Raw genomic sequence first — 246385 nt, 5'->3', positions numbered from 1 at the left:
CACCAGGCCTCTAGTATATATATAAGAGAGCATTTTTAAAAGTATAGAACAGCAAATGCAAAGTGTTATTGTTGAATTACATCTTTCAGTATTTAATATTTGAAAATATAGAGTATTTAATTTATCTAGAAAATATGTCTCTGAAAATCAATTTAAAATTATTGAAGCTGATAGATAAGTCCTTTTAAGTTTGTGATTATTTTATGTATGACAGATTTTTAAGTGGTAATTATTAATGCAGTTTTCTTACACTTACTGTTTCCTAGACTCCATTTCTTTCAAAAGTTTTCTGAATTATATTTATAGTTGCTAAGTCCTAGGGGTGCTCTTCTGAGTATTGTTGTTTTTTAAACCTAAGCTGTCCAAGATAAGATTCTATACAGGAGACAACCACTGATACAGCAAATAGAAAGTATTACAACTGTTCTACTTAAAATAATTGTCCCCTATTGGAGGTATAGAATATAAACTCCATTTATAATGAGAGGGGACAAATGAAGAAGAGGAGAATCTGTTGAAAGATACTTGTTTGGCAAATATACCATATCTACTTTGTGAAATTACCAAGTGCCTAAGGACTAGAAAAGTACGCACATACCCCAATGAAGAGGCTTCTTTGTTTTCTCCATCTCTGGCCCTTTAAATAGTGTCTGGATAATCTCATATTAACTCTCTGGAACTGTGAATTTGTAAAGACTGCTGATGTAGGACAGTCATGTGATTGATTGAAACACCAGGAATACAAGCAAGCAGGCAAGATGCTTATTCTGGCAGTTTCATAATTTGGGCTCTTCAGTGGGGAAATATCTCAATCCCTGTCTTGTACAAAAGTTCTCTCTATATCTCAACCTTAATTCCTTTCTATTTTTAATCCCCTTTCAACATAGTGAAAGCTGAATTGACACACCAGTTTTTGTATTTTAGCCATCAACACTTGAGTTGAAGACAAACTACACAGCCTGTTAAACTCAAGTGGGATAAACCCTTCTGACTATTTTCTCACACCTACTCTGAGTGTCTTTATCACAAAAGTTGGGTGTAGGGCAAATGATCTGATTTAGAAGAGGTGGCGCTGTCTGTTTCTCTGGGTGACTTTGGGCAGTCTCTCAAGTTCTTTCCCTAGAGAATGTAATGTCGTTAATAAAGAACTATGTTATCTGTCTTACCCATAATAAGTACTCAAAAATTTTTTTGTTGCACAGCCAGTGTGGCTCAGTGGTTGAGTGTCAACCCATGAACCAGGAGGTCACAATTCGATTCCCAGTAACCCCACATGCCTGGTTTGCGAGCTTGATCCCCAGTGGTAGTGGGGGAAAGGGGAGGGGAGGCAGGAGGCAGCAGATCTATGATTCTCTCATCTTTGATGTTCCTATCTCTCTCTCACTCTCCCTTCTTCTGAAATCAATAAAAATATTTTTAAAAATTGTTGTTTGCTGACTTCTTGATTGAGAGGCAGAGCTTAGATTCACAGTACTGAACAAAGCCGATCTCATTTGTAAAGTTACATATTCAACTCAGGATTGTTTATACGTTAATTAAGATATAAAAAAAATTTGACTTCATTCTTGATGAAACTTAAACATGCAAAATCCTACACATTAATACAAGTAAAATGTAAATGATGCTACACTATGTCCTATAGGAATAATGAAGATGTATAAGAAATAATCCCACATCACAAGGGTCTTACAAGCTAGAAATGACTTATTACAACTTCTGACACATTTTAAAAGATTCAATTCAAAAAACAATTGAATTGAATGTACAAGGCATGGTAAAAAAATAATTATTCTTGAGGAACCAAGATGGCGGCATAGTTAAGCAGCTAATCTGCTGCCTCACACAACAATTTCGAGGGTACAACTAAGGGACAGAGCGTCTACCACCCAGAACCACGGGAAAGCTGGCTGAGTGGAAGATTTACAACTAGGAAGAGAAAGGAGCACAAACGCTGGGGAGCTGAGGTACGGAGGCGCGCGAATCGGGCTGGCAGAGGGCAACTGGGTGCGCGGTTTTTCTTCAACCCGCAGGGAGACAAGCTCCCGATCACTGTGAAATCCAGTTTCTGGGGACACTCGGGGGACCCAGACACCTACGGGGAGAGGCTGGACTCTCGGCCATTGGGTCGGAAAGTGAGAGTGACTTTTTTATGGTGGTGTGCCCAGCAATCATTGTTTACTGCACTGGAACGCGGGGCGCAGGGACTTGGAAACGGGAAAGGCAGAGACGGCTGATGCCAGCCATCGCCGTTGGCCACGCCCCAGCCTAGTGACGCCCTGAAACCCCGCCCCGCCCTGAGACCCCGCCCCGCACATTCTACAAACCCGCCCAGGCTCCACACAGCGGCTTTTGCATATAAATGGCCTGTTCTGTGGCAGCTCAACCAAATTAACTGCAGCTCCAGTCAGACTGCTCCAAAACTGCCCAAGCAAAGGAGGAGAAACTAGTTCTTGCTGTAGCTCCTGCTGGGGGACACACAGTACACAAGGGTACACCAAGAGTGTCCACCTCAGGTAACTGGGAGGCTGACCCGTTGAACCAATAGTACACCTTGTACACAAAGCTACCCTACCAACTCAGGGAAGCAGAGAATATGAGAAGGCAAGGAAACAGATCACAAACCAAAGAAATGGAGGAGAACAAGCGGCTGGACATAGAGTTCAAAACCACAGTTATAAGGTTTTTCAAGAATTTCATGGAAAAGGCCGATAAATTCAATGAGACCCTCGAGGATATGAAAAAGGACCAACTAGAAATTAAACATACACTGACTGAGATAAAAAATATTATACAGAGACCCAAAAGCAGACTAGAGGATTGCAAGAATCAACTCAAAGATTTGGAATACAAAGAGGCCAAGGACACTCCTCCAGAGAAGCATGAAGAGAAGAGAATTCAGAAAGTTGAAGATAGTGTAAGAAGCCTCTGGGACAACTTCAAGCGAACCAACATAAGAATTATGGGGGTACCAGAAGAAGAGAGAGAGCAAGATGCTGAAAACCTATTTGAAGAAATAATGAACGAAAACTTCCCCCACCTGATGAAAGAAATAGACTTACAAGTCCAGGAAGCGCACAGAACCCCAAACAAGAGGAATCCAAAGAGGACCACACCAAGAGACATCATAATTAAAATGCCAAGAGCAAAAGACAAAGAGAGAATCTTACAAGCAGCAAGAGAAAAACAGTTCGTTACCTACAAGGGAGCTCCCATACGATTATCAGCTAATTTCTCAACAGAAACCATGCAGGCCAGACAGGAGTGGCAAGAAATATTCAAAGTGATGAATAGCAGGAACCTACAACCAAGACTACTCTACCCAGCAAAGTTATCATTCAGAATTGAAGGTCAGATAAAGAGCTTCACAGATAAGAAAAAGCTAAAGGAGTTCATCACCACCAAACCAGTATTATATGAAATGCTGAAAGGTATTCTTTAAAAAGAGGAAAAAGAAGAAAGATAAAAATTATGAACAACAAATACATATCTATCAACAAGTGAATCTAAAAGTCAAGTGAATTAAAAATCTGAGGAACAGAATAAACTGGTGAACTTAATAGAATCAGAGGCATAGAATGGGAGTGGATTGATAATTCTCAGGGGGAAAGGGGTGTCTGTGTGGAGAGTATGGGAAGAGACTGGACAAAAATCATACACCTATGGATAAGGACAGCGGGGGGGAGGTAGGGGCAGAGGGGGGTGGGAACTGGGTGGCGGGGAGATATGTGGGGAAAAAGGAGAAACAATTGTAATCTGAACAATAAAGATTCATTAAAAAAAATAATAAAAAAAATAATTATTCTTCTTGCAGTGTCCTAACATATGTATTTTAAAATATTCAGATTATTAATTAAATGCTTCCCTCATTTTAAAAAGGTCGATTAAGTTTTACATAATATATTAAAAGACATCGACTTCCAATTGTAAATAATTTTCTTCATATGTACTTCCATACCCTAAATAACATGCTTGTGCTGCTACACCATGTTCTTTTATTGTAGGCATTCTCCATTGTCTTTCCTCACACTACCACAACTAAACACATAACATACACAATCAGTTTCCATTCCTTATCATCACAGTATAGTGACTGAATAAATATGTAGTGTTTATATTATTGTAAGTATATATACTTTCAGAACAGAGTGACATGCTCAATTATAATCATTTTTCATTTCCTGCAAGATGTTTTGCTCTCCCTGGAGATAATTTTTGCATGTGTGTTTAGTTAGTTTTCTAATCCCTAATTTAATCAAACTCTCTTTCAGTTGCTTACATTTATTAGTATATTCTATCAATTTCATCTTCCTAAATATTTCTGTCCCAGGGCCTCTGACCTACTCCAACTTGGACTTGTATAGCTGTCATCCTAGGATCCTCCTTGGCAAACATCTTGGAGATTCCTTTTTTCTCTCTCCTAAGATAGATCTCCTGTTTGGATGGAACACAACCTTTAGTCACTTCATAAGAAAAGATGCATGGGAAGGAAATTTTTTGAGAGCTTGTATGTCTGAAAATGTCTTTTCCCCCTCTACATGCATACAGAATATACAATTCTAGGTTGGGAATCATTTTTCTTCAGAATCTTGAGGCCATTTCACCACTGCTTTCTGCTTTCCAGTATTGCTATTGAGGAGTCAAAAGACTTTCTGGTTCTTAATCCTTTGTATGAGACTTCTTTTTTTCTCTTTGGAAGTTTATAGGATTTTCTTTTTGTCTCCAGTGTCTGAAATTTCATAGTAATGTGTCTCAGTGTGGGTCTTTTTTCATGCCTGGTGATATGCACTCATTGATATCTTTCAATCTGAAAAGTCATGATCTTCAACTCTGGGAAATTTTCATAAATTATCTTGTTAATGCTTTCCTACTTGTTTTCTTATTTCTCTCTGTCTAGAACTCCTATTATTCAGATGGAGTTGTTCTCTTTTTTCTTCATCTTCTCTCTTATTTACAGCTTAGCTGTTTGTTTTTTGCTCTACTCTCTAAAAGATTTCCTCAACTGGGTTTTCCAACTCTTCTGTTGTGTTTTTCATTCATGCTACCATAGCTTTAATTCCAAAGAATGATTTTTGCTATCTGAATACCATTCTTATGTAGGGTCTTGTTTCATAAATGTAATATCTTCTCTTGTTTTTAGTTATTTTTCTCTTTGCCTAATTGTTATTTCCTCAAACTTTCTTTCTTGCATTTATTCCTTTTTTAAAATATACTTTTTTATTGATTTCAGAGATGAAGGGAGAGGGAGAGAGAGATAGAAACATCAATGATGAGAGAATTATCAGCTCCTCCTACGTGTCCCCCATTGGGCTCCTCCTGTGTGTCCCCCACTGGGGACCAAGCTGGGAACCCGGGCATGTGCCCTGACCTGAAATTGAACCGTGACCTCCCAGTTCAATAGGTAGATGCTCAACCATTGAGCCATACCAGCTGGACACATTTATTCATTTTTATTTTTATCTTTCCTTCATAGGATTTCTCCAATTTTCCTCAAATTTCCTTTCTTGCATTATGGTTTTTCTCTTTCTTTCATAGGATTTTTTCAACTTTCTGATACTTAATTGTTTGGTTGCCCATATTTAAGAGTAGGACACTACTAGTAAAAGCTGATCTAAAGATTTGAGCATATGTCAACTCTGAGTTTTAGTGTGAAATGATATGGTTGGGTCATTTGTTGAGGAAAACCTGAATTAGTATCTTAAGCTTTCTTTGTGGATTGGTCCGAACCCCAGAGAAGGATCTTCCAATCTCCTGCCTAGAGAGTCTAGGTCTGACTGTCAGTGTCTTGGAGTCAACTGGAACATCCTATATGACATGAATTTTCCATACAATATAGCTTCCATCAAAATAACTATCTTGCATCACATCACCCAGCAGCAGTTAGTGCTGATCTTAGAGAACAGTGACATGGCCACTAAAAACTCAGTTACACCCTGGCTAGTGTGTTCAGTGGTTAGAGCATTGGTCTGTGCACCAGAGTCAAGGGTTCAATTCCTGGTCAAGGCCATGTACCTGGGTGGCGGGTTCTATCGCCAACAGGGTGCATGTGGGAGGCAACCAATTCTCTCACATTGATGTTTCTCTCTCTCTCTCTCCCTTCCTTCCACTCTTTCTAAAAATCAATGGAAAAAAATATCCTCGGGTAAGAATAATAAAAAAAATTATAAGCCTGGCTGGTGTTGTCCAGTGGTTGAGTGTTGACCCATGCACTAAGAGGTCACTGGTTCAATTCCCAGTCGATTCCCAGGGTACATGGCCAGATTTTGGACTGGATCGATGTTGACTTTCCCATTGATGTTTCTATCTCTCTCTCCCTCTCCCTTCCTTTATCTCTAAAAATCAATTTTAAAAACATAAAAAAATAATAATAAATAAATAAAAACTCAGTTACATTGCCAGCACTGGGACCATGCTGTATTGGGGTGTGGTCTCCAGGGTGAGGTAAATGCTCTAAGCCTTTGACTAATACAAGGTAATACATTCTCTTCTCGGGGAACAAAGGAGTGGAAATGAGGGTTATGCCTCCCACAGTTTGACCAAATGGTCCTTGCACAAAGTGTTTATTTCCTGTCCCCATGACTTTGGGACTCTTCTAGTTTAGCAGTCTTAATAATTAAAGTAAGAATACATCCATCAGGGACATAGAACTTTGTGAAGTAGACAAGTAGAAATGTCTTTCAATCAGAAAATAAAGGATGACGGTTTAGGGGAGAAGATAGGATTACAGACAGCAGTTTGAGGGTCATCAGATATCAGATGTAAAGGTGTAAGAGTAGATTAGCCCTCTGAAGGAGAGTGCAGACTGAGCAGCAGCCCAAGACTCTGTCCTGGGACATCCCACAGTCAGAGGCTGGAAGGAATGAGAATAGGCTGATGCAATCACCATAAAAATCAATGAGGCATTTCTAGTTTTAAATGGTATTTGGCTAGTAGCCCCTGACTCAGCCTCTCCCAAATGCTGCCTAAAACACATAAAAAGACAAAGAAAAATGACAAAATTCATACCAATGCAGAACATAAAGAATGACAGACTACTTATTGCCAGAAGGAATTAACTGAGTTCATGAAGCTGATGGAATTGGGTTCAGAGAAACAATGGTGGTCCACACATACTGTGCTTCATGATAAGAGCAGATCCACCCTCTGAAAGGCAGGAAATTTGAGCATCCCTGCCTCACTGTATGGAGCCTGGCTTGCTGACTCACCTCCAAAGTCCACAATCCCACTTTTTGGTTACAGTACTGTCAGAGGCTATCATCTTTCTGTGTGTATCTGGAAACTGCAACTTCCAAAATTCCGTGGGGAAGGGTGAAGTGGGGAGATAGACGCAGGTAGTGAGTGGTCCACTGTGCCCTGGCAGATCTGTCCCTGTAACAGTCTACAGTCCAAGTGCTGGTCACAGCACTTGCTGAACTGCACCCGATCATTAGTTCCACTGGCTTGGTTTGTCAGAGAATCAGTTCCTCTTCCTCAGGCAGTGGCATCAAGACCACAATGTCTTATCGCAGTATAGCAGAGCCACGTAAGAAAAAACAACGGGAATTACTCTAGACATGAGCATATCTAGTTAGAGATCTGAAAGGGGAGCCTGGGTATATGATGGGTGTACTAGATGTAGGTGAAAAAATAAACTGTCTAACTGATGCAAGGTCTTAATAATTCCCTCCAAAAGCTAGTGCATGTTTGTGTGTCTTATTTTCTCAGGTTAACTTTCCCACTTTGTCTTCAGAACCTTAAAGAAATTATGAGTATACTAGAGGCCTGGTGCATGATATTCATGCACTCAGGGGTTGGGGGTCCCTCAGCCTGGCCTGCACCCTCTTGCAGTCCAGGAGCCCTCAGGGGATGTCCAACTGACGGCTTAGGCCGCCTCTGGCCACTGCCGCTGTGTTCGCCAGCCATGAGTCCGGCTTCTGGCTAAATGGTGCTCTCCCTGTGGGAGCGCACTGACCACCAGGGGGCAACTCCTGGTGGTCAGTGTGCGTCATAGGGACCAGTCGTTCAGTTGTTCGGTTGATTTGCATATTAGCCTTTTATTATATAGGATGTTCAACTAAGAAATAAATCAAAATAAGAGTCCTAGATACAACTTAACAAAAGGAAGGTAAACAACCCAATCAAAAAAATGGGCAATGGACCTAAATAGATACTTTTCGAAAGAGGACATAAGGAAGGCCAAGAGACATATGAAAACATGTTCAAAGTCACTAATCATCGGAGAGATGCAAATCAAAACGACAATGTGGTGCCATCTCACACCTGTCAGAATGGCTATCATCAACAAATGACAAGTGCTAGCGAGAATGCGGAGAAAAAGAAACCTTCTTGCTCTGCTGGTGGGAATGCAGACTGGTGCAGCCACTGTGGAGAAAAGTATGGAGTTTCCTCAAAAAACTAAAAATGGAGCTCCCATTTGACCCAGTAATCCCACTTCTAGGAATATATACCAAGAAACTAGAAACACCAAACAGAAAGGATATATGCACCTCTATGTTCATAGCAGCACAATTTACCATAGCTAAGATTTGGAAACAGCCTAAGTGCCCATCAGCAGATGAGTGGATTAAAAAACTCTGGTACATCTACACAATGGAATACTACTCTGCTGTAAAAAGGAAGAAACTCCTACCATTTACAACAGCATGGATGGACCTGGAGAGCATTTTGCTAAGCAAAATACATCACTCAGAGAAAGATAAATATCACATGATCTCACTCATTTGTGGCATATAATGAACAACATAAACTGATGAACAAAAACAGATCCAGAGACAGAGAAGCATCGATCAGACCATCAAACCTCAGAGAGAAGATAGGGAAGGGTAGGTGTAAGGGGAAGGATCAACCGAAGGACTTGTATTGGACACAGACACCAAGGAGGTGAGGGCACGAGTGGGGGGCATGGGGGACAAGGGGGATAAGGACACATATGTAATACCTTAATCAATAAATAAAATAAAATAAAAAGAGTTCTAGATGAGGAAGTTATGGACATTAAAGCACATTTAACATCACTCATTCGTTCGTTCATTCAGTTAACAGATATTTTTTGAGTCATTGCTATGTGTGCTTAGCATTGGAAATGCATCAGGGAACAAGGCTATTGTCCTGGAGCTAGTGGAAAGTAAAGAAAATTGAACAAGTAACTATAATCAAGTGTGTAACTATAATGAAGCATGTAATAGGGGCAGATGGCCTATTTTAGGGTCAAAGAGGATACACCAGAAGAGAAATTTTAGATGTGATCTAAAAATTGCTAGGAATTAGCCACCCAAAAAAGAGGAGGGGAAAGAGTGTTTTAGACAAAGGGAAGAACTCTTATAAGCCTCAGAAGCAAGAGAGGACATTTGAAGAACAGAAATATGTTCACTGTAGCAGGAGCTTAGAGATCAGGCTAGAAAGGTGGTCAGGGGATTCAATCCTGACTGTAAGCCATTCCAAGGGGGGTTGGTTTTTAATCCTAAAGGTAAGTCAAGGGATATATGGCAGAGTTTAACAGGAAAGAGATGATCAGATTTGAGCTTCGTTTTTAGAAACAGGGGGAAAGATAGTATCTGAGCAGAGATGTAGGGTGGGTAGATGTGCCAATGTTAGGAAAACATAACAAAAATTTAAAATTAAGTAGAAGAGCCCTGGCCAGTGTGGCCCAGTTGGTTGGGAGTCATCCTGTGCACCAAAAGGTTGCTGGTCTGATTCCCAGTCAGGGCACATGCCAGGGTAGCAGGCTTGATCCCTGATGGGGGCATGCGGGAGGCAGCCGATTGCTGTTCCACTCTCCAAAAATCAATGAAAACTGAAATATTAGGAAATAGCATGTTATTTAGAAATATGAGTCTAAATGCCAGAGCAGCCAGCCAAAAGACGTGAAAGCAGTGCCTCCTGAGGAATTAAAAGAGGGGGCAGTATTGGGGGAGAGAAGAGACCAGAGATTGCCTTTCTCATTATAAGCGTTATAATGCTATTTGGCTTTTTAAACAATGCACATGCAGTAAGGTGATAAAAATTTTAATTGAATTTTAAAAACCAACAAACTGATTATTTTTCTTTTGTTAAAATAAAGCAAAAGGAAAATGTGGGCAACTCCTTTATACCAGGATAGCAAACTACACAAAATCTTGTTTGTTCCTACCTTCTTCCAGTTCTGCAGTTTCGAAGTTTCTTGTTCTCTGTGCTCTAGGTCCCTCACATTTTATTAAATAAAGATTATTTACCACTTTCACAAGGAATGAGGAAGAACTAATAAAAATGATCGATAAGTATAAAGAAGCCTGAAAAGATGGGAATCTAGGGCAAGTCTTTTGGCTGAAAAATTTTAGAACATGAGATATGAAAAAGAATTATAGAATGTGTGGATTTTCTTCAGAAATTTTCTTCCTGGAGATAGATTTTTTTTTATTAAACAAATCCATCCTGCCCTAACCAGTTTGGCTCAGTGGATAGAGTGTCGGCCTGCGGACTGAAAGGTCCCAGGTTCGATTCCAGTCAAGAGTATGTACCTTGGTTGCAGGCACATCCCCAGTAGGAGGTGTGCAGGAGGCAGCTGATCGATGTTTCTCTCTCATCGATGTTTCTAACTCTCTATCCCTTTCCCTTCCTCTCTGTAAAAAAGCAATAAAATATATTTTTTTAAAAATCCATCCTGCAAACACTGTTAAGTATAGCAGCAACCAGAGTGGTCCTCTAATGCATTCCCTTAGCCAGTGATTTCAATATTCAAGACAAAACATGCCTAAGCTAGAATATAACACAAATTAATAAAATAATAAAAGCTAATAATAACTGAGCAGTTGCTAAGTGATGAGCATTGTGCTGAGCTCTTTATTTGCATTTTCATCATTTGCATTCTCACAATGTTCCTATGAGTTAGGTTGACTTTTCCTAATTCTACATATGGGAAGACCTTTTCAGGGATAAGTCATTTGTTCAAGGAAGTGGCAGTCTGAATTTAAACTCTGATCTGTCTTATTCAATAGCCCAAGCTCTTACAAACTTCCAGTGTATTTTGAGCAAAACCAAAACTGACAAGGTGGGACATGGGAGGGGGGAAGATCAGCAATCACTCTGGCTGCCAAGTCTCAAGGCAGGAGTATAGGAGTGGAAGAGAAAATGACTGAGGACCCATTGAAACAGCAAAAGAGCGATACTACTTGATAAAAGAATGCCATGGTAAATTGTCACATGAACACTACTAGAATACAGCAGAGTACATGGAAAATAATTCACCAAACATGTATTGAGTGACCTCTGATATGGTCACTGACCTAGATACTGAGAGCATATATTTTTTCATTGATGTAATATACAGGGTGGGATAAAAGTAGGTCTACAGTTGTTTGCATAGAAAATAATATAATAATTAATACATAATAATACAAGAATAAACTCACAACTGTAAACCTACTTTTGCTCCACCCTATAGTCGGCAACAAAGAATGTGTTAAAAGAATCACTACAAAATCCAAGGCCACTTGCTATCCTGAGAACATTCAATAATGTTTTAAAGGAAATTATTGTAATACTACAGCATATCCAGTAGAGGGCACTAGGTAATCAAGATAGTTTTGAACTTCAAGTTATCAAAATAGTTAATAGGAGCATCTTTCAGAACTACAGTCATGATTTTAAAAAACATATCAGGTGTTCCAAAATGGGACAAGCCTTAAATCAAAAAATAAAAAGGATTGGTATATTAATATTGGGGAGATCACTAGGGTCAATATTCTAGATGCTTGCACAATTATAGATTTTTTTGTGTGTGTGATTCTATTTATAAAATAATTTCCATTACTTATTTGCAATTCTCTATTAGGAAATGCACTTATGAAAGAGATGGTTTAGGGCACTGGCCAGCAAACTCATTAGTCAACAGAGCCAAATATCAACAGTACAATGATTGAAATTTCTTTTGAGAGCCAAATTTTTAAAACTTAAATTTCTTCTAACGCCACTTCTTCAAAATAGACTCCCCCAGGCCGTGGTATTTTGTGGAAGAGCCAGACTCAAGGGGCCAAAGAGCCGCATGTGGCTCTCGACTACGGGTTTAGGGTATTAGAATAAGTCTTGGGCCAAAAGGCAAAGGGCTAGAATTTGAGATCACTTCCCCCTGCCTACTCCCACCAATTGTCTTTTGCTAATTATATGCCTGGTGGCAAATGACTTAATCTCCATTTCCATACCTCTAAAATAGTATAATTTCTCCCTTGTTTATGAATGTGAAAATGTGTTGCAAATATGTAAGTTATATTAAAGTACTGTATAAAAAGTCAAGCTGTTAGAAAAAGTAGCACCGTTTAAGCACTGCTAATTTTCCCTAAAGCTGAGATGGCATCCCAGGTCCAGAGCCTCATCTCTGAAGATTGTAGGGTTGCTATTAATCACATGGCATCTTATGAGCTGCGTGTCAGTGATGCTTCTTTACCTACGGCCTGTTATTACAATGAAGACACCTCTTTTTGCAAAGGGAACATGCCAAACAGTTCCTAAGACCTCTAAGAAAACGTGGGGGTAAAACCTGCCTTCCAGTGATTGACAGGCCTGATATAAATAACTGGGGAGCTGGCATACAAGCTCTAGAGTCTGCTCTGGAGTTGGAGAACAAGTTAACCAAGCTCCTGTTAGACCTGGAGACCGTGGCTTCTGCCAACAGTGAAACCAATCTCTTACGCTTCCCGGAAAAGTAGCTGCATAAACAGCAGAGGAACACAGGCTGTCTGGAGCACCAGCTTGTATGTCATGGGGGATTAGAAAAGCAGGCCCAGCAGGAGACACATTTTAAAAGTCTGCTGAAGTGTCAGGTAAAGAGACCCAACATCTGAAGGCAACAAAGCAAGTCCACCCATTGTAGTAGGTCCCAAATCAACTACTTAAGAATCTCAATGTTCTCCATTTGACAGAAGACTGCTTTCCTTCATCGCTGTTTGTACAAATAAATGTTTTTGCATTTTAAAAATAAGTCTGGTTTTTGCACTACAAAAAAGAAATTCCCAAAACTTAGCACAATGAGTTCTTTTAACTCTTTCAATGAAAACGCTCTTATCAAGCACTTTAATTCACCAAATATTAGTTAACCACCCAAATGTATAGAAGTAAAATTTGGGAGATGTTGCTCCTCCTCAAAATGCTTACCAGTGTGGAAGGTGTGAGAAGGGAGAGAAGGGTCAAGGATGGTTCCTGGTTTCTGCCTTAGAGTGCCTGGGTGGATGGTGGTACCATTTTTGAAATAAAAGATACAAAGGAGGAATAGAATTTGAAAGAAATTAAAGAATGCAAATTTGATTTGAGGCATGATAAAATAAAGTGCCTATGGGACATCCAGGCAGAGAAGGCAGGTGGCAACTAAGTATAGAGAACAAGAGTTCATAAGAGAGATTTGCCCTGGAAAAAAAGAGAATTGGTAATATAACAATAAAAATAAGATGATAAGGGGCAGGGGGACAAGAGAATCCTTTCCCAGGGACAGACTTGCTTTGCTAAACCCATTTAGAGAAGCTAGGCTTCAAAACTCTATGGGAAGATTATAAGTTAGAGAAGTTACTCTAAATTACTCTCAGACGGTGGTTCTCAACCTTTCTAATGCCGCGACCCTTTAATATAGTTCCTCATGTTGTGGTGACCCCCAACCATAAAATTATTTTTGTTGCTACTTCATAACTGTAATTTTGCTACTGTTAATGAATCGTAATGTAAATATCTGTGTTTTCCGATGGTCTTAGGCTCCACAGCAGCGGTTCTCAACCTGTGGGTCGCGAGCAGGGTCACCTAAGACCATCGGAAAACACAGATATTTACATTATGATTCATTAACAGTAGCAAAATTACAGTTATGAAGTAGCAACGAAAATAATTTTATGGTTGGGGGTCACCACAACATGAGGAACTATATTAAAGGGTTGTGGCATTAGGAAGGTTGAGAACCACTGCTCTAAGAGGAGGATATATGAAGGGTTAGAAGAGAATGAGAGACCCTGTAGCTGGTAGTATTTTGGGAAGGGTTCAAAAATGTTTGATTAGGGGAGGAGAAACCAAGATGGCGGCATAGGTAAACACCTGAACTTGCTGCCTCGCACAACCACTTCAAAACTACAACTAAAAGACAAAACGGACATCATCCAGAACCACAGGAAGACTGGCTAAGTGGAAATTCTACAACTAGAAGGGAAGAGAAAAGTACACTGAGACTCAGAGGAGCTGCGGAAGTAAAGTGCAGAAGTACGGAGGTGTGCGTACGTGTGCAGAGAGGGCTGGCAACTGAGGACGCTGCTGGCTTTTTCAATCCGCAGGGAGACACAAGCTCCCGACTGCTCTGAACTCCAGTTCTGGGCGAGATTCTGGGGACCCAGACTCATACGGGGAGAAACTGGACTGTCTGGCAGCGGGCGGAACGCGAGAGCAGCTTTCTCTCAGAGGTGCTTGCAGTGATTACTGTGGGACACTGAGACCCGGGGGGCCTCTTAGGGCAGGGCTAACAGGAAGCCATTGCTGTTTGCTCCGCCCTGAGACCCCGCCCCATCCAAGCTGTGCGCAGCGGCTTTTGCATATGAATGGCCTGGTCCTTTGAAATCTAAACTTACCTAATAAACTGCAGCTGGGTCAGTGAGACCCAGAATATCCAAAAGAAGGCCCAAGGCCCCACAGCAGCTTGCATTGCTTCACAACTGGGCCTCATCTGGGCACCTCCAAAACCCAAACAAAGAAGAGGAATCTGCAGATCTCTCCATAGTTCCTGCTGGGTGGCCTCAGGCAGAGGCTAAATTAGCACCTCCTTGGAGATCCAAGAGCCAGTGTACCCAGGGGTCAGAGTAGGACCATCCAGATTACAACTCCTCAGATCCATAAGGGACACACTCAGGGGGAAGACTCAGTGAGCACCAAAGCCCCACTGAAGCAAGTCTTGCCTCATAAGGGTGTCTCCAGCATAGAAGTTCTCCCAGTGTAGACACAGCTGATCCTCACAGCCAATTGGCCTGGAGGTCAATTCCTCCCAGTGATACCAACAACAATCAAGGCTTAACTACAACAAGACTGTGCACACAGCCCACAAAGGAGTGCACCAAGAGTGTCCACCTCAGGTAACTGGGGAGGCTGAGTCCCTGGGCCCTAGAGGACACCTAGCCACTCTATCAACTCAGGGAAGCAGCCAAAATGCGGAGACAAAAAAACAGGTCACAAACGAAAGAAATGGAGGAAAGCCAACGACTGGATATAGCGTTCAAAACCACAGTTATAAGGTTTTTCAAGAATTTCCTAGAAAAGGCTGATAAATTTAGCGAGACCCTTGAGGATATGAAAAAGGACCAACTAGAAATTAAGCATACACTGACTGAAATAAAAAATAATATACAGAGATCCAACAGCAGACTAGAGGATTGCAAGAATCAAGTCAAAGATTTGAAATACAAAGAAGCAAAAAACACCCAACCAGAAAAGCAAAAAGAAAAAATAATCCAAAAATATGAAGATAGTGTAAGGAGCCTCTGGGACAACTTCAAGCGTACCAACATCAGAATTATGGGGGTGCCAGAAGAAGAGAGAGAGCAAGATACTGAAAACCTATATGAAGAAATAATGACAGAAAACTTCCCCCACCTGGTGAAAGAAATAGACTTACAAGTTCAGGAAGCGCAGAGAACCCCAAACAAAATGAATCCAAAGAGGACCACACAAGACACATCATAATTAAAATGCCAAGAACAAAAGACAAAGAGAGAATCTTAAAAGCAGCAAGAGAAAAACAGTTACCTACAAGGGAGCACCCATACAATTGTCAGCTGATTTCTCAACAGAAACTATGCAGGCCAGACGGGAGTGGCAAGAAATATTCAAAGTGATGAATAGCAAGAACCTACAACCAAGATTACTCTACCCAGCAAAGCTATCATTCAGAATTGAAGGTCAGATAAAGAGCTTCACAGATAAGAAAAAGCTAAAGGAGTTCATCACCGCCAAACCAGTATTATATGAAATGCTGAAAGGTATTCTTTAAGAAGAGGAAGAAGAAGAAAAAGGTAAAAATAAAAATTATGAACAACAAATACATTTCTATCAACAAGTGAATCTAAAAATCAAGTGAATAAAAAATCTGATGAACAGAATAATCTGGTGAATATAATAGAATCAGGGGCATAGAAAGGGAGTGGATTGACAATCCTTGGGGGGAAAGGGGTGTGGGGGGTGCGGGAAGAAACTGGACAAAAATCATATACCTATGGATGACAGTGGGGGGGAGGGGGTAAGGGCATGGGGTGGGGTGGGAACTGGGTGGAGGGGAGCTATGAAGGGAAAAAAGAGGAACAACTGTAATAATCTTTACAATAAAGATTTTTTTTTAAATAATAAAGAAATAAATGGAAAAATACTCTCAGGTGAGGATCAACAAAAAATAAAATAATATAAATAGCTTGAAAAAAATGTTCAATTAGGAATTTAAAATTATTTGTTGTGTGATATATAATTCTTCTCCTTTTTCCTTCCATGAAATCTTTAGTAAAATCTGGCTTTCCTTCTCAGTATTTTGTGAAGTAGGTTTGTTTTTGGGGGGATGTGACAAAAAATGAGTAGTGTCTTAAGGTTTGTATAGGGAGAAGCCAGACACGGTCCATAGGAGGACAATGACATAATTGTAGTAGTCAAAGTACTAGGAGCATTTGCAAATGTCCTTCCCTGGTGAGGGCTAATACCAAGCAGTACCCAAAAAAGTCACTGTGGTTACACGGGAAGGTCTCTGATCATCTCAATTCTCTTCTAAAAAAAATGTTTTGTTGTTATTGTTTCTCTGTTCCTACATTACTGCTTTCTCTGTGTTTTTAAAATTGAGATGTAATTGACTTACAACATTACAGTCATGTACTACTTATTGGTGGGGAATACGTTCTGAGCCAGCAGAGTTTTACTATAAACTCAGAAGACCAAATTTATTTTCAATGTTATTATATTGATTCTAAGTGACAGGGGGTGGTGGCAGCAAAAATAGAAAGCAAAGTATAGATTTTCAAAACCTACACTTTAGAATATCTTAGAAGCAAATGCGTCAGGAACTGGAAACACTGGTCTCTGGGAAGGGAATGAGAGGCTGGAGAACAAGAGAGGAAGGAAGAGTTGTGTTTCATGGTATATCCTAAAGTACCTTTGAATTTCATAGCTGTAAGATTTTATGGGCGATGGAGCCCTTGTTGACATAAAGGCAGGAACCAGATGAGCCTAACTTCCAGTTTCCTGGAGATTCTTTGCGATGATGCTGAAGCCATCCCTCCAGCCTTGATTGTGACAGATAAACCAAATGGCTTTGTTCTCATTTACCACGTGACCACGCTGAATCCAGCTGCCGGTCGGAATCCAGGCTCAGTTGTTTGCTACTCATGACTCAGCCAGCACTTGTCTTCACAATACATCTTGTCCTGTTGAACCCAATAAGTCACTACCTAACAAAAACTGGTTCCCTCCCTCTTTTAAAGTTGTGGGTTAGTTGACTAATGTTCTTCAGTTTCCCAACAATAAGAAAGAGATTTTTAGGCTGTGAAGGTCCCCTCTCTTCCTTTAGCTCCTGTTGCCCACAGATTTGAAGCTTGAGGGAAAAGAATTAAAATTTGAAATTATTGTTTCATTTAGCTATTTGTCTTGAATGATTTTGATATATCTTTGCTTAGAAAATATTGAATTTCTGAATTTTAGCAACAATGAAATGAATCAAAAGATGTTATTAAATGTCTCTGCCTTTTCCAAGGAGTAAAATGTAACTATTAAAGATAAAATAACACACATAAACCCTCACCGGGGAGAAGGGAAGAGAGAGATGGCAGTGGTGGTAGGGGAAGAAGGCTGGAAATGGAAGTACTTTAGCTGATGTCCTATTTTCCTCAAAATATTTTTAAGAGACAACAACAAAATACAATTTTTAGAGCCTAAAGTATAGATGGTACCATATATCAGTGCTTTAAATATTTAAATAATCTATATGTATATAAAACCCTAATATGCAAATAGACCAAACGGCGGAACACCTGAACAACTGGTCACTATGATGTGCACTGACGACCAGGGGGGCACGTGCGGAACATGGCGGGCATCAGCTGCAGCAGGATGGTGGAGCAGGTGAGTAGGGGTGCCAGACCAAGGCGGGGCACCGATCACTGTCATCGGGGTGAGCCTCTGGTGGTTACTAAAAATTCTTTGCTCCCACACGCTGTGGCCCCGCCCGGTGCTCACACCCGCTGCTGGCGCCGGAGCCGTCACTTGAACCCGCTACCAGCGCCGGGCGCCAGCCCCAATCACTCGGCACTGTCAGCAGGTACAAGCGGCGGCTGCCAGCCCCAGTCATCCCTCAGGGCTTCTCCACCTCCCCCTGCTCCTGAGGGGCAACCAGGGCCAGCAGCCACCACTCGCACCCACAGCTGGCACCAGAGCTGCCACTCCCACCTGCTGACAGTGCCCAGCGCCAGTCCCAATAGCTCAGCACTGCCAGCGGGTGTGAGTGGCGGCTGCAGGCCCTGATCACCCCTGAGGGCTTCTCCATCTCCCCCTGCTCCTGAGGGGCAATCGCTGCAGCAGCTACCGCTCGCACCTACTGCTGGTGCCAGCCCCAATTGCTCCGCACCATCAGCAGGTGCAAGCAGGGCCGGCGCTGTCAGCTCATGGGAGCAGCGGTGGTGGGAGCGGGGCTGCCAGCAGACGGGACCAGGGGCCACGGTGGGAGGGGCCGGGCAGGGGTGCAGAGGATGGGCCGAGATCCGCCCCTGTGCCCATAGCAGCTTTGCGGCCCACAGTTCCTTTCAAGGTGCACGAATTCATGCACTGGACCCCTAGTGTATTAATAAAATAGAGAGAGAGAGAGAGAGAGAGAGAGAGAGAGAGAGAGAGAGAGAGAGGTGCGCTTAAAGATATCTATTTTAGTATGAAGTCATTATTTTCCTTTTCCTCCATAAATAGTGAAAAAATGTGATAATTTTTTACTATTACTTTTCTGTGCTGTGTTAACTGAACCTGAAATACATTCTGAGTGTTTTCTTTCTCCTGCAAGTATTGTCTTTGAACTTTTCCCAAATTTTGCACCATAAACCTATACATGGCAACTTTGGCTTTATATTTAAAACCAATCATAATTTTTAACCAAAGTAAATATACTCAAATGCACAAGATGCAAAATGACAGAAATAAAATACTCAAACCCTGGTGAGGTCATTCCATTATTCTGTCTGTTGGAGGCTACTTATCTGCTTTATGGACTGGACTGATCCTTTATTCCATCTCACTCCAAATATAGTTGCACTTCTGCCATCGAACTTGGAATTTTCTTCTCCCCCTAAGGATCTAGGAGATATGGAAGAAAGAAGCAATATTTCAGCTCTTGAACTTGCCAGGGGCAGTAGATTGTATAGCATATTCAATGCCTTGGTCTGCTACCCCCACTGCCAGGGACATTGCATGCTGGCTCCAACTTCAAAACTCTCTGGAAATTGTTGTCATCTGATGAGAGCCACTTCACCGAAGACATGTCCTCAGAATGTCACGCTCCCTTCCTGGGGATAGTTCTCATCCAATAACTGGTCAATGTGAGGTAATAAAAGTCTGGCCTCTTGCCTCAAAGTGGGATAATTTTCAGCTCCAGACTTTTTGTGTGAAACAGCTGAGGCCTCCGGTGTCGCTGCATCAAAGATAAACTTTTCCCACTGCCCCCATGCCCTTACAGGTGTTTTCCCTGGGAGGACTCCTCAATAAAATTTTCTCCACAAGTCACCATCGGAAAGTCTGCCTCTGAGGAAACAACCTAAGGAGTATGGGTTGACTTTTCCCCACACCAGAAGTGAATTGGTTTATAGTCATAAGTCTGTACTCTTTTCTCACCATTTCCCTTTAACTTCCCAGTAGTTTTTGTTCCTTTAACTTCCTGTGGCAGCATGTTGCAGCAGGAAAACGAAAGCTGGATTATTTCTTGCCTATTTTATAGCTACCCAAAACAACATTCTAGACTTTCTCTGTGAGTTTAGGGGAGAAGATGAAGTCTTTGAAATTAAATAAGGCTAGCTGACCTTGATGGACATCAAACTCATGACCTTGCCATTATTTTGCTATGCTCTGCCCAACTGAGCCAATAGTCTCATATAGAAAACTTAAAAGTGAGATTTAAAGACCATTTCTATAAATCTTGCTATTCCTGTTAATGACAATTATCAAATAATCTACAAATTATATTTTTGAGAGATTTTACATTTCTCAATAGATTCTGGTTGAAGATGGCAGATTGATCATATGAATGAATGTATCTCCACTCCTGCCTAAGACCACCTCTTAACCCTCCAAAAACGAAGAGAATGGAGAAGAAAGAGCAGCAGATAAGAAATTTCAATAAGCTTTTGAAAACCTGAAATCAGATGAAGTAGTAATTGATTCTGCATAACAGGAACTGAATAGCCCCAGGAAAAATATACAATATGTGGCCTCCAGTGAACAGTCTGGTTCCTGCCCAATCATCCTAAACCTGAGGAAGAGAACAAAGGGACCCAGAGAAAACAGAGATAACATAGGAAGAAGAAAACTCTTTTTAAAACTCTAAAACTTTCAGGCTCACTCTCCCTCTCAGGAGCACACCAAAGGTGCCTTTCCCTTCCCCCCTCGTTTCCCCCCAGGCTCCATACCTTTGCCTTTCTCTCTCCTAAGCTCCAAGGGCTCTTCTTTTGCTTCTGAACTTGTTTCCTGAGCCCACGCAGCCCAGCTGGCTCACTTCTACAACTAAAAACAAAAAAAAAAACCCCACAAAAATAAACTCTAAAACTTTCAAGAGTTATGAGATTATATGACACCATTAAAAACAAAACAGGCCCCAGCTGGTGTGGCTCAATGGTTGAGCATCGACCTATGATCCAGGAGGTCAGGTTCGATTCCCATTCAGGGCACGTGCCCAGGTTGCAGGCTCGATCGGAAGCAGCGAATCAATGATTCTCTCTCATTATTTATGTTTCTATATATCTCTCCCTCTCCCTTCTCTGAAATCAATAAAAATATTATTAATAAAAATTTTTTAAAAAAAGAGGAGCCAAGGTGATAATTGAGTTAAGTGGTGGGTACATAGGGTCTTTATTATATCCTTCTGCCTACTTTTGTATATATTTGAAAATTTCTATACTAAAAAGCTAGGATAAAGGTAAGCTCCCAATAAAGGAAAAGGTGTTAAATCCATTTTCCTGAGCAAAGAAAGCATTTGTTGGTATAGATCCTCTAATGTTCCCTAACCAACTTAGAAAAAGAAAGAGTCCATTTTCTTGTAAATATTTTCCATTAAAAAGTCCATTTTTGTTTTTATGATAAAGAGCAGCCTACCTGAAAATAATGAAGACTTAATCTCTCTTCAGCTGAATAGGCCTTGACCTATACACCTCAAGGAGAGACCCTCATGAAAATCTAAGCAGGAAGCAAAGTGTTGATGAGTCACCCCATGGCACTCTTTCTCTGCATTGACGCTAAATCGAAACTTCAGTTAATAACTAAGATTGTTTTGCTGCCTAAGCACTTGTTTTGTGAGAGATTGATAGCTATTAATAGGTTTGAACACTTCCTTCTTTTTTCCTGGGGGTGTTTATTGCAAAAGTCCAAGTGTTATTGGTAGAAACCTAGATAAGTCATTATTTGGATAATATTCTCTTAGTGAAATTCCATTGGTGGTTTCAGTTAAACAAAATATGATGTTGCCTTTCCTGCTCTAAACTATTTGACTGGGTTGTTTATACATGAAGTTGTGCCAAGCCTACTCTTTCCCACAAAGGCTGTGTTTTACTGGTCTTTCGGGGTGATTCATCTACTATATACACATAAAAATTATAGTTCATAAGGTTGTTGTAAGAATTAATTAGCGTTTGCCATGTACTTATGATCCTCAGATAAAAGGCACTAAGGAAATACAGTGTATCTACATAATATAATAACATCCGTACACAGTGTAAAAGAATATTGGGATCTTTTTGAATGAAAGGTCCAGTAGTAACTTCAAGTTATTTTTATTAGTGTTTGCAGAAGAATCAAACACTATTTGGAGGAACAGAATGAAACTGAAAAGATTTTTTCAGGTGAACATGTAACAAACAAAAGAAGGAAATAGACAGTCTGTTGTAGACTAAGGAAATATAGCCTTTTGGATACATAAATATCAAAAAGAAAAAAGAAAGGAAGAGAGAGAGAGAGAGAGAGAGAGAGAGAGAGAGAGAGAGAGAGAGAGAGAGAGAAGAGAGAGAGAGAGAAAGAGAGAGAGAGGAAGAGAGAGGAAGAGGAGGGAGAGAGAGAGAGAGAGAGAGAGAGAGAGAGAGAGAGAGAGAGAAAAGAAAAAAAAAAAAAAGCATATGCTCAGTGTTCAAAGGAGACAGCCTAAAAGCAAGAATGAAGATCCTTGATTCTCCACATACTTTTCCCATTGAGATGAATAATTATAAACTCGCCAAGAAGAGCTTATCACAAAAACTTGATCTTATGTTACTCCTCATTAGTTTTACATGTGGTTGGGGGAAGACAGTTCAAATGAAGAGAAGGGAGGGAAGGAGGAAAAAGTGAGTAAACATCAGTGGACACAGGAGAAACCTATGAGTTATTTTGAACCCATCCTTCTATTCCAACTGCTCCTGAAAATGAAGGCCTAACAATATTTCCTCCTAAATATCAGTTCCTCCTATTCATTCTCACCTACTTCACCCCTGATGGATACCTCAGCATCTCAGATCTGGATTACTGCGGTCAGTTGCCACCTGGCTGGCCTTCCTAAACATTCCCACCCTGCATACCAAACTCATCCTATCTAAACTATCTTCCTGCTATGAAAGCCTGTTATCCTCAGGCCCCCACTCTACCTGTCCTGCAGGACCTTGATTCAGTCATATTGTCCTCTTTGGGAGTGATCCTCTCCCTCATAATCTTTAAACCACTGGGATGTACTATCCTTCCCCTCCATCAATGTCAATGTAGCTCACTCTTAAAGTTTCTGATAAACTTTAAAGCCTTCCCTGACTATGTCACCTCACAATAATCTTTCTCTTTCCTGGCCTTTTTAGTATCTGAGCACCTAGAGTTTGTACCACGGACTTTCATGTCTGTCACTCTTACCTACATGAGGAGGCTGTAACCTCTGTGAGGGCAAGGACTGCTCGGGATACACATTTTGCATGTCAGAGTGAAGCACTTCCAAGGAGCACAGGAAATGTTCCTCTGATTGTCTGATCCCGACTGTGCTCTGCTGTTGTCTCTCTTTTAAACCAGGATGGTGGGGTCCTGTGAGACTCACTGGCTTTGGAATCAGAGCTGAAGGAGACTTCCACCTCTGCCACTTATGTTCCACCTCTGTTGCATGAACGTGGGTAAGATTTTTAGTTTCTAACATATAGATAGCCACCAAGGCAAATACCAGACATGTCCATCCGGCCCCTGACCCATGGAGACAGACATCAGATCTGGAGAGAAGAACCATCAGGCTGTTGAGAAGAATGTTTCATCGGCCACATCCAGAGCCTAAAGGAAACTGACCTGCCAAGTTTTTTACTTCCCTTGCTATAATTCTATCCTCACTAGCAAACATCCTGGTTTTCCAGAATCCCTGGTCTTACTTCATCTGAGGAAACGTAGGCATAGAAGGATTGGCTGCTTGCTCCAGGTGACCTTTTAAATAATAAGAGTCATGCTTCAAACTGAGGCAGCCTAGCTCTGAAGTCTATTCTCGTGACCATGGCACTTTAGGGCTCCTCTGGTGTAGCCAAAATCAGGTAGAACAAGCAGAGCTGTTAACAGTCTGGGGAACTGAGTCGGGAGTGTGGCTTAGGAGCTCTGCTCTGGCAGGCCCCCTTTGGCAGAAGACTTGGAAGGATCGCCACTATTCCTCAGCTTTTACTTTTATTTTTTAATTAAATGTATTGGGATGACATTGGTTAATAGGATCATAGGGGTTTCAAGGAGCTTTTTTTTTTAATTTTATTTTTTTTTATAAACTAGATTTTCTCAGTTACTTAAAGATAAGGAGCCCTGGCCATTGTGGCTCAGTTGGTTGGAGCATCGGCCCATTTACTGAATGGTCATGGGTTTGATTCCCAGTTTCAGGGTACATACCTGTTTTCTAGGTTCAATCCCCAGTGGGGGTGCATATGGGGGGCAACTGATCGTTGTTTCTCTCTCACACCAATGTTTCTCTCTCCCGCCCCCTACCCCCCACCCGCTGCCCAATCCCCTCTTTTTCTCTCCTCGGGTGAGGATTGAAAAAAAAAGAAAAGAAAAGATAAGGAGTGTCTCGAAGACAATTCACACTGACCAAACTCATAAGACATAAATACACAGCCATGTCATGTAATCTATTTATAAGTCCTCAATAAATGATTATCATGTGAAAGGCAAGTTCCAGGTAGGACTATGATAAAATTAGTTTAGCTGCAATCTGCTAACTCATTTTGGTAAAGTATGAAGAATAATTTAAAGAACTTACTGAAAATTTGTGCATATTGCTACTTCCCCATTTTTGTCAGTTTCTTTTGACCACGTATTTGTTTCCCATAGCAATTGACAGTAATTCCTTAAAAACAAAAGGGCCTGGGGCTTTTTCCTGAGGTCACTGAAGTGGGTAGTTTCTCAGCCTTGTAAGGAGAAACATAGATGGGGTGGTGGTACCTGTGAAAAAGAGAGGAAGACAGGGACTATCCCATAGACCCAAGCGAAGAAAGGTCTCCAGAGATGTCACTGGATCTCAAGAAATGCTCCATCAGCCCTGGCTGGTTTGGCTTAGTGGTTGGAGCATCGGCCCAAGGACCGAAAGGTCCGGGTTAGATTCCCGGTCAAGGGCATGTACCTGGGTTGCAGGCCCTATCCTGGCCCGGGTCAGGGTGTGTACAGGAGGCAACCAATCAATATGTCTCTCTTACATCAGTGTTTCTCTCTCTGCCCTCCTTTCCTCCCTTCCACTCTCTCTAAAAATCAATGGACCCTAACTGGTTTGGCTCAGTGGATAGAGCGTTGGCTTGCAGACTGAAGGGTCCCAGGTTCGATTCCAATCGAGGCAGCCAATTGATGATTCTCTCTCATCATAGATATTTCTATCTCTCTCTCCCTCTCCCTTCCTCTCTGAAATCAATAAAAATGTATTTTTTCTATTGATTTTTATGTTTTTATTTTGTGTATTAAACAAATAAAATAAAAACATAAAAATCAATAGAAAAATATATCCTAGGGTGAGGATTATTTAAAAACAAAAAATCCTCCATTGCCTTTTGAACCAGAGTTTCTGATTTAATTAAAGGTTGGCTTGATGCTTGCTCTCAGATGTACAAAGAGACTGTCTTCAATCCTTCAGTGGGTAAAGTTGTTTGTAATACAGTAAGCTTAGTTAATACCCAAGGATCTGTAAGATATGCTTTTTCATGGATATTCTCGTAGGAGGTTGAAATACATTGTTATCTAATATATTCCTTGGATGATTTTGAACATTGATGGAATTCTTTAAAAATTCACTCTAACTTTCACCAAACATTTCTGAGTCTTCAACATTTTATGAAAGTTAAAAACCAAATTGATCTTTTGGTTTGATTCCAAATCTTCCATGAGTATACTTGAAAATATGTTTTCTCATATCCAAATATATTGGGTGGGTTTTTCCCTCCTACTCTTTGTCAGCACAGCCTAAGACTCAATTTCCAGCTCTACTACTTTTTTGATGAGTGACCTCAGGATAAGCAACTTGATTTTTCTCTTTTCTCATATATAAAATGGAGATAATGAAAATAATACCTATTTATAAGTCTGTGTAAGAATTAAATGAGTCGCTCTAGCCAGTTTGGCTCCGTGGATAGAGCATCAGCCTGTGAACTGAAAGGTCCCGGGTTCGATTCTGGTCAAAGGCACATACCTTGATTGCAGGCTTGATCCCCAGACCTGGTCAGGGCACATGCGGGGGAGGTGGACAACCAATTGATGTGTCTCTCTCACATTGATGTTTCTCTCTCTCTCTGTCTCTCTCCCTCCCTTCCACTCTCTCTAAAAATCAATGGGAAAATATCCTCAGGTGAGGATTAACAACAACAACAAAATAATTAAATAAGTCAGTACATTTAGAACAATGCCTGATGACAGTAAGCACTCAATTAATATTGATTGCTATTGTTACTTTTTTGTTTTCATTTATTGCATTATCTTAAAATGATTTGTAATATATCTTCCCTAAAAAGCAGTGTGGTCAGCATATGTTTCAAAAGGCACTTAGCATAGATTTATCTGTGTAGTTCTCTACTTCTGGTTCCATGTGTTTTGGGTGGAGTTATTAATCAAGGTCCCAATTTTCACAGCCACAAATGTGGGTACATGCCACAGTTTGGGCCAATCTCTTCCTCCTGTACTTTCCTGTGTGTTGTGCTGAGGATGGGGTTGAGAGTGGGGAGTTCCTTGGTTTTGCATTATGAAGTATAAAAATGTAGCCCTGGGACTACCAACCACATTCTCCCTACCCTTTTCACTACAAAAAGAATGACGCCAACAGACAAAGAATGGCAGACAGTACCAAGAGAGGCAGAGAGAACAGGTCTCTCCCCGTCTGAGTAATCCAACACAGTCACATGCACCATAGCAAGAGAATTCATGCCACGTATAGTCCTGATCTGAACCCCCCTCCCATTATGTTTACATAATACTCTTCAATGGCCATTCATTATATATATATATAATATAAAAAAGCCTAATATGCTAAGTGTCCAGTAAGCCAGTTGGCCGTTCAACCAATCAAAGCATAATATGCTAATGATATGTTAAGGCTGCACAACCATTCGCTATGACGTGCACTGACCACCTGGGGGCAGACACTCCAACTGATAGGTTACCTTGCTACTGGGGTCAGGCCGATTGGGACTGAGCAAAATGGGCTGGACACACCCTGGAGCCCTCCCACAGTCTCTCCCTGGCTGGCCAACCTCCTGTGTCCCTCCCCAGCCCCGATCATGCACCAGTGGGGTTCCTCAGCCTGGCCTGCGCCCTCTCGAAGTCTGGGACCCCTTGGGGGATACCGGAGAGCCGGTTTCAGCCCGATCCCGCAGGCCAGGCCAAGGGACCCCACTGGTCATGAATTCGTGTGCCAGGCCTCTAGTATATCCTATCTAATAAAGATGGAATATGCAAATTTACTGTCACTCCGCAACAAAGATGGTGGCGCCCACAGCCAATAAGGAGGGAATATGCAAATTGACACGACAAAGATGGCAGCAGCCGGGCCGGGACACTTGCGTCATCGTCATGGCGATGACACAGGCAATCCACCCCGCCCTGGCTGCTCCGGGCCTCTGGAGCAGCCGGGGGGGGGCGGGACGCCTGCTATGGCGGGGGTGGGGGGAGGATGGAGGATGGAGGGAGCTACAGGAGGGCGGCAGGGCCAGAGCGAAGGTGGAAGGTGGCTCCGCCTGGAGCGAAGGCAGAAGGCAGCAGCCAGAGCAAAGGCCAGGGTCCGAGGTGCCAGAAGGAAGCTGGTGCCGACAGCCAGGGTAAGGAAGGCCTATTCTTGCATGAATCTCATGCATTGGGCCTCTAATATATATATATTAGAGGCCCAATGCATGAAGATTATATATATATCCCAAAGCTCTTTCTACATACTAATCAAATCTGATAAGCAAAATGATGTTTACAGACTTTCAAATCTGACCATAAATGAAATATATTTATGGATTAAATTTGTCTGGCTTCTTTTGAGGTCAAATCTAATCCAATTTACAATCTGTAATAGCTACTCGAGGAATCAGAAACTTCCTTATTAGTTAATTTCCAAAATATGTGAAGAATGTATACAATTCAACACCAAGAAACAAACAGCCCAATTTAAAAATGAACAAAGGCCCCCACCGGTGTGGCTCGGTGGTTGAGTGATGACCCAGGAACCAAGAGGGCACCAGTTCTATTCCCGGTCAAGGGCACAAGCCTGGGTTTCGGGCTCAATCCCCAGTAGTGGGTGTGCAGGAAGCAGCCAATTGATAATGTTTCACATGGATGTTTCTCTCTATTCTTCTCTCTCTAAAAATTAATAAAAACATAAAAATAGATGATTCTCCAAAGAGGACAAACAGATGGCCAATAGACATATGAAAAATGCTTGTCACCAATCATCAGAGAAATGCAAATTAAAATCACAATGATATATCACCTCACACCTGTCAGAATAGCTATTATTAATAAACCAACAAACAACAAGTGCTGGTGAGGATATGGAGAAAAGAGAACCATCCTGTACTGTTAGTGGGAATGCAGACTGGTGCAGCCACTGTGGAAACAGTATGAAGTTTCCTCAAAAAATTAAAAACGGAACTGCCTTTTGACTCAGCAATCCCACTTCTGGGAAATATCTGAAGAAACCTGAAACATTAATTTGAAAGAATATATTTACCCTTATGTTCATTGCAGTATTATTTACAACTAGTGGCCCGGTACATGAATTCGTGCACATTGAAAGGAAATTAATTAGAAGAAATATTTTAATACCGCTATTTGCCCTTTCTCTATAATAGAAGTGTCAACCAAATTCACAATCGACCATGACAGATCGAAACACATGTGTGCAATTGGCGCCGGCAAGAGCTTTATATGTATTGTGCATGCATGAATTAATTTAGGCATATATATATATATATATACATATATATGTATATATATGTATATATATATATATATGGAATAAACTTGCTTAATTAGACTTGCTTTCTGATTTAGCTAAACTTTTTCCAGCCCAGTGAAGCACCCCAACTTCTCTTTCAGGTAATTGTCAGCAACACAGCAGTAAATATCAATACGAAGCAGATTATTATTGTAGCTTACGCAGGGAGAACAAAGGGTAAAATATTTAACTGCACCAGTGTTTGACTATATTCTGTGCAGTGAGAAAACCTGAAGTCATTTTCAAGGTCCACCATTTCTTACTTCTTTTCAGTCGGGTCAAGTTTCTAAGCTTTCTAAATCTCTGTTTTCCAGCTAATGAAAAAAAAAAAAAAAAATAGGATTCTACCAAGTCTCCTATCTACCTATTCCAGGACTTCTGTGAGGATCAACTGAGATGAGGCACGGGAAAATGCTTCACAGACATTTGGTTAAAGTGTAAAATGTTTGAACATGGCTATATTCCACTAAGTATAACCTCAAGGTTCATTTATGTCCCAGCATATGATAGGACTTCCTTTTTTGATGCTGAATAATAATTCCATTGCATGTATATACAACATTTTCTCTATCCAGTCATCAGTAGATAAACATTTAGGTTATTTCCACCTCTTGTCTATTATGAACAATGCTACAATGAACATGGGTGTGCAAGTATATCTTCAAGATCCTGCTTCAATTCTTTCGAATACCCACAAGTGGGATGGCTAGCTCATTGATGTTTTGATTTCTTTCCAAAGCATTTCACACTCTCACTAGCATCACATGAGAGAACTAGTTGCTCCATATCCTTGCAAACTTCTCATGCACTTTTGCTCTGCCTCCAATACACCAAAACATAGTGACTGGCACATAACAGGTTATTAAATATTTATTGTGATTGTAATAAAGTAGATGCAAATTAATTTTGTTCTATTGGCTGAGAATATCATCAGTTGAGAACATCTGAGGCTGGATTAGATGTTGCAGAAATAAGGTTACAAATTTGCAGAAAAGATCTATAAATGAACACTTCAATTATGGTCATTGAAATACTTCTGCAAAAATTTTAAAAAGAATCCCTTTTCCATATAATTTTAGCAAGGAGGGCTTTGATTGCCCCAAACGAAACCCTTGATTAGGAAGATTCGTGTTAGCAAAAAAAATTCAAGAAAAGAAAAATAAAGCACTTTGCTTTTGTAATGATTTTTAGCTAAACAGAGATTTGTATGGAACTTTTCCCCTTGAGAAATCTGTTTATTTGTTTTTGTTTTTGTTCTTTTTTAAATATATTTTATTGATTTTTTACAGAGAGAAAGAGAGAGGGATAGAGAGTTAGAAACATCGATGAGAGAGAAACATTGCTCAGCTGCCTCCTACACGCCCCCTACTGGGGATGTGTCCGCAACCAAGGTACATGCCCTTGACCGGAATCGAACCTGGGACCCTTGCGTCCGCAGGCCAACGCTCTATCCACTGAGCCAAACCAGTCAGGGCCGTGTATTTGTTTTTAATGCAGACACTAAACATTCTTAACAGAATGAGTAAAACCTTGAGAGGAGTGCTTATTATTTGGGTATAATCAATGAACTCAGTTAACAAAAGGAAACCTACCTTAGGATACCTTCACTTCAGTTTAAGTGAAATGAATACCGATGTACTCTTAAGTTTTGAGAATCTAATGACTAGGGTCATAAAAATCAGGGTCCAAAGAAAGAGAAAACATGGATAACTCCATTAAACTGAGTGAAGGGCAACTATATGAGAAATGGGAAAGTGGATTATTTCTGCCTTCCCTGGATTTCTGCACCCTTCCCTTTGTATGTTAAACTATCTCAGTGGCTAACTTAAGCAGAAAGGGAATTTTCTGGAAGAACATTGAGTGGCTCACAGTTTAATGGTAAAGAAGGGAACTGAAGGAGGCTTGATAGCCAGAACCACAGCTAAAATCCGTCCTGAAATGGCCTGGTAAGGGTACCACTGCCATTGCCAGGGGTTGCTGCCATTGTCCCACCAGACTGTGGATATCACAGATGCTAGTGGGATGAATTCTAGGTAGTACTCCCGTGTAACTCAGTCCAGATTAAAAGACCCAAGTAAGAACATCCAGTTTACCAAGAAGTTTAGGTCACTTCCCCTCACCCTAGGATCGCTGTGGGGGCAGGGCAGAGGGCAGAAGGTGAGTAGCTGGACTTTCTGGCCCCTATAGTAGAAGAGATCCTGCCACCCACAAAAATTCTCAAATGGAAAATTCCCAAACAGTTTAAGGAGGAGAAGCTAAGATACTGGGCAGCCAAAATATTACAAATATTCATTATACATGTCCATCTTTCAGGAATATGAGGAGTTACAAGGGACTCTTGCCCTATCCAACAGCAACTATTGCACCATTTCTGTAATTGGAGGCAATAGGTTACTGAATTACCAATCACTTGATTTAACCATACCCATACATACACAAGCACATGAACAAATTGACCTACTGACTTTTCTTCTAAGTTTACTAGTATTCCTGTTGAGAAAGGGAAACATTTTTCTTTGATGCAGGTTAAGTAAAGGAGATGGGCACAGGTGTCACTAAATTGCATCCATAGCCCTGCTGGTTTGGCTCAGAGCTTCTGCCTGTGGACTGAAGGGTCCCGGGTTCAATTCCAATCTGGGGCACATGCCCAGGTTTCCAGCTCGGTCCCCAGTAAGGGGTGTGCAGGAGGCAGCCGGTCAATGATTCTCTCTCATCATTGGTATTTCTCTCTCTCTCTCCCCCTCTCCCTTCCTCTCTGAAACCAATAAAAATATATTTTTTAAAAATTGCAACCATAACACAGCCCCTAACCTCATAGGATAAATCAGACAATAATGTTTTTTAACAAAGAAATTACAATTGGGAGAAGAACCCTTTTGAAAAATGCTCTCATAAAGCCTCTTGCTGAAAAGGACTAGCCTGGGGCATTGTTCTCCTCTTTACTTTGGCTCCTGGATGAGCCCTTGTGCTTTTTTATTTTTTTTAATCTTATCTAATATTTGTAAATCAATAGCATTGGGGAAATCTGCCCACCTCTGAATTCAGTTCCACATTTAGCCTTGTAGAGTCATCTGTTTATATGGCAATTACTCATTCAGGAATACTTATAAATATTATGTCTGTGCTGTTGTTGTTTTAGATTACTAATTCCTTGGAAGGCAGGAGCCCTGTCTGTTTAATTAATTGTGTTTAAAAGTAAACACTGGTCATTACGTGTAAGGCTTTTAATGCTGCTGTTGAACATAATAGTAATAAAATACTTTCCCGGGCTATAGCAAATATAATCTCTCTTCATATAAGACAGAGTTGGCAAATAATAGTCTGGGGGGCCAAATCCAGCCACCATCTCTTTTTGCCTATTTTTGTAAATAAAGTTTTATTAAAACACAGTTGTGGCTGAGACCGGTTTGGCTCAGTGGATAGAGCGTCGGCCTTCGGACTCAAGGGTCCCAGGTTCGATTCTGGTCAAGGGCATGTACCTTGGTTGCGGGCACATCCCCAGTAGGGGGTGTGCAAGAGGCAGCTGATCGATGTTTCTCTCTCATCGATGTTTCTAACTCTCTATCCCTCTCTCTTCCTCTCTGTAAAAAAAAATCAATAAAATATATTAAAACACAGTTGTGCTCATTTGTTTACAAAGTCTGTGGCTGCTTTTCTGCTGCAGTGGCAGAGTTGAGTAGTTGTGACAGAGGTCTCTTGGCCTGTAAAGTCTAAAATATTTATTACCTGCATTTACCAAAAAATGCTGATCATTGCCCTGGCCAGGTGGCTCAGCTGGTTGGAGCATCCTCCCATATACCGAAAGGTTGTGGATTCAGTTCCTAGTCAGGGCACACACCTAGGTTGAGGGTTCGTTACCCGGTTGGGGCCTGTACAGAAGACAACCAAGTAATGTTGTCTCTCACATTGATGTTGCTCTTTCTCTCCCTCTTACTTCCTCTCTGAAATCAATAAAAATATATATTTTTAGCCCTAGGTGGTTTGGCTCAGTGGATAGAGTGTCGCCTACGGACTGAAGGGTCCCAGGTTCGATTCCGGTTAGGGCACATGCCTGGGTTGTGGGCTTGATCCCCAGTGGGGGGTGTGCAGGAGGCAGTCAATCAATGAGCCTCTCTTATCACTGATGTTTCTATCTCTCTCTCCCTCTCCCTTCCTCTCTGAAATCAATAAAAATCTATTTAAAGTATATATATATATTTTTTTTATTTTTTTATTTTTTTTAAAGAGAATTACTTAGGAAAAAAAACCATAAGGCATTACTCAGATTTGTGTGTAATCTAAAAAATAGCATTAATATTTTATTAGGATTCATGCTAAGAGCAAAAATGTATTTGATGAGTTACTGTTATTTGATAAAAAAAACACTAAAGACTAGATGACACATATATAAAATAGATTTTTAAAAAATTTTAATATACTTCTTATGTGCCACGTGCTGTTCTAAGTCCTTTACTTGAAGTAACTCATTTAATTTTCATAGTATATCAGTGGTGGAGGACCAAGCAGAGTCTACATTTCTAGGTATTCTATATCAGAATTAAATAATAAAATATAAGATAAAACTAAATTATTTAAATTGTGTTAAAACTACAAAATAGTGATTTCTGAAAACAAATAATCTAAAACTTTTAACCTGTTTGTCTTTAGTAATTCATTTTTTTAAAAATATATTTTTATTGATTTCAGAGAGGAAGGGAGAGGAAGAGAGAGAGAGAAAAACATCAGTGATGAGAAAGAATCATTGATTGGCTGCCTCCTGCATGCCCTCTAATGGGGCCTGAGCCTGTAGCCCAGGTATGTGGCCTTGACTGGAATCGAACCTAGGACCCTTTAGTCTGCAGGCGGACACTCTGTCCACTGAGCCAAACCAGCTAGGGCTAGTAATTAATTCTTAATGTGTTATCTTAGCTCAAGGTACTTCTCAAACACAGTTTCACTGTATTAATAAAAATTTCATTGGATTAAAACAATTTTAGGAGTTAAAACTTAAATTTCAACATAATATCAGATTTAATCTTATTTATATTGTCTCAACTCTCTGAAAAAATGTTACTATTACATAACAATAACATAGCAAAAACTTTTGAACAGCAAAATCAGGAAAAAAGAGCTTAATTCACTAGCTAAAATTCTTACAGAGTTAATTTGGGAATAAAATCCTTTTTTTTTTTCTCACTGAATAACGATATTATCTTTCTTCTAAATAGGCTCAGTCTGGAGGAATAAATTATTCTCTCTATCTTATATGTTTAGCCTAATCAGGGAATTTAAAGCATATAAATGACTTCTTGTAGATTAGTTTTTATTGTAAACACGTCAGTGTTTTCTTCAAAAGCTGCTCTTCTCCTTTTTCTGCCAAATGTTTAATTATACCACTAAAATGAATTTTTGGGAGCCCCTTCATTTTAAACTTATTTTTAACTGAAATATTGGTGAAATACATTTAAGTTAAAAATTCTATTTTTTTTAAGGGAACCTTGAAGGGGCTTTACCAACCTAGGCACAACTATTAGTAGGTCAAAGAATTAATAGATCGCTTGGTTGTGATGGAAGTTTCTGGCTTCCCCTAAACAAATTAAGTTGGCATGTTTGCCTAGCAACAGCCGCTCAAACCTTCTGTTGTGGAAGGTTCCCTAGTAGTGAAAAGAAGAGAGGAGGAGGAAAAGCAGGAACAGATTAATGTTTTTCCTAGCAGGGGACTGAGGCCTGGCTGTTTGAGATGGGAGATAGCCTTTAGGTTAGCACACGCTAGCCTAATCCCTCTGTGGTAGCTGGAAATTTGTCCTTTGTGGGACTGGGACTACTAATTAGTAGGTTGAAGACAAGGTTACAGATTTAGTTCACTTCAAAGGCAGTCATTTCCAATCAATAGGGCTTCTAAAAAGAAGCTGAAATCTGAGTAGCAGGAGGGTGGTAGCAATGAAAAAGAACTCTCCCCTGCTCAGAGTTCAGGAAGGTGTGTGATACACTATTTACAGGTAATATAAAAACATTATCTGTCATAGCGACTGGATTTTATCACGTTAAGGGCAGAAGCGTCTCTAAATATAGTACAGCGCTTTCCTTGGTATTGGAGATGCGTGCAGTGAAGAAAGGACGGGAAAGCAACATCTCTGCGCTCTTGGCCAAGATCTGGGGCAAAAAAACAAAACACAACAACGGGGATGATAGTTGAGAGGACTATTAACTGGGTGCTTACCTGAGGACGATCTCTCTTCTCTAGTCTAATAAAACGATTTATTTTGAAATTAGATCTGCATCGTATGAAAAGCATTCCATCTCTCTCACTTCTTAAAAGCTAGGATCTGGCTAAACTGAATTGCCTTGCAGGGGTCTCCCATTACCCCGAAGCAACATGGCTCCTTCTCCGTAAGGGAGAAGAAACTTTCAGCCATCTGGAGGTTAGCTTTTAGGTCCAGGAGCAATTCCAGGGGCCGAATCTTTTCCTGTTCCCGCCCTGTGCCCCTCGCCCCCGCGCCCCCTCCTTCCCCAGAGAGCTCGTCCCTTCCCAGGGGCCTGGGGACACCTTCTGGGGCAGCAAGTGTGCAGGCCTTTGGGCCATTTCGCCCTGTTGGGGACTCTCGAGAGGGGTGACTGGGGCAAAGCTGTTGTGATAGAGAATCTGGATAAAATGAAGTAAGAACAGATTCTTCTGGGGTGGGTGAGGCGAACCAATGGCAAAGCAACAAGAATGGAGGGGCAAGGGCTGCGAAAGCCAAACGGGTAGAGGCAGTGCGGGGACGGGAGGGCAACGTCGGGAATTTTCCCATTCACCGTCACTGTCTGGCCACCTGCTGGCTGGGCGCGGAGGCGCTGGGGGCCGGGCCGGGTGGACCTGGGACCAGTTCTCCCGCTCAGGCGCGTCGCGCTCCGGCTCCGGGCGGTGCGCGTCGCCGGCCTCCCCGTCGGGCGTCGGCGGACAGTGACTCAGAGCGACCCTCCCGCGTCCGCCCCGCCCTCCGCTGACCCCGCCCTCCGTTGACCCCGCCCTCCGTTGGCCCCGCCCCGGAAGGTGGGGCCTCGCCCTGGTCCCCGCCCAGTCTCCGGGGCGGGCGCGGGAGCCCGAGGAAGAGGAAGGGGACGAGGACTAGAGCGACCGGGCGGAGGAGGAGGAGGAGGAGGAGGAGGAAGGAGAGGAGGCCGACCAACAAGATGGCCCCTGCTGCCCGAGAGGCCTCCGCAGCAGCAGGTGGGGGGCCGCAGGCGGCGCTGGCGGTGGCGGCGGCCGGGGCCCGGCGGCCTGGGACAGAGTCGGAATCGACGGTGGCAGCGGCGGCGGCGGCGGCGGCGGTGGCGGTGGCTGCCGCGGCGGTGGCGACGGCCGCGGGGACTCGGAGCTGAGAGGAGCTGCTGCTCGGACCAGCGCGGTGAGCGGCGGCGGCGGCGGCCTGGGGAGCTTGCGGGGCGGCCCGGGCTCGGTCGGGAACAATGGGCAGCGGCGGCGAGGAAGGGGTTGTCCCCGCCCGTCCTCTGCTCCTGGGCTGCGTCCGCCCGCCCGCCCGGCCTCGGGCCCCGTCGGCGGCCGGGGACTAGTTAGTGGCCAGCGGCCTCTAGGCCTCGGCCAGCCGCCTGGAGTGCCTGCGGGGCGGGTAGGCCGTGCGGACGCTGCTCGGGACCTGGGGAGGGCGAGCGAGGCTCCGGCCGGAGGGAGGGAGGGGGCCAGCAGCCTGCCCAGCTGCTCCGAGACTGCGAGGCCTGGCTGGGAGGGGACAGCGCCCGGGAAACGCTGCTGGACCCCCCAGTCTGCGGGGTGGGGGAGGTGAAGGCGTCTGTAAACAGGCGCCGCCTCTGCCTCCCTCCTCGGAGCTGCTCCCTTCCCCAGCCCCTCAGGCGTTCCCCTTCCCCAGCCCCTCAGGCGCTCCCCTTCCCCAGCCCAGTGGCTTTCACGACGTCTCTTTCCCTAGAGATCGATCCAGATAGTCGTCTTTCTTCCTGGTGGCGAGATAGGGAAATCATAGATGCAGGTGTCTTTTAAAAAAAAATGTTAAGTGCAACAACAAAAAGTGTGCATGGTAAAAGGTGATGATTAGCTAGAAGGATGGACAGGGATGGAGATCTGAAGCACGTTGCTCCCCTTTAAACATCGCTAGGTATCAGTTATCTCTAAACATCGGCGACGCCCACGTCCCGGTGAGAGTGGAACAAGGGCGCTTTGGGAGCACTCAGAATATAACTCTTGACATCCCAGAATAGTCCATGAAACTGGAAACAAAGCCGCTTTCTGGCGACGCGAAGACAAATTGCAATGTTTGCATAGAAAGAACTTTTCTTCACCCGAACCGAACCGTTGTGCATTATTAATGTGCCGCATAAGAAGCAACAGCAACTGGCATGAAATGGACCCGATGGAGCATTCATTCCTTCAGGAGGCAGAAGTGGTTCGTCCACAGGCTAGAACTTCTTGTGTCCTGTCTCATGTTCTAATTTTGTCTTTCAGTAACTCCAAAAATTATTCAAGATCAAACCTTTCCTCTGAGTTTGACATTTGGTTTCTAAAGCATATTTTATAAGATTCCAAAACGTTATTATAATTTTCAAAAACTGGAAACAATTGCTCTGTTTTGCTGTTTAAGCTTATCAAGAAACAGGTATTCGTTATATTTGTCCTATGGTAGTGGTGTCTGAAACTTCAACAGTTAACTGTTTCTCTTAAACTTAATTTTTAAAGGCACCTACCACATCCATTTCCAAGTGAAGGGGGGGGAGGGCATGATTCAGGTTATTTCTATTACATTTTCTACCTAGGTGTGCAAAAATTTATATTAAAATTATTTGCATGCATCTAAGAAGATTGCTTTCCACTCTTTAAGACTAAATTGTGTGGCTCATCTAGTTGGTATTTGTAAAAGGAAGACTGACCTTTGCAGCGAACATGCCAGTTAATATCGTCCTAAGAAGTTTTGGGAGCGTAGCTCAAGAATCAGATTTGCATATTCTTGGTAATATCTTTAGGGTAAATTTCTAATTAGAATTGTTGTCCATGTCTATTGTAATTCAAAGCATTTTCAGGTTACTGTATATGAAGTTTAATGAGCTGCCCTTACTAATCCTTAGTTCTGCTCCAAGAGTTGACAGTAAATAGACTAGCAATTGGATAAACATGGAGGTTGAACTATCATGTTTGAGATTGAAGTATAGTGGATGAATATGAATGACTTTAATTTTATGTGTAGCATAAGTAACCTGTGGATTTTTTTACTTTTTAAGTGATGGGGAAAGAACAGCTTTTCCTTCACATTGGCTCTTGCTAATGTGAATTTCCTGAGAATAAGTTTCAGAAAGGACACTTTTAAGTGCTCAAACCCATGTCTTTTTTATTATGCTGAATTTTGGTAGGTCAGTACACGATGCAAGGAAAGTCTATGTTTCATGATTCTTAAATTTTTCTGTGATGCTAAACCTATTACAACACTTTTAGTAACTTACGAGTTTGTACATTGTAAGTAGTTACTGTGCTTTGTTATGAAAAAATCTCATCATGTTGTTCAAGGACTAATTAGCCTCGTACCTAACGTCATTTTTCTGAAAACAAAGTTTTTTAAATGTTAAGGTATTGTGTTTGAAATTGGATGTTGATCCAACAATTAATTTCTGGGTTGAATCTGGGTCCCTATTTCTGTTTAACATTGAAAAATGTCTTTAGAGAATTATGTTTTTATTTATGTCAAAACTTTTTTATGATGTGACCCCTCAGCTGTCAAATCTTCATTTTCAATGTTTATTCTGATTATTTCAATTCAGAATTTCTTAAGTAATAGTTAAGAATTTTCTTCTAAAAAGTTTTGGGACCATAGCTTAAGAATCAGATTTGTATTTTCTTGGTAATATTGAAAGTCAATATATGTTCAACTCATTTGAAAAAATTTGAAAACATGTTTGTGTTGGTTTTTTTTTACATAGAAAATTACAGTTTTTCAAAGCATATTTGTTGAATGAATAAAAACATTCTCATTTAATTCTCCTACTTAGGCTGTAATATTCTCATTTTATATATGAAGAATCTAAGGCTAGGAGAAGCTAAATAACTAGCAAAAAGGCCACATTATTAATAGTTAAAAGGTTACTCAAACCAAGGTCCTGTGACACAAATTAGATGCTTTACTATTGCTACCATATATCTCAAGGTTAAACTTTGAAGAATCTTGTTTTGACCACCAACTATGTCTTGTACTACTGTATTTGCCTTTAGCCCAGATATACTTTCTATTATCATTATTTGTATCCTGCCATGTATTTACTTAGAAGTTTGAGAAAGTATATATTCATACGAATTACAAAAGGCACATTTATATTTGCTTTTAACAGGTCTAAATGCTTTATATATAGAAACTCATACCATTTACATAGGACAGATCTGTGGAATTGCTATAATTGTGTCATGGCTTTAATTTGTTATGTAAGTAGTAACTAAGGTGTGCCTTTGAAATAGTTTATGAAAATTAAAAAATAACTTTAGTAACATTCAGTGATGTTTAAAGTTGGGTCAGCCAACATTTGAAATTCTTCATTTTTTAAAAGCCATAGACCCTTTAGAATTCTGCAGCATTTATTTTTTAAATCTCTAAATCTTAGGGCTTGAAATGGAGTTTGAGGGGTCTAATCAGTCTACACTTGCTTATATCTTGCAAGTGGTTGGCATCCAACAAAGTGAAGAATGAACTGATAAATGATCCTTGTTTGGTGGACACCTCGGAGCAAGCTGTTCCTTGGCAGGGTATACTGACCTGGTTTAGCTTTGGCCCTGTCAGTGCTCAGGAGTTCAGGTACTTTTTTGGGTTGGATTCCAGTGGATTTAAATTCTCAGACTGGCCTGCATCAAAATAGTCACAGATTTTGAAATCAGCCTGTTCTGCAGGGTCCTCTTTAAGACCTCTTTTGTTTAATCCTGGAGTCTAGTCTGGATTTGGACTATCCTTAGAGGTTATGACATAAGATTAATTTGTCAGGTATTTATGCAAAGGGATTTTTCTCCAAAGTTTCTTACTTTTCTATACATTTTCAAGTGTGAAGTTTACTAATCTGAAGTAATGTTGCCCTGCATTTACATAGGACAGGTAGCTTTAGCAGGTCTAAATGCTTAGTTAGCTTTAGCATCTTTATTTATTCCATATTGATCATGCTTATGCCTGTTTGCTTTTTATATAATGTTAGAGTGATAAGTGCACATGTTTTCCTGATTGGTTGAAGTTCAGGAAAAGAATTATAGTAAATATTTTGAGTTCACCTTACTGTACAGTTAAGCTGACAGAAATTGCATTCTGTCATAGAGTAATAAATGTTCTAAGATTAATTTATATCTTTCTTTGAGATTATTTACAAATATATGTCAGCAATTTTCTTTTGACATTTGTTAAGCATTTTAGTCCTGATGTCACCCCACTCCTCGCTATTTCTGAGCAAATATGGTAATAATTTAACTTGTAATGCATTTTAGCTAAAAATCTCCAAGATCTAAATAGCATTTGAACATGGTAGCAATGTTCTGAAGAAGAGAATTCTAAAGGGTTCAATTTTATATATCTTAACATAAATGTTTTATTGAGGTTTAATTCACACAACATAAAATATAAAATTAACCATTTAAAGTAAGCAGTACAGCCCTGCCAGTGTGTCTCAGGGGGTTGAGTGTTGACCCCATGCACCCAGAGGTCGCAGGTTCAATTCTAGATCAGGGCACATGCCCAGGTTTTGGACTTGCCTCCCCAGTAGGGGGCTGATCAATGATTCTCTCTCATTGATGTTTCTATTTCTCCCTCTCCCTCTCCCTTCCTCTCTGAAATTAATAAAAATATATTTTTTAAAAAAGAAAATAATTTAAATTTTGATACTAACCTCCCCCCTTTTAGGGAAAAGTTATGTAATTAATAAAGTTAGTTCTAAGAACAACTTAAGTGATGAAAAAGAATTATATAAGACTACTTAGGACTCAATGCAAATTTCTGCATTTTTGAAATAGTGAATTTTTTCGGGGAAATATCAATTCTTTATAAATAATTTGTGTTTTTATACATAACATTAATTTTTATAGTAACATTTATTGGAAAGCTAGTGTACTATATGTAATCATAAAAATAACATCTTTTTACAAATTTATCTTTTTCGAAAGTATTTCAGATGTTTCCCTTTCCCCCAAAAATAACATCTTTAAGTGGGTGATGTTTAAAGGTGCTTGAAAATATGATTTAGTGGAAGATTTGTGAATGAAACTGGATTGTTATATTTTTAACTTTATTATAGAACAGTATTTTATCTATCCAGGTTACAGCTTAGAATAAGAAGTAGATAAAAGACCTTTAATTGTCACAAAATTAATTAACTAAATCATCTGATTAAAGCACTGGCTTACAAAATCTCTTGCTCTGTAGGTAATTCTAAGAAGTTTGATTGTCTCTTTTCTAATCCCATAGCAGATTAAAAGGTGCAAGGAGGGTGACAGGAAAAACCAGGTTAGCTTGGGGCCATTTGATAATAGGGATAGTACCTCATTAGACTCCGAGTGTATGGTTAATTATTGTGTTGTGCTATATAACTTATTCAAAAGGTTTAGAGAAGAATAAGAAAGAAAAAGATGACTCCAAATTTTTAAGAGTTCCTGATAATAAATTTATTGTGGGGAAATGTTTGTAATTTTGGGAATCATAAAAATATGTACATAGTATATTAGAACATAGACTTTGGAGTCATATCTAGCTAGGTTTTCATCTTTTATTATTTAAGCATTATAATTCTTCATCTCTAAAAACAGAAAGAGTAATACCTTCCCTTAAAGATTGTTTTGAAATTTAAATGAGGTAACATGTCTTTAGTATACTACCTGACATCTAGTACCCAGTCAATAAATGTTATTTTCCTCCTTAAATTCTATTTGACAAAAAAATCATTTTAGGAAGATATCTAGAATATTTGAAAAAAGTTCTACTGTAAAAATGTTAATATTAAAGCTACATATAAACTTTGTACAGTTTAGCATTAACTGCGTGTATTTTATCAGAAATAAAATCCTATTCTGGTTTTCTTCCCACACCAGTCTTATTAATATGGACCTGTGCTATTCAGTATCAGCCACTATCTACATGTGGCTACTTATTTTATAGAAAAATTGCACTGAAAATATACGTTCCCATATACAGCCAGCTTCCCCCATAGTTAACATCTTACATTAGTGTGGTGCGTTTATTATAATTGGTGAACTAGTATTGGTAAATTACTTCTAACCAAAGTCCATAGTTTACATTAGGGTTCACTCTTTGTGTTGTATAGTTCTATGGGCAATATTGTTTTCTTTCACTTAACAATGTATATTTAAGCTTCTTCCATGTCTTCATGGCTTGATAGTGCAATTTCTTTTTACTGCTAAACAATACTCCATTGTATGGATACATTTAAGTTTTAATTAATTAAAGTCAAATAAAATTTAAAATTTAGTTACTCACTTGCTGTAGCCACATTATAAGAGCTCAATGGCCACATGTGGCTTGTGGCTTCTATATTGGAAACCTATAGAACATTTCCATCATCTCAGAAAGTTCTGTTGAAGAGTGCTGATGTAAACTATTCCCCAAAGATCCAGTTCTTCATTTATAGTCACTCTCACAGAGAATTTACCTATTTACATGGCCTCAATTTGTCCTCAAGCCTACATTTTCTATGCTTTGTCACTTACACTGCTGGCAACCCTAACCTTGAAATAATTTAAAATCCTTTATTCTCCCAAAGCCCTAGACTTTCCAAATGTCCATTTGTAGTGTGGCTTCCTCATTTTCCTATCAGGGCATCATCTTTTACTCCGCTCTTCATTGTTCCTAACCTGGAGTCATCCTTTTATTTCTTACTCTGCTCTAAAACTTTTGAATATTTACCAAATGTATATAGATCTCAGAGCTAATAAATAGCATAACTGAGATTAGAATTTAGATTTTCCTATTCTAGTTCTCTCAAGATCCCCATTAGTTGGGGTTGCTTTTACAATCACTGTTGAAGTTAGGATCACTTTGAAAGCGGTTATTGAGGACTATTTCATTAAATACTGATTAATTTAACATATATTACTTACAAATCAAAAGTACAGAGGTTATTGCTATAGATTTAATAGTGATGTATTGTTCTTTAAACAATTAGAATCTTAAATGAAGGCTCTAGCTGGTTTGGCTCAGTGGATAGAGTGTCGGCCTGGGGACTGAAAGGTCCCGGGTTCAATTCCGGCCAGGGGCACATGGGTTGTGGGCTTGATCCCCAGTAGGGGGTGTGCAAGAGGCAACCAATCAATGATTCTCTCTCATCATTGATATTTCTCTCTCTCTCTCTCCCTTTCCCCCTTCCTCTCTGAAATCAATAAAAAATAAGTTTTTTTAAAAAAGAATCTTAAATGAAGAAATTTATCCTACTTAATGGATTTTTTCTTTAATTTATGATGGAACTTTTTTCCCTCCAAGTGTGACGCATTTTAGATAACAAAAATTAATTTCCAGCCCTAACTGGTTTGACTCGGTGTCGATAGAGCGTTGTCGGCCTGCGGACTGAAGGGTCCCAGGTTCGATTCCAGTCAAGGGCCTTGGTTGTGGGCAAATCCCCAGTAGGGGATATGCAGGAGACGGCTGATCGATGTTTCTAACTCTCTGTCCCTCTTCCTTCCTCTCTGTAAAAAATCAATAAAATATATTTTTAAAAAAATTAATTTCCAGTACTAATACAAATGGACTGGTAAGGATAAATAGAATTTAACTGAACATTATTGGTATCCAGAATTCTCTGTTGGTGCTAGTTTTACATTTGGATTCTATTCAAATTACATTTTGATCTATAGAATCCAAATGGGTTGCCACATGAACTTGCATTTCCCTAAACTCGTCATGTTAAAGTTTCCAGAGTTTGAAAAATGGAGACCCTCATGTTAGTCTGTGTTTTCAGTTGGATTGTACCTCTACTTTTGCTCAAAGCAGTCATGCTGTGTATGATCTGCATTTGACCTTCTCTGCATACTGGTTATGCTTGCTCCAAAGTCCATTTTTGTGGAGACATTCTGTTAAGAGTGGTAGTCTTCCATATTTAAGTACTATACTTAAAAAAACACACACCCTGGATTTTAACCTTCATTTTGAAATACTTCCCCTATAGTTACTGCTTTTAAAACCCATATTTTATATGTCAACTTTTACATTACTCCATTGATAGCAGTTTTTGAACTGTTTTGATTAAAACTGTCACTCTTTGCTTGAGTCTAGCCTCTTTAAATTTATTAAAAACCTTTAAAAAGTAAATGTAAGGCTCCCCATTTATTTAGCAAAAATTGAATTATGGGTTCTTTGGATTGACTCATTTGCTCTTGAGTCCATTTTTTCAGAAATGTCATTTTATTATGTAGGACTGCAATTGATGAAAACCAGCTCATAAGGGTACAAAGGACCCTTGAATTTATTTTCTTTCTACCACTGTTTTTTTTTTTTTTAAGTTGGCTTTTTGAAATAAAATTCTTAGAATAGAAAAATGTTCTGTTTAAATCTCTTTAAGTGAGTAATTTAGACCAGGGGTCCTCAAACTTTTTAAACAGGGGGCCAGTTCACGTTGGAGGGCCGGACTATAGTTTAAAAAAAAACTATGAACAAATTCCTATGCACACTGCACATATCTTATTTTGAAGTAAAAAAACAAAACGGCAAAAACACCCGCATGTAGCCCGCGGGCCGTAGTTTGAGGATGCCTGATTTAGACTATCACAGAGCCCAAACAGGTAATATTCTTATGAAAGCATCATTGAATATTGAAGTGGCAGCACCTGTTCCCCTAATGATTGCCATTCATTAATTCATTATAATCAGATGTTAAGGTAAAACTTTAAGAATCTTCTTAGGTACATGACAAAATGGTGAGGCAGAGAGGAAAGATGGGGGTATCAAATCTGTATATTTGAGAGAGATTTCAGATTCAGTTGTTGATTACTAATTTTGTTATTGTTTGTAAAGACTATTTTTTAAAGCAATTTTAGGTTCACAGCAAAATTGAAAGAAGGTACTGAGATTTCCCATATACAGTACTCCTTGTCTGTACACATGTGTAGCTTTTCTCCCGTTGTCAACATCCATCACCAGATTGGTACATTTTGTTACAATTGATGAACCTATATTGACAAAGTTCATGGTTTACATTTGGGTTCACTCTTGGTGTTGTACATTTTATGGATTTGAACAAATATGTAATGGTATGTATCTATCATGATAGTATATATCATATATGGAATATTTTTATTGCCCTAAAAATCCTTTGTCCTTTGCCTATTCATCCCTCCTCCACCCCAACTCCTAGCAGCTACTGATCTTTGTATTGTTTCCATAGTTAGCCTTTTCCAGAATATCCTGTAGTTGGGATTGTGAAACAAAAACTTCCATGTGAACGCTTTTCTAAAACAAAGGGTTTATTGAGCCTTATGCTAGCCGGGGTGCTGGTAATATGTCTGTTGGGTATACAGATATGTGCACTTAGTAATAATTCATTGAGCTGAACCTTCTTGATCTGTTATCTTTTTGTATGTATGCCATACTCCAATACATTATATATAAAATTAGGAGTCATTTTCTGTTTCAGTCCCCTGAGATTTCTCAGTGTGTTCTAGTAAAATATTCCTGTAGTTCTCTTCAAAAGAAATAGTTGCCATAGTCTGTTTTTTGTTTGTTTATTTTTTAAATAAACTAGAAGGGTTAAACAGTTCTTGGGTTCCTGTACTGGTCTAGCATATGGCCTGTTTTGGAGAGTGTTCCATGTACACTTGAAAAAAAAATTGCTGTTGTTGGATATACTATTCTATGGATATCTTTTAGGTCCAGTTTTGTTACAGTGGTATTCGAGTCTTGTATGTATATCCTTGTTGAGCTGTGCATGCTATTCTGGATGCTAAGGCCTTAAAGTTTTCCATTAGCCTAATTGATGTTCTCTTGGAGAAAACAAATACTCCAGCTTGATAGGTTTGCTAATGTATATTGGCTGACTTTTTCTATATTAAAACTATAGAGCAAAAAGCAAGAGGGGGGAAACCCCCAAGATATTCTCTGATTTTAAGGAATTTACAATCTAGTTATATAGCCTAGCTTTGCTTGATGGGGATACTGTTAACAGGGACACCAATTAAAAAACTGTCACATGTCCTGACCGGTTTGGCTCAGTGGATAGAGTGTCGGCCTGCGGATTCAAGGGTCCCAGGTTCGATTCCGGTCAAGGGCATATACCTTGGTAGCGGGCATATCCCTAGTGGTGGGTGTGCAGGAGGCAGCTGATTGATGTTTCTCTCTCATCAATGTTTCTAACTCTCTCTCCCTCTTCCTTCCTCTCTGTAAAAAAAATCAATAAAATATATTTTTAAAAAATAATAAATAAATAAAAAACTGTCACAGTAACCCAGGTAAGAGAGGTTGATAACCTAAACTAAGGTATTGGGAATGGATGGGAAGATTTCAAGAAACATTGAAGAAATAAAATGAACAGGACATTGTGATTGGTTATTTGAGGAGGCAGATTTGAGGGAAAGGAAGTAGTCAAGGATGATTCCCCAACAACTAAGTCATTCCGTCACTGACTCAGAGAACAAAAGGTTTCATTAGGTTGAAATGGTTTGAGACCTAGTTAAACATGAATGACTAGTAGCCAACTGGTTATATGGCCGTGGCACTCAGAAGAGAGGTCTGAACTTGAGATATAGACTTGGAAGTCATCAGCATCTAGTTGATAGTTGAAAACTGAAAAATAGATGACATCACTCAAGGAAATTTTGTAGAGAAGAGAGGAAGGAATCTGAGGGAACCACACATATTCCAAGGATGGGCAGAGAAGGAGAAGCCCTCAAGAGCGGCACACAAGGAGTGGCCTACCATACTTGGATAGTGTGCCATTATAGAAGCCAAAGTGGGGTAGCATTTGCTGTAATAAACTCATCAACATTAATTTTTTTTTAAAATCCTCACCCGAGTATATTTTTCCATTGATTTTTAGAGAGAGTGCAAGAGAGAGAGACAGAAATATTGATGTGAGAAAAACACATCGATTGGTTACCTCCTGCATGAGCCTGGCCAGGGAGGAGCCTGCAACCAAGGTACGTGTCAGTGCTCTAGCTCTTGACCGGTATCGAACACTGGGACCCTTCGGTCCGCAGGCCGATGCTCTATCCACTGAGCCAAACTGGCTAAGGCAACTGGTCAACATTATATATGCTCTATAGAAAGAAGAAAGATAAGGACTGAAATGTGACCATTGAACTTCATATGAAGGTTTATGATATGCCAGTTAAAGTCATTTCAAAATAGTGGTTGGGGAAAAGTGTAGTTTGAAAACTGAGAGGTAAGGGATTAGAAAATAGAGTCTAGGAGAAGACAGGGACAGGGATTGAATGGTTTAAAAAAAATTTTAAGTAAGACAGGTGGAAAATGTGTTTTTAGCTTCTCGAAACAAGGATTTAAATGTGCTGGTGGGAAAGAAATAGTAAAGTGGGATAAGTTAAAGAAATAATATTAGTGCTACTCCTTAAAATGTCTCAATCTCATTGGATTTCTCATTCTATAGATTAGTATTTAACTATCTGAAATATAAATTTATGAGGCACAGTTAGATTTTCTTTTCATTGTGAGTTTTTTCCCCTACATTCAAGATTATTGACTACTTGCCAATCAGATTTGTCATTGTGTCTCAAAATAACTTCTGGGTACACAGGGAGCAAACTTCCTCTACAAAAAGGAGCCATTATTATAGCAGGAGGATGATTTCAAGATGTGATCTGAAAAACTAAAGTCTCATTAAAATATTTGGCCTAGTTTTCAAAATTTATTCATGAATCTTTTGTATGGGACTGAGTTATCTTTATGATTTAGCAAACAACCTTAATTAAGGAGACACCAATTTTTACAAAGGAAACAGCCAGTTTCAGAAGTTTGCATTTAATTTGAAAGCAGTTAACAGAAGACAGATGAACTAAAATGCCTGGTATATTCCAAAATGGTCTTGATTTTATTCTCATTATGTCCTTGATGTTTGGGTTACCACTAAATGATGATGATATATTTATGTACTTGACAGTATAGTATATGTACCACTCCACAGAGTATTAATGCAAAAACTGAAAGAAGAAAATAATTCTTTGCTGTTTTGCTATAATGGGTACGGTTTTTCTGCTTCAAGGATCTTGATGATGCTTTTGAGTCTGGCCTTGTCATTCTATCACCTCTTAATAACTGCTGATTGTCCTCTTCAGCATAGCACATTTACACACAACGTGTAACTTTGTTACATAGAATAGAAACCTGGAGCTTCAGACTACTTACACAAAGTTAGACAGGGTCATTCATAGGCTATTTCAGCTTCAGATCAGACAGCTTCCCCAGGAATGCATTTATCTTTTTTACTGTTTCTTCTAAATTTGTCATTAAGTTGGAGGTAGAAATGTTTCTTTTTGTCCCTCTGCACACTGGGTAAGCAAGCTACCTAATTGAACCCTTTGAAGCTTTCTTAACCCTTCTTTATCAAGTTCTATTTTTCAGGCCTTTCCCCCTCTAACTCAAAAGCCCTTCTCATCATACTTGTCCCAAGTATTTCTCCATTAGTACTAACATTAGCATATGAAATTATTTATATCTAGGATGTTGTGCAATCAAGTCTTTCTTCACAGGGTATTATTGCTGGAGAAACCTTGCTCTTAAACATCTCCAACTGCTATTTTATCTGTAAATTAATTTATATTCTTCTGAGAATTATAACACTGAATAGTTATAATAAGCTTTCACTTATTTATCTTCTTTTTGTTTTTATTTCCTGCTTTTAGCTTTATTTTTCAAGATAGTTAAAAAATTTTTCTCTGGTGTTGCCCTGCATGTTGGTTGCTATGGAAAAGTTCCAGAGAAATGGTAGGTTAAGTTAAGGCCAAGAATAATGAGTTAAACTCATCTCATAGGGTAGGGTGGGTGGGAATAGATCAAGATTGCCTTCTTACAGACAGTAAGTTTTGTTTGATATAATATCTTTCTCAGAGCAACTTATGCTTCAATTCATATAAGAGCTGAGTTTTAGTCTCAGTTCCACAATTTATAGCTTCGGGCAAGTTATTTAATGCTGCAGCAGCTCAGCAGTTTTCTATAAAACTAGTGGCCCGGTGCACAAAATTCATGTATGGGGGGGGGGGGAGGTGGTGTGTGTGACCCTCAGCCCGGCATGCATCCTCTCCAATCTGGGACCCCTCGGGGGATGTCCGAGTCGGACATCACTCTTGCAATCCAGGACCGCTGGCTCCTAACCATTCGCCCACCTGCCTGCCTGCCTGATCGCCCCTAACCACTCTCTGCCTGCTGGCCTACTTGCCCCCAACTGCGCCCCCCAACCCCCCGCCGGCCTGATCGCCCCCAACTGCCCCCCCTGCCAGCCTGATCGCCCCCAACTGCCCTTCCTGCTGGCCTGATCTTCCCCAACTGCCCCCCTGCCGGCCTGATCGCTCCCACTCTCCCCCTCCCCCCTGCTGGCCTGATCGCCTCCAACTGCGCTCTCCTCCTGGCCTGATCGCCCCTAACTGCCTCCGCCTCGGCCCCGCCACCATGGCTTTGTCCGGAAGGACATCCAGAAGGTCTCCTGGTCTAATTAGCATATTACCCTTTTATTAGTATAGATGGGCCTAGTAATGCCTCAGAAGAGTGACTGGCCCAGAGTAGATACTTGATGAATTTTAATTTCTATGTTTCACCCTCTAAATGAGAAGCAGATAAGATGATCTGTAATAGAGGAGATGGTAATATGTTTTCAAACATTTAAAATGTCAGTTTGTAATATGTGGATGAAATCCTCAAAGCAATATAATTATTTAATAGTGGTATTGCTGTGCTCATAGAAGAAATCTGAAGTGTCTTTATATTTTTAAGTTATTACATTTAAAAATTTGAAACTGACCTTTTATAAAAAGCCTTTAATGACTATTTTAGCAGCTTTATTGAAGTATAATTTGCATACTATAAAATTAACTTATTTTAAGTGCACAGTTCAATGATTTTTAGTAAATTTACAGAATTGTGCAACCATCACCATAATCCAATTTTAGAACATTTCCATCACCCCTAAAAGCTCTCTCACTTTAGTGACTATTAACTTTCATCTGTAAGGTGGCACAAATTATAGGATTTAAAAAGTACCAGTTTGGGAGTTAGGTCTGACTGAGTTTGAATCCCAATCCTGCCACTTACTAGTCTTGTGTCTTTGAGTACTTCTATGTACTTTGATTTCTTTTCTTTTTCTTTTTAATCCTCACCTGAGGGTATGCTTATTGCTTTTAGACAGGGGAAGAGAGAGAAAGAAAAAAAACATCACCGTGACGATTGGTTGCCTTCCATATGTGCCCTGACTAGGGACTGAACCACCCTCAAACTAGGTGTGCACCCTGACCAGGAATTGAATCCACAACCTTTCAGTGTACAGGACGACACTCCAACCAACTGAGCCACACTGACCAGGCTGTACTTTAGTTTCTTTGTCTTTAAAATGGAGATAATGACATTATATCATTGCTGTGAGCATTCAGTTAATAAGGTACTGTGTATAGAACACTGAAAATGCTAAAATACCTAACAGATATTGGTTACTGGTGGAAGTTTATATTTTGATTTAGATTTATGGTAGATCCTATATAATAAAAGCATAGTATGCAAGTTGTCCAGGAGTTCGGCCAGGGGAAGGGAGGGAGGCCCTGACCAGCAGCTGCTAGGGACCCTACCAGTGCACAAATTTCGTGCACTGGGCCTCTAGTATTTAAATAAGAGAAGCATCTGAAAATACCTAAAATAATGCCTGACACATGGATTATTTTCAGAAAACTGAGCTCTGTTATATAATGTTGTCGGAAGTTTATAGTAGCTCTTTAGCAGTTGCTTTAACCACAGTTAAACCTTTGAGGCTCACAACATATAGTTATTTGTTATTTTGCAGAGGCATGGATTTGAATTGAGTGGCTACACAGCAGCTATGAGAGTTGGAGTTGGATATCTGCAGACTAGTTTCTGAGCTGGTAGAATGAGTCATTAGTCTTATTGTTTATTGTTCATTGAAATACTTTTCTTATTAGGAGATCTTATTTCTTTGTAAAACAAAAAGCCCTGAAAAAAATGATAATATTAATTATTCATTTTATTAATATAAACATTTAGAGATTTTTTTTATTTATTATTTTTAAAAAAATATTTTTATTGCCCAGCCAGCATGGGTCAATGGTTGAGCATAGACCTATGAACCAGGAGGTCACGGTTCGATTCCCAGTCAAGGCACATGCCCAGGTTGCAGGCTAGATCCCCAGAGGGAGGCGTGCAGGAGGCAGCGATTGATGTTTCTCTCTCATCATTGATGTTTCTATCTATCCCTTCCTCTCCCCTCCTCTCTCTGTAAAAAATCAATAAAATAAAACATTAAAAAAAAAAAAGAATATCTAAAATCCTTAAAAATAAATCTTAAAAATAAACCTTAAAAAAACACTACAATTTCTTTTTATCTCATTACCCATACTGAATTTGATGATAAAGTATTTTAAGGTAGTTTTTTATTTTGGGCCAATTCCCTCTTTATTGAGGGGTAACATACAACAGGAATGTACATATTTTAAGTGTAGAGCTTGATAAAACTTCACAGCTGTGAACAGATTCATGTAACTGGTGTACAGATTAAAAAACAGAATATTATTGACCACCTTAAAAAGGCTAATTTTTAAATATAAAACAATCACAGATTTAGATAAACTTGAGAGACATAGGTCTTGGGTCTTTTAATTTTATTACTAACTTTGTGTGTCACCTTAGGCAAGTTATTCTATCTTTCTGGGGTCTGTATCTCATCTTTAAACTGAGGGGCTGAGATTGGATGTTTTATTATGGCTCTAATTCTGTAAAAGGGCAAAAAGAGGGTATGGTGATATAAATTCACTATAAAAGGTTGGAGGTAGTAGGCTGAGAAGACAGTTTAATTTAAAAAGGGAGATTGATTTTTTTTCTTTTTCTTTGTTTTCCAGGTTATATTTCACACTATGTGCTGACTGTATCTACAGAAACTATTAAAAAAAGATAAACTTTTTTCAAAGATTTTGATTCCAGTGGAATCTTTGCTTTAGATTGTGTGTGTGTGTGTGTGTGTGTGTGTGTGTGTGTGTGTGTGTGTGTGTGTGTTAGTGAATTGCAACTCCAGAAGCAATGCCTGTACAAGCTCCACAGTGGACGGATTTCCTTTCCTGCCCGATTTGCACTCAGACTTTCGACGAAACAATTCGAAAGCCCATCAGTTTGGGTTGTGGCCATACTGTCTGCAAGATGTGCCTGAATAAACTCCACCGGAAGGCTTGCCCATTTGACCAGACCACTATCAATACAGACATTGAGCTCCTTCCCGTGAACTCAGCGTTGCTTCAGCTAGTGGGTGCTCAGGTATGATGGGTGACCTACTATACTTTTTAATTTCTGTGTATGTTTTCCTCCTGAGGCAAACTTGTTGAATTAAAACTGGGTAACATTGCCCTCTATTTAAATAGATAAAATTCAGTTCAGTACTGTGCCAATCCTTTATTTCATTCTGTTAGGAGACTTGCCGTGGTAGTCCAGTGTTTCTCAGTCATAATATGGTGACAATGTTTTAATCTGGTGGTCCAACTTTCTCAACAAATTTAGCAATTCAGATCACTAGAGAAACCTAAGAAGTCACAAGGACCTCTTATATTGAGGAAAATATTATTCACAAAACCATTACATTTTACTTAATAAGAAAAGTGAAGCTGCTTCAGACAGTTTTACTTAGTAGATATTAATCAAAATGAAAGAAGAAGAAGGTGACAAGAAACTGTAGCCTACAGCCTTTGGGAACCATTTATCTAGGGTAGGAGCAAATATCCCTAGATAACCATAAAGTTCAATGTGGTAATTCTGAAAGTAATACTTTGAAAGTTTTATGTCAGTATTCTTAAATTCAAGATCAGTGGTATCTTCAGAAGGCTTCACAAAGTCATGGGAGGCAGGGTTTTGAAAGCTAGATATGATTCACTTAAATAACCCCTCACTAGATTAATTTGCATAATGTCCAAAGTACCATCTGTTTACCGTTAATCGTTATCGGAATAAATATACTGAAATTTTGGATCTAACCCCACTCAGATCTTCCTAAAGGCTGCAGAAAGTAGAGAAGGTTAATATTATGTATGTTGAAGGTAAAAAGAGCAGTTCTTATTCAAAAGGAAAACTTAATTTATTTACATACTTGTTTCTATGTCATCAACAATACTATAAAATATTTGTCCAAAGGGAAAGTGCAGCTTTTTCTTTTCTTCCTATACTTAAATTTTTTATTTCACAATCATTTTTCTTTTTCTTTTGAAAATTCCAGTATGACATTTTGGAAACATTTTAAAAATAGACTTATTGGCCCAACTGGCTGGTGTGGCTCAGTTGGTTGAGTGTCATCCCATGCATGGAGAGATCACTGGTTCCATTCCTGGTCAGGGCATATGCCCAGATTGCAGGCTCAATCCCCCATAGGGGGCATGCAGGAGGCAGATACCTTTTTGTAAAGATATCTAAGGATGAACTGATTTTTTCCCTACAAAATGAATAAGTCGTCCTCATATCTTAACTGAAACAGCTAATGTTTGTGAAATTTGAGGGTAGCATCGTATGCATTTTAATACATAATATCCACTATTTTAACCCTAAAAGTTCCATTTAAAAACTGTTAGAGCCTTGGCCGGTGTTTCTCAGTGGTTAGGGTCAGAGGTTTGATTCCTGGTCCATGGTATGTACCTTGATTGCAGGTTCGATCCCTGGCCTTGGTTGGGGCATGTGTGGGAGGCAGCCAATCGATGTGTCTCTCACATCAATGTTTCTCTCGCCCTCTCTCCCTCTTTTTTCCTCCCTTCTACTCTCTCTAAAAATAAATGGATAAAGTATCTTCAGGAGAAGAATAACAACAACAAAAGAGAAAAGTTTGAGCTAATAAATTAATTAACCAAAGTTGCAGTTAAAAAATCAACATGCAAAAATTAATTGCATATCTATTCTAACAATGAACAATCCGAAAGGAAATTTAAGAAAGCAATTCCAGCCCAGGCTGGTTCGGCTCAGTGATTGAACATAGACCCATGAACCAGGAGGTCTTCTATTCCCAGTCAGAGCACATGCCCAGGTTTCGGGTTCAATCCCCAATAGTGGGTGTGCAAGAGGCAGCCGATAAATGATTCTCTCATCATTGATATTTCTCTCTCTCCCTTCCTCTCTGAAGTCAATAAAAATATTTTAAAAAAAAACACATATGTAAGTCAGTAGCGTCAAAAAGAATAAAATAACTAGGAATAATTTTAGCAAAGGTGGTGAAAGACTTGTACTCTGAAAACTACAAAACTTTGCTGAAATTTAAAAAGATATAAATAAAGGGAAAGACATCACGTGCTCATGGATAGGCAGACTTTGTATTATTAAGATGACAATATACCCAAAGTAATCTACAGGTTTAGTGTAAGCACTATCAAAATCCCAGTGGTGGTTCTTTTTTTCAGAGATAGAAAAATTCACCCTAAAATTTATATGGAATCACAAGGGCCTCAAATAGCCAAACAATCTTGAGAAAGAAGAACAAAAAAGAATCATACTTTCTGATTTTGAACCTGCAAAACTAAAGTGATCAAGAGAGTATGGTACTGGCATAAAGACATATTTAGGTCCTGGTAATAGAATAGAGAGTTCAGAAATAAACACAATGTACGGTCAGATGATTTTTTTGACAAGGTTGCCAAGGTCATTCAATGGGGAAAAAACAGTTTTTCCAACAAAATGGTCAGGGAAAACTTGATATCCAAATGTTAAAGAATGAATTGGACCTCTACCTCACATCATGTATAAAAATTGACTCAAAGTGGAACAAAGGGTAAATGTAGGAGCTAAAATTACAAAACTCTTAGAAGAAAAATATAGGCCTAGATATATCTATGACCTTGGAGTAGGCAGTGGTTTTTTAAAGATATGACACTCAGGAGCACAAGACAAAAGATAAATTGAACTAAATCAAAATTTAAAACTTTGTGCTTCAAAGGACATTGTCAAGAGAGTGAAAGAAAAACCCACAGAATGAGAGAAATCATTGTAACTCATATCTGGTAAGAAACTTGCATCTAGAATATGCAAAGAACTCTTACAGCTTATTAAAAAGAACATAATTTTAAAATAGACTAAGATCTGAACAGATACTTCATCAAAAAAGATATACAGATGGCATCTAAGCAAATAAATGAGCTCAGCAGCATTTGTCATTTGGAATTACAAATTAAAACACTGAGATACTACTACACACCAATTAGAATACCTAAAATCCAAAAAACAACATCAATTGCTGGTGAGGATGTGGAGTAACAGATACTCCTTTATTGTTGGTGGGAATGCAAAAATGGTGCAGCCACTTTGGAAGCTATTGTATCATTCTATGTTCTATTTATATGAAATGTCCAAAATAGGCAAATTTATAGAAACAGAGAATAAATTAGTTTTTTGGGCTGGGGTAGGAGTGGCAAGAAATATGAGAGGAACAGCACTTAAAAGAATATGAAGTTCTTTAAGAATCCAGTAAATTTAATGGGAGTTTTGATATTACTGGTATTAAATGGCAGTGCATAAAACATACTAAAAAAAGCACTTGTTTAATTGATTAGTAAGCACTGACGCAGACCTCTTCTTTTGATCTCTAGGTCCCTGAGCAGCAGCCTGTTACATTGTGTAGTGGGGTTGAAGATACAAAGCATTATGACGAAGCCAGGAAATGTGTAGAAGAATTAGCATTGTACCTGAAACCACTCAGCAGCGCTAGAGGTAAGTCGGGTGCAGTTAGTAATGCTAAGCACATGTTTATTAAAAATACTTTTATTACCATAAAAATTGTCGGCTGTAAATGAATGTTAATGAAATTTATTTAGTGTAAATTAAACTTACTAGTGCTAAATAATGTTATTACAAAACTTATCAAACAAAGTAGTGAATTGAGAGTTTATGTGATGTTGGAAACATTTGAATGAGTTACAGAAATAAGTATAAGTATAAATGCAATAATGGTTTCAGAAGGGCTCGCTATCATTTGGCAACTCTGAATTGTCTGCCTTCTATTCAGTTTTATATGTTGTGCTATAGGGAAGGTAATAAAATTGGAAGTTGCCATTACTACCTTGCCATTACAGCTTATTATTTCACTATGAAATAATATGTCAGAACTGTTATGACCTCCAGATTTAGGTCTTAAACTAATTATTATTGTCGGGCCTTTTCATCTTTATTTCTCCATGATTAAACTGAATAATGGTATATTTAATGTCATTAATGTTGTATTTGCACGAGGTAAAAGCTTTTGTTGTATACTTTTAAAAATGCTTCACTTGTGTAATTCTGTAATTCATTCTAAATATTCTAGTAGAACCCATAAGTCAATCAGCCCATCCGAGGAAGTTTTTCTGAACTCTCTGAAATTGCATTGTAAACCTAGAAATATTTTTTTACTCTATTTGAAGGAGTGGGTCTGAATAGCACTACTCAGAGTGTTCTGAGTCGCCCAATGCAGAGGAAGCTGGTGACTCTGGTCCACTGCCAACTAGTGGAAGAAGAAGGCAGGATTCGTGCCATGCGAGCAGCTCGATCTTTAGGTGAACGAACAGTTACAGAGCTCATTCTCCAGCACCAGAATCCTCAGCAACTCTCTTCTAATCTTTGGGCAGCAGTAAGGGCTCGGGGCTGCCAGTTCCTTGGACCAGGTATAGAATTAAATTCCATACATACACTAGTAATTCTTAAAGTATGGTCTGGGGAATATAAATATATACAACGGCTAGTTCATTGCAAATTCTGTTGTTATCAAGCAATATTCTACTTGATAACTATGGCTTGGGTGATTCCACGTCAGTTTTTCAAAGCACTTAACTTTTCCCTTAATGCCAAAAGTTTATTCATTTTGATAGACATTTTTCTTGAATGTATTGACTTTATTTCTTTCATAAATAAAATGTAATACAAAAAGCCCCCAAAAGGTTAAAAAGCGTAACTGTCTATCATTGCGTTGTCTATTTAACTGATACCTATAAAAATTATTGAGTATTGCCCTTTTAATAAGTGAATTTATCTTATCCCTGCACATGATAAATTTTGATTTTGCCCAACTCTTCCTAGCAATGCAGGAGGAAGCTCTAAAGTTGGTTCTCCTGGCTTTGGAAGATGGTTCTGCTTTGTCAAGAAAAGTATTGGTTCTCTTTGTGGTGCAAAGGTTAGAGCCACGGTTCCCTCAAGCCTCTAAAACTAGCATTGGGCATGTTGTCCAGCTCCTGTATAGAGCCTCCTGTTTCAAGGTATGAACCTCTGTTACATTTCAGCTTAAAGGAAACATTGTCCGTTCCCTAAACAATTAATAAAACTTTCAGTTTAATAAAGTTGCCTGAGTCTTTTCAGAAAATTCAACAACTTTTCTTTTAAAGAATACAGATGGCATCCTATAAACTTAAATCTTTTTGTATTAAATTTGTATGTTAGATATTGAACAACATAGATCAAACCGAGGCTTATAGATTTTTCTATTTGGAGAGACTAATAAGCTGGGTCAGTTTTCTGCCAAGACTACAAGGAGAATTGGTCTGGATAGAGAGTCATTGAAGCAGGAAATAAGTTGTATTTGGCTCTTTGTTCTGATATCATTCCAGGGATTTTGACATCTATAAAAGGGGAAATGTTTTATATCGCAGAATGGTGTGCTCCATTTTAACCTTGCTATTGTTACTATAAGAAATTTGTGTGTTACGTTAAAAATTACCTGTTATGCCCAGCCAGTGTGGCTCAGTTGGTTGGGTGTTGTCCCTTGCACCAGGAGGTCACTGGTTGATTTCCAGGTCAGGGCACATTCCCGGGTTTCAGGCTCGATCTCCAGTAGGGGGCGTGCAGGAGACAGCTGATTGGTATTTCTCTTTCATCGATGTTTCTATTTCTCCTCCCTTCCTCTCTCTGAAATCACTAAAAACATTTTTTTTTAAGAAAATTATCTTATCTATAGATGCTCTTATAAAGAATAAGCCCATTTTGTTCCTCACCTGACTCACAATGAGATTATGTGTGTCTTGTTAGGTCACCAAACGTGATGAAGACTCCTCTTTGATGCAACTAAAAGAAGAATTCAGGACCTATGAAGCTCTGAGGCGAGAGCATGACTCCCAGATAGTTCAGATTGCTATGGAAGCAGGCTTACGAATCGCACCAGACCAGTGGTCCTCTTTGCTGTATGGAGACCAGTCTCACAAATCTCATATGCAATCCATTATTGACAAGGTAGACCCTTTTGTTGTTCCTTACTTCTTGCAGTAATCCTGGAATTTTGTTGATTCATTTATTTAACAAGTGTGTATTAAAGTGAGTACTATATGTCACACTCCTTTAAGTTATATTCTCTATAGTCCGGTGTCATGTCATAACTAGTCACATCAAAATACCAGTTTGCTAACATAAAGATTTTTTTAAATTGAGGTATAATTGACATTTTTCATATAATATTTCATTAGTGTTTTAATGCTTTTTCCAGCATGCATTCGCTCATTTTTGAGAAGCTGGCATTTCTTTTATATCATTGCCTCTCTCCCTACTTTTACTGTTCTCTGAGTTTTGTTCACTGTGTTAGTTAAACCCATTTCCTAAGTGCCTTTATTGTCTGCCTGTAGCAGCCATTTAATGGTCTGGAAGATGTACACACTGAGGCTTCATATTATTCTCAGCAGAAAATTTTCACCAACCATTAGAATTTTACCAACCATTCTAAGTTTGATCAAATTTTCAGTAAACTTATTTTTACTTTCTGTTGTTTGTTATGATGATGAAAACACTAGAGTTCACATGAATTTTATTTATTTCTGACTCTAAGAGCTAATTTTAATTCTCTTAAAACTGGAGCATACTAAAAAACAAACTTGGAGCATACCATAAATGTGTTGTAATTTAATATGAAATATATGAAAGTGCTATAAAAACACCTTGTAAATATGTTCAATAATAGTATTTTATTTAATTTTTACTATTTTACCTTATATACTTAAAACCATAGAGATGATATACTTAGAGTTACCCAACCATTAACAGAGAAATAAGGTCAAGATGTTGCCCAAATATTTAACACTTACTGAGAGCTTACTATGTGCCTGGTGGTTTAAACAGTTCATTTAGTCTTCTCCAACAGCCCGCTATCATCCCTTTTATACAGAGACAGAGAGGTTAAATACATTTCTCCAGTGACAGATTTGGATTTGAACTGTGGTATTCTGACTCTAGAATCCATGTTTTTAATCACCAAGCCTCTTTCTGGGCTTCTCTGCTTTTCTCTGTCTCTTTCTCTCTCTCTCTCTCTCCTGTTCCCCAAAATAGAATTCTTTGAATGAGTAGAATATTGATGTTAAATGAGAATTGGGAAATGTGTTTTATAACTACTTGGTGCAAAATTTTCAATATGATATATATTACTTCTTTTGTCTTATAAGTCTTCCCAGATCCTTTTTTTGTTGTTTATCCTCACATGAGGATATTTTCCCATTGATTTTTAGAGAGAGTGGAAGGGAGGGAGGAGGAGGGAGAGAGGAAGAGAGAGACATCCGTGTGAGAGAGACACATTGATTGGTTGCCTCCTGCATGTGCCCTGACTAGGGCTAGGGATCAAGCCTGCAGCCAAGGTACGTGCCCTTGACCAGAATCAAACCCACAACTCTTCAGTTTGCAGGCCAGTGCTGTATCCACTGAACCAAACTGGCTAGGGCCCCTAGATACCTTTAGCCAAACTTTACCTGCAACTTTTAGGTCTGAAATGATGCGACTGACTGATTATAGCATATTGAAACTTTCGTAATGGTAGTTTTTGTTGTTAATCTTCATCTGAGGATATTTTTCCCCCATTGATTTTTAGAGAGAGTGTGTAAAGATTATAGCCCGTGTCATGATCTTTGGTCTATAACAGAATTTGAATTCAAACTGAGTTTGAGTTCAGTTTCATTGTTCTGTCTTTTGTATAGCATTATTTCTAGACTATCTTTCCAAATTTCACTTATTTGGAAGGACCCCAAGAGCCAGTCAAACTGTAAGAACATAAAAGAGTACTTCCAAACTGAGAATTGAGAGAGCTCTCATATGTAAGGAATGTGATAGCAGAGGGAAGCAAGGGCACAGTACATATCTGGCCAAAGCTTGGGATGTGTGGAAGGGTAAAATTAAATTTAATAAATTGCAAAAATGATTGTGATATTGTAAATAATCCTTTTTCCCCCCAAAGGATTTTCTGGCCTTTGGAGAGTTAATATTTTTCTTTTTTTAAGTTGCAGACTCCAGCCTCTTTTGCACAAAGTGTCCAGGAACTAACAATTGCTCTCCAGCGAACTGGAGATCCAGCAAATTTGAACCGACTAAGACCCCATTTGGAGCTATTAGCAAACATTGACCCTAGTCCAGGTAAACCCAAGGAATGTTAATGGACTGTCCTATGTGTGCCTCAGTGCTACTCAATGAATCTTTTAATTATTTTTTGTTACCATTCTGAGAATGGCTATTGCAGATTTCTTCTACAGTATTTAAGTTCTGCCCCCATTTTTGTCTGTCTATATTACTTCAACTAATATTTATTTAATACTTTTTATTATGCTGTTCATTTCACCAGCAAAGTAGATTCTCTCTGAAATCCTTTGTTTCTTTTTTTCTCATTGTCAAGTTGTGCTATATTTTACCATTCTCATCTTTTTTGACTAAAGTTTTCTCATTTTTTCTAAATCATATGTCATTAGTTGTGTGTTTTTGGTCCCATGTTTTCCTTCTCTATATCTCATTCCATCAAGTATCTCTCTTATTTTCACCCCTTTTCCTGTTCTTTCTTGACCTGAAAATCACCCGACCTTCATTTTTTTCACCTAATACTTCGTCTTAGATATTTTAGCTTGTATTTTATTGTTGTCCTTGTGTTTATTCCCACTACTGATATAAAACGCTCTTAACATTCACTAGTAACCTCCCAGTTTCTTATTCCAAAGGCTTCTTTATTAGTCCTTAAATTACTTGATTTGTCTTCAGCATTTGATAATGTTTACTACTTTCTTGATACAGAAACTCTTGTAATAGCTTGTAACTGTAGTCTTACGGTTTTCTTCTGACCTGTCTAAATGCTAGTTCTCTCTTATTTTTACCATTCTTTCCTCTCCTGCCCATCAAGGAGTTGGCTGGTTGTATTCTTGGAATTTTGTTTTGTTTGCACTCTGTTGATGGTGGTCATTCATTCCCAGCATCAGGTATTATCTCTTTATAGATAACTAGAGGCCCGGTGCATGAATTCGTGCACAGGTGGGGTCCCTCAGGCTGGCCTGCAGGGATCGGGCCCCAGCTCATGCCCTCAGCCTTGCAGCCCCACCTGACACCCTGCCATGGCCTGGCACCACCCCTTCACCTGCTCTTACCATCCTGCCTGCGGGGCAATCGATTGGAGCCGGGCCCCTGCCCCCCACCACCGCTGTTTGCCGTCTGTGGGGTGATCGGCAGGGCGATCAGGGGCCCCCCGCTTGCACCTGCTTTGGCCTGGCACCGCCCAGTCACCTGCTCCACCATCCCACCATGGTCCCGCTCTCCTTGGGGCCGGCAGCACCTCCACTGCCACCCACTGCCAGCGCCGCATCGCTGATGCCTGCCATGTTCCGCTCCACCCCCTGGTGGTCAGCGCATGTCATAGCAAGTGGTCGAACTCCCGGTCGAATAATTTGCATATTAGGCTTTTATTATATAGAATAGGCTCCCAAATATCTCTATCACTGTTTTCTCTTCATTACTCCAGACCCACTTTCTGAGATTCACCATCATCTTATTTCATCTTCATTCATTACCCTCTCTTCCTCCTATGTTCCCATTCTCTGTAAATGACCTCATTCTTGAGGTATGTGAGCTTAAAACTTGAGTCTTTTGTGTTACTTCAGATCTTTTTCTTTCACTTGCTCTACATACCATTCCAGACAATAGGATCTATCTGTTCTTCTTTCACAATATCTCTTTATCCCATGCCCATTAATATTAATTCGCCTTAGTGAGGCCTCAGTCTTTTTCCTAAGATTGAATGCCGTCCATTCCACTTACTGCTACAAAATAAATCACATCTCTCATTGCTACGTTCATAAGCTTTCAGTGATACCCAATTGAATAAGGTTTTAAAATCCTGACTGTGGCATTCAGAGCTCTCTAATTTTTATCAATCTACCTTTGTAGATTTACTACCAAAACTGCTTAATCAAACCAGATTAGATCTATTCCTAGAACACAGCGATCCACCACACACACTGATCATTCTGAGCAATCAAAAGAGCACTTTCACAAGCTCACCACTCCATTAACCCCCAGCCTGTCTACCTGCGTCTGTGCCAGTAGAATCTGTGCTCCTTATGTGAGTGTGGATAAACTGTACTTGCACCTAAGGCCACCCTCTCTCCTCCTGTACTAATATCATCTTGTCAAGGCTGTCTTCCAGACTTGTTTCTTACCAGTTTTTCTTCTCTATTAGAGTATTTTTATCAGCATACAAATATACAATTATTCCTCTCATTGTAACACACTTTTGACACCATTTGCCATCCACCCACCACTCTGTTTCTCTATTTCTCTCCTTTTTATAGCACTCTCTTGAGCTCACTGTAGCCAGGCATTTATCTCTACCACTTAATTCAGTGTGCTTTTGTCAAGGTTACAAGTGACTTCCACATAGCTGACTCCATACATCAGCTCTTGATACTCAATTGTATTTTAACTACTAACAGCATCTAACATTGTTGTTTACTTTTTGCAACACTTTTTTCACTTGTATTCAGGCCACTACTCTCCTAGTTTCCTTCTTTCTTTATAGGATCCTCCTTCTCAATCTCTGTTGCTGGTTTCTCCTCCTCTCCATAGCTTCTAACCATTTTTCCCCCTAGCCTCTAATTTTTGGAGTGCTTCTAGAGTTTAATCCTTGTATCTCTTCTGTTTTCTATTTATACCTATTCCCTAGAATGTGCTTGAAATATTATTTAAAGTCTGAAGCCTACAGTTGTTTTTTTACAGATCTTAGCATTTCTGAAATTAGAATGCATTTGAACAAGCAATGACATGTGATAACTTAATTAGCAATCTTCTTTTAATTTTGGGGTCACATAAAATCCTGGTTTGTGGTGTTACAATTGATGGTATTTTAGGATCTATGAAACATAATATCTCCAGCCCACACCTTCTTCCAGAATTCTTTTTTATATCTACCTGCCTGCTCAATATCCAACCTCTCTATTTGACTATCAGATAGGAATTTCGAACTTAATCAGTTGAAAAGTGAGTTCCAAGCTTCCGCCCCACCCTCATTCCAGTTAGTGGCAATTCTGGTCTTCCATTTCCTCAGTCTAAAGGCCTTGGTGATATCATCTTCAAGTTATCTTTCTTTCATAAGGTACATCTGCTCCATCAGCATGTCCTGTAAAATCCATTTAGAATCCACCTACTTATCACTTTCACTTCTAACACCCTTATCTCTCTTCCTGGACTAGAGAAGAGCCTCCTGTTGTCTGTCTTGTTTGAGCATAGGCGCCAAGGTGATTCTGTTACCCCTCTGCTCAAAATTCTTCAGGGCCTTCGTCAGTCAATAAAAGCCAAAATCTTTTCTATGACTTACCAGGTCTCCCAAGATCTGGTCTTCTTTACCTTTCTCTTCGTCTCTCCCCTTTTCCATCCAACTTACTTCTCTCCGGTTTCAGCTCCACATACAGGCCAGGCGTATTCTCACAGCGGCTTTGCACTGCCTCTTCCTTCTTCCTAGAATATTTTTCTCCTAGTATATCAACCTTTCTTTCAGGTCTTTGGTTAAATATAACCTTGTCAAGCATGCCTTCTCAGGCTACCCTGTCTGAAATTTTACACGTACCTGTACCCGTCTCACTCCCCCTCCTTTACTCTACTTATTCAATTCATTATTATCAAAATACTTTTGTATTTTGGTTATTCATCTTATCTATTGTCTGGCTCCTCTCCTTGAACACAACAGGGATTTTTGTTTGGTTGCCACTGCTTCCCCAGCAATGAGAACAATCCCTGGGAATTAGAAGTTCAAAAAAAAAAATACTTTTTGTGTGTGACTATTCTCTTTACCTTCTCTGTTATCTTCATCCTTTTGTTGTTAAAATTCCCTGTGCCCTTAAAAGCCTAGTTTAGATGCCATCACCTAAATCTTTCAGAATGTCTCCCAACAGAAGTCATATCTGCATCTGTGTTCTCATTTTATATTTCTTTTAAAAATATTTTATATTAAGCCCTGTGGTTAATTTTTCCTTTATAAAATCTCAATGCTGGCCCTGGACAAATAACTTACTAAATGAAGAGGATGTATAGTAAAGTTGCTTTATATATTAGCTCTTCTATGAAACTTTAAAAATATTCTGTTTACCAATACTTGATTTATACAAAATTTCAAAATAGTCATTACAAATTAAGTTGCCTGTAGACAATCCACAGTTAAGTCTTGTTTGGTACACACAGTGTTGGCCTGCAAATATTCCAAATTTTTTAGATACCAACACATAAAAACTGGGTAATTTTACATAAAAAAATCTCAAATTTCACCTTTCCCTGGGAAACTGTGGTGTATCTGGCAGGGCCAGCCTTGCATTTTCACATAACAACCATCAGCTAAGGTTTAATAGTAACTGTGACTTTAGATGTGAAACATACTCTCCATTTCAACACAGTTCCTGCCTTTTTCTGTTGTCATCTCCAAAATTAAGCATCTGTTGACAGTTGCCATTTATCGTCTGGCCTACTTAATTCCCTTATGTTACCTTCCTTGTTCCTATAGCTATTTTAGTTTACAGCCCCAGATTTAGAAGAATATATCTGTTTCTTTACAATGATGTTTAGGAGAACAAGCTATTATTACCTGAAGCTTAAGTTGATTTCACTGAAGAGCTGACACATCTCCTTTATTAATTTAATATTGAGCAAAACATTGGATAACATTGTTTAAAAAATTGATTTTTATTTGTTGTGTAGATGCTCCTCCTCCTACTTGGGAACAGCTAGAAAATGGATTGGTTGCTGTGCGTACAGTGGTACATGGGCTGGTTGATTACATCCAGAACCACAGTAAGAAAGGAGCGGATCAACAGCAGGTAAGACACAGCCAGTGAAGTAACATGAGCATTTTAAAGCTCTGACTGTAGAAATGATACACTAAGTTAGTGTGGTTAGCAGCCAGTTTCCTGGATTAGCCTAGTAATTTTATGTGACAACATTGAATGAAATAATGTACTGGACTCACTGTTCACATTGGATATAGCAGCATTTGATTCTGTGCTAAAGTTTATTCAATTTAAATTCAATTATTCTCTTTGGTTACTATTACATCTCTGTTGGACAACAGGTTTCACTTTTTAGTGCTAATGCTACATCTCTCCAGTACTGTTCACACATTTGTAAATGCTTTTTCTATATTAGTATTTTAACATTTTTCATTCATAATATCTGTTATGCCATTGGGCCAAATTTTCCTCAAATATTTTAAAATGAAATTTATGGCACTAAAATATAATAGATCATGTGGCTAGAGTTTTTCATTTTAATCCCCAGAATTTTGTTTTGTTCTTACGTTTTATGTTAGGTTCACTAGATCTTTTATTCTTCAGTAATAAACTTGAAAAATTAAAACTTTGGTTTTAATTCATCTGGCTCAGGTTAATACTAACAATAATGATTTACTATTCTTACCTTCTTTGGAAGATAAATGTTAAAACTGTCCCAAGTAGAATAATATGGATATACTTATCATAATCAATTTAAGAACAGATCAGAGCTTTATGTTTGATTCAGAAATAAAAGAAATTAAAACCTCTTTTTAACTCCCTATTCCCTTAGACATGAAGAATGTAACAAAAATAGTAAGAATAACGTTGAAATTCTGCTAGTAGGTGATAAAATACATTAAATATCATTTTGCTTAGTATTGTATTTGGTATTAACTCCCAGATCTGTTGCCCTGCCTTATCACTGAGTTGTAAATAATGTTTCCTTTGTACCTTTGGAGATATGTTAAGTCTTTGATATAGTCTGTACGTCAAGAATTGGTTACAGAATATTTTTCAGTTATAGGGCCTATTATAGATTTTGTGGTATGTTATAAAGAAACATAATTATAAGTATACTATCCTACACATTGTTAAAAACAAATATTAGAACACAGTTTAAACATTTGAAAGTCCTAAACTATTGAAGTGGTCTGCAAACTGTGGCTCGCGAACCACATGCAGCTCTTTGGCCTCTGAGTGTTCTAACGCCACTTCTTCAAAATAGACTTGCCCAGGCCAAAAACTGACTTCTGTGCATGGGCCACAAAGTTTCAATCACACTGTATGTGCGCGCCTGCACGTGGTATTTTGTGGAAGAGCCACACTCAAGGGGGCCAAAGAGCCGCATGTGGCTCGCGAGCTGTGGTTTGCTGACCACTGGTTTAGGACTTTCATTACAAACCTAGAAAGAAGATCATAGTGCTCCCTTGAGACTTAATCAAGAATTTATGTGATGGTGCATGTTTCAGAACATATCAGAAAATTTGGCTACATTCTTTTTAATTAACTTACTTATTTTGGGACCCTGAGACTTCAGACAAAGTGATTTTCCAGCACTTTTGCTCACGGTAGGCTAAGTGTGTGAATCAATCTGAATTGTTTAGATTACCAAGATCCTAAAATGGCAGTGAAAAATTTCCATCTGTTTTTAATGTCTAATGTTTCGATTTTGGTGTTAGCCTCCACAGCATAGCAAATATAAGACATACATGTGTCGAGATATGAAGCAGAGAGGAGGATGCCCTCGTGGGGCCAGCTGTACATTTGCACACTCCCAGGAGGAACTGGAAAAGTAAGTGAGAAAGGCATTAGACTCAGCCTTCTAATAGATAAGGTTGAATTATTAAGTAGAATAACTTTCTGCCATCGAGAAATACAAGAGGAGTCGGTGCATTCTCTTTAATGAACAGGAAATGTTTAGAAAGTAATGCAGAATTTTAAAAAGAAAACTGAATCAGTTTTTTCAGCTTGCTTTATATCGTGCCTAAAGATAGGAAACTATTTATGGTTAACCAAATCTAGAAGTGAGTCATTATAACTATCAAAAAAATGAAAGTTCTAAGAATTTTCATCAGTTTTAACTGACTTTAACTAATTGAATAGTGCATTACCAATGGAAAAATTGGCTCTTTGCTCTATTAAAGGAATTATTTTATTTCTAGGTTCAATTTCACAGGTTTAATTTCAATTTCAAGGATCAGATAATTCCAATGATGTTAAAATTTCCAGCACATAATAGAAAGAAAAACCTTTTAATTTTTTTTATAAAACCAGTAATACTAACTTTGACAAACAGCACAATTAAACTACAAATTTATCTTGTATGTTAATATTTCTTAAGTCTCAAATATTAAAATTAGAATTCAGTAATACATTAAAATAGATGCCATGGCTAACTACAAAGGTAGCATGATATTAGTTACTAAGGTTAGAGAAGAAATACCTTGTGGTCATATACAAAGATTCCAAAAGGCATTTGAATAAAACCCAATGTCCATAATAGATCAAAATCCCTTATCAGGACAATAATAACATATACAAAAACCAGCATGAGAGTATCATACTTAATTAGTATAATTAATTATAACTAATTAGATGTAGTCTCATTTAAATTAAGAGTAAAGCAAAATTTTCTACTAGCAAGACTGTTACTTAATGTTCTGGAAGTAGTAACAAATGTATGTAAGAATAATATAGACTTAAAATGATTACATGGAGCAATTCAAGAAAACTACTGGAAGCTAAAGAAACAAGTTTAGTAAGGTGGCAATTCAGAAAAAATTTTAAAATGACTTGCTGTCATATAAACCAGTAAAGTGAAATTAAGGATTCCTTTTGCATTAATAACAACAAAAAGACAAATATCAAGTAATAAAGTAATAAGAAATATTCAGTATCTATATTAATTGAATTAGTAGACTAGCTAGGAACATAAAGGAAGAATTGATAAATGAAAGAATACTATATTTTTAGGTAAGACTGGGCATTATAAAGGTTTTGTTGTGTTTTAAACAGTAATATGCAAATAGCCAAGAAAATTCTGAAAAAAAGGAACTAAATCAGTAACTATTAGCCAGTATTATGAGCTAAAATGAATATAAATGCTATGGTGTGAGCATAGAAATAGATAGATCAATGAAATATAATAGAAAATCTAGAAGGAGTTCCAGATACATGGGCATATGTGCCAAAGGAGGCATCCTATCTAATAAAAGAGTAATATACAAATTGACTGTACTTCCGCTATACCCACAAGCCACACCCACCAGCCAATCAGGAGTGAATACGCAAATAAACCCAACCAAGATGGCTGCGGCCACGGAGAGCAGGAGGGAGGCTTGGGTTTCCCCAGCGATGGAGGAAGCCAAGCTTTCCACCTGCGCTTGCCGGCCTAAGCCTCCACTCAATGCTACAAAGTTTCAATGATAGAAGATAAATAAATCCCAACAAAAATGGCGGCAGCCATGGAGCTGGAGAGAGCAGGAGGCTAGGGTTGCCCCCGGCGATGGAGGAAGCCAAGCTTCTGCAGCCCTGGCTGGTCTAGGCTTCCACTCCAGGCTACAAAGTTTCAATTATAGAAGATCAATAAATCCCAACAGAAATGGCTGCCGCCACGGAGCGAGCAGAAGGCTTGGCTCCGCTCCAGGCTACAAAATTTCAATTATAGAAGATAAATAAATTCCAGATACCAGGGCCTCCGCTTGGGTCGCCGGGGGGCATGGCCGGCTTGCAAACCACCATAGGCCCCCTGCCCAGGCTGCCCCACGCCCCAAGGGAACCCCCACCTTGATTCGGGACACCCTTCTGGGCCACCCTTCCGGGCAAACCAGCTGGCCCCCACCCATGCACCAAGCCTCTATCCTATCTAATGAAAGAGTAATATGCAGATTGACCATCACTCCAACACACAAGATGGCTGTTCCCATGTGGTCAAAGATTCTGCCCCCATGTGGACACAAGATGGCCACCACAAGATGGCCAGCAGGGGAGGGCAGTTGGGAAGGACCAGGCCTGCAAGGGAGGGCAGTTGGGGGTGATCAAGCCTCCAGGGGAGGGCAGTTAGGGGGTGACCAGGCCGGCAGAGGAGGGAAGTTGGGGGTGACCGGGCCTGCAGGGAAGGGCAGTAGGGGGGGACCAGGCCTGCAGGGGAGGCAGTTAGGGGTGACCAGGCCTGCAGGGGAGGGCAGTTAGGGGCAAACAGGCTGGCAGGGGAGCAGTTAGGCATCGATCAGGCTGGCAGGGGAGCAGTTAGGTATCAATCAGGCTGGCAGGGGAGTGGTTAGGGGGTGATCAGGCTGGCAGGCAGAAGCGGTTAGGTGGAATCAGGAAGGCAGGCAGGTGAGCAGTTGGAAGCCAGCAGTCCTGGATTGTGAGAGGGGTCTCAGATTGGAGAGGGTGCAGGCTGGGCTCAGGGACACCTTCCCTCCCCCCCCATGCACGAATTTCGTGTACCAGGCCTCTAGTTTTATATCAATAATAAAAAAAGATGATGAAATAACTGCTATCCGTTTGGAAAAATAATTACAGCTGGTTCTTATCTTTATACCAAAATGAATTACCAATGTATCCGAGATTTAAATATTTAAGAAGGAAACCATAGAGTACTTAGAGATTTTTGTTGTTGTTACATAATTTTATAGTAGGAAAGGATTTTGGAAGCATGACAACCTAGCATCCATAAAGAAGATGATTTATAAATTTGATTATATAAAAATTAAAAACTAAGATATGTCCTAAACACCACAATTGAAAGAAAAAAGATTAGTGGGGAAATGATATACAAGGGCTGATAATCCCTAACCTAGAATGAACTCCTATAAATCTGTAAGAATGTAGAACCAGTGGAAAGATGGAATATGAAGATAAATGAGCAAAGCAGAAGAATACTCATTGCCAATAAATGTGTGAAACTCTGTTCAACTTCACTAATTGCTAAAGAATGCAAATAAAAACAAAACTTGGTATTTTTGAACTATCATTTAACAAAGATTGATACTACCCAGTGTTTGATGACATACTGAAAAAAGACTTTATCAGTAGGAGCAATAATAGTTTTGGAGCATTAAAACAGTTTCTAGCCCTAACTGGTTTGGCTCAGTGGATAGAGCATCTGCCTGCGGACTGAAAGGTCCCAGGTTCGACTCCAGTCAAGGGCATGTACCTTGGTTGTGGGCACATCCCCAGTAGGAGGTATGCAGGAGGCAGCTGATCGATGTTTCTCTCATCGATGTTTTTAACTCTCTACCTCTTTTCCTACCTCTCGGTAATAAATCAATAAAATATATTTAAAAACAAACAAACAGTTTCTAATGTGCATACATGAGACTTAGCAAGTCTGCTTCCAGTTACTCACACAAGGGTGCAAATACATGTATATAATTATCCATTACTACATTGTTTTACCAGCAAAAAAAGTTAGGAGTAACTTAAAATGTACTGACTTAAAGGAATAGCCAGGATTATAAAGTGGAGAAAACAATTACTAAGCAGTCATATATGATCCTGTTTCTGTAAACAGTAATCTTATGTACATATGAATATTAAGGCAAGATATAAAGGGAAAATCTGATGATTATATACCAAATTGTTATCAGTGGTTACCCCTGATGGGTAGATTACCCCCGCCCCCCCGAAATTTGTCAGATATGGGAAACATTTGAAAAAATAGCATTACTCTGTTGGGGGTTTGTGTTTGAAAATTTTTTAAATGCACTAGATAGTTGTAAATAGATTTGCTTTCATTGTTGAGGACCAAGGATACTGGAGTTTGATGACTTAATTTTTTCCTGTGGTTAGATTTAGAATCTACAAGCCTTTTATACCTCAGCGTCTGTTTTAAATTTAGGCATTATTCTACATGATTTCCATTAAGCCAATTTGAAATAATTTCAGTTCTGCATAGGCACACTTATAATCAGCATCAGATCTGATACAAATTACAATTCTTGATTATTTAAATAATTTAATGGAATAAATAGTAAATTTTTCTCAGTGCACACTGGCCTTTTGTTTTATTCTTAATTTATAATATAGGCTCACTATCCCAAAGCATTTGAGGATAAAATTTTTCAGAACACTGTCCTTTAAAGCTTTTTCTACCCTCTCCTCCAATAAGTTTTAGAAATAGAAATTTCAATGAAAATAACAGTTATATTAATACAAATATTAATTAGCATAATTTTCTTAAATTTTTAAAAATTGATTTCAGAGAGGAAGGGAGAGGGAGAGAGAGATAGAAACATCAATGATGAGAGAGAATCATTGATTGGCTGCCTCCTGCACACCCTCCTACTGGGAATCGAGCCCGCAACCCGGACATGTGCCCTGACTGGGAATCGAACCATGACCTCCTAGTTCAGTGGTTGGCAAACTGCGGCTCGCGAGCCACATGTAGCTCGCAAGCCGCAGTTTGCCGACCACTGTCTTAGTTCATAGGTCGACACTCAACCACTGACCCACACTAGCTAGGCTTAATTAGCATGATTTGTAATGTTACAAATATTATGAGGAATTTTATACTTAATCAGTGTGTCTTGCTTGAGATTTTATACAGGCCTATAATTTTCTTTCTTTGTATTGTCTTTATCTGGTTTTTGGAATTAGGATAATATTGGCCTCATAAAATGAGCTTGGATATATCCACATATGCACATTCTCAAGTTTATAGCTAAAGCCAATGTTTGAAGAGAATTTCTAGAAAACAATGTGCTTAGAATCTTTTAACTTTTGTATCTGTTTCTTAAATGCATTTTGTTTTGCTTTTGTAATTTTGATTTTGGTGTATGCCTTTGCTCTTTACATAGATTTCGCAAAATGAACAAACGCCTGGGTCCCAGAAGACCCCTGAGTGCCTCTATGGGTCAGCTTAATGAGGTGGGCCTGCCTTCAGCAGCTATCCTTCCTGACGAAGGTGCGGTGGATCTGCCGAACAGAAAACCCCCTGCTCTGCCCAATGGGATTGTGTCAGCAGGGAACACAGTAACGCAGCTGATTCCACGAGGAACAGACCCCAGCTACGATTCTACTCTGAAATCAGGAAAGATGGATCATCTGAGCAGCAGCGCCCCTGGATCCCCTCCTGACCTGTACGTCATTTTCATAACTTATATTTTAAAATTTCTTCTTTATAAATACGAAGTAGAGGAAAAGAAGAATAATCAATGTTTTAAAACCAAATTTTTGGCCATTTTGTTGTTTTTTATTTCTATTTCTTATGTTAATTGATTTTTAAGAAAGCATAGGTGAAATAAGATCAAATTTTATACATTTTGTAGAAGGTATGACTATCGGAAGAAAACAGTTTCCCAGTTTTGTGGCAATTTTTTTTTACATTTAACAATTTATGTACATTTCAAGACCTTAAGCTTGACTTGCAGAATTTTATTCCCATAGGCTAGAAACTGTCCCCAAGAGTATCCCACATCCTGTACCTCCAAGGGGGCCATCAGACCTGCCTCCTATGCCTGTCACTAAGCCAATGCAGATGGTACCGCGGGGTTCGCAGTTATATCCTGCCCAGCAGGCAGACGTGTATTATCAGGATCCTCGAGGAGCCGCTCCACCATTTGAACCAGCACCTTATCAGCAGGGTAATGATCTTTCCTTTATTGCGCTCACTTTTCTTAGGAGTTGTGGGAACGATTCCAGGTAAGAATGATCGTATTTGCAGTAGCCTCCTTAAGATAAGTGTATTTTTTAGTACTTTGGAAAAAAACAGATTTTATGATCAGCTAAATAGTATAAAATAAGTGAAGTAACAAAGCTATAAAAGAAAATTGCCTTAACTACTAAAAGCAGTTGTACGTTAAATATGTTCATACACAGGGGTTGGAAAAAGTAGGTTTACAGTTGTTATACAAATAAATAATACAATGATTAATAATAATATAAGAATAAAGTGTTTCGTGTACTCACAACTGTGTACCTATTTTTGCCCAGCCCTATATTTATGGAAATAACTAGTCACCCAAGTTAACAATGGAAATTTGCTAAGGCAGTATATATTATCCTGACCAAAATTTTCTTCAAACATGAAAAAAGAATTTATTATTACAATGCGTATAAATTAAATACAGTATATTTTTCTTCCTTTCAGTTATCATCAACTATTTTTCTGGGGCCTGTAGTGTATATGAAAAGGCAGCATACATGCCCTAGCTATAGGGTTTGACTCAGTGGATAGAGCATTGGCCTGTGGACTGAGGGGTCCCAGTTTCGATTTCGGTCAAGGGTACATGCCTGGGTTGCAGGCTGGGTCCCTGGTAGGGGGCGTGCAGGAGGCAGCCGATCAGTGACTCTCATCATTGTTGTTTCTATCTCTCTCCCTCTCCCTTCCTCTCTGAAAGCAATAAAAATATATTAAATTTTTTTTTAAAAGAAAAAGGCAGCATATATATAGTTTATAGTATAGAATCAATATTAGTTACGAATAGAAAACTGTGGCCCGGCCGGCGTGGCTTAGTGGTTGAACATCAACCTGTGAACCAGGGGGTCTCGATTCGATTCCTGGTCAGGGCACATGCCCAGGTTGCCGGCTCGATCCCCAGAGTGGAGCGTGCAGGAGGCAGCTGATCAATGATTCTCTCTCTTCGTTGATGTTTTTATCTCTTTCTCCCTCTCCCTTCCTTTCTTAAATCAATAAAAATATAAAAAATTAAAAAATAGAAAACTGTGCCTGACTGGTGTAACCCAGTGGTTGAGTGTCAGGTTGAACCAGGAAGTCACCAGTTCAATTTCAGGTTTCAGACTCCATCCCATGAATGTTTATGTTTCCCAGTAAATATAATAGTTTACACTATACTATAGTCTATTGATATGTGCAATAGCATTATGTCTAAAAATATGCATACCTTTATTTAAAAAAACTGTTGGTAAAATCATCTGGGCCTGTTGGAAAAATGGCACCGATAGACTCGCTTCTCATAGGGTTGCCATAAACCTTCAATTTGTAAATAGTATAGTGCTATTTTTTTTTAACAGCTTATTCTGTGTGTTTTGTTTTTTATTTGAATTTTTTTAATAGTGCTGTTATTTTTAAATGGGGATAGATTAATTAAAGGTGTTTTCCATTGCCTTTTCCCAAGGCTGTCTCAATTGTGAATCAGAATTGTCTTCTCTACTTTCTAAAGGATAGTTTTAAATTGGTACAGCATTATTAATATATATGAAAATATGATAAAAATTGGTTTGTATCTTTCTTTTGACCATCCATTGTCGGAAAAACCCAACTACTTTTGTTGAAGTGACCTTAAATACAGTGTACCAGTTAGGGTTCAATAGTTAGCAGAAAGAGGTTCAATGCATGAAGTTAGGTGTTTATAAAATCAGTGGAAAGTGCTGGAAAAGCAGGTTTAAGCTAGGCCTGCAGGAATAAGTCCCAGAACTAGCTGCTGAAAGAACCTGTTTTAGTGAAGAAGCAGTAAAAATTGGAACCATATATCCTTAACTGCTAGCTCCAGAATCACATCACTTGAGGCAAAAGTCTGGAAATTGGGAAGCTGCTAGGTTTGCACCAGATCTCCTTCCAGCTAACACAGTGGCACATTCAGAACTCATGCAAATGAGTGATTTGTGCAACCTGAGCTTCAGGGAAATGTAGTTTTTTGCTTCCCAATGTTTGTATTGTGTTAAGGCACATCTGAAAGACCGTCAAACAATTAAGAGAGCCAACCTATAATTGTAGATTCTAAATTAGTTTTTTTTCAGGTCAATTTGTCACTTTTAAGGACAATTTTTAAATGTTATTTTTCATAAAGTTAACCTGAGTACATAGCAGAGGGGAAATATCTAAAGAAATGAGTTGATTAGTAATTATTTATTGTTGAAATATTTTAATGGACAAAGTCTTATATAGAAAATTAGATTAGCTCATTGTTGCTCTGGTTGCTCTTCTGTAACATACAGGTGTGTACTACACTGCGCCACAGTGTGTGTCCCGCTTTGTCCGACCTCCACCATCTGCTCCTGAGCCCGGTCCTCCCTACTTGGATCATTACCCACCCTACCTCCAAGATCGTGTTGTAAACTCTCAATATGGCACACAGCCACAACAGTACCCACCTATGTACCCGCCACACTATGATGGCCGTCGAATATACCCTGCTCAGTCTTATCCAAGAGAGGAGATTTTCCGAGACAGTCCTATACCTATTGATATTCCACCTGCAGCAGTACCATCCTATGTACCAGAATCCAGAGAAAGATACCAACAGGTGGAGGGTTACTACCCAGTGGCTCCTCATCCAACTCAGATCAGACCTTCGTACATCAGAGTATGCTGTATTTTTTTCTTATTACATAGATTTAATTTACTTATTGCTTAGAGTGACTGTTTAAAAAATAAAAGCATGCCCTTATTTTTCATCTTGTCATAATTTGGGTAGGTTTTTGTTTTAAATTGAACTATTAAAGGGGGAAAAATTCCCACCCCACTCTCACTAATAACCCTTCTTAGTTTCTGAACTTTAGATGGTTTTATTAACAATTCTAGATCTATTTGGAAATTACGGCCTCTGACCAAAAAAAGAAATTTAAATTTAGCTCTTTGGGAAATCCTGAGAATTGGCGGGGGGGAGGGGGGGACGGATTTTGTTTTGCTTTGTTTTAAATGTTGGTATTTCCAAATGTTAAATAAGCTACTGCTTATTTAAAATATGTGCTAAATAAATAAATGTGTTCTGAAGTTCTTTTCAATTTTTACTAACGTTTGCATTTTCAGGAGCCTCCTTATAGCCGGCTTCCTCCTCCTCCCCAGCCCCACCCTAGTCTAGATGAGCTACATCGAAGACGAAAGGAAATAATGGCCCAATTAGAGGAAAGGAAGGTTATCTCTCCACCTCCTTTTGCGCCTTCACCAACATTGCCGCCTACCTTCCATCAAGAGGAAGTAAGCACATCATTTTTAGTCTTGGTTATCCATTTTTCCTCTATCAGTCGTTTGACATGTCCTGCCAAGTAGTCTTTGCTTATTATTCTCAATGTTATGAAAACATTTTCCCATGTTTTCTTCTAAAAGATTTACCTTTTTATTTCCCATTTAGATCTACAGTCTGTCTAGAATTGATTTTTGTATCCTAGTGTTTTAAGAGTCAAGATCCATTTTTTTCCCCAGAGGATATCTCATTGGCCCAGCTCCATTTAATAAAAAGATCATCCTTTTCCCAGGGCCCTGTAGTCACCTTTATCATGGTTGGGGGACTAGATATGTTTCTGGACTCATATTCTGTTTAATTGATATATTTCTGTGTACTTAGACCAATACCACATTGTCTCAGTGTAGTTTTATAATACATCTTATTAATTGGTGATGTTTGTTTTTCAGTTTTATTGTTCTTCAAGGTTACCTTTGCTGTTCTTGGTCCTTGGACTTTCCAGGCACCTTTTGGAATCAGCATATTGTTGTCCACAAAAATATATGCTGCAATTTTTATTAGGGTTACATTGACTCTCTGGATCTGCACTGTCCAATATGTCTCTCTCCTTAGTTTTTACTATTTGTATAAATGAGATATGCCAAATATTTATTTAAATAACTGCCCTAGCTGGTTTGGCTTAGTGGATAGAGCGCCAGCCTGCAGACTGAAGGGTCCTGGGTTTGATTCTGGTCAAGGGCACATGCCTGGTTGCAGTCTCAATCCCCAGTAGGCGGCATGCAGGAGGCAGCTGATCAATGATTCTCTCTCATCATTGATTCTCTCTCTCTCTCTCTCTCTCTCTCTCTCTCTCCTTCTCCCTTCCTATCTGAAATCAATAAAAATATATTTAATAAATAAATAAAGAGGAAAGTAGCAGGATGGTAAAGATGATTCAAAGAATAGGAGAGACAGGCTAGTATAGTAGTGAATGTTAGGGGAAAAAAAGAACACTGAAATAAGGTTGCTAGAATAAACTGATTAAAGCACTACAAGGCAATAAGCCACACTTTTGGGGGTTGTCTTCTTTGTATTTTTACAGGACACTGTTAATAGTCACCGTGAATGAATATTATTGTCTTTTTAATGTCTACAGGGTCTATAGTGGTATTCATTTTTCCACTTCTAATATCAGTTAATAATTTTTTTTTCAGTCATGCTAGGGACTTACCAATTTTGTCTTTTCAAAAAACCAGCCTTTGCTTTGTTGATATGTATTCTGGTTTGTTGATTGTACATACTGCCTGAGCTTATAGTATGTATATATGGTGCGTTTTTTTTTATGTCAAACAGATCTTCTCAGCAGTGTTGTAGTTGATGCTATGTAAGGAAAATGTCTCACATCCTTTATGTGTAGAATTATTATTCTAAACACTGCTGTCTGGCAGATAATGAGTAACAGGAAGTGAAAAGTGAAGTGCATCAGATGACGTATAATAAACAGTAACCTTTTGGGTCTGTGAAAGTCATAACATCTATTAATGTAATTTTACTTGTAAAGTATAAACATTACATGATGGAAAACTGACATCTTAGAACCTTGTTATGCCCTACTGTTTTTTAATAATTATGGAAAGCAATATGACACTGTGAAAAGTGAGCTAATTTTGGAATTAAACATCTTTGAGGTTTAGCTGTGTCACCCAGTGTGTGATCTTTTGTAAGTTCCCTAGCCTCTCTGAACCCTGAGGCTCAGGTTTCTCTTTGTAAATCAAGCATAGTGAAGCCTATTCATAGTGATGCGGTGAAGATTAAATGAGAGACATAAGTCATGTGGCACATAGCAGGCATTCAGTGAATAATAACTAGTTACTGACATGCAAAGCTATATACAGTTGACCCTTAAACAACATGGGGGTTAGGAGTGCCAACCCCGTGAAGTCAAAAATCTGAGTATAACTTTTGATTCCCTCAAAAGTTTACTACTGTATAGTTGTCCCTCAGTGAAGGATTGGTTCCAGCACATGCCCCCACATCAAGGGCCACATATGCTCAAGGCCCTTGTAAAAAATGGCATAGAACTGTGCATACATTTGACCCTCTGCACCTGTGGATACAAAACCTGGGGATAAAGGGCCAACCGTATGTTTACTGAAAAATAACTGTGTATAGTGAACCTACGCAGTTCAAAACTATGTTGTTCGTGGGTCAACTGTATTTAAATTTCAGTTCTGATCATAAATAATACATATATTTGTGTTAACTTTATACATTATAAAAATACATAACAAAAATTTCTCCAAAATTCCCATTTTTTATATCATTGTCAGTTTATTAGATATTTCAACTTTTCTATGGGTGAACTAATAAGTATCATTTAGTAATATATCTTAAGGTTTTGTGTGTGTGGTTTTTTTTTTGTTTTTTTTTTTTGTTTTTTTTTTGTTTTCATTTAACCAATTACCCTGCATGTCCTTCTGTGTCAGTATATAACCTTTTCTCATTCCTTTCAACAGATGCATAATACATTATGGTCAGAGGGAAAAACCCTTGTTAGTAGGGCGTGTCTCTAAAAAGCTAGCTGTTCTACACAAAGTTTGTAAGTGGAAGAGAAATGATAAAAGAGACAGAATTTTATTATTTTTTTAAAAATATATTTTATTGATTTTTTACAGAGAGGAAGGGAGAGGGATAGAGAGTTAGAAACATTGATGAGAGAGAAACATCCATCAGCTGCCTCCTGCATGCCCCCCACTGGGGATGTGCCCGCAACCAAGGTACATGCCCTTGACCGGAATCGAACCCAGGACCCTTCAGTCCACAGGCCGACGCTCTATCCACTGAGCCACAACGGTTTCAGCTAAAAGAGACAGAATTTTAAAACTAAAAGTAGCACAGTGGCTCAGTGGTTGAGCTTTGACCTATGAGCCAGGAGATCATGGTTCAATTCCCAATCAGGGCACGTGCCCCAGTTGTGGAGTCGATCGCCAGTGTGTGGGGCATGCAGGAGGCAGCCAGTCAATGATTCTTTCTCATCATTGATGTTTCTATATCTCCCTCTCCCTTCCTCTCTGAAATTAGTAAAAATATATTTTTAAAAATAGATGTAGGATGAAAAAAAAAAGGTATTAACCATAGAAGTAGAAGTTGTGGTTGAAACTGAGTGATATTTGGACACAGCAGACCCTGTGCCCCACAGAAGACCAATGATGATTCAGAAAGCAAGATTGTTTTAGATGGAGGTAGGCATAGAGCCAGTTATGTGTACCAGTGGCCCCTAGGGATCAGTATATGTATCTGAAGCGAAAGCAGCATTGAAGTTGTGGTTCTAGCACTGCCCTAGACTGATGGAGCCTTGGTTAGATCATGTGGACTTGAACATATGAGAGAGATAGTGTGCATCAAAGTACTTTGAATACTGCAAAACATTACACAAGTATGAATGTTGTGAATTTAGTAAAAATAGGTTAGACCTAGAATAGCTATTCTGTCATCATATAATTTCAGATTTCATCTTGAAAAAACAAAATTATGCATCTTATCCTTTTCACTCCATTGAGTCAACCTCAGGACCAGAAATTTTTCAAGATATGAATTATTACTGTTAAAGAGATTTCAGAAAAAAGTTACTACCATATACAACATTCAAAATAGTTTTAATGCTCTTGTTACCTGGTATGTTATTGAGGGGACGGTTAAGCAAAACTTGAGGGCTTGCTACATATTTGCTTATGTATTGACATGATCTAATGAGGAAGAGGATGATCAAACCTCAAAACTCTAGCTTGATTCCTTGAAAGACAGAGATACTTCCTTTCTGACCTTCTGCTAACAAAATGTAAAAGCTAAACATCATTCTTCACTTGTTTTATGTTCTATAAAAACTGTTGTGACAAATCAAATAACCACCATTACCTTGAAGATCCTATGTTGGCACTTACATTTTTAAACAGTGTTTTTCTAACTACTGAGTTTTGAAATTAACTGATTGGGGCATGATTTCTAAGAAATTCCTGCTTTTCCTGTGTTGTTATTCATACACCCATTTCCTATTTTTTCTTTTCTTTTTTTCCCTTTCTTTAGTTATTGGATGAAGACTTGAAGGTAGCTGGGAAATATAAGGGAAATGATTATAGCCAGTACTCTCCCTGGTCATGTGACACCATCGGCTCCTACATTGGAACCAAAGATGCAAAACCCAAAGATGCTGTGGCAGCAGGGAGTGTGGAAATGATGGTATGTGTAATAACTAAACCATAATTAATATAAGCCAAGATAACCAAATAAATTATCTCCCCATTATAGTACAGATACATAATTGAGCTTTGCTTAAGAGTTTCAGGCCATATTTTATACTATGCACTTGAATTATTTAAAGTATACTTTTTTGTTTGTTTTTTGGGGGTAAATAAAAATATTTTAATACTTACCTAGACAAAAAGAACATTTATTATATTTCTGTACAGCTAGCAGTTAACCCAACAACTGTTTAGAACCAAAATTAAATTATTTTGCATAATTAATCAAGATCTTGGGTTTCTTGTCCAGGAAATTATAACTCTTTTACAACTTTGAAGTTTAAACAACAAAGTGGAATCTAGTGAACAGTAATAGTATTTCAGTCAGATTTGGAGCTACTTAACCTCAAGTGAGCTATGGTATACTGAAATGTTACACTTATGCTTTTTTTTTTTTTTTAACAAAAAAATAATGTAACACCAATGTACCCAAGCTTAAAATGTAACTATTTTATCTTAATTACTTCTTTATTAAAAAATAAATAAAACTTCACAAAAGTAGTTAAATCCTCCTGTATATACTTGCCTACTCTCATGTTTCCCCTCCCTCCTTCCCTGTAGTTCAAGTTCATTCATTTTAATTACTTTTATCCTATATCATTGGATAACTGAAATCCGACAGTAAATATATATATGAATTATTTATTTTTCTGCTGGCTGTTTAGACTATTTATTTTATTTAGGCTATTTTTTATCTTTTACTATTATGTGCACTGCTACATTGAACATTTCTGTGTATGTTTTTTTGTGCACATGCATGAAAATTATGCTTTGAGTGGTATTGCTGGGTTAAAAGGTATGCCTTGACTATTCTTTAACATTTGCCCTTATTAACTGTAACAAAGGTTTCCTAGGTTATTATATTGGCTTTCGTAGACAAATATTTGACCAGCTGGTTAAAAGAAGACCAATTCTCTTAATAGAAAAGGAAGACTTAGATGCTAATACTGCTATAAATGAGTAGAGTGATACTTACAGCATAAATATAATTAGATGCCAGAGGGAGTCAGGAAGGGAGGGAAGGAGACAGAAAGATAGATAGACAGACAGAAAGGGATGTAGAGGAAGAAGAAGCGAAAAATGAACCTTTTGTTTTTCTATGATGTGATTGGGGACACGTTTTTAGGCCATAGAAAACTCTCTAAGAACAGGAATGAGATGAGGAGGAAGAGATAACAGGAACCCTTGCTTTGTATCTGGCTTTCAGAAAGTTATTATAGTAAAGTAACAAATATTAGCCAAAAAAAACTCATTTTCTTAAATCAGGTTTGCCAGCCTTACCTGGATGTAACTGAAAATCTCTTAAATGGTGAAAGAAGTCTAGCTCAGTGTTTCTCAGACGTGAATGTCCACATAGATTACCTAGAGTTGTTAAAATGCAGGTTCAGCCCTGGCCGGTTTGGCTCAGTGGATAGAGCGTCGGCCTGCGGACTGAAGGGTCCCAGGTTCGATTCCGGTCAAGGGCATGTACCTTGGTTGCAGGCACATCCCCATTGGGGAGTGTGCAGGAGGCAGCTGATGGATGTTTCTCTCTCATCGATGTTTCTAACTCTCTATCATTCTCCCTTCCTCTCTGTAAAAAAATCAATAAAATATATTAAAAAAAAAAAAAGAAAAAAAATGCAGGTTCAAGTTGAGAAAGACTGGGGTGGGACCTGAGAGTCTGCATTTCTAATATTTTCCAATCGCTGCTGCTGCTGCTCCCACACTATATACTATGAGTAGCAATGGTCTAGCAATTAGATTTCCATATCTATTTATTTTCGGTACTTATTTCTTTCTGACTTTTGAAGATCCTATGTTGGCACTTACATTTTTAAACAGTGTTTTTCTAACTACTGAGTTTTGAAATTAACTGATTGGGTCATGATGGGTCTTTAAAGAAATGAATTAGAATAACAATATAAATACAAGAGTACTTTTCATATAGTAAGAGTAAATATTTGTGATGAAATTATATTTGAATGTATATATGGACTGACTCATGATATCTACATATATAAAAGCCTAAGTGACAATTCTGTGCGACCAGTAGGTATGATGTGCAATGACCACCAGGGGGCAGATGCTCTGACTGGTAGCTATGACGCGCACTAACCACCAGGGGGCAAACGCTTAACACAGAAGCTGCCAAGCTACAGTGACTTGGCAGCTGTGGTTCTCAGGTGACGCATCTGGAACCAGAGAGGAGGGAGCCTGATTCTGGGGTGCGTCACCCGAGAAGCGCTCTCTCACAATCTGGGACCCTTCGGGGGGATGTCGGAGAGCGGGTTTTGGCCCGATCCCTCAAAGGCCAGACCAAGGGACCCCATCGGTGCACGAATCCTGCCTCTAGTAAAATACATTGTGGAATAGTCAAAGGTTTAAAAAGTGTTTTATATGACAACCAACCAAAGGCAACTAATGATTTTAATCTTACCAGTAAGAATATTATCCTCTTTTTCAACCTAATTACAATGCTAGAGGAAATTATGTTAGAGACCTAAGTGTGGGGTGGATTTCTCATTTTACTTATCAGAATGTGGAGAGTAAAGGAATGAGAGACCAGCGGTTGGATCATCAGAGAAGAGCAACAGAAACCAGTGATGATGACCTCATCCCATTTGGAGACCGACCAACAGTATCTCGGTTTGGTGCCATCTCTCGAACTTCCAAAACAATATATCAGGGTGCTGGCCCAATGCAGGCTATGGCACCTCAGGGAGCTCCCACAAAATCTGTTAACATTTCAGGTAAGAACGTCCAAGGTAATCTCATCTAGAGGGTTCACAGACATGAAACACACACACACACACACACACACACCCGCAAAAACCCTCCTTACTACTCTCTTACTGTCAGTGCTTCCCATAATCTTCCAAGACAGTCTGTCTTTAAACTTTTCCTCAGAATTATCCCTGTAGGAAGGTAATTATAACCCAGGCAATTCTAGGGGTATAAACTAAAATTAAATGTCTTATATGAAGATTTCCTAGTTTTTTAACAGCTTCATTACTCTTTATTAAAATAATATATTCTCATTTTTTTTAAATTGAAACAAAAGAAAGAAATTACAAAGACTGATGTTTCATTCAGGGAAAAACAGACATCAGTGCCCTGTTCCTGTACTAGGAGACATCTTTCCAGATAGCTGTGTACATACCATGCCTGTGCCTTTTAGGCCAAGACTGCCCCAGGAGAATCAAATCTGTAGATTGTGTTGCTCTACAGTGAATTACTCCTCTCTTACAGATTACAGTCCATATGGAACCCATGGTGGCTGGGGAGGCTCTCCCTACTCACCTCATCAAAACATACCTTCTCAGGGACACTTCAGTGAGAGGTATGAGTCATTTTCACTTTTACAAAGTTTTAAAGTTATTCAACTTCTCTTATTTTGTTTTTTTAGTCAGTATTTTTAAAAAATAAACATTGTAATTTGTTCCATGCTTTCTTTCCCACCAAAGGGAGAGGATATCCATGTCAGAAGTGGCCAGTCATGGCAAACCCCTTCCATCTGCTGACAGGGAACAGCTACGACTAGAATTGCAACAGCTAAACCATCAAATTAGCCAACAGACTCAGCTACGTGGACTAGAGGTACTAGCCTATAGATATTTTTTTACTCCAGTTTTAGAAGAGTGCTCCAAGATTTTAGAAGGAGGATCTTTTGAAGTACTATTTTAACAGTTACTAGTACATAGGTGTCCTTTCTTCAAAGAATTGAAGCACTTAGAGTTTAGTTCTGGGACAGTGCGAAAATTATCATTTTATTACCTGAGGATAAGACAGGTTATCTAAATTTTCACAATAGATATTTATCAGCATGTGCTTTAACTTAAAATTGGTTTTTAATTTCTTTAACTTTTAAAAATTTGTCTTATATTCTTTAAGTCCCAGCATTTTTTATACATATTTAAAAAATAGAAGCTTAGATCTTTGACTTTTAAAAATAGCCTCTGAAAAAATAAATAAAAATAGGCTCTGTATAATAATAGCACCTTCATCAATACAGTTCTTTTAGTTTATAAGTTATTATCACATGTTATTTGATTCATACAATGTCCCTGACAGGTATGTTAGGCAGATGTTATTATTACCCTTTTTTTGGTTGAAGATTTTAGTTTTACAGAGATTGAAACATGAGCCCAGGTCTTCAGACTCCAAATTCAGTATTGCTGCTGATTTATGGTTTTATCTTAGTTGAAATTTCTAGTCCCATTTTCTGTCCCAAAAGAATATCACCATCATTTGGAAATTTGTCATATATTAACTCAACTGTAGTTAAAGGTCCTTCCTTGCCATTAATGAGATTTCATTGAAATTACAGGATTTACTTCAGAGAAATTTCAATAAAAAGGGGGAAGAATGTATATTTAATGTTGACTTCTTTAAGAGCTACTTATACCTAAGATCAAATTACTATTCACTAAGTTTAAATCCTCTATGTTTTTATTTTCAAATGGTACTAAAAGAAAGAGACAGTATCTTACAGTTGCACCATTTTTATTGCAACTACCTGAGTGATAAGCTGCTTATGGCTGTGGTCTGAAATCGGGCCTGGCCATTCTGTGCATGGTGTGAAATGTATTGAATTGTGTATGTGCTTGGCTTCATGCACTAGGCTGTTAGTAACAGGCTGGTGTTGCAGAGGGAGGTGAACACCCTGGCAGCCCAGTCACAGCCACCACCACCACCTCCAAAATGGCCTGGAATGATCTCAAGCGAGCAGTTGAGCTTGGAACTGCACCAGGTGGAAAGGGAAATCGGGAAGAGAACCCGGGAACTGAGTTTGGTGAGTGTTGCGGTGGGAAACGAGAGGGAAGGTGAAAGGAAAACATCCGTCATGGAACTCATAGCTCTAGAGTTGTAGAATCACCCAGAACTATAGAATCATCACCCCAAGGCACTCCAAGGAGTGATAAATGTTTAGAATAAGTCTCATGAAGATGGGCTTTCATCCTATTTTATTATTCCCTTTTGATTTGACTGTGTTCTTTGTGTTGGAATTCTGCATTACAAAAAAAAAACGTTTAGGGAAAACAAGGTAGGTAGTTGGAAGTTATTACAATTCTGTTAAATATACTGATTAGGGAAGCAGTGGGAGTATGGTGTTTATGATTTTGCTGATATCGTCATGTTATATAAAGATGTACTACATGCTACCAAATAGCATTCTAGTTTTCATAGCCCTTGTTATTGATGATCTGGCTTTTCTTATGCAATGCAATCTACACACTCTTTCCTGTGGCATTATATCCATGGATGTGCTTAGGCTTTGCTTCATAGTGCACTAACATTCATTTCGGTAAATTTTGAATCTTGGGATTGAACCAGTCCCCCAGGTTGCATGTAACTGACTTTGTTGTTGTGTAGCTTTCACATTTTTTCTAAGCAAATAAATGGGGTAGTTTTTCTGTTTTCATTAAGTAGATTATAGATAGATATTATACTTGGCTTGCTTTTTCTAAGTCCTCATTTATGTGAGATATTTCCATGTTAACTTGAGGCATTCTCCCCCGTATTATTCAGCTTGGGTAGTGAACAAGTGGATTGTACTCTATTGCATATGTCTCTCTTTTAGTCTGCCTGTTTCTTTAGTCATTTTACAAAACTATATGATTTCTGGATCTGTGTTTGACCTCTTTTCCATTACCACCATTAAATAGAAGCTAATTGAATTTATTTCCTTCTCTTTCAAAGGAGAACCAGTGTTCTCTGGATATGAAAAGCAAATTAAATACAAGTAAGCAAGCAGAAAATGGACAACCAGAACCACAAACTAAGGTTCCAACCGAGGACCTTACATTGACATTCAGGTAAAGAAACAGTCATTTGCATAGTCATATATTACACAGTCATGACAGAAATATCCTTAGAAATATGATTTGATTTTTAAAGTGGCATTATTCTGTATACATTGAGAAAGAATATTTTCACATAAATTTAGGTGTTTAAAATTTTATTTTAGAACAGATCCAAAATTGAATTATCTGTTAAGACTTAATGGAAATTTTCTGGTTACATTTCCTTCTTTCCCTTGCTTTTTAATTTATTTGAAACCAATGTTTACATTTTGATGTATACCTATCTAATCTTTTTTAAGAAGTGTGGGCATTTAGCCTCTTTCAAAACCCACCCACCATTTCATCTCCCTGGTTTTTAATTTGTTCTATTCCATGTCATCTAAAAATTCTTCTACAGGTTTGGAAGGATACCTATCAGATATTATGAACCACCCTGCAGTAAACAATATTGAAGTTAATTCTTTGTACATCTTTAAGTATTTCCTTAGAACATTTTGAGACTTTTGATACATAGTCCTGAGTTGCCCTCCTGGTCCTATCTAATAAAGAGGGAATATGTTAATTGACCCTCACACCATTTCAAAGATGGTGCCCACAGCCAATTAGGAGGGAATATGCTAATTGACTGCCCCACCCTCAAAGATGGCAGCTCCCAGTCCCCTCAGCCCTGCTGGGGTGGCAGGCGCCTGCCTCCGGATTCCCCCAATCCCCTCAGCCCCCAGCCGCCCAGGGCCGGCCTGAGGCGCAGGCAAGCCTTGGGTGGCGGCTGCCCAGCCGCCCAGGGCCGGCCGAGGCTTTCGCTGCCAGCAGTGGCAGCAGCAGAAGTGTGATAGGGCATCGCCTTCCCCTGATCGCCAGGTTGCCTCCCGCACCTGAGGGCTCCCGGACTGTGAGAGGGGTAGGCCAGGCTAAGGGACGCCCCCACTCCAGTGCATGAATTTTCATGCACCGGGACTCTAGTAATATATAACAACTTGAAACCCAGTGCACAAATTCATACACATGTGGGGTCCCTGAGCCTGGCCGGCAATCTGGGCCGATCGGGGCCGGCTGGCCAGGGGGAGGGACCACAGGAGGTTGGCTGGCTGCGGGAGGTTGACTGTGGGGGCACACTGACCACCAAGGGGGAAGCTCCTGCATTGAGCATCTGCCTCCTGGTATTCATTGCGTCATCATAGCAACTGGTTGACCAGTTGAGCAGTTGACCAGTCATAATGGTCGCTTAGGCTTTTACATATATAGATAACTGCTAATGCCCTGTTGCTTTCATGCTTAGGGTTTGGCTATTTAAACCCATGCATTGTTTTTCTTAAAGGCCATATTGTAAATATTTAAAATTATGTGTTTTATAGTCTCTGTCAAAACTCTCAATTCTGCCATTATAGTATGAAAGCAGCCATAGACACTATGTAAACAAACAGGCAGGCTGTGTTCAAATGAAACTTTATTTACAAAAACTGGCAGCAGCTAGCCTTAGTTTGAGAACCTCTTTGCTAAAGCATGGATATAGAGCTGTAAATTAAAGTTTGAAAGCCATTCCTAGTCTCCATACTACTGAAAGAACTGTCCTTTTGATTTTATTCTACTAAATAACCATTTTATCTCCTATTTAGAAATTCCAACTCTTTTTTTTTAAATGTTAACAGTGATGTACCGAATGGATCAGCCTTGACACAAGAGAATATCAGCCTCCTATCAAACAAGACCAGCTCTCTGAACCTATCAGAGGACCCTGAGGGAGGAGGAGACAACAATGACTCCCAGCGATCAGGAGTTACACCCAGTTCTGCTCCCTAAAATATGAGGAGTCAGACTTCTATCTTCTGCTCCGAATCAATTTGTGGGACGTAGGTGTAGCAGAACGATAACTTCTAAACTTCTTCTCTGAGAGTGGTCAGAGAAGTCCAGGGAAAGCACCGGAGGCAATGTGCACAAACACCACTACTAAAAACAAACCCTGCACATAGATCACATCAATGCATTTTTTAATTTAAAAAAAGGAAAAAGAAAAAGGAAATTAGCAGTATCTGCAAGCAATTCAGATTAAATTTGTTTTTGTTCTGTGAATGAACTTTATTTTAATAACTTTGGACGCCTTGGATCCAGGGCTTTAAAAAAAAGAAGATATTATATATACACTCTGTTTGATTAATTGTATGATCTTAATGAAGTAGGTTTTTCTTGTATTTTGGTATTATTACATACCCAGTGTATAATTCCTGCCTTGCAATCCTTTCCCACTCTCACAACCCCATAAATTAAAACAGACAAAAAGCACCGGCCTGTCTGAGAATCCTCCGGTGCTTGATAAACAAAAAGACAGTAACAGACCAGTTAGAAAATGTGCAGCAAACCAAGGTTTCTGAGAGCTGTCATTTGGAAGCCATGATTATCCTTTCCTCTCTGGGTCACTGCCTTCATGTGTTAAGTATGTTTCCTATGTTATTCAAACATATTTTTGTTCAGGGGGGTTTTATTTCTTGTTTTGTTTTTAACTTTTCAGAGATAATTGCCAGACAATTTTTTAAGTCCTCATGTCCATGTTATGGAATCCTTTCATTTTCTTAATGTAATCTGAAAGCAGAGCCAGTGTTTAGATTGTTGGTTAGATTTGTATGGAGATTATTTTAAGAATGAACTCTAATTTATTAGCACTGGAAATACTTGGTTAGTGTATGACCTACTTGGAGCTGATGGTTGGAAATTTGGACCTGTGCTTTTTTCTAAATTGAACTTTGGGTGAAATCAGAGAATGCTAAAAAATCAGCACAGCACAATCAACCATGTTTTAAAACTGCAACACTTGATTTGAAGTTAAAATGGACAGAGCTACATTATTTCACTGAATTCTTTTATTTTACCCTCAAAACCCAAAAATATAAAATAAAATCCCTAAATACTGGTGCCCCTGGCTTGCAGAGGTTTGCCTGGATCCTGATAATAGTTTGTGAATTGATCAGTTGTTGCTGTTCAGAATCATTAGCACAAGTAGGTAGAAGAACCTAGAGGTTAATTTCCATAGACTTGGCTTTACAATACTATAAAGATTCTTCATGAAAATGTTATAAAGAATAAAGAAGGATTTGATTGGTTAGTTCTGCTGCACATATTCTGATGGCCCATGTCTGTACTGAACTAAGACCCTATAAACCATGCTAGGTGGGGATTATTGGATATAGTCACTCTCCCCATCCCTCTGTTAGCCTGATTTTTTATAATTTCCTTTTCTGGATTATACTACTAAAACAGAAAGCACTGGTTATGTAATGTTACTGCATTGCTTTGGTTGGGTAAAAGCAAGAGTTTGTATTTTTCTTGTTTCTTATTTTCTTAACCCTGAACTCCTGCTGAGGTCATAACAACCTCAGTCTAAGCTCTGTGTCCATCATAATGTTAACTGAAACAAATTGGGGGGAGGGGGGGTAATTCAGTCCTGCCATTGCCTACCAGTAGGAGAGTCCAAACAGAACACTCTTTTGAGTAGCGATTATTTAATTTGCCCAGTCAAGGCACCGTGTTTATATACTATTTCACATTGAATTTGATTATGCCCTACAGACCTGGCTGGTCAAGGATTTGATATACACATATTGGCTTGGGATTCGAGCTTTCTTTTTTATTTAAATAAAAATTTATATATATATTATATATATACATATATACATAGCTATATCTGTATATATATTGGGTATGTTTTAAGGATTTTTTCGCATGAGCGCAGCTGTTGCGATAAAATGACTGATTGGGAGGTAGAAGCACTGAATGAAGATGAGGCATTTTTTCATTTGAAATCCATATTTTTCTGTTTTGTTAATACACTTGCTTTTGTGCTTTTTTTTTTGTTTTGCTTAAAACCCTCATATATTTATTCTTTAAGTGTTTATTGTTTTTTGGGAGAAGGAGAGAAACTGTTTGTCTGACAGAGCCCCAAGACTTTTAATTTTTCTATATAGACAACCATAAAAGGCAACATGCTTGGCCTGCAATCTTCTGTGGGCACAGTTGGGCAGATCTTACTTCTCCTTTGGACATGTTAGGTAACTCCTAACTTTTAGAAGCAGTTAGTTCAATTTGGAACTCAAAACAATTTTGGTATTAGAAGGAAACTTAAGGATATTGATTTTGTTAGAATAAGTAAAATTCCATTGGGGTATCTATTACCACACCTGATAACTTCTGTTATTCTGTGTCCTTCAAATGCTCTCATTCTAGCTATCACCATTTTGATACTCCAAACTAGTCAGGAACAGGGATTAACTTATACAGTGTTCCTTTTCTGAATAAAACCAGGAAAGCTACTGTTTTGAATTGATTTAAAATAGTTTTTCACTTTTTAAGGTATATTTATTTGGGGGCGGGGTAGGAAGATCTCTTAAATTGTAGCCTTAATTCTCGCTGTACCTCTCTGAGGTCCCACACTCTCAAGGCAAGCTGGCTGCATGGAAAGGCAGGGGAGTAGTATATTGTCCATGTATGTGCCTGTAGCCCACGTACCTTAATAGGTCATTCTGGCCGCCCTCCTGGATAGTCTTATAGCTTTCCTAGTGCCCATAAGCGGTGTTAGGATAAAGCCTCAAAATTTTGGGTTCTTTTTTCCTTTTCTCTGTGATTTACTTTATGATATATGAGCCTGTAAGGGAAAGTGGCAAAAGTACTTGACTGTTGAACTGCCTTTTTTTGGTTAAAATCTATGAAAGGCATTGATTTTTCTAACTTTTAAAATTTATGCCATTAGAAACAAGAGATTAAACGAGTCAGATAGGAAATACAGTTTTTATGCTTTCTACTTACTAAAATATTAATTTCTTCTGAAAATGATTACTTGCTTTCACTGAATTCAAAATCAAGACTTGGACATCTCAAATAAACATGAACAATTCTGAGAGGGCCAAGGTGGGAATAATAAGCACTGTGTTCACTCCTGTTCAAATAAGACCAGAATTTATAGCTAGAAATATAAAAGTACTTTGACTTACTCTTTTTTTAAGGGGTCTCTGGAAAAGTGTAGAAGAACTGAGAATAAGAGATCTAGATTCAGTTTCTTGACTTATATGTAGCTCTTTTGCCTTACTGATAGACACTGTCACAATATAAGTCCAGTAGCTTGCCCTGTCTTGGCTATTTTACAGAGGCTAACGTGACCAACGATCCATTTCTTGTTACTTTTCTAATCAAAAGTTAGTTATAGCAGAGGTTTCTACTAACATTATTCAAATGACAAGACACTATTTCTAATGCCAGCTACAAATATCAGCTACTCAGGATGTACACAGTTTATCTGGTACAGCATTAATGTGGCCGAGTCCCTTCTCCCATCCATTTCCCTTCCCTTCGCCTCACTGTTCCCATGTATTTATTCTTTTGCTTTTTCTAAAAGACATAAAATTGGTATGATTCTCACTTGCTACCTTGAATGTATAACTTCATCAGACCTTCCATAGACCTTCAGAGTTGAAGCTGAAAGTTGTTTTTCTCTTTTATTTTCTGGCCCTTTTCTATCTTGCAAATTCCCTTGATTTACCCACTGCCCTCCCCAATCTGCAACAGTGACAGTTTGCTGCCTCAAAACAGAGCATTCAAATGAATTCGCTTAGCCAATAACTTCTGTGAAGTTGCCTTTTCTAATGGTGTTATTACTCAGTGATGCACAAATGTGGTATTTGCCCTACTGGTAGGCAAACAAAGGTCTGGTTCAGAATGGTAACCTGCTGGGGTGTTCTTGTTTTTTTCTTTTTTTGAAGGAGAGCCAAAGACTTGTGCTTTACTCTGTTTTGGTTTGGGAAAAATAGTAGCCATTTTGATTGTGTAACCTTTAAGTATTTGTGAGTTGATTGTACTGTGTAAGTAGATTTATCTAAAGTTAACTGATAAGTTAGCTGGCCTTATAAAATGTAAAAGTAATGAAAATTCATCAGTTTCTCTTTCATCAGGGAATATCTTTAACAATATTATGTGTAAGTGATCCCTTCCCTTCTTTTTGAGACGATTTTGTCATGATAGCATCTTGTGTGTTTTTGCTTTTTTTAACTTGTGCCTAAAGAACAGTCTCCTATCACTGTGGTTAAGTCATGGGCTGGTGAGACATAATTATTAACTATGGGCTGTATATGTCAGATTATCACATGCCAAGAAAAATAGGTTCTTTTCACTAAAGAGTATGTGGTTGCTATTTCATGTATACAAATGGTGATGGGTGGAGGTCTTACCATCCTTCTTCCACTTTCTTTTTGCTCATTTTAAAGGATTGAGTAAAGGTTTCATACATAAAATCGATCTGTAAAAAGCACCTGTAATGATTTCTATTTCATTAAAAGCAAAGGCCCGGTTACTTTTTAGGAGAAATTAATACCCTGCCTGGAAATTGACTGCAGTGCTTGCTTAGATTTTTACCTTATCAGAATGCAACTTTGTTTATTTATTATTTGGTGTTACATTATTATAGTGTTTCCTTCCTGAAAAATCAGCCTGTCCTTTTAGATAAAAATTATAGCTTTTAAACTAAAACAGTCACTCAGCATTCAGGATTGGATAAGCAAGCCATCTGCTGCTGTCGTCATTTTACCCGTGTGCCTATTGCCGATCCACATTCTCTCTCCCTTGGGCAACTGTGAGTTTTATATTTATTTGTTTTAGCTCAGCTTTATGAGATTTTCCTGCTGAAATGGTTTATTGGGAGTTGTAGGTGGGTTGCAGTTAATACATATATTTTAATTCTTCATTCAACCTTTCTGAGTCACTTGAAAAAGAAAGTTGTTTTTGTCAAAAGGTACTATTAATTATAGTAAATACCATCTTAAGATTTATTTTTTTTAGACTTTTTTGACTGCTAAAGATACTTCACATGTATTAGAGTATAATTGAGAAGTAATACTAGTTATGTTAAGAATAGGAAACTGCCACCACCAGAAAGAAGCAACACCTTCTACTAATTGGGTGGATTTTCAATACTGCACTGAACCAACTGGGTAAAGAGCCTTTTGAAATCCTGTTGTGATATAGGGACTTACCTACCACTGGAATCCTTGTTTTCAGAGCCTCTGAACTTTCAGCCAAACACTGAATTTCCCCTAAACTTTATTCCTGAGCAAAACATTCCTAGGGTAATAACTTTTATTTTCACAAGAAAATAGGCACAATAACCCAAGAGAGAGAACTTAAACCTCAAGACAGTATTGTGTCCAAAAATGTATATTTAGAAAAACAAAATCCTGTGGAGTTAGTATATTATATACAACATAAGGTGAGTTATTTTCTTGTATTGAGATCTCACTGTTTTGGTTGATTGGGGTTTGTTTTGTTTTGTTTAACTCTAAGTAGACAGAGCTCACAAGTCTTTGGCATCCATTCCAGGTTGTATACTCAGAGAGTCATCTTATAACTGGAAACTGTCAGGTAGTCCCTTACCCCGCCCAAGCTGGTACATGAAAGGATCAAGAAAAGGATGGAAACAAACTATTGGGTGAATAATTGGTTGTCTGATTGTTTCGTTTTGCCTGATTTTAAAAAAAATCACTTATTGCTATCATATCTGAACCACCCTATAAAATATTCCTCAAATTTGAAGGCAGTTTAAACTTTTGTTTATTATTTTTACATCCTCTGTTCAACTAATACACAGCCCTGGGGACCACTTTTAACAGGTGTATTGGCTAAGTTTTCATTGTCCCCTTTCTCCTTCTCTTCCCACCTTCTGGGAATGAAAGAAAGTTGGGGGGAAAATTTTTTCCCCCATTCTATTAATTGATCCATAGGCCTCATTATCTTTATGCCGAATCTATGACTTTTTGAAACAGGAAAAGTGGATTAAGATAATGGATAAAACCTTTCACCCACTTAAACATTTTCCAGTTGTGAGATTCCTCTTCCTGTGTGTGGTTTCCTCTCTGTCACCCCAGCTGCCCTGTTCCCCTGTCTATGGTCAATTTGGTCTTTAGGCTCATACCAGTCTCCCCGAGACATTCTGCAGTCATTATCACCTTTTTGGGTGGATTTTATTTTGTTTTATTTTGGTTTTGTTTTTAAAATAACTTTTTAACACTGATGCATACTTGCTTGGGATAGAGCTTGTGTAATTTACCAATCGTATTGATTGTATGTGATTGTGCCCTGCAGAGGTATATTTAACAAGACAAAATAATCTAGGTTAATAAAGGAGCCCATGAGATTTGAGTCAGATTATGAATGATTTCATGAAATCACAGTTTTGCATAGTGAAATTTTAATTTTCTGTTAAAAATCATTGCTAGACTAAATACTTTTTTTAAAATCTTGTATTCCTATTCTTATATTCCTATTTTTTTCCTTGCCTCTGCTCTCTATTCTTTCTTGCCTGCGTCCACCACCTGTTCAGAAATAAAAGTACTGAACCTTAAAGTCATAGCTAATTTTTAAATTGCTGAAGTTCGTGAATTTTTACTTTTACCAAGTGTTTCCAACTTAAAAAGAAAAAGTGAAGACAGATGAACAGATGGTTGTAATTTCACAGGGTGTGAATAATTCCTTACCATTTGGCAAACTAAAGTCTTATTTGAAGACTTTATTTCCTGGAAGTCCTTTTGGAAAAAGGAAAAGAACCCCATTTGAAATGAACCATTTTCCTCTCTTTAAATCTGTTTAGAGTTCCAATTGTTTATCAAGTGAAGTGGAAAAACATAGTAGTAGGAAGGTATTTGGGGCAGCAGAACTTGGGGTTCGAGTAAGGGTGTGTTCTGCTTGTCGCAGGCTTTTGAGAGGATTAGGACCATCTTTTTCAATTTAGTATTATTTGTGTGCATGTTGTTTATATCAAAGATGCCACATTTTGTTAAAATACTATTTCCTTCCTTTATTACCTTGGAAACTGACTCAGCCTCATGTTGCTTCTAATTAGTGTTTAGGGCTCCCATGAGTTGCAGATAAAAGGATCATTTTAACAAGTAGAAGGAGGTGATTCACCTTTTGGTTTGTAAATATATGAAAGTGTCTACAAGGTCTTTATCTGCTTTCTGTCAGCATTTATATTAAATGATAAATTAATGAGGAGAAACTGTGTAGTCTGTGTTGTAAATGAGTCTGTGTCAACTTATTCTAACCATGGGATTAATTTCTTACATCTGTTTTTCCTTTTTAGGTGAAAAATAGAGAAGTAGATCATGCACACAAGCAAACACATACTTGTAGTAGCCAGTTTTGCAGAGAGATGACAGGAGTTAGTCCAGCCTTAAATATACTGCTGTCCAGATTCCTTCATTCATTACACAGTGATTGCACACGAGGAATAAGGTAATGTTCTTGGAACCTAGGGCCAGTCAGTGTTCCATGAAACCTCATGACTCACAGCCAAGTCCTGCCTTTGATGGCTTCTCCTAACTCAGGACCTTCTTTATGGTTAAGCAACATGGACCTGCTCTGGATACCTTCCTGATACAGTTTTTATCATTTCATTCTTACTGACGTCTTCTAATTGTCCTAAAACCCCCACCCATTAGTCATTCCTTGCAATTAGAGGATAAATGTAGGTTTATTTTTTCTTAGAGATCCTGGTAAATATGAGAAAAAGAGAAGGGAGGGAACTTAGTCCAGCTTGAAAGAAACTTAAGAGATTCTGAAATCAATTGCAACACTTTGGATTCTGATTCCAACAAACAAAATGTACAAAGGCATTTATGATTGGGAAAGTGTGAGTTGATTATTGGATATTAGATAATATCAGGGAATGACATTTCTGTTCAGTGTGATAATAGCAACATGGTTTTCCTCAGTGTAGGCTTGCCCTTGTTACCCTCTAACTGATTGGGCCTTTTGTTATCCTGATAACATGCTAGGGACATGATGAACTCCTGGACCCAGGGCATGGCTCAGCTTCCTCCACCGCTCGCAGCTCGGGCTGGCCCCTTTCTCTAGCTGTCAGCAGCTCGAGGTTTTGCCTCCAGCCCATTCCCTGGGGAGCTGACCTGTAGCCACCCGAGTGGTGGTTCCTGGAGTTCTAGCATCCTGCGCCCAGGTAGCATCTGCTGGTGTTCAGTATTGGCTGTTTGGGAAGGGCCTGAACCCAGCTGTGAGTCCTGATGCGATGGAAGCTGCCCACCCACTTCCATTCCTAGACCCTCCTTTCTGCCTCACCCTCAAATGGACTTGGTCAGGTAGGCCAGAGCAAGGAAACAGGCACCAGTCACAGAAAACGCACACGCTTGGCTTTCCTGTGAGTTTCTTCCTGCTGCTTCTGGGCACCCCGTCTCTCCAAGGATTTCTCCCACCAGCTCTGCTCTGTGCTCTGCCTCCTGCCCATCTCTTTGTTTCTCTTCACCACCTACAACTTGCTGGACTAAAGCAGAAGCAATGACATAGACTCCATGCAACTATCTAGAATCCCTTTGCCGTGTTTCTGTTCATACAAGGCATCACCTCCCCTGAATCAGTAGCATTTTTACTTTGCTTGATAACTTTGCACTTGGGAGGAATTTAAAGTATCTTCCTATTAATAAGTCAGCAGAACTACTATGAACCGGGGTTTCTTCAAACACAAATATTTATTGAGTATCTGGTACACTGAAGACCCAGTGGTGTTGGCACGGAATGCGTTCAATAAATATTTGTTTTGATTTGGTTTCCCTGAAACCAAAACTGCTCTTTCTAACAGTTGTGAGAATTGGGACAAATTCCTGTGACATGCTTTGAGAGGCTCCCCTGAAAGCTGCCCAGGTGGTAATGCAGGGTTTAGTGCGATAAGCTTTATTTCCCCTTAATTAGTGTTATAACTCCCTGGTCTACTGGAAACCCCAGTGAGGTGGAGGCTACTCTGGTGTGGGTGCCAGATGTTTTGCTGAATTTCTGTGGAAGAGTTCAGCTGGGAGTTACTCAGTAACCACAGCAGGAGCCCTGCTCCTCTGTTTGTTCCCGCCAAGGTCCTTCTCTTGAGTCCAAAGAAAAGAACAGAACAGCCTGGATGTGAGGCAATGGCCAGGACCCGCTCAATTACCTGCTCACAGGACACCACTGAGACTGGAGGCAGGGCAAGGGGAAGAGGGATTTATTTTTTTTTTACTTTCTTGCTGACCCTAAAAAAAGGGGGTGATTGAATGCTACATTCTTTCTTCTCCCTGGCTCCTCAGACAGACCCCAAACACAGCAACGCAGAGGGCTCCTATGTGCTCCTTCCAATCTTGTTTCCACTCGGAACAGCGACAAACGGGGCCACACAGAAGTAAGGGGTCCTCTTCCAAAACTAACATTTACCTGAGCAAAGTCCTTAAGGCTGCCTCCACTCCCGGAAATGGCTACAAGTGTCCATGAAGAATTTGATGTAAATACGCACAGTTATTAAAATACTTTACAGAACACTGATGACACTGGGCACATGTCTGTGTGACAGGCAGACAGACCCAGGTTAGTCTGCCCTGAAAACAAGCTTTTTGGTTTTTTTTTTCCTTTCATCAAACCAGCCTAGGATGAACCAAGAGGAAAGGGGTTTGGGTCATCAAAATCTAGACAGAGGCAAGGACGCTGTGTGCAGTGAGAAGGCTGGTGTGAAAACCTCATTTGGAACGTGCATCGGAGACAGACGTTTTCTTATTAAGTATTGAGGTGGCATTGGGTAATAGGATCATATAGGTCCCGGGTAAGGATTTCTGTGTTACAGGTTTTGTATATTGCATCGTGTGCCCACCAATCAAGACAAATGTTTTCTAACAAAAGGTGGGTAACCAAAGAAAAAGGTGGCAGTGCCTGGGCTCATTTCTGGGCCCCGGGTTTTGGGGGAAATGTGGGCAAACGTGGTAGAGACTAACCAGAGCAGAACCAGATGGTGACGTGTTGTAACCTGGCCCCAGGAGTCTTGTTATATTATTTTTATTATTAAAAAGTACTTTATTCAATAATAAAGGTAATATAACAACAAAAAATGTTTTAAAAAATATTTTTTGTTGATTTCAGAGAGGAAGGGAGAGGGAGAGAGAGATAGAAACATCAATGATGAGAGAGAATCACTGATCGGCTGCTTCCTGCACACCCCTCACTGGGGATTGAGCCCACAACACAGACTTGTGCCCTTGACTGGGATTGAACCCGGGACCCTTCAGTCCGAAGGCTGATGCTCTATCCACTGAGCCAAACCAGCTTGGGCACAACAAAAAAAATTATATTATTTTATAGCATTCTGTGATAACTGGATTCTTTTTTTATTGATTTTGAGAGAGAGAGATACATCAATGTGAGAGAGAAACATTGATCAGTTGCCTCCCTTATGCGCCCCTACCTGGGATCAAACCCGCAACCTTTTGGTGTAGGGGACTGATGCTCTAACCAACTGAGCCACCCTGCCAGGGGATAACTAGGTTCTTTTCTATATAAACATATAAATGTACAGTAGGTGTTTAAAATAGCGCCTATTATTATCGTATTCAAAGATTTAAAGAACTTGACCTAAGCTAATGTAAAGATGGAATATCCTACACTACTAAACGTTTTTTGCCAGCCCAGGCACACCTAAACACCTGTGTTCCACCTGCAGACACTGACCTGGCGTCTCAGTCTCCTTTTCTCCTTTGTTTCCAAGATCAGACAGCTAGTGATTACACATCACTTAAGACGCTTCCACTTCCTCTGGGGTGCTGCCCCGGAACTCCCCTGCCCCCAACCCTCTGTAGGATACAACATGATCTCCTTCTTGCTCACAAAGTCAAGACGTTTTGAACTTCAACATGTTCAAAAACAGAAAGGAAGGTTCACAGCGACGTCTTACTCCCACCCCGTCTGTCCACCCCTCACCCTACCATTCCCCACTTTGCCATATAAAAGGTAACATAGCACCACCCAGCTATCTGAGGGTACACCGAGGACCCTCACCCTTGTGACAGCGGCACAGTTTTCCAGTGTGCGATGTACCTTGGTTTATCCAACTGGTCTATTTGCTGTTACAATTGGTAATCTTATTTAGACCCACACAGATAGCTCTGTAGGAGAGTTTCCTGGAGTGGGATTTCCAGCTCAAAGGGTAAATTCATGTGTAATGTTGGTATTGCTAAATTTCCCTTCAAAGGGTTACATGGCACTCTGTACTCCCACTAGGGAGCCCTTTGCTACCACCCTTTATAAAAGGTAACCTCCCCACCGGCCCCCATCCCCTGGCTCTGTTGTATTTTTCTCCATGGCCTTTATTGAAACCTGATTGATATGGAATGTATGTATTTAGTATATACTGGTTCTTTTTTTTTTTTTTTTTTTAATTCTCACCCAAGGATATTTTTCCATTGATTTTCAGAGAGAGTGGAAGAGAGAGGGACAGAGAGAAATATCGATGTGAGAGAAATACATCGATTGGTTGCCTCCTGCACATGCCCTGAACAGGGAGGAGCCTTCAACTGAGGTATGTGCCCTGGACTGGAATCGAACCCAGGACCCTTTGGTCCGCAGGCTGACGCTCTATCCACTGAGCCAAACGGGCCAAGGCGGATAGACTGATTCTTTACGTGATTGCTGCTTGTCTTCCCCGACTGGAGTCCCCGGCCTGAGGACAGAGCCCACTGGCACAGGTAGCACTCCTGTGTTCATAGGATGTAAGATGCTAAACTTTTCAATTGTCTTTAACCTGGAGTGACAAGGAGCCCCTAAGCATGCGGGGGTTAGGACAGTTCCTAGTAACGTTCACACTGTGCACGGGAGTCCTGAAGATGTCCAGGGTCTAAGTCAGCCAAGAATTAGATACAGCTTCAGTCCAGACAGAGATTTTTGGCTAATCAAGAGAGAACTCTCGAGTTCCTCTGACTGTATCAGCTTCCAGGAGTCCTGTCACAGACGGCGCATCTCGTGAACTCTGCTGCAGCAATCCTAGGGATACTGTTTCAGGCTATTTAGGAAGAGAAAAATATAAACGGGCCCTTCATCTCCGTTGGTTGGAATTTATTTAGTTTTCCCCAATAATTAAACTAAGTAAAAATGACCGTAATGTCGTTTGTTTGCTTTTAAAGTGTTTCAGCCATTGTGTTTTTATCTGCCCCGCACTCATTCTCCTGAGTCCCCCGTAGGATTGTGTTCAGTACCTCCCAACTGGCTCAGCTACCTTAAGCACATCCTTGTGTGCACCCCGAGGTCCCTGCTCTGGTCCCCCTCCCGCCACTTCAGGGCTAAGGGGAAGCTTCCATCTGTGGGCCACAGCTGTAACCATGTGTGTCCTGGTCTGGATTATGGGTGTGTTGGTTTAGAAGCCGGAAGGTAGCACCTTGTTCCAGAATATTCCTCTTCTCTCTGCCCTGATGACATACTATGGACTCTCCCTTTCTCTTTCCCTAAAGAAACTGGAGAAAGAGAGGGTATCGCACTGAGCAGGTAGGAGGCTAGACATTTCTAGACCTTCAACTCGACTAGTTCTAGTCACCTATTTTCTACTCCCGGTTTGGTTCACTGGGAAAAAAATCCTGCAAAGTTGTCCTCAGCCAGGCATTTTCGGACCAGGTTTGAATTTGCGAACCTTCTTTTTCTGTTCTGTAAAGATGAAGAGGCGAGTGAGAACATATGGATGAGAGAGGTGGGCCTTGCTTTCCCTGGACCGGACTGAACTTTAAAACTTCTCTAGTAAGTAAACAACACTGGGCCCCACACTTTGCTTAACCCTGGTAGCTGGTCATCAGCCTCTGACCTCAGTCCTCCTCTCCTCACCAGCCCCTCCCCCGCCCTCACCTCTGGAACCTCAGATTTAGAGGAAAGAGCCAGTTTTCAGAGGGATTGCCTCGGCCACACTACCTCCACCTGCCCAGCCCGTGGAAGATTAGCGACCATGTTTTCCAGTGGGATAGGAACTGCTGCTGCTGGAAGAAGGTAAGAGGGGCAAGCTTGGCCTTTGCAGGCTCTCACGGGTTCCTGACCTCAGAAGGACCCTCGAGAATGATCTCCACACCTTTGAGAAGACCAGGCCCTCTCCCAGGTGGTTACAATCAAAGACAGCTTGTTTGCAGGACGTCATTCCAAGCGCCCTCCCTCCGCCCCCTCTTGGGGTAAGGCCTTTTCCTAAGCCACACCTTGGGTTCTTAGCCCAAGAAGCCAAGGGACCTCTTCTTTCCCTTGAAGGTGCTGCACCAGTCCCAGCCCTTACAGTGGTCCCGAGACCCTCCAAGGGGAACTCCGGGCCCGCCGTGCCTCTAAAATCCTGCGAGTTTAATCTCCTAACTCCCTTTTGGTTCTTCCTTCTGTTTGGATGCCCCGCTCCGAGATTTCAGTGACCTTTGACGAAAGGGCTGCAGCCCTGTTCTCTCTTCCCTCCACACCACACACATTCCCTCCCTGATCTGGTTTGGGGAACAGAAGCAACAAGATGGAAGATGAATGGCAAGATTCTCTCTCTGCTTCCCCCACTTCTCCCCCACCCGCCGCCTCCCATCTTTCCCTCAGCGCCTCCACTCTTCTCCCATTCTGGGCCTCTGTTCTGCAAACAGCTATGGAGTTGGCCTCAGATCACACACAAGCAAGTACCCCTCAGCGGCCCCCAGCTTCCCGCCAGCCCCCCACTTGCCCAGTAGACCTCCCCAACACATCTTTCCTGCCCTGCCAGCTGTCTTTTCTTAGAAGACCTGGTACCATATAGAGTCTCCCTTTTCCAGACCCAGGGATTCAAGCCTGCCAGAGGAAGTCCTGGCCCAGCCAGTCTTATCTATAAAACACAAGAGAGTTCATCTCTGGGTTTGCTTACTTGGATGTCCCAATTCTAATTTGCCAATCTTGTGATCTCATTTAAAAAAAAAAAAAAACTAGAGGCTCAGTGCACGAAATCGTGCACAGGTAGGGTCCGGCCAGCCCATCCCAATCAGGGATGATCATGCCGTGCTGGGCAGGGGGGTGGAGAGGGGTCCTACTGGAGGTTGGCCGACCGGCCCCACCCCCGATTGGGGTGGGGAGGTGATTGGGGACGGGCGCAGCTGGGGGGAGGGGCCAGGGGTGGTTGGCAGGTTGGCCCCGCCCCCTGGTCAAACTCCCAGTCGATCTCCCGGTCAAGGGGACAATTTGCATATTAGCCTTTTATTATATAGGATTAGTCTCATTTACCTTTAGTGAACCCATGTTGGAAGCTATTAAGATTCCCAGGCAACAGACAATTATGAGGCCTAAACTAAGGTAATGAGAGAGCAAGGAGAAGAATTAATCTAATCTAGATCTGACTAAATGAGGAGAGTGGGAGGGAGGAATCAGGGTGACCCCCAGGTTTTGGGATTGGAGCACAGGGTGTGCGAGGGTCCCATCTGCTGAGTTGGAGGACACAGAAGAAGAAGCAGGGTTGTGGTTGCATTTCATTAAGGAATATGCAGGGCATCCAAGTGGGGTTATCTAGCACACAATGGGGCTGGAGCTACGAATGTGGGAGTCTTTAGCACATAGAGTACCCTTGCCCACTCATTCCTTTTTATTCCTCGTGTGTTAGTGAAGTCTCTCTGCTGTATCAGTGAAAACCCTTCCACTCCTTTTTCATCCAGGTTAAATCCCCAACACAGCTCTGTAAGTGGCTCTCACTGCTACCCTCCTTCTTCCTTGGGCATTAACGTTTCCTGCCTATTTTTCATGCGTGCACATCCCATCTCACCACTGGAAGCTCAGCATTCTTTATTTCTAATAACCATCCGTTGCTTCAGTGGTTGATTCCAATTTCAACATGAACTATCCACTTGTAGCGAATCCAGGACTGGACTTGTCCTGGGCCCTTGTATTTTACAAAGTCCAAGGTCCAATGGTGGTTTGGCATCCTATGCTTTACTGGGACATGTCTGTGATGGGCAGTGGGATAAGGGGTCATCCAGCCTAGCTTAACTCAGCTTTCTGTCCCCCTGTAGGAGGGTGTGTCTTCTCTCCTTGCTGCTCCTTGGCCTCTGGGGCTGTGTGACCTGCCACTGGAGCCCTGTGGAGGACATCTGCACAGCCAAGCCTCGGGACATCCCTGTGAATCCCATGTGCATTTACCGTACCCCAGAGAAGAAGGCCCCTGAGGAGGAGGGCTCAGACCAGAAGATCCCCGAGGCCACCAACCGGCGGGTCTGGGAACTGTCCAAGGCCAATTCCCGCTTTGCCACTGCCTTCTATCAGCATCTGGCAGACTCCAAGAATGACAATGACAACATTTTCCTGTCGCCCCTGAGTATCTCCACAGCTTTTGCTATGACCAAGCTGGGAGCCTGTGACAACACCCTCAAGGAGCTGATGGAGGTACAATCCAGGGCCCTTCTGCCCGGCTCCTTACTATGTGTCTTAGTCTAGAGCCCTTTGGAGGATGTAGGTGCTATCCCAGTCTCTCTGTGTTTCTTTTCCCTTTTATCCTTCCTACCTTTATTCTTCTTTCATCCATGCGTTCATTTAGAAAACAGGAGCTGAGCATTTATGCTGTACCTGAAGGAGCTCACAACTGAGGTGGCTCTTGGTCAGGGACCAACAGCACCGTGCTCACAACCCGTGGCAACACTGGACCCACCACCATTTTCTTTTGGCTTCTACAGGTTTTTAAGTTTGATACTATCTCCGAGAAAACATCGGACCAGATCCACTTCTTCTTTGCCAAACTGAACTGCCGACTCTATCGGAAAGCCAACAAATCCTCTGAGTTGGTATCAGCCAATCGCCTCTTTGGAGACAAATCCCTTACTTTCAATGAAACCTACCAGGACATCAGTGAGGTGGTATATGGAGCCAAGCTCCAGCCCTTGGACTTCAAGGTGAGTTACACATGTTATTCCTGACCTTAGAGTTCTTCCTCTTCACTAAGGGATTGAGATAGAGAAGCAGGATCCAAATTAACACTGCTATGCTAGTTAGAGGCAGGTAGAGGGGCACTGTAAGTCACAACCCCTGGAACACTTACTCTTGCTTAAAACCCGAGAAGTCAATGGTGTCTATGGATTGTAGTGGAAGCTCTAAAATAGTAGTACAAGTAATAAATTCTTCATTTCCTCTACAAGTTCACATATATACCCAAAGCTATTCTGGAGATGCCAGTCCTACCAGAGACCTTATTTAATTCAATGTTTTAAAGTTATCATGGTCAAAATTGGCATGTGGTGCATGTTATGTTCTCCTCTTGGAGGTTCACGAAGCACCAGAGGTATTAAGTGTCTGAGAAGTTCTGCAGTAAACAAATCTAGCGACTTTAATTCAAGCAGCATTTCTTAGGCATTTTTGACCTCCCCTCTCCGCCCCATCACTCATTAGCTTCCCACAGAACATGTTTTGGAAACCTGAACTCTTTTGAGTTCATGGCACTGTACTAGATATGTGAGGTTTCCCCAATCTGGGTTAGAGTGATGGCTTAACCACATGGTGGGAAAGGACAGAGGGATGAAGGATAAAATAAAATGCTGCATAGGGAAATGGAGAAGATGGTTGAATAGCACAGGTGGGTAGGTTTGTTTCCTGTTGTCCTTAGGAAAATCCAGAGCCATCCAGAGTGACCATCAACCAGTGGATATCCAATAAGACCGAAGGACGTATCACTGACGTCATTCCCCAGGATGCTATTAACGAGCTCACTGTCCTGGTGCTGGTCAACACCATTTACTTCAAGGTAAATGACCTTGGTAAACTGACCTCTGACTTGCAGAGGTCTTGTGATTTGATTGTGCAGATGGCCTTATCTTTCTCAGAGAGTCAAAAATTCTGACTATTGTTCCAAATTAATTATGTTTGGGGAGAAGGATGGGGTGTGGGTGGTGGGAATAAACAGCTTCCTGACACAGGATCGTCACCCGTTGAAGGTGGGTAGAATTGTGGCACATTTGCCCATCCTGGGTCGTGCTCCATATGTATTCCCCCTCCTCCACAGGCATTTAGCCCAGGGGTTTAGCCAGTCAACTGCTGTGGCCAACCACTCCGTTGCCTGGGGTTTCCTTCTCTCCAAGAGTGGAGTAGGTTGCATTTCCATAGGGTCTATTGCCCTTGATTGTTTAGGGAACACTTTGCCATTAATTAGCCCTCCCGATCCTCCTAACATCACAAATGTGACCTTGGACTGCTCAGACAGGTTACGTAGTATAAATCAAGACTCTTTGGTCTTGACTGCATGAACTTGGCCTAGCTACCTGTGACCTTTCTCTGTCCCAATTTCTGCATCTGTAAAATGCTGGTAATGATATACCATAACTGCGTTACTGAGGGGACTAAGTTGATGCATGTAAAATGCTTGGAGTAATGCCCTGCACACAATGAACGCCCTACAAATACTAGTGATCACCAGCTCCAAATGGCCCACTGCTCAGAGTTAAGTTAAATGACTTGTCCCTAAATTAAAGAACCAGAAGATAACAGGGATGGTCATTAAACTTCAAAGGAGTGTCTTGTATCTCCTCCCTTTGACTAAGAACTTGGACAGGATGCACCCTCTGCCTGGCAGGGCTCCTGGATAACCCCCTGGGGTTATTGTGTGTGTGTGTGTGTGTGTGTGTGTGTGTGTGTGTGTGTGTGTGTGTGTCCTGTATTCACTCGGCAGAGCCCAGCATTTTGGATGATGGCATGGGAAAAAGAGGCTGTTGGGAGAAAGAAAGCAAAAAGCAATTCGATTTAAACTCAAGGAGAGACTTGTGAAGAGGCCAGTAAGTTTTTCTTGGTTTTAGTTTTTACTTTTCTTATTATAAAAGCAAATAGACAATCACTGCTAAAAATCTGGGAAATACACAGAAAGTTCACAGAAAGAAAACACTCTGACATACTAGTCATAATTCATCTTTTCACGCAGACCCCTCTAGTCCTTTTTCCTAATAATTATACGTACAAGTTAACATAACAAAATGTGCATATGCCCATGTCAGGATCCTCCTGGTCTTATTGCTTTGTGATTTTTCCACCTGGTGTCTTCTTCCAGGGCCTATGGAAGTCGAAGTTCAGCCCTGAGAACACAAGGTCAGAACCTTTCCACAAGGCCGATGGGCAGTCGTGCTCGGCATCCATGATGTACCAGGAGGGCAAGTTCCGCTATCGGCGTGTGGCAGAAGGCACCCAGGTGCTCGAGTTGCCTTTCAAGGGTGATGACATCACCATGGTGCTCATCCTGCCCAAGCTTGAGAAGAGCCTGGCCAAGGTGGAGCAGGAGCTCACCCCAGAGGTGCTGCAGGAGTGGCTGGACGAGCTGGCGGAGACGATGCTGGTGGTCCACATGCCCCGCTTCCGCATCGAGGACAGCTTCAGTGTGAAGGAGAAGCTGCAGGACATGGGCCTTGTGGACCTGTTCAGCCCGGAGAAATCCAAGCTCCCAGGTTAGTGGAGAAAAAAGACTTTACGCCTCCCTCTGCCCCCAAGGGGGTCTGACCAAAGGTGGAAGAATGGGAGGGATGCCCTAACCGGTTTGGCTCAGTGGATAGTGTCGGCCTGCGGACTGAAGGGTCCCAGGTTCGACTCCGGTCAAGGGCATGTACCTTGGTTGCGGGCACATCCCCAGTAAGGGGTGTGCAGGAGGCAGCGGATTGATGTTTCTCTCTATCCCTCTCCCTTCCTCTCTGTAAAAAATCAATAAAATATATTTAAAAAAAGAGAAGAGAATGGGAGGGAGAGTAAAAAAGAGCCACAGGTGGGACACCTGGGTCTAATCCAGTTCTACTGTGAACTCAGGGAACTCCCTTTTCCTCTCCAGGCCTCAGCTCTCTCTTCTGGAAAAGGGGGAGGTAGCTCTTGGTTCTCCTCGGGCCAGCTGGCACGGGAACCCTTTGAGTCTGTCACTGATAGAGGAGATGAGACCAGGTAGAGAAGAACTTGGAAAGGCATCAAATTCAGAGCAGAGATAGATCTGATGAAGAGGTGGGGACATCTGGGTCCCACAACATGGGGGTAGCTGACATCTGGTAACCCTTCACCTGCTATTCCAAAGGGCTCATGTGTTTCCCTCAAGGTCACTTGGACAGCCAAACCTTTCAGCTTACAATGTTAGGTAACTGGATTGACCTTTAATGGGCTATCTTTAAACGAGGTCTGAAAACCAATCCCTCTCTTAAAAATGTTGCCAGACTGGAAAGACATTCCTACCAGATAGAGTTTTTCTTTAAGAATAGAGCCCCTTCCCTCACCACCACGTCCCCCCCCCCCCCCCCCCCCCCCGCCGCTTCCCCCACCAAGGACTGAAGCATGAGACTCAATTCACAGAGCCAGGCTGAGAAGCCCTGCTTACGTTCTTCCTGTTACCATACATGGTATTTTGAGGGTGTTATTAGGTGAGGGTCCAGAATGGCTTCCTATTTTCCAAAAAAGCCCCAAAGGTCCTCTTAACGAATCTGGATTCCTTTCTCCCATGTCACAGAGCCTTCTCTGGTCTTCCTTGTAGGTATTGTTGCTGGAGGCCGGGACGACCTCTTCGTCTCAGACGCATTCCATAAGGCATTTCTTGAGGTGAGTACACCTCCCTTTGCTCTCTCTTCTGCTTTTTTTATTCCCATGCTGTTTTATTATTCATTCATCAATATCTCCTGTGATTTGTAACTTTGGAGTTCTTGTTTCACTGGCTGTCCTAGTATAGCTAGCAGATGCTTGAACTGCCCCCTCCTTGGGATGCCAGCTACAACACAGCCCTGCCCTGAAGCCCTGGGGTCTCATTGTTCCAACCTCCCTTCCTGTGTCTCTCCTGAAGCAGATGAAACAGGGACACAAACATCAAGGGAAAGGAGCCAGCAGAAGATTATCATGAAGAGGCACAGACAGTTTTAGTGATATTCTGGGTCCCCAAGTACCATTTTCCAAAGGCATCTCCCTCTAGACTGGTGGCGCTTCTGCCTATCAGCAAATTCAAAACCACTGTTTCAGTCTATTACTCCAAGAAAACTCATCTCCTCCAGCCAGAGGGTCCTCCTCTTTTCATAGGCCCTAGGTCCTGAGTGGTTGCTTGGGGTACTTATATCTGGGAGCCTGATGCTCCAAGAGTGAAACTATTTCAACGGTAGAGCTCTGATCTTGAGTCAAAATCTCTTTTAGCATCAAGTACAACATAATTCCCTTGAAATACCATGTACCATGTGCCAGCCAGGAATGTGATAACCTTGTCTCCACTCAGATTTCTGGCTCAGCAATTATCTGAGGATCCGGCTAAAGGCTTGGATGAATCCAAATGCCTACATACACTGGGTGAAAGAATGAGGAACAGTAGGGTTCCAGATGGAACCCCAGCTGACCCAAAGGCACTTTCCACTGGGTGGCGGATAGCGCTTGGAGGAATGGCTGTGTCTATGTGTGACGTCCCTGTGTCCAAGGAACTGCAGAGCAGCTAATGCAGCAGTTTGTTTCCTGTTTGACCTGCAGGTGAATGAGGAAGGCAGTGAGGCAGCAGCTAGTACCGCCATCGTGATTGCTGGCCGTTCGCTGAACCCCAACAGGGTGATCTTCAAGGCCAACAGGCCCTTCCTGGTTCTTATAAGGGAAGTTGCTCTGAACACTATCATCTTCATGGGCAGAGTAGCCAACCCTTGTGTGAACTAGAGGGTTCGTATTCCTTGCACCTCCTCCTATTTGGTTTGTGAACAGAGGTAAAAATAAATACAATTACTCCCATCTCACCAGTATGAGTGGACATTGCCACCTGAAATGAAGACAAGGGAGGGAGAAACTGCTAGACATGCTATTGGGCATTTGGTAAAATGATGATTTTATTTGCTACCAGTGAACACATCTGGGTAGAGTGAAGGATGTGTGACTGCATCATCCTGAAAGATGGTAGGCATCCTGGAAGGGCAGGGGGGGCTTGATATCGCGGTATTCCCACCTTATAAAAAAAATCCCCCAATTTAAAACGCGTTAATCTCTATATACAGAAAAACAGAGACTCAAATCTGAGTATTAAACCATTTAATTCTCAAACCACTCACATGCATAATGTTCTTTTACACAGTGTTAAAATAAAGAGGAAAATGTATTTTTATACAGATTTTCAAGTATACATTAATAGACTTTTCAGATTACTAACCAAGTTGCTAAGATTTCATTCACATTGTTCTTAAAGCTGTCCAACGAGAAAGCTTTTGCTAAGCTGCTTTAAATATGTTCATATAACCCATCTCTTCACTCTTTCTTGGAATCTCCCGCCCCCAACCCGAGTCTCCGCCCACCCTCCTGCCCTCCCCCCTCCCCGACACAACAGGGCTCCTGGGCTCTAGGAGGCATGCAACCCCACCAAGAAAGACTGGCTTGTCATCAGGGGAAGGACAGAACCTACAGGAGGAGAGACTGAGCACACCTGTCAAATTAAAGGCGAGAACACCTTAGAAATGACACAAGTCAGACTCATATCTTACAGCCTTTGCATTTTCACTTGACTTTCTAATGAAAAAAAATCTCAGCCTCCCACAAAACAACCCAGAAGTTTCTGATAGTTTGGTAGCTGAGAAAATAACTTAATATTGGGTACTTTCCCCAGTGAAACTTCTAAAATCAGAGTAGGCATTTTGAACTTGTTCATTTTGGTTGTTTCATTTTCCTTTGGCTGGGGGTGGGGGCAGCTTAAAAATGGATGTTATTATTTGTGTGTTTACATTAAGGAATTTGGTTAATTTCACAGGGTCTGGCAAAAGAGTTCTCCCTCCTCAACTCTCCTCCTGAAGTAATCTGGCTTTAGGGCTGGAAACAGCCACTCTCCTTAGGAATTAAAGTGCATTTTTTCAGTAAAAAGGGGTGTGTGGGGGTGTGGTTTACACTTAAGTGATAATGATTAAAAGAGGGTGGGGTGAGAGGAAATCCTATTCCTATATATAGGTATTTATAATTAAGGTCATAATAAAAATCAATACTCTCTAAGGAAATAAGATGCTCAAACCAGCCCAGCACCCTCTGAAGTGCAAGGGCACTAGCCTGGCTCTCTGACTTGTCTGAGGCATCTTTAAGCGACCTGGAGTAATCGCTGCAGATGAAAGACACAAACCACAAGGTTTAGTTTTTTCAAAGGGAAAAAACAGACTGGTAGGTTCTTATAGTTAAAAACGACCTCATTCCCTTTCAGGGATAACAGCATTTTAGAAACTGATTGTCTGTTTTAATATGAATCCTTGATTAGCAAGTTGTGAAAAATGTTAGATAAGTTTGTTGCTTACAAATATTATGGTAGCCTTTAAAAACTCAGGCGGAGGGGGCATTGTAGGTGCTTGCTATCAATCAGTATCAGCCGAGGGGAAGTGAAACTTCCCTGTAATCTCCTTATTTGATAGCTACCACTGACTATTTTCCTTTAAACCCTTTACTATTTCTTGGGGGACAATCCCAAGAGTTTTCCAAAGAGAACTAAGTGCTACATCATTAGCTGTACGCAGAAGTGATGGGCTCAAAATGAGAGGGAATTGTCCTGGAGTCTGGCCTCTGAGTCCAGTGTGATCTGCTTTTCACAGTGACCAGTGGGAAGGCACAATGCCAGGGACAGTGGGTGGGGACAGCGTCACCCACCAGATAAGCACCATAGAGAACAGATTTCTTTCAGACCACGTCCATCTGACAGAAACCGGGTTTTGGCTACATGACTCTTCTGTCTGAACCCTCAGTCTTCTCTCCTTCTCTCCCAATGTACTTTTCCCTTTCCTCACGTATGCTGAACTGCCCCAGACTGAGAGTTCTGATTTTCAGGTTTCTGAAAGGAGAAGCCCTTGGTTCCTGACTGAACTGGCAGTGCTCTTTAAGGTCTGCCATGAGATCACAAAAAAATGCAACGGGCTCAACCTGTGAACAGACCACAGCAGATGAACAGTGAGCGGCTGGGGCAGAACACATTGCTTCTGCCTAGAGTTTGGGAATGTCTTACTTTTATTGAGAGGAGGGGGATGGGGCAGGTGGTGAAACTGTGGTCAGACTAGCCTCTGGTTAGCTGCTTCCAAAAGGACTTCTTAGAGGTTTCAAAGGAATCAGCAAGCTGACCCAGAAGGGCAGAACTTCACAGTCCTGATAGGGAATGTTTTGTTTCTTGCTTAAAATATAGTACAAGTTCATAAATATATATATATTTTATCATCACTTCCCCATCCTCTTCCACTCTCCCCACTCCCAATCTTAAAATCCAGTGCGGCATGATTTGCATAAAGTTCAACAACGTTTCACAGTACTCCACAATGCTCTTCAGTAGGAGAACCCCATGGGTCACTCTCCCGATGCATACAAGTCCCAAAGGCTGCCGCTTTCCAATTCCACCCAGCATCAGGAAGCCTTCACACGTTTTCTAAGGCATAGGAGGCATTTTCTCTAAGTGACATTGCAGCATTTGCATGCTAAGCAAATAGCCAGGCCTTAATGTTACTGTAATGAAATTTCATAGCCTGATGCTAATTCAGTCCTCTGCACTAACCAGTCTTTCCTTTTTGACCCACTTTTTCTTCTCAAACACACCAGCTATTCGAAATTTAAATGGTCAGTTATTTGTAGGCAATATATGAACGAATTTCTACGATGCCCAGAATTCTCTCAGGAGAGAGTCCATTGTGTTGAACCTGCTCTGAAACACAAATTGCTTTCATGAATTAGAAATTACTGGGTAGCTCCTTGGTTTGAACAGTGGCTCTCACTTTTTATGGGAAATCAAACAGTTCCTCCCTTCCATTACCATGTGTGAGGTTGCCATGGGCAGGTATCTTTACTACCTGGGGTGGAAAGAAGGAAAGATATGAAACCTCACTTGGGAATTACTGGATTAGGTCTTTGACATCCTGGAGCAAAGATGCTAAAATGATTATTTCACATTTCTTATAAAATTCAGAAACATTTAAACCTTAGCTAGTGCATTTCATTCACAAAGAAGGAAAAATGAAAGTCACTTTACACAGACATCCTACATAGAAGACAGCCAAGAGACAACCGAATGCATCACCCCAGAAAGGAGCCTTTTCTCTCCACTGACTTTAACAATGCTTCTCAGTTATTTTACAAATAGAGGTCCCCCTACGTGGAGTGGTTTGGCTCTTTTAATAAGGTCAAGGGTTCTATTTTAGGTAGCAGAACTGAGAAACCTCCACTCAAATCACCGATGTAAAGGAAAGTGGGTTCTAGAGACCAGACTTTGAAAATACGCTTTGTTTACTAATGCAGACTTTGTATCTGGTATAGAGAGGAATGGGATGGATGGCAACCTCTCTCTCCAAATGGACGATCTATTGTAACGCCGGAGTCTTAGCCCACCCACCATAAGCTTTAAACTCAGAGCTACTCCTCGGGCATCAATAAAGGGATCTGATGAGGGAGGTCTACGGGCCGAGGTCAACTGCCTCTGAACTAGAAAGCAGTAAGGCCAGTGTTCACCCAAGTCACAGGGAAGAAACGGAAGACTCCATGCTTCCTCCCAATTCACAGATTTAACATGCCTCAAAGGAATAATCTAGGTGTTTCTCACTGTTGTATTTGTTCTGTTTTTAAGGAAATCACTTTAGCTGTACTGGCTGCACCATCAACAGTAAATTACTGACTTTAGGTAAGACTGTACCTTAAGCATGTGGTATAGCAAAACAGCTGGGGACTGGCCTAGGACAGAATCTGGGCCCACACAAAAGACAAGCCACAGGTGAGATTTTTCCTAAGCAGGAGTTAATTCCTGAGTCCAGGATATCAGCCTGGCTTATACACTGACAATTATTTTACAGTTATACAAAAAATAGCTGTGGTGAATAGATTCACATTGATTTTACTGCCTCATCTCCTACAGGATTCATACTGTATTCAGTTGTCACCTATGAGTATGCTTGTCTAATTATTTGAAATTTCACACTGTCGGTATCATCACTTGTCCTACTCAGTTACTGGGTAAATGAATATTTATTAGCTGGTACCTAAAACAAAGAAGCCAACTTCTAAAAATATGAAAATGGATCACTCTCTCTCATCTTCACTCCTAATTAGACATTAGGACCAGCCAGTGCATTAGAAAGAAAAGGCGGAAGCATTCCAGGGTACCTATTAAAGGGCCAGTGGTCATTCCCCAGCTGTAACAGATGTTCCAAGGGGAGGTGACCTGATGTGGCTCGGTGTACCAGTGCCCCAAACAGCTGGACTTTAAGATTAGGTGGCCTGCCTAGTGGTATTTTACTACTAAAACTACATTTTCTGACACCCACAACATTCAAGTGAGGCCATCCTGACTATTATAACAGTACCGGCATTAAAAACAGGAACATCTCTCTTTGGAGTGACAAAAAAGCAAAACAGGCCATTCAGAAAGCCATGTAATCCTCACCTCCATGTCAAGATATTGGCAGAAGGCTCATTACCAGGAAAGTATGGTTTTTATTCCAGTCCCCCCAAAATGGACTGCAAATGGCAACTGAAAACAACAAATACATTTTTCACATCATTAAAAGGAGTTGGGTGCATCTTTGAAAACAACAGAAAGGCTCCACTTCCACTGACTACTCTTGCCAAATAGAAGCCAGCGGATAAAAGTACTACCCCAAGTGTTCTGACACTTGGATCTGGGCAACAAAACAAACATTAACATCTAACTTGACAAGGAGAACGGGATCTGGCAGCCTCTCTATTTTGGGTCTGGCTTTCCTTTGCTTGCTACAGAAAGCTACACTCTTTCTTCAGCCAAGTGCTCAGAGGTAGAGGAGCTGAAGTGAGTACAAGAGAGAATGGCGGGGACAGTGGCTGAGGAATCCAGCCTCCTGCCGAAGGGGTTGCGGGGCAACCTTGGAATATGCTCAGTCTTTAATGGGAGGTAGTGTACATTGACTCATCTGCCTTCATCAGACACCTTTTTCTCACGTACATACATGAAATCACATACACGGAGCTGGCCACTCACAACAATATTGCAACTTGCAGCAGCAGCACGCCTATCCTAACAGCTGCTTTCAGTTTCAATTTTATACTGTACCCCAGCTCTTCTCAGGTAGATGCAAGCCAAATCGGTTACTTTGAGGTCCCTCCTTTTGCCAGGCTTTTAAACATACATTTCACTTTAGCACCTAATCTTTATCTCTGAAGAATAGCTGCACTAAGTGGGTGCAATGTGTTATAACATCTTTATAAATAGAAAGTGCGAGAAATCATTTTCTTAGCCAAAGTACAAACAAAGCAACAAAAAGCTCTCATAGCTTACTGTGCCAACAATGAGATTTTTAGAATCAATGATACAACTAACAAAATGCTTCTAATGCTACCAAGGTCATAGTTGACGAGTAAATATTTATAAACATACATTTATGAAAAAGATATTAAGAAAATAGCCAAACTTCCCACAAGTTACTTGCATGAACTCTCTTTAGTATACCACTCTGTGTTCAATGCACATGCATATACAAGTGAATTATATTAGTGTTATTTTTATTGGGCCAGTTTTCCAAAAAGAAAACAGGCTCATTTTTTAAAACTTCAAGTTACATGATTTAAAATCATTTTTTGTAAAAATATTACAAATACCATAAAAATTCTAAAATCTCTGCTGTCTGGCTGACAGCCATTCTAGAGGTGATTTCAGTCACACTCAGCGCCCCGTTTCAGCATCGTGGCTTTCAGAGGAAACACATCTTAAGCTCTGTTCCCTGTGTTGTAATTCTGTTTTTGCAGTGGTTCTTAAAGAACCACTAGAGTTAGGATTCTGTTACCTTATGGGAAACTCAGTAGATCGCCTTCTCATGACATAAATATCTGCTTTAAGATGCAGCTACCAGCAGAAATCTAAACCCTTAAGGAATTTCTACTCACTTGGGTTGTTGTGATTGGCTTGAAATGGTCTAGACTTGTGATGCTGAAAAAAAAGAACAAATATTTTGTCAATCTACAAATTCCCTTTCTTCTCTGTTCTCTTTTGCAATTCAAAACCACAGTACTGAGTTTCATCTAACCATCAGATGATTTCAAATTTAAGAGTCACCGAGAGCCTAGAGAAGGGCCCGGAGAGCTAGAAAATCCAGACCGAGAGACACTGCCATAGATTACCATGAGTTTTCATTCCCTGGAAATCTTTTCAAAAGCTTTCTCTATCACAAAGAGCAGACTTTGAGTGGAAATGTGGATCCAAAAGAATATGTTAAGGCTCCTTTATTTTTCTTCATTAAAATCTGCCCCAATCTTTGCATGATAAAATCGAATTAATCTTGATGCCTAAATGCCTCCAAGTATGCCATCCCAGCCTATCCAAAGTCTTCTCTTTCCCTTCTCAACATTCTGTAGGGCCCTAAACTAACTCTTCAGCCCTGGGTATTCCTTTTACTCTTGTATTTGCAATTCCTGAGGTCTGACCTAAGAACAGAGATCCCTTTACTGTATGGTAATTGGGGTGACCAACTAGAACCCCTCACAGCTAACTTCAGGGATCCACTGCACAAGGAATGGATGGATAATCCCAAACCTTCTTCTCTTAGAAAGTGTATTGACTTGAGAATGATCATTTTGTTGCAGAATTTATTCTCCCCCTTTATTTCTTGTGATGGCAGTTAGAGTCTAATTATTATTAGCCAGCAGGAGTTAAAATAAAGCATCCTAAATCTAACAAAACTTCAATGATCTGTTATTTCAGATAAGAGAGGTTGGCAGCAACTGGTAACTTTAAAGGATTAACAAAATGTAAAATTGGGCAATAGATTTTCCTTATGAAAGGTAATAAAAGTGGGACGAACCTACTCATCTCCTAGCACAAAACTGAGCCAGAGCAGGTGGGTGGCAGTGATGATGGGATTAGGATACATAGGCAAAACTTCCGATTATTTCAAGAATATGGTCCTCTAGCCACTCAACAGAAACTCCTGTTGAAAGAGATTTAGTAGCCACATAAATTTCCCATGCCACAGGGGTTTTCACCTACTTGTAAACTTAAAATACAGCTGATACCTCAACTTCTGTAACAGTAAGCTCTTTACTCCCTCAGGAGTAGCTCTGTCTCGGCATGTACGGTTTCTGTGGCTTCACAAAACAAAGAACCGGGCAAAGGCTCACAAGTTGGAACAAGATAAAAAAAACGGACATTTTGCTGTAAGATAAACGAAACTCAGGGGCAGGTAGATAATGAAATCTGTTGCAGGTATGTGTCTCATTCTCCTTCTAGCTCCTTTACTGGCCAATGCCAGACATAATAAATGGTGTCTATGGAACAATGGACCTAAATGAATGAACAGAGAAGAGTCAACACCAGTAAAAAAAAACTGAATGCTGCCTATAACAGATTAAGGACGGGCCCCAATCCTTGATAAAACTTCCATCAAGTGGGAAGGTATTTCCTGTCCCCATGAATCTGGGCTGACCAGTGACTTCTTTGACCAATACTGTATGGTGGTGACCCTGGCCTTTAACAGGATGCCACCTCCTACCCAGCCTCTTGGAGGCCTGAGCTGCCATTCTGAGAGCTTGTTTGGAGGTTCTAGCAGGGGAGCGCAGCTACTCGTATACCCTTGACCGAAGACCGGTCCTCTCCTCTGGGGGGAAGGTCGTCCTCTTCGACCGAGCGCGCAGCTTCGGGAGGGACGAACACGGATCGGTGAGGGAGGAGGGGGACACCCGCCTAGCCAGCCAGATCAGCCGAATCAACCCTGGCGATCAATGGGGTGACAGATGTCGCAGCCAGATCGCCCTCACATCCTGAGCTGCCATTCTGAATAAGTCTGACTACCCTGATGGAGAGACCACATAGAGTTGCTGAGACACCAGCGAGGGAGAGGAGGCTTGCTGAACCATCCTGCGAAGGTGGAGGCATGTGGGTGAGGTTGTCTTGGACACTCCAGGCCAGTCCAACCATTTACTGAATACTATCAAGTGACCTGACTCGTCACCACAGGGAGCAAGAGAATTGCCTAGATGAGCATGTCCTGAATTTCTGATCCACAACATCATGAGAGATCTACAATAGTAGTTGTTTTAAGTCACTGAAGGTTCGGGTAGTCTGTTACACAGCAACAGATATCTGGAATGCTAGCTTTCATTTTCTGCCTTGGTAGTAACTCATTCACACATTCACCACTAGACCTACTAAATGGGTGACTCTTGAAATCAGTGGGCAATATCCCTAGAAAATGTTCACCATTCAACATCTGCTCAGAGATCAACTGCATTATCTTTTGAAGAGATCTTCCAATCACATATTCTTGAATTAACAGTTCACTATAAGCAGTACTGTTACTGGCTATTGCATATTCCAGTTCATCCCAACCTTTATCATTAAACAGTCAACATGATAGAGTGAAGATAGTTTGGACTCTGGGATCAGATTGGTAAATACTGGCTGTGCAATTTATCCATGGTGTGACCTTGGGCTCATCAGTTTCCTCATCTATACAGTGTGGTATGATTATACCTATTAAAGGCAATATAGTCTTTTAAGAGTATCAACTCTCGTATGAGACCATCAGGGTCAATCTCTGCCTCGGTTTCTTCCTCTCTAAAGTGAAAATAATAACAGTATCTACCCTAATAGGATTGTCACAGGATTAGAAGAGTTAATCAATTAGCACAGAACTGTGCCTGGCACGTATTAAGCGTTCAAAAAAGTCAACTACTTTTAGTTCTTCTACTATTACTTTATAGGGTCATTTTCTTCATAGGGTTAGTTAATTCTGTCCCCTTCTTTTGGATCTTTTATCTATGCAGTAAAAAGTGCAGGTTTTAAAAAACATACATTCAGACTCCAACCAAGTGGGTTTAGGACTCTCAAGTACTATAGGAAGCCACATCTAAACTACGTCTAAGGTCAATTTTGTTATACAAATTCCAAGCACATCGTCTGGTACCAAAAAGTACTTAATATTTACTTAATGGCACAGATTTGCCTGTATGCTACTTACTACTTAAGATGGTGATTTCACAGAATAGAGAAAACATTTCCCTATAAGATACTTTGATTTTTGGTATTATGGATTAATTCAGATTCTAAGATTCACAGTAATTAGTACTATTAAATTGTGCCATTGCCATATGAGATGCTGCATATATATCTCTTTTAAATGGATAGTGAATTCTAGTCACTTCAATAGGACTAACTGAGTAGACATGAAAGAAGCAAGCATTAGAAAAGTATTTTCTTTTTTTAACATAACTGCTCTGCCTTTATAATTTAGCTTTGTTGTTTAAAGCTCCCACTATTTGAGCTGGTGGGCCATTCTTAACTGTGTTATGATGGAAGATACTTGTTAAATAAATAATGGGAAAGATGTATGGTAAGGAATTTATTTATATATGTACCCTCTGTGAAAAATGTGTATTTCAAGTAATAATTGCCTTCTAAGTCATCGTTGTTCCTCACAATTGAGGGAAAAGATAGTCTGCTTACAAAACAAAACTGGACAATCTGTACAGATATTTTCTAAGTTTGATATCATTGTTCCCATCAATAATTATACCCTTTGGAACGTAACTAAGTCATGTGTTTCAAAGTATTCAAAATATCCAACTTTGGCTTGTTCTGAGCAAGAAAACCCACTTACTGCAAAACAAAAAGACTGGCCCTAGGAAAAGCACCACTTAAGAATAAGAAGATTGAAATCAGAGAATGAGACTAGAAAACAGAGAAGGCAAAACATAAAACTGATAATTACCAAAGAAGTCATAATGCTTGGCAAACTCCACTGTTTCTCATATTAAACAGATTTACATTTAAATGACATCTACTACAGACCAAAAGTAGGGATGGATGCAGATGATTCACTGAGCTCATATATCCGAATCCAATTTCCTTCACAAGTCCAAAATCCCAGATTAATCAGAGTCTCAAATAGTCAGAAGAGCAACAGTCCAAAATGCCAAGAACCCACTATTACTATAAGTGTTTTAAGACAAGGCAGAACAATGTAAGCAAATATTATCAATGAAGATTACTTATTACTAAGAGGGTGTATTATATAGAACTTACTAATCTCCAAGTTAGAGAAAGGCAACTCTAAGAATAAAATGTCTGGTGAAGAAGTGCCCTTCAGGTGGCTGGGTCACTCTTCCAAACTTTGCATGTGTTATGGAGCTACACTCACAAGGTGAGAGGCAAACTCACTGGATTGCACTACAACCCTTTATTCAGACAAGCACATCTAATGCAGAGGACCATGTATTGTTTTCAAATGGGGAACAACTATATTTTCCTTTTGCAAGGAATTCTATTTTTTTTTAATTTTCCATTTTTTTTCACATCTAGCATAAATAAGCTATTTGAACAGTAAGAATGAACACTCACTAAACAAATATATAATGGCCCAATATATATTCAGAAGAATTACAGTCGGTAATAGAAATTGGAAGATAGGTCTAAGAAGAATTAGCAATCTTCAGATGTTTCATTATGTTTTAAAAGATTCATTAAAAAGGGAAAAGGAAGATTTGGCTTTTCAGTACTCCACATGGAACAGAGTAAGTTTACTTGAGGAAATTAGAATGAAGATTTATAATACAGGAAAAGTTAGAGGTTTCTAATCTAGAAAAACAGTACTTTGAATAACAATCAAACCACTTATTCCTAACAGAAATACAATTTTAATAGTAGTGGGAATAAATTCACCCTTGCTATCATTATGCAAGGCAGTTCAAGTTATCTCAGAGGAATGGCAAAACTTACTTATAAAAACAATTTTTTACCGTATTTTATGTAAACATGGTAATCGTTTAACCTTACATTATGCATGGGGATTGTTTTTAAAAATTACTTGGTTATATCTATAACAACCATCCTAAACTTTAATCTACCTGCACCCTTAAGGCAAGGTCAAATCCTAAGGACTATTCTAAATGTTCTTAAAGCAATGGGAACCATTAAGGAGCACAAGGAGGGTTGTGAGAAAAGGAACTAGGAAAAGATGGCAAACTCTTTTGGGAAACATGCATATATAGCAATATGAATTAAAAGCCTATTAGACTTAAGAATTTGTAAAAGCAAAATGGCAGGACTGACAAATTTGGGGGGTGATGCGTTCAAATTTAATTTGGAGCTGGTACACTTCTGTCAGGTTCCAGACAGTAAATACTGCATTTTCAGGCTTTGCAGGCCATCGGGTCTCAACTTTGAATTGTAGTAGAAAGTAGCCATAAACAACACCTAAATGAAGCGGCGTGGCCCTAGTCCACCATCACTTTTGACCAGGGGGCTGCAGTTTGTTGAGCACAGACCTAATTCATAGTCCTCGGGACATACTGTACAAAGGGACAGCCTCTGAAATTTAGGAATTAACCTGACTTAATTGCTTGTTGTCCCTTCTAAATCGCAGGAACCAAAATACTTCAATATTTTCACTCTTTCCCATGAGGCAGGAGTAAAGAGCCCCGCTTTCAAAGACGGAGTTCAGTAAAGACTTATCTGTTGTTCCTTAAGCAAATAAGTACACAGATAAGGAGAAGGACATGTGAGGAAGAGATAAAAACCCTGTCTGTTGTATCTGAGAGAAAAAAACTTTCAGGATTCAAACTCCTTCCTGACATTCAAATGCCTTTCCACTATGATTCAGAAGACTTTTGTCTTTAATTTAATTTCCTTTCCATTAGCCATTTGCTTTCATTTCTTTAAATTAGATCTTCTAGTCAAACAAAAGGTAGTTTTTACCAGTTAAAGGAAACAAAATCAGTGTCAAGTAATAGCTAACACTTTTTAAAAGTTATTTCTTGATAAAACACTATTCAGTTATTAAGGATGAAGTTCTCTATTTCTCTCTTTGGTCAGACCACTTTCCAGCCAAGGCCAAATTTCAACTATGAAGTTCAGAGGAAAATGGTTTAAGTTTATATGTTAAACCATCTTTGGAAAACCCCATTTCACAGATGTAGAGGGAACTGGAAACATAAAACAAAACAAAACACAACCACAAAAACAAACAAACACAAAACCCCACAAAAAACAAAACCACCAAAAAACAAAATAGCAAGAAAACTTCCCTTAATTGCCATCTCCCTTCGTTCTAGATCTTTATCCTTTAGTAAGTTATTTTACATATTCAAAATTAGATTTAACCCTCTGGTACAATGAAATGGCTCTGGGGTGGTTTGCAAGTTACATAAAATAAAACTCAACTCAGTTCAGAGGTAAATATGGTTCTGAGTAAAGAGAGAACAGGTCATTAGAAAGAGCCTTTCTGCCTCAGTACAGTGTTACTGCGCACGCCAATGCTGCATTTTATACTGGTATCAGAGTTCAGAGAGAATGAAAGGTACCCCTTAGAATGAAAGAAGATGAATATATTGCTATCTCTCTTCGTTTGCTGAGAATATTGGGTAGCTCCTTTGCTAAGAAGAGCCATTCAATGAATAAAAACAGGCCCAGTGTTTGCTATTTCTCGGCATTAAAGTACTTGATGATTTAGCTCTCATTGCTAATGCAGTTCCCTTCACAAGGTGAAGATTTGGTAATAATGTTCAGCATTAGCTAAAGTCATTTAGTACACCGTTAAGAGAGGTATCCTCTGTGCACACAACAATATAGCGACTCATTAATGTAGATAGAACACTACTAACTCCTATGCTCCTACATGAAGTTAGCTAAGAACTAGGGCAATGTCACAGTGAACCTGGAGAAGAATATGGATAAGTATTCAGAATAACAATATCACTCCTAGCTAAAATTGCTTTCGGAAATTTGAATTTTCCCGAACCTCCTGGCTCTAGTCTAGACCAGTGAAAAGGAGAGAACCAGCAAAGACAATTGTGCTGATGGGGTCCTAGACGACCTGGAGGCACTATTCACAGTATTAACACAGCAAAAGCTATTAGAAATGGGTGAAAAGGTGGGAAGCCACCAAGCACTCATAGCATTTCCATGTCTATTAGACAGTCTCTGCTGCATTCAAAGTGTTTGCTGCCAACCCCGGATAGAGTACTGACAAATGCTGCAAAGTTTCTCTTTACAGAAATTACTGCACTTCACCTTTACAATTTGGTAATAGTTTAAAAAGCTCTATTTTCTCACTTAAAAGCTAAGGAAACTAGCAAAGCAATAACTTTCCAGCATATTACTGCTCAAACATAGGATGGACTTAATATTTTTTTGGTAGGCTTAAAAGCTCCAGCTAAAGCAGCATATTCTGTACTTTTTACCTATTTAGTTATGGCAAGATCTGTCCATTGAAAGCCTTGATTACCAGCTGAAATGTTTCCCTATAGATTTTAGTCTCATTTCAATTCTACTTTCTGTAGGCCACAGAGCCTAGCTGGTCCCTAAGATGGCCCTCAGCAAGAGTTTTTACCCTATCATGGTGTCCTGGTCAATGTCTTATAAAGATAAAACACAGCTCCAACACAACATTTAAGGGTAGGCTCTTAACATATGGTAGCATTATTATATTCCTATTAAAAGACACATTTCTGTTTTTCTAAAGATAAAATACCGTTCTCTAGTGATACAGTGCAGCTGTATGTATATGTACAATTCTTAGATTGCTTAAGAATTACCCTTTGCATTTAACATCCTATCATCAAAGAAATGCCACCTTTTCTGTCCCCCTTTCCACATATCACAAAGCATTCTCAGGAAGGGAGCGCACTACTAACACAAATGGCTCACCAGTGCAGGCATGACCAGGCCCTCTTCCAAATCCCTTTAACAATCATCTATGCCTCTGCACCAAGACAATTTCTTAAACCACTATGTATTTAAATACTAATCTTAACATTTTAATAATCATTAAGAGAAGCTAGAGATTTTTTGCTTTTCTATTTGCACTGTAACCTGTAAGCATCTACTTGCCTGCATCCCTTAAAAATCCGCCCTCATTCTCTGCATACAAAATTGGGCATCTAAAGCTCTACACGCTTGGTAAATTTCTCCTGACTCTCAGTGCTGGATTAAGAATCTCAGAATTACCAAAAAGGTCTCTTGAAGTTTTAAAAAATCTTAGGAATGATTAAGTAATCAAACCTGATCAAAACTGATGCCTTGATCAATTTATTGCAACATGATTGTGCCTGATGTTTTCTGGTAAATGCCCTGTACTATATTAAAAAGCAAAGCTCTTGGAGTCACCAGCAATTTGCTGATGGTTGGTTTATGAAGTACTAGGATGGCAGACATGAGACATGGATTTAGTGAGGTTCTTCTATTGGATTGAAAATATAAACCATTACTTATGTAAAAGGAAATGGAATTGTGGCTGCAATAAGAACCATAGTGTTGAATTTCTTCAATCAGAATGCTGCAGAAAAAAATGTGTTTAAAACTTCATAGAAAAGTTATCAAATAGGGAGACCTGTGGATTTAAAAATACAATCCAGGCTCATTTCACTGGAAAGGGACATTTCTGATGTATACTATTGCTGTTATGTGAAACTAGGAGCCGAAGAAAGTGGAGGAAACTTTGGTAGTCAGCCTAACACATTAATTCATCTGGACTAGAGCCATTTCCTAATATCCAAAGATATACAAGCACTGTGGTTTACAAATACCAAGCAGTAAGTTGCAGTAGGCTCTGTACTATTCCACATTTGCAAACCCAAAACTTCCCTCTGCTCCCCTCACCTCAACCCAGCACTCCAGCCCCCAAGCTTAGTGGTACCTATTGCAAACACTGCTGTCATTTCACTTCCAGCTGCCTAAAGTGCTTCAGCGGATGCTGCCTCCAGCATGGCTGTTACCGGAAACATGACAACGCAGCAGATGCCTAGTCAGGGCAAAGATAAGTCTAACCTTTCAAAACAATAAGAAGCACCAGGATTCTTTTTTTTTTTTCCTTGAAATTTGAAGCTGCACATTCTGGCAGAAAGGAAGAACAGAAATTCCTCATATGGTTGGCTGGTTCCGATGACCAAGGCTCCTGCTGTGTTTTTTAGATATGGGTGAGTGACAGCCACCAGGATGACATGGACCAAAGGACAATGTTCAAATGTGACTGGTAGATAAATGAGCATCTATCACTGTTTTGTTAAAAAAATTTTTTTCTTATAAAGTTAACAAACCAAGGCTGTTGATCCCTGAATTAGAAAGTTGATTTGCTTGATATTTTCCAAAGTGTGAGGTGGGAAGGAGGGCGGGGGTAGAAAGCCTCTAGTGCTTCTGTGTATGTTGCTGATCCTCTAGTTTGGCAACATCTTGGGAGCATCTTCTGATCTGGTGCTGTGGCATTTTGTGAATCGAAGTACCAGCCCATGGCCCTGATGCTGGCTGCTTACGGCCCAAAGGGGAAGAGGGTCTGCCCCCTCCCCCTCGATGTTTCAGTCTGGCCCAGTGGTGGACACAGAGCCCTGGGCAATTTCCCCAGGAGCAACTGTCTCTTCTTGTGAAGGTGACTCTTCCTCGACTTGTCCTCGAGATGTGACAGTTGTTTCAGGGGAGATGCTATGCGGCCCCTCCAGGGGGATACAGCCAGGGTGGTTTTTGCGAAAGTGCTGATTCAAGATGGCCTGGAAGGGGAAACTTTTTCCACAAACATGGCAGTGAAAGGGCTTGTTGCCCGTGTGCTTGCGGATGTGATACTCCAGCTGATCTTTGCGGGTGTACTTCTTGCCACACATGCGACAGACGAACGGTGTGATCCCCATGTGCAGGCGCATGTGCCGGTCCAGGCTCCCCTTCTGGTTGAAAGATTTGGCACAGTAGATGCAGGTGAGACGGGGGTTGTACCGGAACCACCGCTCAGATACTTCTTGCTCTCGAAGATACTCCACATAGCCACTTACTCCCATCATGGCTGATTCTTCTACCTGTGCCAGGTGAGGAAAATAAGCACAAAAGAACATACACTGTGAACAGACATAGTAAAATAAATCAAATCTACTTTTACCTCTGTTACTAAGCTTTATGCTTATTTTAGAGATCCAAACAGGAAATTACTACCCACAAGTAAAGATGTTAACATAACAATTAAAAAAAAAAAATGAGGACACTGTATTCCATTACCGTAACAGAACAAGAAAGTCAAGTTACTTTCTGACTGACAAACTGCACGCTTTTTATGAAACCCCCAGTAAATGTTCTATTGTACAGCAATAGAAGAATCTGGGCCCACTCATACCATCCTCTTGAATTCTAATTTACAATTTTATCTAGATAATCAGGTAGGTACTTAGACAATGCTGGCCCAAGAGAACTTTCTCTGATGATGGAAATGTTTGTTTATCTGCATCATCTAAACTCTCACACATGTCAAGGCATATATTAACTCATCTGTTAATATCATCTCCAAACAATATTATTTATTTTCTATTTCTTTATAACCTGCACCTTCTGCTTTAGTCAGGTAAACATCCTTGTGGAATTCAATTGTTATCCCTATTACATCTACATATGCAGTAAGTTACCTCTTTCTAACCACTTCATTAAATACTGCACTTAAATTCTCCACTTTCTTTAAGTGGTTATTGATTCCAGTAACTGCCTTTTAAGCACTCTATTCCCACCACACTGTTAATGAGGTCTATATAGTCTCATCTATATCTGTTTTGTGTATGTGTTAGTCTGCCTTATGTCCCCATTAAGTTATAATAAGGTCTGCCTCATATTTATTTGCATCCTAGTTACCTTCACATAGTCATCACATTCTATTTGAAAGGTGAGAGAAAAAAGGCCCTAATAATAAGAGTAAACTTTTCCTCCAAGCACCTAACATTTTCTCTAACACCTTATGAAATCTAAAAAAAATTCTTGTAATAGTTAAAATTCCTTTTCTGGTACCGAAAAACTGGCATGGTAACATGCAAGTAAATGTAATTTGTAACAATGTCTTGCTGCTGTTGCTATCATACATACACAATAAATGTCCAATGTTTAAGTAAAAATTAAACAAGATACAATCAGTATAATGCAGAAGCTAAAAAAATTAGCTATGCAATCTTAGTCCACCAGTGTTTTCTTTTAAAGGACAAAAGTGTTTACAATGTATTAAATTCTACTTGGTGAGTTCTACTGTCCTTTTAAAAATAAATCTTCAATGATAGAGACCTGTGAGGAAAAACAAACAAACAATAATATCAACCAACTAGTTATGCTACTTGCTAAGGAGAGTTGCAAAGAAAATAGAAGATATAATTCCTATCTTCTCTAAAACATTTTAGTCTAACAAAAGATTCAGGAAGAAAATAAATGAAAAGATATAAGCATATAAAAATGCAAAAGAAGCTGTTTACAAATATTTTCTATTACATAAAGTAGTAATTATGTAGTGTTATGCCCACCACACATGTGCAGAATCAGGCTCTCCATCTCAGGTCCTACATTTCCTGCATGTACTTTTCAGGGGTTACTTTTTTATTTCTATTCTCAGGACTAAAGACTGGTTTAGAAAAAGAGTTCCGCAATTTCATCTTTTCTATTGCCCAAACTCTGCTGATACCAAAAATGCATTTCCTGTATGCTTGCAAACAGGAATAAAGAAAAAAGCAATCAAGGAGAGTATTTCTTAAACAGGGCCCCTGTCCCCTCTCCTACACCTTTCCTGTCGGATTCACACACAGTGGCAATTTCTTCAGCCATCACAACTACATACCTGGGAGCTGGGCTGCTTAGGCTCGTCCATTCTCCCAGGAGACTCACTTCGGGCTCTGTGTCTCTCCGTCAAGGGGACAACACTGCCGGAGGGGCTAAATCTGTCGGAAGAGGAGAAAGGGGACTAACAGAAGAGCAGTGTCCAGGAACTTAAAAAATGGTGATGTTTACCCCCTTTATCCCATGGCTGAGAAAAGGGGAACAAACTGAGCAACAGATGACTAAGAAATACTTTCAGGGAGTCAATAACAGGACCTGATTTGAAATAAGACAAGAAAGGTTTGCCGTAGTAAATTTAAGAAATACAGAATTACATACGAGCTAGACCAGTGGTTGGCAAATTGCGGCTCGCGAGCCACATGCGGCTCTTTGGCCCCTTGAGTGTGGCTCTTCCACAAAATACCACGTGCGGGTGCACACGTACAGTGCAATTGAAACTTCGTGGCCCATGCGCAGAAGTCGGTTTTCGGCCTGGGCGAGTCTATTTTGAAGAAGTGGCGTTAGAACACTCAAGGGGCCAAAGAGCCACATGTGGCTCGCGAGCTGCGGTTTGCCGACCACTGAGCTAGACCATATGACCTGGGGAAGCTAAGGCTAAATATAAGTTCTATGCTTGTGTAAGTATTGGGAACCATAAAAGAATAAATTAAAACTAGGTCTATAATTTTTTCTTCTATGTAACAATTAGGTTTTTGGTTGTTCCTTCCTTTAGGCCCCAACATTAACTTGTATATTTCAGACTGTTGATATAGTAGATCATGGAGAGTCACAGTCTTTGCATTAAGCTATTACTTCTGATACAGTACTAACATGGGGGGGGGGGCAATAAGTATTGTGCTCAAGAATATTTTAACTATTAAGAACACAAGAAGGAAAATAGTCAAATAAAGACTACCTGAAGTGGATACAGTATATACTTTCGAAATTTGTAACACATATGTCTCTCAAGACCACGTATCAACCATTTTAAATTTTCATTGTTCATGCAGTCAATTTTAATTTATTTTAAAAGGGGAAAAAGAACATATATGATCAATTCAAGTTGATAATACTTCTTTCTTTTTTTTTTAAAAAAAAGGTTTTTTTATTGATTTTAGAGAGAGGGAGGAAGAGAGAGAGGGAGAGAGAAAGATCGATGAGAGAGAACCATCTATGGGTGCCTCCTATACGCCCTCTACAGGGGATCAAGCCCACAACCCAAGCATATGCTCTGACAAGGAACTGAACTTGCAACCTCTCAGTGCAAGGGAAGATGCCCAACCAATAGAATAGAGCCACACCAGCCAGGACAATACTTCCTTCAATTGAAACTTTCTTTCAACTTATTTAAATTAAAACTATTGCTATTTCCACCAAAAAGAAATGCTCTAATTACCACTAGAAAGAGAAATGGGAGCCATGGGACCTAGTAGCACTGGTGAAAAAACAGACTCTCGGGCCTGTGATAGCAGTCACCAATGAAAGACAAAAGGAAGACATCAAATGACAAGTGAAAAAAGGAATAAAAACCATGTCCAAAGCTTTTCTTTGGAATAACTGTATTGTGATTACATGAATTTAGAAAGAACAATTACTGCTGGTACCATACCCCTTCTAACTTGATAGGTAGGAAGCAAAGAAAAGTAAACAGCACTACAAAGGCAAGTAAAACTCCCCAGAGACCACCTACCTGGGTGATAGCACAAGGAAGAAGGGCAAACCTGCCAGGTTCCCAGCTGATGACCAGCCCTCTACCTGGAATTCCGAGAAAGCCTTGCTAATTACTGATGAGAGCGTGGCTGCAGATGCTATTCTGATTAATGGAAGTTGTCTAATTTTACCATAGTTCTTGCAACACTGAATTCTTCAGGACTAGGAACTTCCTGCTTTATTTTTATTTTTTTTAAATGTTTTTATTGATGTTTAGAGAGAGAGGAAGGGAGAGGGAGAGAAACATCAATGAAAGAGAAACATCAATTGGCTGCCTCCTGCACACCACCTACTGGGTATGGAGCCTGCAAGCCGGGCATGTGCCCTGACCGGAATCGAACCAGTGGCCTTCGGTGCATGGGATGACGCTCAACCAACTGAGCCACACTGGCCAGGGCAAGGAGCTTCCTGCTTTACAAAAATAAAAATGCAAGTCTTTTGGCACACCTCCAGTTTCCCCAACATACTTATTTTGGCTAAGAGCATCAAGGAAGGAAGATGCTCTCTGTACCACACAGGGGGCCCGCTTGAGTTATGTCTGTACAACAGCTGTTAGATAGGTGAACGAAACAAAACAAAACTTACCTGTCAATCTCACTGCTTGTTGGCCGAGTCACCTTGACTCCTGAAGATCCTAAAGTGTAATTTTCCTGTGCTACGGAACCATGGCCCGTGGTGTCTATCACCATGGCTGTGACTTCCTCGGCGCTGCTCCCGTCTTCTCCGGAAGGCTGATTCTCAGGCCCCAGCCACTCCTCTAGATTTTCCGTTTTGATGTGTACTGCTCCAAGAACCCTCACTTCATCATCACTCCGGGCCCCTCGGTCTGCTACTCCTGTCTCTACGTACCACTGTCCTGCTCGGTTGATCCGAAGAATAGGCTCCCGGCTCTCTACATCAGAACTCTGTTCGATGATCTGAGGGCTGGTGGACTCCTCAGGAGGACTGAGCTCTCTGATGTCCAGCACAGCACTAACCTGACCTCGCCGGCTTCCCTTTGGGGCATTCTGTCGTGGGCTAAGGGAGCGGTTTAGAGTTGGTGTAACCCTGTGAGACTCCGGAGGTCTCTCTGGATGCTTTGTTCTCGTTTGACTTAATTCTGCTTCGACCTCAGCCACATTAATTTTGAAATGGATGCCTTCTAGGATCTGTGTGCATTTGTCTATAATATGCTGCATTTGCAGAAAACTGGCAGCTGTCAGGTAGCTGATGATATCTGCCAGCTGCAGGCATATCCGCCCCGTGTAACAGAAAGAAAGGAGCTGTTCAAAAACTGTGGGGTTCTTGATGACCGAAATGGAGACAGTACTCATCTCGTTCAAGGACATGTGGTCCCGGAAATAGGGAGAGCTGGCGGCCAGTACCACTTTGTGAGCCCGAAAAGCTTGTCCTTGCACGTTGACCACGATATCACAGAGACGGCCCTGCATGCGCAGCTGGTTTAGATGGCTCAGGACAGAGTTGCTGAAGTCAGGGATCTCCAGTTGTATGTTACCACCCTTCTCCATGGTGGGGCCTGAGGGTGTAGGCAGGCATTCAACCCTGCTGAAAGACAAAACCGGATTCTCATGAACAATTACAATTGTACCCCCCTCATGCTTTCCAGTTCAAACGTATTTAAAAACATCATTTGGCAAAATTTCAAAATCTTCCAGTAAAGAGACACCTGCCTTATGTTTAGATATGGAATAGAAAAACCAACAGGCTTCTTCAGTTTAGGTTTCACAGCATGACACCATTAAACCCAAAAAGTGAGAGTTAGCCCTTAGCAGGTTTGGCTCAGTGGATAGAGCATTGGCCTGTGGACTGAAGGGTCCCGGGTTTGATTCTGGTCAAGGGCACGTGCCAGGATTGTGGGATTGATCCCCACCCAATAAGGGGCGTGCAGGAGTCAGTCGACCCATGATTCTCTCTCATCATTGATGTTTCTATCTCCCACTCCCTCTCCCTCTCTGAAATCAATACAAATATATTAAAAACACACACACACACAAAGTGTTAGATTTCTAAAAATTCAAGCTATGCCCATACTTTCCTTACTAATAAGCTATACAACATCAAAATAGAGTTCAACAGAACAGAAAGCAGTTGAAATCATAAGGTATTTGCACTGAATACAAAATCCTATGACTTTTCCTTGGAGGAAATACGTTTTTGAATAAATGTGATTATGCACAGACAGGTTGATTAGATATGCCTCTTCTTAATATTTTACTACTTGTGTGAGTTTATTTTACAAAGTCACTACTATCCTACAAGAATGCAAGCCATTATTTTTAAGGGTGAGTCAGAGCCCCCACAAAAAGGGTTGAGGTTTAGGACTCGAGGCAAACTCTAGGTTAGGAAAGGTGGCACAGGACTCAACTGTGATAAGGAGACTTGAAGTTTACTCTCAGAATTAGGAAAAGGTAGGTACACCTGCCCCCATCTCAATAATCTAATTTCAAAGTTGGGAATTTCAGGGTGGGGATGGTACTTTGATTCTGACATTTAGTTCCCCAAAGCTGGTAAAAAATAGAGCATTTACCAAGTATGGCCAATAATTTTACATTAAAAGATTTTAAAAACACTAAGCCTATAATTGCATCCAACAGCTTTTCCTGGTTGAGAGTAGTTTATATAAACCCCACTAGGAAGACACTAACTTGAGCCCAATGTGTTTCCACTTATCTGTAAAATTATGACATTACATAGTTACCTAAGACCTGAAACTTCAGGAATTTATCTGACAAGCTCACAGGACTGCCCGGCATTCACAACACACTGATCAGTAAATAGGGACGTGTATACACTGTTTTCAAGAATCAACTTTAGCCAATCTGACCTTTTTCCAAAGCGTTTTTGTTTGTTTGACAACTTTTAATCCAATAAGAGCCTCTGTCGATGCCATCCTGAATTCAGATGTGTTTATTTTGGAGCCTACACCAGCGCCTTTTTGTTTGCTCTTTCCGGCAATGCCCCAGTGAGGAGGAGGCCCCTGGAGTAAGGTCTTTCACTACCGTCGGCACCGGAGGAGTGAGAGCTGTAAGAGGGAGAATCGGGAACGCCGCGGGGTTGGCCACTCCGGTACTTGAGTGGCTTCCGTCGGGGTTAGAAGCGTGGGGAGCGGGGAACTGACTGAGCCGCGAAATGTCACCGAGGAGCGGGGGAGGAGAGGGGAGCAGGGCGCGCGGCCTGGGAGCGGGCAATCAGGTGCGGGGTAAAGACCGGGAAGGGGGCGGCGCCCTGGGACCCGGTCCAGGCGGTAGGTGTAGGCGGGCGGAGAGCTGCTCAGAGGTGGGTGTGTGCGTCTGGGTGTGGCCGGTGGGGGAGGGGGCCGCCCATCCCGGGGTCCTGAGGGAGGGACTGGGCGAGGGGGCGGGTCCGGCAGCCCTGCCCGGCCCGGGGCCAAGGGGGTGGCAGGTCTCCGGTGCCTTAGGGTGGGAGTGGAGGGAAGTGGCTGAGCGCCCCAGGAGCAGGCAGGCAGAGGAGATCGGGCGGGGCGGCCCCAGGGCAGGGCAGCGGGACGGGCGTGCGGGCCCCGGCCCAGTCCAGGAGCAGCACCTACCTCCGGGGGTGGAAATGGGCAGGAATGGGCCGGAACACCGTCCCGGAAGTGAAAACCCCCGCCCCCTCCCCTGGAGCGGGCGACGTGCCGGAAGGAAATCACTCACCCTTACACGGTCCCCTTTCCCCCTCCCCCAGCGCTTTCCGTCCCCGCGCCCCCTCCCCGCTCCCGTCTTCCTCCTCAGTCGGTTTGGAGGGTGGGAGCTCTGCGTCACACTGGCCGTGGTGACCCCGCCCACAAGCCGAGGGGGTGGGGCCAAAGGCGGGCATAGAGGCCCGGACGAAGGTGTGGCTGGAGGAGGAGACTAAGGCAGGAGTGGGGGAGGAGCTAAGGCCGACGCAGGCGGGAAAACTGCGTCATGACGTCATGGAGAGAAATCCTTATATACCGGCGCCTGGACGCCATCTCGGTCTTTCGAGGATGGAAGTCAGCAGCTGGTACGTGTTTGTGTTTTCGCGGGTGCTCAGTGGGTTCTTGGCTCAAGGCCTCAGGTCGTGGCAACTAAAGTCGCCCTAAGCGCGCTGACTTTTATGGGCTAGTGGCAAGCCTTTGCAGGAACCACAAGATGAGGATTGTAGAGGATTGCGCGTTGGGGGCGGGCTCGACATAAACTCAACACTCGGTTGTAGGGCTCAACTGCGGAAATAACCTCGGCTCGCGTGCCCTGCCTCTGATGAAGCTTATGTTGGTAGGGACATCTGAGACTGTTGATGAATGCCAACAGCTCTGATGGCGGCGCATGCCGAGTCACCGAGTGGGTCTTTGTTAACGACCTCGGCCGGAGCCACTTCCTCCAGGGAGGCGGGTTATCGGGGAAGTCCACGTGGTTCTCTGGCTGCATACCGCATTGCACCATTATTGCCGTCAGTGGTTCTTAAACCGGGCTGTACAATCCTCTCTTGATAATGCGTTTAGTGCACCCATCCTAGTATGAAATTACGGGTGATGTAAACCACTTGCATAGGCGACATAAACCGGCATAAGTAATTTAGAACAAAATGAACTAAAGTTAATATTTTCCCTAGGAATGATGCCAGGTACGAGTGCAATGTGGCATCTGATGGACTGGTAAGAATCGGGTAAATGCGGTGGGAAGGATGAAATTTGCTTAGATGTGGTTTTTTTTTTGTTAAGCCTGTGATGGTTTAAGAGTAGTGGACAGAAGGAATTTCTGAAAAATCCTATTCTGAGGCTTCAGTATTCATGACATTAACGTTTAACGTGGCTGTGTAGTATGCTTCATTGGGTATTCTTTGTTTTCTAGTTCTGTGCCAAAGGAATGAGAACTGCTGCTGGGGTAAGTGAACCGAGAGGTTTTTTTTCAGGCAGGGAAGTTAGGTTAGAAAAGTACACGCACTGTGCCACAATGATGACATTTTATTTGCTACTCTCGACTGTGAGAATGACGAGAAGTATTACCACCATTATCCAAACTGAGGCACAGAAAATGGTGATTTAGAGAAAAGAAAGATTGCACCTAAGTTGACCTGAAACTCTTCCCTTCTCAGGTCTTAAAGTGCAAGCATCACACTCTTGCCATGGGCAGACAGGTGAGAAACCTTTTTTATATGTCGTTCTTATTTACCCAGGACTTTACAATGACTTTCCTAAGGGATCACACATTGCCACATCGGTGCTGATCCTCAGGGTCTTACTCCTTCCCTTTTCAAACGTGAACGTCTGCACTAATATTTAATGTTGGGGGACACCCAAAGAAACGGATACTGTGATGTTTGCATAGTTCAGCAGATTGAATTCTGAAGAGATGTACCACTTGTCTGATGTGTCTGGTATGAAATGTTTGCTGGTAATAGCATAAGCAAAGTGCCACTACTAATTTGGCTTTTCCCTTTGTGTAGGCACTAAAAAGGACTAACTGGAAGTTGAAATGGTAAGTAAAACCATAGTTAAAAATTTCATATCGGTAACTGGACAAATATGACAATGCCACCAGTGGCTTTTTAGGGTTTCCTTCTAATGCACAGGAAGCACTCACCAGGAAGTGCTTGAAAGGTATGCTGAGTGCATGAAATACCCGGTCCTTGTCCTGTCACCATTCCTAAGATTCTGATGTGTAAAAGCCTGTATGATGATAAGCAAATACTGACTGAACGTGAAGGTCTTAATTATTAGCTCTATCTGATTTCAGGCATTTTTTAGATTGGTAAGGAGAAAATTCATCTACGGCTATTGGAAAACCACTTTATTTTTTTTCTTAGGTGGACTTGAGTCTCTTGACATGTCTGGACTGGCTTGAATTACTTCTTGTAAGTATTAATTGTTAGAAACATTCTAATGGACTCAACAGAATGTTGATAAAATACACTGCATAACTACTAAGCTCCTAATGCTTATGTTCTGTGTTTGATTTAGTTGAGTGCATGTTGTGCATGCTTTGAACGGGGTTTTTGTAATGATGTTGATCAAATGTCTGACCTGAAATTAGCATGTAGACAAAATCTTAACACTGAAGAACCCTGTGGCATGTAACAATAAGCACATAATTTAATGACATTTAACGTTAATAAAAAATGTTCTGTTTCCCTTCTAGCTGTTGGATACACATTTTTATCCATGGATGGCATGCTTGGGGTAAGACATGAGAACAGATTTTGGCTTCTGGTACATACAGATTTATATTGCTAAAATGTGCTTGTCTTAGTGATTGTTGACTTGGTGACTGTCAGTGTTTTCTGGTGGGCAAAGCCATTGATTTGGGGAATATAGTCTAAATAAATACTTACTTTTTCAGATGCAGGTTTTGGAGACACTTAAAATAAAGGTAATGCATTTTATTAATCTCGAATAGATATTAAGCAAGGTGCTGTTAGTGATGATTTAAAAAAAAACAGATGGGAATCTCTCTGAAAAAGAATGAGGATTTTTTTTTTTATAACTGAAACAGTACCTGGAACATTTTAGAAAATTTTCTATTACTGCCTGTCACTAAATTTGAAAATACTTCCGCAGGTGTGAAGAGTTGGGTTGGCTACAAGTCTTGGAGCAGAGTTGTAAGCAGAGGTATGGTAGTTTTGATTTTGGTTTCTTTCTATGCTAAGTGGTTTAAAGCCGATACAATGATGATAACATAGTTCAGCAGACTAACAGTGATGAGCAATGTTGTCTTTCGCTCCTATCTGATGTATCTGGCTGCAACAATCATAACCTCAAAAAGGAGAATTGGCCATGTTCCCACAAAACATTCAGGGGTTTGGGTAACTAATGTGTTACACCAAACGTTCTATGTGGTAATGGAGGATTAATAACACATTTGGAGAAATGCAGGTTAATAACACTGTGTGAACAAATTTTCATTGCATATAAATCTGTAGATTACACCTGAATTATTTAGCTGTTTTTATATTTTAATTCATTAAATTGAATTTTGCACTTAGATTCACAGCAAAACTGAAGTACAGTTCCCATTTACCTTGTAATTGCACACCTCATAGTCAACATCCAGCCACCAGAGTGAGCCTTTTGTTAAACTTAGGGACTTACAGGGACACATCAGTGTCCATAGTTTACATTAGAGTTCACTCGTGGTGGAACGTTCACCATTGTGCTATACAGAAGATGCTCACTGCTCTAAATGTTATTTTCCCAAAAGTTAAAAATGTTAGTAGGGTATATTTCTAATGAATGTCCTCTTTTTTTCCCCCCAATCTTCAAACAGGCACACCTGTAACCCTGGAGATTTCCAGGTAATATGTGATATTTGTTATATATGATAAGTTAGAATGTAACCAGTGATGTAGTGATTCTGCCAAATGAAATAGGATGATATCAATCATAAAACCGTTCCATTTTTATTCTGAGGTTACGTTCCTGACAAGCATCACACAAGTTCTTTTTACCAGGATTAATGTGTGTTCTTTGCTTTCAGGCATTTATGGCAGCGGTCATGGCAGCTGGCTGACCTTTGATAGGTAAGTCTTGTAAATATCAGTGCTGTGGTTTTATTCCAGAATACATGATGATCTCAACCCAACTTGAACTCTCTCACTGATTACTTGATGATGAAAGAAGATCTGATATTCTGTATACTGTACTTCAAATACCATTAAAATTGAAGTATGCAGGTTGACTAAAAGTGGCTATTTTATTGCAGGCAGCTGGATGGATACTCATGGGATAGAAGATCAACTTTGAATTTTAATAAATTTTTATAAACCATCTGATCAAGTCTGCTTATTTCATCTTAATGGTATGAAGAAAGGAAAATAGGACATTTTTGTGAGTAAGACCCCATGGCAGTAGACTGCCAATTGACCTTGTCATGTATATTTCATAGGTTCATAGGCTGTCTTAACCTTTCAAAGTGTAGTTGATGCTGAGAAACTAGAGACCTCCATTGGCTGTAAACACCTTGGTCTCTGACCAAAATTGGTGAGTCCCCTAGTGACTGGCTGCCTAAGGGATGAATCCCCCAAAAGGAGAGAGCCTAGGAAGAACAAGGAGCATGTTGAATATTTTTGAGGTTGGTACTGTGATTACAGCAATGTCCTTTATCTTTGGAAGATCAATTAAGGAGTGCTGATTTTGCAAATAAAATGTTGGAGGCATACATTAGGTCAAGTGAAAATATTAGTTATCCAATGGGTTGCCAGTGAATTTCTCTAAGAAACCATTAACTAGCTTCTTACAGCTTTGAAAATCTTAGTCAATACCTGCCAATCAAATTTCAGCTCACTTTCTAATTTAGCACTAATAGAGCTGTGATTTCACATTTTCTCCAAATAGGAGCTGCTTGTTTTGAGTTCTAACACTTTCCAGGACATGAAATTATTTCAAGTTGTTAGCTCTAGCTCCATTTAGACCCCTACTTTGAAGTTACTTTAGACTTTTAATGCTGGTTCTGCAGGACAGTTCAAGTATCCATATTCATTTTGGTTCCTGGTCCCTACTCAAGTGTCCTCCCACAGGCCCTGAGACATCCTGAAACTGTACCATCCACACCAGCACTATCTTAAATTAATGCACTTGCGCATGTTTTCACCTAATAGCATGTAACTCCATGAGTTTGGTCTGTTGTATTGCAGTGTTTCCCAAGCTTTTATCAGTAGGTGGTTATATTGAAGAGGGATCAGATGAAGTCTGAGAATTTTTAGTGACTTCAGTCCCAAAAGGCTGAAGATAAAACACCCTGATCTTGAAATGGGGAAACAAGTTAAGCTAAAGCAAAATCGAGCACGAAAGTCCTGCATTTCGGTCAACTGGTTGGGGGAAGATTGCCCACAGAATGGGTAATTGAAAGCAGTGAATTTGAAGTATATGAACTACAAGCATTAATCCTGTCTTTAATGTTAATAAACTTTGGTGATGAAATGATTTTTTTGAACGATTACTATGTGCTGTTTTGAAGATTGCCCAGAGAGTGGTTAATGAAGCAGTGAATCTCAAGTATATGAGAAAAATAACTTTTGAACTAACTTTCGAACAATTACTATATGCTGTTTTCATCCTTTTGATGGCAGCAAATTTAGGAATTGCCTTCATTTTACAGATAGAGAATCTAAGAGGCCACAAGGGTAACAGTCAATATACAGCAACATATTTGTAGTGAACAGAAGGCACAGGAGGATCTGGTGTGGGAAAAGGCCAAAAGGCTGCAGTCTTTTTTTTTTTTTTTTTAATTTTTTACAGAGAGGAAGAGAGGGATAGAGAGTTAGAAACATCGATCAGCTGCCTCTTGCACTCCCCCCACTGGGGATGTGCCCGCAACCAAAGCACATGCCCTTGACCGGAATCGAACCTGGGACCCTTCAGTCCGCAGGCCGACGCTCTATCCACTGAGCCAAACCAGTTTTGGCAAAGGCTGCAGTCTTGGTTTGAAAGTCCCAGTGGTCTACTTGAAAAGAAGGGAAAACTGGTTTGACAGAAAGTTGGGGAGACAAACCCTGTATCCAAAAGTGGGAATAGATTGGTTTAAAAATGTGAACTTGGGTGAAGACCAGTGGGAAGTTGGATCAGCATGTGTCCACAAATTCCAGAAACCTGAAATTCTGTAACCTGTCATGTGCATGGGAAGGTGTGGGAGGTGCTGTTACAGCACTGGTAACAAGTTTGAATCCCCGGTTCCCAGATTTATACTTCAATATCATTGATTTGGGCCCCTGAAAAATTATGCCTATTTACCAATGGACATTTTGTAATTTGAGGAAAACACATTGACCCCAACCCCATCGCAGCCAACCATGGGGAATTTGAATGTTTCACTGCATGCCCTGCCAAAAGCAAAAGGTTCTCATGCTGTTAAATGCAGTCTGAAAGGTTGGGTTCCATAATTCAAAACTAATGGTTCTTAAAAATTTATCACAGCTTTTAAGGTAAATCTTAATAAAGGAATCCTCACCTCAAGCTCAACATCTCAGGGCTTACACGATAAATGTTATATTCCAGACAAAAAGCTAGAGGAAGTGTTGGTGTACTGTACTTGTACAGATGAGAAAGCTGAGACTGGACTCTGGTTTACCCCAAACATTGAAAGGTCAAGGTTAAGAAGCTAGCATAGCAACAAGCCAGCATTTGAGGGGTCTGCTTTAAGGGGCCTTCCCTATCGGAAAGGCAGGTCTTTATCTGTACTGTCTCAGCTGACTGAATCATCACCCCTACTAAAACCTCTAGGACAGTGGTTCCCAACAGTTTTTTTGTCCATGCCCCACCTAAGCGTCTCTTAAAATCCTGATGTGCCCCCTCCCCGCCCCCATATAAAAGGCCATGAATTTGGTCTAAATGAGCTTCCAAAGAACATGGCATCCGTGAAAAAAAAATTTTTGAAATAGAGGAAGAAATCACTAAAATCGTTGAAAAAATAATACAAAGTGATAAAAAAAAATAGCCAAGTTTCAAAATGTAAGAACTGAAATGCATAAGTATGTCATGATATATATTTACATAATACATGAGGCCCCTGACAGTAAGAAATGCAAAAAGCCTGACTGGTCTGGCTCAGTGGATAGAGCATCAGCCTGCGGACTGAGGGGTCCTGGGTTCGATTCTGGTCAAGGGCATGTACCTTGGTTGCGGGCACATCCCCAGTGGAGGATGTGCAGGAGGCAGCTAATCGATGTTTCTAACTCTCCCTCTCCCTTCCTCTCTGTAAAAAAATCAATAAAATACATTTTTAAAAAGATGCAAAAAATTCACAGTTAACTCATTCTCAAATTGCCCTCCTTAAATCAAATTTGCCCCTCTGTGGGTCATGTGTCCAGGCCTCACGTTGGCAACAGCTGCTCTAGGAACAACCATGATTTACTCATTTTCAAGCCCCCTCAGCTCAGCCCAGTGGTTAATTGAATAACTCATTTAATAATTTGACCCAACAGGTTTACTGAATACCTACTATAACCAAGTATTGTTTTAGGTGCTGGGAATAGATACTGCAGAGACAGTGTGAAAAAATCTGCCCTCTTGGAGCTTATTACATTCTAGTGTGGCAAACTAAAATGTGATTAATGCAGCAGGGAAAGGGGGCAGAGAGTGCTGGTGGGGAACGGGCTCATTCTCTTGAATATGGTTGTCCGGAAATCTTCACTGAGGAGCACTTAAGCAGGTCGGATTAGGGAGTGAACAGAGCAAATATCTGGAGGAGAGTTGCTAGGGTCAGCTAGGGCAAAGGCCTGCTGCACTGGGCTCATCCTGGGAATAGGAAAAGCCAGGATGCCAGTGAGTGGAGGAGAGCGATCACAGGGTGTGGTCAGGTAGTAAGAGGCTCTGCAGGGCTTTGGTGCGCATATAAAGACTGGCTTTTCTCTGAGATAGAAACTGCTGAAGGCAGTTTGAGCACGAGTGCTGCTAAGGTCATCGGACCTTCCCCAACAGCTGCTTACCTTGTTTTTAAAATTTGTAACATAGGATAAATCTAAATTGCCTACGAGGTTGGGGATTGGATTTGAAATAAACTTGGCTTCCAATTTACAATTAGTTTGGTTTGCAAAGTCCTGGTTGTGTCATTTTCAATTATATTAATATTTCCTTAAATTTTGAGAAAATGTTTAAAATGTCACTTCAATGATTAAGATATAAAATAGTGACATTTCTTTGAATTTCAGATAAGCATTTTTTTTTCTTCTGAGGCAGAATTAAAGAAAAGCTGAGTGATGCCCCAGTGACAAGGTCTCTGAGATGCCAACACAGGACTTTGTGATGTCTGGGGACCTGGGACCTGGGGCTTTTGGTATTTGTAGCCCAGAAAACATCCTACAGATTTGGGGTGTTTTCTGAAACTCGTTCCAGCATAGAGACAATATTTTGGTTAGAATGAAGCTCTAAACAGTGAATAGTGACTTTATTATATTAAAAATTAGGTAACATGCATGTGGGAGAAGTAGATGTAAAACTGCATTTTCCTACCCAATAAAGGGCAGCTCGAGAGGTTCTCTCCACTGAGAAAGTGCAGGCAGAGTTGGACATCCTTTCTTACCAAGCGAGCCCTGCCAACAAGGATTTTCTGGCCTCGGGCCCACAGATGGGGAGAGACTGGGTTAAGGACAAACTTCAGGGAACAGCTTTCTGCAGTTGGGAAGGGCATCTTCCCAGCCCACTGAGCAGCCGAAATGAGACCTGGAAGTGAAGCTGCTGTTATTTCCAAATAGATCATAGTATCGCGTTGCTTTGAACACATAAGAAAAACAGAGATATAGGCTGATAATTTGTGTTCACACATTTTAAATCAAAAGAATGCCAAGGCAAAAGTTAAGATAATGTCAACAAGAACAATTTCATTAATCAAGGCCTTCCTTGTTCCCATTTTGTAATTACTAATCATAAGCTTTTAAAAAAAACTAAATCTTTATTATTGAAAATATTACAGGTGTCCCCCTTTGATTGACCCCAATCACACAATATAAGGAAATCACAATGAGCCTCTGTGTTCACTCTTACACATTTGAGGTTGGTTTAAGGTAAATGTTTTTAGTACAATTGAGGAAAAGGTATTCAGGGATTACTTAAAAAAATAGAAATATAAACAATACTGATGCATAAATTTACTGTTTTTCTTTTACTACAGGTAATCAGTTTTGTTTATCTTAACCCTTTGCACTCGCTTGCTTTTGTCTCGATTCCTTTATTTTAATGCTAACCGTGTCGAGTCACACTCGACATCCGAGTGCAAAAGGTTAAATTACAAAATACACAGCTGTACCTGTATCTGTTTACAGATGGGTAGACAGTCATACATTTGTATCATGCGTTATAATTTTCCAAAGCACTTTCACTCACATTATCTTCCACGTACTTGATCTCTAATTCTGGCAAGAAGAGCCCTGTGAGGTAGCCAGACAAGTTCTGTTTGCAATTCACACAGCAGGAGGGAGACTAAGCAAGGCCTACCTAACTTGCTCAAAGTGAAGCAATGACTGGGATTTTGTGAGTTTCATTTCAGTGATGTTTGGCATTATATCATGTTGCTTTTCACTATATTATGATGATTGTCCAGCTTAATTTGCAGGATTTTCTTGATGTTGGTTAAACGGACTCCTCCATTAACTCACCAGTCTAAAGGGGCAAATATTTTCTCACATTTCACACATGATCTGATTACTTCTGTCCCAAGTGAACAACCTACTCTCGGGGTATGGGAAAACGTGATTAGAAGATACTTAGCCATTATATTATTCTAACAAAGAGCCATCTTTCACACCTCTCCAAGTTAAAAGAAACTTCAAGAGAGTCCCAAACAAAGAATTCTAATAATGCATGTTATCAGGTCCAGAATGAGTACTGTCAGTTTCTTCATTGTGGTAAAGAATGTTGCCTGGAGTACTTCCATATAAAGACCTGTCACATCTTTGGCAGAACTCTGGAGGGAGCAGAGGATGAAAACCAAAAGCTCAACTTTCTGCATGGCGAGGAGGATTCAATGAGTTCTTTTCTGTTTCTGCGTCTGTTGGCCAGGAGACCTGAATATGATAGGGCTTCAGGTCCTCAGGAGGGATAAAATCTGGGGCATTGCTCATGAGGTCTTGCCCCCGGAAGGATTTTGGGAAGGCTATGACATCTCTGATGCTTGGCGCTCCAGTGACAAGGCATATCAGTCTGTCTAACCCTGTGAGTAAAACACAAAGTTAACAGATGAGAATGTAATCTGAGGGTGGGAGTGACTTTGTTTTTCTACAAAGGTTACAGAACTTTTAAATAAGAATCTTTACCAAGTTGCACCCAGGCATAGTTCCCCCTTTTTAGAGAACTTTTGAGGTTACTTCCTATCTCACTTTAGAAAATTGCTCAATCACATCTACTGGGATGAATAGTGATAGCAGGTAATATCTTTAGCAAGGGCTTACTAAAGGCTAAACAAAATTAGGTGCTGTGTAGGAGTCTAAGAACACAGAAGGAGGTCCCTGTGGTTGAGGGTCCATAATCTAGTGAACTTTCTAGAATTTCTCACATTCTTCCTGATAAAAGAAGCAAGGTGAGCATCCTTGTCCATTAGAAGGGCCATGGCACATTCCTACTCACACAGGCTGGGGCTAGGCAGCAGGGCTTTCCAGGCTCCTACCAAGGTATCTGAGCCCCCAGGGATTTGAGCTAAGACCATACAGTTCCATTCTATTAAATCTTTCAAATGTAAATGATTAGCTAAGTTTTAGCTTTATAACTGGTAAGTAAACAAATTCTGTAGAACCCTTGGGCTCACTCCCTATCTCTTTTATTCCTTCATCTACCACCCCCCTTAAGCTGAGCCCAAATTTGAGACAGTCCAATGGAATGAAATTTGGCTTGTAAAAGGGCAGACTGTTTACCTAAGGCAATTCCTCCATGAGGGGGCGCCCCGTAATCTAAAGCCTGGAGCAGGTGGGAGAGCAATTTCACGTCTTCCTGAAATTCAAAAGAGAATTCCATTCAAATACTGAGGGTCCACTAAGTGCACACTGTGTTTAGGTGTGAAAGGGAAAACAAAGGTGAGTTAAAAAAGACCTCAAGAGGTTTATAGTAGAGCAAGGTGATGTGATAAGTCACAGATATGAAAACCTGAAGAGAAATGCCTGGCGCTCAATAAAGGCAGTTATTATACTGATAACGCAAATAGTAAGACCAAGGATATGGCTCCAAAGGGTGGGATGAAAGCAGGGAACTGTCCTGTCAAGGGACTAGGGAGGGTATTAGGAAGCAACAGTGTCAAATGCTGCTGGGAGGCAGGAGAAATTAGGGCAAAGGACGGGACATTGAATTTGGTGACCAAGAACAGACCACTGGATTTGGGTATTCATCTCAAGTAACAGAATTAAGTGCGTCAGTGCCTATGAAGTACTTCAGCAGTGCCTGGCATATAGTAAGCACTGCCAAACAGCTATTACCTACTTTTCAAAGACTTACAGGAGTATTTAGTGAATCCTCCATTCACTACAAATTTTAAAGACACAAACAAGGCCAGGTTAGAACATGTTACCTTCAGTAATGTTTCCAGGATGTAGCGCTGGAGCTGTGCATCGTGAATTCGGATAGAACCGCCTCCTATCTCACTGCCGTTTAAAACCAAGTCATAGTGCTGGCTACGGACCTACAAGATCCAGAGTCTCGACATTAGAGAATGTTAACTACTGACTCAAACCGACAATTTCTTCTGGGGCTTCCAGAACTGGGTCAGACTGAAATCTGAAGTTCTTTGCTTTGTTTTTTACCACAGTTCCTTTGATTTGCAAGCACAGATATGGTACCTTTTCGGGCTCAGTGTGGAGAAGGTGGATGTCACTGGGATGGGGAGCCGTGAATGGGTGGTGGGCTGACTCCAGCTCCCCGGGGTTTTCCTCCTTGGGAAGGAAGAGTGGGAAATCCACCACCCAAAGGAAAGAGAACAGAGCTGGGTCACGGAGCAGCACTCCTCTTGCTTCTAGAAGGTCAGCACACTCCAGCCGTAATTTTCCCAGCAAAGAGCACTGCACACAGAAGATAGGAACATTGAGGTAACTGCTGGGACAGAGTAGTCAGCGATGACCTATCTGGACTCTAAAGCCAGGCCATTCTCTGAGAAAGGATTAGCCAAGTAATAGACACACTCAATGGTCTGAGAAGGACTGTCACCCTCAGTGATTGGGGAATGGAGAACACAGGTATCAGCTTGAGTCTGAACTGTTTGCTACTAACATCTCTGCATCCTCGGCCACAGTGAAATGGAGATAAAAGTATTCCAGAAGGCTGGGTGACGACAGTCAGGTAAGACGTGTAAGGTGCAAGATGATGGGCACCTATTCCCATGATTTCCTTACTGCCCCGAAGGGTGTGATGAGCATCTGCGGAGTGCCTGGCATGTACTTAATGTTCTACAATGCTTGCTGCTAGGAGAAGGGCAGGGTGGAGTAGAGGTTAACTCAGAGTGCACCTTTGGGAACCAGACTTTGAGGGTTAGGAAAAAAATCTGACTCCTCCACATCCCAGCTCTGTGTGTGTGCGCAAATTTTTAACTTCTCAGCCTCCAGTTCTCTTTACAATAGTAACAGTAGCAGTACTTGACCTTCACAGTATATTTTCAGTATTTGTGTGACTTCTATACCACTTCTGCATATTTTACAATGGCATGTTCAGCTACGTCCAGTCTATTGTGTATCTTCTGAAGAACAGGGAGTCGGCCGGTGCCTGGCAGCCTTCACCACCTCCCAGTGGCTGCTCCAAGGAAGAGGATCCTGCCACGATCAAGTAGGGCCAGGTGTCTGCCAGCCAGGAGCCCTCCAGCAGTCTGACCTGTCCTCCACATTTTCAGGAATGCATTATGTATAAAAGTTAGTGACTACCAAATTTTCTTAATTTACAAAACTTTGAAAATGAACATATTTTTTCATAGTTATACATCGAGTCCCGACAGCCCTCTACCTAAGTGGCTTTCCTAATCAGGACCACAGCCAGTCTGTGAGCAGTGCCCATGAAGGCTAGTGGCTGGTGAAGAAACTAGTTTTTATACAGTGCATTATAAAGTGCTGAAAGACATTTACTCATATATCCCTAGCCGGTTTGGCTCAGTGGATAGAGCAACGGCCTGCAGACTGAAGGGTCCGGGGTTCGATTCTGGTCAAGGGCATGTGCCTCAGTTGCAGGCTCCTCCCCTGGCTCCTGGTGGGGGTGCATGCAGGAGGCAACCAATCGATGTGTTTCTCTTACATTGATATTTCTCTCTGTCTTCCCCTCTCTCTAAAAATCAATGGAAAAATATCCTCGGGTGAGGATTAAAAAAAAAGGTATTTACTCATATAAAAACGCATGCAGAGCAGCTCCATTTAATGAAATTAACAGTCAATTTCAAATGTGTATTACATGCACAGAGGAGAGCTCCATTCAGCCCCAGCAGCACGGAGCATGGAGGTAACTTCTCTTACTGCTCTCTTGTGCTCTCCGGCTGTTAGCAGGACCATATCCTCCTCCTGGTTCTCCATTCGTCTGATCAGGCCCAGGCCTTGCTCCTCCATCACAAGCTTAGCAACCGGAGAATTCCAGTTCCTATTGGCTTTCAGGAACACAGGTAAGACATCCTGTGATAAAAAGATTAACATTTTTCTTAAAAGTGGGGTTTTCTTATAGTACAAAGATTTCTTGTTCCCAATAGAAGAAAACTTACATGAGATTATCTCTATTCCCTCCTGAACCCCTTCAAAATGATACAGAAGGAATTTAAAAAGCAATCTCATTATAACAAAAAACAAAGAGAATGATGGGTCAGGAGGGATGTCAGTAGATGAGATTTCTGCAAATTTTTGGCAGATTGCAAGTGAATGGAACATAAAGTCTTATATTTTAGATCCTTTCTTCAAAGTATCACTGATTTTAATGACTCAAAAAACATGACTATTTTTAAAGTCATTGATTCCAAAATGGCCGAGGCAGTTTCCACTTCTTTTGAGAGTTAAGAATGCCCATTTTCACTCCTGCTCCTCCCGTTTTAGTTCTACCATTAACCAAGCCCAGAACACAGTTGTCTATCAAAGTTGTATTCAGAATTTTTAAAAAGGGTACAGGAAGAACAATTAATTCAGGCTTTCCTTCACACCCACCACAGTTTCATTTAAATCTTGGGCACATGGCGCTCTATTTATTTTCCTAACCAGATTAAAGTACTGTTGTTTATTTTAAAAAGCTACGGTTGAACTTCCATTCTGATTAACGGTGAGTTCAACTAAGTTGTAGTCTTAGAATTATACCCAGAGGTAAGGAAGTTTAAAAATAAAAAGGAGCCCTGGCTGGTTTTGCTCAGTGGATAGAGCGTCTGCCTGCCTACTGAAGGGTCCTGGGTTTGATTCCTGTCAAGGACACATGCCTGGGTTTTGGGCTCGATCCCCAGTAGGGGGCGTGCAGGGGGTAGCCATTCAATGATTCTCTCTCATCATTGATGTTTCTATCTTTCTCCCTCTCCCTTACGCTCTGAAAATCAATAAAAATATATTTAAAAATAAAATAAAAATAAAAAGGAAAAATAGAAGAATGATCTGAAATAACAAGATCCTCGAAACTAATGTTAGTGAAAGAACTCAAGCAATTATTAGTTAAAAATAATGAATCTCTAAAAGACAGGAAAAAAACTGCTCTAATTAATCCTTACCTGATCAAAATGGTCAGCTGCAAATTTCCTAATCGATTCAATGTCTTTCCTTTTTAAGTATTTCTGATGAAAGAAAAAGTAAACTCAATAATATGACACTTAGCTTCATAAACATGTTTATGATAGCAAAGGGAATACAAATATATTTTGTGTTCATCACAAGAGTAGGATTAAATACAAATTTAATTTCTGCTGCCAAGTAACAAAAATTTAAAGCTTGTTACAGGGCTTTAATTTTCCAAACACTGTATGTAAGTGTCACTGGGAATAGCTGTGCATGTATTCAATGTAATATGCAGGATAAATGTTCCAAATGAATTTTTACATTCTGAATTGTGAAAGAAAATATAACTTTCAGGTCAATAAGAAGATTCATAATTTAATTATTTCAGGTCTCTTAAAATTCTTTATATCTTACTTTTTGTAAATTATCTTAATGTCTTTCTAAGTAAGACAATGTCATCATAACTAATATTTATGGGCCACTTAAGTAGGTATGGGAGATAAACAAAGGAGGAGTCAGGGTTCACGACCCAGCAGGTCTGATCAGCTACTTGGGGAAGAATGGACATCCTCAAATTGAGGTAAATAATAATGACAACAATATATATTGTACAGAGCTCACCTGAGTACATCCATTCTGTCTGGACTAGAGTGTGGATACCACATTACTTTCCACTGAATATATGAAGTAATTATGAGACTGAATTCTTATCCCCAGATTGAATATACTTAATATGCTTATATATCTGAATGAGTAGTCTTTCAAAATAGTAATCTTATTCAAGACCCAACATGCAAGGGTTAAGCTGAGAGCTCTGGACAAACTGAGGCTGGAGACAGAATATGAATATCATGTTATGCTCATCACTAATGAAAATGACCCCAAATGAAGCAGGTGTACTTTACAGCAATGTTTAAAAGGGGAAAAAGTAAAAAAGCTCTAGATCTTGAGTATAAACTCATATTCATCAGGTTTTATTGTTGTCCATAGTTTTAGGGACGTTGTTAGACTTTACATAAAGATATGTAAGGTTTTTTTTTAAACAATTTTTATGAGTTTATTTGAGAAGATTATATTCTTATTTAAAGAGGACTGTCCTTTCTGAAGATTAGACGGGCCCATGTTGAACATATTTACTTCCCACAAACAGGTTCTAGAGAACACACAGAATTGTGCTCACTTACTGCTCCTTCAGGGATGCATATGGCTTTGACGGTTCCTTGGGGTTTACTAAGTGCATCTTGAAGAAATCCAACCTCTGTGTTTCTGAACACATCACTGATGTCTACAATCTGGAAAATGGGTTAAAAAAAAAAGGGTAACTAAAACATTTTACCAACAAGTTTTTAAAGAAAGTAGAGCTGTTAACATATACAAAGTGCATTCATATAGAGTGATTGTCATGGGCTGGGCACTATGGCTCGTGCTAATGTACTCTCATTAGTATTAATTCATCTCATCTGTATAACAAGAGTATAAGGAAGGCACTCTTATTATCCCCATTAAATAATGCAATAAACCAAAGCACAGAGAAGGCAAAAACTTGCCCAAGATGACACAGCTGGTAGTGGCAGAAGCACAATGGAAGCAGTCTGACTTAAGAACCACCATTTCATATTCCAGAACAAGAAACAAGGAGTGTTTGTTTTGGAATATTTAAATTTTTGTTTTTTGGCAGCAACTGTGAGTAGGCAGTTAGGACTTTGTGTAGCAAATGTTTTTCAATCTAAGAGCCGAGCACTGCCTATTTGTAGACGAGGCAGGACTCAATTTCTGAGGTATCTGAGCTGAGAACAGATGTGGTAATGTCACTAGCATCACACAGACAAAGGGCTGTTGCTCTCTAAGAGCAAATAATGAGAGGCTTGCCAACCAAAACTGCTCCATGTAAAGCCTCCTCTGACCCTTATAGTTAAATATGCATTGACCTTAATAATTTGAAAAATTTTTCCATAGGTTTGAGCTCTTTGAATACCACAGAAAAAGAATAAATATCTCTAAATGGCCTTCTAAGTGCCATTTTAGTTAGCTTAAGAAAAATTGAAGAGGAAAGAACAGTGTTTTTGGTTTTTCCTTTCAAGTTATCATTTGTGTCCATATAATTGATAACTTATCAATAATATAAACTTTATAGCAAGAATCTTGCTCTCTGGAAATTGGTTTTGGAACACAGTAGATAGAAAAAAGTATTGTGATGCTAACAGACTGTTATCCTCTCTTGCTTTAGCTCCAAAACAACAAAGGTAACAAGTTAAGGTAACAACAGAAAATATGATACAGCAGTGTGTGCAACTGGTTGTAAATTTCGAAGTGGTTCAAAAGACTGTGGGACTATTTGGGGGCAGAGACCTGGAAAATTGAAGAGTCAAAAGTACCTTCATCCCAAACCGAGTGTCGGGTTTATCAGTTCCATAGCTGGCCAAAGCCTCAGCAAAAGTCATAGAAGGAAAAGGCACCCCCACAGGCCCTTTGTCAATGGGCCAGGAATATTGGAGCAAACCCTCAATTAGACTCCGGATCCCGGTCTGGTCTACAAAAGACATCTCTACGTCAATCTGAAACCAAACAACACATGGAAACTAACTTGAACAGCCATAATATTACTATGTACACATATTCATATATTTCTCTGGTTTTAAGTAACCACAGGATTCTGGACATAAATACTTAATACATGGGGGGAATAAATATTATTGTACATCTGTGTTTAAACTTCTTTTTTTTTTTTAAATTTCAGAGAAGGAGAGGGAGAAAGAGATAGAAACATCAATGATGAGAGAATCTTCAATTGGCTGCCTCCTGCATGCCACTTACTGGGGATAGAGCCCAAAACCCAGGTATGTGCCCTGACTAGGAATTTAACTGTGACCTGGTTCATAGGTCGACACTCAACCACTGAGCTACACCAGCAGGACTGTACATCTGTTTTATGTCAGTTACTGTGCGAATGCTTTCATACATCATCCACTTGTTTAGTTCCTATGACTACCCATGGCTCATAGCAGCTAAGTCACTTGCCCATGTATGTACAGCTAGTAAGTAGTAGAGCTACACTTGATCCCAGGTCTGTCCACCTTCAAAGCTTATGATTTTTGTGCTTCATCACACTGATTCATATGCTACCAAACAGAAACCAAATCATAGCAGCTCTGATGAGTGCCCAGAGTAGGCAGAGTAGATATCAACATATAGAACTGTTAGTTCTTAATGTACAAGAGGTGTTAAGAACTTTATCACGACCATGAAAGTACTATGGGATCTTTGGCATCCCTTAGTTGGTGGCCAAAATCCTTATAAAAAGGACACATGAAATATGTCAAAAGTTAAACAATGAATGCCTCCACTGAAGGCCAGTTTCACTAAATAGCTGATGGATAAAATGTAATGAGAAGTCTATCTGACTACTGTCGTGGACTGGAGACACTGGGCTGTAGTGAGACTGCATGAATAAGAGACAAGTGAAGATAGCTTTGTACCTGCGTAAACTCAGGCTGTCTGTCTGGCCTCGAGCCTTCATCTCGATAACATCTGGCAACCTGAAAATATCTACAATAGAAAAATAGCATGAATTGAGTCATGATTCTAATAAGGTATACATTTTCCCCCAAATTCATGGCCGTGTAGGCTATGAGATAAATTAATTACAATACCTAAAGGGCATATAAGAAATTTAAAAATTCATTACGATGCCCTAATCTAATCAGATACATAGCTGACCCAGAATTGGACTATTCTATATATTGCTTTAGAAATATACAATGGCACCTTTGGATATTCACATATTAGACTGGCATGCAAGGCGGTTCATGCTTCTTCACACAGACTCTTGTGCTTTGGCCAAATTGAACTACTTGTTGCTCCATGAATACACTTGAGCTTTCCTGTGCTATGCCATTCAACTCTCAACTCCATCTGCTGAAATGAACTTTGTCCCAGGAGGCCCAGCTCACAGTTTTTATACTTTCTAAACAATATAATTTCAAACCTCTTAATATCTACCCTGCAACTTTCAATGTACTCATTTTTTGTTTATATCACAGTTGGTTTTATTTATTATCCTATTCTGTCTTACTAGATTCATTAATTCCTTGAGAACAAAAGCTATTCTGTTTTGAATCCCCTGCCACATTTACTAGCTTATAGCTCTGCACACAGTGGCCACCCAATAAATCTTTTTTTTTTTTTAATATATTTTATTGATTTTTTACAGAGAGGAAGAGAGAGGGATAGAGAGTTAGAAACATCGATAATAGAGAAACATCCATCAGCTGCCTCTTGCACAACCCCCACTGGGGATGTGCCCGCAACCAAGGTACATGCCCTTGACCGGAATCGAACCTGGGACCTTTCAGTCCGCAGGCCGACGCTCTATCCACTGAGCCAAACCGGTTTCGGCCACCCAATAAATCTTTAGTAAAGAATGACTACATATTTTTAGAGTATTTTGCATATATTTTCAAAATGCTCATACATTTTCTAATCTTCTTTTATTTTTTTTTAAATATATATTATTGATTTTTTACAGAGAGGAAGGGAGAGGGACAAAGAGCTAGAAACATCGATGAGAGAGAACCAGCTGCCTCCTGCAACCAATGTACATGCCCTTGACCGGAATCGAAACCGGGACCCTTCAGTCTGCAGGCCAATAATCTATCCACTGAGCCAAACCGGTTTCGGCTCTAATCTTCTTTTAAGAGTTCAGGCAGCCCTAGCTGGTTTGGCTCAGTGGATAGAGTGTTGGCCTGCGGACTTAAAGGTCCCTGGGTTTGATTACGGTCAAGGGTATATGCCCAGATTGCAGGCTCAATCCCCAGTAGGGGGCATGCAGGAAGCAGCTGATCAATAATTCTCTCTCATTATTTTTTAATTTTTTTGTTAATCTCACCTGAGGATATTTTTCCATTGATTTTTATTTTATTTTTATTTTTTAGAGATAGTGGAAGGGAGGGGGTGAGACAGAGAGAGAGAGAGAGAGAGAAAAACACCGATTGGTTGTCTCCTGCATGCTTCTTAACCAGAGCCAGGGATTGAGCCTGCAACTGAGGTAGGTGCCATTGACCAAAATCGAACCCGGGACCCTTCAGTTCGCAGGCTGACACTCTATCCACTGAGCCAAAGCGGCTAGGGCCTCTCTCATTATTGATGTTTCTATCTCGCTCTCCCTCTCCCTTCCTCTTTGAAATAAAAAATATATTAAAAAAAGAAAAAGAATTCAGGCAACTTTTTTTCCTTTTTCCCTTCCGTCCCCACTTTTCCTTTCCTGACAACTACTAGCATAAAGAAAGCTCACCTGTCTAAACCACCAACCATCAGAAGCTGCTTAAACTGTTGTGGACTCTGAGGGAGAGAATAGAACTTTCCAGGTTCCCTGGATGGTATTACAAACTCCTTTGCACCCTTTTAACGAGAGAGGGGTGGGGAGGGAGAGAGAGGAGGCATTATGAAAAGAAACAAACCCAAGAACTGGTGGAAGCTGATACTTCAGCTCATCAATGGACTAAAGAACAAAGTCCTCATGATGACAGAGATCATTTCTTGTTCACCTTTTAGTCCCCCAAAGGCTTGCACACAGTAGGCTTTAAATGTTTGGACATAGTAGGTATTAAATGTATGCTTGTTGAAATGAATTCTCAATTCTTATTCACATAATTCCTGCCTGCTTTTCTAAATTAAACTACAGTTTTATAAGTCCAGATATTGTATAAAGAGATTGAACATCAAGGTTTAGAAATGTCAGTTCTTAATGAACAAGGGATTTATATTTAGGGAACCAATTCATTATTGATTTGCATCTATAAAACTCAAAGAAAACTCAAGTAGAATACAAAGATTTTTATCTCAAAGTACTGACCCATACAATTTTTTCAACTCTCTTTTCTTTTAAGGAAAAATATAGTTTTACTAAAGGACCTAAAGGAAGACTTCAACGAAACCCACATTAAAATGACCAGTCAAAATCCCATTTCTTTTTACCCCCCTTAGTTTTGACATTTAGAATAAAAGAGTGAGAACAGTCAGAAGGATTCTGAAGAAGTATGAGTGGCCTTGCCCTGGCCTATTTCTAATGTTCCCAGATTAGTTCATCTACCTCACATTTGTTGCACGCAATTCTTTTAAAAAAAAATTAAATTTATTGGGGTGATATTGGTCAATAAAAATTATATAGATTTCAGGTGTATAATCCTCTATAATACATCATTTGTATATTGCACTGTGTGTTCACAAGTCAAGTCTCCTTTCATCACCATTTATCCCTCTTTACCTTCTACCTCCCCACCCTGCTTTTGCACTCAACTCTTCAACACCACTATGAACTGAAGGCTAGAAGATGCTATTTTACTTGTTACTAAGCTTTTAGCATTTTCTATGTGAAGGTTCATCCTGAATTAAAATGCCTGGGAAACCCCATGCAAAGCCAAGGACTGGGGAGTGTGTTGGGTCCTGGAAACGGTAGCCTATGAACCCCTATTAAGTGAGTATCACTGAGACCTAGAGAACATAGGGCTACAACGCGTGCTCGGACCTGGTTCAATGAGCTGCTGCACCCAAAGCAGTAGGTGTGACTTCTGCTCAGCCCTAAGTCCTGTTTTCTCTCCTAGACCATGGAGCAGGGATGGCGAAACCCCAACTCCAAGTTCCGAAGGCCCTGCTGCAGGTGAGAAGGGCAGGCTCAGGGTCTTTAAGTTGAGGGAGGGATACACACTGGGGTTGGGGGTTGGGGGTGCAGCGTGGGGCCTTGGCAACAGGATCCACTCACATCCCCAGAGAGAAAATGGAATGTGAGCAGGTGGGACTCAGACATGGCTTTGCCTCTTAGCACCTCTGCTTCACTGGCAATTCTCTCAGCTCTTAAGAAAATCTGGATAATGTGATCATCTTGAGGCAGTAAAATAAGTAAAAGAAATAAAACCAAGTGAATATAAATGCAAAGTGGGCCAGTTTCCTAACTAATAGGACATTACAGTTAGGTTGATACATACTCCTGGAGTCCTCTTAAACAATGTCGGTGTTTCTACATCCACAAACCCTAAAAAGAGAGACATTTGAATTTAATAGATAGGAATTTGTCAAATATGATGTCTATGGTATAGTCCAATAATCTGAGGCTATCCTTAATTAGGAATTTTGACTGAAAAAGTTACCAAGCCCACTGATGCTGGTTTCTATAAACCCAAGAAGAAAGCTGAACATTTCATGAAATCCTATTCTGTTCATAAAGTTGACACTTTTGTAATGAAATAATTCTTACTTAATGGATCCTTGTCTATGAACTGTTCTGGTTTTTTAAATATTCTGCTAGCATAGCAAAAATAACATAAATATAGTAGAAAAAGACCCCAGGACTAATTAAAGAGTCAAATTTAATTCCCATGACATTTCTGAGCTCACAACAAATGCTATTTAAGCGTGACAAAGAATTTTAAAAACTTCCAGGGGTAACAACCAAAGGGCTGTCTGACCTGCAGTAGTGATGGGAAATACTTAGGTAACAGGCACTAGCACCTTTAAAAAGCTGTATCTGTGACCCAGTAGAGAGCTAAATTATGCTCTAAATTACTAAATTATGCTCTAGGACAAAACACCTGGAAATTAAACTTCAAAAACTGCTTTACACATTAAGTGAATTCCAGACCTCTGGCAACATCGGACCCAATGATGCTAAGGCGAGGATACAGTAAAACTGCTGAACAGGACAGAAGAGATGCTAAAAAGCTCCAAGAACACTCAGGTGTCTCCCTTACCATGTAGATTACAGAGATACTCCCGCATTTTCATGACCATCTGGGACCTTAGCCGCAGGTTATACTGCATTTGGGAACTGCGCAAGTCCAAGTAGCGATACTGCAAACGAAGAGCCTCTGTTTTCTAAACAAATTTAAAGATTTTTATGTTTAAATATTTCTTCAAATATTAACAAGACATTAACTTTAGATAGAGAGTTTGAAATTTCAAAAACTTTATCTTTAGCTCCCACCATTTGGATATACATAGTAGGTATTAATAACAGAGGATGGCACCTTCATGAAGTCCTTAACTTCAAAGGGTAGCTTCTTGCACGGATTCAGAAGTTCAGCTGTTTTAACCTTGATTTCAATCTCACCTGTTGGCATTTTCTTAAAGAGAGAAAGAGACCTATTTAAAAATTTACTCATCAGGGTATGTACACAGTGAACATTTGTAAAATACATGATTTACTTATGTATATAACATGCACAGGTGCTTAGTGTGTAGTCTAAATGTCTGTGCATACTTTTGACATTCTTATGCATACTTGTGGCTGATATGACCATTAACAAATATCTTAACATGCATATTTATATCAGTGTGTGTGTTTATAGTGAAGATTCTGAAATCTGTAGGCTCATTCATAGAACTTACAGATCTTTAGTGCCTGCCTGATGTCCAATAGGTGCTCAGCCTCTCTTGCCTGAATGTGCAGACAGACAGTGCAAGTGTATACGGTGACGTTTACATAGATACAGGGTCTACACTACTAACTGGGTTCTCTTGTCCTGGAGGCCGGGAAACCACTGTCCCAGACACTTGCACCACAGATTCCACGGGGGCTTCACATAAAATCTTCTTCACGGAAGCAGCGGACTACAGAAAAAGAGGGGAAAACAGTTCCAAGAAACACATGAATTTAAAGGAATCTGTGCTAACTCTAGTCTATGGTTTAGAAAAATGGTAATACTCATAGAGCTTAATTGCTGTAAATACTGGGGCTGCCCTTAATGACTTTATTAAAGAATTTGGTAAATTGTATCACAATTTTGACTCCAGTTAATACAACAAGTCAAACTCTTAACTAAGAGTGTAAAAATGTTTTTCTTAAAGGAAAATAAGGAAAGAAATGATTAATGCAAACAAATCCCACATACATACTTGAAAGGCAACTGTTCCCAGGGTTAGTCTTAGGGTCAGTTAAGTCCCACAGCAATAATGGAGTCTGAAGGTTAGCTATGCTCATTTCTAGATCCTGAGATAATTCACTGCTCTTATTTCAAACACTAAAAGCTGAGTAAATAAAATTTTTCTTAGGCATACAAGCATTACAATAGAAACCAATGTTGCCCAACAACTATGATGAGAGAGCTTTATTTTATCTAATTTTAATGGTAATTATTTTTAGCAAGTAGTACCTTCACATGGCTCAAACTTCAAAGGAAACAGATATACAGTGAAGTCTCCCTCCTGTCCTTCCCCTTTAGTTCCTCTTCCCAGATACTCACAGATCCTTGCAGGGACACATCATGAAATACACACATGCACACCTCCTTTTTAATACAGATGACAGCACTCCTGTTTTGTTTCCTCTATCAATATACATTTCTTTTTCCGTATTAGTTCATAAAGAGCTATCTATGGCTGTCAGGATGTACATTTTTTATGCCACGCTCTTATTGGGGAACAACTAGGTTCTTCCCAATTTGTTTGTTTCTATTAAAAATAATCCCGCAATGAAAAACCTTGTATTTATGTCATTTTGCATCTGTCTAAGTCTAGGTGTAAGATGCTTGTAAGATAACAGACTAGAAGCGGAAGGAGTGGTTGAAAGGACAGATGCACTTCTAGTTTTGATGTTGCCAAATTGCTCTCGATGGAACTAGTGCCATTTGGACTCCCTCCATGCATGTAGGAACACTTATTTTCCCTAGCAGTGTGTTGTCAATCTGTGTGCCAAAAAGAACAATTCTGTGTAGTTATCTCTCTACCTATGAGTGAGGTCGGGCATATTTTCATACATCTAAAAGCCGTTTGTATTTTCTTTTTCTTTTCTGTTAATTTTATGTTCATGTCCTAGGTTCATATTTCTGCTGGGTCACTGTTTTTTTTTTTGTTTGTTTGTTTGTTTTTTAATTTGATCTTTTATTTTATTTTATTTTATTTTTTTAATATATTTTATTGATTTTTCACAGAGAGGAAGGGAGAGGGACAGAGAGTTAGAAACATCGATGAGAGAGACACATCGATCAGCTGCCTCTTGCACATCCCCTACTGGGGATGTACCCGCAACCAAGGTACATGCCCTTGACCGGAATCGAACCTGGGACCCTTGAGTCCGCAGGCTGACGCTCTATCCACTGAGCCAAACCGGTTAGGGCTATAGTAACCTTTTAGATATTAGCAATATTAGCCCCTGTATTTGATGTGCTCATTAACAAATGTCTCATTTATATTTATATAGGTGTATGTTTGTGGTGAACATTTTTCCCCGGTTTGTCATTTGTCTCAATGTTGTTTGTATTTTTTAACTTAACTTTTGAATTTCAAACCTCAAACAAATTTAGTTACCCTGACCACAGCATCAGAGAGGCTTTCAGTAACAGTAGGAAACCTTCCATTACCTCATCCTGAGGAATGAGAACTTGAACAAGCCCCTGGAAATCTCTTAACACCAGGAAGATGTTTTGCCTGATTAATGAAGAAAATGAACATGTTAGGATAAAATCTCTGGGCCCAAAATTTAAGCAGGCAAAGCAAACTAAACAAACAAAAGGTCCGTATAATTTCTCACATTTATTGTAATAAATAACATGTGTTTTTATTAGCTACTAGTGTCCCGGTGCATGGATTCATGCACATTGAAAGGAAATTAACTAGAAGAAATATTTTAATATCGCTATTTGTGTCTTGCTAATGAAAAGAAAATAGGATTCTACTGAGTCTCCTATCTACCTACTCCAGGACTTCTGTGAGGATAAAATGAGATGAGGCACAGGAAAATGCTTCACAAACATTTGGTTAAACTATAAAATGTTTGCATCTGGCTATAAAGCACGTCGGGTTCCTGGGCTGAAGAAACTCCACGGAAGCTAGTCACTAGGGAGAGGAAGCTGGGCATTGCTATGTGATGTCATTACCTGGTGCCCACAGTGACCGTTTCCGGGCTGAGCTGGGCTGTGGGCCACATTTTGTGCCATGAGGTCTTGGCAGCGTTGGCTGTGATTTGGTGGGGTGTCGCTCTGGGGTGGTGGTGAGGCCTGTGTCCCACTTGGGGGAAGCCCAGTATTGGTTTGTTGGTGCCAGGTCCGTGTGCTGTTCATTTTTAAATGGCCAGTGTGCATCAGAGCTACCGGTCGGATGGACGGATGGACACTTAGCCTTTTATATATATAGTCATGAAATTTTCTATGTAGCTTTTTTTTTTTTAAATCCTCACCTGAGGATATGTTTATTGATTTTAGAGAAAGGAAGGGAGAGAGAGAGAAAAACATCGATGTGGGAGAGAAACATTGGTGAGTTTCCTCTGGAATGCACCCCAACTGGAGATCAACCTGAAACCTCGGTATGTGCCCTGACCAGGAATCGAACCCGAAACCTTTTGGTATATGGGATGACACTCCAACCAACCAGACCATCTGGCCAGAGCTCTATGTAGCTTATTAATGAAAAACAAAACAAAACAAAACAAAAGCTTCTTTTTTTTTTTTTTTTTAATTTCTTTATTGATTAAGGTGTCACATATTTGTCCTCATCCCCCCATTCCCATCCCACCCCTCTCCCCACGCATGCCCCAATCCCCTGTTGAACTTAAACGTTGGATAGGCTTATATGCATGCATACAGGTCCTTTGGTTGAACTCTCCCCCTCCCCCCACCCTCCCCCTACCCTCCCCTCTCCTCCCTCTGAGGCCCGATAGTCCGATCGATGCCTCCTTGCTTCTGGTTCTGTTCTTGTTCCTCAGTCTATGTTGTTGATCATTTCCCCTAGATGAGCGAGATCATATGTCACTAGATATATACTAATAAGAACTGAATGTGAGACGAGCAATAATAGTTATGCTGACAGGCAAATGAATCAATCTGTAGCGAGCTTCCCCCTGGACCAACAGTTCTTTTGAGACCCAATTTCAATGTCCAGTAGTTCCTTATGTGTACATGTCAGCACTGACCCCTCAGCTCTGGATGGTGGACAAATGGTGGTAATGGAGGTCCGACTCCCTCTGGTTTGGTCTCGGCCGAACCCAGGGGCACGGCGTCACCCAGACTAAGGGGCACGAGGCCTCACCCCTACCCAAGGGGCGCGTGGTCTCACCCGGGCCTGGGACCCAGCCTCACCCGGATGGATCCAGGGGCGCACGGCCTCACCCAGACCCAGGATCTGGCTTCACCCGTACCCAGGGACGCTTGGCCTCTCCCAGACCCAGGGGCACGTGGCCTCACCCGGGCCTAGGTGCACGAGGCCTCACCCGGATCCAGGGACACATGGTCGCACCCGGACCCAGGGACGCTTGGCCTCTCCCAGACCCAGGGCCACTTGGGCTCACCCGGGCCTAGGTGCACGAGGCCTCATCCGGATCCAGGGACACATGGTCGCACCCGGACCCAGGGACGCTTGGCCTCTCCCAGACCCAGGGCCACTTGGGCTCACCCGGGCCTAGGTGCACGCGGCCTCACCCGGATCCAGGGACACATGGTCTCACCCGGACCCAGGGATGCTTGGCCTCTCCCAGACCCAGGGCCACTTGGGCTCACCCGGGTCTAGGTGCACGCGGCCTCACCCGGATCCAGGGACACATGGTCTCACCCGGACCGAGGGACGCTTGGCCTCTCCCAGACCCAGGGCCACTTGGGCTCACCCGGGCCTAGGTGCACGAGGCCTCACCCGGATCCAGGGACACATGGTCTCACCCGGATCCAGGGACGCTTGGCCTCTCCCAGACCCAGGGCCACTTGGGCTCACCCGGGTCTAGGTGCACGCGGCCTCACCCGGATCCAGGGACACATGGTCTCACCCGGACCCAGGGACGCTTGGCCTCTCAGACCCCGGGGCACGTGACCTCACCATGCCTAGGTGCACGAGGTCTCACCCGGATCCAGGGACACACGGTCTCACCCGGACCCAGGGACGCCTGGCCTCCCCCAGACCCAGGGGCACGTGGCCTCACCCGGGCCTAGGCGCACGAGGCCTCACCCGGATCCAGGGACACACGGTCTCACCCGGACCCAGGGACGCCTGGCCTCCCCCAGACCCAGGGGCACGTGGCCTCACCCGGGCCTAGGCGCACGAGGCCTCACCCGGATCCAGGGACACACGGTCTCACCCGGACCCAGGGACGCCTGGCCTCCCCCAGACCCAGGGGCACGTGGCCTCACCCGGGCCTAGGTGCACGAGGCCTCACCCGGATCCAGGGACACACGGTCTCACCCGGACCCAGGGACGCCTGGCCTCTCTCAGACCCAGGGGCACGTGGCCTCACCTGGACCTAGGTGCACGAAGCCACCCGGACCCAGGGGCGCGTTACCTCTCTCAGACCCCTGGTCGCGTGGTCTCACCCGGATCCAGGGGCTCACGGCCTCACCCGTACTCGGGACCCAGCCTTACCCGGATCCAGGGGCCCACGGCCTCACCCGGACCCAGGGTTCAGATTCGCCCGGACCCAGGGGCACATGGCCTCACCCGAACCCGGAATCCAGCTTCACCTGGACCCAGGGGCGCGTGGCCTCACCCAAACCCAGGGGCGTGAGGCCTCACCTAGACCCAGAGGCGTGTGACCACATCTGAGCCCAGAGGCTCGCAGGCTCGCCTGGACTCGGGTCTCAGCGGGGTTTCGTCTTCTTGATCCCAATTCCTGTTGGTCAATTCCCTCTCAGCAATTCCTTCGGTCATTTTCTCAGAGCTCCAGGGCGGCTGCCGCAGAACTCGTTGGGCGGCGGGCTCGGCAAGGCTCCGGTGTGCCCGGTGCCCGGCGGTGGGCTGGTCCGGTGTCGCTGCGTCGGCCCTTGGGTCTGCAACGGTGGCCAGTCGCTGAGCGTGCGCACCTGGCCACTTCGGGGCATTGAGATTCTTGAAGGACTCGGAGGTCAGCAAGCACGGAGTCTCCCACCCCATGTCTCCCAGGGGCTCGTCTGTCCGTGCTCGGAAGCGAGTGGAGCCGTCCCCTCAGCCGGAGACCGCCGGGGGAACTGCGCCGAGCACGTTCCTGGCCACCATTGTGTCGCCTGAGCCATAGTTCTTAAAGTGTGGACTTTGGGTCACCGGCATCAGCATCATCCTGCGTACCCCTCTCTTTTATTCTAGTTGTAGAGCATCTGCTCAGCCAGCCCCCCGGTCTTTCTGGCTGGTGTCTGCTCTGCTCTCCCGTCGTAGTCTCAATATTGTTGTGGTAGGCAACGATCAGGCTGCCGCCCTATGTCTCCATCTTGGTTCTCCTTTGTACAGTTAAGTCTTGATTGTTGTTGGTGTCACTGGGAGGAATTGTCCTCCAGGCCAATTGGCCGTGAGGACCCTCTTTGTCTATATAGGAAGAGTTGCTGTGCAGGAGACATGTTTGTGGGCCGGGTCTTGATGCAGCAATGCCTTGGCGCTCACTGAGTCTGCCTCTAGAATGCCTCCCTTATGCAAGTGATTGAAATCTGGTGTCATCTCCCACCAACCACTAGATGCCCTCGTTTCTGGGTCTCCAATGCAGTGTGGGTCAGCCAGTACCTGAGGCACTCAGCAGGAAAAAGCTTCTGCTCAGCTTGGCTGGGGCGGAGCTACAGGGTGGAGCCTACAACCTTGGCTTCCTGTCAGCCCCGCCCTATGAGGCTCCTGTGTCTGTGTCCCTCTGTATTCCTTGCAAACACCTCTGAGAGAAACGCGCCCTGGAGTTTCGCCCACTGCCAAACAGTCCAGTCCCTCCCCTAATGAATCTGGACTCCCAGATTCTCGCCTGGAACTGGGTTTCAGTGCAGTTGGAACTGGGTCTCAGCGCAGTCTGGCGTCCCTGTCTCCTTCCCAGCAGGGCCACCCAGTGGCACAGGCAAAAGTCCGTCCTCTGCGCACCTTCCAGTGCGCGCGTCTGGAGCCGCCGCTTCTCTGTGCCTCCGCCATCACAGCCCAAATTCATTCCCCCAGCGTGCGCCTGGCTTCCCAGGGTTTCGCCCGGAACTGGGGTTCAGTGCAGTCGGAACTGGGGTTCAGCACGGTCCTGAGCTTATGTCACCTTCCCGCTAGGGCAGTTCAGTGGCGCAGGCAACAGTCCGTCCTTTGTGCCCCTTCCCGTGCGAGCCTCTGGAGCTCTGCCTTCCCCCGCTCCTCTGTGCCTGCGCCCCACAGCCCAGATTCATTCCCCCAGCCTGCGCCTGGCTTCCCAGGGTTTCGCCCGGAACTGGCGCTCAGTGCAGTCAGAGCCGGCGCTTAGCGCACTCCGGAGCCTTTATCTCCTTCCTGCCAGTGAACGCCGGCCAGGCCGTCAGCCGCCCCTTCCTCTCCGGCTCCATCCTCCCCGCAGGCGCGCGTGCTCGTGTCTCCGCCAGTTTCTCCATACCTCAGGCTTTTACGGCTCCCCCGATTGTCCCCGTGGCCTTCTCCTTCCCCCCAGCTGTGGGCATTTCAGTCCGCCAGCTCTCCTGTGGTTCTGGACGATGTCTGTTCTGACCTCTAGTTGTGCCTTTGAAATTGTTGTGCCCGGCTGCAGGTTAGGTGTTTCACCTATGCCGCCATCTTGGTTTCTCAACAAAAGCTTCTTTATCAATTTTTATTGGCTATACTAGAAGCCTGCTGCACAAATTTGTGCATTGGTGGGGTCCCTGGCCAGCGATCAGAGCTGATAGGGGCTGGCTGGCCAAGCGGAGGGACCACAGGAGGTTGGCTGGCTACAGGAGATTGGCTGTGGGAGCGCACTGACCACCAGGGGACAGCTCCTGTGTTGAGCATCTGCCCCCTGGTGGTCAGTGCATGTCATAGTGACCATTCAACCGGTTGTTCGGTTGCTTAGGCTTTTATATATATAGATAGATATTCAGCTTACTAATATCATCCAGATGGCTTATTAATAAAAAGGAAGATTTAAAAAATGTTTTAATTTTCATTGGCTTAAGTCTTTATAAGAAAATTTTATTAAATTTGAAAACTTTCCACATATTAAAATCCAAGAGAATATTTTAGGGTACTAAAATCATCTGATTGGACATTTTTGAAGTATAGCAATATAAAGCCTTTTCCTAAAAAAAGATACAATCTAAAATTTTCTATAGGAGGTCCAACTACTAATTTAATATCTCTATAAACCATCTAAAGGTCCCCCAAATCCCAACATTATTAGCATTCAATCTACATTTTTCCTACTGTCTTTACTAACAACAAGAGGTTCAGAAAGCCTCCTCTGATTTTAAAAAAATATATATTTATATTGATTTCAGAGAGGAAGGGAGAGGGAGAGATAGTGACATCAAGGATAAGAGAGAATCATTGATCTGCTGCTTCCTGCATGCCCCACTGGGGATCGAGCCTGCAACCCGGGCATGTGCCCTGACTGGGAATCAAACCGTGACCTTATGGTTCATAGGTCGATGCTCAACCAGTGAGCTATGCTGATTGGACACCTCCTCTGATTTTAAGAAGATAAAGTCAACAAACTTATGGGTCAAATGTCCATCCATTTGGGACATATTCTTTGGAGAGGTCACACAATCTATGTATTTGGATCTCTTCAATGTGAATTACTGTACTATTCAGAAATGTTCTAAAATACAACAACAAAAGGGGTCTAATCTTAAAGGATCACTGTTCTCTACTTAAAGTTAAATTCCATGGCTGAAAGGCTTTTTTAAAAGAAAGTGTTTATTAGGCCATTGCTACCAAAAAAAACACCCCATACAACACAAAAAAAGACTGGTCTTGGGGCATGGAGCAGCATGATTAGATAGAAGAAAAAAAACAGCATGTCCGTTATCCCGGAATTTTGCAAGTGGTTTTAAACCTGAAACAGAGAGAAAGGTGTGACACCTTAAATAAATGAAGCATGCGGCCCGCCGGCGGTGAGTTTGACATGCTTGGAGCTGTTCTGAAAGAATTAACATCAGCTATAGACAAAGGGAATAAGGAGAAGGTGATACAGGGCTACTGTGGGCTAGGGCACAGCAGCAGAATCTGTAAAGCTCATGTGTGAACAAGAAGCAGAGGCTCCTGGGGTTTGACAGGCCTGGCTATCCGCTCTTTTTATATAATCTCAGAAACAGCCACCTGGGTGTCAATTATAATTCCAACATACACTAAGGAGTGTGAGCAGTCTTTTGTTGGTTTTGCACTATAACTGTTAACCAATTAACCCCTTTATCTCTTCCTTCCACCCTCTGGTCTGCAGTAATTTAATTTAAGACATCTCAGAATTTTCTCCTTGTCAGGAGTCTTCAATCCTTGTAAGCCAAGGGGCATTTCAGTTCATTGGTGGATCACACTTCCTTATTATCCCCTTCAACATATGCTAGTGGTACTCAGAGTAACACTATTTGAGCCTTTCAAAACAAAATGGAAAATTTAACGAATTTTGAGAATCTTGTAGGAGTTGCAAAGCTTTTATTCTTCTGACAACACCATGCATTCTTAAACCGTCTGCGTCAACTTACCTTCGGTACTGAATCCATCCACACAAGGTGACTTCTTGGCCTAAGTGCGAAGAACGCAACTCTCCACACGTGTTGGTCCGGGCAACAAAGCTACTGAGTTCTAAAAAGAAAAAAGCAAGATGAAAAATCTATTATTTCCAAACTGCTCAAAAATAAAGACTTCAAGTCACATCATCTTAGGTATTTCATGTCAATGGATAAAATTTATAACGTAAATCTAAGTATGTAATTCGATTCAATCACTATTAAATCTATAATGTCAAAGGTAAATGTGTCAAAAGACAACTAAATAATTGCCTTAATGTGAATTTTTGCCTTATGTTAGGAAGTCAATTTTTTTTTTTGATCACCAAGCATTTGCATTGACCTAAAATTACCCTATTCTTAATAGCACAGCACAGATGCTTCCCATATCCAATAGGACCTTAGGAATCACAGAAGTTGGATGGTGCAGTGACTAACTTTAGTGTGAAAGTGAAACAGTCACCATGTACACTTAAAATTTTTGAGACTTAGTAGCATTAACTAAAAGCCTATCTATGTGGCTCATTTTCTGGTCTTTTTAACTCCAGGAAAACACCCACACCATAGTGTAAGAAAGGAAGAAGGTGAATGATCTACTTTTACATTCCATCCACCCAGCTAAGACTAGCGGGGCAGGGAGAACAGGAGGAAGCGCCGTCCAGAGGACAAGAGCTCCGCAGGGCTTTCACCTGGAACTCTCTGTGGTGAACTCAGCCGCAGACTTCTGGACAGGGACCGCCCGATCAGCTGCGCGATCCTTCCGGTGGGTGTGGCTAAACCCCTCTTTAGCCCCGTTAACCAACCGGAGAACATGTTGAAGCCGCTTGAGGGCGAGGCGCTCACGAATCCCACACTGCCGGTGTTGGACGGTGGTCAACAGTCATTTTTGGAAATACACACGAATCCCTTAAAATGCTAGGAGGTCCCACTCTCTGCGCCAGTATTTAAGCCCTTCTCCGCTGAACATTCAAGTACATGTGTCCGGAAACTGGATCGATTTACCAGGTCTTTGGGGTCCTTGGGGAGTGGGTAGAAGAAAGACCTTTCTCCCCTTCTCCATACATCAGTTTCCACTTCTGCTAACACACACAGCTGCGGCCAGATGTGCAAGACCGCATCCACGCAGCAGCGCAAGGCGGGACCCCACGACCAGGGAGAGACTGAAGGGGGCCGGTCATCAATCGCACGCCCTTCCTTCCCTTCCGCGCTTCCCCAGTGGTTCCCGCGGCAGAACCGGGAAACAGGGAGAACCCAGCCTCGCGTTTCAATTCTGGCGCCGACCTCGGATATTCAACATGAGGAAGAGGGCAAATCCAAAAGGTTGTGAGGGTCCGATTCTCCCTAGCACGTCGGCCGGGTGAGCCAAGCTCGCCCTCGAAGCGCTCGCGAGCGCCCAAGAGTACGGTGAAGACGATCAACCAATCAGAGCGGAGGCCGCGCCGCCATGCTTAGTGAGGGCGGAAATGGGAAGGAAAGCTTCGCGCCGGTGGGAAACAGCTGTCGGCTGCCGCGCGCTTAGAAACGTGAGGATAATGCTTCGATTGCTCGAACGTGCGTGCCCTCAGTAAAAATGGCGACCGTGGCTGCTTCACTGACTCGGAATCGGCGCCCGGGAGGCTTCCGGCGTCGGGCCGCAGAGTGAGTCGGGAAACGATTTTAAACCAGGCGGCGGCTGTTGAGTGAATTGCGGATTTTGAACGGCGGCATTTGGCGGCTGGGCTGGCCTTGCCGTGGCACCCGAGGGGGCTCCGGTGGAGAGTGCCAGGTGGGACACTCTGTCCCTTGCCCTTCCCCTCCGCGGGCAGAAGCCGACTAGGCCGGAACGAGGGTCGCAGAGCTTGCGGCTGGGTCCGCGGAACTGTCCCTCGGGGGGAAGTCGCAGCGCTTCCCCCGCGGCTTCCAAGGGAGCGGAAGTCTCCCTAGTGAACCCGCTTGTGGAGCGCGAGGGGATTTGGGAAGGGCCAGTGGCTCCGGCCTCGCCCTTCGCTGCCGTTTGGGCGGCTTTTTTACTTGAGGGGATTTCAGTCTCGGCGGCGTCCTGGGTCCGGTTTTGAAGAATGATTCGTGAAGCCGGCGGGGGTGACAGCGTCTTCGCGGCACTTCATTGGTAAGATGCTTTGTGTTGGTCCGTGCCTGGCAGTGAACTTGATATTTCGCCCGGTTGTGAGGTCGTTAATCTTTACAGTATTGTGTGTTTCGGTGTGTTTCACCCATACGGTCTCCCCAGCACCCGGCGGAGCCCTGGCCTCGGGGCGGTTGGCCTCGGGGGTCGGGGGCGATGGAGAAGAGCGGGAGGAGTCGGGGTTCCTTCCTTCACAGATTTCCCCTGGGAAAAACAACGACGTGGTTATTGTGTGCTCTGAGCTACAGGTGCAGGAGGACTTGGCGGGAGAGCTAGCTAATTTTAACCTAATTTTAAAATTATGAAAATATACAGTAAACACATACTACCTGGGTTTTAAGTTTTATTAATTTTACATACAAAATTATATTTATATTAGTTTTAGGTGTACAATACAGTGGTCTGACATTTACATACTTTACAATGTGGTCATCTCACTAATTCTAGTAACCTGTGCCCGCGTGCCAATTTATCACCCATCCCCTAACCCCCACCTGGCAACCATCAGTTTGATTTCTTTATGGTTTTCTTTCTTTCTTTCTTTCTTTTTTTTTTTTTTGAGGAGATTCCACATATAAGTGAAATCTTATGGTACTTGTCTTCCTCTGACTTATTTCACTGAGCATAATACCCTCTAGGTCCACCCATGTTGTTGGAAATGGCAAGATTTATTCCATATGAGTAATATTCCATTGTATATCTGTACCACTTTATCCATTCATCTATTAATGGACACTTAGGTTGCTTCCACATCTTGGCTATTGTAAATAACGTTGCAGTGAACGTTAGGTGCAGATAGCTTTTCGAACTAGTGTCCGTTTCCTTTGGGAACATGCTCAGCCGTGGGAGTGCTCGATGGTAATAGTAGTTCTGTGTTTAGTTTTTGGAAGAACCTCCATACTGTTTTCCATAGTGGCTACTTCAGTCTGCATTCCCACCATCTGTGCACGAGGGTTCCCGTTTCTTCACATCCTCACCTGGTCTTGTTTGTTGGTTTGCTAATGAAAGCCCTTCCGACAGGTGAATTGCTCAACAATTCAGCGGGTTGATAGGTAGCTTACTTCCTTTCCCCCAGTAGGTGGTGCTGTAGGGTACGTTCCTATTTTCTCTGACCTGCTCTCCTTTCGCCTCTGGGATTGCTCGAAAATGCCCTGATGGTGGGCGTCACCTCTGTGACCGGCTGGGCTGGGTAATGGTGGGGCAGTGTGGTGGGAGACTGGTTTTGAGAGTTCCCAGAACTCCCTCCTTTCCCCCCTGTGTTTTTGGCTTTTCCGGGCTCGGGGGCCTGTGGAGGAGAGGAGGCAAGTTCTTCATCCAGTTATGGATGTTGGTAATGTTGTGTGTTTGCAGCTTCCTAGCCACCTTTACCGGGTTTTGCCGCATGGGGAGTGGGGAGGGGAGATGCTTTTTCCGTGAGGCAAAATGTGGCTACAAGGAAGTATATGAAGATGGACCAAAATGAGTGTTACAGTCTAGGACCTAGACTCTAGGTCAGTGATGGGCAACCTTTTGAGCTTGGTGTGTCAAACTTCGCCAAAAAAACTGAGCATAACTCGGGTAGTGTGTCACTTTGAGGAAAAAACATTATTTCGCAAATGTTTCATCCTCGGCATGCGGCCGCCTTAGCGGCCGCGTGTCATCAGAAATGGCTACGCGTGTCAGTGCTGACACGCGGTCATAGGTTCGCCATCACTGCTCTAGGTGATCCCGAAGTACCCTGTATATTACTGTATTAGTCTCCAAAGATTTTATAGACCATCTTAAAGGATTTTGGTAGAACCATCCAGAGGGCCTTGGGGCATTCCCCCTACCCCAAATATTTTTATTATTTTTTTAATTTTAATTTTTTCTTTATTAAGGTATTACATATGTGTCCTTATCCCCCCATTGCCCACCCCCTCATGCTCTCACTCTCCCCCTCCCCCCCAGGGTCTGTGTCCATTGATTAGGCTTATATGCATGCATACAAGTCCTTTGGTTGATCTCTCTCCCTTCCCCCACCCTCCCCTACCTTCCCTCTGAGGTTTGATGGTCTGATTGATGCTTCTCTGTCTCTGGATCTGTTTTTGTTCATTATATTCCACAAATGAGTGAGATCATGTGATATTTATCTTTCCTTCACTGACTTATTTCTCTTAGCATAATGCTCTCCAGTTCCATCCATGCTGTTGGAAATGGTAGGAGTTCCTTCCTTTTTATAGCAGCATAGTATTCCGTTGTGTAGATGTACCACAGGTTTTTAATCTACTCATCTGCTGATGGGCACTTAGGCTGTTTCCAAATCTTAGCTATGGTGAACTGTGCTGCTATGAACATAGGGGTGCATATATCCTTTTTGATTGGTGTTTCTAGTTTCTTGGGATATATTCCTAGAAGTGGGATCACTGGGTCAAATGGGAGTTCCATTTTTCGTTTTTCAAGGAAACTCCATACTGTTCTCCACAGTGGCTGCACCAGCTGCATTCCCACCAGCAGTGCAGGAGGGTTCCTTTTTCTCCGCATCCTCGCCAACACTTGTCATTTGTTGATTTATTGATGATAGCCATTCTGACAGGTGTGAGATGGTACCTCATTGTCATTTTGATTTGTAACTCTTGGATGATTAGTGACTTTGAGCATGTTTTCATATGTCTCTTGGCCTTCCTTATGTCCTCTTTCGAAAAGTATCTATTTAGGTCCATTGCCATTTTTTTATTGGGTTGTTTATCTTTCTTTTGCTAAGTTGTATGAGTTCCCTGTAAATGTTGGAGATTAAACCCTTATCCGAGATAACATTGGCAAATATGTTCTCCCATGCAATGGGATTTCTTGTTGTTGTGTTGATGGTTTCTTTTGCTGTGCAGAAGCTTTTAATTTTTTTAAAAATATATTTTATTGACTTTTTTACAGCGAGGAAGGGAGAGGGATAGAGAGTTAGAAACATTGATGAGAGAGAAACATCGATCAGCTGCATCCTGCACACTTCCCACTGGGGATGTGCCCCCAACCAAGGTACATGCCCTTCACAGGAATTGAACCTGGGACCCTTGAGTCCGCAGGCCGATGTCTTATCTGCTGAGCCAAACCGGTTAGGGCCAGAAGCTTTTTATTTTTTAATACATTTTATTGATTTTTTTACAGAGAGGAATTGAAAGGGATAGAGAGTTAGAAACATTGATGAGAGAGAAACATCAATCAGCTGCCTCCAGCACACCTCCCACTGGAGATGTGCCCGCAACCAAGGTACGTGCCCTTGACCGGAATCGAACCTGGGACCCTTCAGTCCGCAGGCTGACGCTCTTATCCACTGAGCCAAACCGGTTTTGGCCAGAAGCTTTTTATTTTGATGTAGTCCCATTTGTTTATTTTCTTTTGAGTTTCCATTGCCCTAGGAGCTGTATCGGTGAAGATATTGCTTCAGCGTATGTTTGAGATTTTCCTGCCTGTGGATTCCTCTAAGATTTTTATGGTTTCCCGTCTTACGTTTAAGTCCTTTATCCATTTTGAGTTTGTTTTTGTGTATGGGGTAAGTTGATGGTCTAGTTTCATCTTTTTGCATGTATCTGTCCAGTTTTCCAAACACCATTTATTGAAGAGATTGTCTTGACTCCATTGTATGCTCTTGCCTCCTTTGTCAAGTATTAATTGAGCATAGTGGTTTGGGTCGATATCTGGGTTCTCTGTTCTATTCCATTGGTCTATATGTCTGTTCTTGTGCCAGTACCAGGCAGTTTGGAGAACAGTGGCTTTGTAATACAGCTTGAAATCTGGTATTGATATCCCTCCTACTTTGTTCTTCTTTCTCAGGATTGCTGCAGCTATTTGGGGTCTTTTTTATTCTAGATGAATTTTTGGAGAGTTTGTTCTAGGTCTGTGAAATATGCCGTTAGTATTTTAATGGGGAGTGCATTGAATGTATAGATTGCTTTGGGTAGTATGGACATTTTAATGATGTTGATTCTACGAATCCATGAACACGGTATGTTCTTCTATCTGTTTATGTCTTCCTCTATCTCTTTTTTCCCCTGTCCTGTAGTTTTCCCAGTACAGATGTTTTACCTCCTTAGTTAAGTTTATTCCTAGGTATCATGATTTTTTTGATGCAATGGTAAATGGGATTGCTTTTTTAGTCTCTCTTTCTGTAAATTCACTACTGGTGTATAAAAATGCCATAGATTTCATTGCATTAATTTTATATCCTGCTACATTGCTGAATTCATTTATTAAGTCTAATAATTTTTTGATGGAATCTTTAGGGTTTTCTATGTACAGTATAATGTCATCTGCGAATAATGACAGTTTTACGTCATCTTTTCCAATTTGATACCTCTTATTTCTTCTTGTCCAATTGCTATGGCTAGCAGTTCCAGGACCATGTCCAACAGGAGTGGTGAAAGTGGGCATCCCTGTCTTGTTCCTGTTCTTAGGTAAAATGGTTTTAGATTTTGCCCATTGAGTATGATGTTGGCTGTAGGTTTGTCATATAAGGCTCTTATTATGTTGAGGTATGATCCCTTTATTCCCACTTCGCTGAAGGTTTTTATCAAGAAAGGGTGTTGGAAACAAAAAAAGGGTATTGGATTTTGTCAAATGCTTTTTCTGCATCAATTAATATGATTACGTGATTTTGATCTCTCAATTTGTTTATGTGATGTATCACGTTTATTGATTTGCAGATATTGTACCATCCTTGCATCCCCGGGATAAATGTTACTTGGTCATGGTGTATGATCTTTCTGATGTAATGCTGGGTCCGATTTGCTAGAATTTTGTTGAAGATTTTGGCATCTATGTTCATTAGGGATATTGGCCTGTAATTCTCTTTCATTGTGTTGTCTTTATCTGGTTTTGGTATTAGGGTGATGCTGGCTTCTTAGAATGAGCTTGGAAGTATTCCTTTCTCTTGAATTTTTTTGGAATAGTCTGAGGAGGATAGGTTTTAGTTCTTTGAATGTTTGGTAAAACTCCCTGTGAGCCGTCTGGCCCAGGGCTTTTGTTTGCTGGAAGCTTTTTGATGACTGCTTCAATTTCCTCCATAGTTACCGGCCTCTTGAGATTTTTAGGTTCTTCCTGATTGAGTTTTGGAAGGTTGTATTTTTCTAGGAATGTGTCCATTTCCTCTAGGTTGTCTAGTTTGTTGGAATAGAGTTGTTCATAGTATTTGTTAACAATCCTTTGTATTTAAGTGGGGTCTGTTGTTATTTCACCTCTTTCATTTCTGATTTTGTTTATTTGGGTTCTCTCTCTTTGCTTCTTGGTGAGCCTGGCTAGAGGTTTATCCATCTTGTATATCCTTTCAAAGAACCAGCTCTTCGTTTCATTGATCTTTTGTATTTTTTTTTTTTTTTGGTCTCTATGTCATTTATTTCTGCTCTGATCTTTATTATCTTCTTCCTTCTGCTCACTCTGGGCTTTTCTTCTTTTTTTCTTCTTCTTTTTAAAAATTTAATAAATCTTTATTGTTCAGATTATTACAGTTCTTCTTTTTTCCCTCCATAGCTCCCCTCCACCCGGTCCCCACCCCACCCTCTGCCCTTACCTCTCCCCCACTGTCCTCATCCATAGGTGTACGATTTTTGTCCAGTCTCTTCCCGCACCCCCCACACCCTTTCCCCTGAGACTTGTCAGTCCACTCCCTTTCTATGCCCCTGATTCTATTATATTCACCAGTTTATTCTGTTCATCAGATTTTTAATTCATTTGATTTTTAGATTCACTTGTTGATAGATATGTATTTGTTGTTCATAATTTTTATCTTTACCTTTTTCTTCTTCTTCCTCTTCTTAAAGAATACCTTTCAGCATTTCATATAATCCTGGTTTGGCGGTGATGAACTCCTTTAGCTTTTTCTTATCTGTGAAGCTCTTTATCTGACCTTCCATTCTGAATGATAGCTTTGCTGGGTAGAGTAATCTTGGTTGTAGGTTCTTGCTATTCATCACTTTGAATATTTCTTACCACTCCCGTCTGGCCTGCATAGTTTCTGTTGAGAAATCAGCTGATAGGCATATGGTGCTCCCTTGTAGGTAACTGTTTTTCTCTTGCTGCTTTTAATATTCTCTCTCTGTCTTTTGCTCTTGGCATTTTAATTATGATGTGTCTTGGTGTGGTCCTCTTTGGATTTCTTTTGTTTGGGGTTTTGTGCGCTTCCTGGACTTGTAAGTCTATTTCTTTCACCAGGTGGGAGAAGTTTTCAGTCATTATTTCTTCAAATAGGTTTTCAGTATCTTGCTCTCTCTCTTCTTCTGGCACCCCCATAATTCTGATGTTGGTATGCTTGAAATTGTCCCAGAGGCTCCTTACACTATCTTCAAATTTTTTGATTCTTTTTTCTTTTTGCTTTTCTGGTTGGGTGTTTTTTGCTTCTTTGTATTTAAAATCTTTGACTTGATTCTTTTTTTTTTTTTTTAATTTCTTTATTGATTAAGGTGTCACATATTTGTCCTCATCCCCCCATTCCCATCCCCCCCCTCCCCACGCATGCCCTAACCCCCTGTTGAACTTAACCGTTGGATAGGCTCATATGCATGCACACAAGTCCTTTGGTTGAACTCTCCCCCTCTCCCCACCCTCCCCTATCCTCCCTCTAAGGCCCGATAGTCCCATCGATGCCTCCTTGCTTCTGGTTCTGTTCTTGTTCCTCAGTCTATGTTGTTCATCATTTCCCCTAGATGAGCGAGATCATATGTCACTAGATATATACTTATGAGAACTGAATGTGAGACGAGCAATAATAGTTATGTTGACAGGCAGATGGATCAGTCTGTAGTGAGTTTCTTTCTGGACCAACAGTTCTTTTGAGACCCAATTTCAATGTCCACCAGTTCCTTATGTGTACATGTCAGCACTGACCCTTCAGCTCTGGATGGTGGACAAATGGTGGTAACGGAGGTCCGACTCCCTCTGGTTTGGTCTCGGCGAACCCAGGGGCACGGCTTCACCCGGACTAAGGGGCACGTGGCCTCACCCGGATCTAGGGACACATGGTCTCACCCGGACCCAGGGACGCTTGGGCTCTCCCAGACCCAGGGGCACGTGGCCTCATCCGGGCCTAGGTGTACGAGGCCTCACCTGGATCCAGGGACACATGGTCTCACCCGGACCCAGGGACGCTTGGCCTCTCCCAGACCCAGGGGCACGTGGCCTCACCCGGGCCTAGGTGCACGAGGCCTCACCCGGATCCAGGGACACATGGTCTCGCCCGGACCCAGGTGCGCGTGGCCTCTCTCACACCCAGGGGCACGTGGCCTCACCTGGACCTAGGTGCACGAGGCCTCACCCGGATCCAGGGACACATGGTCTCACCCGGACCCAGGGACGCTTGGCCTCCCCCAGACCCAGGGGCACGTGGCCTCACCCGGGCCTAGGTGCATGAGGCCTCACCCGGATCCAGGGACACATGGTCTCACCCGGACCCAGGGACCCTTGGCCTCTCCCAGACCTAGGGGCACGTGGCCTCACCCGGGCCTAGGTGCACGAGGCCTCACTCGAATCCAGGGACACATGGTCTCGCCCGGACCCAGGGACGCCTGGCCTCTCCCAGACCCAGGGGCACGTGGCCTCACCCGGGCCTAGGTGCACGAGGCCTCACCCGGATCCAGGGACACATGGTCTCACCCGGATCCAGGGACGCCTGGCCTCTCCCAGACCCAGGGGCATGTGGCCTCACCCGGGCCTAGGCGCACGAGGCCTCACCCGGATCCAGGGACACACGGTCTCACCCGGACCCAGGGACGCCTGGCCTCCCCCAGGCCCAGGGGTACGCGGCTCCACCCGGGCCTAGATGCACGAGGCCCCACCCGGATCCAGGGACACATGATCTCGCCCGGACCCAGGGGTGCGTGGACTCACTTGGACCTAGGTGCACGAGGCCTCCCCCGGATCCAGGGACACATGGTCTCACCCGGACCCAGGGGCGCTTGGCCTCTTCCAGACCCAGGGGCGCTTGGCCTCACCCGGGCACGGGACCCAGCGTCATCCGGGTCCAGGGGCACTTGGCCTCACCCGGACCCGGAATCCGGCCTCACCTGGAGCCAGGGGCACGTGGCCCCACCCAGACCCAGGGACGCGAGGCCCCACCCATACCCGGAGGCGCGCGACCACTCCCGAGCCCAGAGGCGCGCAACCCCGCCCGCACCCGGGTCCCAGCGGGGCCCCGTCCTCCCGATCCCAATTCCCGCCGGTCAACCCCCCCAGCAACCCCCCCGGCCATCCTGCCAGAGCTCCAGGACGGCTGCCGCAGAACTCGTCGGGCGGCTGCTCGGCGAAGTTCCGGTGCGCCCGGTGCGTGGCGGCGGGCCGGCCCGGCGTCACCGCGCCGGCTCCTGGGTCCGCAGCGGCGGCCGGTCGCCGAGCATGCACACCCGGCCGCCCCCGGGGCACCGAAATTCCTGAAGGACTCGGAGGCCAGCAAGCGCGGAGTCCCCCACCCCACGTCTCACAGGGGCCCGTCTGTCCGTGCTCGGCAGCAAGTGGAGCCGCCCCCTCAGCCAGAGACCGCCGGGGGGACCGCGCCGAGCACGCTCCAGGTCGCCCCTGCGTCGCCCAAGCCGCAGTTCCCAAAGTGTGGTCCTTGGGTCATCTGCATCAGCATCATCCCGCATACCCCTCTTATTCTAGCTGCAGAGCATCCACTCAGCCAGCCCTACGGTGGTTTTGGGTGGTGTCTGTTCCGCTCTCCCGTCGCAGCCTCAAAGTTGTTGTGGCAGGCAACATCCAGGCCTCCGCCCTATGTCTCCATCCCGGTCCTCCCTTGTATAGTTAAGTCTTGATTGTTGCTGGTGCCACCGGGAGGGCTCTCTTTGTCTATAAAGGAAGAGTTGCTGTGCAGGAGACTCTTCTATGGGCCGGGTCTTGGTGCAGCAAGGCTTTGGCGCTCACTGAATCTGCCTGTTGGATTTGTCCCTTATGTGCGTGGTTGAAGTCTGGTGTCATTTCCCACAGACCACCAGATGCCCTCGTTTCTGGGTCCCCAATGGGGCGTAGATCAGCCACTGCCTTAGGCACTCAGCAGGGATTACAGCAAGAACTGTAGTTTCCTCCTTCTGTCTGAGTGGCCCTGGAGCAGTCCGACTAGAACAGCAGTTTATCTGGTCCGCTGCCAGAGGGCAGGCCACCCACATGCATAAGCCGTTGCTTGGAGCATAGGTGTGCCTGCAAGACTTGCGGGGCGGGTCTTCAAAACGTGCGGGGCGGGTCCCAGGGCGGGGCGGGTCTCAGGGCGGGACGGGTCCCAGGGTGGGGCGGGGTCTCAGGGCACCAACAGGCCATGGTGCGGCGAGCCACAATGGCTGCGAATCTGCTCCTTCTGCCTTCCAAGTTTCTAAGTCCCCTCGTTCCGCGCTCTAGCGCAGCAAACACTGATTGCTGGGCGCACCTCCGCAAGAGTCCCGCCTCTCCCCGCAGGCATCTGGGTCTCCCGCGGGTCCCCAGAAGCTGGATTTCAGGGTGATGGAGAGCTAATCTCCCCTAAGTTTGGAACAAAAGCCCCTTTCCCCCGCCACCAGCCCGAGCCACGCGCCTCCGCACCTTGTCCCCTCCGATTTCGCTGGTTTCCTCTTCCCTCTTAGCTGTAAATCTCTCCTGTAGTTCTGGGCTGCAGACGCTCCGTCCTCCAGTCGCGCCCCTGAAACCGCTGCGCGCGGCCCAGCCATCCTCTTGATTCTCCTCCGTCAAAATGGCTAGAGGACTTGAAAGTAAGATGAGATCTCTTAAGAATCCTCCAAATTGGTGTTGGCGGCGTCCGGGGCCCCGAGGATCTCAGTGCGCAGCTCGGCCAGGTCGGTGGCGCGGGTGAGCCCCTCCTGCAGAAAGATGGTCTCTTTCTTCACCGAGAGCCGCTGCGCGGAGTCCGCGGCCGCCGCCACAGCAGCCGCGGCCCCCACGAGCCCATGGCCCCGGCTGCGGTAATGACTGAGGGGAGCAGCTGCCCGGTCTGGGGAGACGCGAGCAGCAGTCGCCACCCTCAGCAGTCCATGTTTCAGTTGTATTTCCGAAACTGCCATGCGAGGCAACAGATCAGCCTTTCACCTCCGCCGCCATCTTTTTCTTGACTTGATTCTTGTGTTCCTCTAGTCTGTTGTTAGGTCTCTGTATAATATTTTTTATTTCAGTCAGTGTATGTTTAATTTCTAGTTGGTCCTTTTTCATATCCTCGAGGGTCTTGCTAAATTTATCGGCCTTTTCTAGGAAATTCTTGAAAAACCTTAGTGGTTTTGAACTGTTTATCCAGTTGTTTGCTTTCCTCCATTTCTTTCATTTGCAATCTGTTTCTTTATCTCCGCATTTTCGCTGCTTCACTGAGTTGGTAGAGTAGCTTTGTGTGCTAGGTGTCCTATAGGGCCCGGTGGCTCAGCCTCCCCAGTTACCTAAGGTGGACACTCTTGGTGCATCCCTTTGTGGACTGTGTGCACAGCCTTGTTGTAATTAAGTCTTGATTGTTGTTGGTGTCACTGGGAGTAATTGACCTCCAGGCCAACTGGCTGTGAGGATCAGCTGTGTCTGCACTGGAGAACTGTGCTGGAGACACCCTTATGAGACAAGACTTGCATGAGACAAGACTTGCAAAATTGCAAAAGCCTCTGTGCTCAGCTTGGATGGGGCAGAGTCTCGGGGCAGAGCAGACAGCCTTGGCTTCCCGTCAGCCTTGCCCTATGGGGCCCCTGGGTCTCAGTGTCCCTCGGTAATCGCTGCAAGCACCTCTGAGAGAAAGCCGCCATCGAGTTTCGCCCACTGCCAGGTAGTCCAGTTTCTCCCCAAATGAATCTGGGTTCCCAGATTCTCGCCCGGAACTGGAGTTCAGCGCAGTCGGGAGCTTCCGTCTCCCTCCCGTTAGAGAAAGCCAGCCAGGCACTCAGCCGCCAGTCCTCTCCGCGTGTGCGTCTCCGTACCTCAGCCTTTTGCATCTCCTCTGAGTCTCTGGGTGCTTTTCTCTTCTAGTTGTAGAATTTCCACTCAGCCAGCTTTCCTGTGGTTCTGGATGATGTCCGTTTTATCTTTTAGTTATAGTTTTGAAATTGTTGTGCGAGGTAGCAGTTTAGGTGTTTACCTTTGCCGCCATCATGGTTTCTCTCCCCTCTGGGCTTTTCTTGTTGCTCTCTTCCTAATTCTTTAAGTTGTCGAGTTAGATGTTTTATTACCTTTTTTTCTTGTTTTTTGAGGTAGCCCTGTAGAGCTATAAACTTCCTTCTCCAGGACTGCTTTCACTGTGTCCCATAGATTTTGGATTGTCGTGTTTTCATTGTCATTTGTTTCCAGGATGTTTTTAATTTCTTCTTTGATCTTTTTGGTAACTCAATCATTGTTTAATAGCATGCTATTCAGTTTCCAAGTGTTTGAATTTTTTTGATTGTTTTTATTGTAGTTTATTTCTAATATTATGCCATTGTGGTCTGAGAAAATGCTTGATATAATTTCAATTGTCTGAATTTGGAGAGGCTTTGCCTGTGTTCCAATATGTGGTCTATCTTTGAAAATGTCCCATGTGCACTTGAGATGAACATATATTCTGTGGCTTTGGGGTGAAATGTTCTGAAGATGTCAATTAAATCCATCCGATCTAGTGAGTTATTTAGGATAGCTGTTTCTTTGCTGATTTTTTTGTCTAGATGATTTATCCAGTGATGTCAGTGAGGTATTAAGTCCCCTACTATGATTGTATTGTTGTCGATCTCTCCCTTGATATCTTCCAGGATTTTTTTATGTATTTGGGTGCTCCTGCATTGGGTGCATATATGTTTACCAGGGTTATATCCTCAAGTTGTATTGATCCCTTTCATATTATGAAATGACCTTCTTATTTCTTGTTATGGCCTTCACTTTGAGGCCTATTTTGTCAGATATAAATATTGCTATCCCAGCTTTTTTTTCATTTCCATTTGTCTGGAAGATATTTTTTCATCCCTTCACTTTCAGTCTGTGTGAGTTCCTTATCTGAGGTGGGTCTCTTGTAGACAGCATATATATGGGTCATGTTTTCTTATCCATTCAGCCACTCGATGTCTTTTAATTAGAACATTTAGTCGGTTTACGTTTAAAGTTATTATTGATAGGTACTTCTTTGTAGCCATTTTTATTTTTTGTGCCTGTGTTTCTTCTTCCCTTTTTATTTCTTCTTTTTACACCAGCCCCTTTAGCATTTCTTGCATTGCTGGCTTGGTGGCGATAAACTCCTTTAGCCTTTTTTTGTCTGTGAAGCTCCTGTTTCCCCTTCAACTTTGAATGATAGCCTTGTTGGATAGAGTATTCTTGGATTCAGTCCCTTGCTTTGCATCACTTTGTAAACTTCCTTCCATTCCTTTCTGGCCTGATGTATTTCTGTTGAGAAATCATTTGATAATCTAATGAGAGATCCCCTTGTATGTAACTTTCTGTCTCTCCCTTGCAGCCTTTAAGATTCTCTCTTTGTCCTGAATGTTTGCCATTGTAATTATGACGTATCTTGGTGTGGGCCCTTTCGGGTTCATCTTGTTTGGGACTCTCTGTGCTTGTGTGACTGTTTTCTTCCCACACCAGGGAAGTTTTCTGACATTAGTTCTTCAAATAGGTTTTCTAACCCTTGTTCCTCTTCCTGTCATTCTGGCATCCCTATTATTTGTATGTTGCTTCATTTCATGTTGTCCCAAAGCTCCCTTAGGCTCTCCTCCTGTCTTTTAATTTTTTTCTCCAACTGCAGTTCAGTTTGGGTGTGTTTTGCTTCTTTGTCTTCTAATTTGCTAATTTGGTTCTCTGCTTCTCCTAGTTTACTGTTGAAACTTTCCATAGGGGTTTTTATTGCAGCTATATCACTCTTTCTTTCTTCTTGATTCTTATATAAGTTGATTTTTTTTTTTCATCCATCCAGTTTATGACCTTTATTCTGAATTCTTTTTCTGACATATTGCATGCCTCCGTTTCACTTAGCTCCTTTTCTGGCGATTCCTCCTTTTCTTTGGGGTTTTTCTTTTGTCTCTCCATTTTTGCTCTCACTGAAGGATCTAGGTGTTGAGTCATAGGGGAGCTTCTCCTCAGGTGGCAGCGGCTCCTCGGGCGGTCGTGGCAGCTGCTGCTTCTCAGTTGGCGGCAGCTCCTCTGGTGGGTGCTGCTCGCAGCAGTGGTGGCTCCTCTGGCTGGTGGGGGCAGGCTGCTCACACAGCTGCTGCTCCTTGGACGGGGGCGGGCTGCTTGCACGGTTGCTGCTCGTGGTCACAGCGCCCTGGGCTAAAGCATTGGGCTGGCCAGAGGGGAGCTTGCTTCGGAATTCACAGGAGGACCTTGAGGCTTTAAAAAAATATTTACTTACCCCTGATAGCTCTTTGTATACACGCGCACCCACCCCCAGCTCCCCTTCCTTCCTTTTCTTCCCTCCCAGGAATGAGGGAGCCACTGATATAGACAGAAGTATATAACATGTGTTTTGGGAAACAAGGTTAACAAAACCCTAACTTACTTGAAATTGGATTGGATTCAAGCATGATCTCAAAAGTGATGAAATGGAAAAAGGACACTTTAGTTAGGGAATATAGTTGATAGGCAAAAACATGAAGACAAGAAAATATGTATATCTAGGGAAAGTAGGAAGGACTGCTGAATTATGAAAGATTTTTAAGTACAGAGCAGAAGAGTAGAATTCATCTTATCACTATAAAGGTTTTTGCACAGGTAACTAACAATAAAGTGCCATTTCTGAAGGGTGATTACCCTTAGATATGGAAGAAAAGTTTAGTTGTGGTAATAGAACCTGGCTAAGGAAGTAGCTTTGGGAATAGGTGACAGACTGTTGAAGGAAAATCTCAATAGAATGTGCTTAAGGACTGCATGTTAAAGAATGAAAGTGGGAGACTACTTAAATAAATTTAAGTTAACTTGGAATATTGACAGAAATTTAAAAAATGGATCTGCTAACTTTTGGAAGGAGAAGGATGGGAAGGAGTTGAATTTAGTTTTGAACACACTGTGTCTGAGTTATCTGTCAGATATTCATAAAAATAGCCTGTAGCCAAGGAGAAATACTGGACTTGGTTGAAAAATCAAAATGGGAAGCAGGGAGGGGAAAGGAGAGAACTACTTTATAGTGAGCAGAGGAAGCATTGAAACTGTGAGCATGAACTAACTTGTTAGTGTTTAGAATTCTGGTTTTATTTCTTTTTATGTAGACCATGGATTCTTATGACATCCCAGAATCGACATCTTCAAGGCTTAAAGATCACTTTATCGGTGCCACCCCTCTGCAGAAGCGGTTGGAATCAGTCAGGAAGCTGACTTCATTTGTCCCGCCTTCACCTCAAAGGAAAATTCCCCAATGTTCACAGTTGCAGGTATGCTTTTTGTGTTCCTCAATAATTGACAATAGATATGAACAAAACATCTCATTTTCTGTTACTATTTCTAGTACGTTCAGTATTTTCTCCATCCTTCAGGTAATAAAATAAATGAGAAACAGCAAAAAGAAAGTTATTCATACTGTTAGTAAGTACCTCCTTTGTTATGTCTTTTAAAGCCCTTTGATCTGGAACTTTGCCACAATATTTCTTTGTCTTTTACCACATTGACATTTTTGAAGAGTATAGTTTTCTCTTCCCTTTTTTTTTTTAAAGTAGAATATGCCTCATTTTGTATTTGTCTGCTATTTCCTCACAATTAGGTTGAAGTTGTGTATTCTTGGCTGGGATACTATATAGGTGCTATTGTGTCCTGGGGGAATGACATCTGGTACCACATAGGTAATGTTAATTTTGATCACTCTATCAAGGTGTTGCCCAATAATTACTGTTTTAGTTCCCTCTGCAACTATAAGCAGTCTGTGGGTAGACTCTTTAAAATAATGCATATATCATGTTCCTCATCAAAATTTCCCCCTAGACTTAACATCCATTGATAATTTTTGCCTGACCCCATCTTTATCATGATGGTTGCAATATAACGACTTTCCAATCTCCCTTTACTACATATTTACAAATCAGATTTTGGCATTCTATTTTAAGCCCTTCTCTTTTCTCCTCCATTTATTTTTGTAATTCATTACCAAGTTATTTTGCTGTTTAAATTGGCTCAGATTTATCTGGTGGCATCATGCTCTGTTTTGATCATTCGCAGACGACCCCGACGGTATAAAACATTATTAATTTGTAATTTTACTGAAACATGAAATAAAGCCCTAGACCAGTGGTCGGCAAACTGCGGCTCGTGAGCCACATGCGGTTCTTTGGCTCCTTGAGTGTGGCTCTTCCACAAAATACCACGTGCGGGCGTGCATGTACAGTGCGATTGAAACTTCGTGGCCCATGCACAGAAGTCGTTTTTGGCTTTCAAAAGAAATTTCAATCGTTGTACTGTTGATATTTGGCTCTGTTGACTAATGAGTTTGCCGACCACTGCCCTAGGCAGTTTGGTGTGTGGTTTTGAGTCCCTTAGCTAGGAACTTGGCTATCAGTCATTCAGACCTTCCTGGTAACTTTGTTTTCTTAACACTGTTGTGTGCACAGTATCTTTTGGGATATGAGAAAAGTTTTGCTTAAAGAAAAATTACTAGTGATGGTAATGAAAGTGATGGTTCCTAACCAGTAAACAGAAACTGTATGTTAATTAAAGTTTGGAATGTCCAATTCAGTATTCCCTTATGTATATGATACAAATAATTTTGCCATGGCTTTTGCCTAGTAATAAGAAAAAACGTTACAACTTTTATATAAAAGTTTATAACTATTTCCATGAGTAATTTTGTCTGAGCAAGTATTTTTGTAAGTAGACAACTAGTGAAAGTTCTAAAAGATAGTGGTGAGACTATCTCAGAAAGTATGAATTGTATAGAAAAATTCAATTCAGGATAAAACTAGAAGCTATAGAGTGTCTGAAGACTCTTGCTCAGCAATGACATAGTGCCAATACAGGTAGTGTTATTTTTTAAAATATATTTTTATTGATTTCAGAGAGGAAGGAGAGGGAGAGAGATAGAAACATCCATGATGAGAGAGAATCATTGATTGGCTGTCTCCTGCACACCCCCTACTGGGGATCAGGCCCACAACCTGGGCATATGCCCCTGACTGGAATCGAACCTGGGACCCTTCAGTATGCAGGCTGATGCTCTATCCATTGAGCAAATCAGCTAGGGCTTTTGTTTTTGATGGTACCTGTGGTTCTAATAGAGCATGGCAAAAATACTCCCAGGTATCTTTTTATATAATCTACTGAATTAGGCTTTGTGCCATAGGATGGATTTACTGCCAGGCACTTTTAAAAAATTAATTAAATCCAATCAAATTAGTTGCTCTAAGAATAATTACTATTTTCAAAATCTATAACTTTTCTACAAGTGAAACATAAATTTCATCCATTAATATTTTTGAACACCTGTTCTAGATGGCACTGTTCTAAGTGCTAGAAGGTAGTAGTGAATAAAATAGACAGAATTCCTGATTTCATCAAACTCATACTCTAGTAGGAAAAATAGACAGTGAAAATCACACAAAGCCTATATAATAAAAGCCTAATATGCAAATTGACTGAATGGTGGAACAACCAGTTGGCGGGGGGCGGGGCCAGTGAGCGGGCGGCACCAGGCTAGCCAAGGCAAGTGCCAGTGGGCAGAGGGAGGGGACAGTGATTGGGGGGGCGGCGGCGACTGGCAGTGGCAGAGGGGCAATTGGGGGACAGGGCTGGCCGCTCACCGGCCAGTGCCGTCCCTCGATCGGCCCACAGGTCGCCTCCCGCAGAGGGAGGCCAGACTTCAGCTTAAGCCCACTCCCTCGAGGACCTCTGGTCTGCAAGAGGGTACAGGCTGGGCTGAGGGACCCCCTCCAAGTGCACGAATTTTTGTGCACTAGGCCTCTAGTATGTAATATCAGATAGTAATAAATATAAAGCATGTTAGGAGTTAGAGAGTAACAAGTTGGAGTGGGTGCAGGTGCTACGTTAGGTACGGTGGCCTTTTGAGTGACATTTAGGCAAAGACCTGATTGGAGGAAAGGGACAGGCCATGTGAACACCCGTGGGAAGAGCATTCTAAAAGAAGGACAAAAAAAAGCAAAGGCCTGTTCAAAGATCTTCAGAGTCCTTCAAACTCCAGTTTGGCTGGAGTGCAGAGATCAGGTACCCAGCCATAGATTTGTATTAAATACTTAAAATACTATGATTAAATTCTTATTTACTAAAGTTTCCTAATTCTTAAACTTCATTTGCTGTGATTTTATTTATTTTATTTTTAGGAAGATGTTGATCCTCAAAAGGTTGCATTCCTTCTACATAAGCAATGGACTCTGTATAGTTTAACTCCCCTGTATAAATTCTCCTACACTAATCTCAAAGAATACTCTAAATTTCTGAGTGCGTTTATTGTTGCTGAAAAGCAAAAAGGACTTGCTGTGGAAGTGGGAGAAGACTTGAACATCAAAGTGATTTTCTCTACTCTCCTGGGAATGAAAGGAACACAAAGGGACCCTGATGCATTTCTTGTCCAGGTATAGTATACAGGCAATACTTGCTTGCTAGGGAAAAGAATCTGCATTGTCTTGGTTTGGACATTGTGCTAATTCTTACTGTTTTTGAAATTCTTAAGCTTGTGATTTGTAACTTCTTATATCTTATTTGACCAAATTTAAAGTAGATAATGACCAAATTAAAAAAGTAGTTTTTCTCATTACTTCAGGGTGGGGCAATACAGAGTAGGTTTACAGTTGTGAGTAGTGAAACAGTGTATTCTTGTATTATTATTTATTAATTATTATATTTCCATATGAACAACTGTAAACCTACTTTTGCCCCACCCTGTATAATCATGTTTATTTTAGAAAACCTAAAAATACATAAAGTACAAAAAAAGTTAAAAACCACAGTTCAACATGTTGGTATACATCTTTTTGGTAGTAGACGATCTGGATAGGTCTATATCTATTAAAGAAATTGGATCAATAATTACTAACCTTCCAAAATAGAAAGCACCAGGCCCAGATAGGTTCACTGCTGAATTCTACCAAGCACTTAAGGAAGAAAATAAACCAATTATCTACATTCTCTTTTAGAGGATAGAAGGAGAGGGAATACTTTCTAACTCATTCTGTGAGGCCAGCATTACCCTAATAGCAAAACCAGATTAACACGCTATAACAAAAGAAAACTACAAGTCAGTAATCTCTCATGAACATAGATACATCCATTTAGCTATCTGTATCTTTAAAATTGGGATCATATTGCCCATACTTACTTGCATTATGGCTTTTTTACTAATAACTAATGTTGAAGATAATTTCTCATATCATTAGGAATTTTACAGGTTTATGGTTTTTACTGGGATTAAATTCCTAGAAGTAGAATGTTAACAACAAAATATGTAACTTAGCCCAGCTTGTGTGGCACGATGATTGTGTGACCTATGAACCAGGAAGTTACGATTCCATTCCCTATCAGGGCAAATGCTTGAGTTATGGGCTCGATCCCCAGTGTGGGGGCGTGCAGGAGGCAGCCGATCAATGATTCTCTCTCATCATTGATATTTCTCCCTCTCCCTTCTCTGAAATCAATAAAAATATATATTTTTAAAAAGTAACTTATTTTTACATTTTGTGATACAGATCAAGTTACTCTCAGAAATGTAACCTGGGGGGGGGGGGGGGCAATGGTAAGATATGTATACATATAATAGCTTAATAAAAAAAATTGGAGAAAAAAAAAAAAGAAATGTAAACTTTTACATTCCTTCCTGTGTGCAGTGTATAAAAGTAATATAACTAATTTTTGCTTTATTCAGAAACTGAATTTTATTCATGCCTGTTACTTCTGTTTCATTTGTCATCTTAGTCATTGATAAATGAAATTCTGAAACAGTTGAACAGACCTAATTTGTTTATTTGTTATATATCAGAGGTCAGCAAACCATGGACTGCATGGCCAAGTCTGACCCACGGCTTATTTCTGAAACTGAGATTTTATTGGAGCAGAGCCCCTTTCATTTGTTTATGAATTTTCTATGGCTGCTTTTGTGCTACAGTAGCAAAGCTGAGTATTTGCTATAGCCCACAAAGCCTAAAATATTTACTATTTGGTCCTTTACAGAAGAAGTTTGCTGAGCCATGGTATAGGTCATGGTATTTGAAAGGATCTCAAGATGTCTAGGATTAGATTCAGCTGCATATGACAGAAAGCTTAAATAACAGCAAATTTAACTTTATCTTCTAAAGAGGTGTATGTAGTTAAGCTATTCAAGACTGGTATATATATGCTTTATGATATCCTATCTAATAAAGGTAATATGCAAATTGACCCTCACACCATTGCAAAGATTGTGGCGCCCAAAGCCAATAAGGAGGGAATATGCTAATTGACTGCCCTGCCCTCAAAGATGGCAGTGCCCACAGCCAATAAGGAGGGAATATGCTAATTGACTGCCCTGCCCTCAAAGATGGCAGTGCCCACAGCCACAAGATGGCGGTGCCCAGTCCTCTCAGCCCCACTGGGGCGGCAGGCGTGGCAAGGTTGGGCCCGCCCCACATGCCTGCCTCCGGAGTCTCCCAGTCCCTTCAGCCCCCCAGCCACCCAGGGCCGGCCTGAGGCACAGGCAAGCCTCAGATGGCGGCTGCCCAGCCACCCAGGGCTGCCCGAGGCTCAGGTAACCAGGGCTGGCCAAGGCTTGCGCTGCTGGCAGTGGTAGCAGCAGAGGTGTGATGGGGGTGTCGCCTTCCCCTGATCACTGGGTCACCTCCCGCCCCTGAGGGGTCCCGGACTGTGAGAGGGGGCAGGCTGTGCTGAGTGATGAATTTTCATACACCAGGTCTCTAGTTATTAATAATGGGCCCCTTCTCTCTTCTCTTTCATAGTTGGTGTGTGGCTTCCATCCTTAAGGTGACTTTATAGTCTAAGATGGCTCTTGGAGCTCTAGATATATGCAAGTTTCTGGCAGGAATTAGAAGGAAGATGGGAAGGGCCAACAGGATGCCTGCCTTCGTGTAAATCTTTAATGAAACTTTCTGAGACCCAGAAACTTCTCTTTATTTTATTTGTTGTTGTTGTTGTTAATCCTCACCAAGGATATTTTTTCATTGATTTTTAGAGAGAGTGGAAGGGAGAGGGAGAGACAGAAACATTGATGTGAGAGAGACAACATCAATTGGTTGCTTCCTACATGCATCCTGACCAGGGCAGGGGTACCTGCAACCGAGGTACATGCCCTTGACCAGAATAGAACCTGGCCCTTCAGTTTGCGGGCTGATGCTCTATCTACTGAGCCAAATTTTTAAAATATATTTTTATTGATTTCAGAGAGAGGAAGGGAGAGGAAGATAGAAACATCAATGGTCAGAGAGAATCATTGATCGGTTGCCTTCTGCACACCCCCTACTGGGGATCGAGCCCACAACCCACATATGTGCCCTGATGGGTAATCGAACCATTACCTCCTGGTTCATAGGTCGATGCTCAACCCCTGAGCCACACTGGCTGGGCTCGTTTTGCTTTTCAATGTTAAATTTTTTAATATTTAAAATTTACCTAAATAAATTAAGCTCTAGTAAAATCCTCACCTGAGGACATTCTTAGAGTTCATGCACATTGCATTTGGTGGCCTTTTACTGCTCCTAAAGTTGAGATCCCTCTCCCCCCCCCCCCATACTGTACCTGGTTGTACCATATTGGTATCCTTTATTTTGCATTTTGGTTGTACAAAGATCTTGCCATATACCATGTCTCTAGTGTATAAGAATATTAGGAAAAAGGTCAGTGAACCTGATAAACCCTAATAATGATTAGGGACACTGTTCTTTGTTTTTTCATAAGTAATATAATGTCTTCTTTGTTTAAAATGTACTAATTAAATTTGAGGTGATGTAATTTAGGAGTAAATATACTTTTGAACTTAACGAACCTGTTTTCTTTGTAGATTCTGTCAAAATCTCACTTGCCATCTGAGAACAGAGAAGGTAAAGTGTTGTGGACTGGTTGGTTCTGCTGTATATTTGGAGATAGTCTTCTGGAGACTGTTCCAGAAGATTTCACCTGTTTACCCTTATTCCTTGCAAATGGAGCAGAGACTAATACAGCCTTAATTGGAACCTGGTTTCAGAAAACTTTTGACTGTCATTTCAGTCCCTTAGCAATCAATGCATTTAATCTTTCCTGGATGGCGGCTATGTGGACTGCATGCAAAATGGACCATTATGTGGCTACTACTGAATTTCTTTGGTCTGTACCGTGTAGCCCTCAAAGTCTGGATATTTCTTATGCCATACATCCGGAGGATGCAAAAGCTTTGTGGGACAGTGTCCACAAAGCCCCTGGGGAAGTTACCCAGGAGGAAGTTGACTTGTTCATGGACTGCCTTTGTTCACATTTCCATAGGCATTTCAAAATTCACTTATCAGCCACAAGATTGGTTCGCGTTTCAACATCAGTAGCTTCAGCACATACTAATGGAAAAATAAAGGTTAGTTTGAACAAATCTAGTTAAGTAATTTTTCTTATTGTTGCATAGTTTTCAAAATGTATGTGATTGCATTTTCCACATGGACTAAATACATTGAATGTCTGCCAGTAGATTTTATTTTATGCTTTATAAAAGATTTATAAAAATTTTTAGCCTTTTTGATTCAGCTTTTTTTTTTAAAAAAATGATTCTTAGAGAGGAAGGGAGAGGGAGAGAGAGAAACATCAATGTGAGAGCAAAATATTAACTAACTGTCTCCTGCATGCCCCCTACTGGGGATTGAGCATGTGCCGTGACAAGAAATCGAACCAGCAGCTTTTCAGTGTACAGGATGATCCACAACCAAATGAGCCATCCTGGCCAGAGCTTGATTCAGCTTTATTATGGAAGCATACTATATGTGTTGTGTGCTACAGATTTTGGAAATAATATGAATTACTCTGTAGTAACTTTGAAACTTTCAAAATAGTTTCTTGTCAAACTTTGACATAATAATCAGATGGATTTTGTTAGATAAGGAAATTATAGCCAGAAATGCATAACTAAGATAATCGTCTTCATATTTTAAGCTTTTCTATCCCTGCTGGAAAAGAAGTAATAGAGACATTGTTTTACTGTTTATGAAGTCCTTATTAGAGAAAGTATCAAAAACCAATTAAAAGTAGGCCCTCAAGTATATTAAAATATTTAAAATATATTAATATACAACCACCATAAACACTGATTACTGGCTTTGTCACTGTGCTAGGAATTTAACATACCTTAATTATAATTATATTAGCCAGGTTTCTGCCATCTACTTTGTTTCTACAAGATACTTTTGGAATTCATATATATATATATATATATGTCTCCCTTTGAGGAGAAGGAAGCTATGGAACCTCCTTCAAGAAAATGTAGATACTCAATGTGTATATAAGTTCAAGGGGTTCAGAGATGCCCTTCCTCCCCTCACTCCTTAGGCAGAGAGTTAGCCCAAGCATAGAACTCAGGATAAATAAGAACCCTAGTCTAATTACTTCTAAGCACCATTGACCATAGTTGTAAATTTATTAAAGTCTTCATTAGATAAAATTTATTTGACTTGGAGCAGCAATGCTTTGGTTTCATATTCATATCTTAGCTTGCAGATAGGGAATTTAAAATAAGCCTGGAATATTTATCAAATACAAACTGCTTTATTATCATAATTCTATTTTAAATGTTGTCCCTTTTTTTCTTTTCAGATTCTGTGTCCTAAGTACCTTATTGGAGTGTTGGCATATTTGACAGAACTGGCAATTTTTCAAATTGAGTGAGGCCTTGTGGGGATAAGTCATGGATTATATACCCTTTTCTCATTATTTATTTGACTAATTGCTATGCTGAGAAGCGACTGCAGGAGAAATGGGCATCCATCTCGGCATCTGTTTCCTCACAGTGCCTTTGGAGGTGCCAGCAGAAGCCAAGAAGGATCTAGAACAGAAGGTGGTAGGGGATGAACCACAGCCAGGTGCTTCTATAATAGTCGTGACGATCAGGGGTGCCAGTCTCTAGAAAATGCTGAGTTGTTATTTGTTGACCATCTTTCTAAAAATTATGTAATGTTTAGTATGTCAAACGTTTAGGATTCAAATGAGATAGCTCTAATATTCAATATTTCTGATTTGGGTCTCTAAAACTTTGTTCCTTGTAAGCATTTTAGACTTGCATTAAGAGAGAATTTCTGTCTTGTAAAGACATTTTCCTAGCACAATTTTGCTGTAGAGAGCTAGCAATCAACAAACCCTCTGCAAAGGAAACTAAAAATGAATATGGATTTTTTAGCCACTAATATGCTTCTGTTTTTAATATTATTCAGTTCTTATTGAAATGTCGAATTAAATATATTCACTTTTAAAATGAAGCAGTGTGTTTATCAGTATTTTGGTAACAGATGTTTAATTAATGTTTCAGGAATGGGAAGTCATGGGCTTTTTCTCTAGCACAAAGGTTACAAACCAACAATTACAGAGAGTCATACAAATTGTACATTGGAAAGGCAGAGATTTTTTTCATTCCCTAATTTTGCTTTAGTGCAGTGCTTCGCAAATATCTGTAGATAAAATAAATGAATTTGAACCAACTCTTCCATTTTGCAGATGAAATCTACCAACTTTAGAGATTTGCCCTAGCGGTTATGTCTAAATCTCTTCTTTTTACTAACTGAGCATAGAAAAGTTTTGTTTTACTTTAGAAACTGTGTTTTTATAATAGACTATTATTCTAAAAAAACACACACCAGTTCTGGAGTGTGGTATTGTTTTATATTAGGAACAGGAGAGGTAGTAGAAAAAGCATGGACTTTGGAGTCAGACATTCATTCATTCAACTAATATTAAGCTCCTAGTATATACTTAGAATTGTATTGGGTAATAGGAATAGAGTAGTAAAGACAAAAAAGATCCCTACCCTGTGGAAATTATATTCTAATGGAGGAAGGCAAAAGATAATTTCTTATGGAGATAAAACACTATAAAGAAAATAAGGCAGTGAGGAGAGAAAAGGGTGAGTGGGATGGGCCTACTTTACTTACAGCTGTCAAAGAAGGGCTCTGAGGAAGTGACAGGGAGCTGAGTCCTGAGTGAGGAGCAGGAACCAGCCACGTGAAGATCTGAGGACGAGTGTGCTAGGCAGGTGACACTGCAGGAGCGGGGCCTTGGGACAGGTAAGGGCTCGGTTTGAGGAACAAAGGGAACGTATGGCTGGAGCACAGTGAGGACGAGTGGAGTAGTGTTATGACTCCCAACTTTTGGCTGGGCACATGGCTTCCCAGAAACGGCATTTTCCAGCCTCTCAGAAGTCTCTTAAGTTCTGACCCATATAAGGGAAGGGTTAGGTAGAGCTCCCAGGACTCTTCCTTAAACCACAGCAGGCATGTACCTGCTCTTTTCTTCTTCCAACTGTGCTGCTTGGCACACATGTAATGACTGGTACTCTAGCTGCTCTTTTAGGTCACAGGGATGAGGGTCAGGTCCTAAGGACCGGGGAACATGGCCTGGAAGGAGTTTGTGCCCTGAGGACTTTTAAAAAAAAATTATTTTGATTGATTTCAGCCTCCTGCATGCCCCCTACTGGGGACCGAGCCTGCAACCCGGGCATGTGCCCTTGACCGGAATTGAACCCGGGACCCTTCAGTCCGCAGGCCGACGCTCGAACCACTGAGCCAAACCTGTTAGGGCCCTGAGGACTTCTTGAAGCTGAACCCTGTACCAGTCTTGGGAGGCCTTCCTTCAGACGTGTGTGTCAGAGAAGTAAACTTCCATCTTGTTTTAAGCTATTGTTGTTTGGGTCTCTTGCTCATAACCAAACCTAATCCTAATACCTAGAGGCAGGATTCCTATAATCTCAGTTTTCATAGGTACTCTGAAGAAATTGGATTTTACCCTAAATGCAATGGGAAGCCCCTGGAGTTTTTAAGCAGGAGAGTAATATGACCCACTTTATATTTTATAAGGTATTGAATAAATTGTAGGTAGACAAGAGTGGAAGAGGGAAAACGGGTAAAGGGGCATTAGAAATGGTACAGACTCTATGGAGAAGTTAGTGTATAGCATGCTCTCTTTTATGGAAGGAATAGAAGCATATGTGTGTGTATTTCTTTATGTTAAAAAAAAACAATAGAAGGGAAAAGTCAAAAACTAATAAAAGTGGTTAATAATAGGAGAAAGGAAGGAATTGGGGAGAGGAGACAGGAATGAAAGTTAAGGCTTCTCTGAATGTTCCATTTAGAGTTTGGAACCATATAAGTGGTTTATATAGCTATAAAACAAAATTAGATCCAAAAGGGGGGAAAATAGCAATCCTTAAAATTGAAAACAAATGAACCTAATGTATATTAAGTTCATGCTATAATTACACAGAATTATTTTTAGTATGTTTACTATTTGGGCTGTACACTGTTAGAGGTCTATATCCTAGGAAAAGAAGAGCAGCAAAGGAATATTAAATTTTATTCAGTTATATTTTTATTAATAATATTGGTATTATTTTACCACTATTTATAATAAGATGAAACATGTAATTATAACAATATTAGAAACCAAGATTTACAGTGTAAAAGATACACAATTATAAAATCAGGTAAGCTAAGTAGAAACTACTACTAAATTTTAATTGGAAATATCAGAATGAGCTCATTTATTTTTGAAATGCAAAAAGTTTTAAATGTTGATTAAGTCTAGTTTATCAATGTTTTTATTGTTCTTTTGCCGTCATATCTAAGAAATCATTGTTTAATCTTAAGTCCTGAAGTTTACTCGTATGTTTTCTTCTATGGATTTTTATAATTTTAACTCTTAACTTTAGGTCTGTAATCCATTTTGAGTTCACTTTTATGTGTGCTGCGAGGTAAGCATCCAAATTCATTTGACATATGGATATCATTAGTCCCAACACCATTTATAGAAAAGATTATTATCCCATTGGATTGTCTGTCACCTTTCTTAAAAATCAGTTGGCTATACATGTTTATTTCTGGATTCTCCACTTTATTTCATTGATTTATATGTCAGTTCTCATGCCTATACCACACTGACTTGATTACTGTAGATTTGTAGTGTGGTTTTTTTTAAATCAGGAAGTATGACTTTTCTAGCTTTTTTCAAGGTTGTTTTGGCTATTCTGGTTCTTTGGCATTTTTATAAGAATTTTAGCATTTGTTGGTCAATTTCTGTAAAACAGATAGCTTTGATTTTGATAGTGATTGTGTTGAATCTGTAGATTTGGGGAGTATTGTCATCATAATTAAGTCTTCCAATCTATGAACGTGGGATATTTTTCCACTTACCTTTCAAAATTTCCTTCAACAAAGTTTTATAGTTTCCAGTATACAAATATTGCACTTTGTTAAATTTATTCCTAAGTATTTTATGCTATTGAGAATAGAATTGTTAATTTCATTTTTGGACTGTTTGTTACTATTGCACAGAAATATAATTGATTTTGTATATTGCTCTTGTATCCTATGGCCTCACTGAAGTTTACTTTAGTATTTTCAGTGAATTCCTTAGGATTTTCTATATACAAGATTGGTGTCATTTGTGAATAAAGCCAGTTTTACTTTTTAATTGCAATTTGGATGTTTTATATTTCTTTTTTGTGCTAAATTGCCGTGGCTACTCTTCAGTATAAGAAATAGAAATGGCAAGAAAGTACGTCTTGTTCCTGATGGTAATGGGAAAGCACATTTCACTATTAAATGTGATGCTAGCTGTAGGTGTTTCATAGGTGTCCTGTCAGGTTAAAGAGGTTCTCTTCTATTACTAATTTGTTGAGGGAGTTTTTATTATGAATGGATGTTGAATCTTGTGAAATTTTTCTGTATCTATTGAGATGATTCATAACTTATTACTCAAAACTACACTCTTCACTTCTGGTTTCATATGGAAGGAGGTTGTAAGTTGCCACTCTGTCCTAAGCAACAAGTAAAAAGGTGAACAGATGGAAAAGTCAATGCCTCTTTTTAGGTCCCTAAGAGAGGGGAGGACACAGGACAAATTGGTGCCCCCAAGACTGTAGAGACAAACAGGTGAATACAGGGAGTCATGTTTACTGGAGCAGAAACTACGTGGGAACCAGGGCCAGGGGTAAGCAAACCAGAACTGTAATTGATGAAATGCTGGAGGCTCAGTGTGGAATCTGAGTTAAAAAGCCCAGTGGCCCAGTTATAAGAGTTGTGGAAATCACTATGCAAATAAGTTGTAATAAACCTGGCTCCAGTGAACACTGGCCAGTAATGTAGTTCCTGGGTCTCTGTTCTTGAATCACAGCCATATGCATTGTTCCCATTGGAGAATTCCCTATTTATGGAGAGTCTCACCTCTAGAATTTTGTTCTTATCAGTCTTCTTTTCTTCCAATATAGGTAATATTAGAGCCTTGAGAAATAGGTGATTTTGCCTTGAAGACTGGCTGTTAATGATGCAGTACTGTAAGGATCTCATATTTTTTATACTTTTTCAATGTTACTAACCAGTTAAACAAGGTTTGTTAGTGTATGCTGTTTCAGGTCAGCCTGCAGGGGCAATGGGGCACAGAAAGAAATGGAGTGGAAGTTTGGGCAACTGACTTCTGGTTTTATCATTCATTGCCTGTTTAAGGAAGGGAGGATTCCTGGGTTTTCAGTCTTAAAGCAAAGAAACAAATGGGTCTGGAATAGATGAATGTTGAGTCCTTCTAGCTCCAAATTCTAAGTCCTATACCAGAAAACAAATGTAGTGGTTAGGTAATATATTAATATAAACATTGTTATATATTAAACTTTTTATATAAAATCTTTATAAAATTAACATTCTAGCTAGCAATCCCTTCATTATTTCTGGTTTATTAACTTTATATAAAGGAAATATAAATGATATAGAAACAGAACATCTAAATAGTAAAGACACAAGCATTAACCAAACTTTTTTTATGGTAAGTACTCTTTATTTTAAAAAGTTATACATGCTAGAAAAAAGCATAAATGATACACGTAAACAATTGTTTACCAAATACTTTTCCTTGTAAAGGTGCAAATGATTTTTAAATGTAAACACAAAAGTTGCCAAATATTTTTTTGGGGCGAGAAGAGAAGGTTATTCCTTTTGTGTAGATAAAGTCTTAAAAGATTTTCCCGCAAAAGGTCTATGAACACAATGACAAAAAAATTTCAACCACTGAAATTTTTAGCATTTTCTCCTTTTTAACTTTTCTCCAAAAAGTGCAATGTGAGAATAGTAGCAGTGACTTTATAGAATGAGGATAATATATAGCTGTATAAAAGAACCAAGATATTAATAAAATGCCTCAGCTTGCTTTATCCCCCTTCCCATGTACTATCCTGTGAACTGAAGAAGTCATTCCTTGGCAGCTGTGATTACAGGTGAGCTTCAGCTTCAGCAGCCTGAGCATCAAATGTAAGTTGCACAACAATTCACTGCTGGGGAGAGCACATTTCTCCCTGCTGGTCCTTGGTAGCAATATGCAAATCAAAAGGAAAGTTGCTTCAGTCAGTTGGTAATGTTTTTGAGTAAAAACATGCAGAGTTACACATGATTCCATAGGGGGATTCTCAAGACATACTGTTTTGTAGAGGCACGCAGTAGGGCTCTAGATCTAGCAGAAAACAAGATGCAAAGTTCCACTGATGAAAACTTTGAGTCCTGCTTTTATTGATTTAATACTCCTTTTAAAAAAGATTTTCAAGTCTTCTGGGGCTTAGTGCAAGAAAGATGGCTAACTTACACACTTTGCATTCCGATCTTTGTCACTGGAGTGGATGGAGTGCCTAGAAATAATAGCTAGATCACATATAGCCCTTCTCCCCTTATTAGCATTTTCAAACCTAGTATCTTAAAAATAAAATTTCACTGCTTGGAATATTTTATTTTGGTTGGGAGGAAAGCTAAAAAAAACACCCACCATGATAAATTAAAACCAAAAATAAATATTCTGCACAGAAATGAACATTACTGTGCAAAGATGGCATCCTACAGGTGAAGTACTTTGTGTTTCCATAGTTGAGGCACCGGCAAAGAATAAAATTTGTTCGTGTTTCCCGAGCTGTAGAAAGCTCCAAAGTCAAGCGCTCCAGAATCCAGTGGAGCATACACAGCTGTCTTCTAGACGTTCACCATATGTGGGACTCACAATGTGTCATTTTAATAACTCCTACTCCACCCCCCAGCCGACGGTAATTCATCCCGCCATATAACCTGCAAAGAAAGAAAATCAGATTTCTAACTGAAAACCATTTTTTTCCATAACTAAGATGATAATAAAACATGTATCTATGTTTTATATCACATTATTTTTAGCTTTCAAACTTCGCTTCCAAAGATTAGGAGCTGGAATTGTGAGCACTAGCAAGTGGCAGAATTATTTTAGATGCTAACTGAAATGCTATCACTTATAGGGGACTGTTTTATATCTACTACTTTTTGCATCGTGACTATGACTTTACACCTAGACTGATTTCTTATACTTATACAGAACCCTATATACTATAATTTTGGTCCTGGCTGTATTTTCCCACCCAGGTTTCCCTTTGCCTAACCATCAATTATTTGTTTTTCCTGATTTGAGAGAAACAGCAATCAGCTGCCTCCTGCACACCCCCTACTGGGGATGGAGCTTGAAACCCAGGCATGTGCCCCTGACCAGAATAGAACCTGGGACCCTTCAGTCTGTAGGCCAACACTCTATGCACTGAGCCAAACCAGCTAGGGCCTTTCGTATGAACAAAACTGGACGTAAGTAAAGTCAGCAGCATCTAGTTTGTGACATGTAAACAAGATTATCGTCAAATTAAGGATTTCTATAACTACTATATTTAGACAGTTATCTTTCAACAGATAATTCTATTTAGTGAGAGTTATTGAAAAACAAGTCCTTATATAGGATCATAGTAATTATGAGGCAGAAGTAAATGTCTTACAGCTTTCTTAACTTTAGTGGGAATCTGAGTATGTGGAAGGAACTATGCCCCAAGAGGGAGGCTCCTATTCATGAAAATCTGCCATTATATCTCCCTTACCTGTACTAGGCTTTGCTAGATGTTACCTTTGCAGTGAGGACTTCCTGAGGGCAGGGAGTTCTGTTTTGTTCACTTTTGAATTCCCAGGGTCTACAACACTCAGTGCTTCTTTACTTAATGAACAAGGTTGAAACAAAAAGGGCTACAATGTCATTCGTCTGGCTTAGCCTTACAGAGCCAGGAGAAAGATGCAGAATCCAAAAAATGATGACTAGACAAAGAACTTAATAAATTACTTAGTTGAATCTTATAAACAGATGAGAAATCTGGGTGGGTAGCTACAGGCACAAAATTAGAAAATGTATACTTAGAACCCAACGGGATGGGCTGTGAGACTGCCCCTTTTGGAGCAGTGGCTATAAAATAGACCTCAGCTTACCTTTCACGGCCATGAGAACACCTTTCAGGATGTCTGCTGCCTCAGATCTCATGTTGATACCTGTGGTTGATGTGCAGCCTCAACCAGAGATGCCTACCCTAGAATTTGTTTAGGCAAAGAGGCTCAATTTACTGAAAAACAGGCCTCAAATTGTGTGGAAGGTAAAACTTTCCTTAAAAGGCTGGTATGAGGTACATCGAACTATCAGTATTTTTATATAGTTAATTCTTAATTCTCAAACTTAATATATTTGATATTTTAAGTTCTTATGCTTTAATATGCCAGTGTTTCTTAGACATATAAAATATGTGATTAAAGAATTAAAGCTATGATTTTGAGTTTAGAGGTTTAAGAGAATTTTGCTAAATTTTAAAATAAATGCATGAGCCACCTGATTTTGTAAGAAACACTTAAGTGCTTAGCAAGGATTTGTTAGACAATTAAAGATTTAAAAGCAAAGTAAACCCTTAAGATGTAGCCTCCTCCTAAAAGTGACTTAAAATTTACTAGACTTTAAAATAGAATAATAATATATTTTAAGTAGATTTTAAAAGCTCAAGGAAAAAATATTGGTTTTAAATGAAATATTTTTTAAAGGTAATTGCAGTTTGTTTTTACTGGACACTGAAAAACTGCACTGAAAGATGAAGGTCGAGGTTCTAATTGGAACTCGGTCAACCTGCTTAGGCAAGTCATTTTCTTCCTCCGTGCCTCCTCTTCCTCTGCTAAACATGATGGGCCTAGAGAGACACCCCCCGACCTCGTTTCTGTCATTCTCAAGTATAAATCTGGACAGTTACCATGGAGAAGAATTTTGTCAGATGTCAGCCACTTTAAAGCAATTAAGTTAAAATAAACCACCAAATATGGGTAACTTCATCTCTCTTCAAAATACTGCAAGAGATAATTCAGTGCGCCGATACCTGATTTTGACAGTCATGGCTATCTCAAGCCCATTATTTTCAAGGCAACAGTGAGGTGATTCATAACATAGCTGCAAAGTTACCTCCATGTATTGGCATCAGGATCAAAAACTTCAATGGTCTTCAAGTATGTTGTGCCATCAAAACCTCCTACAGCCATGAGTTGTCCATTCACCACCGCCAGGCCAACCTATAGGACCAAAACACAACGTCTGCTAAAGAAACTGATCTCTGGGGAAAATGCAGAATGGTTTCTAGATAAATCTCTTTAATAAAAGATAATTCTTTATAGCCTTACCTTCTGGTTTGCTTGATTTGTTTGGTTTACTTATTATTTAATAGATTTTTGTCTGTGTTAGAGGAAAAAACAAAAATCTATTAAATTATGGGAACTAGAAAATTTTATATTCAAGTAGGATATTTACAGAGTTCAAAACATATTAAATTTTAGAAAAAGCATTCACTGGGAATGAACTAGAACCTCCAAACTGCTATATTTCTTTTGGTATTTGCCTGTTCTAATCCACTATCTAAACTGCCACAAAAGTTACCTTTAAACCAATGCTGCAGTAATATAGCATTGCTTCTAGTCCCAGACAGTGCCGTACACTTCACGCATCTGTGCTTTTGCACACATTCCCTGGCCGCTGTTTTCTCTCTTCAAGAACATCTGTTCTTTCACGAACTAGCTCACATGTGCCTTTCTCTGATAAGCCTATTCTCCCATGCTCTCCTTTAATGCACAGGCCACTACTACAGATTTGTCTTTTTTATCATTAGCTGCAAACATTTTCTTTCACTAAACTGGAAGCCCTTTGAGGGGAGGAGTCATATCATACTCAATTTTGCTTTCCCAGCACACAAATATTTGCTAAACAAGTGAAAATAAAATCAACAGAATGTAGCAGTGAAAACAGCAGGACTGTAACTAGATGCTGTTGAGTACCAGTAATAAAGAGCCACAGCTATGTGAATGCTTTCACTTGCTGAGCCACGAAGTGGTGTTCCGATTTGTGCAAATCAGAATGAATTGACTTTTATCCTCAGGTCACGGAGCCTTCAGCCACTGCTGGGTTCTCCCACCTGTTGTGCTACATGGATGGACTCCTGACCGGATCCAGTTTTCTAGAATATGACACAGGCCAGCGCAATCTGCCTATACTGTAAATACAACACACGCAAACCAGTTTGTGGAGACTGGTGGTGGGGCCAGAACATTTATACTGGCATGCAAATTCCTTAGAATATTACTTAGAAATATTAGGTAGAAATATTTAGCCCTAATAGATATGGGATGAATATGGATGAAATTAGATGGTGGTAGATAAAACAGGGAGATGCCTTTCAGATGCAACTTATACTAAATTATAAAAAATAAATCTCTAAGGTATGATGGATATATTTAACTACTTGAGACACAGCAATCAAAATAAAATTTTCCCTGGTACAAAATCGCAGGGATTGTTTTGTCTGCCCTGCACCTCTGCACTGTCCTGATGAGTTATGTGATGCATGTCAGAGTCCTGCACAGCCCTCTCTTGGTGCTGGATTTTCAAAGTTTTTAGTAGCTGGGCACTTACTCCACTACGGCGGGATGTCATAGCCACCACTGGAGACCACTGGTTAGTTCTGGGGTTGTATCTCTCCGCACTGCTGAGCTCCGTAGTGTCGTCTCTGCCTCCCACAGCATAGATCATGTCCTGATACACTGCACAGCCCAGGTGTTTCCTCCGGGTCCCCATGGGGGCGATGGTGTGCCACCTGTTCTCCTGAGGATTGTAGCGCTCCACTGCAGGGAAAAAAAGCCAGCCGTTTCCTCTCACCTCTAGTTTTCTGCACAGCCACTGAAACTTTGTGATAACACACATTTTCAATAACCTGATTTTTGCTTCTGAGGACTTGTATGCCATTGGACAACAGCGCTATACTTTCATCAGGGGCTGGTGTCTTCCAGGTGTGGAGGGTAGAAAGGGCAGGTGTTGGAGTCAAGGTTCCAAGTTTTAGTTCTGACTGTAAGACTCATTGGCTGGGTGACTCCTGGCCTCACTCTGTTATCTTTATGATCTATTAGCACCATTTTGTACTAATAATTTATTGTCTTAAGACAACTATCACACTCTTGCCTATATTCCTACTGCAGTCATTCTAAGCCATTGAAGAGAAGATATTTGACAATGAATATATCTGAGTGCCACATTGACAACATCCTTAGGTACAAATATCCATTATCTTAAATAGAAAGGACTAACACATAAACCAGTTTATAGCTATTAAGTTTTTATTTATCCCTAGACTGATATAGAGGGGTTTTTTTTTTTTTGTATGCTAAGGAGAGATGGTTGGGGGAAGGGAACTGGTCATATTAAGAAAACAGTTCTTTTATTCATCATAAATTCCCAGCAGCTTGTACAGCAGAGGGAGAAAGACATATTTTGAGAATATACAAGAAGACTGGTTGCCCAGGGAGCTAAGAGTTGCACTCTCCTAGAGGGAAAAGAATATTTCCAATAAATTACAGGGTATGCCTGACTTATACTTTTTTAAAAATACGTTTCTATTGATTTTTTTTTTTTTTTTTAGAGAGAGAGAGAAAGAAGAGGGATAGAGAGATAGAAACGTCAATGAGCGAGAAACATTGACTGGCTGCCTCCTTGCACACGCCTCTCCTGGGGGCCCAGCCCACAACCCTGGTATGTGCCCTAACCAGGAATTGAACCTTGACCTCCTGGTTCATGGGTTGACACTCACTGGGCCACACCAGCCAGGCACCCGACTTTAATACTTTTTGTAGGGAGACTCTCCTAAGGAAAACATGTTGCTTCGGGGGAAGCAGACTGACTTTGGAAGGGACCAACCTGTGTTGAGTGGGGATGTCCCATCAGAGCCACCTACGGCATATAAGAAGCCTCCTAACACAGCCACAGCCACGCCTAGCCTTCGGGTGCTCATGGAAGCCACTCGGGTCCATTTGTTCTCCTTTGGATCATACCTGCAGTGAGAGAAACCACAGACGACATGTCGCATGTTTCCAGTAAGTGATATGTTTCGTAAGGTGTGAAATCACCGAAAGATGCTGGAGACATGGACATGCGACGGTCAAATGCACAATGAGAATTTAACACACTTCACTAGTTTTACGGGGAAAAGCTTAGACCCAGTGCCTGTGTCAGTTATGAGCTATTTGCACTCAGACTTCTGATGCCACTGCGAGTGCTCTGAAAAAGACACTGTCCTTTGCCAAGCTGACTATCAGATCCTGCCAAAAGGAAGGACTGGACATCAAGGGGAGCAAAGGGAACCTGCTCCCTCTGCTCGCCTCCCTTGTCACTGTGGTTTCGGCAATGGCCCTTCACTCTGTAACTTCCACTTCTAGCCCTTTCTGGCACTTCCATAACGAGCCTTCTTGTATGCTGGAGACCACTCCTCTGGAGCCTCAGATAAGAGTGCCCGTGTTCCAGGCACCCACTGCTAAGAAACTCAGCGATGAAGAGCAACGGAAAACTACTTTTGCTCCACCCTGTATTTTGGATATTAACTCCTTGCCAAATGTATGATTTGCAAATACCTTCTCCCATTCAGTAAATTGCCTTTTCATTTTGATGGTTTCTTTAGCTGTGCAAAAGCTTTTTAGTTTGATGTAGTCCCATTGTTCATTTTTGCTTTTGTTTTCGCTGCCTTTCTAATTCTGATGTATGTAGTGTTTTCATATCTTGCATAATTTTCCTAATGTCTTTTAGCACATTTTGAAATATAATCACCACTCATTTCTCAAATGTTTCCCATAGAACAATTCGGTTCTCGACCAAGTTGTACGACCTGACAACCCTTTCATGCTGATTCATCAGCATGACAAAAAGCGTCTCTCAGGCAACAAAGGAATGCTTTTGTTGCTGGCAATTATACGATTAGCCCAATTTTAAAACATAAAGAAGCCATCAGGAGTGCTGATGTTGCTAAGAGTGTGAAAGAAGCAATGACGGGGGAGAAAAATGTTGACTTGGATAAAGGAAAAGCAGTTAGCCAGTGACAGTTTGGGAGGCAGTGACATATGAAAAAGCAAAGAGGCTGCATGCTGACCTGAAAGACACCCCGGAACGAGTGCTGAAAGTGATTCCTTTAAGGCTAGTAGGGGGTGGTTCGGTCAATTTAAGAAAAAAAGTGTTTGCTTGAAGATTAAACAGTACATTAGACATGTACTGTATATAAGAAAGGTTAAAACGGAATCAATCATTTGGGGGTCTGGAACAAATTAATTCAATTTACATTATTTCTAATGGGGAAAAATGATTCGTTTTTTAACAAATCGCTTCTCAAATAGCCTTCTGTAATGAATTAAGTTTGAGAAGCGTGGTTCCACTGTACAGTAGCTGATTAGTTTTGGTCTGTTCTGTAGGTGTGTCTTGTGTGTTTATTGTCTACAGAGATGTTATTCTGCTTCTTATGTTAACTTTGTATGGGATCTAACCTCAATACTTTGCTGTTGCTGATTTTTATTTTTTAAATCTATATTTTTATTGATTTCAGAGAGGACGGGAGAGATAGAAACATCAATTAAGTGAGAGAATCACCGATTGGCTGCCTCCTGCACACCCCCACTGGAGACAGAGTCCACAACCAGGGCATGTGCCCTTGACTGGAATCGAACCCGGGACCCTTTAGTTGGCAAGCCAATGCTCTATCCACTGAGCCAAACCAGCAAGGGCTGTTCCTGCTGAGATGTATCCTACTTTTATCTTGGCCTTCTCTTTTCATTTTATCTGCTGTCCTTATCCTGCTCGATTTTGATTCTACACTCAAAGTGTGGGCTCTGTATGGGAAGGTCATTCTGGCTAGTTCTCAACTGGGGTGGTTTTGTGCTCCCTCCCCACTCCCCCACACACACATTTGCAAAGTGTGGAGACCTTTGGTTGTCACAAGGCATGTGCTAAGGCACTTAGTGGGTAGAGGCCAAGGGTTCTATTAACCATCCTACAGGGCACAAAACAGCCCCCCACAATAAAGAAGTATCTGGCCCAAAATGTCAGTCGTACTTGAGGCTGAGAAACCCCCTTCTAAGTCCTTCAGATCTAGTTGTAGGTCCCTTGCATTTGCTCTATAATGGGAATAAGCAACACCCTTCTTAGTTCCACCTGTTCATACATTTCCCCCTCACGCATTGGCTATTTGGGGTTTTTTCTGTTCTTAGCTCTGTTAGACTTCAACAACTGCTTTTCTGTTTTCTCCTGCACAGACAATGATATCATGCAGGTCTTGTACCTATTGGTAGCTTCCTTGGCTTATTTGTATTTTGGAATTCATGGGGATACCCTTTCCCCTAGTTTATTTTAAATGTCCACAGGGCTTTGTTTTTTTAATTGTGGTAAAATATACATAAAATTTCCCACTGTAACCATTTTTAAGTGTTGAGAACATTCACATTATCATGCAACCAAGCTCCATACTTTTCCATAGTGTTTTAGCTTTGCTATCTGTTGCTGTGTTTATTTTTATGTGGGAATTTGGAGAGATTAAAAAATTATGCTGTTGCCCTAGCCAGTTTTGCTCAGTGGATAGAGCGTTGGCCTTCGGACTCAAGGGTCCCGGGTTCAATTCCGATCAAGGGCATGTACCTTGGTTGCGGGCACATCCCCAGTAGGGGGTGTGCAGGAGGCAGCTGAATCGATGTTTCTCATCGACGTTTCTAACTCTCTATCCCTCCCCCTTCCTCTCTGTAAAAAATCAATAAAATATATTTTTAAAAAATACATTTTTAAAAAATTATGCTGTTGCTTTATCTTTCCAGAATACTCTTGCATGGTTTTTAAAAGTGAAGAAATAAGTTTACTGACAGATAGGATAGCTTTTAAGAGTTACCTACAATTTTATTTAAGACAGAGTTAAACTCTTAAACATGGTAACCCAACTAATAAATGCCATTTCAAAAAATTCTGGAGTCATGAGCATTTCTTTTTAAGAAGTGAGGATGAAATATGTCTATGTTCTTACCAGTAATCATAGCACATGAGACTCCAAATCTAATCTCTAGGACAGAGTGAGAAAAAACTAATATATAGAATGCAATTTTAAAATGATCTCAACTTAATTTAGGCTCATCAGTGAAGCACATAGTTTGAAAAACCAAGTAATACCTTTCATTTTCCTAGACTTTAAGATCAACTGAAAACGTTTTCCTTAAAGCCCATGGGAAAAGTACCAAATGGTGGATCCCCTAGTGTCCTAAATTGCTTCTTTTAAGGAGCCCTCTATATATCTTTTATTTTTTAAAATTTATCTGTATTGATGAAAGTATTACAGATATCCCCTTTCTTCCTCCACATTGATGCCCTCCACTTCACCCCCCTCTAGGCCTTCACTGCACTATTGACTATGTCCATGAATTATGCATATCCTATATAATAAAAGCCTAATATGCTAAGTGTTTGATCTCTTGACTGTTAGACTAGTTGCTATGACCTGCACTGACCACCAGGGGTCAGATGATCTGACTGGTAGGTTAGCTTGCTGCTGGGGTCCGGCCAATCGGGACTGGGCGAGAAGGGCCGGACACGCCCTGGAGCCCTCCTGCGGTCCCTCCCCAGCCCGATAGTGCACCGGTGGGGTCCCTCAGCCTGGCCTGCTCCCTCTTGCAAGCTGGGACCCCTCAGGGGATGTCGGAGAGCCGGTTTTGGCCCAATCCCCACAGGCCAGGCCGAGGGACCCTCGTGCACTGGGCCTCTAGTATGCATATAAAGTTCCTGGTTAATCTCTTCCCACCCTCCATATGCCTTTTAAAACTTGAAAAAAATTACCTCTCAACAATGTTGAGGCAAGACACACCATCCTGGCCACCGACAGCGTAAAGAAATCCTCCAAGCACTGCCACGCCAACACTTGTCCTGCAGGTGCTTGTAGGAGCCACGTCACTGCTCCACTGGTTTGTTTTGGGGTCATACCTGCCGAGAACATCAAGAGCAGAGTTTGCCTCACACAAAGGAAGTATGGCTATGTTTACATGTTCACTGACATAACAATATCTATGTTCTTCCCCCTAAATATGACTAATAACTAAAGCATATGAAAGTCTCATTTATGTTTTTGTTTTAATTTTTAAAGAGAGGGAGAGAGAGAAACATGGATGAGAGAAACATTGATTGGCTGCCTTCTGTACCCACCCCTACCAGGGATCGAACCCTCAACTCTGGTATCTGCCCTGACGCGAAATTGAACCTACCACCTTCTGGTGTACTGGACGATGCTTCAACCAACTGTGCGACACCAGCCAGGACTATGTTTTTGTTTTTAACTCATTTTTACTTAAAGAAGTTACATATGAATGTAATTTTTTTTTCAGGATGTTATATATAGAGAGCTAAAGTTCCCTTTGAATTACATTTGATTTCTGGTCTCTTCCCATTTTGGTGTATAGCCTACAAGACTTGTCAGTAAAACACTTTAAAATAGGTATAGCCCTGACCGGTTTGGCTCAGTGGATAGAGCATCAGGCCGTGGACTGAAAGGTCCCAGGGTCAATTCCGGTCAAGGGCATGTACCTTGGCTGCAGGCTTGATCCCCAGTAGGAGGCGTGCAGGAGGCAGCTGATCAATGTTTCTCATCGATATTTCTAACTCTCTATCCCTCTCCTCTTCCTCTCTGTAAAAAATAAAAATAGGTTTTTAAAAATGATGTCTTTTTCTATGAGTGGACGTATCTCCTGTTTTAAAAAAAAGGTATATATCTATCCACACATATATTCTTTATATGCAAGCATGTTTTTGTTGCATAAATAATACCATTCAGTAGGCACTGTTTCCGAAGAAAGAAGAGCATGCATACCCATAGAGAAAGAGGTAGGAAAGAGGATAGCGTGTCTAAGGACCAGCGAGTAATTTAGTGGGTCTGCAGTAGCACGTTTAGGGAACACTGGTGTGCCATGGAAGACAGACTTGGAAGAACAGGTGGAGGTAAGATCAGAAAGGACTTGCATGTCATGCTAAGTGGTCTAGGCTGCCAACTGGTGCCACAGATGCAGTACTAAAACATTAGGATACTACCTGTATCCTAATGAACATCCCAAATGAAACTATATGAATTGTACAGAAGCAAAGTTCACATTGACCTTACTTACCTTTCAACACTATTTAGATAAGAGGATCCATCATGGCCTCCTACCGCGTATAACAGGTCATCAAGAACACTGACCCCAACGCCACATCGCCTTTTGCTCATTGAAGCTACCATTCGCCATTCATTGGTCTGGGGGTCATATCGTTCTACACTGGAAATGGCATCTCCACTGCACCAACCACCAACTGGAGAAGTAACGAAAATGGTCAGAATGCCTGTCCCAAAGCACAGACTGTACCACTTACTGCCAACCTGTAAACTGTGACCAGTGCTTGGATTTAACACGTTGACTTTTACTTAGTCCACTGGAATTGCTAAAATCTTTTATTCCTAATTAAGTTAGTATTGGGTCCATTTTACAGAGACAGGCAAGGATATCAATTCAAATGAGATTGGGAGATACTGTGACAGAACAGAATACTGAATTTAGCTAGAAAGCTTGACTGTTGTTTTTATTGAGCTCTGTGATTTTTTTTTTTAAATATATTTTATTGATTTTTTACAGAGAGGAAGAGAGAGGGATAGAGAGCTAGAAACATCGATGAGAGAGAAACATCGACCAGCTGCCTCCTGCACACCCCCCACCGGGGATGCGCCCGCAACCAAGGCACATGCCCTTGACCGGAATCGAACCTGGGACCCTTGAGTCCGCAGGCCGACGCTCTATCCACTGAGCCAAACCGGTCTCGGCGAGCTCTGTGATCTTTGAAAAATCCTGTAAACTACCTAGTTGTAAAATAAGAAATAAAAACTTTAAAGTGAAACAAAACACATGAAACTGCTTTCTAAAGCACCACACACTACATAAATATAATGTGTAATTAAGAGCCAAAAGAAGAACCATAATTCAGAAGCCTGTTCTTTTTGTTTTTACTCTGTTAGGGGGAGGGATTCTGGCTCTTCTCATGATCTCTTACTAGGTCCTCTTGTAACTAAAAATAATTCAAAAATTCTTATGATTTATTTACAAAATATTTTGCTTTCTTTTAAATCTGTAATCTGTACTGAATTCTATAGTTTGCAACATATTATTTTTTAAAATTGATTTTAGAGAGGAAGAGAGAGAAACATCCATCCGTTGCCTCTGGCACACACCCCTACAGGGACCAAACCCACAACCTGGGTATGTGCCCCACTGGGAATCAAACCGGTGACCTTTCAGTCCAAGGGATGATGCTCAACTAACTGGGCCACACTGGCCAGCACCCAACATAACATTTTAGATTAAGAAATGTTTTAAAGAAGTTACATTTTTCATAAGCTCATAACAAGTTCAAACTGAGTTCCATAAAGCATCTCTGAGTGGTCCCTGAAAGCATGGTTATTTGAGATACATCTGTTATTCTTTCAAACCATCTCTATTTCAATCCAAATAAGAGCTATATTCTAGAGTTTAAAAAGTGAAGTCTAAGGATACCTTAACCTCAAAACGTTTGAAAGCTACTGTTTTCTAAGGGGTTTCAACAACTTCTGGAGCTAGACTAAAATAGTAATGTTTCTAACCTTCTAGACTTGAAAATTCATTTCTTTATTTCAGATCTCAATGTGCACACATTTTTATTTTATTATAGTTTCATATAAATCAGGGTATTAAACTAATACTATGTATCCCTTTCCAGCAATATTTTCCTTAGGTACACTGATTTTCTAAAGGCCTGTGTTTTTCTTTAGTGTCAAAGAACACAGTTGATGAAGTAATATTAATTTGATTTGGAACCAAGTGATCTAATAAAAAGCTGGTTTTTATGACTTCCATTATAAAATTGTGTCTGAGGTTTAATGATCAGGCTATTTGATTTGTCTCAAACGCTCATAACCCTCACAGTTGGAGCCAGATTTTATTCTGGAATTTAAGATGTTTTCTCTGATATTAAAACTACTGGCATATATTCTAGAACAGAATTCAAATTAGGACTCACAAAACTTAGTGTCATTTAGTATTAGTTAAATATACTGATTTAAATGAAACCTGATTTTCCTTAATCACGATAGGTGGGTGATAATTTCTCCCTAGTCTTCCTCAGGATCAACAGATTCAGGGGCAGACAATAGGAGCAAAATGATACAGCGTAATGTTGCCTTGGGCTGCATCTAGCCAGTAAAGGTAGGAAGGAGTATAAATAACTGTTTGATGTAAGATAATGTTGTGGTTTTTTTTTAAAGTTTCATGTAATTATGAGGCAACTTGCACATTGGTATATAAATTAATGCATATGACTCATTTGAACAAAACACCCACTGCAATGTGGCTTTATTTATTTATAAATAGATTTTAGGTAATTTTCCCAATTTGCTCTTTATATTCATAAACTTAAAAAAAAACACACCTCAGAATTTATTTATGTATGGACTCAAATACAAAGTTCCATTTATTTTCAGTATTGAAAGCAACACAACAAAGAGGAATTAATCCACTAATTTTTAAATCTAACACAGTCTTACCACGAAACTAGCCTTAATAAATAAAAACACATTACTAGTTACCAAGTTAGACTATTCTTGAGACTCTCTAAGGTTTTGCCTGTGCAATGCGGTTTTAGGTTTATACAAACAGAGAATACCAGTGTTGGATCAGGAGGTAAGACTCAAGTTACATGACAGTATATGTGTTTCTTATGACAGTGGATATCACAACTGTCCAAAGGACTACTCACTTGACAGTTTCTCTAAAATGTTCAGTTTAGTCACCATAATTAAGATCCAAACCTGCAAAAAGTACTTCCCCACAGCGGATAGGCTTCCGTGGTCTTGTCCTTGGTCCTTGCATTAGTGGTCGTTCTTGGGGCAATAGAAGATAGTTTTTAGCCTCATCTACCAAGTCTCTGTGGAGAAAATTCTGCCTTTATTTCAAGTGTCTAAGTTGGCAAAGGGATCAAGCATAAATCAAACCAAATCCTGAATGCCAGCCCACATTAAAAAGGGTCACAAACGTGAGAGCAATGATGCCAGTCACACTCGGAGTCATGGACTGATTAGTATTTCCATTATGACTTCATATCGCAGTGCAAATGTACCTCAACATGCTGGGGGCCAATAATAACTTATGGAAAACTAAAATTACAACTAGATTACCAGCCTAGTTATTGCTTTCTCAAACTTTATTAGATTCTACAGGATACTGGCAAAGTAGCACATCACAATACATTAAAAAACTAATGGGATGAAATACTGGAAATTCAGTCCTCTCTTCTTCATCTCCTCCTCTTGACCGGAGCCAAGAATAAAAATCTGTTAAATACTCTGCTTTCAGCAGTAGGAAACACACTAGTTAGGCAGTAATAGAAATAAGGTAATAAAACTAAGTCAAAAATTAGATTGTTGCTAAAAAGAAGCATGGTGCCATCATTTAATATTGATTTGCTATTGATTTGCTATCTGGTACGGTCTGAATGGTTTCCTCTCAACAAGTCCACTGAGGGTGAACAAATGTTTTTTTTCTGTCTATTAAGGTATTTTATGAGAAGAACCTAGTAATTGTACCTGCTAAGAAACATCCTAATGCACACTACTTCTGCATGTACTTATTTCACGCGAGTCCTATGCGTAGCGCAGTGCCTGACTAGTGCATATCCATCTGTTACTCTGTCCTCTCTCAACTCTAAAAGTGTTTCCTAAATTATACTATATTTTAATTTCTCTAGTTATTGTATGTTACAGAGTATTTTCTCCTGCTGGACTAGTCCTCAGGTATGACCCAATAATGCACTTCCTATATATGGCTTTGCTAAGCTCCTCTGCGTTTATTTTAAAAACAAAACAAACAAAAACCAAAAAAATCTGCCCCGATGAAGAGCCTTTTCTAGCTTCCTCAGCCTTAAAAAGAGACTGTGATCTCCTAATAGCTGTTTTTTGGGGTTTTTTTAATTTTAAAAAAATATATTTTATTGATTTTTTTACAGAGAGGAAGGGAGAGGGTTAGTGTTAGAAACATCAATCAGCTGCCTCCTGCACACCCCTACTGGGGATGTGCCTGCAACCAAGGTACATGCCCTTGACCGGAATCGAACCTGGGACCCTTCAGTCCACAGGCCAACGCTCTATCCACTGAGCCAAATCGGTTAGGGCCTAATAGCTGGTTTTTAATTAGGTTTTCAGGGGTTCCTAGAAAGAGTACTATAGAGCTGATACTCAGCTAGCCAACCCACCATTAATAATAACAGCAGCATTTACAGCCATGTGCTGTACGGCACTAGCTCATTAACCCCCACCGTAGTCTATGAAATCGGTGCTATTACTGTCCTAACTTTAGATGAAGAAACCGTAGCAGAAAGAGGTTAAAGTGACTTGCCTAAGGTCACAGAGCTGGTAAATGCTGACGTCAAGATATCAGGAAGGGGCTTCTTTGACAAGTGACTGCACCTTTACTTTCTGCATCAGAATCAGTACAATCTGATTTCTATTTTATGCACAAGGGGCACCTTTGTATTGTTTCTTCGGATTTCAGCATCCATAATTCCTATGGTTTTCCTGCAGGTACTGTAAATATCTGGGGGGAAAACTGCCATTTTTCTGTTTTTAAATTTAAAAGACAAAAATCTAAAGCCCCTCTAACATCTGTTAAAGGGGCAGACTTTAGATTACAGAAGAAATGCAAATGCATCTACATGTCCTTCCTCTGTTACAGGGATTCCTGATTTTAGAACATGTTTCTTCAGTGTAGGTTAAGGAGTTCTGAGTACTAACTTGCTCTTTTATTTTTATGGACCATGGTAGGAGAAAATGATTTAAAACACCACATGGCTTCAGATTTGAACCTAAATCGTAAAATCTGTCAAACTGGGAAAAGTAATTTATTAAATTTCATATACATCATAGAGATAGCCCTATAACATAGGTGTTTTGTTTGCTTTGTAAAAGCATTTATAAAGCTACTTCATAAGGGTGGTAGACCTTTAACTTAGTCCACAGTCTCAGAAAACAAGGCCAGTCCTATCCCTAATTGGGCATATATGATGAATGAAAATGTGCTCCAGACACACTTTTTGACAGAACCAATAGTATTATTTACCTCAAGAAGAAATATATTAGCAGAGACTTACCTCTTCTAATTCAAGACTGCATTAAAATCTCAGAAATCTACATCCTTATTGGCACTTCTACACCAAAAAACACAATACATTAAAAAACTAATGGGATGAAATACTGGAACTTCAGTCCTCTCTTCTTCATCTCCTCCTCTTGATCGGAGCCAAGAATAAAAATCTGTTAAATACTCTGCTTTCAGCAGTAGGAAACACACTAGTTAGGCAGTAATAGAAATAAGGAAATTAGGAGAAAACAGGAACTCTTGGTTGTTGCTTTTCCCCTGACAGGGCCATTCATACCTGCATTCTTCATCACTCTTGATGAGGGGATCAGAGCCCACGGTGCCCACCAGGAACTTGGGACTGAGCAAAGGCAGACGGACATGCTGGAGCACCTATGAGAAAATAAACATGCTAAAGGCTCGAGAACCCATCTGCCAGGTTTTTAAGAGAATAGGTGCTCCCCTATTGTATTTCAAATGTTTGGGTATCAAATGGAATCAACTTACCAATTGATCTAATTAACATATAATGAAGAGGAAGGGAAGGCATAAATACTAAAACTAAATTCAATTTATTCTAACCACCAACTCAGTAATTAGAATAATCAGAAAACAAAGCACACTCATACCACTGTGGAATGTTACTTGAAGCTTTCAGCAATATATTTATTACTAGAGGCTCGGTGCACGAAATTTGTGCATGGGGGTGTGTGTCCCTCAGCCCAGCCTGCACCCTCTCCAATCTGGGACCCCTCAAGGTATGTCCGACTGCCTGTTTAAGCCCGATCCAGGTAGGATCAGGCCTAAAGAGGCAGTCGGACATTCCTCTCACAATCCAGGACTGCTGGCTCCCAACTGCTTGCCTGCTTGCCTCCCTGATTGCCCCTAACCGCTTCTGCCTGCCAGCCTGATCACCCCCTAACCACTCCCCTGCCAGCCTGATTGATGCCTAACTGCTCCCCTGCCAGCCTGATTGCCCCTAACGGCCCTCCCCTGCAGGCCTGGTCCCCCACAACTGCTCTCCCCTGCAGGCCTGGGTCCCCCTGAACTGCTCTCCCCTGCAGGCCTGGGTCTCCCCCACCCCTAACTGCCCTCCTCTGCTGGCCTGGTCACCCCCAACTGCCCTCCCTTGCAGGCCTGGTTCCTCCCAACTGCCCTCCCCTGCTGGCCATCTGTGTCCACATGGGGGCAGCCATCTTTGACCACATGGGGGCAGCCATCTTGTGTGTTGGATTGATGGTCAATTTGCATATTACTGTTTTATTAGATAGGATAAGCTCTTCTACAATTAGCTTATTTAACTGGAATTTAATTAAAAATCTAGAAGAATATCCTATTAAACTGCTAAAGCCTTCAGTCATAATAACAAGAACATCAAACATTTCATTTAGTGACCACTTTTGCCCCATGTTGTCCCTTTATTCTTCAAAATGGCATGAGATTTCCAAGCCATAGGGAAAGGAAGCAGGACAGTCACCTTCCTTGCCCTCTTCTGTTCATTTTGTACCATTTAGGTTTTGACCAGCTTTATAGCCCAAACCTAGAGTTGATGCAAAATAGAGAGGAAGCAAGGAGCAAAAAGTTTATGATAAACAAATATCTCCTTGATTATTTGGAAACAGATGGTCTTTCTTATAGTCTAATATAAGGACAGTGAATGATACCTGCTTTTTTTTTTTTTTTTGCAAATCAAATACATATTATGAAAGCAGTTACTTAGAGAAGCATTTCCTTTATACCTGGGGTAACTGAGGACGTCTTTCTTGGATACTGTATTTGACCCAGGCCATCACTGCATTGAACACCTGTTCTTCACTGCGAACATTTAGCTCATCACTAGATATTATATCAATGAGTTGATTGGCTGGAAGCAACATGAACTCTTCACTTTCCATCACCTGTTCAAAGTGAGGTAAGAAAAGAAAAAAACCTGTGATCATATTTAATTTACTGGTTCAATATTTTTCTTAAGGGTTATGAAGCAAAGTTCTATTCCACAATAGAGCTGAGGTTCAAAACAGTGGAGAAAAGTTTAAAAAGAAACAGATGGGCAGACTATGGACAATGAAACTAGCATGTACAATACTACAATGGTGGATACAATATTACACATTTGTCAAAACGCACAAAATGTACAACACCAAGAGTGAACCCTCATGTAAACTATGGACTTTGGGTGATAATAACATGTCAATGTAGGTTCATCAGTTGTGACACATGTACCCCTCTGATGTTGATAGTAGGGGAGGTTGTGTATGCACGTGTGTGTGTGTAGAGAAGGGGTATATGGGAACTCTACTTTCTGCTCAATTTTTCTGGAACCTAAAACTGCTCTAAAAAATGTTTATTAATTTAAAAAAGGAAACAAAGGAGAGTACAGGGGACACAAAACTTGGGGGAAAATAATAATTTATGATTCAAATAATTTAAGACAAATGACATCTTTTTTTCCTAAAACAAAGTATCAAAATTAAAGTTTACATTCAAAGTAAACTAAACTATACCAAATTATAACTCCAGAAATATAAGAAGCATATAAAAATTCAAGAATAGCTTCCAGAGTAAGATTGGTACTGATAGAGCAGTGTCTGGGGTAGAAACACCAAGGGGCCAGTATAAAAAAAGAATAAGGGTGTCAGCAATTTTATAAGCAAGACTAGATATAATGAGAATCAGAACCAGGAAAACCTCTGAAGACCAACACACTCTCATATTTACCTATACCAGTATGTCTATCTCACTGATATGTGTGTGCATACATTACATATATTGCTACACACACACCAATAATTTATCTTTACCCAGGGCTAGGGAACTGTCAGAATGGAGAGGCAATGCAACAAGGATATCACCTTGTCGTGCATGCCAGCCGTAAGTCCCAAAAGCTTGTAGATCTTGCCATGACTATGCCGAGTACAAGGGGCAGGGTGCAACGCAGGAGGGAACGGTAACCGCTACATTCCATGTGGTTTGTTCTCTCACGCAGTACACGTGCTACGTGTGATGCCCATGTGTGCAGGAAGGATCTAGTAAAGAAGTCAATTCCTACCGTGTGACCTCTGATGCAGGTGATGTATTCTCTTGGGACAAGGTTATTTTCATGCTCATCAAAAAGAATATTTCCCAGAATATGAGATAAGCCATTGCTATTTGAATATTTGATTAAGAATGTTTTTCCCAAGTACATTAGAAAAAAATGTGCATCGCAAAATAAAACAGTTTCAGGCCATAAAGTCAGCTATTCTTATAGTAGAAAATACTAATGAACATTTTAATTTGTATGGCAAAAAGTTTCAATCATCTGAGTGGGAGACCTTCTGGGGTTCAGGAAATTAAATAGGTAACGTTTACATTTTAGCTAGGTTGCTTAGCTAGGTAGCTTGGTTAGAACGATTGCATTGTACTCTCTGTGGCAGGACTGTTATTAGATTTAGCAAATAAAAATACAGGACATACTTACACTAAAAGTTATTTGTTGTTTACCTGAAATTTAAATTTAACTGGACTCCCTGTATTTTATCTGGCAACCCTATGTTGGGGGCTAGAAAGGCCAGAGCCAAATTTGGGGCCTCACTTCAAATTACATGTGCTGGCCTTCACAGTGTGCAAAACTTAAGCCATGGCTGCATCCTACTTTCCTCTTTTCTTTTCACTCTGATTTCTTTACTCAAGTACAAGTAAGGTATCAGATATCTTTGTGGAGTGCCTTAACATTCTTTGTGGATCTTGTCAGAGCGTAATAATTTTTCCCAACTTAGTATTATAAACCAAATGTTATGTGTCAATGATCACCAAGTTTAAAGTTTATAAGTGAACCACCATGATATTAAATAATGATATTAAAAATGATATCACTTACTGGAAACATCAGATGGCAAGAAGACATGAAAATCTGTGTGAGAAAATATTTGTTTGGCACTAAGGACAAAGAGTAAGAATAATACTTTTGATAAACAAAGTATGCTTAAAATGTCACTTCTCCTTTTTCACCAATAAGAAAAAGATACTGTCTGCCATTAGGGCAAATCTACAACTGACATCTATCCTGGAACCAAACAACCAGGTGAAGAAAATAATGCCTTGCCTGGCCAGTGTGGCTCATTGGTTGAGCATCAACCTATGAGCCAGGAGGTCACGGTTTGATTCTCGGTCAGGGCACATGCCAGGGTTGAGAGCTTGATCCCCAATAGGGGGCGTGCAGGAGGCGCCCAATCAATGATTCCTTCTCATCATTGATGATTCTATCTCTCTCTCCTTCTTCCTTCTTCTCTCTGAAATCAATAATATATATATATGTATATATATACACACACATATATATATATATATATATATGGCCTTAAAATATCTGCTTTCTCAAATAAAAGTTTACAGGAGATCTGCATTTTAAGTCCCACACTATTATGGGAACTTCTTTCATTGATAAAGTTTTTTTCTGGTTTTCTGTTTCTTCTTGAGTCAGTTTTTGTAAATATGTATGTATTATCTCCTTCATGAAACAATCCCACACACCTAGCTTTCCTCTTCTATCTATTCTCAGGTTCCTCTGCCAGCTGCTCTTGAGCTAACCCATCCTTTAGTATGGGAAAAAAATTAGGGCTTTTTTCTTCTTTCTCCAAATTAGGTCACTTCATTTGCATTGATTGTTTTTTTTACATTGTTTATGGTGCTTTTGTTATTTAAAAGTTTAAAATTTTTATGTAATCAAATTTATCAATTTTTTCTTTTATGGCTTCTGGATTATATCTGGCCTAAAAAAATTAAGCTGTAGTTTAATTACTGTGACTTAATTACTATGTTTATGACTCCTACATTTCAATCGAATCCTAATCATTTTTTTTTATTGATTTCAGAGAGGAAGGAAGAGAGATAGAAACATCAATGAGGAGAATCATTGATTGGCTGCCTCCTGCACGCCCCCCAGTGGGGATCGAGCCCACAACCTGGGCATGTGCCCTTGACTGAAATTGAACCCGGGACCTTTCAGTCTGCAGGTTGATGCTCTATCCACTGAGCAATACCACCTAAGGCCTCATCTCTTTCCTAAGATACAGACTCATAAACAGAGGCCTACTCAATAGCTCTATTTAGATATGTCACAAGTGTCTCAAACTGAATATACTTAAATCGGAACCCATGATCTTACTTCCTCAAACATTTCCCCTCTCCAGTACATTTGTAGTACAAATTTCTAAAAATGGGATTGCTGAGTCGTGTGTGTACAATAAGTCTGTAATTTTGATAGGTACTGCCAAATTTCTTTTCAAAGGAGTTGTATCAATTTATACTCACACTAGCAATGTAGCTATTTTCCCCATGGCCTTATCATTAGGGTTTGCAATCCAACTTCTGAATATTTGTAATCTGGTAGATAAAAAAATAGTACTTTGTATAGTTTTAATTCATGTTTCAGTTATTATGAACAAGCTTGAGCAGATATTCATATGCTTAAGGGCAATCTGAATTTATTATTTTATTGCTCATTTTATTGGTCTTGGTTACTGACCAATAGGAGCTCTTGATTTATTAAGATCATTGCCTGTGATATGATTTGCAAATATTTGCCCCCAGTTTGTCTTTAACTTATTCTTTTGTTTTACCATGCAGAAATTTTTTAGTTTTATACAGTCAAATCAATATTTTTTTCTATGCCTTTTGGATTAGTCAATTAAGCCGTCTTTGCTTCAAAATTAGAAAGGAATTGATCCATGTCCTCTAATGTTTTCATGGTTTCATTTTGTATTTTTTAAGCCTTTGAGCCATTAGAGGTTTTCCTGGTGAACAGAAGAGTAATATTAAAGTACAAAATGAACCATGTCTGTCCTTTGCTCAAAACACTTTAATGGTTAAATTTCAAATTCTTAACATGGTCTATTAACTCCAGTGCAATCTGGCTCTGTTCTTTCTGTAAAATCATTATGTAACATCCTCTTTTACTCTCTGGGTCTCACTAGATTTCTTTCCATTCTTCAAACTAGTTATGCTTCTTCATGTCTCAGAATTTTGCATGAGCTGTTCTAGAACCACAGTTAAATCTCTGTAACACACTGTTAAATCATCCAGGGTTTCTTCTTTGTAGCATCTACCGCTGTAACTAATTGTGTAGTTGTACATTCACTGGCCACCTTCCCTGCTGGATTCTATACACGAAAACAGACGCCAGGGGTCTCGTTTACTACTGCAGCCTTTGTTCCTAAGCCCAGTGGCTGAAACATAGTAGCTTTACAAATATTGAATGAATAAATGAAAAGTAACAGGTTTAATGAAAATTCTTTTGATAATATCTCATTTCATTTTTTTTCTGATTACTCACCAAATAACCTCTGACCTATAATTTATTCTGCTGAATAATCCATATAATCAGGAAGGACATGCTTCAGGTAAATGACTGATAGCAGACACACATCTCCTTATGAATTAATAAACTGTATTCTGACTTTTAAATTAGCCTTCTATGAATATGACATGACTAGGCACAATCAAGTCTTAAACTTTAACTATTACTGATAAACACAAACATGGACTCTAAAATAAAAACCATGTTTAGAATTTATAACAACTTACTTCTTTAATATTGATTTAGAATCAGCAGTAAATAGCCAAGCAGCTATGTATGTGTCAGCAGAGTGTGAGCCTATACACTCTCCTGACAAAGACATTATGAATACATTCAAACCACTAAGTACAACTCACCTCTTGAAAGTTATGTTGAGTGAACTTGTCTGCTATCCTTAGCAACTCACGACATGAATGTGTGTCAGCAAAAGCCCGAATACCAAGGCAGTTAGAGGGATCTAATTGTCTCTTTAAGAATTCGCAGCAGGCTTCCTGTATTTCTGCCAGCTGGAGGAGACAAGCAGCTGGCAGTAGGGTCTGAACATTGCCCTCTTCCACAGTTATCTGGGAGGTATATGCAAAGTCAATCAGCAGTTCCATAGCCCTCTCATCTATGTCTCGGATCACTACTTCTGTCTGCCGACTCTCTGCCAATTCTCCTGTAAACATAGCTCGGAAGTAGGGACTACAGGCTGACAAAATGACCCGGTGGGCATATATCTTCTTAGCGCCCACAACTAGCACCACATCGCAGAGCTCCCGGTGCTTCCTCAGGAGGTTAATCACTTCCAAGGTTTGTCGAGGGTGCTTGTCTGAGATATAGGGCATGCGGGCAGGTTGGGGAACCCCTTCTGGCAGTTTGTTGGGGTCTCCAAGGGTGCAGCGGCTTGTTACATCCATTCCAGTCTCTCCTGGTCGAATGTTGGTGCACCTACAGGAATGGCAGGGGGAGAGGGAAGAGAAGATGGCAGTATTATTAGAAGCTCACTCCTGTCATAAAAGTATTCCTAAGTCAAGACCCAGGGAAACCTATAGGTAACCAAAAGACAGAACTAAGTCCCCAAAGAGTTCCCGTTCTAAGGACTCTAGAACTCAAAAACTTCTTTAATGTCTCTCGAGGAATGAATAGTATTAATTCCAAGTCAGAGCACTTTCACTGTGAACTCCCATAAAATAAAGGACAATTCTTTTTTCATCTCAGTAGTCAGACTAGACTGTTTAGGCCATATCTTTTACAGCTGCCTGTACTAAAGTAATAACACATTATGAGAAACATTTCTAAATTATGATCTATGGACTTTAATTTCATAATCTGGTTTAACCAAAATCTTGATAGTTGTCATTTTTCTAAAACACATAAATGTTTATTTCTGATTATCATTGGGAGATATTTTAAATTGCTCTAAGGTTCAGCACAAAATCTGTAAAATATAGCCAATGTTGCATGAAAAGATCAGAAGGAAAATAGGCCAGGGTCCAAAAATTAACTTTATATGTAGTACATATTTCCTTCACCTGAAGGTGCCTAGAGTTTACAGTTTACACAGTCAATCACAATGTTCTAAAAAAGTAAAACAAACAAAAAAAAATCGAAAAAAAAATATCACAAGCACAAGTGTGTCCTTGGGATGCTTTGGATAATTGCTTAGGGCCAGACATAATTCAAGGGATTCTTTAGTCTTTGAATGAGAGGAGAACTTAGAATAAAACTTTGTGATATTAAAGAATACTGAGGTATCAATTATATCGATAAATACTTGCTATATTGGCAGCTAGTAAGAAAAGCTTTGCATACCTTTAATTTAATATTCACAATTCTAAAAAGTTGTTATTAAATCAACTGTGTGTCTTACAAGTGAGGAAATGTAGTAAATAACTATGCATTTACTTTATAAAGGCACAAACTTAAAAACCAAGAGCATGGTTGTTCCTTTCTCCACCAGCAACCTGTTTTTCCAAAGCACTTATACATTCAACCTTTCCATGCTTGGCCTCAGCCCACAGGTGACTGTGTATTCTAACAAACTGTTCATAATTCTTGACGTCTGGCGGAAATATTACTGTATATGCTTGACAAGTGAAAGACTGAAATATAAAGCTGAGCAGTTAGATAATTTTACCACCCACACAAACAATCAAGAAGGCTTTTAGCCATGTGCATACTGGTGCCTTGTATGTAGTGGATGCTGAAAGAATAAACCACACGGGTAACAGTGGTAGAATCAGGCTTTAAAAAACCCCGCCATTGGTGAGAGAAACCAAGATGGCGGCATAAGGTAAACACCTAATTGTTGCCTGCCACAACAATTTTGAAACTACAACTGGAAAACAGAGCGCACACTGTCCAGAACCACCGGAAAGCTGGCAGAGTGGAAAACCTACAACTAGAGAAAAAAAGAGGGGGACGCTGAGCCTCAGGAACTGTGGAGGTGCGGAGATCCGTGAGCGCGGAAAGGGCGGGCAGCTGAATACACGGCAGGCTTGCTCGCAGCGCACGGAGAGGGAGGGCAGCAGACACTGCGTGGCTAGCTTTCTCATTTGGGAGAAAAACAAAACCTCCCGACTGCACTGAAATCCAGCTGCGGTCAGGGAGAAACTGGTCTGTTTGGCAGCAGGCAAGGCTCGAAAGCTGCCTTCTCTCAGAGGCGCGCAGCCATTGATTAGGGCACGGAGGAACCGGCCCTCTTAGGGCGGCGCTGACGGAAACCAAGTTTGTCTGCGCCATTCTGAGACTCCGCCCCATCCAAGCTGAGCACAGCCCTCCCAGTGACTGGATTTCTCCTTCGGGAGAAAAACAAAACCTCCAGTCTGCACTGAAATCCAGCCCCAGCTGGGGAGAAACTGGTCTGTTAGGCAGCGGGAGAGGCTCGAAAGCTGCCTTCTCTCAGAGGCACGCAGCCATTAATTCAGGCACGGAGAAACCAGCCCTCTTAGGGCGGAGCAGACGGGAAACCAAAGCTTGTCTGCGCCACCCTGAGACTCCGCCCCATCCAAGCTGAGCACAGAAGCTCTCCCAGCGGAGACACTGCTGATCCTCACAGCCAACTGGCTTGGAGATCAATTCCCACCAGTGATATCAACAATCCCAACCACTCTGAACTCCAGTTTCTGGGGACACGCGGGGGACCCAGACGCCTATGGGACTCTCGGCCATCAGTCGGAGAGTGAGAGTGACTTTTCTGTCGGTGTGGACGACACCAGATTTCAACCACTCTCATAAGGGACACATTCAAGAGGCAGACTCAGTGAGCACCAAAGCCCTACTGTGTCTCCAGCACAGCAATTCTTCCGTTATAGACACAGCAGGCCCTCACAACCAATTGGACCGGAGGTCAATTCCTCCCAGTGTACCAACAGCAATCAGGGCTTTTAACTACACCAAGACTTTCCACTCAGCCCACAAAGGGGAGTACCAAGAGCAACCACCTAGGGTGAGTGGGGAAGCTGAGCTACCGGCCCCTATAGGTCACCGACCACACAAAGCCACTCCATTAACACAGGGAGGCAGCCAAAATGTGGAGACATCGAAGTATGTCACAAGTAGGAGAAATAGATGAAAGCAAACTAATGGACAACACAGTGTTCAGAACCATATTTATAAGGTTACTCAAGAATCTTCTAAAAACCGCTGAGAAACTTGAAGAGACCTTCAAGGACCTAAATGAGAATACCAAAAAAATGGAAAAGGACCAGTCAGAAATTATGCATACACTGTCTGAAATAAAGAATATACAGAGTAGACCACCGCACCCGAAGAGTCAAACCAAAGATCTGGAATATGAGGAAGAAAAAAACACCCAACCAGAGAGGCGGAAAGAAAGAAGAATCCAAAAGTGTGAGAATAGCATAAGGAGCCTCCGGGATGGCTTTAAGCGTACCAACATCCGAATTTTTGGGGTGCCAGAAGAGAGAGAGCAAGATACTGAAAACCTATTTGAAGAAATAATGACAGAAAACTTCCCCCACCTGGTGAAAGAAATAGACTTACAAGTTCAGGAAGCGCACAGAACCCCAAACAAAAGGAATCCAAAGAGGACCACACCAAGACACATCATAATTAAAATGCCAAGGGCAAAAGACAAAGAGAGAATCTTACAAGCAGCAAGAGAAAAACAGTTAGTTACCTACAAGGAGCACCCATACGACTGTCAGCTGATTTCTCAACAGAAACTATGCAGGCCAGACGGGAATGGCAAGAAATATTCAAAGTGATGAATAGCAAGAACCTACAACCAAGACTACTCTACCCAGCAAAGTTATCATTCAGAATTGAAGGGCAGATAAAGAGCTTCACAGATAAGAAAAAGCTAAAGGAGTTCATCACTACCAAACCAGTATTATATGAAATGCTGAAAGGTATTCTTTAAAAGGAGGAAAAAGAAGAAAAAAGTAAAGATAAAAATTATGAACAACAAATACATATCTATCAACAAGTGATTCTAAAAATCAAGTGAATTAAAAATCTGAGGAACAGAATAAACTGGTGAACATAATAGAATCAGAGGCATAGAATGGGAGTGGATTAATAATTCTCAGGGGGAAAGGTGTGTCTGTGTGGGGGGTATGGGAAGAGACTGGACAAAAATCATACACCTATGGATAAGGACAACGGTGGGGGGGAGGGAACCGGGTGATGGGGGGATATGGGGGGGGGGAAAGGAGAAACAATTGTAATAATCTGAACAATAAAGATTTATTAAAAAAAAAACAAAAAAAACCCGCCATTAAAGACAAGACCAGTTCAAAAATTCCTGTTGTAATACTGACATTGCATGTAGAAGTTAAAGCATGTTTGTTGCAACCTTAATTATGTACATAAAGATGATACTGTTGAAATCAGATAAACAATTTTTTATTTCACCTAAGTAAAATATGAAAGCTAATTTCTACATACCTACTTTTTTTTAAAGTATGCCATAGCAAAAAAAAAAAAAAAGAAAAAAGAAAGAAAGAAAAGTGCTGCTATTATTGTATTAGTATAGACTCTGACTTTAAATAATGGGTAATTTCTATATTATTATAGACTGTGTGGTTAACAAACTTGGAAGGAATTCTCTTGAATGTGGTCATTCTCCAAAGTCTGTCCTCTCTGCTCTCTATACACATTTTTAGGGGAAGCTCATTTCATCTCCTGGTTCCCATCACCCATGTATGAATGGCTAAAGGATTTTTATCTCCTATCTGGATTACTCAAGCTCATATACAGGCAGTCCTCGGGTTACATCAGACTCAACATACGTCGTTTCGTGGTTACATCGCCATCTCCCATTTATTTATAAAAAAAAAATAAGTTCCGTCATTTTGACATATGTACATATGTGCTTTATGTTTTTTATTATTTATTTACCACAAGTAAAGGCCAGGAATTATCTTTCTTTTAAATTTTTTTTTACTGTTTTACTTCATTACTGCTGTGTATGTGCTCCAAGTGAGTGACGTAGGTGCTTATGTAGGTGGGGAAAATTGAGTTATGTCTCGCTGTAGGAACAGATCTCCTACGTAACCCGAGGACCTACTGTATCTCAATGATATATCTAAAACTGATTCCTTGATTCTCTTCCTCCATTGATGTCTCTCCTCTAGTCTTCCCCAGATCAATAAAAGGTAATTTTATTCTTACATTGGCTCAGGCCAGAAATCTCGGAACCTTTCCCTTCGACACTGAAACCCAACCCATCAGCAAATCCTATCATTCTACCTCCATGTAATGCCTAAAATTCAACCATTTCGATACACGTCTAACTACCCCCACCCTAATTCACGCTATCCTTACCTTTTAAAAATATCATAATCTCATAAGTGGTCTTGCTTCCACATTTGCTAATTTATAGTCTCTTCTCTGAACATTTATTTAGACCTTTTAATTATAAAAGACAAGATGAGGGCCCCCTGGGATGATAAAGACCATTAGAAGTATTTGGTTTGCAGTATTTTGGTTTTTTTTTTTGTTTTGAAATGGAAATAGAATATCATTAGGAGGACTTTTAGTTCACCATCATACTGTCTTACGTGAAGCTGTGCCATACATTGTGTGAACTACCTAAAGATCTATGAATTTGTTTTTTGACTCTGTTATAGAAGTACTTGTATAAGGATTGTGACAGAATTAAACTGTTTGGTAGAATAAAGTAAGAGTAATTTTAAAGGGAGAAAGTTTTTTTGGGGGGGGAAGAAAGGAAGAATTATAAGAGAAAGGGACATGAAGGGAAAGGAAGGGGAAGGGGAAGGGGAAGAAAAGGGGGACTTTTAAAATGGTGGCGGGCCCTGGCCGGCTTGGCTCAGTGGATAGAGCATCGGCCTGGGGACTGAAGGGTCATGCGTTTGATTCAGTCATACCTGGGTTGTGGGCTCGATCCCCAGTGGGGAGCATGCAGGAGGCAGCCAATCAATGATTCTCATCATAGATGTTTCTATCTCTCTCTCCCCCTCTCTATTCCTCTCTGAAATCAATAAAAATATATTTTAAAAATAAATAAATAAAATGGTGGTGGGTTGTGATCTAAGGAAACAGCCAGTTAGAAAATGATGAATGTCCAAAAAACTTTATAGCCCCCTCCACTATCCCTAAACTTTCAGTAAAACCTGAGGTATTCAATGGCAGCATTTAATGGAGACAAAGAAAGAGACAGTGAGGCCCTACCCGATTTGGCTGAGTGGACAGAGCATTGGCCTGCAGACTGAAGAGTCCCAGGTTCGATTCCAGTTAAGAGCACATGCCTAGGTTGCATGCAGGCTCGATCTTCAGTGGGGGGGTGTATAGGAAGCAGCCAATCAATGATGTTTTCTAGCTCTCTCTCCCTTCCCCTTGCTCTCTGAAATCAATAAAAAAAAAACAACCATCTCTCTCTCTCTCTCTCTCTCTAGAGAGAGAGAGAGAGAAAGAGAAAGAAAGAGACAGCGAGTATGAACCATTTTTAGAAAGAAGAGATACAGTGCTATGACTGCTTAAAGAAGTCAAAGACTGGAAAATAATTATATACTGACACTAAGAACCCAAAGGAGGGAGAAATGTAAAAATATAAGCAAGAGGGGGAGAATAAATAAATGATGGAATGAGATCCTTGAAGAGTGGGAATGCACAGAACCAAAACCAGAGGAATAGAGCTTAGATGTAAGAGGTCAGAGGAAAGGAGTGGGAGGGAGATAATGTGGAAACAGATACATTTATTTTGGGGTAAGGAGGTGTCAGGAATTAGGGAAGTTCATAATGACCTCTGTTTTTCTGTGAAGTTGGGAGCTGGGGGTGGCAGGTCTTCTTCTGGCTGTGAGCAGAATGGTGACAGGATCATGAGAACAATGGGTAACGATGTGGAAGAGCTGCTGTGGGGATTAAGACTGAGAAATATTGTTGGATAACACTGTTGGCCCAAATGATATTAAAGACTCATGAATTCCCCATGGCTGGTTTTATCTAGTGGTAATCAACAGCCCAAATCAGAGAATAGAAATGCCTGCATATAATTAGGCATAATAGAAATGCCTAATTAATAATAGGTATGCCTGAAATACCACAGACAAAACGAGTTGAATGATGGCTAGAAAATGGTTGAAACTGTGTGAAAAGAGAAGGGGCAATGGCATGTTAATTTTGACAAAGAACAGATGGAATGAGCATTCAAGAGATTATGGTCAGAAAACAAGTTATTAGCATTTATGATATCAGAGAGAGTTTTTCTGAGTGATAGTAGAAACGGATTGTGGAAGTGAGTGAAGGTCACAAGAATTTAATTTAAGAAAGCCAAGGAAGTGTAGGCTAGGTAAACAGATGTGTCAGTCCCATGAATATTAATATATCCTAAAATCATAGTGAGGAGAAGAATCAAATCATGTGCATACCGGAAACATAAACCAAAAAACAAATCAAACATCTTAAATATTCTTCATGTTTACCAAAGGAATGTTATAACTCTGGTAACTCCCTAAGTAAATAAAATTTCTATCCACCCAAAATTTGTGAGTCAACTTCAAATTTCAGAGCTATCATGTCACACATTCCTCAGATCTTGTAATCCCAAAGTAATATTCCTAATTGAGGAAAGAGTCAGTTTCTATAAGTGGGTAAGATAAGTTGAAATCAAGCACAATAAGAAGTTTAGAAAACAGTCTCTGATTCTAAAACATAATCAATTTTACCTCTTTGTCCAAAGACCTACAGAATCTTTCCTTAGCTTGGAATTATGTTCCTAAACTAAGAACCTCTCTCTCTCCTTCTCCCTTTCTCTCTGTAAAAATCAAGACAGCGAGTGTGAGAGGGAGACATCAGATGCTTCCTACACACGCCCTTCCAGTGATGAAGCCCACAACCCAGGTGTGTCCCCTGACCGGGAAATGAACAGGTGACCTTTCAGTGTACGGATGACACTCAACCAACAGAGCCACACTGGCCAGGGCTAAATGAACATCTCTCCTTTTATATTTCAGACATTTTGTTTTAATTTGGAAATTAACAGCCTGAGCTTAGAAAAAAGATTCAGCTGATTTGACCCTCATTTAACCCTTTGCACTCGCTTTTTTCTCGATTCCTTTATTCTACTCGGGATTTAATTTTTTAAATACCCCAGACTTTACAAAGCGCGGCAGTAGAATAAAAAACTGGAGCTTCTTTTCATACAAACTGATTTATTTGGATTTTTTTATATTTCAAATTACTGATACATTCAAAGAGTAATTTTAATCTCGACATCCAAGTGCAAAAGGTTAAAATCCCAAACACACTTAGAATAAAGAGAACTAGAGGTTTGAGTATAGAAATCCTTAAAACAGAAAAACCATCTCTGTTATTATAAGTGCCAGTTCTGCTCATTAGAAGGGCATCTGCTAGGCACTACATCCCATACCTATTTCCATACCAGAATGCCAAGCTGTTAACCCTTAATCTGAAAATAGGTCATGAATGATTCAGCCTCAAGACATCTTACCACTGTTTCTTGGACAAAATCAGGGTCAGCACTGGGTGCCTTGGCCCAGCAGTCAAGGCAAGGTGAAGGAGGCGGGGCAAAAGGCAATGAGAGCCAGCTGACCTCCCTTTAGGTAAGGAAAGCAAAACCTCCCTGGGTTCCCCTCAGCAACTCTGCTGACATCTCGTTGGTAGCTCTGTGTTACACAGCTATCCCAAATGCAAGGATTAAGCTATCAAGCATAGTATGTAATTTCCTTATGTCTGCAGTAGAGGGAGAAAAGGAAGGAGAGGTGTTGAGCAAGGAGCACACAGATTAAGCAATATATCCTATACTACTACTTTTAGGCAAATATTTTCGACTGACTGGAATAAATAGGAAATTCTAAAGAGATGAGATCTGAATGGGATTTTTTTTTTTTTTTGCCTTTGAAGTTGAACTCAAGGAGAAACTCGTTTGAGCTTCACTGTGAGTGAAAATTGATGAAACTCTAAATACAATCAAATAAAACAAGACCCAAAGAACCTAAAACTTCTTACCCATTTTAGAATCCTTACAGGCTTTTTGTCTTAGAACACACCTTAAATTGCCCTGGTACTCCCTAGGGTTCTGTCTTTGGCATCCTTCTCCTTCTTTTCTGTTTTACCCTCATTCACATCTACAACTTCTAGAACCTTCTGCGCACTAATGACTCACAATTTTTTTTTTTTTAATCTCCAACCCAAACTGCTCTTCTGCTCCAGACCCATATTCCAATTGGCATCTCTACCTGGCTTGAGCCAAGTGATGGTGATAAAGGAAGAGCTGTAACTAAATGGCACCAAAGTGATTTTAAGTAACTGGCAGTATTATGTAATAAAGCAGAAAAAAATGGGTGTAATTAAATGAGTATTTTATATAGAAATTACTGATAAAAACATTCCCACGCTGTGCCTCCTCTTTTTAAAGAATAATAAGCTCTTATTTTAGCAATTACATAAGATATAAAATTTATGGCAGCTGAGGATGAGAAGCAATTTGTGGTTTTTATAACCATGTTGAAGTGATAAAGTACATGTGTTGTTAATTTCATGTGCTTTCTGTCAAATATTATTGCTACTATAGAGTAAGATATAAATAACATAATGGCATTTGTTACATCCATAACATCTTTTCATCTGGAGATCTCAAAGCATTTCAAGCATTCATTATTCCCAATATCCTGATCAGATACATTAGAGAGGTAAACTGAGGCACAGAGATGTGAACAGCTCAAGGTCAATAAAACAATCAATAACAGATCTGGAAAAAGATATATTCTGATTTTTGCTCCCAGTTTTAAGTTATAAGCCATACCTCCATCAGGAAATGTTTCTTTTCTTAAAAGGATCTGCCACATTGTTTATCTTTGATGTTAAATAGCAAATAATTAAATATAGTCCAATTAATGTAAAATGAGTTTAAAAAATGAAGAACTTGAACTGGGCTGATTTTGTTTCAATAAGGGCTCTTGTCCTACTTGTTAGAACAGATTGAGAAAAAGTATTACTGAGTTTTAGGGTTGGGAGGACCTATAATTGTCTACATTTCCCCTCAAACTGTTCTGCTTTTCTATGGACTGAGTTATTATGTCCAATATGTTTTTTAAAAAGATATTTTTATTAATTTTTAGAAGACAGGAATGGAGAGAGTGATAGAAACATCAATGATGAGAGAGAATCATGACCAGCTGCCTCCGGTACGCCCCTATTGGGAATTAAGCCTGCAATCTGGGCATGTGCCCTGACCGGGAGCAGAACCTGTGATCTCTTGGTTCATGGGTAGAGGCTCAACCATTGACCCACACCAGTGGGGCTGTCCAATACCTTTTTTACTCCTCAATCTTCCCTGCAATGCGGCTATTTTAATTAACAGAACAATTGTTATTACCAAATATCAATGAAATAACTAAAACAATAATTAGACATTCAGTACAGTGTATTATAAATGATCATTATACTTATAAGGCAACAGAACCCTCTACATTCTACAGGGGATTAAAGACTGTGATCCATCCATATATCATAGTACACTTAATGATTATCCCCAAAAAATTACCATACAAAGGAAAATTTCCATATTAATGACGACACAAAATTCATAGCACTCCTTAGAAATGTTTCTTACATATTACTCTACGTAAAAGCTATTAATTTCTGATATTTACTATTGATTTATTTTAGAACAAGAATCGTTTGTAAACTTTTGTAAGCTTTTAGAAATATTGCAAACTTTAAAAAAGATTTGTAAACTTAAAAAGAAATTTAAACGAAGCCCTGAATCGTTATGTGCTGGATTTCAGTGAAACCGAAGGTTTTCTTCCTAAAGGCCTACCTGCGCATTGGCTTTCCTTCCATGCACCATGAAAAGTACCCTTCACCACACTCTAAAGCCGAACCTAAGACAACAGAAAAGCAGTAACTTAATAAAAACTATGTCTCAGTGATACACCGTTTCACGTCCTATTACATTACAGGCCTTTTGCAGATGCACAGCCATAACCTTTACCTAGTAGCTTTAATCTGAAACGGTGGTAAGTGAAGGTGCGGGAACGCGCGCTAAATCGTCTGGATCACTAGGTTCGTCTCTCTTCCAACAGCGCTCGGAGGCGTTTCGTTTGGACCTCACCCTCAAGTACGCCTCCAGCGCGTTCACCAGACGCCCACAGCGGCACTAAATCCCAGATGAATAGGGAGCGGCTGGTGTAACAACGGACCTGAAAGCAATGAACTTGTCTCGAAGGGACAGGAGCAGGGGAGGCATTTTGCCTTTAAAAACAATTAACTCCGCTTCCGACGCCGGGCCGCTTTAACAGTACAGAGAAGCTAACGCTCCAGATGAACATTCTCTTTGCCAGCCCGTCCCGGTCCCCGAAACAATGTCCACCACCCACTAGGCAAGATCTCGCTAGGTCCCCAGGGTTAAATGGGGCGCTTCTCCCTATTCCCAGCCCTTGCCTGGGGAAGCTGTCCAGAGAAGCCCCAACCCCCCAGGCAGGACAGCCCAGCGCCTCCCGGGCTCCGGAGTGGGGCTGTCAGCCGGCTGGAGTGCAGTCTGGTGCCCCAGGAGGCCCAGCCCCAGCGCCCCAACTGCCCCCTTCTCGGCGCCGACTGACAGGCGGCGGGCGAAGCTCGGCCCTTACCCGACCCGGAGACGCGGCAACTTGGAAGCACAGATTTTCAAAGCGAGCCCGGGGCGCTCTCCGCTGTCTCTGCTCTAAGGCGGCTCACTCACCGGCTCGGACACTTTTCTTTCCCTTCGCCGCAGCCTCCCGCGCCGGGTCCGCCCGCCGCCTCCTCTCTGCCTCCGCCTCTGCAGCCGCTAGCGCCGGCAGGATGCCACTCCTCGAGCTACTTCCTCCCCGTCCCTCGCCCCGTTCAGCAGCAGGAAGTGGTCCTGACCTTAAATCGTTCCCCCTGGAACTCACTTATTCTGCCAAGAGGTTCCGGCGCGGCTCAGGAAGTAGCCGCTCTCCTTGCATCCAGTTCTTTCTATTCCGAAAGTGACTACTTTGCGAGTTCACCGCCGAACTGGCAGTAGTTGAATACTGAAGCCTCCTTTTAAAAAATAAAAATAAAAGTCTTTATTGTTGAAAGTATTACATATGTCCCCCTTTCCCCCGCATAGTCCCCCTCCAGCCCGCGCCCCCTTCCCCTCTACCCTCCGCCCCAGGCCTTCACCACCCTATTGTCTGTGTCCTCGGGTTATGCATAGATGCATAAAGGTCTTTGGCTGAAGCCTCCGCATCGCTTCCTTGTTTTCCCCAGCTGAAGGCAATAGAAAGATGGGCCTAGTCTCAAGAAAGCTAGGAATTTTGATTTATTTGTAGCAGGTGAGTCTCCTGAAGGCACATTGACGGACGCTTGCATACATGGGGTCGACATATATCTATTAGGCCCGTACTATGTGCAAACTGCTGAGGATACACAGCCAAATCAGAAATAGACTCCACCGCGGAGATTTCCCACACTTGAACTTTCAAGATACCAGTTTTATCCAGGATTCTAAGGCTATGTGTCAACTTGCCCTTTCACTTAATATTAACCACCAGACACTAACAGAACACTTCTGGGGGTGGGGAGAACTTTTAAATTTGTTATTTGCCCGATTTTTCCACAGCACATAGCCACGTGAGTTTTACTATATATTTAGAAGGAAAAAAAAAAGTGGTAGGGTAGGGGATACAATTTCAGTAATATCAGTGAAACACTTGGTGGTTTCCTAATAAATATACAGGTTAAGCACAAACTTAACCAGATTTTTCTTTAACGGTTCTTCACGCGGGATCTTCAAAGGTTTGTCCAGTTGGTTCTGAAAGAGAAAGAATACCTTTTGTTAATTAACTTGTAGTGGAGAATGCATGGCCTTTAGGTCTAGACACCCATAGTTTCAAATCCCAGTCCTGTGACTGACTAGCTTTGTGATTTTGGTCAGATTTCTTTCCCATCAGAATATACAGTTTCCCTCAGCAAACTGTATATTCTGATGGGAGGAAACATTCTAGTCAGTGGGTGCAATGTATCAGGCAAAGAGATATATAGAAGAAATAGGGATGGGCTGTTGCTAAGCTCACGTGATGCTGTTTAATGAAATAGATTGATAAATTGGCTATTAATCGCTAAGCAGCCCTGACTGTTTTGGCTCAGTGGATAGAGCGTCGGCCTGCGGACTGAAGGTCCAGGGTTCGATTCCGGTCAAGGACATGTACCTTGGTTGCAGGCACGTCCCCAGTAGGGGGTGTGCAGGAAGCAGCTGATCCATGTTTCTAACTCTCTATTCCTTTCCCTTCCTCTCTAAAAAAATCAATTAAAAATATTAAAAAACAAACGCTAAGCAGGAAAGCCAAAGGATTTCCTAGGTAACAAATACAGGGTCTCTCCTCTTCTGTAAACTGAGGACCAGGTCCAGGACTTAATCCTAAGAGTAGCAGAGCCTCAGAGAAGATTAAACTCTCAATATTAAACTCTCAATATTGCTATGCCCAGGACAGGGTACTAGCTGGGAAAGAGTGGAACCTTAACAATGGGATGGAGACATCTGGCGGAGTACACACAGGACTGGCTTCCGAAGGTGCTGGAACAAGGGGACAGAATACGAAGTTGAATCGAGGAGACTTAATTCGAAAGCACTCTCCTGGGAGACGGTGCCTAACCACCATGGCAAAGATCTCAGGAGATAGTACAAGCATGCCGTTAGCATGGCTTCCTAAGCAAGGAGAGTGACGGCCCATCCTAAATGAGGTCACGATGCCAGGATTACCATGCAAGGCAGTGGAACAAGGGATTAAAAAGTTCAATTTAAAAAAAGTGAGCAAGCTAGAGTGGATAGACAATGCAAGCCTGGAAAACCCACAAGGCAGTTATAATCCATGCGAGGAACTAGAGGGCACATTCTTTTGATACCCCATCCCATTGCCCACCCCACTCCCCTTTTAAAAATCCTCTGCTTTAGATCTTAAATAACTGAATCAAGAGAGAGAGCGTTTCCAAGTTCCTTCCACTCCTGCCATAGTTGGCACTTGTGAGGTCTCGGGAAATGCCACTGGGTGACCGTGACCGTGACCATAGCCATAGGTGAAGGCTCTCCCATAGACTAGAAAACTAAGCTGTCCATTATAATTACTATCCTTCGTCGTTTTTAGATGGCATCTTCATATTTCTGGAAAATTCTTCCATTTAAAGGCCAAAGATAAGCTACCAATGGGCACACCTTACTTTTAAATTTTATTTTTTTGTTGTTGGAAAAAGTATATAGACCGTATTACAGAAAACTTACAAAATAAAGAAAACCCCCGCACACCACCTTCCGAACACAGCGATGTTAATCATTAAGATTTTAACCGTCCCTCTTCGTCTTCCCCGCGCATCCTCGCACCTCGCGTTTTGACCGGTGTGTACAGCGTTAGCGCGTCGGGTCGCCATGGTAACCGCGGAAGCCGGGATCCCGGAGCTGAGAGTGCTGGGTCCGGGCGCCCAGGGCCCAGGTGGGCGTGTGGGGAACGGGTACCTTCCAGCTGGGCTGCTCGGGCGGGCGGGCGGGCGAGGTTGGCGGGGAGGGAGCTTTGCCTCTGCCCCGAGCTGTGCGGAGCGGGTCCCGCCTCGTGGGCAGCCTCGGGGATCCGGGAGGTCCCTGCGGGATTCAGGCCGAAAGGCGAACTCTGGTGCCCCCTCTGCCACTCTTGGCAGGGCTGCCCCTCACTATCCTCTTCCTCGTTGGTGAGTTCAAGGTCCTCTGGGCTGTTAGACTGAGGGCCTCGGCTCCTCACTGGCTCTGGGCGAGAGATGGCCCATGTCTCTCGAAAGGTGGCTCTCTCCATCATAACGCGAGAAGAGTCAGGGACAGAATACCAACAAGACAAAAGTCTTGTCTGTTGTAAGTGAATGATGGAAGTGACATCCCCTCACATTAGAATAAAGTCACTATGTCCTGCCTTCTTCACGAGGAGAGAATTGCACAAAGGTCTGAATACCAGGGTGCAGGGTGAGGGGCTTGGGGAGCCATGTCAGAGCTGCCTACCACATGGAGTGTCACTGTAATTTAGTCGTTTTAACTACTGTATACTCTCTTGTGTAACTATGTCACAGTTTATGCTCCTGTTAATGGGCACCGTTTCCCCCCCACCCTCATCCAGGCTTTTTGTTCTATGAACAGTGATGATACAAGCATTCTCACACATATGTAGGGACCATGCCCTCTTCTCTGTATCATTCCCAATTTAATACGTATTATGCCAGCGTGAGCACTGTTAAGCCTTCCATCTGGAATTAATCTTGCCCCTTGTAAATTTCCATAGCACTTCGTCTCATGTGATACTTACCATCTATCACCTTTTATTACACTTATTTTGCACAGGTTGCCTTTTCTCCCTTAAAAAACTAAGTTGTTTAGGGCAGGAAATAAAGTTGATTCTTCTTTGTAATTTACGTAATACCTACACAGCACTTAGTATATTAGTAAGCTTTCAGTAACCATTACCGAGAGACTGAATTCTGTCTAAACATCAGTGCCTAATTTTTTTAAGGTCTTAATAATCTGGCTCCAATGATGCAACTATTTTTCACTTCTTCCCAGTATGACCCATGTTTAGGAAAGTGGGTCTCTCTCTAACATCCTCTTTCAATCTTTCCCCAATGAGTCTAGCCTGCATTGCTCTCTGCTGTTCCTATTGAATTTACTATGTATATCACACGTTCAGCATTTTAGAATGTATTCAGGCAGTGCATCGACTGTATTGACTTATGGTAGGTGCACGATAAACTTTGTTAATTGAATGGATGAAATATATTATAATAACTTTTAAGCCAGTTAAGAATTTTCATCCCATCTATATTGTCAGTGGACTGACTGAATCAATCAATCAATAAATGCCAATTTGTCTGAGTAGATTTTTATTATTATTTTTTTTTTTGGTCTCAGGTATTTTTGGAGTTAATGGATCTAGAAGAAGCCCCAGACTCAGAGAGTTCAGAAAAATCAGAACTTTTCTCGCAGCAAGAAGAAGAAGAAGTTGAAGAAGGAGAAGAAGAGGAGGAGGAAGAGGAGGAAGAAGAGGAGGAGGAGGAGGAGGAAGAGGAGGAGGAGGAAAAGAGAGGCCTTCTTAATCCTCTCTTACAACCTGTTCTCACAGGGGATGTAGAAGGTTTGCAGAAGATTTTTGAGGATCCAGAGAACCCTCATTATGACCAGGCCATACAGCTCCTCTTGGAAGAAGACATTGTCGGAAGAAATTTGTTGTATGCAGCTTGCATGGCTGGGCAAAGTGAAGTGATTAGAGTTTTGGCAAAATATGGTGTGGATCTGAATGACAACACAGCCAGAGGTATTTTGCCTTTTTTCTCTCATCATTATTACTTATGACTATTTAAAGGTGGATAAAAAAAAGTGGATAAATAGGACGTGCCTGCTTTATATTTTGCATATAGAATGTATACACACATAGTTAAAATGTATGTGTGTGTATACATGCTGATACAGTACAGCATAGTAGTTAAGAACACAGACTTCACTATTTGCTGTGTGACTTGGGCAAGTTACCTCATTTTGTGTCTCTCTTTGTTCATCTGAAAAATGGGGCTAATAATTGTATTTTCCTCACAGGGTGTAACAATCAAATAAGAATTATAAATATCACAGTCCTTGGTACATAGTAAGTTGGTAAACGGTAACTGCTCAATAATATTATTATTATTTTTTTAAAAATATATTTTTATTGATTTTTCACAGAGAGGAAGAGAGAGGGATAGAGAGTTAGAAACATTGATCAGCTGCCTCTTGCACACCCCCCACTGGGGATGTGCCTGCAACCAAGGTACATGCCCTTGACCGGAATCGAACCTGGGACCTTTCAGTCTGCAGGCCGACGCTCTATCCACTGAGCCAAACCGGTTTCGGCGTCAATAATATTATTGCAATGACGAATCTTGAAGAGTGTAGTCCATTTGGCCTGACCGTCTTCATGCTGTTTGTCAGGTTATACACTCTTACACTGTGCTGCAGCCTGGGGGCGTCTGGAAACTTTGAAAGTGCTCGTGGTGGAACTGGATGTTGATATAGAAGCTCTGAACTTCCGGAAAGAGCAAGCTCGAGATGTTGCTGCTCGGTATTCCCAGACCGAGTGCGTTGAATTCCTGGACTGGGCAGGTAAGGACACCCACAAGGTATCAGTAAGCTGACTGATTCATTTGTATGTATGCTATGCTTCCATCAAAGGTCAAAAAGCCACACTAATATTTTGTATATGTCATTTCCACAGCCCTGTAGAATATGGCTTAGAGATTTGAATGCATATAAACATTGGTTGAACAATTAGTAAATATGAAGTTCATGGCATTCATTTTATGTAGTAATTTGCACTCATGTTTTTAGCAAGCATTTAATAAATGCTCACTGAGTATTGTTGTAGGTACAATTGGTTGTTCCTGCCCTCTGGACATTTGTTAGGTGGGGGATGATAAACGGTAGGTACATATCAGTAATAATATCAGAGAGACTATGATGAAGGGTTAAAATCAGCAGAACAGATCATCATACATGCTTTGAAGTGGACGGAGGTCATGAAGTCAGAGCATGTTGGAGTTGAGCTGGGCCTTGAAGAATGGGTGGGATTTGAAAATACAATAGAAGGAAATGGGCGTGAGCTAACTCTAAGAGCTGGGGGTGAAAGTAAGGGGCATGTTTGACGGACAGTGACAAGATTGCTTTACTGGAACACAAGTCCTAGTTTGCACAGGTAAGCTGCAGAGTAATAAAAGCATAAGTACATGGGCTCTTGCCTCAGATTGCTTGAGTTTACGTAGGGGTTATCTCCACTTGAAACCTATGTGACCTTGGACAACCTCCCCCCCCGCCAAAAAAAAATAACCCACAACACCCCACCCATTTCTGAAGTATGACCCATAGTACTTAAGAAACACAATCCAGGGACAAATTTTGCTGTTACTTTTCTGAAAAGAAACAGTTTGAGGCGTATGGGTGTGGAGTTTTATTGTTTTCCTCTCCCTAATATCCATCTGTTTTGTTTGGGTCCTTACATTCTCGGGGGAATGATACCTAACATTTTCTAGTGATGAAGATGAAAGGTGCTAATACTATCAACTATTATTCTGTTTCCAGACCAGTGATAGAATTGTAAGGATTGGAGCTTCAAGTGCACGTAGCTCTGGAATGTCAGAAACACAAACTATTCAACATTTCACGTTTGTTTAATATCAGACTTCCAAGTGTATAAGTCACGTCCATTCCCTGTTCTAGTGATTAGAGTAGGAGGCATCTGGAGAGGTTTAAGGAGTTGAGGATTCCCTACCCCAAAGAGTCCTGTCCATACTTCTGAAAATTCCACTGTTAGAAATTACTTTGGATTTTCAAGGTTTGGACACTTTTTAAGTGTTCAAGAGTCCTCCATTAAAAGAAAAATACATCAGCATTCTCTGAGAGGCAATTTAGTTGATAGTTCAAAATGCCAAAGGGATGGAACAAACATCTGTGGAAATGTGGGTAGAGTTGTGCTAAGGAAGTATGGAAGGAAGGAGGAAAGTCTGGAAAGTGGAACCATAAATAAACTTGAAAAAATAGTTTTATTGATTTCAGAGAAGGGAGAGGGAGAGAAGATAGAAACATCATTGATTGGCTGCCTCCTGCATGCCCCCTACTGGGGATTGAGCCTGCAACCTGGGCATGTGCCCTTGACTGGAATTGAACCCAGGACTCTTCAGTCCCGAGGCCAACGCTCTATCCACTGAGCCAAATCAGCTAGGGCCAAGGATTGTTTTTTTAAATGTTATTGTAGACAGTATTACAGATGCCCCTCCCTCCTTAAGCTCTCTCTACCCAGCTTTAGATCTTGCATACATTTCTGGGAATTTTCATGTTTTTAATCAAACTTTCTGTTCTAGTCTCAGATCAGTGTCCCAGTATTTGTTGGAAGATATGGTAACCATATTGTTAAAAAATTGAGATAGCTGAGCAACAAAACTCAGAAATTAAAAAAAAATGTTGGCCCTGACCAGTTTGGCTCAGTGGCTGGAGCGTTGGCCTGCGGACTCAAGGGTCCCGGGTTCGATTCTGGTCAAGGGCATGTGCTTTGGTTGCGGGCACATACCCAGTGGGGAGTGTGCGGGAGGCGGCTGATCAATGTTTCTAACTCTCTATCCCTCTCCCTTCCTCTCTGTAAAAAATCAATAAAAAAATGTTGATACTCAATTCATCATTTATTATACTAAAAATGGAAACAATAATATTAAAAAATTAATCTGTTACTCGATACTTCCATACTATTCTAGCAAAGGGCATCTGAGATGAGAAATTAAGTCTTCTTGTGGCCATAACATTTGCTCAGGAAAGCAAGGAAAGTCACAAATATTATTTAAATCAGAGATTTATTAAAACACTAAAGATTCTAATTTACAGATCGATTAATGATTTGTAATGTGATGCATTAAAAAGAACAAAATACTTAAATCTGAATAGTGGCTGTGGACCGTCTTTTCCCCAGTACTTTAGTAAGTATGGATGCCTTTTCAGTTGAATAGAAATATCTTCAACCTGGGCTTCTTTGCAAAGTTTCAGTAAAGAATGTGGCAAAAAAAAAAAAAAAAAAAATGAGAAAGGCTCACAGAGAACCATTTTGAACCTTATACGAGTTCTCTCCTAGGCACTTTGTGTGGTCTCCATTTTGGACGGATCTACATGCACGTGTTTTTGGTGTCCTCTGGTTCCTCCTCGGTTCTTATACTTGAGCTTTCCGTGCTTGAATTTCTTAGACGAAGGACGCTGGGCCTTCCGGTCCAGGTACTCGCTCATCATGGACGTCGTGGCCAACAGTTTAAAGAGTAGTTGGTCTATGTCATTGATGGACTGGCTTTCTGGTTCATTACCAACTGTATCTATGGAGGCTTGTTTTTTCAGCTAACGGGGGGGGGGGAAAGCAAATGAAATTATCGGTTGTTTTCTTACTGTAGTTCAAATGAAATGTTCTGGATAGCTATGCTGAAACACCACACATCACTTATTTATATGAAAGAAAGGTCATTACAGAAAACAGGTCCGAGGGCGGGAGAAATGCTCTTTTGTGTATCCCCTGTGAAAGATGACAATGATCATGATCATCAACAACAAACATTTAAAAGGTGCGTTTTATGGTTAGAGCACTCTGCTGGGAGAAGTGATGTGAATATTAGCAAAATATTTCCCTTCACTAAACAGCTTCAAAGTATAAGGCAGTAACATCAGGGTCTTTTCATGGCAGTATGTTTATTGTAAAAGTCAATGAGCTTTTAAGATTGCCTCAAAATATGGTGTCACTGGCAAAGTGGGAAATTAAAAGAGTCCATTTCCCAGAAAGTTATCCAAACATTAGACATTAGTTTACAGCCCATTTAAAAAATACATGCCAACTTTTACATACTTAGCCGTCTTAGATAGATCTGGAAGGAATCTAACAGATATCTTATTCCACATCCTTCATTTTATTGGTGAGGCAGCTGAGAAGGATCAAATGACTTACCTCTGGGCCCAGACAGGTAACTTCATGTCCTGTACATTCTACTCATTTTAGCTCATTACTTTCTTGATACATTTTGTAACTTGAAAGGGAGGGATTGTACTAGGCTATTTGAAGGACCTTCTAATTTAATACTGGTTTGTTGAACACCTACTATATGCCAGACACTGTGCTAGATGCTGGGGGTGAATGGCGGGGACTGTGGAAAATTGCAAAGAGGAAAAAGACATTGTACTTTCCTTCAAAGAAGCTGGTAATCTTGTCTCTTAAACTCTGATATCCTATGACTATTACTATTTGCATCACTAACTTACTTCTTTCTTGTGTCTCTTCCACTTCATCCACAGGTAATGCACAGATAAAGCAAGAAGGATTAGAGAGATAGCTTGTCCTAAAACACACACGAGATATACAAGACTCGCAATTACATCCATATTAAAAAAATTGCACCATAGTTTGTCCATAGGGTAAGGCAGACAGTGAGCTGGAGAAGGCTCAACTTTCAGATAAAGCATTTCTTCAGGAAATATCTCCCATCCAACCTTAGCCCAGATAGTTCCATCACAAATGCAGGAATTTTCCTCCAATAAGCCGGCAAACAACAGAAGAAACATCAAGTGTAGTCCTTGAATGGACATCTTTCTCAATTGGGACATAAAAAAAAATCTATGGCCAAAATTCTGGTCAGAGACAGAGCAGGAATGCCCTGAGTACTAGTTAATAAGAACACTGAAGCTTGTCTTGCTACTTGGCACAATAAACACTGCTGGTCATTGTGACATCATCAGTCAGAGTGATTCATGGACAGAGTCAGTGACATCATAACCACATCGGAACTAAAAGGTGTTACTTAGCCAGTCACCTGGGGATACTTTTTCTTGCTTTATACTAGAATTATTTGAGCTACTTCAATTTTATGAAAAATGAAGACTTTACTAATGTCTTGCTAGCTAATTAATTAAAACTATAATCATATTAATGGAGTTTCATGGAAACAATTTACCTATATCCCTTCCAACCCTTCTCAAGTATGGCTGTTTTTTAAAAATATATTTTATTGATTTTTTACAGAGAGGAAGAGAGAGGGATAGAGTTAGAAACATCGATCAGCTGCCTCTTGCACACCCCCTACTAGGGATGTGCCCGCAATCAAGGCACATGCCCTTGACCGGCATCGAACCTGGGACCCTTGAGTCTGCAGGCCGACGCTCTATCCACTGAGTCAAACCAATTTCGGCTCAAGTATGGCTGTTTTATATCTACTTTAAAAATATCTGTAGCTATGCCATTTTACACAACTTACAATTGCTTCTGTTTTTCACTCTGAAATATTCTTCCTTTCAAATGGTTAAGCAAAAATAAGTACCTCCCCTTTTTAACCTATGCCCCTTTGATAGCAATGTAGTACTATTAGGTAGTGGGTGAGGGGTAGAAAATCTGGCATGGTATGTGAAAAAAAGATGAGATGGTGAGGGGGCATGGCATTTGCTAAAAAGACGAGACAGAGACCTTGCCCTTAAGGATCTTACAAGCTAGAGGTAGAAGCAAAGAATAAGTTAATAAAAATTCCGAGATACTGTAGACTAAAATGAGAGCTAAATCAAATTATAATCATGTAACAGCTGATAGCAAAATGAGTTTTACTTGGGACAATTAGGAGTTTCACTGACGTGTATTTAAGTCAGATTTGAAGAGTGAGTAGACTTTTGGTAGGTGGACAAGGGGTAGAATTCCTCTCCATCTGTAGACCCGCGAAACTAGAAAACAAGTTCTCTACTCCCAAAATACAGGCACCGAGTAACAGTTGTAGACACTGCCATTGGAAACGGGAGAAAATAAAAGGAAAAAAGGAGTCACTTGTCCCAAGTAATTTCAAAATCCCATGTAGCAAACTGTCCCATGTCTCACCCATGTCATCTAGATTATTTAGATCAGTGGTCAGCAAACTCATTAGTCAACAGAGCCAAATATCAACAGTACAGCGATTGAAATTTCTTTTGAGAGCCAAATTTTTTAAACTTAAACTTCTTCTAATGCCACTTCTTCAAAATAGACTCGCCCAGGCCGTGGTATTTTGTGGAAGAGCCACACTCAAGGGGCCAAAGAGCCGCATGTGGCTCTCGAGCCACAGTTTGCCGACCACGGATTTAGATGATGAGATTTGAGACTTGTGAGCTGATGATATTTTCAATGAACATTAGGAAATAAATTGATGATGTAATGGGTTGAGACTTTTGGATGCTGGGATGGGGTAAATGTAATTTGTATGTGGGATAGCTGTGAATTTTGGAAGGCCAGAGGGCCCCAAATGCTGTGCTGGTTGAGTTGTTATCTTTCTTGAAATTCAATGAAAACAAACACAAAAAAATCTCCTCCACACAGTCCCTTTAAGCTCTGGCTATGTAATAGTCCATTACAAACAGTTGAGCATATTTTTTGGTCTTTGTCTTATTTTTGTACATCTTACTGTCTATTCTTTCAGCTGCAAGGCTGGCTCTGAAAAGATATATTACAAAGGTCTCTACAACGGTTACAGAATCAGAGAAGGGACCAGGGAGACTCTTCAAGGAAGACAAGGTACTACGTTGTGATCATTGCTTGTTCTGAAGTCTTTTGAGATTTTCGCCTTATATCTTTAATTTACACTAAAGCTGAGGTAGGTGGCGGTCCTTACTGCTCTCTTCTCCTTCCATTTCCCTTCCCTCCTCCCCTTCTTTCCCTTCTTCCTTCAGACTGATAAGAGATGGACTAATAAAAAGTAATGAAAGGCAGTGCCCCCGGCAGCCCCAGATCTGTCTCTTGCTTCAACAGTATTTGGACGGGACAGCCCCAAAGGTGCCCCTTCTTCCAGCCTCCGACCACCGTCCAGCATCTTATCCAGTCACCACATTCAGCACCATCTCCGGGACCAGCCAACACACCGGCTTCTTTTCTACCTTTTTTTTATTTTTATATTTTATTGATTTTTTACAGAGAGGAAGGGAGAGGGATAGAGAGTTAGAAACATCGATGAGAGAGAAACATCGATCAGCTGCCTCCTGCACACCCCCTAATGGGGATGTGCCTGCAACCAAGGTACATGCCCTTGACCGGAATCGAACCTGGGACCTTTCAGTCCGAAGGCCGACGCTCTATCCACTGAGCCAAACCGGTTTTGGCTTCTTTTCTACCTTAACCCCTTATCGCCGAACAACCATGAGCTCCCAAATTCATCAGAATTACCCCACCGAAGTGGAGGCTGCGGTCAACCGCCTGGCCCCCTGCCTCTGCGGGCCGCCCACACCTACCTCTCGCTGGGCTTCTATATCCACCGAAGATGCGGCTCTCCAGAGCGTGGGCCAGTTCCTCCCTGAGTTGGCGGAGAAGAGGCGCGAGGGCTCCGAGAGTCTCTTAAAGATGCAAAACCAGTGCAGCGGCCACATTCTCTTCCAGGACAAGCTGAAGCCTCCCCAGGATGAGTGGGCAGAACTCAGGACGCCATGGAAACCACCCTGGCCTTGGAGAAGAACCGGACCCAGGTCCTTTTAGAGCTGCGTGCTCTGGGTTCTATCCGAAGGCCCTCAGCTCTGTGACTTCCTGCAGAACCACTTCCTGCAGAACCACTTCCTGCAGAACCACTTCCTGCAGAACCACTTCCTGGAGGAGCAGATGACACTCATTAAGAGGATGGGCGACACCTGACTAACATCCACAAACTGCCAGCCCCCAGGCTGGGCTGGGCGAGTATCTCTTCGAAAGGCTCCCCCTCAAGCACGACTAGGAGCCTTTGGAGCCCAGAAGCCTTCGAGGGGCCCCTCTGCATCCCCTGGTGTCTGCCTCGTGCCTGAGCCTCTCCCTGAAACCACTAGCCATTCTTTTAACCATCCTGAAGCCCTCTCCCATGCATTGGACCAAATGAAACAATAAAGCTTTTTGCAGCAAAAAAAGCAAAAAAGCAAGTAATGACATCATATTAAAGAGTGACATAGAGATGTACTAAGTAAGTATCTCACCCAACAACATGAATGAATCTTAGAATTGTGTTGAGTGAAAAAAAATTCACCAAAGACTACATAGATTTTTATAAAGCTCAAAAGCAAGCAATATCAAACTATATTGTTAGGAATGCCAACAGATGGGGTAAAACTATTTTAAAAGGAAAGCAAAGGTATAAGCCTCTTGGAGGTGGGCAGGGGATGGGGTCGGGAGGGCACAAAAGCAGGGTTGATAGTCCTGGAGGTGTCTGTCTGCATCTTCTACTGTTTGGAGAGGACCGCTGATACTCATTATTGTGCTTCAAAACAGACCTGCATCACGTATTTTAGTGTATCTGAACATATCCACTACATACTTTTATTAATGTATCACAGTTTACATAATGGTATAAAAGATGCACAGCTATAAGGATAGCTTGCCATATTTGCTGCATACTGAGTATTGCATGTGGACTAGTGTACTGCGCTGGATGTGCACATGCGCGCACACACACACACACACACACACACACACACACACACACGATATACTCAGGGTGTCAGGAATGTGTTTTGGTGTTTCCTGCATTTCTCTGCAGGATGTTCTATGAGTTTTCTTGTGACTTTCTGATGAAAAGAATTAGATATTGCTAAAGCATAGAGGTCACCAAGTCTGGGAACGTGCTAAGTTACACATTTCGCTCGTGGTTTGTAAAGCACTTTACAAGATCTCTTACGAAACCAACAAAACATAGGCAAAATGAAGCTCCCAGGCTAGAGTCACGAAATAGCCACCGCCTTTTTAGTACTCAGTGGCCATATATGTTACACATGTGGCTGTATTGGGCAATGCAGGCACAGATCATCACAGAAAGTTCTGGTAGGCAGTGCTGGTGTAGAGATATACAGAATTTTGTTTTTCAATAAATAAGTCAATTTTCTGGGTCTGTCTCTAGAATAACATCCTCATTGCATGCCGTATAAGGAGTGAGTGGTTGGAAACCCATTTGGAAGCTTCGATCAATGAGATTTTTGAGCAGAAACAACAATTGGAAGATATTGTGACTCCTATCTTCACAAAAATGGCTACACCACGTAAGTTTGGGATAAAAAGTGGGTTGAATGTCAGAAATATGGTGACAGAAGGAGACTTGACTTTGGGTCAACAAATACAACATACAGATGATGTATTACAGAATTGTACACTTGAAGCCTATGCAGTTTTATTAACCAATGTCACCCCAATAAATTTAATAAAAATTTAAAAACTGTCTTCATTTGTGTTTTATATTGCAAACTAATTAAATGGACCTTTAAAAATCTGCTTCCTTTCAGGTCAAGTGAGAAGTGCCAAATCTGTAGCCTAAGCCTTGGTCAGAAAAGAAGCCAAAACCATACCTTCTATTGAGCAGATATTTTATAAAAAGCCACATTTTCTTCTAGTATTTCTATTCATGACAACTGAAGCTGAGAAAATTGATGTGGGGTCTTATTAAAATGTTTAAGTATGAAATGGGATCAGCCCTGTTCTGTTTCACCCTCGTCAGCGTGCTCACATCCGAACTCTGACCTTGACTGCTCCCCTGGGTGCAAGCCCCTGTGAGCTCCACCTGCTCCTTCCAGAGCGCGCTTGGGTGTGAATCACTCACACAAACCATATGGAGGCTTTAAAAGCTGGTTAGAGACCCTAATAACCTTCTGTATAATGGAGGCAGGAAGTTTCCGTTCAATTCAAGAATTCCTTTAAGAGAAGACATAGTGGCTATTTCCAGAGGCAAATTTTTTCTCCCTCTCTCCAAAGAAAAGCTATGGGATGTCATTCTGGAGCAAGGCAGTATTAAGAGGAGTTTGGATCAGGATCCTCAGCTCATACAACTATTACTTTTTATGTTCAAATTAAGATTTACCTGTAAGGTGGGGTATAGTCTCTTAGTACACCTTCTTATTTGTCTTTAGCCCCGTTCTGTCTTTGAATTAATAAACACAAATCTCTTTACTTTTATATTTAGATGTCTTCTATTCTGTAGGGTTGGTAATGCAGCTATTATACCTGGACTCCTTGTCAATTTTCCTTCTGTTTTGTTTTATATTTTCTAGGTTTTAAATATCATAGTTGGTTTCATATTAGTGATTTGGAATATTTGGATTTTTTTTTCTAGTTTATCCGAAAGCCCCTGATCTACTACTCTATGACTTTCTGGAAAAGTTTTACGGAAAGAAAATATTTTAAAGAACACACATTTATTTGTTTTTTCTTATGACTTGCTCTTCTTTGTCTCACCCTGAAAGCTAGTTTATATTATAGAGGCAAAGGAAAAGAAATAAGCAATTCCATCGCAGCTGTGGTTTTGAGGTGACACTATTTTAAACTTGTCTGTCAAATGGTAAAGTTTTGAGATATTTTTTATATATGAGCAATTCTGTTGTCTTAAGCAAAAGGGCAGGCAGTACCCCTCTCCCATCTTCAGTAGATGCCACGGGCGTTTGGGGCGGAGTACAGAGAAGGAGCTCTGTGTGTTGTGAGAAGCACTGCAATAATTTGGACAAGGCCTGGTGCCGTGTTTGTTGTCGCTACTCTAATTCTCCGTTTTCTGAGCCTTGCTCTTGAGTATGATATTGCTCTCCAGGCCTGTGGTCTCCGTGACGAGGAAGGACTCCCGAGCCTCACTGCAGAGCATCCGCGGTGAGACCGAGGCACTTCTGGAGACCCCAGCATAAAATTCGCCTCCCTCACCTTTATTCACCTTTCAGTCATTATCCTCAGATATTGTGTAGCTTTCGATCTATTTGCTAATGCTGACTTCCTGAAACTCTTTGTATTGGCACCTTATGCCCTTATGGTTTCTTTACATCAAGCATGTCAAACTCAAAGACTAACACGGGCCCAATAAACAAGGCTTAAGTTTATGTGGGCCGCAAAAAAAAACAAAAGCTTCAATTTTCATAGAAATGTAGGTTTGCCCTAGCCGGCTTGTCTCAGTGGATAAAGTGTCAGCCTGCGGACTGAAGGGTCCCGGTTTCGATTCCGGCCAAGGGCACGTGCCTGGGTTGCGGGCTAGATCCCCAGTAGGGAGCATGCAGGAGGCAGCTGATCAATGATTCTCTCTCATCATTGATGTTTCTATCGCTCTCTCCTTCTCCCTTCCTCTCTGAAATCATTAAAGAAATATGTTTTTTTTAAAAAGAAAAAGCTTTGCCGAAACCAGTTTGGCTCAGTGGATAGAACGTTGGTCTGCGGACTGAAAGGTCCCAGGTTCGATTCCGGTCAAGGGCATGTACATTGGTTGCGGGCACATCCCCGGTAGGGGGTGTGCAAGAGGCAGCTGGTCGATGTTTCTCTCTCATCGATGTTTCTAGCTCTCTGTCCCTCTCCTTTCCTCTCTGTAAAAAATCAATAAAATATATTTTAAAAAAAAGAAAAGAAAAAGCTTAAAAAAAAAAAAGAAATGTAGGTTTATTTCGATAGAGACATGCTGAATACAAAAGGCTGAAATAAATGAGTAATTGTTAACATAAAATAGAACATTTTAATAAAAATTAATATTTTTTTCTTGAACATTAACTTATCAGACACTGAATAACTGCACAATTAATAAGCGTAACGCAAATAAACCTATTTTTCTTGTTCTCCGAAATCGAAACATTTCCTGTTGCGCACACCAAACAAGTCAGTCCAAAACTAATGACGTGCCAACCGGCTGCTAAAATATTCGCTGCTGGTATTAATGGAGAGGCGCATAAGGGAAATGAATGCAACATGATTATAGTAATCAGTCATTAGTGAACATTGTAGTTATTAATAATCTATAATAATAAAAGCGTAATATGCTAATTAGACTGGATGTCCTCCCGGATGTCCTTCCAGATGACCTTCCAGAAGGATGGAGCCAGTGCTGCCAGGGAAGCCCGGGTCCCAGGTGCCGGAGGGAAGCCGCTGCCGGCTGTTGGGGGAAGGAAGGCCTATTCTTGCCCGAATTTCGTGCATCGGGCCTCTAGTTATGTATAACAGGATATTGCAAAGATTAAGTTACAACATTTTTATTGAAACATTTCTTACATACTGTTATATTGGCTGGGCTACAAAAATATTCGCGGTGGGCTGCATGAGACCCGTGGGCTGGAGTTTGACATGCTTGCTGTACATTCTTACAAACTTTCCCCCTCTTTCACCAGCTGCTGTGTTTGTGTTTCCCCCACATTCATATGTTGAAATGTAATGCCAATACGATAGGTTAGGAGGGGGGGCCTTAGGGAGGTGGTGAGGTCATGCGGGCAGAGCCCTCACGAATGGGATGAGGTTGCCCCGGCACCAGGTGAGGTTATGGCCATCTGAGAAGCAGGCTCTCGCCCGACATCGGATCTGCTGGCACCACGATCTTGGACTTCCCAGCCTCCAGAACAGAAAGAAATGTTTTTGTTTGCTTATAAGTTACCTGGTTTATAGTTTTTTGGTTACAGCAGCCCAAGCAGACTAAGACACCACCTCCTCTTTTCCATCTTGCCTCCAGCTTGACTTCTCCAAAGTCAATCCTGTCTTATAATTTTACATGTCAATTATACCTCAACCTCTGGAAGCAAGAAAGTCAATCCTTACCCCTGCTAGAGCACTCTGTAACCCTCCACCCATGACCTTCTGTATCCCTAACGTTAGGAAGAAGGAATCCCGAGTGCTTTGGGGGCAACCCTAATGCTAACAGCGTCATCCTGTGTTCTATATAACCTTTCACATGTTTGTCTCCCCTGGTGAATTGTGCGCTTTTTGTGGGTAGGGGCTTGGTCCTGTTTCTCTTCTTACCTAAAGAGCCAATAAGATAGTAAATAAGCCGAAACTGGTTTGGCTCAGTGGATAGAGCGTCGGCCTGCGGACTGAAAGGTCCCAGGTTCCATTCCGGTCAAGGGCATGTACCTTGGTTGCGGGTACATCCCCAGTAGGGGGTGTGCAAGAGGCAGCTGATCGATGTTTCTCTCTCTCATCAATGTTTCTAACTCTCTATCCCTCTCTCTTCCTCTCTGTAAAGAATCAATAAAATATATTTTTAAAAAAAGATAGTAAATAAGAGTTGAATGAATTCTCGTTGGGTGCTACCTGATTCATAGAACTCACTGGTCTTCATCAATAGAGCTTGGTCACCTTTATAAAAATGAGCCCCGAATCCCACTCTCCATACTGTGCTGTGCCAGTGCCCCATCCCACTCCCATCCCTCCAGCAGACAAGCTGCACACACCCAGCGTCAGAACAGCATACCTAGTTTCGTCTGGGACATTCACCTTGGATGCCACATGACTGCTTAAGCATGTGAACACGGGAGGGTTTGATTAGGTGTGACATAGGAATGAGAGAGTAGGATTTCATTATGACAAAGTAACTTCCTTGAAAGTAAACTACAAATTGATTAATGTTCATTGGATTAAATTTATACTGAATTTGTTTTTCGTGATTAGAGTTGAGGCAAAAATTATAAGTAAGGCATCACAGAACTTGGGGTGCATTTCTTCTCCGATGAAAGCAGGTGAGATTGTTTCTTCAAATTAAGGACCAAAAGCCAATTAAAAACAGGAGTCAAGGAGGAAAATGGGAGTGAGAAACTCCCGCTGAAAAGAAGGAGTGATAGAAAAATAGAAAAGGATGAATGAAAAAGTCAGAGGGGAGACAAGGCCGTGTTGAA

General features: G+C 41.0%; 8 protein-coding genes, 1 long non-coding RNA gene and 10 other non-coding genes across 26 annotated transcripts; 15 read left to right on the top strand and 4 right to left on the bottom strand.

Moving 5' to 3' along the window:
- The first annotated feature begins 51787 nt into the window (after positions 1 to 51787).
- Positions 51788 to 94707, top strand: RC3H1 (ring finger and CCCH-type domains 1). Of its 2 annotated transcripts, none has more exons than XM_008145871.3 (19): positions 51788 to 52044; positions 55341 to 55461; positions 56151 to 56390; positions 56803 to 56978; positions 57745 to 57945; positions 59967 to 60099; positions 64684 to 64802; positions 66434 to 66546; positions 71558 to 71839; positions 72147 to 72343; positions 74658 to 75025; positions 75472 to 75639; positions 79688 to 79840; positions 82421 to 82634; positions 83134 to 83224; positions 83349 to 83481; positions 84533 to 84676; positions 85585 to 85700; positions 87335 to 94707. In XM_008145871.3, the coding sequence occupies exons 1-19, from the start codon at positions 51814 to 51816 to the stop codon at positions 87483 to 87485; spliced, it is 3351 nt and encodes a 1116-aa protein (XP_008144093.1). In that variant the 5' UTR covers positions 51788 to 51813; the 3' UTR covers positions 87486 to 94707. The 2 variants fall into 2 exon arrangements, with proteins under 2 accessions (XP_008144093.1, XP_008144092.1); XM_008145870.3 differs by having other exon boundaries at positions 84506 to 84676.
- Positions 94708 to 100428: 5721 nt separating this feature from the next.
- Positions 100429 to 108479, top strand: SERPINC1 (serpin family C member 1). Its single transcript, XM_008145869.3, has 7 exons — positions 100429 to 100478; positions 102479 to 102848; positions 103136 to 103351; positions 104059 to 104196; positions 105490 to 105880; positions 106939 to 107003; positions 107907 to 108479. Exons 1-7 carry the CDS (start codon positions 100438 to 100440, stop codon positions 108081 to 108083), a joined length of 1398 nt encoding a protein of 465 aa, XP_008144091.1. The 5' UTR covers positions 100429 to 100437; the 3' UTR covers positions 108084 to 108479.
- Positions 108480 to 113833: 5354 nt separating this feature from the next.
- Positions 113834 to 131579, bottom strand: ZBTB37 (zinc finger and BTB domain containing 37). 4 transcript variants are annotated; one of them, XR_003619211.2, is made up of 6 exons: positions 131171 to 131270; positions 130448 to 130645; positions 128209 to 129165; positions 125936 to 126035; positions 123142 to 124154; positions 113834 to 114312 (listed from the first exon to the last, which is right to left on the bottom strand). XR_003619211.2 is itself a non-coding variant. In XM_054711573.1 (5 exons), exons 3-5 carry the CDS (start codon positions 129129 to 129131, stop codon positions 123666 to 123668), a joined length of 1512 nt encoding a protein of 503 aa, XP_054567548.1. In that variant the 5' UTR covers positions 129132 to 129165; positions 130448 to 130645; positions 131559 to 131579; the 3' UTR covers positions 122723 to 123665. The 4 variants fall into 4 exon arrangements, 3 of the variants coding, with proteins under 3 accessions (XP_054567548.1, XP_028007843.1, XP_008144089.1); XM_054711573.1 differs by lacking the exons at positions 113834 to 114312; positions 131171 to 131270 and adding an exon at positions 131559 to 131579 and having other exon boundaries at positions 122723 to 124154; XM_028152042.2 differs by lacking the exon at positions 113834 to 114312 and having other exon boundaries at positions 122723 to 124154; positions 128209 to 129168.
- LOC114233078 (uncharacterized) lies at positions 131546 to 135351 on the top strand. The gene is made up of 12 exons (XR_008555097.1): positions 131546 to 131607; positions 132196 to 132238; positions 132435 to 132467; positions 132679 to 132720; positions 133030 to 133061; positions 133390 to 133437; positions 133722 to 133762; positions 133923 to 133952; positions 134141 to 134191; positions 134847 to 134874; positions 135057 to 135099; positions 135282 to 135351. It is a non-coding gene; the product is annotated as an uncharacterized LOC114233078 (long non-coding RNA).
- On the top strand, positions 131830 to 131909 carry LOC114233157 (small nucleolar RNA SNORD74). Its single transcript, XR_003619299.1, has one exon. It is a non-coding gene; the product is annotated as a small nucleolar RNA SNORD74 (small nucleolar RNA).
- Positions 132303 to 132364, top strand: LOC114233169 (small nucleolar RNA SNORD75). Its single transcript, XR_003619309.1, has one exon. It is a non-coding gene; the product is annotated as a small nucleolar RNA SNORD75 (small nucleolar RNA).
- LOC114233151 (small nucleolar RNA SNORD24) lies at positions 132530 to 132611 on the top strand. The gene has a single exon (XR_003619293.1). It is a non-coding gene; the product is annotated as a small nucleolar RNA SNORD24 (small nucleolar RNA).
- On the top strand, positions 132892 to 132959 carry LOC114233167 (small nucleolar RNA SNORD77). Its single transcript, XR_003619307.1, has one exon. It is a non-coding gene; the product is annotated as a small nucleolar RNA SNORD77 (small nucleolar RNA).
- Positions 133252 to 133315, top strand: LOC114233158 (small nucleolar RNA SNORD44). The gene has a single exon (XR_003619300.1). It is a non-coding gene; the product is annotated as a small nucleolar RNA SNORD44 (small nucleolar RNA).
- Positions 133579 to 133645, top strand: LOC114233168 (small nucleolar RNA SNORD78). Its single transcript, XR_003619308.2, has one exon. It is a non-coding gene; the product is annotated as a small nucleolar RNA SNORD78 (small nucleolar RNA).
- Positions 133993 to 134077, top strand: LOC114233153 (small nucleolar RNA SNORD79). The gene has a single exon (XR_003619295.2). It is a non-coding gene; the product is annotated as a small nucleolar RNA SNORD79 (small nucleolar RNA).
- On the top strand, positions 134240 to 134319 carry LOC114233162 (small nucleolar RNA snR60/Z15/Z230/Z193/J17). Its single transcript, XR_003619303.2, has one exon. It is a non-coding gene; the product is annotated as a small nucleolar RNA snR60/Z15/Z230/Z193/J17 (small nucleolar RNA).
- On the top strand, positions 134915 to 134992 carry LOC114233156 (small nucleolar RNA SNORD47). The gene has a single exon (XR_003619298.1). It is a non-coding gene; the product is annotated as a small nucleolar RNA SNORD47 (small nucleolar RNA).
- LOC114233152 (small nucleolar RNA SNORD81) lies at positions 135136 to 135212 on the top strand. The gene has a single exon (XR_003619294.1). It is a non-coding gene; the product is annotated as a small nucleolar RNA SNORD81 (small nucleolar RNA).
- A 4419-nt stretch (positions 135352 to 139770) lies between the features above and the next one.
- Positions 139771 to 164391, bottom strand: DARS2 (aspartyl-tRNA synthetase 2, mitochondrial). The gene is made up of 17 exons (XM_008145865.3): positions 163754 to 164391; positions 163041 to 163140; positions 156054 to 156120; positions 154204 to 154305; positions 153723 to 153818; positions 153447 to 153570; positions 152685 to 152731; positions 150995 to 151101; positions 149181 to 149250; positions 148080 to 148259; positions 146889 to 146996; positions 145701 to 145763; positions 144484 to 144636; positions 142834 to 143052; positions 142566 to 142676; positions 141919 to 141994; positions 139771 to 141221 (listed from the first exon to the last, which is right to left on the bottom strand). Exons 1-17 carry the CDS (start codon positions 163875 to 163877, stop codon positions 141007 to 141009), a joined length of 1962 nt encoding a protein of 653 aa, XP_008144087.2. The 5' UTR covers positions 163878 to 164391; the 3' UTR covers positions 139771 to 141006.
- Positions 164392 to 164992: 601 nt separating this feature from the next.
- On the top strand, positions 164993 to 188414 carry CENPL (centromere protein L). The gene is made up of 5 exons (XM_008145864.3): positions 164993 to 165171; positions 179298 to 179459; positions 182349 to 182600; positions 186011 to 186553; positions 187780 to 188414. The coding sequence occupies exons 2-5, from the start codon at positions 179301 to 179303 to the stop codon at positions 187849 to 187851; spliced, it is 1026 nt and encodes a 341-aa protein (XP_008144086.2). The 5' UTR covers positions 164993 to 165171; positions 179298 to 179300; the 3' UTR covers positions 187852 to 188414.
- A 4566-nt stretch (positions 188415 to 192980) lies between these two features.
- On the bottom strand, positions 192981 to 228173 carry KLHL20 (kelch like family member 20). Of its 2 annotated transcripts, XM_028152041.2 has the most exons (13): positions 228002 to 228173; positions 227102 to 227165; positions 216210 to 216783; positions 213376 to 213408; positions 211256 to 211414; positions 209815 to 209909; positions 207197 to 207312; positions 204492 to 204675; positions 203176 to 203319; positions 199243 to 199376; positions 197968 to 198176; positions 196471 to 196577; positions 192981 to 194264 (listed from the first exon to the last, which is right to left on the bottom strand). In XM_028152041.2, the coding sequence occupies exons 2-13, from the start codon at positions 227122 to 227124 to the stop codon at positions 194180 to 194182; spliced, it is 1863 nt and encodes a 620-aa protein (XP_028007842.1). In that variant the 5' UTR covers positions 227125 to 227165; positions 228002 to 228173; the 3' UTR covers positions 192981 to 194179. The 2 variants fall into 2 exon arrangements, with proteins under 2 accessions (XP_028007842.1, XP_054567712.1); XM_054711737.1 differs by lacking the exon at positions 213376 to 213408 and having other exon boundaries at positions 227910 to 228173.
- A 2516-nt stretch (positions 228174 to 230689) lies between these two features.
- ANKRD45 (ankyrin repeat domain 45) lies at positions 230690 to 242245 on the top strand. Of its 3 annotated transcripts, none has more exons than XM_054712310.1 (6): positions 230690 to 230750; positions 232184 to 232586; positions 233237 to 233407; positions 239248 to 239342; positions 241675 to 241813; positions 242054 to 242244. In XM_054712310.1, the coding sequence occupies exons 2-6, from the start codon at positions 232199 to 232201 to the stop codon at positions 242083 to 242085; spliced, it is 825 nt and encodes a 274-aa protein (XP_054568285.1). In that variant the 5' UTR covers positions 230690 to 230750; positions 232184 to 232198; the 3' UTR covers positions 242086 to 242244. The 3 variants fall into 3 exon arrangements, with proteins under 3 accessions (XP_054568285.1, XP_054568286.1, XP_054568284.1); XM_054712311.1 differs by lacking the exon at positions 230690 to 230750 and adding an exon at positions 230857 to 230982 and having other exon boundaries at positions 233264 to 233407; positions 242054 to 242245; XM_054712309.1 differs by lacking the exon at positions 230690 to 230750 and adding an exon at positions 230859 to 230982.
- Positions 235623 to 237558, bottom strand: TEX50 (testis expressed 50). The gene is made up of 2 exons (XM_028152027.2): positions 237080 to 237558; positions 235623 to 236170 (listed from the first exon to the last, which is right to left on the bottom strand). The coding sequence occupies exons 1-2, from the start codon at positions 237419 to 237421 to the stop codon at positions 235913 to 235915; spliced, it is 600 nt and encodes a 199-aa protein (XP_028007828.1). The 5' UTR covers positions 237422 to 237558; the 3' UTR covers positions 235623 to 235912.
- Positions 242246 to 246385: the final 4140 nt, after the last annotated feature.

This window comes from Eptesicus fuscus, chromosome 22 (genome assembly GCF_027574615.1).
Source record: "Eptesicus fuscus isolate TK198812 chromosome 22, DD_ASM_mEF_20220401, whole genome shotgun sequence".
In the NCBI taxonomy this organism is placed as follows: domain Eukaryota; kingdom Metazoa; phylum Chordata; class Mammalia; order Chiroptera; family Vespertilionidae; genus Eptesicus; species Eptesicus fuscus.
This window is presented reverse-complemented; position numbering and strand designations above follow the sequence as displayed.

Bases quoted from the DNA above. Each gene is read 5' to 3' on its own strand.
- ANKRD45 (XM_054712310.1), top strand. From the start codon at position 232,199: ATGGATCTAGAAGAAGCCCCAGACTCAGAGAGTTCAGAAAAATCAGAA. The intron at 232,587-233,236 runs GTATTTTGCCTT...GCTGTTTGTCAG, and splicing joins GAATGACAACACAGCCAGAG to GTTATACACTCTTACACTGT. The intron at 239,343-241,674 runs GTACTACGTTGT...GTCTGTCTCTAG, and splicing joins GACTCTTCAAGGAAGACAAG to AATAACATCCTCATTGCATG.
- DARS2 (XM_008145865.3), bottom strand. From the start codon at position 163,877: ATGTTCTCCGGTTGGTTAACGGGGCTAAAGAGGGGTTTAGCCACACCC. The intron at 156,121-163,040 runs GTAAGTTGACGC...TTCATTAATCAG, and splicing joins GGATGGATTCAGTACCGAAG to GCAAAACATCTTCCTGGTGT. The intron at 141,995-142,565 runs GTAACATGTTCT...TTTGAATTTCAG, and splicing joins TCCTGGAAACATTACTGAAG to GAAGACGTGAAATTGCTCTC.
- RC3H1 (XM_008145870.3), top strand. From the start codon at position 51,814: ATGCCTGTACAAGCTCCACAGTGGACGGATTTCCTTTCCTGCCCGATT. The intron at 75,026-75,471 runs GTATGCTGTATT...TTGCATTTTCAG, and splicing joins TCAGACCTTCGTACATCAGA to GAGCCTCCTTATAGCCGGCT. The intron at 79,841-82,420 runs GTATGTGTAATA...TTTACTTATCAG, and splicing joins CAGGGAGTGTGGAAATGATG to AATGTGGAGAGTAAAGGAAT.
- ZBTB37 (XM_054711573.1), bottom strand. From the start codon at position 129,131: ATGGAGAAGGGTGGTAACATACAACTGGAGATCCCTGACTTCAGCAAC. The intron at 126,036-128,208 runs GTAAGTTTTGTT...CTCTTCCGACAG, and splicing joins ACAAGCAGTGAGATTGACAG to ATTTAGCCCCTCCGGCAGTG. The intron at 124,155-125,935 runs GTATGTAGTTGT...CACCTGGCACAG, and splicing joins CTAAGCAGCCCAGCTCCCAG to GTAGAAGAATCAGCCATGAT.
- CENPL (XM_008145864.3), top strand. From the start codon at position 179,301: ATGGATTCTTATGACATCCCAGAATCGACATCTTCAAGGCTTAAAGAT. The intron at 179,460-182,348 runs GTATGCTTTTTG...TTTTATTTTTAG, and splicing joins CCCAATGTTCACAGTTGCAG to GAAGATGTTGATCCTCAAAA. The intron at 186,554-187,779 runs GTTAGTTTGAAC...TTTTCTTTTCAG, and splicing joins ATACTAATGGAAAAATAAAG to ATTCTGTGTCCTAAGTACCT.
- SERPINC1 (XM_008145869.3), top strand. From the start codon at position 100,438: ATGTTTTCCAGTGGGATAGGAACTGCTGCTGCTGGAAGAAG. The intron at 100,479-102,478 runs GTAAGAGGGGCA...GTCCCCCTGTAG, and splicing joins ACTGCTGCTGCTGGAAGAAG to GAGGGTGTGTCTTCTCTCCT. The intron at 102,849-103,135 runs GTACAATCCAGG...TGGCTTCTACAG, and splicing joins CCCTCAAGGAGCTGATGGAG to GTTTTTAAGTTTGATACTAT.
- TEX50 (XM_028152027.2), bottom strand. From the start codon at position 237,421: ATGTCCCAATTGAGAAAGATGTCCATTCAAGGACTACACTTGATGTTT. The intron at 236,171-237,079 runs GTAAGTTAGTGA...CCCCCCCGTTAG, and splicing joins GGAAGAGACACAAGAAAGAA to CTGAAAAAACAAGCCTCCAT.
- KLHL20 (XM_028152041.2), bottom strand. From the start codon at position 227,124: ATGGAAGGAAAGCCAATGCGCAG. The intron at 211,415-213,375 runs GTAAGTGATATC...CACTTTGAACAG, and splicing joins CTTGCCATCTGATGTTTCCA to GTGATGGAAAGTGAAGAGTT. The intron at 204,676-207,196 runs GTTTGGATCTTA...TTACTTCTCCAG, and splicing joins TGGGGAAGTACTTTTTGCAG to TTGGTGGTTGGTGCAGTGGA.